Below are 274,147 nucleotides of genomic sequence, written 5' to 3' on the forward strand. Positions count from 1 at the left end.
ACGGAGTCTTGATAGTCTTTTAACGTGTGCAATTGTAGGCCAAGATGTTTGTGTTTATGTCCCAAGCCCAGAATAAATAAATAGCTACATGGTATTGAAATCACCTGTCAAAATATCCTCTGCCGTCTGGGGCACAAAGAGAAGTCTCTCGGTCTGATTGGCTAACTTGCTGGAAGAATTCAAAGGCTGTTTATCTCATTTAGTAAAAAAAAGACCTATAATTACTACATTTTGACCCCAAGGCAGGCAATTACTTCACAAAAGCTCTCCCCAGGAAACCAGACATTAGCCTGGCTAATTAGGCTGACCTCACTGCAAACTGCTCTTCGCTGAGCACATGGTGACCGGACACTGAGGCAGGCTGCTGGGGTGCGCCAGACACGGCCTGCCAGGCAGAGGACACGGGCTGGCACTGCTCTGTGTGCTGTGTTTTGTGTTTTACTACTTACTTTTATGTGCTCCTTGAAGCCCAATCCCTCTCCCAGAAACGGGCTCTCATCAAAAAGAAGTGGCTCCCAGACAAACTGATCTTTATTGCGTGGGGAGGAGGAGGAAGCTGGAAAAAAGAAAAAAGAAAGGAAAGCAACTGAGGTCGTAAATTCTTTCCAACATAGGAAATCGGTCTTTGCCCTTTAGGAAAATGGCTTGTTGTGTCAGTCGATTAGGCACATTTCCTAGCCCCCTTTCGTCCTTGCACACTTTGGCGGTTGACTTCTGTTTGGGTTCTGGGTTCTATGAGGCTGAGCTGATTTTTTTTTTTTTTTTAATGTCCCAAGCATGTAGAATTCTCTCCTGCTAAAAAAATCAGACATCTCCCCAAGGGGTGCTAGGAGGTGGATTACAAAATCATCGGGCCCCTTCCACGGAAGAAACGCATAGAAAGATGGTGTGAGTGGTTCCATGGCTGGTCAAAATGCTCTCCGTTGGCGCTGAACTCCAGGACACTCCAGCAATTGAAACAAGGGTCTGCACATTGGGAAGTTTTCAAGGAAGGGGAATTGGTGATTCTCTTCTAGGGGTGCAGGCTAGAGATGTCCAGGGGTGAATGCACAACAGGATGCCTTGGAAGATGCAGAGATGGTTATTTGGTTGGGGCAGGTCTCAGAAAGCAGAAAGCAGCCCACATCAGCTTGAGTCAGCTTGGCTGAGGGGTCAGAATGGCCAGGCTGAGTCATCTCTTTGAGCTCACACGCTAGTGGTGTTAAAGAAAAAAATCATTCTGACACTTGTTAAAACAGAAGGAAGACTTTAGTCAGGACTATGGCGACGGGTGTCAGGACTGTGGCAGTGGGAGAGAGACGGGGCTCCACTCTGAATACAGCCAAGACAGCTGGGGCTTTATAGCCCAGGAGCAGAGCGAGAGGGTCAGTGGATGGAAAAGTACTAAGAGGAGACATCAAGATAGGAGGAGTCTTGCTAAACCAACCTAAGATTCTTGCTGAAGGAAGGCCAGGGTGATCGATACAGAGGGTAAGGGATGAGGAATTTGATCAGATATGGAAGGTGATCAGATATCAGGCACAGTGGGATTCTCCCTAACCTGACTTAGCAGGATTCTTGCTACGTCACGAGGCAGGCTGAAGACAGGGCTCAAGGATGAAGCCTTGTCGAGAAGAGGTTTCGGAGGAGTCTAAAGTTTGGTCAAGGAGAGAGTCTTGGTCCATGGAAGGTTGAAAGGCAAAAGGTGCGGAAGCACCTGGACCTTTCGCCTAACGGTTTTAAAACAAGGACCAGAAAGGGAACGAAGCAGCCCTGAGCCGGGAGAGGTGGGTGTTCTCGGGTGTGCACGTGGCTCATCTGGTGCTCCTGGCTTCTGGACGGCTAAGCGGCTCCAGCTGCCTGGCCACATGAGAACCAGGTGGAGAGCATTCCAGGAGGTCCCGAGGCAGAATCTCCCTGGCTTCCTACAGATGAAAGAGGCGAGATGTTCTGTGACTACACTCTGAGCAGCCAGCAGCATTCGGTGCTGGACCTGCCGTCAGAGGATCTGATGTTTACTCTACTCTACCTTGCGCGGCACTTTGGGAGTTCCAGAGGAAATTTCCCAGAGCTGTATGGAAAAGCTAAGACTGATGTTACATACTCATTCTTACTCAAAGGCATCTGGGAGGGATAAATAATTACGAAGTGATGATGCCAGCATTTTGAATGACCATTTCGAAAGCGCATCACCTAATAATGTTCTGGTTGCATGGCGTGGCCTGTCGTCAGTCCCTCGTCTATCTCTTTCACCAAACTAAACCATTTACTCAGGGTAAGATGACTGAGCCGAGTAGGGCCCGGGGGTGTGACAGAGAGGATTTGTAAAAGGTAAACCATGGCTCTCATAGGAATATCAAAGAACATATGCCAAGGATTTTATTTGACTTATTAATTAATAAGAGAGCCAGTAAGATGTTAGCACTGGTTCAAAGGAGAACCCAAGAGACAGACACGTCCACAGGCTGTTAAGAATACTGAAATGAGTTTGCTTAGTAGATGCAAAAGTCACTCCTTCCACAGTGGGGGAGAGAAATCAATGGGACCTTGATCACATGCAAAATGTGTTTGCATTGCTGTCAGTTATCCACAATTTACAGAGCTCTAAAAAGTTCAACAGCAGTGAAAGGGGCAGACACCACATAAAACGGACATAAAATCAAATAGATGGGCCAGACAGCGCCTAGTTTTCCACTGAAGATGCCCAGCTATCTTTTTGGTTTGTTTCAAAGCCTTTCACAATTTTTTCTAATATGTAATATGTGTACACACACACACACACACACACACACACACATGCCTGGGTGTGTTTTTCCACCTCTCTATTCATGCAAATGTTGTTTACTGTTTGTTTTTTTTTCAGAGAGAGAGAGAGCGCGCGCGCGCAGGAGGTGAGCTCATGGGAGTTGGGGTGGGGGGAGGGGGAGGGGCCAAGGGGGAGGGAGAGAATCCTAAGCAGACTCCATGCTGAGTGAGGAGCCCGACTGGCGGCTCCATCTCACAACCCTGATATCCTGACCTGAGGCCGAAATCAAGAATAAGACACTTAACAGACTGAGCCACCCATGTGCCCCCAAATGTTGTTTACTTTTTAATTAAAGCACTCTTCCCCCTTGTTCCCGGTCTGTCCAAATATGACTTACCCAACCTGCCTAGACCTAATAAATCCAAATCCGAGGGGGCCCAGGACTCTGCCTTTTAAGCAGCTGCCCCAGGTGAGTCTCTGATGTACAGCACACACACCGGAGTGGTGGGGAGATGGTTCATGGATTAAAATTGAAACTTGAACAGTGGGCAGGATTTGGGAAAGAGAGCAGAAGGCATTCCAGGAAGTGGGCAGCTGTGGGGGAAAGGGCAGGGAAGTAAGGGTAAGTGTGGGAATGCCTGGGGAGGCAAGGATTCCCGCCTGAGGGAAGCGTGGGGGGGAGGGGAAGAATAGATCGGATGAGTGGGAGACGCAGGAGGCTCAGACTCAGTCCTGGGTTAATGCACATATTTTTCAGCAGCGAATCAATATAAGAAAAGCAGGTTTAAGGAAGGCTTGTGGGGACAGAGTAGACAGCACAGGCTCTGTTCTCCAATAGGATGGAGGCATGTTTCCTGAATGTGCTGCTTCATTTCGGTCTGGGAAAGGAGGAGGTGCTTATTCAGAGAGAGAGCAAGAAGTGGTCGGTTTCCTCAGGTATAATCATTGAGAGACTGAGTACACAAGCAGGCAATGGCCAGACCATATATAAAAATAGAACTCTGACCCACAGTCTGCGTCGGCCACCCCGGAAACCAACCCATGACAGAGTAACCAGCCCAGGAAACCAACCTGCTGTCTCTGAGGGTTTTACAGGAAGTCCGACCACTATCTCTAGCAGCTGTGCCAGGAAGCCAAACAATAACCTCTGTAACAACTGGCCCCAAATAGCCAGGACTTGGTTAATAATGGACAACTACCCTAATTTTTGTCCCTGCCTCCAGCTTAAGACCAGCCAGAGAAAGCCAAATCCTAGACAATCGCGTAGAATGCCCCCCTTGTAATTATCCCTCCCCCAGCTTTCCCAGGCCAAACAGCCTCCCATCAGTGCACACCTGAAGCCTCCCCTTCTCTCCACTATAAAGCTTTCCCACTCGTCTGCCTGCCTTGACCCTCTGCCAAATGCAAGTGATGGTGGCTGACTCCCTTGTTAGAGCACACTCCAAATAAACAGCTTCTGCTTGTTCTCTTTGGGTGTTCTTTGTTTATTTCCACACCACAGTCATCTACATCTCCGCTCCCCCAGCATAAGAACATTTACACCCACAGACCTGCCGATTTGAACATGCAAGATTATTTTCCCTAATAATGCAATAGGCTTCATCTCCAGCATACCATTTATCATTTCTGCATGCCATGTATCTCACGCATTATATCTCAGTAAACAAAATAATTCCATCAGGCAGCTGCAGGAAGTACAAAGAAAAAGTAGGAACTTAGAGATCATGGGTTCTAGTCCCAACCCTGTACTATCCGTGTCTTCCTAGGTCAACGTCTCCAACTTTCTGGGCATTTTTTTCCTGTTCTGTGAGATATGGAAATTAGTAGTAGATGGTCTCAGGTTCCCTGTAGTTCTAGCAACCTGTGATATCAGAAAGAGCTACATTTCTCACTCCAGCATATTTTTAATGCACTACTTTCAGAATTCAGAAAATCCTTATACACCTGCATTTTTAGGTATCTTTGTCTTTCACAGGCTAGCTCTTTATTCATTGAGTTTTCTCACTTAAAAATTTTTTTCAAATGTTTCAGAATTGTATAGGAAAATGGATAAAAACTTCTTTTCCATCTGTTCCAAAACTTTTACTAAGTGCCCACTCTGAAAATCACAGCACCGAATTACTTGGTAGTAAAAAGGAGATTAACGATTTGGTTTGTACCTTGAGGATCTTACACACTAATTGGAGGAATATGAAATTTGAGATTGTAAATCTACCTAAAAAATGCAGATGTCAAAAAATGGGCCTGAACAAGAAGTGCAGAGGGTGAGCACACGAGGCAAAGAAATCACCAAATGACTTAGTCATGGAGAAGGTGGAATTGGAGTTGGGTCTGGAGGTAGGTAGTATTCGAACAGGTGGAGAAGAAAAAGAGAGAAAAGAGGGCTTTCCAGGAAAGACAAATGGTGTAAATCAAGAAAGAATAACTTAAGGGGTGCCTGGGTGGCTCAGTCGGTTAAGCATCTGCCTTCGGCTCAGGTCATGATCTCAGGGTCCTGGGATCGAGCCCCACATCAGGCTATCTGTTCAGTGGGGAGCCTGCTTCTCCCTCTGCCTACTGCTTCACATGCTTGTGCTCTCTTTCTCTCTCTGTCAAATAAATAAATAAAATCTTAAAAAAAAAAAAAAAGAATAACTTGCTTTCAGAATCCCCCAAGTAGCCTTGTCAGACTGAGTTCTACGAGGGAGCAGAGATCAATAGCACAGGAATAGTGACTTTCAGTCAAAACACACAGGACGACTAAGGCTAAGCTGAAAGCTGCAACTTGTCCGAGTATTGCTTGGCACTATAAATCCTGTTTCCCATAAATCCTGTAGTAAAACAGACTTCTTCTTTTTTTTTTTTAAATTTTATTTATTTATTTGACAGAGACAGAGACAGCGAGAGCAGGAACACAAGCAGGGGGAGTGAGAGAGGGAGAAGCAGGCTTCCCGCTGAGCAGGGAGCCCGATGCGGGGCTCGATCCCAGGACCCTGGGATCATGACCTGAGCCGAAGGCAGACGCTTAACGACTGAGCCACCCAGGCGCCCCAAAACAGACTTCTTCTTAGGGATCGAACAGACTTCTTCTTCCCGAATGAGGGGAAGAATTTGGCAATGTTTGCTCTGTGTGTGTGTGTGTGTGTGACCCTATTTATCTCTAGTAATGTTTTTAAAAAAATTATGCTATCATATACACAACATAAGATTTACCATTTTAACCACTTTTAAGAGTACAGTTCAGTAGTTTTAAGCATTAAAATTCGATCATTTTTCATGATCCCAAGCTAAAACTCAATACCCATTAAACAATAATTCCCATTTTCCCCACCCAGGCCTCTGGTAACCACTGTTCCATTTTATGAGTGACTACTCTAGGTCCCTTATATAAGTGGAATCATTCAATATTAGTTCTCTGTGTCAGGGTGTTAGCATAATGTCTTCAAAGTTTATTCATGTGATAGCATGTATCAGAACATCATTTGTTTTTAAGGCGGAATAATATTTCATTGAATGTATATACCACATTTTGTTTATCCATTCATCCACTGATGGACATTTGGGTCATGTCCATCTTTGGCTATTGTGAACAATGCCACTACAAACATAGGTGTACAAATATCTGTTTGGGTTCGTCACTTTCAGTTCTTTGGGGTATATCCCCACAAGTGAAACTGCTGGATCATATGGTAATTCTAGGTTTAATTTTTTGAGACTCTGCTATCCCATTTTTCATAGTGATAACACCATTTTACATTCCCACCAGCAATGTACAAGTGTTCCAATTTCTTCACCTCCTCATCAACACCTGTTACTTCCTGTTTTTTTCCTCAATAACCATCCTAATGGGTATGAAGTGGTATCTCATTGTGGTTACTGATTTGCATTTCCCTCATGGTTACTGATATTGAGCATCTTTTCATGTGCTTTTTGTCGATTTGTATGACTTCTTTGGAAAGTCTGTTCAAGTCCTTTGTCCATTCTTTAAAAAATGGGTTGTGTGTTTTTTTTGTCATTGAGTTGTAGAAATTCTTTATAGATTCTGGACATTAATACCTAACAAATAGATGATTTGCAAGTAGTTTCTCCCATTCTGTGGATTGTCTTTCCATCCTGTCGATGTGTCTTTTAATGCACGTACAGAAACATTTAATTTTGATAAAGGCCAATTTGTCTATTTTTCTTCTATTGCCTCTGGTTTTGGTGTCATATCCAAGAAATCACTGCCAAATCTAATGTCATGAAGATTCCCCCCTGTGTATGCTTCTAAGAGTTTTATAGTTTTAGCTCTTACATTTAGATCTTTGATCCATTTTGAGCTAATTTTTGCATATGGTTTAAGGTAAGGGTCCAGTTTCATTTCTTTGCATGTGGATATCCAATTTTCCCAGCACAATTTGTTGAATAGATTGTCCTTTCCCCCACTGAACGGTCTTGGTTCTCTCAGTGAAAATCATTCCAGCATATACAGAAAGGCTTATTTCTGGTCTCTCTATTCTATACATTGTTTGCCTTTTAAGGTAACTCATAATAAAATGATGCACCAAGATGGTGCCCTCTACCCCAAAAGAGAAAGAAATTGCTTTTCCTGATAATTATAATGAGCTTCTAGTGTGAGAAAATGCTTACCTTTAGTTATTTACTTTTCTCTTTAGGAATTTTTAATAATTATACATTCACAAGAAGTTACAAAAATAGTACTGAAGTCCCATGTACCCTTCACCCAACTTCTCCCAATGGTATATCTTACCTGTCTATAGGGAAATATCAAAACCAAGAAATTGACATTAGTATAATCCCAGATCTTATTCATATTTCATCAGTTTTGCATGTACTCGTGCGTATGTGTGTGTATGTGTGTGTACTCCTATGCACTTTTATCACACATGTAGATTCATGTAACCACCACCCTAATCAAGACACAGAATAATCCCACCACAAGGTTCCTTCGTGCTACCTCTTTATAGCCATGCCCACCTCCCTCCCTTCTCTCCCCCTCCCTAACCCCTGGCGATCACTAAATCTCTTCTCCATCTCTAAGATTCTATCACTTCAAAAATGTTACATAATGTATGGAATATTTTGAGACTCTTTTTTCTCTCAGCTTTATTCCCTTGAGATCCCTCTCAAATGTTGAATGTATCAATAGTGGTTCTCTATTGCTGAGTAGAATTCCATAGTATGGATATTCCAGTGTGTTTAACTATCTGTCCATCAAGGAACATTGGGGTTGTTTACAATTTAAGGTTATTACAAATAAAGTTAATACGAACATTCCTGTACCTGCTTTTGTGTGGACAATAAATTTCAATTTCTCTGGGGTAAATGCCCAGGAGTAAAATGGTTAGATCATATGGTATGTTTAGTTTTATAAGAAACCACTAAATAATTTTCTAGGATGGCTATACCATTTTACATTCCCACCAGTAATGTCTGAGGAGACCCAGTTTCTCTGCATCATCACTAGTATTTGGTTATTGTGACTATTTTTTATCTTAGCTGTTCTAACAGGTGTGTAGTGATATCTTACTGTGATTTTTCAGAAATGGTTTATAATTTGCCGCATACCGGTTCAACGACTTTGCATTACTGTCTTCTTCCTCTGAGTCCCACTTGGAACAGAGAAAACTCATTCCACATTCCCTTCCCTTTCCTCCCTTCATTATGCCTCGTGGGACTAAAGGAATGTAGAAAAGTGTCCCCATTTTCTCTTGGGTCACATAGTCCTAACCCAGCCTCAGTGATGGCCTTGCCTTTGCTTTCAGTACTGGCCCTGTAGTCAGCAGGGAACGAAGGAAAGATGCCTCCGGCCAGAGGGCTCTGCGGAAGAAGCAAGGCTGTCCTTTGTGTCTGTGTAGATTCATTTTCTAGTCACAGCGCAGGTTGTTTTGCTTTCTGCTGCTTGGGGAGAGAGGGAAATGTAAATGTACCCGCTGTTGGTTAAGCCTCCTGGACAGTAAAAACAAAGGCAGCTCTACTGCTTTTTTCCTAAATAATGTCAGATAAACCCTTGGAGAGTTCTTCAAAAATGATTTGCACGTTTCAAAGACTTTTGAAGTTAGAAGGGGTCCTGGGCAAGACCCTCAGTAAACATCGCTTATGTGCCTACTGTGTGCCTGACTCTAGGAGGGGCACTGGGCTAGAGCCCCACATAGGAATTAGCCAGACTCTCCACCTAGTGTGGGCAGGTAAGATGGAGGCAGGTCACGGGCTCAGGCAGAAAGGAACAAGTGGTTGCTGGGAGTCGGGAGGACTCTGCAGCTCACTGCCGGGAATTGGGGAACTCAGTGATCAACTCACCCAAAGCTTCTCAAGCTTGAAGGAGGCTGAGAATCACGTAGGATACCTGCTAAAAACATAAATTCCTGTATCCCACCCCAGATGGACTGAATCAGAACCTCTGGAGGAAGAACCCGGGAAACTGTGTTTTATTTTATTTATTTATTTTTTAGGAAGCTGTGTTTTAAAACAAGCTATCCATATGTGCTATGGACTGAACTGTGTGCCCCCCTCGCCAAATTCATTTGTTGTTGAAGTCCTAAACCCCGATGTCATGGTATTTAGAGTTGGGGGCCCTTGGGAGGTAGTTAGGTTTAGATGAGGTCCTGAGGGTGGGGCCTCATGATGGGATTAGTGCTGTTATAAAAAGAAACATGAGACACTTGCATACACAGATAGATGACCATGTGAAGACACAGCAAGAAGATGGCCATCTGCAAGCCACGAAGAGGGCCCACCCCAGGAGATGAATCAGCCAGCACCCTGAGCTTGGACTTCAGCCTGCAGAACTGAGAAATCAATTCCTGTTGTTTCAGCCCCCCAGTCCATGGTATTTTGTTATGGCAGCCCGAGCAGTCTCATACAATAGGATTCTTAGAATTAACCTGATGGAGAACCATGGACTCAATCGAGCCCTCTCATTTGACAGGTGAAGAGACTGAAGCACAGCGAAGTTAGAAACCTCATCTGGTGTCCCATACCTCGTTAATGGCCCCCTCATGACTGAGTCCATGTTCTCTGACTTTTAGGCCAGGGCCCATGCTGCCCCCTCAAAGATGACAAGTAAGTTTATCTGCACGTCAACTCTGGCTGATGGCCGGTGGCTGCCAAGAGACACTGTGTCAGGAAGGAATCTGAGGACAACCCCAGGCTCAGGCGGTGTGGGCACCGTGACTGGCAGAGAGGGCACACAGAGTCAGAAGCATCACGGTTTGGGTAGGAAACCTGGACATGGAATCCAGCTACCCAGGTTGGTAAGGGCTCTTACCACTTGACGTCACCGAGAACAGTACAACTTGAAGGTGTGGCCCATGACAGCAGCAGCATTGGGGACTTACAGCAGTGTAAATTCTTGGGTCCTAGCCAGACTTACTGGATTGGGATCCCAGGGAAGGGGGCCCATGAATCTGTCCCCAGGCTGATGCCCACGACAGCTTGAGAAGCGCTGCGCTAGAGAGTAAGGACCACGGCTCCATGTCTCTGGGTGGGGACCATGAGAAGACAGTATAAAATAAAAACTGCTTTACAAACGTGGACTGGTCTCCGTCTCCCTAGCAGGAGTCCTACTGCCACGGGCTCACTCTGCGCCTGTGGGCTGGTGGCTGCCCTGCCCGGCTCCCTCGGGTCTCAGTATTTAGCAGGGCGCCCCTCACGTCTACTCCTCTGGTTGCGTGTGGAACAAATGGAATCCCTCAGAGACCTCCTGAGAATGTCAGGATGTTTCTTCCAGCCCTCATCCCTCATAACCAATGAAAACATGCCAGGGCTGTGTATTTTTAGTTCAGGACATCTGTATTTGCCAGCCCCCGAGCCCGCCTTCTAACCACGTGGCCCGCGTTGTGCAACCACTACACTCCTTTATTACAAACCCTTCCATTTTCTGTTAAGTAATGTGTTTGGAAGCCTGACTGAATTAGAGACAGTAAGTATTTGATTGCTTACATTATTTTGGTTCAAACATGGCTCAAGGCCTGGGACTCATTTATTTATTTTTATACGGTACATTTCTATTTCACTTGGGGATTTGCCACCCCCATTCTCTCTTCCAGCAGCTCTCCCTTCGCCCACCCACTCCTCTTGCCACCCTTCTTCCCCATTCTGACTCTCTTGTGGGGTGGAAAGTTTGTGAAAGATGCCCCATCAGCAGCCTCCAAGCCAAAGACTCTGTTCCCTGCCAGTGTGGTTCACTCGCACGTTCCGCTGCCCACCCAGGGCCGCAGACCTGACAGGCAGAGACCACCTACCAGTGGCTCAACAAAGGCATGCATTTTCCATGAACTATCCAGCCTGCTCCCTTCGGGTGCCCTGCTCCCTTTGCGTGTGGGCCTGAGCTTGCGAAGGGAGGACCCTTCTTCCAGGAGCCACTAAACCTGGACTCAAAGCTTGGGGCAGGTTTTTGCTGACCATCATCCTGGGGAGGAAAGCCAGCAACATGGACATGACAGAATCAATATCCTATTACAGGTCCCCTGAGCCAAGCTGTCCCCTGCCTACCCCTGCCCCCATTTGCAAAAACAGCCTGCTCTGCATATGGGATGGAAACTGTGTCCTGGCAAAACACAAAAAGTAAATATTTAAAGGGAAAAAAGCACACACAAGGAAACAAAATGCCTTGCGTTTATGTTTCCATGGTCTGCCGCCAAGTACCTCCCAGCCTCTCCCGGCTGGTGTTCAGCGTGCCATATGGTTGGAGACCAGCGGATTAAACCCTTCCATGGTTGTGAAAAACATCAGTCCATTTGGTCTGGCCTTTCTCTGCCTGCATTTGTTGTTCATTTGCGAGTTTCTCACATCCCCCGGCCGACTGCTGTCAGTGTGTTTACAGGTTTTAGATTTCTGATGGCATCTAAGACGCCACACCACACAGGGCCTGCTGCAGAGCATCTCCAGGAAGAAGGGAGGGGGCCCTAAGGCGCTCAAATGAATGTTGGCGAACAGAGCCCTATGACATGTATGGTCCAAACCGAGCTCACATTTTGATGCTGCAGTGATGAATACTTCCCCCCAAAACTCAGGCCCCCCAAAAAAGTGATTTTCTGTGTTGTCCCCCACTTGGCATCCTCCTGTGATCCTGCTGACCCAGAAGCTTGAAGGGTGGGGCCTGGCCAGGCAATAGGGGAAAACTGGCCAGCATTGGAGGGAAAGGTACAAGACAGGAATGATGGGTACACCAGGGCCGTCTAGAACAAAGCCTTGTCCACTTCTCACTTGGGGATGGAACTAGACCCCTGACTTTTCATGTTGAAGGTATTGCAATAAATTGTCATAAGAAGTGAAATTAAAATATCCCCCAGTCGGGAGGGTGAAAGCACAGCACCCATGTGATGATTAAGGGAGACAAACAGATGTAAGGGAAAGCCAGTCCTGTTAAGGAAGCTAAGAGTTAAGCAGTTGGAGTGTGATTTGCACATCCAAATTGGACTTCCAAGCCCTGGGCTCATATCCTTTTCCCACCATCCCTCATTTTGCCTAGTGACTTCTACACACAAAGCCTTATGGAGAAAATTCTGTTCTTATTTCTCACTCAGCTCTATCTAGTTCACGCTGGGATTCTGTTCAATTTGGGCCCTGTAACACATTGAGTTGGTTGTGGAAGATTATTCAGCAGGATTCGTAGGCGCCTCTTAGCTGTGAATTTCTGGGTGGGCTAAGGAGCCAACAGATGTGTGTTCATCTTTGAAGACAGGGAAAGACATAATACAAACTCATCACATTTATTTTTTTGCAGCTTCTAGCTTGGGTTCACAGAGAGGCTGTCACTATCATGATTCGGAAGTTCCCTGATTTGGAAAGATAAGAAGTATACTTCTTTATTATAGCAAATCATGCCTTGAAGTTGCATGATTATTGGAGCGAAGACTCTAGAGACTTGAAGAAGTCATTTCACCCTCACCTCTGGTCCTTTGAGTACTAACTTTCAATTTGGACTTTTACAGGACCCCTGATTTGATAAAATGTCCTAATGTGTCAAAATGTGTCTAGCGTCATTCACGTAAGTGAGTGATATTTACAAGACCAGAAGTGATTGGAATTAACCTTTGAGTATTAAATAGTAGAGAATCTCAAACCCGAAGAGGTAACACCATAAGCCAACACCATCAACATAGCTATGTAAGACTAGAACCACGTGCCACAAAATATAGTAAGCCCCAGAGTGGGCATGAGAGACAAGTGAAGGAAAACTGAAGAGAAGTGTCCCCAGATCTGCGAGGAAAGCCGCATTTTGACCAAAGCAAAGAAGCAGCCATCCTCCTGATGTTATGAAGAGGTAAGCAATCTTAACTGCGAAACATATAAACTAGAAATGGAACACAACATTCTTTCAAAAAATACTAACGTCATTTAAAGGCTATAAATTTTCCTCAGTATAGAAATCTGACCGTAACTCTTAGGTTCCAATAGGAAGTATTTTTCTTTTCCTTAATTTTGAGATAATTTATCATTTTTTAATTTAAATACAATTTAGTTAACATACAATGTATTATTAGTTTCAGAGGTAGAATTTAGTGATTCATCAGTTGCATATAACACCCAGTGCTCATTACATCACGTGCCCTCCTTAATGTCCATCACCCAGTTACCCCATCCCCCCACACCTCTCCCCTCAAGCAACCCTCAGTTTGTTTCTTATAGTTAAGAGTCTCTTACGGTTTGCCTCCCTCTCTGTTTTCATCTCATTTTATTTTTCCTTCCCTTCCCCTATGTTCGTCTGTTTTGTTTCTTAAATTCCATGTATGAGTGAAATCATATGGTATTTGTCTTTCTCTGACTGATTTATTTCACTTTGCATAACACTGTCCGTTCCATCCACATCATTGCAAATGGCAAGATTTCATCCTTTCTGATGGCTGAGTAATATTCCATTGCATATATGAACCACATCTTCTTTATCCATTCATCTGTCGAAGGACATCTCTGCTCCTTCCACAGTTTGTCTATTGTGGACATTGCTGCTATGAACATTGGGGTGCAAGTGCCCCTTCTTTTCACTACATCTGTATCTTTGGGGTAAATACCTAGTAGTGCAATTGCTGGGTCATAGGGTACCTCTATTTTTAATGTCTTGAGGATCCTCCATACTGTTTACCAGAGTGGCTGTACCAGCTTGCAGTCCCACCAACAGTGTAAGAGGGTTTCCCGTTCTCCACATCCTCGCCAACATTTGTTATTTCCTGTCTTGTTAATTTCTGCCATTCTAACTGGTGTGAGGTGGTATCTCATTGAGGTTTTGATTTGTATTTCCCTGATGGTTAGTGATGTTGAACATTTTTTCATGTGTCTGTTAGCCATTTGTATGTCTTCTTTGGAGAAGTGTCTGTTCATGTCTTCTGCCCATTTCTTGACTGGATTATTTGTTTTTTGGATGTTGAGTTTGAGAAGTTCTTTATAGATCTTGGATACCAGCCCTTTATCTGAAATGTCATTTGCAAATATCTTCTCACGTTCCGTGGGTTGCCTCTTAGTTTTGTTGACTGTTTCCTTTGCTGTGCATAGGTTTTTTATCTTCATGAAGTCCCAAAAGTTCATTTTTGCTTTTGTTTCACTTGCCTTTACAGATGTGTCTTGAAAGAAGTTGCTATGACCAATGTCAAAGGCATTACTGCCTATGTTCTCCTCTAGGATTTTGATGGATTCCTGTCTCACACTGAGGTCTTTCATCCATTTTGAGTTTATCTTTGTGTATGGTGTAAGAGAATGGTCCAGTTTCATTCTTCTGCATGTGGCTGTCCAGTTTTCCCAGCACCATTTATTGAAGAGACCGTCTTTTTTCCATTGGATGTTCTTTCCTGCCTTGTTGAAGATTAGTTGACCATAGAGTTGAGGGTCCACTTCTGGGCTCTCTATTCTGTTCCATTGATCGATGCTGTCTGTTTTTGTGCCAATACCATGCTGTCTTGATGATCACAGCTTTGTAATATAGCTTGAAGTTAGGCATTTTGATGCTCCCAGCTTTGGTTTTCTTTTTCAACATTGCCCTGGCAATTCAGGGTCTTCTCTAGTTCCATACAAATTTTAGGATTGTTTGTTCCAGCTTTGTGAAAAATGCTGCTGGTGTTTTGATAGGGATTTCTCTGAATGTGTAGATAGCTCTAGGTAGCACAGACATTTTAACAGTATTTGTTCTTCTAATCCATGAGCATGGAATGTTTTTCCATTTCTTTGTGTCTTCCTCAATCTCTTTCATAAGTGTTCTAGAGTTTTCGGAGTACAGATCTTTTACCTCTTTGGTTAGATAATTTATCATTTTTAATTTGCCTTTTTTCCTTTTAACAGGTATCACCAGATTATTTTCCCGAAGTGTATGCTAGTTCAGACCCTACCAGCATCATAAAGCATGAGAGATAAGTCTCCCCACATCTTTACTGGCACTGAATATTACCACTATTATTATTTTTTGCCAAGCTAATTGGCAAACCATTGGATCTCTTTATTGTTACATAACATTCCTTCAAATACTGGTGATGTTGGGCATATTTTCAAATGTTTGACAGTCATTTTCATTTCAACTTCAATGAATTGCCCACTTTCCTACTTTCTTTCTCTCTTTATTTTTTTGCTCACCAACTAAGGACCTGCACTACTGTGTCTGGGGAAAGGGGCAGGCATGGTCCTTGCTGGGGGTGGTCACTGCTGGCATTATGCACCATCAGCTAATGGTGCTGCTGCCACCAGACAGCAATTCTTCACCATTGGTAGGCACTGCTACCCCAGATGGCATCAAGATGTCCTTCATAGCAGTCCTCCCTGCTGGCTCTTTGTTGAGCCCCAAAGACCCTTGCTGCCATCCCAAAGCCACAGATAGTGACCCACCTCCACAGGTGCCCAGGCAGCCAGCCACCTGGGACCACACCTGAGAGCAAAGCTTCCACCCTGCCCCTCTCCATCTTGGAAGCAAAAAAGCTGTGCTGTTCTTCAGAGGACTAAACCCTTTTCAAAAGATCCAAGTGGTCCCTGAAACATTTTTTTAAAGGCTGTTAAATTTTAATTCCCCCCTCAGTAGAGGGGTCTCCTCAAGAAGAAGAAGGGAGATGCTTCCATTTTTCCTTGGTACATCTACCATTACAAAGTAAAATTTAAAAGATACTAGTTGGGCGCCTGGGTGGCTCAGATGGTTAAGTGTCTGCCTTTGGCTCAGGTCATGATCCCAGGGTCCTGGGATCGAGTCCCGCATCGGGCTCTCTGCTCCTTGGGAAGCCTGCTTCTCCTTCTGCCTCTCTCTCTCTCTGTCTCTCATGAATAAATAAATAAAATCTTTAAATAAATAAATAAATAAATAAATAAATAAAAGATACTAGTTAATTTTTAATTTGAGATGATTCTTTAACACTGCTTTTGCAGCTTACTGTTACTGAATGCATAACCTGTAGGCATATTTTCATACTCTTAAATAACCTTTAAAATACTATATTAATAGATACATATGTGTATTATATATGTGTGTATGCATATATAACTATACATATACAATAGTTTCCACTAAATGTAGGAATGCTCCTATATTTGGATTCAATCTTGAATTTTTGCCAAAATCTACTTCAGATTTAGCATCAGCCTTTGGAAGGCCAAAGAACTGAATGTTGACTTCAACTTCATTTCTGGTATCCCCAAACTTGGATATGACCAATGATTGTGAGAACCCACAGATTCTCACCATATCTAACCAGGAGAACAACAATAGTAATATGAACCAAGCAAGATATCATTTGAACTGATTATTAATGTCTCATTATTTACCTTAAGGTCTAGATAAGCATTCTGAATACAACAGGGGGCAAACTCTCCTTATGTATTTTATATGTTAAAATTCTATCAGTCAGTTGATACATAAATGAATAAGTAAAATGATGAAATAAATAATACAGATTGCAAAAAATATTAACTTCACATGAAAAACAATTGTTAACAATTTTCCAATTATTAAATGGGGACATAGACAAATGATTAATACAAATATTAAAAGAGCATGTTAGCTAAGTAACTAAAAAAATATTGTATCTTTTAAAGCCGATACGCATAAATAAAAATTTCAACAATATAAGGGGGAAAATAACCATTAGATTATACTATAATGATAATATTTAGAGAATTAGTTGGCAGGGGAGCATTACTAATGTTAAACAAAGCAAACTTTAAGAACTACGCTGAATTTCTGGTTACTTAATTCCACATAGACCATGGATCTTTCCAGGAAAGTTCCTATTTTGGAATTCTTATCTATGAGAATGAATTTAAGGCAGAATTTCATATTTGTCATCCTGAAATTTCTTAAGGAGGAAAATAAATCCACAATCATACACTATAACCTACACACCCTGATAAATAACTATTAATCCAGATATAATAAAGAATACAAATTAAGAAGAAAGTCCTGCAGATAAATGAGTTGCTCGACGTATATATTTTCACTAGCCAAATTTCAAAACAACAGATTTTGTATGAATTCTTTCAAAAGATAATTTTTATGGTTTGAGGTCTATGGAAACTAAAATTTTGATCAAAAACTTGTCAAAATGTTGCTCTGGTGAAGACTGTTTTCAGTAAATGAAGACAAAGGTCTTTTGTGATTTGATTTACTCAAGTGATTAGGTACAAAGTTCCTCCCAGAAAACATATTATTAAGAAGCCTTTCCTCCTGAATCATATTCTGCTGTGTGCCGAAGGCTTAGTGGTGTTATTAAATGTGCTACTTTTGTACTTTTTACATCAGTTTGAAGTCTAGTGCACTTTGTCTATTTTGATGCCAAGAGGCTCTGGTTCTTCCCAGCAAAGTGAATCTTATTGAAGAAATATTTATAAAATGAAAAGTCCATCAAGAAAAGTGTTGGGCTATTGCCTCTGACAAGCACAAACACAGTGAAGGCTACAAGTGATTTAGGAGTCACAGGCATTCCACAGTTGTTTGCACTCTTCAGTTGCGTGCTGAGAAAGCTATGATGACACAGAACTGCTGCTTGTGACCGCCAGTGAGTGGGCCTCCCATCATTTCTTTCCATCCAAGGACAAACCACATGACGTAGAAGGAATTGTGGAACTGCCTTATCGTGTGATTTTACGAAATGTACCAACAAACTCAAATAGCCGCTACTATGTGTTCAAAGGCTGCTTGAGCTACAAAAAGCCTTAAAATTGGGCCATGCAGAGAATGCCAATTTAACATGTACAAACAACCAAAATTTGCTTGCAGAGAAAGTAGCTCATTTGTAGTGCATGCTGAAGAAATGCACCACCTGATGGGCTTTGAGAAGGCAAGTGTCTCAGTCTCTAGCCTGCTGTAAGGTCCTCCCACATTCCTGCTGCCAGAAAGGTATTGGGCTTGGCACACAGGCAAGGGAGAGTTGACGTATATGTGGAAATTCAGATGATAGTGTTATCTTACAAGCCAATTACATTACTCCATTGCTCTATTTTTAGAGTGAACATTTAAGGACAAATTTTTCCTCGAGTGCATGCAAAAATATTAGAAATAAAGATGACCAAGGTTTGTTCTTTCTCTCACCATGGTTTGTTGGAGTTGGGTTTTTCTTGCTCCTTCTGGGCTATATAGTTCTTTCCAGGCTACTTTGCAGCAAGTTGAGTCTTGAGCACCACCTTCCACTGGAATCTGAAGATCTAGTAAGAGCTTCAGTATGTGACTAAGCTTTCCATGGACTCACCAAAGAAGGTTTACCCAACCTGGGCCCCAAAGCCTTCTCAAATGCCTAGTGAAGAGAATTCCCAGGAAGGCTCAGCTACCTCTCAACCTATCTCAGAAGTATCAATAAGGAACTATCTCAAACCCTAGTATCAAACTCCCTTCCCCTCTACCAAATAGCAGGACAGAGAGAAGAACTCACAGTGTTTGGTTGACTGCACACTCAGCAGGAGGAGGAGTGGAGTAAGGACATTGTTAACTGCACAGAAAGAAAGGATGGAAAGGATGGATGGTGCCATTTATTAAATACCAGGGCCACCTCAACCAGCTCTCTATGCTTCAAAAAGAATGACAGCAGAAGGAAATTGATGTTGAATCTAGTGTGGAAAGATCTAGATGTAGCTGTCATTATTGCCTGTATCATAGAGATCTTTCTGAGCATACCAGCATGGAAAAGAATTATGACATGGAGTCAATGTAAACATAAACCTCACTCTTGTACTGTTTTCTCTTGCTAGTAATGTTAGGATCATCATGCGGCAGGTTGGGAACACTGCTCTATGTTAGGACAAACTGTATATTTTGATAATCTATGATGTAAGCTCTGTCTTTTTTGTATCTTTTCTACCTTGATACCAGTCATTTGTGAGGAAGCCATGTAGTTTGCATTTGAAGACTTCCATATACTTTAGCTCCACTTTTTGATTTGACCCAAAGAAGCGCTAATAGGTTTTGAGTGTTGCCTGTGTGTTTTAGAAGCCTGAAGTCATTAAGAAAAAAATCTGACACCAAAAATTGGAAGCCAAGTAACTTGTGCAGAATGAATACATAGAAAACGTTGGGAGGTTTGGCTAGAGCATAATTAGGGTAGGGTGCATAAACTAGATTTTCTGGTTTTCAGAACTTTGAATTGTAATAAAGATTTTTCAGTGTGCTATTTCACTTTTCAGTAGCAAATAAATGTGTGTGCACAGAGGATCTTATTAAAATTGAGACTTATTTGGAAAAAAAAGAAAGAAAGATGACCAAGTGAAGGCAGCAATCTGAGGTTATATTCAGATAGTCTCTTCAAGCATTCATTTTCAGTTTGGGGGCTGCTCCAGCTCCATAGACGAAATCTTCAGGCGCGGGAGATGAAGACAGTAGAAGATTTGACTTTAGCTGATCATGTTTACGGAGGGTTTCTCAATGTTTGCCTTATTGACATTCGGAATTAATAACTCTTTGTTGTGAGGGGCTGGTTGTCTTGTGCACCGTAGGATGTTGAGCAGCATCCCTAGCCTCTATCCTACTGGGGTCAGTAATACCTCTCCCCCAGTTATGACAATCAAAAATGTCTCTAGACATTGGCTAATGTCTCCTGGGGGACAAAATCACCCTGAGAACCTTTGGCTTAGAAGAAGGAAATCTTAATCAATAGTGCGAGCATTTCTTGCACAATAACCCTCCATAAAGATGTTGCCATCAACCCCCCCCCCCGTGAGGCACTAGCATCTTCTTGAGACCTGACAAAGTTGCCAGAACTCACCATGCTCCCCATGCTGATTTCAGCTGGAAACGGGCTTCTGTTTAGCTCACACATGTGAGCACAGGGTCACAGGAGTACTCTGTTGGTTGGTGGTACTGAGATGTCACTGTTACCACACTATACTATTAAACTTTAAAAAGTTAACCATTGGGGGGTGCCTGCATGGCTCAGTTGGTTAAGTGTCCGACTCTTGGTTTTGGCTCAGGTCATGATCTCAGGGTCGTGAGACAGAGCCACCCGTCAGGCTCCACGCTGAGCATGGAATCTGCTTCGGATTCTCTCTCCCTCTCCCTCCGCTCCTCCCCCCACTTGTTTGTACTCTCTCTCTCTCTAAAATAAATAAATAAGATCTTTTTTTAAAAAAGTTAGCTACTGGAATTATTTAGTGAACATTGAAATGTTAGCTAAATTCTTAAATAAAATTTCAGATGTATCTATGGAGCCCAGAGTTCTAAGATGGCAATATGTGGCTCTCCCAGAACACCAGTTTACAAATGTGGGCATTCAACACTGGGTCAAACCATGTATTCAGAGCACACATCTGAGGAGAAGCAACCTGAAGTGGGACTGGGGCCAGGGCCACGGCGGGCACCATGGCACGCCATGCTCAGTAGTATCCGCTGAATAAATGATTCGGCTAGCCAATCCTACATTGTGGAGCCTTGAAGGTGTTTGCAATAATTTGGTCTTATAAATTACTTTGTGATGAACTTTTTTAATTAGAAAGTAGTGAGATCCTATTTAACCCCTTCAAAAACATTTCTGGAAGTAGAATTATGGCATCAAAAGATCTGAACAGTTTTATGCTTTTTTATACCTATGATTGTGTCCCCCAGAAAAACCCATTTACACCCTCAGTGATGATTGTCTTGGAAGACACTGGGTATTATCATTTTTTCAAAGACCTTTACTAACAGGATAGGAAAACATTGTATCTTCTTTTTATTATTGCACATTTCTTTGGTTTCAGAACAAACAACAACAATCATAGTGCCAAAATGACCATCTATCCCTGTTTCTTTGGTTGAGCCTCTGACGACACAGCTGGATTGCAGTTAGGGTGCCTGAAGTATGAGATCTAGGCAGCTTTCACCCCAGGAGTCACACTTGGCCTGGCGAAATGTTTGCACTAGGGGGGCATGAAAGAAATGGGGTCTGTGAGGGAACAGCAGGTGCTTACCCCCCAAATACAGATTCACTGAAGGGAAGAGTGAACACACGCAAGAGATTTTCAAGTTGCCTTGTTCGAACAAGATATTTAAATGTGCTGGAACTACTCGCATTTTTAACCTTGTCTGTTCCCCCACTCTCTCCTTGCCCAGGCGGGATAGTTGAACTTGAAAACCATGAAGTCCTATCTGACATAACTGTAACACTCCAACACTTACGGAGTTGCTGCATGTGTCACGGAGAGCGTGTGATCGCACTCACTCTCTGAAACAATCTTCCAGGTAGGCAACATCTCTCTGTTGTCAATACGGAACCCGAGGCTTAAAAACTGGTCTCAGGTCTAAGGCTAGTGAGTGGTCAACCTGGAATTCACATCCAGTTCTGCCTGATTCCAAAACTTCTACTCTTTTATTTCCTGTACCATATGGTGTACCAGGATCAGCCACACATCCTCATGTTTCCTCGTGATTTCCCCCCTCCCCTCAAGAATGAAAAGTCCACGGTTCTCTCCAACTTGAGTTCAAAGAAAGCTACTGAAATTAATTAATTATTTTGATGACTATTCTAGAACATCTGGTTCTCCTTTTCTCCCCTGTTTTGTGGCAGGGAAGAACAGGTGGGGTGGTAAGGGACTAAAAGGAGAATTAGATTTCCTGGTACAAGGAATCACAGCATATTACAAAAGTAAACACTAGGTCATTTGTTTGTCTCTCAACCCCCTCTGGTTTTCAGCTCTGTGTCACAGCGACATGATGTGGGCAGAGCCTGGCCCAGCCTGTATTTTCACGTTCCCACTTGAAAATGTCTGAAGGAGTACAATTATTTGCTTCCACCCCAGCGGGACTCTTTCTGGCTGGGGACAGACCTGGCCTCCTGGGTTAGTGTCCCTCCAGTGCCATCCTTCTGTGATGATTTTTGTCTAGCCCTCACAGGCCCTGGCAACTACAGTCACTATTATTGAATGACCGTGGTACTCAAACTGCAAAACAGGCTCTACACCAGAATTCCCAGTCTTCCAAGGGTGAGAGAGTGAGCAGTTCCTGTCCAGTCCTCACTGAGTACCAGAACGAGACAGGTGTTTGAGTTGCTGTGCTCATTTCTTAAGTTAGATAACAAGGAAGGACCCCCAGTGCCTGATGATTTGCCTTCCAATTCCAGAAAAGTCACTGTTAATCATGTGACCCTGAGAACTTGCCTTAACACTCCAGACCATTTATTCTTGTGAAGATCACATAGAATACACATGTCCTGGCCCATGAAAATCGTGAGGCCTCTCGCAAATATGTTACAGATTAGTATTGCTCAAATAACACTTTCACACATCTAACCTACTATATATTTGACTTATTCATTTTGTTTCTTTTCTATCCTCACATTTTCTGAACTCCCTTCACCACCGCCCACCCCCCCCCCCCAGTGTAAGTGTAATTTATGTCCCATGAAGGCAGGAATTTGGGCATTTCTTTGATTATTATATCCCCAGAGATCAGAGGAAAGACAGGCTTAGAGTCAGCACTTTATAAATGTTTGCTGAATGAATGAATTGATGATAATCCATCTGGGGAATTACCAATCTAGCCTGTAAAATTTTATTCCCTGAAAAACTTTGAGAGGCAGGCAGAGTCCTATCCAAATGAGTTTAGTGATAATACTACCTGCAGACAAGAGTGGAACCAGGAAACTCTGACAGCTACTTTGAGTCCTGATTCTATGGTTTATGGCTATCTATCCAGTATGGGTTCCACTGGGCCAGGCCACCCACCATGTTCAGGTCAGGATTCAAAGCCTCATCACCACCTTCCTTTAAAATCTATAAAACTCTAGCTCAGAAAATCTGAAAAACTTGTTATAGACTGATCCCCCTCCTCACCTATCCTGCTGAAAAAAAAATGCATTTATCAATCATAGATTGAGCTACTGGACACTCCAACACACCCGAGGCACTAAGTCTGCTCAGGACTTTTCTAAGTAGCCTTTAACTTGACGGGTTGGCCAAGGCGTTTCCAGGATCCCGGTGACTAGCCGCCAGTGGAATCCAGGGCTGCAATATTTAGTCAGCATTCAGCTTGTACATTCTGTCTCCTCTTTCCCCCCTCCAGGAAAACATATGGTGAGAGCTGCTTTTTTTGGAGCAAATCCTTAAGGGAAAACAAACTCTTCATCTTAAAAAAAAAAAAAAAAGTTCCAGTAAACCGTTCTTACTGATTTCTAAGGAAATCACTTCAGAGCTTAATTTTGCATTTCCCATCAGAGCAATCACTTTTGTTACAGGAGAAAGTGCAGCTGACGAGGGTTTTGAGTCAGCAGCGAGTGTGGGCTTGCGTGCCCAGGTGCGGGTGTATGCGCACACATGTGTGTGTACAGACCAGTGTGGATAGTAAGCTTATGAATCACAGAAAGCAGTGCTCGAGAATAGTCCATTTGTTTTTCCAAAAATGGCCAAATCATGACATCGTTGAGATCCTGGCTAGGTAGCATCTGCTGAAATTTTTGGCCCTGTCAACGCCAGGTGTTGATGACTCCCTCCTTCCTCGGTGCCTCTGAACACTAAAAGGATTTTCTGTGTGTGTCTGAGGAGCAGAGAGCGCATGCAGAAGAGAAGGCAAAGGTGGGTTCTATGGGTCCTTGCTTCCTTTGCTTCTCCTAACAAGGGCAGGACTCAGATGCCAAAGCCCAAACTGAGGGCAGCCAAGTGTCAGCCCTAAAGACAGGAATGCATTTGAAATTAGTGCCGATGTTAATTGTGCTGAGAGAGAATCAAGCTCACTTTTGTCCTGGGTCTGGGGGTCATGTCCTATAGGAAAGCCCTCTTTCTCCATCTCTCTCTTTTTTTTTTTTTGCAGTGTTTAATGCAGAATTTTATTTTATTTTTTCAAGAAATAGATGGAAGTTTACATAGCACAGTTTTCTTGTTCTTACCCCAGACACCTTACCAACATAGGAGCTACTTCCTTTCACTTTTCTAAAACCTGAGACTTCTCTTCACAGGTGCAGGTGCGCCCGGCCCTGAGAGACGGGCTGGGTATCATCCCTCAGGAATTGACTGACAGGGAGCTCAGCCCATCTATTCCGAAATGCAGTGACTCCGGAAGAGGGCAGCAGGGGAGGTTGAGCAGGTGGCCTCTCTGAGGCCATGTGGGGGGCAGGGATACCAGGCACGGCAAAGCTGCAAAAGCTAGAGAGAAGGGTCCATGTCGAGAATTGAGCACCGTGCCTCATGCCCAAAAAAGAAGCACTCGATAACTGATAGCTCCAATTTTTAGCAGAAGATATTAAGTATCCTGGCATTTATCACAGATCCACCCCATATAAAAACACTGTTGATCTTCCAAAGAAAGAATCGAGCCAGCAGTCAGAGAGAGGAGAGTGGGGTGGGAGGTGTGCACATGTGTTCTTGACGTGGCTTTTGAAGAAGTCCAGGAACACCTTCGGGTCTCCACTTAGGCTTTCCTGTGTCAGGCAACACGAGGAGGATGGCATGTGCTTCTCAATATCCTTGTCCAGGATCTTTAGTTACCTGGTCTAGCAGGAACTTCAGTGGATCGAATTCACAGCCACAGACCTGTGGGGTATCTCTGTGAGAATGAGAGAAAAAGCTCCCCCTGTGGGCGGACACAGCCCCTGGGCAGACAAAGCCCCTCCCCGGAGGGCATGGCTTGGTGAGCAGAGCAGGTGGAAGTCTAGCCCCCGCTCTGTGGTGGGGGCCTTCGTGTGGTGCTGAAATTGTATAAGTAGGCACAGCAGAGCTCCCAGATTTGAAGTTGAGACTAAGGAAGGGAGAGAATAGCTTGGCATGCTACCTACAAGGGGTGGTCCCCCTGGTACATTTCAAAGAATTCCCCAAACTGGAAAACTGGTCTTTCATTACCACCAACCACAGAGGTGGCCTTCTTCAGTTTCCTGCTTCAGGAATCAGAATCCACCCGTCTTTCTATCTTCTATCCATTGTTCTGGTATACAGAAGGTGCTCAATAGATGTCTGGAATTGGCTGAATGCTCTTGCTAACTCAGCATCCTCAGAGGATGTGAACATTTTCCTTAAGTCAGCTTTTCCCTGCCAGATTCATTGACCCCTTTGTTTCAGAAGATTGCACGCAGGGATGGCTCTCCGACACGCATCCTGGTTTTCACGAAAATCCACAAATAACAACACATGAGGCCTTCACTCCACACAGTTAGCACAACCCAGACCATCCACACTCCCAAACAGCAGGAAAAAAATTAAATTAAAGCACCAGGCCAGGAGCAATTTGAGTTCATTTCACCCTGGCAAGACTTCTTAAGATTGAGTTGAAGAGAAGTAAATGTCTCTAAGGCAAGAAGTCTGGTGACCCCCCACTCGTCCTGGAGGTGATTCAACCACAACTCCACAAGAGCCCTGCCTCCCCCACCACTCACAGCCTCTGCCTCAAGAGCCTTCAGTGCAATTGCAGTAGGTATTTTTTGTGGTTTCCTCTGGGGGAAAAATGCAACTCAGATGTGAAGAGACAGATGCAGAGACATTCATTGACCACAGTGAATCAGTTCCTTTTCTGCTTAGAGCAACATCTCTAGTGATTAAGCTGTGGATAGAAACCACTTCAGTAATTGTGGCTTTTCCAACAAGCCCAACTCCGGGGAGACAAGCACTGACATTGGTACCTGTGCCATAGTAACCTCTGAGCCCACCCCTTATTGAAGCTTTCAAGTTTAAGCCATATTGAACTCTGACTCACCATTTCAAGGTTACACAAAGTTGGGGGCCACCCTAACATCATTGTGAATAGAGAAGTGACAGTTCTTTTTTTTTTCCCCCTTGGGAACTAAACCTTATTTTCACAGCATGTTTAAGGCTTTGTTAACTCTGCTGATTTACATTTTTCCATAAAAATTGTTATTGCAACCATCATCTTTTGATACGTTGTCTGATTTCTCCCTAACCCTACCCTCCCTCTGTTGTTAGCTAGCAGGGGCAGGTGAAGTTGTTCTCGCCAACGAGTCACCTGAGGGGGCAGGACTCTCCCAGAAGAACACAATCAGGCTGGTGACTGTGTTGTAAATGGGCAAACACCTCTAGACATGAGAATCTTCACCATGGGGCACCGAGAAGGGGGAGGGCCAGGAATGGTTTATATCCACAGAGCTCAGGCACGCCTCTAGGCAGAGAAAGGAGCTCACTGACATGTCCAGGATAAAGGGAGAACAGGATGCAAGCAGGCAGGCTTCTCAGGTGGGAATGTCTATCCTCAAGGACCTCTGACCACTAGTGGGAAGTACAGAGAAAGAAGGAGGGAGGGAGGGAGGGAGGGAGGGAGGGGAGGGAGGGAAAGAGGGGAGACAAACAGGAAACATGAAATGGGAGATAAGTGATCCCACTTTCTCTGTCTCATGTCACCCTTACACAACCTGCACCCCAAAAGATGAATCCTTTTTTTCATCTTCTTGTTCCTAATGGGGTTTTTAGGATATACCTTTTCTTGTGGTTCTTGAGCTAATGCCTACATTGTTCGATCTAAGGCCCCACCTACACAGAGCTGTGTAGGTTTGTTTCCAAGGCAAGAATTAGAAGAAATCCAGGGAAATATCTAAGAAAGAAGTCAGAGAAGAAGTCATGCTGAAGGAGAAAAGAAGTCTTTATTGCACATAAATGGAGGGTGGAAACACTGAGCTGAGTTTTTGTAGATTTCCTGGAAACTTACAATAATAATACCTTCATCATTTATTATATTTGTTGATCCCTGTCTATTCCTGATAGTTACAAGCAGTAAAAAATTTTGAAACAAAGCAAAAATTGCAGAAGGTTTATGGGATTTATTTTGGAGGTCAAGAGAGCTACATCATATCTCGTTGTTCTGTGTAACCAGGGGAGACAATTCTGGGAGAAAACCAAAGGAAGGCAGGTTGGAAAGAAGGGCAACGTCCCGTGCCCTCTGGGAGAAAAATAAATGGAAGAAACGTGGATTCAGCTTGGAAAGAACTGGCTTTAGCGAATCTACCTCCATAAAAGTCACTTTCCTTCTGACATCAAGTCGTAGAAACTTCCCGATAGCTTTGGTTGAGTGCTAAGCCTGTGCAGGGTGATGCAGAGATGTGCCCCTCACACTTCAGTCTTCTGATCACTAACACTTCACTGAAGGTAACATCAACTATACCCTCTTTCCCCAGAAGCAAAATTAATTCCCAGTGAGAATTTTCAATGAAAGCTCCAAATTCCTCAACTAGTTGTCTGTCTCTCATTTCCCACCTGTCAACAGGCTTAATAGTCTATTGCAAGTTTCAACCTTATAAATCAATAATAATAATAACAACAATAATATTAGCCAACATTTACTGAGCATTTAACATGCACGAGGCACCGTTTCATGTGCTCTATGCATGTTAACTCACGCCTCAGCACATCCCTTAGGAGGGGACCGCTCTTATTATCACTTTACAGATAAGGAAACCGAGGCTTACAATCATCAGCTAGTAGGCAGGGGAACCTGCTTCTCTCTCTCCCTCTGCCCCTCTCCCTGCTCCTTCTCTCTCTCTCTCTCACACACACACTCTCTCTCTCAAATAAATAAATAAAACCTTTAAAAAAAATAAAATAAAAAAAAAGAATTGTCCCAGCGTGTTACACCCTGGGCTGACAGGGCAGCCCCACAGTGGGGGACCCACGCTTCCTCCAGGTTGGTGCTCTACCACGCTATCTGGGGTGGGCCATGGCTCACCACCACCACATCTGACTTCCAGCAGGAAGGGGAAGGGAGGAGGAGGACACGTCCTTCTTTTTAAAGGCATCCACCTCTACTTCGAATTATACCCCACCGGCAAGATGAGAATGGGTATTTAGAAAACTAGCAATCTCTTCCACATTGAGCCATTCCAAGGAAAAGGAAGAGGGGCATTTTCTCTCATCTCCCTTGTAAACTCCTGGAATAAAGGGACCCTGTCCCACACATTGTATCCCCCACAGCACCTGTCTAACCTTGGCATCTTTCTATACACCTTAAATGTACTCAATAAATATTAAAGAAGAATATATAGGTATAGGTATTAGTGAATAAGAAAATGAATACATGGACATTTTCAGAAACCAAAGATAATGTTGAAATTTTTTTATCAGTGCTAGATTTTTTAAAGTTCCCAGCTACTGGGTCCTAAATCTAAAATGGTTTTATATACCTACTTTTAGAAAATAAGAGAATATCTGAATGGCTAAGACTTTTCTGAACTGCCTTCCTCTTGCCCTCTGAACACACACACACACACGTACACACACACATACACACATGTACACACGTGCACACATACACACACACATACACACCTCCAATTTATTCAAATACAGAATCTGGGAAACGGCTTCATTTTTACACGCACCTCTTTCCTAAGATAGTTAATACAAAAGCAATGAAAAGTTTGGAAAGCTAAAGTTTAACTGGGTGTTATACGCGAATAATGAATCACGGAACACTACATCAAAAACTAGTGATGTAGGGGCGCCTGGGTGGCTCAGTCGTTAAGCGTCTGCCTTCGGCTCAGGTCATGATCCCAGGGTCCTGGGATCGAACCCCACATCGGGCTCCCTGCTCCGCGGGAAGCCTGCTTCTCCCTCTCCCACTCCCCCTGCTTGTGTTCCCTCTCTCGCTGTGTCTCTCTGTCAAATAAATAAATAAAATCTTAAAAAAACAAAAACAAAACAAAAAAAACTAGTGATGTAATGTATGGTGATTAACATAACATAATAAAGTTTAAAACATAAAAACATAATGACACAATGACCTTCCCAGCTAACATCCTGTGGTGACGGCATCTTGGATAGTCCACCGAGCACTTGAGCAGGTGACCAGAACTTTGGCAATGTTCTGATCTAGGTGATATTATTATATTGGTTTAGTCTTCCTTCTTTTTCAAAGAGAATATCTTTTTCACTCTGTATTTATTTTATTTATTTATCTTACATACCTTTCTCTGAGGCAATATTCGGATTTATGTGTTGATAATTCATCTCCACGCACACTAGATGACAAATGCCACCAAAGGCTTCAGGAAGCTGTAAGGAACTACAGTTAAGGAACGGTAGCCCCACCGTCCCCTACTTGACAGTTGCAAAATACTTAATCAGTTCAGACTTGCCGGGCCTGGAACGAAGCATGGGAAATAATAACACCAACACTAATCAAGAAGCAGCTTCCCCCTTGTACCTCCTCTGAGACAGGTATTGTACCAGCTGCATCACCTGGATCCTCCAATCCTTTAACAACTCCATAGATAAGAAAAACAAGGCTTGGAGAAGAGATCACTAAAAATCCTTCCGAACTGGATTCAAATCCAGTAAGCACACCTTTCCAAAGACCTTTGCTTTGACGTATATGGAGAAATCAACTTAATAGTTGTCACTATTCTTCTCTGTGTGTGTTTGGTACGGAGTTCTACGCAGCTGTTTACGAGATGGCACCAGCTTGTGTATGCACATCTCCTGGCATGACTAAAGGGGCTACCGAGAGCATGTCTACAGAGGCCCCACCGGTGAGGTCGCACAGAAAGACCCCCTCAGGGACTGGGAAGCTCAGGAGACCCTGAGTGCCAGTGAGGGCACCTGCCCTTCCCCTGAGACCCTGGACCCGGTGGGACAAGGCGATATAGAGCTGCTGATCCAGATCAGATGGAGATGGGGGCATGTCCCTCAGACGAGGCTCCGCGGTCCTCCCACTTGAACATGTAGACCGTCCTCCCTCAATGAGGCATTTCCCGGTCTACCTCCCCCAGCCCCCTGAACTCTGTTCTTGCCCCTGGAGTCTGGGCTCTGGCACAGCCTGAGTGAAAACCAAACCACTTCCCTGTTGCTATCACCGCAACCCTGGGAGTACTGACAAAGCTACTTTGTACTTTGAATTTGACTGCTCCTCAAGGCCTGGAGACCCCAGGCGAGGTCCAGCCATACTCAGCAGGATTCTGGCAGCATCTCAGCTCATGCATTCTTCCAGGCCCCTCCAGGAAGTACTGGGGATTTTCGCTTCTCCTCACTACAGAAAACCGTCCAATCCCCTTTCAAAGAGCCTGGCTGCAAGAGACTGGCTCAGAAGCACACATGCATGAAAATATTCCAGGATTAACTCTCCCCTGATGTTAAATTTGCAGGGTAGGACACAGGCCAGCACATCCAGAGTAGACACGGGCGGCTTGTGTCTGCAGCGCACTCCTCGGTGGAATGGGATTTCGCCCAGACCTCCTTCACAACACGCTCTCCCACATGAGCCTTATCTTGAAGTCCTTCTCCAGAAGTCCTTCTCTTTCTCTGTTCTAGCCCAGAGTCACTCAACTGTGGTACTATCAACATTTTAGGTCAAATCATTCTTTGTTGTTCGGGCTGTCCTGTGTTTTGTAGGACATCTAGCAGCATCCCTGGCTTCCCCCCACCAGATGCCATCGACCCTCCCAGTTGTGACAACCAATAGCGTCTCCAGACATGGCCAGATGTCCCCTGGGAAGCAAAATCACCATTTGAGAACTGCTGGTCTAGCTCGTTGAGTGCCATCCTGTTCTGAACACCTCAAGCTGCTTTTCTCTGAGGCAGAAGGAGCACCCCATCCCACCAGGGTCTCTCAACACAGCCTTCAGATACGAAAACTCTTGCACGTTTGTAAACACGTGAGTTTTCAAGCTCTTTGAGCTCGTGCTTCCCCACTAATAGTCAAATGGCTACAGTCCGAGTGCCCATTCTGTGGAACTGCAAGAATATCCTTTCCTGGGCATTTCTTTTTTTTTTTTTTTTTTTGGAGAAAATTATTTTTTTTTTAATTTTTTTATTGTTATGTTAATCCCCATACATTACATCATTAGTTTTAGATATAGTGTTCCATGATTCCTTGTTTGTGCATAACACCCAGTGCTCCATGCAGAACGTGCCCTCCTCAATACCCATCACCAGGCTAACCCATCCTCCCACCCCCCTCCCCTCTAGAACCCTCAGTTTGTTTTTCAGAGTCCATCGTCTCTCATGGTTCTTCTCCCCCTCCGATTTCCCCCCCTTCATTCTTCCCCTCCTGCTACATTCTTCTTCTTCTTTTTTTCTTTCTTAACATATATTGCATTATTTGTTTCAGAGGTACAGATCTGAGACTCAACAGTCTTGCACAATTCACAGCGCTTACCAGAGCACATACCCTCCCCAGTGTGCTTTCCTGGGCATTTCTGCAAAGAGCGGTTTTCGCACCCTCCCCGAGCCCTGTCATCACTCCGTGCTGCTCCCGATGATCATTCAGTCTAACCACAGGGTTGGCGTATTGCTTAAGCCATTCTGGAAGGAGACAGCCATGCTTAACCATCTTAACTAGCAACCTTGAGGGATTACAAGGTAAAAAGGGAAAAGAGGCCTAGATATTAGTCCTCATTGCTCCTAAGCCCCAGTGGCCAGTGCCTTTGCACGGAATCTCCTTCTGGTTGTCTCCTCCACCCCTAGCCTAGCACATTGTCCCTTGAGTGTCATCCCTCCCTGCCCCTGCCACCCCCTATCCTCAGGATGGTCAATAATCTCTGCAGAGATGCACTCTGCCTCAGTGAAGATCAGCAATTGCCCTTCATGAAGCAGGACACAGAACACTCTATCCTGATGGGTGAGCGCACTGCACACCTCCTTGGGCAGGACTCCCACAGAGACATCGAGCAGGTGTTTGCTGTGCACTTTCCTGATCTTGGCCTTTACCAAGTCTCAGGAGCCACACGGCACCATAGTTACAAAGCCACCTTGCCCTGTTCGGTTACTCGGGACCTCATTCCTTCCCAGCATCACACCAGCTACCACCACCCAAGTTGACACCACCTTAAAACACGACTTCCGATTTTAATTACTTCCATGCTATGGGGTTAAGAAGCCAAATTTTTCAGTTTGTCCCATGGAAACATACTGGTGGGGGACCCCAATCGTATGAGGAGCAGTTACTGTTCCAGAAACATCCCTACTCTGCCCCTTTCAGAGCACCAAGTTAGAGCGAGCTGGAGAATCGCCAGTGCTGGTTTTCAAACCTCCCCCAGCGTGACCACCCTCTGTCCCACATGTCCAGCTGGGGCCTCAGGTGGGGCCACACCAGCTGAGGCTGGCTGGGCCTGGACACGTGACCTGATGTATAATCCAAAGAATGATGACCTCGGAGGATGCCATGAAGAGGAGCCCAAAGGGCTTCCCTAGACCAGGGGCTCAACCTCACACTACCGACATTTGGGGCTGGGTCATTCCATGGCGGGGTTGGGCTGTCCTAGCCTATGCACTGTGAGTGTGTAGCAATGCCCTCGGCCTCCGCCCTCAGGATGGGCCTTCCCCTGAGTTGTGCAAGTTGTGACAATCAAAACTGCCTCCAGATAGTGCCACGTGTCCCCTGGGGGCAAGAGCACCGCCCCCCCCAATTAGAACCACTGGTGTATTTGGAGCACACTGGACTAAACTGTGGAAGGCGCATCTGTGGTTTTGTGTAAGACTTTGTTCTTATCCTCCAGAAACTTAACATTTAGCTGGACAGAGAAGTAAACACACTAAGTCACACAGTGAAAATTTCAATAAGTCAAGATAACAAGAGATGTCGCAAGATGGCATGTAATTAATTGCATCTTAAATAATGCTTTCCTAACACTTGTTACATTATACTTTATTAAAATTATTTGAGTATCTGTCTTCTTTAATATAAAATGAAAATGCCATGAGCACAGACTGAATCTTTTTTGTTGTCCACAGACAACCGCCTCCAGTGACTGACACCTAGTAGGTGGTCAGGGGTCAGTGTTTGTCAGGGGATAGCTTTGCACTGTCCAGGGGGCTTCGGGCACCAACCTAATGCTTGACTTTACCTGGCCAGGGACTTTTGAAGCACTTTTAATTAAAAAAAATATATATATATATATATATATATATATATATATATGTATGTATGTATCTCTTGGCTTCGAGACAGAGTGTGCATGAGAAAGAGACAGAGACAGAATGTACAAGGCGGGGAGGGAGAGAGAGCTCAGCAACCTGAAGGAAATCTTTCTGGGGAGGGAAGATGTCCAAGGCATCCTCAGAAGAGAGACATCCTCTCCCTCCATCACTGACCTTGTCTGTTTTTAATGCTCTCAAAAAGGCCAGAGGATCGCAAAATCCAGTGACAAACCCTGGGCTCTTGGCTGGGACAGACAGGCCACACCGGGCGGGAGCAGAGATGAACGCGTGGGAAGGAAAAGAGGAGACGGCAATCTAAACCCTTCAGCCGGCCCTTCCACATTCGCGATTTGTTCATTTGTAAACCGCGCCTGGAGCCCCTGCCCAGTGCCCGGACACCAGCCAGCGCGGAGCCCAAAAAGCCCTGCTCCTGGAAAGCCCGCAGCCTAGCTCCTTGCCTCACGCACCTTGGCGCGCATGGAATCACTTGCAGAAGGTGCAGAAAGGCTGGCTGAGCCCCCTTTCCAGAGTCTCTGACTCAGCAGGTCCCAGCAGGGCCTTGGGAGCGGCCTTCCTAGCGAGTGTCGGGCTTTGCCGGCGCTGCGGGCCGCGGACCGCCGTTTGAGTAGCGGGGACGGCGGCTGTCTGCAGAGACTCACGGCCCCGCGCAGTGCAGTGTCCGGGGGCAGAGGTGGGCCAGGAAGAGCTCCCAGGTAGCGCCTGAAAAACCCAGGATGAACTGGCCCACGTTCCGCCCTGGGACCGGGGACAAAGACAGGCCTTGGAGCTTCTCTTCTCCCCTCCGTGCCCTGGAATGCCTAGGGAAGGACGTGGTCACAGCCCCCGCAGGGACACACCGCCCCCCCATCCCCCCGGCCCGGGCCCGCGTCGCCGTGGGTGGCAGCGGGGGCCTCCTGCCGGGTCTGGGACTGCCTCGCAGGGGTGAGGGCGCGGGGCAGGCACAGCCAGCCTGCGCCTCCGCGGGTTTATTTACTCAAACAGCAAACAGCCCGCCTTCCGTGGGGCCAGGCCCGGGGCAGTTCCTGAATGGGACGAGACACTGTGTCTTCACAGAAGCCCACCCACGTCGCCGGGCGGCCTGAGCCGTCCTGCCTGGGCTCGAGGAAATGACAGGCGGCGCGCAGGGCGACGCGGGCTGCCCAGGAATGTGGGTGACAGCCGCCCGCCGCGCCGCGGTGGCCCGAGGCGGCCCCCTCCTCCACGGCGCTCCTTCCTGTGCCCGGGTTTGTCTCCCTTGACTTTGCCTTCAGAGTTTTTATTCTTGTCAGCTGCGGTGGTGATAGAGACAGGCAGATAAAAAGGGAAGAAGAAGAGAAAAGTTGTGAGCTTTCTCCCTCAGAAGGGAAAACAGAGCTGAATAAACAGAATGTCACTGGAAAGACAAACAAACAAGACTGTTTCTGGAAGAACCAGATGGACTTCCACATGGTCTTCGGGGCTGCGCTGGGAGCAGCATGGCCGGGGGATGGGGCCGGCTGCCCGGCGTGTGTGGGGTGGACCCGCGGGATTTTAGATCAGGATTCTAAGTCCTCATGTCCGCCGGTGAAAGTGCAGGCCGTTTTGGAAACCTCAAACCTACTGAAGTGAAATAAAATAAAACAAGCCGTTTATTATCGTCAATTTTTTTCTCTACCATGTCCTATATCATTACTTTCTTTCTGAGGGATCACCAACGTCTTGAATAAGGAATTGCTGACCTGGTTTTTTTCTTATTCCAAAGTTGAGGGAGGGGTGGCTGTTTGTTTTTGTTTTCATTTTTCCGAGCTTTCCCAGACTTCGCTAAATGACCATGCACAAAGTTAGATGGATCCGTTTCACTGGCCCTCTCTCCTTATCTAATTGGTCCTTTATCCACTAAACCAACTATATTTTTAAAAACGCTATCTAACTAATACTCAAATTCTTCTAATAATTCCGAACAGCAGGGCGATGTATGCTACACAGATTGAAGGGGAGAACACTTGCCTTAAAAACCATTTTTCCATTCTCTAAGGACAAATTCTATTTTTTTGAAAATAAACTTTCCTTTTAGAGCAATTGTAACTTTGTAGCAAAATGGAGCCATTCGGAGATTTCCCATATAATTCCTGTCCCCACACATGCACAGTCTTCCCCACTAGCCGCACCAGGGTAGTAAATTTGTTACGGTCAATGAGCCTACACTGACACATCATTATCACCCAAAGTCCATAGCTGAGCCCAGGTTCTCTCTGGCTGTGTTACATCCTGTAGGTTTGGACAAATGTATAATGACATGCATCCATCATCATAGTATCACACAGAGTAGTTTCACTGCCCTAAAAATCCTTTCTGGGCTCCACCCAGATAACTTCTATTTTTCAAAAATAATCAAATTTAAAGTATGAAGCATCTCCTATTTGATGTTTCTATGCCACTCATTTAGTGGGAAATTTCTTTTCTGTCAAATCTTTAACTTTGAAAGTTTTGAAGAAAGGCAACAGCTACCCTAGTTGCTAGAATAAGTGCAGGTGAAATTTCCCCAAACGAGTCTGAAGTATGCTGACAACATCACTGGGGGTGGAAATCTAGGTCCCAGGGATCAGTGGAAGCTCAGGCACTGAGGTCCTGCTGGTCTACCAGATCCACCCAATTCTAAGAAGGATGACCTGGAGCCCTCAGTGCCCCACTGGACAACTGACTCTTGAAATTCTACCGCTGGGACTTCCCTCCATGCTATGATGTCTCAGGGCTCACCTTCAGAGGCTCCTCCGGCCAGTGGCACAGAAGAGATGGAACAGGAGGCAGTACCTGAGAGGGAAAGGGATGGGGGCCAACGATAAACCCAGACCACCGTGGGGTAGTCTCCAGACTCAATTCTCCTTGGGCACCAGTGAAAACAGGCCAAGCACAAGGGATGACAATGGCAGATCACAATGTATTACCGAGTAGGCATGCATGAGGCGGGAAGGCAGAAGTTCTGAGTTCATATATTGGCTCCAATTCTGCTGCCATTTACCAAGGGAATCTTGACCAGGTCACTCTCCCTCTCCAAGCCGTGCTGTCCTACCTGCAAAAGGGAACAGTTGGAAGGCATCGCTTGTTGTGGGAATATAGAAAACTGGTGTCTTTAAAGATTCCCTCACCATACGTGTTTTCTTTTAATGAACGTTTATAAAGCAACCCTATTGCCAGGTGTGTGAGATAAACATAGATTTATCTGAAGACACAGACATCTCATCAGATTAAAAATTTTCGATATAAAATTAAAAAGAAAGGAAGGAAGTAAAAAAAAGGAAGGGAGGGAAGAAGGGAAGAAGGGAGAAAGGAAGGAAGGAAGAAAGAAAGGGAGAAAGGAAAAGGGGGAAGAAAAGAGGGAAGGAGGAAACAAGACCCAAAGCAAAACTGGTCATGCATTTTTGACAGCACTGATAGAAGGGTTTTTCAGCTATGCTCTCAGTTTTTAGGTTGAGGCAATGCCAAGGAGCATTATTTTCTAGTATCAAAACTCCATTACAGGCTATAGTTAAGAACTAGAGTAAAGAGGAAAAATCTTCATCAGGGCTCATAAACTTGTTCACAGCAAAATTACAACATTACATCATGGCTTAACGATTCCAGAATTTCCTAATATGTGGCCTAGCTTCAAAGGACATGGTGACATTTCATCAAAACATAAATTCATCATTTCCTCAATGTGGCCTCGTTTCCACTGGTTGACAAAGATTTTTTCTAAGCAATGGTTTGTCAGGCACATTTTATGAGCCTTACCACACAGGAACAAAGCCACCAAAACCATGCCCAGCTGTGCTGCTCCCTTGTCCATGTCCCATGCCTAGAGCAGTCATTCTCCATCTCTAGGGCGCTCCAGAGTCACCTGGAGGGCTTGTTAGGACACAGACACAGGGCACCATTCCCAGAGCCTCTGCTCCAGCAGGGCTGGGGTGGCCCTGAGAGTTTGTGTTTCTCACAAGTTTCTGGGTGATGCTGATGTTGCTCATCTGGAGGCTACATTTGATATCCAGTGGCCTAGAATACGACTTGGTGCATACCAGGTCCTCCAGAATATGTGCTGTTCGTATGAAAAGCCAGTGTCTCAGATTGTGCTTCTGTCCAGTCTCAGTGTTTGGGTTACACTGCAGTGTTTCTGGGACTCGGGAAGAAACTCACTGATCCTTAGGGCCAGGTTTTATTAATCAAACCTATTCGAGGACTAACAGAAGAGCAATAGCACCCAATGACTTTCAACTTATCCTGCCTTCCCCTTCCCCAAAGTACTTATACAGAAGTGTCAGCCTATTGTTCTATTTCTACTACGGAGAACTAGTTCCACAACAAAGTTTCTGTGAATCTTCATGACGAACTTTGCATTCATTTCTGATTTTAGGCAAGTTTCCAAGTTTTCTAAGGATGAAGCTGAGGCAGTCACTGGAGATTTTGAGACTCAGCCAGAAGCTGTACAGGAACTGGTGGGTCACCAGCCTGTGATGGAATTACTCCCCTCTTTTCAGCCAGTAGCCTGCCCAACAGCTGTCCGGCTGCCCATCGGTAACTCACAAGTCTGGTTACCTGATGAGTCCAAGTAGGCACCCTGCTTCTCAAATGAAACACAGCGTTCCTCATTTAGGTCTATGAGTGATAGAGATCTAACCAGAATATTTCTCTGCTGTTGAGATAGAGGCACTAGGTCTCAACCTGCCCAGACAAGAAGAGAGTGGTTTCATCTCTCAAGATATGCTAATATTAAGCATATTGCCCCCCATCATTGAGCCAGACCACATCCAGTGAGAAAACAGCGCTGAACTACTGATATTCCAAGCTCTTTCAAGCAGTAAAGTGCACCAGGCAGATGCTGAATAAAGGAGTGTTTTTTGGTTGATTGCTGTGTTTGAATGTCCCCTTTGAACCAAGGTTCAATCCTTTCAAGGAGCAAATCTTTGACATTCTAAACAGAGCCTGAAAGCCTTTAATGATAAGGAAGGGAGAATAGCATAAGTTTGATAATAAGTCAAAGAATAGATCTTACACCAGGCCAGGGAAAAACACTTGCAAGGGCCTGGGAAAATAAGAGGGAAGGACAGAGAAAAAGGAAAGGCCTATTGGACTATGACCATTTTTGTAGGTCAGAAGTGGTGTAATATTGACAATTTCCCATGGTTCAACCTAACAGATAAGAGAAGTGCTCACTTCTGACCCATCTGGCATATACAATCTCCCCTTCCCAGAGTCTGGGCAGTCCCGCCCCCAGCCACTTGCTAACAGCCGTGGGACTACTATTGCCTCAGTGGAAAAACACAGGAAGCATCAAGGCCCTAGACCAACTAACATACTTTGAGCAAAAGTAAGGAGCAACATGTGCTAACTCCAAGCACCTTTTGGTTTCCCTTTTCCTTTAGTCTATGAAAAATCAACTGCTGTAAATACCTCTTTGGGTTAAGCTCAAGCAGCAAATGGTTAGCATTTTCTGAGAAGATAAACCAACTCAAAACCAGTCATGAGCTGAGCGGGAAAAAGTGTCCTTCATGGAAGAAAACCTAAAGCTTTCATATTCAGTCAATAAGTACATTGCATCAGTGAAGTTAACATTCTACAACTATAACTGTAATAGAGTAGCAAGATAAAGAGACATAAAATGTGGGATGGGAATATTTAGAACATTATTCTTATGTAGACCAAGAGGTAGGATCCTGCTCCGTGACCAGCTCTTTGCCCTTAGGAATTCATTTCACCTCCTTGAGCCTCAGATCCGTCCCTCATCAGTCAAAGGAGAAGACTGGATTCAGATCATATAAGGCTACCCCTCAACCCCTCCCTGCTTTATAATCTATGACTCCTGAAGGACTATAGTAAATCATAAGCAGGTGCATGTGGGGGTGGACAATAATGGCATAAAGGACCACTATGCTCCCCATTTAACTCATATTGCTTCAAAATCATTCATTCCAGCCTTGATGAAGGAAACCTCCTAAACTTCCAGTTTGAGATGCAGGGCTTATTGAAGAAGAGCAAAGACAAAAGGCAATCACCTCCATTAGGGTGAAAGTCTGACTCCACCACATATGTCCAATGTTTGCCTGTTTGTTTGTTTTAAAGATGATCGGTCCAACCAGGTACAGGAGAACATAACAGGTAAAGAGCAGGGATCAGGGTCTTCAGCTGATGAGATGAACTGATACTAAGGATGAACTTATACATTATGAAAACTTTTCCTTTCAAACTTTAATAACTTAGGTCTTGGATATGATGGAAATCATTTCTTACTGGCAATTGAAAGCGAATGTATTACACCTCAAAGCTGTTTAGCAATTGAGGTCAGAATGTGATAACAACAATGTCAAAGTTGTAGGTTTAATCCCTGCATGGCACAAAATGTGGCCTGGGCCCTTCTGTTGTGTTCACCACTGTGTAGCTAGTCCCTGCACAGGGCAGGCCCTCAACATATATTTGTTGAATAAATGCATTACCTGTTTCACAAGATTGTACACAGTACACATGAATCTCCAAAGCTTTAGAAATAAGGTAACTTCACTGGCTAGCAGAGTTGAAATCTCGGAACTATGACAGGAGAATTCAACTTAAATGACATCTATAGATTGTTTCTATCCCATTTTCAGACTAAATTTTTACAATTAAAAAAATGGTTCAAAGTAGACCCTATGTTTAAAATATACTTGTAAGTTTGAAAAAAATGACTAGCCCCTACTCATTTTTTACCGTCTTGTCCCAAAGTATGCAAATAATAAAGTTAATGATTAATGTGAGAAGAAAACATGTTGTATCTGTATTTAATATCCTTTTACTATTTGATTTGAACCTGTTTTTAACACGAAGTATTGATAAGGTTGGGGTTTTTCTAATTCTAAGCTCTTTGACCACAAATAGAAACCGGCTGAGGACAGAAGGCTCTAAAATTGTCCTACTTAGAAAAAAGTACTACAGAAGGAAACAGAGGATATGCAGCTAACCCTACACATGAAAGAAGAGGAACCTTACTAATTCTTGGAATTTAGAGACAACTAATCAATTATTTTCTGGAATTAGCAGACAGCAGCTAGGGAAAGATTATCCCCGGTCATTTGAAGATTCCAAAGGAAATCTAAGCATTGAAGAGCTGCAAGGTTTCCAAATCTCTGGTAATGAAAGTGAGAGAAAGACATAAAGACTCTTTGTTTAAAACAACATAAGAAAATGAGGGGAAAAAACAGTAACAAACAAATTTTAATTTGAGATTTGCACCCAAGTGCTTGTATTCCTTTAAATCTTGCTCTATGGTACATTATACTTGAAAGGGCATTTAAACATTCTTTTAAATGCCGATATAAGTAAACATTATCCTTTTTTAAGTAAAAAATTTTTTTTAATTTTTTATTGTTATGTTAATCCCCATACATTACATCATTAGTTTTAGATATAGTGTTCCATGATTCATTGTTTGTGCATAACACCCAGTGCTCCATGCAGAACGTGCCCTCCTCAATACCCATCACCAGGCTAACCCATCCTCCCACCCCCTCCCCTCTAGAACCCTCAGTTTGTTTCTCAGAGTCCATCGTCTCTCATGGTTCGTCTACCCCTCCGATTCCCCCCCTTCATTCTTCCCCTCCTGCTATCTTCTTTTAACTAAAAATTTTTTAACTAAATGGGAAAATGCTCTATATTCTATCTCTTCAGTCAATCACAACTATGGGAAGCCCCCTCTTTGGACCACAAAACTTAGCACAGGAGCCCCCCTTCACATGTATCAACATGCACAGGAAAACGAAGGTTTCCCTTGAGCATGTCTCATAAAACCAGGAATGATGAGAAATGTCCCCAGTGCTGTCAACATGGCTTTGAAATTTCCCATCTAAACTTTTAGTCTTCCTGGCTAAGTAGACAAGCCACAATTCTCAAGGCAAGCATAAAATATGATTCAAATAAACATCTACTGAGTTTCCAGTTTCAAAATTTACCTAATATTTATTGAATGTCTATTATATACAGGGAACTTGCTGAACATTTCCAGGGAAACAAAGATGATCAAGACATAGATCCTGATCTTCAGGAAAGTTACAAGCTACCAGAGGAGAAAAAAAAAATGTCTGCACAAATAATATCAAACCCACAGATATCTTCTTTAAGGGGAAATACTAAGAACTATCTTAGTATTCAGAAGATGGCTCCAACAGAAGGATCAGGGATGCAATATGAAGAAGCTGTCATTTAAGCTGGATCTTGATAAGTCTGAGGGCATTAAGTGAAAGGAGCAATGACACAAAGCAATGGAGTTATGCAGCCCATGGCCAAATCCAGCCAACAGATGTGTTTTCTTTGGCCTGAGCAATGTTTTTTTTTTAAAAAATGTTGAATCAGTTGCCAGCATTTTAAAATTGAGATACCACAAAAAATTCTGGATTTTCAGCTTCTCTTGAAAAAATTTAAAGATGCTAACAGTGGGTCCACATCCCCACATACTAACAAGAGTCAGCTAGAGCTCTGTCACAGCTGCTCAGTCCAGAAAGGGCAACAGCTCACCAGTGTACCAGGAGCCCCACTCAGCCCACCTCATCCTTTATGTGTCCTGTGAGCGCCCCCGTGGGAGTTCGCCAGTGACTCCTGATTTAAAGTAGGAGAGTGGGTCAGACCAGTGGTATGCTGGTGAGTGTTTAGCAACAGACTTTCTAGGAAAAAAATTGTTTTAAAAAGCCCTGATTGTAGCATTTGCCATGGTCAATTTCAAGCTACCGTTTTGTCACTGAACATGGAATTGGGAAGAGATGCACACTATGGGCACTCACAAGCCAGTAAAACCAACCCCCGCAGATTGCAGGCTCACACAGACCTGAGTTCCAAGTCAGGGCTTCCTGGGAATGTTTCTTACCTCTCCAGGCATCAGTGTCTTCCTATGTTAACAGGGAGAAACAACTACCTGCCTCTCAGGACTACTGTGAGTTTTAAATAGTTCCACAGGTCTGTCTACCAATTCAGCAGTTCACAGTTGTGGCTAGCCTCCTGTGTAATCCCAGTCCTGAGTTTTTTATGTCATACTGCATCTTTTTTATTTCTGGAATTCATATTTGGCTCTTTTTCTAAAATGTTCTATTATTTTAAAATAATATCTTGTGAATGGATGCAGAAGATGTGATACATATAGATATAGGTATAGATATACACACACACAACGGAATACTACTCAGCCACCAGAAAGAATGAAATCTTGCCATTTGCAACGACATGGATAGAACTAGAGGGTATTATGCTAAGAGAAGTAAGTCAGTCAGAGAAAGACAAATACCATATGATTTCACTCATGTGTGGAATTTAAGAAACAAAACAAATAAACACAAGGGAAGGGAAAGAAAAAATAAAATGAAAATTGAAAGGGAAGTAAACCATAAGAGACTCTGAACTCTGGAAACAAACTGAGGGTTGCTGGAGGGGAAGTGTGGGGGGGAGGGATAATTGGATGATGGGCATTAAGGAGGGCACTTGATGTAATGAGCACTGGGTGTTGTATGCAACTGATGAATCACTATATTCTACCTCTGAAACTAATAAAATAAATAAATAAACAAACAAATAAAATATCTTGTTTTTGCCTTCTGTGAAGTCATTACTTCTGTCACCTCCTTAAACAAGATGCTTCAGGTGGCCCTTTGTCTGTGCTGTTGGGGTGTGTGAGATCTCTCAATGTTGCCTCTATTTCACTGAGGGCTTGTTTTCTACTGCAGTTGGAAGTTTTTCATGAGGGATCATCTTCAGGAGTTTGCAGGAGAACTGTAGCCTCTGCTACGACATGCTGCAATTGTGCAGATCTAGCCTACATTTGATAGTAATTTATGGGCTCAGGATTCCCATAGTTGCATGAGTAATGGAGACTCCCAACTGTACATGGACAGCCTGAGGTTTAAATTTTAGCCTAAGTTTCTTTTTCTTCCTCAACCTTGAATAGGAAAACCTTCCTTGCCATAACCCTGAACTGGGGATTAGAATTTTTCTCCAGTGGTAGATGGACAGTCCTTAGAGACCTTTGGCTTTGTGCAGGGGGCTCACTTCCAGCCCCTCCCCATGCCTGGACTGAAGGCCTTCACCCCTACATGACATTCTTGGTCCCAACCCTCTCTGACTCTGGATTTAGCTCCTGCTAGCCTCTCTGGCTTAGCTTCTGGCACCCAGGAATTCCCTTTCTGAATTTTGATTTTACTTTGAATCTTTGTGTTAAATTTGTTATATTTGGGTAGCAGGAGGGGACTGTTGACTGCCCGTCTGTGAGCAGTAAATGAGATAGTCTAGGCTAAGTACCTAGGACAGCTCCTGGCACACACTAGGTGCTCCATAAATGCGGATTAGCCTCATGGAGACAGGAAAGGCTCCAGCACCGTCTGGTTGTGGGAACACAGGACCACGAAGAGGGTCCCAAGGATGAGACTGAAAAGGGGGTTTCATCCAGGTCATGCAATGTGACGGAGGCCACTATCAGACTACAGCATGGCCTCAGACAAGAGGACAGAATGAAGAATTTTGAACATGAGATGAGAGTCCTGCTTTTAGAATTCAATTCTGGAAACAGATCCAAGAGGGTTAATTAGGAGCCTCTTGCTACAGTAAAAGGAAGAGGCCCTGGAAATCTGAGGGGGGGACTAGTAGGGGAGCAACAATGAGGGAAGAGATGCAGGATCAGTACATTCTGAAGCCTGCCCAGCCGTGGACTATTATCAGGAGCATGTGCGTGTAGGAGGATACAAGGGTGAGGACATAGAGGATTTATTTAATTATATTTTGGCTGAAGTCCAAACAATAGAAGAAAACAGGCGCTGAAGCTGGTGAGGAAGCTAATGCTACCTTGTGCTCACTATGGACTTAGTGTAAGTAAGGGGCAGGCACACTGGGCCGGAGTCCTTCCATTGGCCTCTCTAGGTCTACTCTCTACGTTTTCCAATGCGTTGGGTGCCCTGGAGGTTGACCTACAGCAACACCATCAGATTACCTACCGTTATGGTTCCTGTTGGGTTTGGATAGCAAGGAGGCCTAGCAGCATCTAGAAGGAGGGAGGACAGTGAGGTTTGGCATTTATTCACCCCTTCTCCCCATAGGGTCAGTTCAGTCTTTCTGCACCCCACAACTGGAGCCTCCTGTCAAGCAGGCCCTCTTGTTAGCCCTCTCTAGCTTCTGGTAGTAGGTATCTGCCTCCATTCATTCAGCTCTCTGTTACATAGGCTCAGGTCCTGTAAGTTTCCCTACAAAGTGCCCACATCTTTATAAGGAGTCTTTTTTAAGTTTTTTAAGCTGGTAAGAGCTACAGAAGTCATTTTGACCAGCTTCTGAATTTTATTGAAGAGGACATTGGAGCCAACAATTATGATTTGCACAAAGCAGGTCTGTGGCAAAGGTGGAACCAGGTAGAACACAGGTTCCCTGAATCTCCATCCAGAGGTGTCCTTCCAACCCATAAGTCCTGGCCTCCATAATGGTGGCATCATCCTTCCAAAGTCATGAGTGAGCCCATTGCATGTGTGCACCTACACACACGTAGACACACACATGGATAACACACACAAACAAAGACACACAGACACACATGTAGAGATAGATAAACACACACACAGAGAATGACACTCAGAAACAGATACACATATACAAACACACACACAGATACAGCGTTATGCAAGTAAAATCAGGTTAAAGAGGTTATAAAAAGCCTTCTTGGGAAAATAAGACAGGAGCACCACCAGGGGTGTATGGGAAAGGAGAGTAGAACTGTGCCATTTGCCACCCTGGTAGTAGAGATACCTAGGGACTGACTGCAGCCCAGCCTCAGGCCTCTTCTTGCGCCCACTGGTCATGTCACCTCCTCTATTTGCTTGCTTCCTCACTGGGAGTGAGCACGGGTCCAGTGGATATGATAACCATGTTTTCCAAATCCCAAATAAGGACACATGCTTCAACATAGGCCCATGGAGTGGCTTCCAGATACAAAGCGCAGTATGAGAGATGTGGTTTGAGCACTACTATTCTGAGACTTCTGGCCATCCCAATGGTTTATAGGGGAACAAGCATGAAACATAGGATATATATATATATATAATGGAATATTTCTCAGCCATCAAAAAGAATGAAATCTTGCCATTTGCAATGACATGGTTGGAGCTAAAGAGTATAATGCTAAGCAAAATAAATCAGTCAGAGAAAGACAGATACCATACGATTTCACACATATGTGGAATTTAAGAAACAAAACAAAGGAGCAAAGGGGGGCAGAGAGAGAGAGACAAACCTAGAAATAGACTCTTAGCTATAGAGAACAAACTGATGGTTACCAGAATGGATGTGGGTGGGGGGATGGGTAAAACAGGTGATGGGGATAAAGGAGGGCACTTGTTGCAATGAGCACTGGGTGTTGTACGTACGTGTTGGATCACTATATTGTACACTTTCCCATGGCCTTCCTAAAGGAAAGGACAGAGGGAGGGAAGATGGTGAGTGATGACCAAATGGATGAGGATGGTAACACACAGGGGACCGTGGCAGCGCCCTCACTGGCCCTGACTGGTCTTGAGAAAGCATTAACGCTCCCAGGGGGCTACAGATGGAAGCCCCCTTTTGTGTGAAAAGCTGTTGTTCAGGAGCATTTTATGACCTCACAGCTTTTTTTTTTTTTGTAATTTTTTTATTGTTATGTTAATCCCCATACATTACATCAGTAGTTTTAGATGTAGTGTTCCATGATTCATTGTTTGTGCATAACACCCAGTGCTCCATGCAGAACGTGCCCTCCTCAATACCCATCACCAGGCTAACCCATCCTCCCACCCCCCTCCCCTCTAGAACCCTCAGTTTGTTTTTCAGAGTCCATTGTCTCTCATGGTTCTTCTCCCCCTCCGATTTCCCCCCCTTCATTCTTCCCCTCGACCTCACAGCTTTTTAACCAGAGGAACTTTACCAAGGAAAGTTTCCTTCAAAGTTTCTTTATGAAGTGGGTGAGCTGAATTCACTATTTCTCCTCCAGATTAAGCTCTGTTCTGAGATGTTCTCTTGTTATCTTTCATATTCTTTAAAAGAGAGAGAGAAAGAGAAATAGTTGAGTCAGTTTCCTAGAGAACAGTTTTAAAGAGAGGGAGAGATTACATTTGAGGCAGGAAACTCCTCTGAGGTTGGTTTTCCCAAGACTAAGACCCTGGCGACGCCCCATGGTCCATGACAGCCCTCTCAGCTTCTCCACATACCTTGTTATGAGAACTAATTATTATTTTCCCTCATTTAAGTTCTTTTTGGGAAATTTTTTGGAAAAACAGTAGTGTTGTCCTCAGAATTAAAGGAACCCCAAGCCTTATATCAGGAAATTGAAGTCACTTTGATGGCATGAAACAAAAAAATTGGGCTCAAGGAAGCACTGCCATATCAGGAGGTGACCATTCTAGAAATGACTGGTCCCTCTAACTTGGTGCTTCCCTGAAATTCTGAATTAGAGACAGTCGGTCAGCACTAACCTCCCTTGAGAATCTATAAGAAATAAATGGCACATCCATTGGATGGTCCAATGATAGAAGCCAAACCTTTTATCTTGGATCTATGGTTTCTTTTTTTTTTTTTTTTTAAAGATTTTATTTATTTGTCAGAGAGAGAGAGAGAGAGCACAAGCAGGGGGGGGAGCAGAGGGAGAAGCAGGCTCCCCACTGAGGAAGGAGCCCAATGTGGGACTCCATCCCAGGACCCTGGGATCATGACATGAGCTGAAGGCAGACGCTTAACCGACTGAGCCACCCAGGTGTCCCTGGATCTATGGTTTCTATATGATCAAAAGCAAGCTACGGGTGAGGAAAGGGGGCACGGGAAGTGAGAAATTCGCCAGCACTTCGCTAGCTAAGAAGTGGGAGAGCTTCCTCACAGGGCGGTGGTAAACATCACAAGAGATCGTGTGTACGTATCCCTCATCCAGAGGCAGTTATCAATTCCACTAGCTGTTTTCCTGGCACTGCAATGAAAACAGATATTTTTTAGGTTGTGTGTTTCTGGAGAGTATTTGCAAGGGCCGGGGGAGTGTTTGCTTGCTTGTTTTTTTCTTTTCTTTTTAAATCAGAGCCCTGCTGGGGAAGAGCAACAAAGAAAACTTCTCTGCCCACTGTTTTTGTGGTTAGACCTCCTTGAGTCTTCCCTGTTCAAAGAGAGCCACTCTTTGTCTCTTGGAAAGGAGTGGCCAGTGGAGACAAAAGTCAGACAAGCTGCCGGTGAGCGGACTGCTTCAGGAGGCCACCCCACGCAGGCCCTCGTGTGTGCTGAGGGGGCGGCGGCCACCCGCCCTGCTCCCCCAGCTCTGCTCGTGATCACCCCTCCAGCTCCGTGGGCTCCCCCTGGGTGGTCCCCACTGCAGGTGCCTGCGGCTGCCGGCGGCCACCGTGCTCCTGGTGCAAGAGAAGGGCCGTCAGAATGGCAACCTGGCCTTGCTTCCCTAGAACGCGGTGCTGGCTCTAAAACGTCAGCCATCGCTTGGCTTGGCCTCCCTGCCTCCTCCACCTCTTTTTTTTAAAAAATCACATTCTATCAATCTCTGAAACCCTCAAGGAAGACGCAGGGGCACCAATCAGGAACTTGGGGGCTTCCCAACATGACATGGAAATCTGGGAAGCCGGACGTGGCGACTGCACTCCGACTTTATGACCCCGACTTTGAGGCCCCACAGAAGCAGTAAAGAGCAGTAATCAGTGAGACAGCCGCCCGGCCGAATCCGCACGCGGCACTTGAGCCCTCCGTGCGGCCTCTCCCGGTCCAGGGCGCCTTCCGACACGGCTTCCAGGGGCCTTCATAAAAAGTACATCAAATGCTGCGTTCCTGGGAAACTGCGCAAGGGAGTGGCGTGGTGATCAAGCCTCGGAAATGGGAAGGCAGATGAGAAAGGGGTGGATTCTCGAAATCATGACCTGGTGAACCAGAATATTAAAACATGAAAATGAAAAGAAATTGTTTGGAGTATGTGCTAACTCACAGCACAACTGTTCTAGATGAATTACCATCAAATCCTCGGTTACTAGTATATTTTAATTTAAGAATTTGTTTCACTACGTTTTTACAGGAAAGAGAAAAGATCCATTATCTTCTCATAGAAAATCCTGTGAGAAGAGCATTTTGTAAGTTAGATTTCCATCTCTGGGCTTTAGTTTTCTGATTTGTGGAAGTATGTGAATCAAAAAAAGAAAAAAAAGAGTAACAATAATTTAAGGTCTCAGGACATAAGAACAGTTAGCAATTGGCTGATGTTTCTGCTTTCGGTTTCCAGAACTATTTATTTTAAGACACTCTGCTTACGTCAACACTATTTACATCCACATAACAGTGATAACAATGTGTAATCTCATAATGGGTGTGATCAGTAGAGACTCAAAAAATGGGCAACCATGTTATTGGTTTTAACTTTTTTTTTTTAATTCCATAGACTCCTCATAGTATTGACATTTACTATTAAACAAATGATGCCACTAAAAAAAAAAAAAGACTATAGAGAAAGGGATCAGATTTGTGGTGAACAGAGGCGGGGGTGGAGGAGGGGAGCTGGAGGAAGGTGGTCAAAAGGCACAAACTTGCGGTTGAGAGAAGAGAGTACCCGGGATGCTGTGCACCGCATGATGACTACCATTAACACTGCTGTATGGGGCCTGGCAAAGCCAGTAAGAGAGGAGAGGCCACAAGGTCTCATCACAAGAAAACAATTTTTTTCTTTCTATGCTTTCACTTTTTTATTGTATCTACGTGAGATGCTGGGTCCTCATCCCACAGGATAAATCCTCTCTGGGCCTATCTAAAATGCAGCCCCCTTCCCACCTTAGATTTACTTGAAAAGTGAGATCCTCAGGTAAAACTACCATGTTTAGGTCTTGTGGGCTAGCCAATCCCGGCCTCCACCACACTCTGTTTCCAGGTCACTGGTGGAAGAGTCTGTTTCCTTGGTGTTCAGTCTAACAAAGAATCATGTTCTTTTTTTTTTTTTAGTTTTAAAGGTGGTATGTAAGTCAAACCACTCTGCTGCACACCTTCCACTGACATAGTGGGCTGTGTCCGTTGTATCTCAATAAAACTGGAAAAATATGTAAGTCAATGATTCCAACTTGGAATCAATGAACAACAGAAAACTGAGCTACAACTTATAGAAATGCATGCTCAGGTGTATATATATGCACATTATGGAAAAGATAGCCTAATAAGCATAACTGAAATGTGCTCCCCAGAGTATTTAATAGTAACTAATAAAGTACAAGGGAGATTAAAAGTAAGAGAGACCAAAGTGTAGTCAGTCAATCTGGAAAGTGGAAATCCTGCATGGCATTATTAGTCTCTGGCTGCTGGCGGTCCTCCTTCTTGTCAGAGACACTGTGGAGTGACCGACTGTGAGAGCAGAATTCATGGTTCTTAACGAACGACCGGGGGAAGAACCGTGTGGACTCCGTTCACCTCTGGTCTTGGTTGGCCATCCTGCCTTTGTCCTCAGGCCCCTCGCCTTCAGGAACGAGCATAAGCTCCCATGGTCAATTGAAGAACCAGTTGTAAGACATAATGCAATCAAGGGGGCCCAATTCAGGAGTGGCCGCAGAGAGTCCTCACAGGCCGTTTGTCCCGGAGCCAGATAGCTCCGCTCTCACTATCATTCTGCCAAAGAGGCTTTTCTCTTTTGTTTTGGAGTCTTCTTAAGCACTCATTTGTAAACTCATTTTGTGACATGCAGAAAAGAGGCCAAACCAGAGGTCACCCTGCCAACCCAGAGGCCTGGGACCCACACAACTTTTTCTTGTCACAAACTTTTAATATGAAGAAAGACCATGAATTTTGACTGTTTTTTTATCAGAAGCACCACCCATATTTTTGTTTCAGAATGGAACCAGTTCTCAAAATCAAGATGACACAGAAGCCAGATCCAACTGGGGTCTTGTCCCAGCTCAGGAGCTGGTATTCTACTGTGTTCATAGAAAGTCCCCAAGGAAATAATCCTAAGACACATTTGTATGAGGGCCTTCTGACTAGCTGCTGGCCACAGGGCATGCCCCTGTTCTCCTCTGGTGCACTGGTCATGACCCTCTTGTCAGCCAGGGTTGAAGGACCTGGCCTTCTGCAAGTTGATGCCTGGGACCCCAAACTCTGTAGTACTGGAGTCTGCAGGAGGAAGACCATCTGGCCCAGTGTAGCCAGATGCAACCTGAGAGGAAGTATAGCCACAGAGGTCTCCTCACCCCTTAACTTGCACTCCTTCCCTACTCACAGTGTTTATTTGGGACACCATGGGACAATATGGGACCCGAAGATAAATCCTCCCTGGGCCTATCTAAAATGCAGCCCCCTTCCCACCTTAGATTTACTTGAAAAGTGAGATCCTCAGGTAAAACTACCATGTTTAGGTCTTGTGGGCTAGCCAATCCCGGCCTCCACCACACTCTGTTTCCAGGTCACTGGTGGAAGAGTCTGTTTCCTTGGTGTTCAGTCTAACAAAGAATCATGTTCTTTTTTTTTTTTTTAGTTTTAAAGAGAGAGCACCTGAGTGGGGGGAGGGGCAGAGAGAGCGGGAGGAGGGAGAGCTTCTGAGGCAGACTCCCCCCTGAGCGTGGAGCCCAACGACACGGAGCTCAATCTCATGACCCTGAGATCCTGACCTGAGCCAAATCAAGAGTTAAACGCTTAACCGACTGAGCTGCCCAGGTGCCCCCAAAGGATCCCACTCTTAAGGAGATCTTGTCCCTGAAGGTTGGGGTGAAGAAGAGAGACAAGGCCCATAGCAACAGGACCTTAACTAACTACCCCAAAACTTTGTGGCTAACATAACGACCGCTTTATTGTAACCCACGATTTTAACCGTAAGACTTTATTGGCAGGAATCCGGGCAGGGCCTCTGCCTCATGAAGCAGCCACAAAGGTCACTCAGTGGCATTCAGCTAACAGACGGCTTCACTGCCACGTCCCGCACCTTGGCAGGGACTGTTGGCAGGCGCACCTGGGATGGTCACGCATGCGGCCTCCATGGCCTGGTTGCTCCCAGGAGTGCCTGTTCGTGCTGCATCACCTGTGATGGCCCAGCCTCAGAAGTCTCATGGCATCACGCCACCACACCCCAGTGGCCAAAACAGTCACCCACCTGCCCAGATTCAGGGGCTGGGGACATGGAGCCCACCTCCCACATGACATGTGCCAAAAACTGCAAGATGTCTCATCTGCCATTCCTAAGAACTATTCCCTCAGAATCCTGGCTCCTCTGGTCTTCTCAGTGACAGAAGAGTGACAGAAGGCCACCGACCCTCTGTCCCATCTTAGAGGACTCTTCATGGGAGAACCCCCCACCTCCCACCCAACCACTACTTTTGGTGTTTGTCACCAGTGACTTGTACTAGGCTCTTCTTCAGAAGAGCAGTTTGACAAAACTTGTTCAAACCCCTCTAAATACGTAAATGAAGAACTTCTTTATTCCCTAGATCGAAAACCTCCATGATGCCCCATCACACACAGAATAAAATTACACTTCTACTGCAACCTCGAACAGCCCTGGCTGGCCTGACCCTGCCCACCTCTCCAAGCCTCTGTCTCTTGTCATACTTCCCCACTTGTCCTCGTTAGCCATCCTGGTCTTTCTTTTCTCCACCTGACCGGGTTCATTCTCTCCTCAGGGCCTTTGCACTTCCTATTGCTTCTGTGGGAATGTCTGCCCCTGTCCTTCACCTGGCCATTCCCCTGAGTCCTTCAGGTCCATCCCATGTGTCCTGAACTCAGGCCTCTCCTCACCACCTATTTTACTCCTGGTTACAACACTCCATTCTATTGATATCACACAGACATCTGAACTCATCTCATGAATTAAGGCTAATCTACATGAGAGCAGTTGGCCTCTGTGCATCCAGCTCAGTTCCTGACACATGGACAGCACTCAACTAATACTGGTTGAGTAAATGAATGAAAGAATAAATGATTCCCCTGGCTGACTTCCCAACCCCACTGGCAGGACATGGGCTCCTTTCAGGCTCAATGTGAGATTCCACACAACTCGGTCAGAGCCCCCCACCCCCAGAATCACTTGGAGGAAGTTTGTTAACTCATCTCACCCTTCCCGCTATGCCTGGACTCAGATATCCGGGAGGCTGGGTGATGACTTTCAGTGGTCCCCCAGGAACAAGATACAAATGCAGTTCCAGGAAGTTTGGGCATCCAATAGCACTTCAAGGTATGTATTCACCATAAACTATGAGTAAACCTGTTCCTCACTGAGAACCCATCCACCACATCTGTCAGTGGATCCCTACTGCCAAGAGGGCCACTTAAACAATTTTATTCTAAAACGGGCAATAGAGCAGAGCTGACCTGGGTTCATAACCTGCTCCTCACACTTACTCCAACTCAGCTTCCCCCCATGCTCAGTTTCCTCAGCTACAAAATGATGTTGAAAATAATATTAACAATAATATGAGAACTAAGACACGTTAAGTGCTTAGAACATTGCATGGCACCTAGGCAATGATGAATAAGTATCAAATGGTTATTAATCTGATTTTCAAAGCCTTCGATGAGCCAGCCCCTACTTACACTGATAAAAATCTTCTCTCCTTCCCTGAGTTTAGCTGACCCTCTGTCCAAGCTAAACTGGTCTTCTCACTGCCTGAGAAGGTTCCATGTGCGTTCCAACATCCATGTGTTTTGCTGGGAATACGCCTCCTCAATATCTAGTCTGACTCCTCTGGCCACTCTATATTTCCAAATCCCACCTTACTTTCCTCCCTGAACCCAGTTCAAACTCTAACCGCTCCAGACTAGAAAGAGTTCTCTCCTTCTGGCACAACATAATATGTACAAATTATTGATCAGTTAATCATGTGGCAGCCATTGGTTTTAAATCACAAATCTTTTATTGTCGTTTCAGACTTTCACAGGTTGAAGTTCTATCTCTTCGACTAGACTAAGTCTCCTTGAAAACATCCCGACTGGGCCTTCTCCAGAATGGGTGCTTAGGTCATCACTCTGGAATTGCCATGACTGCAACCTGGGATTTGCCTAGTGGATTAGGCACATCTGGACAAATAGGCTTGGTAAAATTTAAGGTCCATTAAAACCTTCAAGTCCAATCAGAAGGGAGGGAAAAATGAAACAAGACGAAACCAGAGAGGGAGACAAGCCATAAGAGACTCTTAATCTCAGGAAATAAACCGAGGGTTGCTGGAGTGGAGGGGGGTGGGAGGGATAGGGTGGCTGGGTGATGGACATTGGGGAGGGTATGTGCTATGGTGAGCGCTGTGAATTGTGTAAGACTGATGAATCACAGACCTGTACCCTGAAACAAATAATACATTCTATGTTAATGAAAAATAAATAAATAAATAAATAAAGATGAAAAACCTAAAAAAAAAAAAAAGAAGAGATTACTTTTAAATAACAGCTCCTGCTGACAGCTCTAAAGTCCCCAACAATCTGTCTTTAAATAAGCAGCTTCCCAGAATTCAACCTCAGAGTAGAGAGGCCAAACATGTATTATATTCCCAGTCAATTGCTTGACTCTAGGACTTAGACTTTTCTGATTTTAAAAATTAAAGCTAAAGATGTTCATTGATTGTGTGAAGCAAAGATTTCATACCACCCAATAGTCTGACCCTGTGAAAAGGAATACTGACTATCCCCAAGTGGAGGATTCAATGGAAGGACTGTCAGCTGAGAAAGAAGTATCAACTTGTAGGGTGGATGGGGGGCCACAGCCATGCACAGGCTTCTCTGCTGGGGGAATATCCCTCTCCCGAGGACAAAGAGGTTTAATAGCTAACAGGAGTGTTCTGAGCAAATGTGGCTGGTAGAACTGGGGCAACTGCCTCAGCATCCAATGGGTTTTGTTTGGGATTTTTTTCCAAAATGCTTTTAAAATTTTAGAACTATACTTAAATTCAGTGCCATCTTCCCTTGAGCATCACTTACCCAGAATCAACAGTTTATTCCTTTTTTATGTAAGATTTATTTATCTGAGAGAGAGAGAGAGCAGGGGGAGGGGCAGAAGGAGAAGGAGAGAGAGAGACTTCAGCAGACCTCACGCTCAGCATGGAGCCCAATTCGGGGCTCCATCAAACGACCCTGAGATCAGGATCTGAGACGAAACCAAGAGTTGGACACTTAATTGACTGCACCACAACAGCTTGTTCCTAAAGCACCTCTGGAAGGTCTTCAGAGATTTGCTTTTATGGTTTTGCTTTTCTCAAAATTAATTTTCTATGGTCAGCATCCTACTATGTGGCCATGATCACAAACCAGGAACCCTGTTGTGTAGACACCCTACAGACTAGAATTCGTCAAACCTTTCTGAATACCCGTGCCTGAATCAGACAGTCTTCTGCTCTTACACTTAAGTATCTCCTGGGGCCTGGAATATGCTTCTTTTTCAATACCTTTAGGTAAGCATTAAAACGATTCTGTTTTAGTTGGCAGCGTCTAGGCTGCAGTATCTACGCTGTGAGTTACAACATCTATGCCCCAGGCTCCCTCATTAGCAAGCTTCTAAATCTGTAACGGACGTCCACTTTCTACCAATCCCAAAGTATCAATGGGCACAGACAAAAACAATCTGGAAGAAAAGACTTCTCTCTCTACTCCTTGGAAAAGGGCAGCCCGTCAAGACAAACTTTTAGACACCAACAACTCGAGTCCAGCCACCCACAGAAAAAAACTAAGATCCCCAAACACTTCTGCCAGCAGAGGTTGGATAGCCTAGACTTCCATCCTCACCAAACTATAACAGGGCACCCAGTCCCTCACCAGGGTGGTGCCAAAGAAGGTCAAATGCGGAACCAGAACTTTCAACCCATTGGACAGTGACAATCCCCTCCCAAGACACCCCATCCCCTCAGTGTCAATGGAAACCATGTGGGGAGCCTGGACTTCCACCTGTACTTGCAGGAACAAGGGGCCCCTCCCCCTCCTTGCTGGGCCAGTGTCAGGAGGCCCAGTGGAGAGTCAAGCCTTTCATCACCTCTCAGCAGTAACAAGGCCACATCCCCCACGGTCAGTGGAGGCCACATGGGGAGCAGTAATAAGGCAATCCCCCATCCCAAGCAAAGTAGTATCAATGGAGGCTTAATGAGGGGCTTAAATTTTGAAATTTAAATATGGTTTATCCTTCAAGAAATTGCATGGCCCTAACTGCTGAGCACACAGGTCTGATGATGAGAGAGAACAGGTGATACCCTTGCCAGGCCACAGGATGACTTTCTCCATGTGAGCCTTTCCCACCATCTTACAAGACCTCATTCATGTGGCTGGAACAGCCCTAAACATACCCCACGACTGCAAAAATAATTCTAATTGTAACCTAGGCCTTAAGATGCATCCACTTTGAGGAGGCATTTATCAGGGCCTCAGCTCCCGAATTCTCCAGCTAAGTCATCTGTTTACCAAATCTAAAACCAATGCCAATTGATGTCCATGGGTTTGGGGTTTTATTTTAAGTGTGATGGAAACCACTGGAGGGTTTTAAGTGGGGTTTGTTAAGTTAGATTTATGGTTTTTAAATTTCTCTCCTTTTAGAGCACTGTGGATAATGGATTTGGGGAAGGGGGGCAGGAGATCAGCAAGAGCAACAATCAGGTCACAGACAAGGGTGGCTTGAACAAGGGTGACAGAAACAGGGGGAAGGGATCAGATGTGAGTCACATTTCTATAGCAGGGCCACAAGGACCGCTGTTGGATTGGACCCGGAACATGAGAGGAAGTGAGAAACCGAGTGTTTCTCATCAAAGCAGCTGGGTGGATGGCAAAACCATTAACTGAGCTGGGAAAGGCCAAGGAAGGAAGAAGGATAGAGACCTTCCAGAAGCAGAAACGGGGAGTAAGGAGGCCATGAGCTCCACCTCCCACCCTGAGGGGCCAGAGTATAAGAGAACAAGCTGCCTCTGCCACAGCAAGTGGGGTGCTCTGCTCTCAGAAGCAAGCCAGCCCCCACAAACGCTGGAAGCCATGATGATGTCTGAGGGGACTGGGGATGTAGGGGACCAGCTTATCCCAGGCCAAGAGCCCCTGGAACAGGGGGGAGGGTGGGAGAGAGGAGGCCTGGAGCCATGGGGCTTTAAAGATGACTGAGGTGCCCAAGGTAAACAGGAATATGAGGCCCATCCTGGGTCTGGAAGGAAACACTAATTGTTTTCTTCTGAGGAGTTCTGCTTTGGGGAAGGAGCAGTGGGCACAATGGTTATGATGGGTGAGGGTCACCCTCGAGGCCTTACCTCTGGAGGGAAAGCAGAACCCCCCACTCCCTGCCCCATCGGCTGTTCTTCCCCAAGAAGAGCCGTCCATCTCTTCAGATGAGAAAAGCCCAGGCCTCGATGTGTCTGGGAGCTGTGCTCTGGGCGGAGGGTAGAGGAGCAAGCACAGGGGAATGACCAGCAGCTTCCATCGCAGCTGGTTTGCTCTGAGGACATCCAGAAGCTAACCCACTGTGCTTTAGTGAGGATTGAGTTCAGTCATAAGATGCTCATTTCATATCTATACCAGGGATTCATGTTCCTTCAATTAATGTGATGTTGGCCCTATTTCTTATGGAATAATAAGCTTGGCTTCATTTTGCTAAGGAAACATTCATGCCCTCCCTGCCCTGGTTATATCACAAAGTGTCCTCTTATTAACTGCTCATTCATTCATTCATTCAACAAGTGCTTAATGAGCACCTATGACATGACAGGCCCTGTCCTGAGCACTGGGGCTACTGACGTGAACAAAATGGGAAGAGAAAAAACCAGACTGAAATCTCCGCCAGGCAGTTTATATTCTAATGAGGGAAGATAGAAAGCACTACAACATGAGACAACAGAAGAAAAGAAAACAGCAAGAGAAGCAACCTGTAGGCAAGGGACAAGTGCTCAGGGGAAAAGCAATGCTGGGGGCGTCAGGAGTTGGTGTGAAGGCAGGGTGGCTGGAGAAGCTTCTGCGAGAAGGAGTGCTCTGAGCAAAGCTGCAAGGACATGCTCCATCCTGCCCAAACCACTTCTGAGGAACCCCTCAGTTTCTTTCCCAGCTCTGCCCCGAAGGAAGGTAGAAGTGTCCATCCACCCAACATCCAAACCTTCTGAACCAGGTCCTGGCTGGAGCAGTAAATGCAGGGTCCCGTTTTCCGTATTATGATCTACCACCTCTTCTCTCCCTGCTCCAGGGTCCTGCTCCTCCCACCTGCCCCCCTTTCTACCAGCTAGCCCCTCCTCCACTTGTCCGCATTGCTCTCGTCCCCTGAGCCCACTTGGAACTGATGTATGAATGCAGGGTCCGTGCAAGGACAGAGGGAGAGGAAATCCTTCCTCCTTGAGCCTTACATGTGTACTGAGTTATCTCCATCTACAGCGACACCCTTCTGGCTGCTGGACCTTCCTGCAGAAGCTCCCTTCTGTTACCAACAGCTAGGTCCCATGTTTATCCAGGGTCCCTCATCTGCCCCTCCTGTTGCTCCTATGACTCTTCACATCTCCCTTCTTGCTGTCTTCGTCTTTCACAGACAACTGCTCATTGCTGAGCACAGGGAGACAGTGGATGATGAGTCCTGACTTCACCTAATCCCCGAGCCCCTTCCTGACCTGGTGGGCAAGCCTCTTCGGCCTCCTTCTGTTCCACCCAGCTGGAAAGCCAGAATGATGAGCAACCCTTCCCTGCAGACCAGAAATCACATCGGCTTCAAGCAGAACCCTCTTGGACTAATATATTTTACCAAAAAGTTCGACTTTCCATTGCCAAAAAGAGCATCTTGTGTCAATCACGGACATGAAGGGGCTGCCCCACGCAAAGTTGGACTAAATTTTTAGGGAGAAGAAAAATTGCCAGAAAGAAATGAGAACATGGCCGAGGCAGCAAGAACAGCTCTTAGGGGGCCAAGTTGAAATAAAGAGAGTGCACAAGAGCGAAAAGGGGAAGAAGCAAAATAGTAATGGGAGACAAAAGAAGGAAAGATGAGAGAGACTGAATAAACATGAGAAAATGGAAGTTAATAAGAGAAGAAAGCTGAAGAAAAAGCTAGAATTGGGTTATAAATACATCATGGTTCTTTTTTTTTTTTTTAAGATTTTATTTATTTGTCAGAGAGAGAGAGAGAGACAGAGCACAAGCAGGGGGAGAGGCAGAGGCAGAGGGAGAAGCAGGCTCCCCGTTGAGCAAGGAGCCCGATGTGGGACTCGATCCCAGGACCCTGAGACCATGACCTGAGCCAAAGGCAGACGCTCAAGCAACTGAGCCACCCAGGCGCCCCCATCATGGTTCTTTTCCTTCAGCAATTACGATGCAGCACAAAGCAGGCTCCTGCGAGCTGCCGTTAGCACGTCGTTCACAGAGGAGAGTTTCCTCGTTGGGTTCGTTTATGTAGCAGTTCAGTTTCAATCCCAAAGACATATGCTTAGGTAAACAATGAAATGTAGAGCAGGGGGTGTAGCATGCTACCAGTTACATTCTTCAGCATATATATAGACGCACAATCTCTCTCTCTTTCTCTCTCTCTCTCTCTCACGCACACACACACTCACATGTTTGTGTGGAGGGGGGTCATCTCTGATATGAGAGAAAAACAGCTGATAACAGAGGTTGGTTGGGGGACAGGGATAGGAAGGTAACTTACTGTTCATTATATACCCTTTTAAATACTACATAAGGTTTTTAAACATTTTACATATTACCAGTTAAAAATCGAGATAGAGGAAAAACTCAAGGATATTTTTTGAGCTTCAAAAAAAGGATAACACGGTGGCAGGGGGAGGGGATTGGAATCTACAAAGCAAATTTTATTCAAAACCCTACATGCCCCCTTTTACTTCCAGATCTGAACAGAATGAGCCACAAGATAAGAGAGTACACAATGCCCCAGTGAAGCAATCCCAGCTTCCTTCCTTTGATCCTCTTGGGGGCACATCTTGGCTTGTAGATGTATAATATAAAATAAAATGATCTGCTCAAGTGTGAATTTACTCAGGGTTTGGGCATGTCACAGGGAATAATAAATCATTCACTGTCTACAAAAAGAATCTGTAGAACAGAGTAGCACTGTGCCAATTTTTTCCCAAGTATCTAATTGTGCTTTCTTCATGTCTCAGGCATCATAAAAGTTAAACGCCCTAAGTCCTGCATTTCTGTAACCATTTAAGTGGATTGTGATCTAAACGGTAGCCAGGGACTCCTTGTCCACCCTACATCTCTATTTCTTGCTAGACGCCTCAGGTCTATTTCTCAAAATCAGCATTTTCTTTTCATTCCCCACTAACTAAGGCTTTGCATGTTCAATCGTGAGTGAAGAATTATAAAGTAGTAAAACTTTCTCCTTAAGAGATTGATTCAAGTTTAGGGAGGAAACAAATAAGACCTTTGCCTCTGCACTAACCTGAAATAGGCTTTTACTCATCCAGACAATAGACGAACCAAGGACACAAAAGTCAGGTGATACATTGAGTCACAACAAGCCTTTAAATGAGGAAAATCATTAAATGTAAAATTCAGTGTCAATACACAATGTGAAAACAAACTTTAAATACATAGTGTGAGAAAGTGCACGGAAGAAGGCTTTGGGTTTCCCCCCACCATTACTATTTTTGGTAAGCAATGATTCACACCGTTTTCTGGAAGGTTTTTGTTTGGCTGTGGTGTTGGACAGATGGCCCCAGGATGTTCCCGCCGTGGGTGCCCCTGGGAGCACAGGATCCTTGAGTTGCCCCATGCTCCCTCAGTGGGGTGCCCCCTCAGCGGGGTGCCCCAAACAAGATTCGTGGGAATCTGCCTCTGAAGGAACTTGGCCACTTTCCGCCCTTGAAGATTCCTTGTCTTCAAGCACATGTGCAAGACACCAGCATTGCTTAAGCTGCGCGATGGTGATTTATCCCAAATCCCAGGCTAGGCAAGCTGCGCAGCCAACAGGAACCACAGACGTAAAATGATCCTTTAGAATCACTGAAACTGGAAGTGCCAGCCCCTGGGGGTTCAGAAAGGAAAAGCAATTGGTATAAGAATGTTTCCCCGCCTCAGACTCAGGTTCTCAGATGATAGTGTCAGCAATTATAGATGGACCGATGCCCACCACCTACCTGCTACTGGTCCCCTGGTGCTCTGCTGAAGTTAGGCCACCTCCCCAGACTCTCCTGGCCCATTGTGTCCCCTCTCTAACGGGTCTGCTTGCCTTCAGCATTTCCACACTCTTATAAGCCCCACTAATGCCTCACAGGGCAGCTTCAGCCAGGCCCTCCCCAGTATGCACCCTTTCTATAAATCCTTGCCTGGCCCTTATTCTCTAGTCACCCCTTCCAGAGTCACCTCTGCAACTCCCTCAACCTACACACTTCTGGGCTAAGACCTAAATGACCAAAAATAAGTCAATCAAGTGGAGGGTTAGCAAGCATATTCCAGGCAGTGAGGAAAGCATGTGCAAAGTCCCTGAGGCCAGACAGAGTTTGGGCAAGACAGAAGAACTGCCAGAGGCCAGTGTTGCTAGAAGATAATAAAGTTAAGGGGGCACGGCAGCCTAATGCCGGGCAGGAATCAGAGCCAGAGACCAGCCTGTGATTGTCACAGAGAAGAGTTTACCTCTTCAGTCATTAAAAGGCTCCCAGCCTAATGCTGAAATGGCCTCATGTACGTTGGAAGATCCCAATGGCTGCTAGGTGGAGAAAAGATCAGGACAGGGTTAGGATGGGACGGTGGAAATGAGGGCTTCTGGAATAGTCTGGAGTGAAGTGATGGAAGCTTGCCTAGCACTGGCGACCGTGAAGGCAAAGAGAAGTGAACAGACTCAAGACAACTGTGGGAGGCAGATAGAAAAGGATTTGCTTGTGGAGCAGATGTGTGAAGGGCAAGATGGACTGAGGAGAGAGGAAGAAACCAAGATTGACTCCCAGGTTTCTGCCTTGAGCAGAGGGAGAGGGTGGCAACCTCCACTGAGATTGTGGAAACTGCTGGAAAGACGAGCTTCAGAAGAGAGCTCATGAGTTTGGTCCTGGAAGTGGGAAGTTTGAGCTGCTCTCGAGACATCCAAATGGAGACACCTAGAAGGCAGCTGGCCGTGTGATGGTAAAGCTGAGCTCCGGGGAAGGCCTGGGCTGGAGACAGGTATCCAGGAGCCGTCAGGGCGCAGATGGTCTTTCAGGCCATGGCAATGAGCAGGAGCAGCTTGGCATGCCCAGACCCTCGGACTTCAACTGATGCCTCGCCTGCCACGGAGCCCCTGGCTTTCCTGGCCCAAGTGCCCTTGGGCTCATAAAAATCCCCCTCTCTCTTACCAAACTCTGACAAATTGTACACGCTGTCTTTTCCAACATGCTCGAAGCTTCTTAAGGGGATGTGAAAAAAGATTGATTTTGAAATCCAAAGTACAAGAAAAGCCTAGTGATAATGGGAAGGGTACGATCTTACAAACCCAAAATGGTTCCCAGTTGCTGGCAAGATTTCCGGGCCCTTCTGCCCACACAGGAGCTGCTAGAGCAGCTAATCAGCAGAGGACCAGCCCTGCCAGGGGGAAAATCTGATCATCTATCTAACAGCATCTGATAGCAACACCCAAACTTCCTGCCCCTCCTCCGAAAAATCTCTCCACACCCCCCAGCCCTCCGAAGAGACTCTGCATTGCAATCACGAGCTGAAGCTAGAAAGGGGCCTTGGCTTAAAGGATGTGCTGAAAGCCAGCAGAGAGAGATTGATGTGGATCGCTGGGCTGCCTGAGGCATGTGCTCGCCATCTGTCAGGCGGAGGGAGCCCTGCCAGCCCTACATGGTTATTCAGTATTAAAAGAATATTCGTGAGTTTGACTGACACCCCGGGCAGCCTCAGCCAAGACGGTTGGGCTCTGGGGTCCAGATGGGATGGAAGGGCCTCCGCTCTCCTGAGGGAGATGCCTCCGCAGGGCTGGGCCACCCAGGGTAAGCAGGCGGGCTCTCCGGGGTCTGGGAGTCGAGTGTGGCTGGCCCGCGCTGGGCAGGCCTAGGCCTGAGCGGGGACTTTCATGTGTGGCTGGGCTTCAAAGACAAGGGTGGAACTGAAAGGAAATCCTCGTCACACATTACTCCTGCTCCATATGCTCCTTCGGGGAACGGCAATGCCAGGCTCGCAGGGTGCCTCCCGCAATGGAAGGATCCACTGGAGGCTTTCTCTGAATACTTGGACGAATAGGTAAGTCTTTTGTAATAATTTCGGTCCAAGAATTGTCAAAAGCCCCTTTGAGTGCGAACCCTGCTGGCTCCGTGGACTATCCCAGTTGCCCTCCAGACAGTGACCCTCTGCCAGGAAGGATCGGTATTCCCTCCCCGTGGAACACAGGAATGGTCAGGGGACCTGCTCTGTCAATGAAATGCAGGCAGAAGTGAGATGTGCCGGCTCTGGGCGGAAGCATCCAAAGCCGGCAGGTGGTTGGCCATCTCTCTTCTCCCTCCCTCGCACCAGCAAGTTCCAGACACAGGTGCTCTTCAACCCTGGATCCAAAGCCTAGCTAACATGGAGCAGCACGATGGCCGACCATAATGATGTGATGACGTGAGTGAGAAGCAAGCCTTTCTTTTTAAACCACTGAGATTCCACGTCACCCTGCCTGCTATGCTCGCTGTCCCACCCACACCACCACCGTGCCCTTCACACACCCTGTGAGGTGTCGGAACTTTCCGCTGGTTCCCAGCAACAAAATTGAGAAGACAAACCGGAGGAGGAGATTTCATTAAAGCCTCTCGCTCATTAGGTGTTCACAGCTAAAAACAGCACCGGGCCTGGAGCCACAAGAAGGTTGCCTAAGAGGCATTGGGTTTGTGACAAATAAATGAAAACTGGAGACTCAATCAAAAGAAAAACAGCCTCAAACCTCCCCACCACTGATGCCATGGTGTGAGGGTGTAAGAGGTGGTGACTCGGGGCAAGGAGAGCGGGTGGGCAAAACGTATGGGGGAGTCACCTAAGCCTCTCCCCGCTCTACACACGTGTGAGCTCCTTTTTCTCGCCAGACTGAATCTCTAACACTTTCATCTTGCTGTCTGATCTAATCTCTCTGGAGGTGGATTGGTAAAAATCAAGCTTTAGCAATAGTGCCTATTTTGGTTCACGAAGAAAAAAGAATTCCACTCCTTTGAATCAATTCCAAGTTGATCGGCGAGTCTTTCAGGTGTGAGAGCTATCTGCACCCTTCAGGGCCCTCGCTGAGAACACTGAGAAATGCTCGCAGCCAGGAGGGTCCCCATTTGGTTAGCAGGCCACTTTCAGCTCCGCGGCTAAACCCCGACATCTTTCTCCAGAGCTGTTCCCCTGAGATGCTCCAGTTGGCTCTCAGAACTGAACTTCACATTTTCCGTTGTGTTGTCAGTTACCAAAAAGAGTAGGCTTACCCCCTTCAAAGAGAGGCTCTGGAAAACCTGCATCTGATTTAGTGTTCATCTAACAACTCGGCACTCCAAACAGGTTGAAGTCATATGAACTGGGGGCACACGTGCTGTTTACACGAACACACATGGCTACACGTGTCAAGTGGCAACACTCTTTCCGCCACAAGGAGAGGGCCCTTCCAGTGCATTTCAGACGCCTGCCCAGGATACACGGGAGGTCTCCCCGCCTCCGAATGACAGCATTCTCTGACAAACGATGGTCCGCAGGAGTGGCAAGTGGCTCTGGAATAAGGAAATATTTGCCTCGCTACAAAACTATCATCTAGCAGGACAATTTTTTTAATTTTCACTTTTTCCTTCTTTCTTCCCTCCCTCCCTTCCTTCCTCCCTTCCTTCCTTCCTTCCCCATCCTTCCCAGCATCAGCGTGTGAGGCTATTGTGTGCCCCCTCATCCTTATCCTAGACACGCACCCCACACACCCTCCTGCCTCAGTTTGAAACTGTTAGACCCCATGGTTTTGGTATTTCTGCCCACGAATAAGCCTCAACTTCCTAGCAGGAAAAATTTAAAAAAATAAAAAATAAAAAGCACTTGTGTTAAAATCTAATGTTCTGAAAGTAGTTAATAGCAGTATAAAAAGGAGCATAAAGAGAAGTATGCTCTACCACCACACTTGGAAATAACTTAGAAGGAAGCACAAATAAAGGAAGGCGGAGAGAAGGACATGACTTCCGGCGTACTTGGAGCATGCGCAGTGCCAGCCTGCGGACGGGGCTTGAAAAGTTGTAGCCTCTCCCAAGGCCTGTTCTATCTCACATTAAAATGCCGCAGCTGGAGCCTCCTTTGTGGTTTTTTTGCAGTGGGTCTTGGCCTTAATTCTTCCCTCTTGGAAAGAGGAAAGCACCCTTGGGAGCTAAAGCAATGGGGCTTCGTGGGTTTCAAGCAGGGAGTCATGGTTTCTCCCCCTATACCCCTATCCTCCCTCGGGGCCCTCAGTTGTTTTGCCAAGGGACAGAACCATGAGTGGGGTCTGGCAGAAGGCACCCTACGATGGGACCTGGGTTGAGGAGTCACTTGGATTAAGTACAAGCTGTGGGTTGTGTCTTGAGGCAACGCCAGGGAAACCTTCCCTTAACATTGTCTAGACCTGCTAGTCTGACATTTCATCATGGGGAATGGTCATTGTTTTGGGGCTTCTGGATTTTACTATGCACTTAGTCCCTCAAATAGGAAAACTTGTCAAAGGTCAAACCAACCCCCACCCCCATTCCCACACACACACACACACACACAGCCTACAGGCAGTGAGCAGTCAAGCCCAATGGTTAGGGCAGAGAGTCTTGGAAACAGAAGGCCTTGCTGTGTGACCTTGGGCAAGCTACTTAACTTTTCCTTCTCTTTTCAGTAAAACGGGCAGAGAAGAACCCACGTCCTGGGTTTGGTGTGACAGAGAAATGACATAAGGGATGTCAATGCCCATTACCCCAGAAGGGGTTCAGTAAACTTTTTTTATATTTAGATATGGAGTTCATAGTGGAAGAAGTAAATAAGCCAGGGGAGGGACCCTCCACATTTCCTTCTCCTGTGGCTCTGGTGGTGAGAGGGGGTGAGGAAGACCAGCAGCTAGGAGTTAGCTAATTGCACAACATAATGTCTTAGAGTGTTTCTCACTCATAAGCTGGGTGCTTAGTGGGTGCTTTCTGTCTAGAGCAGCACCGTCCCATAGAACCGGCTATAATGATGACAATGTTCTCTATCTGCGTGGCCCAACATGGTGGTCACTAGCCACATGTGGTCCTTGACAGAGGAACTGAAATGCTAATTTTATTTAACTTCAATTAATTTTATTTTTAATTTAATTAGCCTTTGTGGCTAATGGCTACCATACTGGACAGTGCCACTCTAGAGATTCACCCATAAATTCTGAAAAAAATGTCTTTTTATTTTTTATTTCTTCTCCTTTTCCTGGTTCCATTTTTGGCTTCTTCATTGTTGGACAGCCTTGACTGATCCTCTTGTGTTTCTTATATTTCATTATTTTTTTCCACCTCTGCCTTTTCATTCTTCCTCTTGGGGCATTTATTTTCTATTTCAACTTTTTTATTGATATTTTTTTTCTTTTTATTAAGTTTCAGAAGCTCTTCTTACTGTCTGATTGGTTTTTATCGTTTATTTTTTAAAGGGTTTTACACTTGATATATAGATGTGTTTTATTACTTTATGTCTCAGAGTTTTTGTGGTAATTTTGTTGTTGTTGTCTTTACTTTTCTTGTGTTCTGGGCTTTTTTTTTTTTTTTTCTCTTCCCTCCAGATTCTTGTATTCTGACTCTGTCAACCTTAGTGATGTTCCTTAAATATCTGATGACCCAGGATTATTTGCTTCTGTTTAAGACTGCGGTGCTGAAGTCTGACTGAAAGCTTAGTGTGGGAACCAGAGCTTCTCCATCTGTGGGATTCCCTTTGAGCCATTAGGCGACAAGCCCTCCTTTTGGGCCATTTGGTTTCTTAAGACAGGGCTCCCTCAGTTTCTTGCCAGTGATGGGGCAGGAGCAGGGCCAGCAGTGTGTCTGCTTGCAACGTTCTGAGAGCAAAGATGGTTCATTAAGAAACCTGGCGCTCCTGCCGTGCAATAGGAAGCCTTTCACCTTATCTTCCCATTTTCAACCCCGTATCTGACCCTCTTCTCTGCTGTGCCCTAGCCCAGGGCTGATCTGGCTCAATGGTCACAAGATAACCTCCAGCCTCCTTGGGGGAGAGGGCTGTAGTTACTGGGTGAGTGGGAAGCTTCGTCCAGACCTTTACCAACCCTTGGCTTTTGCTCCACCTTCCATGCTACCTGGTACCTTTGAGACCTGACAGTTTCTGGGTGACGAGTAAACCCTCTTGTCACCCGTCTCCCCTCTGCCAGCACTTGGAATGGACACCATGGGCCCTGCTCTGGCCATATTACTTCTCCCGCAGCTGTCTTCCCAAGACTTCCTGAAATCTCTCTTCTACTGATATGCTGGCCTTTGTGGGTTGCACCCTTGTATTTCCTTTACTGTCATCTTAGTGATTTTTTAGGGCATAGGAGATAAACACATGCAGCCAATCCACCATTGCTTTTTGAATCAGATTGAAATTCTCTACACAGCTTTTATCCATCAATGGGCCCCACGCACATATTCACTCTTACCTCCCACAATGAATTCATACAGGTCTTTACCTCTAAGCAAATGCCACACCCATTCCCAACTTCATCCTTTTGTTCACATTGCTTCCTTCACTTGGTATCACTTCCATAGTTAGTTTGAATGAATTTGACCTCAAATATCACTGCCTCCATTAAACATTCAGTGACTGGTTCAGCCCATAATAATATTTTGGTTCTAGCCCTATTTATGTATTTCTTCATACATTCATACTTCTACTTATTAATTGGGAACTTGTTTCTAAAAGTCTTCTAAGTGATTTATTAGGGAGCATAAAGTACAATACTATAATGAACATGCATTAGAATGTGGGGGGAAAAAGGAAAAGCCAGAGTATAAACGTAAAATGGAACCAATATAAGAGCATATCCTATCATGTATAGAGTTCTGCGCTCTCAAAGAGTGCCCCTTAAAATTGGCATCCCGTGTTCTAGCAGCCAATATGAACAGGGAAATGTGATCATTTATTCGAAACTGAACACTCAACATGACAGAATCCACCTTGGGGAAGTTAGATTATCCAGCCTGTGCCTACTGCTCAGGAGAATGTCGATTACTCAAACCCTGAGTTTTCATGAAGGAGATCCCCGGACATGCAATGAACAGCCATCTCAGAATCCCCCAAGAGGGACTCCACAGGGCCACTGTGAAAGTGTCATTAAGCTTTCATAGCTAATACGGCAGAAGAAAACTCTCACATTCTTTCATCAAAGAATATCTGATACCCTTGTTAGAAACAAGGACCTGGGCCACCAGGCTAAACCAGTATGGCTTTTTCACTGGAACACCAACAAAGTCTCTTGGGAAGCACTTCAGACTTGAGTTACAGGCCCAGTGGATCACTTTTCACATGAATCCCTGGTTTTCTCTGAATTTCCCTCCTTATGAAATGGAGTTATCCTGCCCACCACTCAGAACTCATACGAGAACCAACTGAGTTCATATCCAAACACTATGAAAATTTTAAAATACTGTACAAATGCAATGTATTATTATCTTGTCATTGTCTGTGATTTTTCCTGAAATCTAAATTACCTTTGTGAGAAGCTGTACTGTCAAACCTCACATGGTGTGAAGATGACACACTCCAAGACCTTCCGATATGTCAGGCTGACCTGTGTCCTGAAACACAAAGCCACCGCCCAGTCAGATCCGAATGCCTTGAGCTTCGGACAGGGAACCTAACACAGCAAAGGCTCACTACAGGCAGAAATGCAGCCAGTCAAGATGGCAATGATGTAGTGGGCAGCCTCAGAGCCCTTCCACATACTCTATCTCATTAGATGCCTGCAACAAGCCAGTGAGGTATGAGTTTTACTCTCAACTTACAGAGAAGTTAAATGAATTATTTAAAGATCGCTTAGGAATGGTAGGGCATTCCTGAGTCTTAAATTTTGTTCAGCATCCACCACAGTCTAAAGAAGTTGTCTTATCAGGGACCATGATGCGAAGTCAGATGGACAGGGGAATTTGGCATCTTCCCGTATCTGTAGCAGACACGCCCGCGCACGCACGCATGCACGCACACGCTCTTCTATGCACAGCGCACGCGTGCACGCACACACTCTCCTATGCACGCACACACATGTACACACACACTCTATAAAGAATCATTTGCAATCCAATGGCTCTACGAATAATTGTAGCAGGCACAAAACAGTAATAATAAAATGAAATCCTCCCTTCCGGGCATGGGCTGGGCAAGTTGTTTAAATCTGGTTTAAAGCTAGATTGAGGGAAACATGCTTTATGGAATCTTTGTTTAAAGCCTTGGCATATAAAGTCCTTTGTTTAGAGTCTGTTTCATGCCCCAGGAAAAGAACATTTTCTTTCTTGAGCTTTGTCTAAAATCCCCAGAGTAGAAGCCCCTCTGCTCCCAGATGAGTCACTTGAAACATCTCCAGGGGCAGGGGGGTTGGAAGGAAAAGAAGGCTGTTTTCCCACAACTACCAGCACCCTGAACACCAACAGCTCCCTGCTGGTCCCAGACTGCTGAGCACTTAGGAATCACTCAGCTCATAGGTCACCGTGATAGGCAGCAAGACATGGAAGGAAGATGGCAAAATCCACTTGAAGGCAAGGTAATTTTGCTTAAGAGTGTATGCCCACAGGGCGCCTGGGTGGCTCAGTCGTTAAGCGTCTGCCTTCGGCTCAGGTCATGATCCCAGGGTCCTGGGATCGGGTACTATGTCGGGCTCCCTGCTTGGCGGGGAGTCTGCTTCTCCCTCTCCCTCTGCCTGCCGCTCTGCCTACTTGTGCTCTCTCTCTCTCTGTCAAATAAATAAAATCTTTAAAAAAAAAAAAAGAGGGTATGCCCACATGACTGATAGGTTGCAAGAGCCGGGGGTAAAAGGCGACCAACAATACAGGCCAATAAAGGTCTCCATGTGGAATTCCTAAGACTTCTGGTACCGGGCTGGGTAGTCTTTAAACCAACTATCCCACTGAAAACAACCAAAAATGCTGATTTTTTTTTTTTCTTCTGTAGAGCATCAAAGAATTGATCATTATCATTATCAAGCCAGATCTAAATGAAACCAGAAACCCAGAGAGATAGCTGTGATCTGAAGCTCTTCGGCCCTGGGGCTTTTGCTGAACTTGGCACGTTTGAGCCCTAATTTTCACAGCCTGCTGGAGCACTGGGGAGGAAGATGACACCAAGGGACCACCCAAGGTGGGAGGTCTAATATAAAAGTGTGACCGTTGAGGCTGCCCCACCCTTCCCCCCAGGGAACCACAAAGAAAAATCGCCTGGTGCCGAGCAGAGCAGGGGGAGGGAAAGCCATCCCAGAAAAGTTGTACTGACAAGCCCGCCCTCACCAGTGTTTGCAGCCAAATATACAAAACCTCAAGCTGTGAATTTAGTTAAAAGTGTTCCAGATGGACAGTGGCCTCAGGTGGCAGAGGAAAGCACAGATGCTCCCTGAAGACACTCCCTCATTCCAAGCCTCAAAGAATTCCCACAAATAACTTTCTAAGGGCGAGGAGTGACAGGGAAAAACAAGCACGCTAGGAAAAAGCCCTCATGGCTGGAAAGGAGCTGAAACAAAGTTGAGGGGCCAGGCTTTTGTTGAATGCTTACTCCAGAAGAGCCACCACAGGCTGGATCTGACCACACGAAGACCTGAGAACACTTTAGCCAAAAAGAGAACAGAGCATTAGAACAGGGGATTGTCCCCAGCACACAGGTGCCTATTGGCTGCATGGTAGCCTAGTTCCCTGAAATTTAAAGTCACTGGAAAATTGAAGATGTGCTTTGGGTGGCTCTTCTACCCCTCCCCTTGCCCCCCACTGTTTTCACTCCCACCTAAATCATGAGAGAGGCTGCCTACTCCTATTTCCAACTGCTGGGCCCCGGCTGCTCCTTGACTAATTTGGCCCACCTACCTTCAATAGGGAACCCACTGGGGCCTGCTTTTAGTGGCCCAAGACCTGGAGGTCTCCCCTAATTCAAGATACCCTCAAAGTTAATCTGGCCAAAATTCACTCCATGGAAACTAACGAGTTTTCTGCTAATCCTACAAAGTCTGACTAATGTTTTGTTTTTTTTTTTAAGATTTTTTTATTTATTTGAGAGAGAGAGAGCACAAGAGGGGGGACGGTCAGAGGGAGAAGCAGACTCCCCGCTGAGCGGGGAGCCCGATTCAGGACTCCATCCTGGGACTCCAGGATCATGACCTGAGCCAAAGGCAGTTGCTTAACCAACTGAGCCATCCAGGCGCCCCAGTCTGACTAATGTTGATCAAAAACCATTTTTATCGGCCTCAAGATCTTTGCACTCTTTTGTCAGTAACCATCCTCTGTTCAGTATCATGTCCATGACCCCATGAGGTCCGGCTCTTAGCCTCCCTATTTTCATGTCTCCTGCAATTTTCCCAAGCACTTGGGCCAACCACCCACAGCACCACCATGAATCAAGCAGGGCTCCCTGGCCTCTCCCCCAGTCATCCCACAGCAGCTGAGCACCCTTCCACCTCCCTGCCACCCCTGAGCCAACTGTGTACTCCACACGGGCTTGAGCTTCGTGACCCTGCCCCTTCACGTCTCTTTACACTCACTTCTCTACCCAGCCTGAGTTCCTGACCTGTCATTGTAACGTGGCTGCCTCTGGGGGAAGCTCTGCTAGGTTTGCTAACCTCTGAGCTGAGACCTGACAGCCATGCAAGCAGCAGGCAGGCCGAATCTGAGGCAGTAGACCTCCAGGCAGAACGGTAAGCAGGTACAAAGACCCTGAGGTGGGGACACGCTTCCTAGGTCCCAGACACAGAAATAGGCCAATGCCCTGGGTGGGGGTGAATGAAAGAGGTGTGGCAGGAGAACAAGACTAAATAAACGTATGTGTATGCAAACGTAGCTCAGGAACTGGCACGGGAGGACAGGCTCAGTAAGATTGTATTTCCCTTCCTTCTCTGACCAGTGGTATCCAAACACTCCCAAGCTTCTTGCACGGAAAGTACACTCATGCTGCCAGATCATGCAAGGGCCAAAGACTGGGGCAAAGCATTGGCATTCACCCCAAGCCCATGGAAAGCTGGTGGAGGGTTTCAAGCAAGGGAATGGCTAGTCTGAATCATATTTTTTAAGAATCATTTTGGCCACTGTGTGGAGAAGGGATCGTCAGGGAGTGAGAGCCATCAGGAAGCTGCTGCCTTCGGAAGGTGGGCGGGGACAGCGGCTGGGCTAGGAGAGCGGCCTCAGTAGCGGCAGAACGAAAGAGGCATGAATGGACAGGGATATACATTGGATGGAGAGCTCCCTGGACTTGCTGATGAAGTATGTCTCAGTGTCCCACATCCCCTGACTCTCTGGCTTCCCGCTGCCTGTATCTGCATCTCTGGTCCGAGACTTTTCCCCCAGAACCTCAGAAGTCACTCTGCCATGTGCCTGCAACAGGCAGGAAGGCTTGAGGATTTAATTAACACACCCTTGCCGCCCCCACTAATAGCCCTGAGTCGGTTACTCTCAAGTTTGGTGTGTCAGTCCCCCGACTCCCTTGTGCCTTGGGCTGGCTAATTCTGAGATGTGAGTTTCCCCGAATTTCCCCATGGGACTGCTCCAGCCGTCCACTGGGCTGGCTGGCTTAGTGCTCGCCTGCTGTTGGCCACCTCCCTCTCTTGCCTCTCAGGTCCCTCCAGGGGCATGGGCAGGAAGTACCAAGCTCCCTGGTGGCATTCCAGGGCCCAAGGCCCTCCCATCTGTCGTCCACAAGTAATAAAAGCCCATGTTTCTGGGTGGCTACCTTGGTTCTCCTCTTCACCTGGAGGGAGGCTCCAGGGTTCTGAGTTTTAGAGGGGCTAAAAGGCTTCAGCTACTTAAAACATCTCCCTCTTCCCTGTGCCAGACCTAGAAGTTCAATTAGAATCACACTTCTGTCCACAGTGGCCCCAAGGGAATGGCGGGAGAGGCCATATGAGCATATCAGCCATAGGAACACACCATTTCCAGCTGGGTTTGAGGATTAGCAGCAAAAGAGAACAGAGACTCCAGTGAAAGTAAGAAGAGTAAATATTCTATATGAAAGAAGTGGTGATCTCTGGGTGGGGAGCTATGAGTGAGTTTTCTTCTCCTTGACTATACTTTTCAAGTTATCTAAACTGTATAATGCGTATAAGAAATGGGATAGTCACAAGACACTAATTATGAAGGGGAAAACCATAACTTTACATTGGAGAAACCTGGCAGACACCACCAATCAAGTGATAAAAGTAATTTCCCCAGTAATGGTACAAAAGGACATTATCTACCGCCTGACAGGATGTCCTGGGAAGAGCCCAGTTCCGCCTCTGTGGGCTTCTGCCCTCTATCATGACAGAACATCAGACAAGCCCAAATTCAGGGACTTCTGGCAAAATAACTGGCCTATACTCTTCAAAAATGTCTAGGTCATAAAAGACAAAGCCAGACTAAGGAACTGCTCCAGATTAGAGATGCAGTAACTAACCCAAGGTGTGATCCCCAAAAGGGTGTTCATGGGCAACGGGGGAAATATGAATGGGGTCTGGGGGTGAAATACTAGTTACAGCATGCGTGTTAATGTCCCGACTTGATCCTTAGACTATAGTCATGTTTTTAGGCAATACAGACTGAAGCACTGAGAGGCAAAGGGGCATCACACCTGCCAGTCACTCTCAAATGCTATTGTTGAGGGGATTGGAGCGAAAAGTAAATGGGAACTCTTTGTATAATTGTTCCACTTTTTTATAAGCCCAAAATTATTCCAAAATAATAAGTTAAAAAATAAAATGTGTATTAACTCTATAATAATAAAAACTTTTCATGAAGAAAAGGTGTCCATGTTAGAAGTCCGTGCTAGGAACCCAGGGGATAGATTTTTGCTGACAGCAAAGTTCCCAACAGCCCAGGAAGAACAAGGAACAAAATCCCTACCCTGCCCTCCCGAGCTGTCAGAGTGCCAGACACACACAAAGTTTGGCCTCTGAGGGCTTTACTGAAAGATAAGTGCTGATAAGGCCTGCAGGTCATCTTCACCAGCCGCAGGCCCCCCAGCTCGCCCAGAGGAGGCCAGCCCTGCCAGAGCTCTGTCCGACATAAGCCAGAGTAGAACAAGCTTCTTTTAAGTCAAAAGCTGCTGCGGGTTCTCCCCCGGGGTATGAGCAGCCCCACAGCGGGGTGGCCTCCAAAGTGGGGGCCCTGCTGTCACCCCTTCCCAGAGAGGCCGGGAGGTCACTGCCAAAGTCTTGTCCAGATTTATGGGGATGGCATTCTGTTTGGATGGGTTCGGGAAACTGAAGGAAATCCAGCAGTCTCCCCCACCCCCTCGCCACCCCCACTCCCGCCACCACCAGGCTGATCACACTGACTAGTTGTTGTCCCAAAGAAGTGTTACTTTGAAACATTGTCCCGTCAAGGTCTGAGCCACGTCCCCCCTTCAGCAGAGGCGGAGGCCGGCCGTCTCCATGGGACCCTGGACAGACTGACCCCAGCTGGACCAACAAAAGCAAAGAGGCCATGATCACCAAAGATATAAAACGCGGCTCTCTCCCATTTATGGGGGGAGGCCCTCGTTACCCAACCCCCCATTTTTTTTTTTTTAACTTCTGGAAGGTGTACCGATGACTCAAACCCACTCCAGTACTTCCCAACCTTCCGGAGAAAGGGCAGGCCGAGGGGGCCCCCGTTGGAGCGCTAGCGCGGAGGCACACTGCCCTCGTGTGGTGGTTCCGGGCGCGACCGGCGGCCTGCGCTCCCACCCAGGCCCCTCACTCGCCACATGGGGGCGGGGGGGGGGGAGTTAAACTAGAAGGTTGGCTTGCCTACATCACAACTAAAGACTGCCGTACAGAGCATCTGGCTGACTGATGCTGGGAAGGGGAACATTCCAAACGGAGTTAAAGCCACAGGTTTAAGGTCTGGCTCTGGAACTCTGAGCACGGTGCTGGAATTCTCTGTTCTCTTCCGCAAAAGGAGGAAAAGAATTTAAAACTGTGTTGCTGACATCACAGAGCTGTTGTAAAGATTACATGAGGTAATGTGTGTGACGTCCGCAAAAGGAGGAAAAGAATTTAAAACTGTGTTGCTGACATCACAGAGCTGTTGTAAAGATTACATGAGGTAATGTGTGTGACGTAGATTGCATCACACACACACGTGCCCACACACACAGCACAGTAGTCACTCCCCGGTATTAAAAGGATTTTCTAGAAACCCTGTGCCTTTTAACACTCTCCAACACAGCCCAGCCTGGCGCTCGGGCTCACCTGGGATCTTCTGGTTGTAAGGAACGGACATCTTCCCACCCACCTCCTTGAGCCCAAGGATGGGGTCGGGGCTGGGGTGCTGTAACACCGCAATGGGTACTGGCGAAATCCAAGGACAGAGCCAGCCCTTCGACCTCAGTGCAGGCTTAGCCTCCGTGGGGTGTCCACTTTGCTGACGAGCCACATCATAGCCCCTGCCACCTGGCCTTCCTCCACTTGACTCACCCCTCTGTCATTCTCATGGTTTCTGGCTCAGAGAAGCTGTGTCCCAGTTCAAACTGTCCTATCTGTTCACATTCCCCCATTCACAAAATGCTGCCACCAGCCTCCATCTCTCCTTTTCCCATCCCCATGTTCCTGAAAGAGAAATCTGATGAGCCCTCGTGGAGCCAAGCCACTGAGGGCACTGACCAGCCTGATCACACCCAGACCCAGGGGAAGAGTGATTTTTGCATAAAATCTGCTTATGCCTTGAAGCAGGGCCATGAGCCAAACAGGGCGGTTATGTAGGCCAAAGACCCAGGCGGAAGGTGGGGAGGCTGAAGGCCCCACCCCTTTCTTGGATGCTGGTGTATAAGCTTTTTCCTTTTCTTTTCCTTGAGTTTCAGGGGCTACAAAGGCACCCTGAAGCAGAGAGCAAAGCTTCATGACTATTAGTTTTTATTCCCAGAAAGACTGGCCTATTCCAACATAAGGTCCAACCTGGTATTACCGACAAATGTTTTCGATGAAAGACTTTTCCGATTACCAAGAATGACTCAGAAGTGGGAATCAACATGGTAAATCATCATACCTGATTCATATTCAAAATAGAGACTATGAGTTCCTAAACTTGTGGTAGGTTGAGAAATGTGAAGCAAGCTTTGTGGTCAAAAGAAGCTTGCATCTTTCCCCCTAAGGTCAGGAACATGGCAGGGATGTCCACTCTCACCACTGCTATTGAACATAGTATTAGAAGTCCTAGCCACACAAATCAGACAACTAAAAGAAATAAAAGGCATCTGAATTGGCAAAGAAGTCAAACTCTCACTCTTTGCAGATGATATGATACTTTATGTAGAAAACCCAAAAGACTCCATCCCAAAACTGCTAGAACTCATACAGGAATTCAGTAAAGTGGCAGGATATAAAATCAATGCACAGAAATCAGTGGCATTCCTATACACCAACAACAACACAGAAGAAAGAGAGCTTAAGGAGTCGATCCCATTTACAATTGCACCCAAAACCTTAAGATACCTAGGAATAAATCTAACCAAAGAGGCAAAGGATCTGTACTCAGAAAACTATAGAATACTCATGAAAGAAATTGAGGAAGACACAAAGAAATGGAAAAACGTTCCATGCTCATGGATTGGAAGAACAAATATTATGAAGATGTCAATGCTACCTAGAGCAATCTACACATTCAATGCAATCCCCATCAAAATACCATCCACTTTTTTCAAAGAAATGGAACAAATAATCCTAAAATTTGTATGGAACCAGAAAAGACCCTGAATAGCCAGAGGAATGTTGAAAAAGAAAAGCAAAGCTGGCGGCATCACAATTCCGGACTTCCAGCTCTATTACAAAGCTATCATCATCAAGACAGTATGGTACTGGCACAAAAACAGACACATAGATCAATGGAACAGAATAGAGAGCCCAGAAATGGACCCTCAACTCTATGGTCAACTAAGCTTTGACAAAGCAGGAAAGAATGTCCAATGGCAAAAAGACAGTCTCTTCAACAAATGGTGTTGGGAAAATTGGACAGCCACATGCAGAAGAATGAAACTGGACCATTTCCTTACACCACACACAAAAATAGACTCCAAATGGTTGAAAGACCTAAATGTGAGACAGGAGTCCATCAACATCCTAAAGGGGAACACAAGCAGCAACCTCTTCGACCTCAGCCGCAGCAACTTCTTCCTAGAAACATCGCCAAAGGCAAGGGAAGCAAGGGCAAAAATGAACTCTTGGAACGTCAAGATAAAAAGCTTTTGCACAGCAAAAGAAACAGTCAACAAAGCCAAAAGACAACCGACAGAATGGGAGAAGATATTTGCAAATGACATATCAGATAAAGGACTAGTATCCAAAATCTATAAAGAACTTCTTAAACTCAATACTCAAAGAACAAATGATCCAATCAAGAAATGGGCAGAAGACATGAACAGACATTTTTCCAAAGAAGACATCCAAATGGCCAACAGACACATGAAAAAGTGCTCAACATCGCTCGACATCAGGGAAATCCAAATCAAAACCTCTATGAGATACCACCTCACACCAGTCAGAATGGCTAAAATTAACAAGTCAGGAAACAACAGATGTTGGCAGGGATGCAGAGAAAGGGGAACCCTCCTACACTGTTGGTGGGAATGCAAGCTGGTGCAGCCACTCTGGAAAACAGTGTAGAAGCGCCTCAAAAAGTTGAAAATAGAGCTACCATACGATCTAGCAATTGCACTACTGGGTATTTACCCCAAAGATACAAATGTAAGGATCTGAAGGGGTACGTGCACCCCGATGTTTATAGCAACAATGTCCACAATAGCCAAACTGTGGAAAGAGCCAAGATGTCCATCGACAGATGAATGGATAAAGAAGATGTGGTCTATATATACAATGGAATATTATGCAGCCATCAAAAGGAATGAGATCTTGCCATTTACAACGACGTGGATAGAACTGGAGGGTGTTATGCTGAGCAAAATAAGTCAATCAGAGAAAGACATGTATCATATGACCTCACTGATATGAGGAATTCTTAATCTCAGGAAACAAACTGAGGGTTGCTGGAGTGGAGGGTGGGGTGGGAGGGATGGGGTGGCTGGGTGATAGGCATTGGGGAGGGTATGTGCTATGGTGAGTGCTGTGAATTGTGCAAGACTGTTGAATCACAGATCTGTACCTCTGAAACAAATAATACAATATATGTTAAAAAAAAAAAAAAAAAGAAGAAGAAGAAGATAGCAGGAGGGGAAGAATGAGGGGGGACAATCGGAGGGGGAGATGAACCATGAGAGACAATGGACTCTGAAAAACAGACAGGGTTCTGGGGGGGGTGGTGGGAGGATGGGTTAGCCTGGTGATGGGTATTAAAGAGGGCACGTTCTGCATGGAGCACTGGGTGTTATGCACAAACAATGAATCATGGAACACTTCATCAAAAACTAATGATGTAATGTATGGTGATTAACGTAACAATACAAAAATTTAAGAAAACAAAAATAATCAAACAAACAAAGAGAAGTTTGCATCTTTTTATTTGATAAAAAATTATTTTTTAAATCAATATAACTTTAAAAAAAAGCTTCATGACTATTAAGGTAGGACTCAACTGCACCTCGCCCTAGTTCTGTGAGCCTCTGGGGGGCAGGTGACTTCTTGTGGCAGATGGCAGGTGGGCTTGGCCTCAGTGGCTGGGGAGCAGGGTGGGCCTGCCTTCCAGCGCCCCCTCGAGGAGCAGTGGCTCTAAGGACAGGGACAGGTGTGTTCTCCAAACTGTCAGAAGACAGACGGCTCCTCAGCCTCCGTGACCCAGACAGACCTGTACATCCTCACCCCAGATAAAAGATTCCAATTCATCAAGAACGACTTTTCCCAAATCCCATTCTTTTCAGAACATTTTGCTCACAGGAAAAAATCAGCAAGCTTTTCTGTGCCCTTTCTTTCCAGCTAGATGTAAAAGAGAAGCCCCTTACACCAGATCTCCAATGCCTTGCACACCACCAGGCATATATTAGACAGACAACAAATACTTGTTGACCGAACGGGGGAAAAAGAGAAAAAGAAAACTCAGCAAAGCCTCTGAAGTAGGGTCGGAGTCACCAGATGGGGGCTCCCAGGAGTTCTGAGCACTCCTCACTGACTCTAAGGGTCCCCAAAGGGATATAACCCAAACGGTCCTGGCCCAGAGAGAAGGGTCAGGCAGTGTCCTCGGATGTATTCCACTACCTGGAGCACGTGCTGCCAGAACACCAAGTCCTGTGTAGGTAATAAAGTCGGGTGGGGTCATTTCTTGCCCTTGAGGGGAAAGAAGCCGAGCGCATAGGTGTCTGACTACAGAGCAGAATGCTAAGGGGAGGGAGATGGCATTCGCTGGGTGCCTGTCATGAGCCAGGTCCTAGAGGCTTCACCTGCCTGCGTTATTTCACGGCGACCCCAGGGCTGCCTTCTTTATCTTGTCCTGAAAATAAGAAAGTTCGTATAAGAAATTACATAATATTTAAAAGGCACATGTAGGGCGCCTGGGTGGCTCAGTTGGTTAAGCGACTGCCTTCGGCTCAGGTCATGATCCTGGAGTCCCTGGATCGAGTCCCGCATCGGGCTCCCTGCTCGGCGGGGAGTCTGCTTCTCCCTCTGACCCTCCCCCCTCTCATGTGCTTGCTCTCTCTCATTCTCTCTCTCTCAAATAAATAAATAAAAAATCTTTAAAAAAATAAAAATAAAAGGCACATGTACCTAACTCTGAACCCCATATTGTTCTTGTGGCATCTTATAAAAGAGGTGTCAAGTGATAAGAAGGTTCTGAGAAAGATGAAAGATTGAATTTCAGATAGGCTTTGATGTTTTTAACAACAAGATTTCAACTGGCATAGATGTTAGGAGTGTTCTAGAAGAAAATAGCAAGATCTTGAATTAGCTCACAGCTCACATGTATGTGATATTTCAAAATCTCTCAGCCAGAGGAACTTCATTCCAGGCCCAAACCCTCCCTGCCCCCCACCTCCACCCAGCTGATCGGGGTCCTTGGAAGCATTGCCTGGATTCGTAATGGCCAAAGAACAGTCTCAGACTGGTACAGGGCCTGTTACTTCACAGTCAGTAGGGAGTTAGTGAAAGACTCAGATCCTGCAAGAATGTGAAGCAGCTGGGGCTGTCACACACTGTTGGGGGGGGGGGGAATGTGAAATGGTGTAACCACCTTGGGAAGTAGTTTGGTACTTTAAAAAAATTAAACAGATACCTTTCATGTGACTCAGCCACTCTATTCCTAGGTATTTACCCAGGAGAAATGCAAATACATGTCCACGCAGAGACTTGAACATGAATGTTTGTAACTACTTCATTTGTAATAGCTCCAAACTGAAAACAACCCAAATGTCCATCAACAGGTGAGTGGATAAATAAATTGCTGTACAGCCAATCCATGGAATACTACTCAGCAGTAAAAAGGAATGATCTATACATACAACACCATGACATGAATGAATTTCAAAATAATTATGTTGAGTGGAAGAAGCCAAACCAAAAAAAGAGTACATACTGTATGATTCCATTTACATAAATTTTGGGGTGCCTGGCTGGCTCAGTCAGTAGAGCATGTGACTCTTGATCTTGGGGTTCTGAGTTCGAGCCCCATGTAGGGCATAAAGATTACTTTTTAAAAAGTTCTATTTACATAAATTTCTAGGAAATGCAAATTAATCTACAGTGACAGAAAGTAGATCATTGGTTTCCTGGGGTTGGGATGGGGCAGGAGCGAGGAACTATAAAGGGTACAGTGAAGTTTGGGGGGCCTAGTTTGCTAGAGCAGCCATAAGGAAATACCACAGGCTAGGTGACCTAAACAACAGTTTAACAAGTAGCGATCAATATTGCAGTGATTGTGATTGATTGTGGTCATAGTTTCAACACTTGTTCAATTATACACTTTTAACATGTACAAGATTTTGTATGTCAATTTTAGTCAATAAAACTGTTTTTAAAAACAATAACAACAAACATCAGATCCCTGGGCTCTGTCCCTTCGAGATAGGCTAGTTCAAGTGGTCAGGAGTAGAGCCCACAAATCTGTTTTCCAAATTGTCCTAATGACTCCAGGGCAACAATCGGGTGGCACAGTTTAGGTGGCACAAATCAGAGAGGACAGCAACCCAAAGTCCACTCCCAGTATCACCCTCCACACCCAGGCATTCTCAGAAATATTTGGGGACAATCAATTGCCACATGCCCTGACAAGGATCACCAAGCAGGGGAAACACCAAGAGGCAGTTTGGGAAAGTGAGCCTTTCAAAAATGCTATCTCCCCACAACCTAGGTGATCCCAGTAACACACCCTCTAAGTAAAATAGTGTATTTAGCCCCCATTCTCATTCAGATGACTGTCCTTAAAACTCCCTTAAATAGAAATTCTCAGCCATGAAGTTCTTTCTTCTCTTAAAGAATCAACTCCAGCCTTGGTCAGTGACAGACACTCCCACACTACTCACTACACAGTGGTTCATGACCATAGTCTTCTGGGAAATAAAACATCCTTTCTCATCTAGTCCATGTTGGGACCCCACCTATATCATCTCTTAGTCTTGCAGAACATGGACCCGTTGGCCACCAGGATCTTCACAGATCTCACCCAGCTACCAAACACTTCCCAGCATGCATGTGTTCTCTTTTTGAGGGTGGTCAGTAAAGTATCTTCATAGGTAAGATTATATTGTAATGGTTCTGGTCTTGGTTCTAACAGCATAAAATTTAGGCAGTCTGCTTAACCTCTCCAAGCTTCAGTTTTCTTGTCTATATATCGAATATCATGAGACCTTTGGGGCCGGCTTCCCTAAAGTGCTCATACTGTTAGTGGAGCAGTCCCTCCTCCCTCAGCAACTCCTTCTACTTTACACTCTGGACATCTCCTACTGGCATCTCTTGAGATGCATTAGTGGTTTTGTTTTATCACTGTGGGAGTAGACAAATCAGGCCCATTCCAGATACCACCTACCCGTCAGGCACTAGACTTAAAAGAAATGCCACACACCCCATATCGTGGACCAAGGAACAGGTTTTATTGGCGTCTGCTCAGCTGCCATAACCACAGACTGAGTGGCTTAAACAACAGAAATTTATTTCTCATAGTTCTGCAGGCTAGAAGTCCAAGATCAAGGTGTCCCCAGGTTTGGTTTCTTCTGAAGCCTCTCTAGCTTGCAGATGGTCACCTTTTCCCTGTGTCCTCACATGGTCTTTACGTCTGTGTGAGCAACCCTGGTGCTCTCTGTGTGACAAAAATAAATTTCCTTTTCTTATAAAGACACTAGTCATATTGGATTTAAGACATCTACCCTAACAATCTCGTTTTAATTTGGTGACCTCTTTAAAGATCTTATCTCCTAATATGGTCATATTCTGAGGTTCCAAGGATTAGGACTTCCACATATGAAATGTGGGTAGACACAATTCAGGTCATACCACTGGGGAAACTCAATAGAAAAGATCAGCATTATCCCCACAAGGTGGGTTCCAGGGCCAGGTCTCTCTGCTGAAGATGTAGTGTGGATTTGCATTCTAGGGGAGAGTCTCCAACCCTCATTGCCCTCTGTTATAGGGAAAGCCCAAGAGGAACCAAGTTAGTGAAGAGATTTACAAACTACTTGGGCACCAATCTGGATTTGGGTGCCAACAGTTCAAAAGAGTTATCTGGGAAAGCCAACTGCCCAATACCTATGGACCTTGGGAAGTCATACCTCATCCAGCTGGTGGAGGGGAAGAAGCCAAGGATCTTATGGGAGACTGAACCTGATGCAGTATCTCCTGTTGGGATTGGTGAGATCCCAGAGAGCTCACTGTCCAGGCAAAGCAGCAGAGTTTCACACATTATGCAATGTATGCAAAGTGGAAGAGGAGAGTGGAAGACCACGGAGATACTTCAACTTTCTTTTATTTCCCTTAATCCTACAGTCTGTGTGGGACAGATTCACTGCTTAACATTGCAAACATCCTCATTCTCCTTATAGAACAACATCCTCTAGACCTAACTGAAATAAATAAAATAAATTAGAATGAAAAGAATAAGGTCCATTAAATATATATAAATACATACATACATACATACATACATAAAAATCTTCTAAGCTAGTTGTCCATGCTTTACATCACTATCCAACCAGCAGGAAAGAATCAGGCAAAAGAAAAAGAGAAAAATGTCAATGAGTCAATAACTATGGAATAAGCTGACTGTGTTAACTAAGAATCATCTCCCAAAAATATGCTGACCCAGGCAGTGTTAGAGGCAAGTTCTTTCAAACCTTCAGGGAATCGGAAATGACTTTGCTATTTAAACTGTTCTGTAGAATAGAAACAAATGAAAAGCTTCCAAGTTTATTTTACTAAACTAACACAATCCTGATGCCATGGCTGGTGGAAGGATAAATTAGCAGGCTTGTCCTAGAGCAGCCAGTGAGATAGAAGGAAACGAAGGTGTGGTATCATGAAGTCACATAGATAACTATCAAAATAAGAACCAAAAAGTGACTGCTGGATTAGCAATGTAAGGGTCATTGCTGACCTTGACAAGCATAGTCACAGCAGAGAGATGAGAACAGAAGCTGAATGGAATTGGCTGAACAGAGAATGTGAAGTGAGGAAATGGAGACAGTGACAAAGGGAAACTCTTTCAGGAAGCCCATGAAAGGGGACAGAGAGAGGAGGCAGCAGCTGGAGGATGATGTAGAGAGAAGTAAGAAATATTATCTAATGGTACACACTAGAGCTTGTTTGTATGTTCATGAGAATGATCAAAGAGTTGGAGAGGAACTGACAGTGAAGAAAGGAGAGGAGACAATTATAGGTAAGATGGGATGGAAACCTAAGGACAGTGGCCTTGGATGAGAGCAGGGATCTTTCATTCATAGTAAAAGGAGGAAAGTAAAGAATGTGAACATTTAGGGGTGTGCAACTATGATGTGCATAAAGCTTTTGCTATAAGAACATTTATTGAAACATTGTTTATAACAAAAATAAGTAAATAAATAAACCAAATGCCCAATAGAGGCATTGGCTAAATACACTAGAATATTAAAAGTGATGTAATATACCTATAGCTGACATTTACTTAATGGTAAAAACTGAATGCTTCCACTTAATCTCAGAAACAAAACAAGGATTTTTCTGCTTTCATTACTCCAATTCAACATACTACTGGAACTCCTAGCCAGTGTAATAAGGCAAGAAAAGGAAATAAAATCCATACAGATTGGAAAAGAAGAAAGAAAATGTCCTTATTTGCAAATGACATGACTGTCTATGTAGAAAATACAAAAGAATCATCAAAAAAGTTCTTTTTTAAAAAAAAATATTTATTTATTTATTTCAGAAAGAGAGAGAGAGTATGCACATGCAAGTGGGGGGAGGGGCAAAGGGAGAGAATCTTCAAACACACTCCCTGCTGAGCACAGAGCCTGACATAGGGCTTGATCTCATAACCCATGAGATCATGACCTGAGCTGAAACCAAGAGTCAGATATTCAACCACCTGAGCCACTCAGGAGCCCCACAAAAAAGTTCTTAGTATAATAAGTGGCCTTAGCAAAGCATGGGTTTTAAGGTCAGCATGAAAAAAAATTAATTTCTATATACTAGTAATGGAAGTGAAATATAAACTGCAATACCATTTATAATTGCTGGGGAGAAAAGAGAAAGAAAGAGAGAAGAGTTAGGTACAAATCTAACACAATATGTATAGGATCTGTGTGCTTAAAACTACACAACTCTAATGAAAGAAATTAAAGAAGATCTAAATAAATGGAGAAACATACTCTGTTAATGGATTGTGAAGACTCAACATAGTAAAGATGGTAATTCTTCTCAAAGTGATCTACAAGTTTAACACAATTTCTATCAAAAATCCTGTCAGTATTCTTTGTAGATATAGACAAGCTAAATCTAAAGTTTATACAGAAAGGCAAAGTAACTAAAATGATGTTTTTTTTTTAAAGTGTTACCTGATTTTAAGATTTACTATAGCTATAGCAACAAAGATAATGTGATGTCAGAAGAAGCATAGATACATAAATCAATGAAACAGAATAGAATTTTCAGAAATAGGCTCACACAAGAATGGCAAACTGAATTTAGACAAAGATGCAATAGGAAATCAATGGAAAAGGGGTGGTCTTTTCACAAAATGGTACTTGAGCAATTACGCATTCATAGGCAAAAACATGAACTTCAACCTAAATTTCAAACATTATATAAAAATTAACTTAAAATGGATCATAGATCTAAATGTAAAATTATAAAAGTTTTAGAGGAAAACAGGAGAAAATATTTGTGACCTAATATTACAAACAAAATTTTTAGATATGACAACAAAGGCACAATCCATAAAAGAAGATTTTATCAATTGGACTTCACCAAAATTAAAAATGTTTGCTTGGCAAAAGATCCTTAATATTAAGAGGATGAAAAGACAAGCCCACAGACAAGGGAGCAGAGGATTGCAAATCATATCTGCAAAACTCAAAGGGCTTATATGCAGAATACATAAAAACTCTCTAGATCCTACAGTAAGTAACAAACAAACAAAACCCTATTTCAAAAATGGGTAAAAGACTAGAACAAGCACTTCACCAAAAAAGATACATGGATGGCAAAAAAACCCATAAAAAGATGTTCAATATCATCTATTTGGTATAAACAGAAGTAACTCCACCAGGTTTAAAAATGTGTATTCTACAAATTCACTGGGACACTCTCTGTTGAAGCTGAGTTGCCAGGGAAGAAGATCTCTATACTGTGAGGAAGCTCAAGCAGGGAGGCTTCAACTGACAGCTCCAGCTGAAGCCCCTGCCAATAGCTCACATCAGTTGCTAGATGTGTAAATAAAGAGACCTTCATATGATTCCAGTCCCCAGCCATTGTCACATCCATGCAGCAAACCTTCCCAGCTGAGACTCCACACACCCCGAAGCAGATACAAGTCTTTTCCAGCATGCCCTATATGAATTCATAACCTGCAGAATCCATACGCACAATAAAATAGTTGTGCTAAACTGCTACGTTTTGGAGTCATTACCCAGCAATAGTAACCAGAGCAAACTGGCCCTCTTTGTTCTTTCTATAAAACCTACCGACTGCAAATCAGTGAGTATGCTTACTAAACATCTACTACCAAGTATAAAGCTCCTCTCTGCTATGTACCCTTTCATTTCTTCCTACCCATTGAGTTCTGTGCTTATGAAAAGGCATCATGTTGTTCCCAAACCTGTTTATGTCCGTTGTATTTATCATTATAATTATGCAGTTGAATTTAAAGTTATATAAACCAATAAAATCTTGGCATCAAAAGAAAAGGAATTATTATTATGAAAACTGAGGTGAACACTTTGGAAAGACTCAATAAAAGCAAATCGATAAAAATTACTTCAGTTAAATTAGATGTGGACAAGACGACTGTGAAATATTGTTGGGGGCTTTTGAAAATCCAAAAGGATTCAGCATTCAGATTGTTTTTAAATGTCTTTAAGTTCTCATTCCCCTTTAAAGAAATAAAACCTATATATTGTAGTTGATGCATTATATGCATGTGATTTATGTGAGAAAGACTAGTTGCAATTCCAATCAGTGGATGCATACTTAAAAGAAAGGACTTGGCCCTACATCAAAAAGTTGGCAAAAGAATATACTTTTATATGTTTTAAGTTAAAATAAAATGTTTAATACAGTAACCCTTTGACCTAGTAAATTCACTCCTGGGTATAAACCTAAGAGAAATGGAAACATATGTCAAAAAAAAAAAAAAAAACTTAGACAAAAATGTCCATAGCAGTATTTGTCATGATAACCCAAACTGGAAACCTAAATGTCCATCAGGAGGAGAATGAATAAGCAAATTGTGATATATTCTTACATGAAATAATACTCAACAGTAAAAGGAACGAATACAACAACACAAGTGAATCTCAGAGACATGATACCAAGTAAAAAAGCCAAACACAAAAGAAACCATACTGTATGATTTCATTTATATAAAATTCTAGCACACAAAACTAATCTACAGTGACAGAACTCAGGAAGCTTTCTGAGGTAATGGAAATGCTCCATATCTTGATAGGATTATGGTTCACACACCTGTATCCATTTGTCAAAATTGTACAGTTGAGATTTGTGTATTTTAATGTAAGTAAATTTTACTTAAAGAAAATGGAATTTTATTTTATTTTTTTTAAGATTTTATTTATTTATTTGACAGGGAGAGACACAGCGAGAGAGGGAACACAAGCAGGGGGAGTGGGAGAGGGAGGAGCAGGCTTCCTGTGGAGCAGGGAGCCCGATGCGGGGCTCGATTCCAGGACCCTGGGATCATGACCTGAGCCGAAGGCAGACGCTTAACGACTGAGCCACCCAGGCGCCCAGAAAATGGAATTTTAAAACTTAAGTGGGGGATGGGCAGAAAATGAAAGTATAGATAAAGCAAGAATGGCAAAATGTTGATAATTATTGAACAGTGCAATGAGGGTATGATACACTATTCTAATTACTTTGTGTATGTTTGAAATTTTCCATAATAATTTTTTTATTTTAAAATTTTTAAAGTATGTATTATCCTCTATGATTCCCAGATTTAACCCACCTTTTTGATGAGCTGCCCAACTTTCTGCCCAAATCAGGGGCCTCTGCCACATAGATCCTTTTGTGTTCTCTCCAGAGGGCTGAGTCACGGCTCTGGTGTGAGGTCGGCACATGGGAGCTTTTAAAACCACAGCCTACTGCTGGAGGGGGACTACGGTTCTCTGCCACATATTCTAACACTTAACAAATATCTGCCTTTTTTTATAATTGATTCATGTCTTGGTACCTCATTAAAACTTTAAGTGAAAGGTGATGTGATATACCAGGAGGAAAAAAACATGAATTTTGTTATCAGGCAGAGTAGGGGCAAATCTCAGGTCTTGCATTTTTAATCTATGTGGCTTATGACAATTTAATGTCTATGTCCTTGTCCGTAAGGGGGACAAAAATTGTGCACAGATTGCTGTTGTCTCCCTATCTCTGTTGCCCATTTTTTTTCACAGTAATAGAAGTCTTGGGATGTGTGTATGGTGTTGTAGAAAGTCAGCCCTCCCTGCAGTTAAGTGTGGCAGGATGACTAAGCTCTGCCTATGAGAATAAAAGAATGTATCGTGTAACAGCTTCTAGGAATCTTCCTTAAAATGAAACTGGCGTACACTCTATGCTCCTTTTTTATCACCCCTTTCTTCCATCTTGCTGCCTGAGTGTGAATGTGATGGCTGGAGATCCAGCCACCATCTCTGAATCTCTAGGAGTAGAATAGTGGTAAGCCAGCAGGAACCTGGGTACTTTGAAGCTTCATTCAGCTGAGCTACCAATCCTGCCCTTGACTGCCTATCTACAAACTTTCATAGGAAAAAGAAATTAATGTCTTCCATTTTTAAGCCACTGCTGGAGTCTCTATTACACAATTATAAGTTCACAAGTGAACTGAAACCTAAATAATATGATTAACTACTTCATAGTGTGTTGTGATAAGTGGGGATGCATATGTCCATAACACATATTAGGTACCAAAAATAATACTAAATAATAGTCAGCTTTGCATCCTTTGAGTTAAAGTCTTGTTGGTTTCCTGTAAACTACTCTGGGTCTAGCATTAAGTAACAAATAACTGTGGGAGTAAATTAAACATATCCCACTTCAGTTTTTATTGAAGGAAGACATACTGATCCAAAGGGGAGTAATTAAAAAGTACAATGGTTTGTCATTTGGCCAGGCATGAGTAACATAATTCTAAAACCAAAAATTGATGGGGGGAAATAATCATATATAGAGACAGACACCTTCATAAACCAAAAATCAAGGTTTCTCACCATCACTACTAGTGATATTTGGGGCCAAATAATTCTGTCTTGGGTGGAGGGAAGAGGGTTGAACTGTGTATTGTAGAATAATTAGAAGCAACCTTGGCCTCTACCCACGGGAGATTCCAGTAGCATCCTCCTTCCCTGAGCTGGGACAACCAAAAAAGTCTCCAGACTTTGCAAAATGTCCTCAAGGGGACAAAATCACACCCATGGTTGAGAACCACTACTAAAGATGGAGGTATAAGTTTATACAACTTTTCCAGAAAAAAAAATTCATAATAAGTATCAGGAACTTTAAAGATATTTAGATGTTTTCATCCAGAAATTCTACTTCAAGGAAATAATCAGTATGTAAAGATGCACACATGTCAGTTTAAAAAGACAACCTCATTTCAAAATGGGTGAATGATCTATGTATACAGATATACAAATACAAGATATACAAATGGCCAATAAGCACATGAACAGGAGCTTAACATCATTAGCCAACAGAAAAATAAAAATCAAAACCACAATGAAATATCACTTCATATGCACTAGGATGGTTATAATGAAAAACACTGATCATAACAAGTATTAGTGAGGACGTGGAGAGAAATTGGGGCCCTCACACACTGCAGGCAGGGATGTAAACATGGTACAGCCACTTTGGAAAATAGTCTAGCAGTTCCTCAGAAGGTTACCACATGATCCACAGTTCCACTCCTAAGTATCTACCCAAGAGAAATGAAAACACATGTCCACACATAAACATGTACACGAATGTTCATAGCAGCATTTATTCTTAATAGCCAAAATGTAGAAACAGCCCAAATGTTCATCAATTGATGAACTGATAATTAAAATGTGATCTATCCACACACTAGACAATTACTCAGCAGTAAAAATGAATGAAGTGCTGACACAGGCTACAACACGGACAAAACTTGGAAACATTATGCTAAGTGAAGAAAAGCCAATAACAAAAAGTCACATATTACACGATTCCATTTATATTAGAAGTCCAGAATAGGCAAATCCATGGAGACTGAAAGTAAATCAGCAGCTGCCTGGGGCTTGGGAGGGGGACGTGGGGTGGGGAGTGACTGCTGATGGGTATAAGTCTCCCAGGTGGGGTGATGAAGTGTTCTAAAATTATTCCAAAATCGACTGTGGCAATAGTTGCCCAACTCTGTGACTATACTAAAAACAATCTGAGTGTAAACTTAAACAGGAGAATTGTATAGCATGTGAATTAACAAGCCATTATAAAAATACTCACATGGGGGCACCTGGGTGGCTCAGTTGGTTGGGCATCTGCCTTTGGCTCAGGTCATGATCCCAGAATCCCAGGATTGAGTCCCGCATCAGGCTCCCTGCTCAGCAGAGAGTCTGCTTCTCCCTCTGCTCCTCCCCCGCTCATGCTCTCTCTCTCTCTCTCAAATAAATAAATAAATAAAAATTTAAAAACTAAAAATACTTACATCATCAATATCAACAAAACAGATGCATGTACAAGGACCCATCAATATCCTGTCTGCAAGGGACTCATTTTAGACCCAAAGACACCTCCAGATTTAAAGTGAGGGGGTGGAAAACGATTTACCATGCTAATGGACATCAAAAGAAAGTTGGGGGTGGGGGCAATCCTTACATCAGACAAATTAGATTTTAAGCCAAAGACTATAATAAGAGATGAGGAAGGACACTATATCATATTTAAAGGGTCTATCCAACAAGAAGATCTAACAATTTTAAATATCTATGCCCCTAACATGGGAGCAGCCAATTATATAAGCCAATTAATAACAAGATCAAAGAAACACATCGACAACAACACAATAACAGTAGAGGACTTTAACACCCCCTCATTGAAATGGACAGATCATCTAAGCAAAAGATCAATAAGGAAATAAAGGCTTTAAATGACACACTGGACGAGATGGACTTCACAGATATATTCAGAACATTCCATCCTAAAGCAACAAAATACACATTCTTCTCTGGTGCACATGGAACATTCTCCAGAGTAGATCACATCCTGGGTCACAAATCAGGTCTCAACTGGTACCAAAAGATTGGGATCATTCCCTGCACATTTTCGGACCACAGTGCTTTGAAACTAGAACTCAATCACAAGAGGAAAGTTGGAAAGAACTCAAATACATGGAGGCTAAAGAGCATCCTACTACAGAATGAATGGGTCAACCAGGAAATTAAAGAAGAATTGAAAAAGTTCATGGAAACCAATGAAAATGAAAACACAGCTGGTCAAAATCTTTAGGATGCAGCAAAGGCAGTCCTAAGAGGAAAGTATATAGCAATACAAGCCTTTCTCAAGAAACAAGAAAGGTCTCAAATACACAACCGAATCCTACCCCTAAAGGAGCTGGAGAAAAAACAGCAAATAAAGCCTAAACCCAGCAGGAGAGGAGAAATAATAAAGATCAGAGCAGAAATCAATGAAATAGAAACCAAAAGAACAGTAGAACAGATCAACGAAACTAGGAGCTGGTTCTTTGAAAGAATTAATAAGATTGATAAACCCCTGGCCAGACTTATCAAAAAGAAAAGAGAAAGGACCCAAATCAATAAAATCATGAATGAAAGAGGAGAGATCACAACCAACACCCAAGAAATACAAACAATTATAAGAACATATTATGAACAACTATATGCCAGCAAATTAGACAATCTGGAAGCAATGGATGCATTCCTAGAGATGTATAAACTACCAAAACTGAACCAGAAAGAAATAGAAAACCTGAACACACTCATAACCACTAAGGAAATTGAAGCAGTCATCAAAAATCTCCCAACAAACAAGACCCCAGGGCCAAATGGCTTCCCAGGGGAATTCTACCAAATATTTAAAGAAAAATTAATACCCATTCTTCTGAAACTGTTCCAAAAAATAGAAATGGAAGGAAAACTTCCAAACTCATTTTATGAGGCCAGCATTACCTTGATCCCAAAACCAGAAAAAGACCCCATCAAAAGGGAAAATTACAGACCAATATCCCTGATGAACATGGATGCAAAAATTCTCACCAAAATACTAGCCAATAGGACTCAACAGTACATAAAAAAGGATTATTCACCATGACCAAGTGCGATTTATTCTTGGGCTGCAAGGTTGGTTCAACATCTGCAAATCAATCAATGTGATACAATACATTAATAAAAGAAAGAAGAAGAACCATATGATCCTCCCAACAGATGCAGAAAAAGCATTTGACAAAGTACAGCATCCTTTCTTGATTAAACTCTTCACAGTGTAGGGATAGAGGGTACATACCTCAATATCATAAAAGCCATCTATGAAAAACCCACGGCGAATATCATTCTCAATGGGGAAAAACTGAGAGCTTTTTCCCTAAGGTCAGGAACACGGCAGGGATGTCCACTCTCACCACTGCTATTCAGCAGAGTACTAGCAGTCCTAGCCTCAGCAATCAGACAACAAAAAGAAATAAAAGAAGCAAAGAAGAAGTCAAACTCTCACTCTTTGCAGATGATACGATACTTTATGTAGAAAACCCAAAAGACTCCACCCCAAAACTGCTAGAACTCATACAGGAATTCAGTTAAGTGGCAGGATATAAAATCAATGCACGGAAACCAGTGGCATTTCTACACACCAACAACAAGACAGAAGAAAGAGAAATTAAAGAGTCGATCCCATTTACAATTGCACCCAAAACCATAAGATACCTAGGAATAAATCTAACCAAAGAGCCAAAGCATGTCTACTCAGAAAACTATAGAATATTCATGAAAGAAATTGAGGAAGACACAAAGAAATGGAAAAACGTTCAATGCTCACGGATTGGAAAAACAAATATTGTGAAGATGTCAATGCTACCTAGAGCAATCTACACATTTAATGCAATCCCTATCAAAATACCATCAACTTTTTTCAAAGAAATGGAACAAATAATCTTGATATTTATGTGGAACAGAAAAGACCCTGAATAGCCAGAGGAATGTTGAAAAAGAAAAGCAAAGCTGGTGGCATCACAATTCCAGACTTCAAGCTCTATTACAAAGCTGTCATCATCAAGACAGTATGGTACTGGCACAAAAACAGACACACAGATCAATGGAACAGAATAGAGCCCAGAAATGGACCCTCAACTCTATGGTCAACTCATCTTTGACAAAGCAGAAAAGAATGTCCAATGGAAAAAAGTCTCTTCAACAAATAGTGTTGGGAAATTGGATAGCAGAAGAATGAAACTGGACCATTTCCTTACACCACACACAAAAATAGACTCCAAATGGTTGAAAGACCTAAATGTGAGCCAGGAATCCATCAAAATCCTTGAGGAGAACAGAGACAGCAACCTCTTCGACCTCAGCCACAGCAACTTCTTCCTAGAAACATCGCCAAAGGCAAGGGAAGCAAGGGCAAAAATGAACTCTTGGGACTTCATCAAGATAAAAAGCTTTTGCACAGCAAAAGAAACAGTCAACAAAACCAAAAGACAACCGACACAATGGGAGAAGATATTTGAAAATGACATATCAGATAAAGGGCTAGTATCCAAAATCTATAAAGAATTTATCAAACTCAACACCCAAAGAACAAAGAATCCAATCAAGAAATGGGCAGAAGACATGAACAGACATTTTTCCAAAGAAGACATCCAAATGGCCAACAGACACATGAAAAAGTGCTCAACATCACTTGGCATCAGGGAAATCCAAATCAAAACCTCAATGAGATACCACCTCACACCAGTCAGAATGGCTAAAATTAACAAGTCAGGAAACGATAGATGTTGGTGAGGATGCGGAGAAAGGGGAACCCTCCTACACTGTTGGTGGGAATGAAAGCTGGTGCAGCCACTCTGGAAAACAGTATGGAGGTTCCTCAAAAATTTGAAAATAGAGCTATCATATGACCCAGCAATTGCATTACTGGGTATTTACCCCAAGGATACAAATGCAGTGATCCAGAGGGGCACCTGCACCCCAATGTTTATAGCAGCAATGTCTACAATAGCCAAACTATGGAAAGAGCCTAGATGTCCATCTAGGATATCTAGGATGAAGAAGATGTGGTATATATATACAATGGAATATTATGCAGCAAAAAAGAAAAAAGAAAAAACGAATCTTGCCATTTGCAATGGCGTGGATGGAACTAGAGGGTATTCTGCTAAGCAAAATAAGTCAATCAGAGAAAGACAATTATCATATGATCTCACTGATATGAGGAACTTGAGAAATAAGACAGAGGATCATAGGGGAAGGGAGGGAAAAATGAAATAGACGAAACCAGAGAGGGAGACAAACCATAAGAGACTCTTAATCTCAGGAAACAAACTGAGGGTTGCTGGAGTGGAGGGGGGTGGGAGGGATAGGGTGGCTGGGTGATGGACATTGGGGAGGGTATATGCTATGGTGAGTGCTGTGAATTGTGTAAGACTGATGAATCATAGACCTGTACCCCTGAAACAAATAATACATTATATGTTAATTTAAAAAATAAAAATAAATTTAAAAAAGATGTACATACAAGGATGTATGTTGTTACAAGTTATTTATAAGATCTTAAAAGTCAAAAATACCTAAATGCAAAGCAAAAGAGATGGTAAAATAAATTATGCCTGGTCATATGAATAAGTATTAAGTAACCACAGTAAATCATCTTTTGAATACTTATTAACACAAGGAAATCTCATGCTGTAATATTAAGGCAAAAGGCAGAATGGAAAATCTGCATTTAGACACACAGAGAGAAAATTTATTTTAAAAATCCACAATCAATGAAGAATAGTTAATATTGGGTGATGGGAATAAATGGTGATCTTTATTCTCTTCTCTTTCATGGATAGGTTCTGCCTTTCCTACTCTGCATAAATGCTTATAATCAGGAATTTATTTTTCAAAGGTTGAGAAAGAAAATTTATTTCCAAAACTGACTTAAAATGTATAAACTCTAAGAGTTGAATTATAGAACATGTGGTCAGGCCTTCTAATTTTACTGACGAGGTAACCAGAGCCCCAAGAGGCCCACTGTCAGCCATCTCATCAGTGTGTGAACCTGAAACAGTCCTTTTCTCTTCTCTGTTCCTTTTCTTTGTCTCTTGATGAACCCCCTACACACCTACACACACACACACACACACACACACACACAAAGGCAGCACAAAAAAAATGAGAGAAAAACCTTGAGGGCATTATGCTAAGACAAATAAGTCAAGCAGAGAAAGACAAATACTATATGATCTCACTTATGTGTAGGATCTCAAAGAAAAAACAAAACACCAGTGCTCATAGATACAGAGAACAGATTGGTAATTACCAGAGGTTGGGGGGAGGGAGTGGGCGAAATGGGTGAAGGTGGTCAAAAGGTGCAAACTTCCAGTTATAAATAAGTCCTGGGGATGTAATATACTGCATAGTGACAGTAGTTAGTAATACCATATCTGCATTTGAAAGTTGCTAAGAGAGTAGATCTTAAAGGTCTCACGAGAAAAAAAAAATTGTAACCATGTGTGATGATGGATGTTAACTAGACTTATTGTGGTGATCATTTTGTGATATATGCGTATATCAAATCATTATGTTGTACACCTGGAACTAATATAACGTTATGTGTCAATTATATCTCAATTAAAAAAAAAAGAACAAAAAAAAAGTTTTGAGGGATTTCTTTCTTCAAATTGGATTCTGTTCTAAAATTCCTACAGGATTAGATAGAAAGACCCACCCAGCCCATTAGAGGGCAGAAGCAAGTCAGGCCAGGCTGAGCCTTAAACATGGTGGATAAACTACAGTGAGAATAAACATCATTCTTTGGCATCAGAAGCAGACAAACTTGATTAAAATCATGCTGACCCTGGGATGACCGTCTTCAGTTTTCTCTGGCAAGTGTTGGCTAACGGAGTCTGTTTGAAGTGGGGCATTCTGGTTCCCATCCCACAAGAGCAAGACATGGATGATGCCCCAGGGAGCTGCCCCGGCAACAGCTCCCAAGACTTTTCAGAGCAGCAGCCCATAATCACCTCATTCTCTTACTCCAAGTGTTGTCAGAGGGATTCTCCAGGCTTTGGCATCCTGGGAGGGAGCACAGATGGAAGGCTGGAAGAACACAGAGTGAATCCTTCTATCAAAATGACCAGCAGCTGATGCCGTTCCTTGGGGTTCCAAGCCCTCCAAACAAAAAGAAGAGAATCAGGCGAGGGACAAGAGCCCGGGACTGCTCAGCGGAAACAAAAGTTCAGAGATATTTGGCAAGCCTGCCTCTTCCCAAATGATTCCCAGACGATGGTAAATTTGGAAAGTGGTCAGTGTTGAAATTGAGGTACGTGGGATTGGCTGCAAAGCCTGATTGCTCCCCTCTCTTCACAACATGTGATAGTGAAAAACACAGTGTTGGGGGGACTAGTGCTCACCCCTTGCTCTTAAGCCCAATTAAAGAATCTTATCCCAGGCAGTTAGGGCTTTACCATAGCCTGGAAGACGACCCACTTTCAAATCCCAGCTCTGCCACTCACTGGTCAGGTGAACCTATGGGCATTACTCAATTTTTCTGTGTCTTCATTTCCTCATCTGTAAAATGAAGGTAATATTAATAATAGTTCCTATTTTCTAAGTTGTCATGAGGATTTACATTGTCCCTGACTCATTATTAGAATTCAACAAATATCAGCTAGTTTCTAGGGCTAGTGGTTACTGGGATAAAGATCTTAAAATATAGAGCTTTTCTACCCTCACTTCAATTCAACATCCTGGGGCCTTTATTATGAGGAAATCCTTCCTTAATTTAAAAGCCCTTTGGGGCACCTGGGTGGCTCAGTTGGGTAAGTATCCAACTCTTGATTTCAGTCATGAGCTCAGGGTTGTGAGACTGAGCTCGTGTCAGGCTCTACACTCAGTGGGGAGTCTACTGGAGATTCTCTCCCCCTGCCCCTCCCCCCCACCAACATAATAAATAAATAAATCTTTTTTAAAAATAAAGGCCCTCAAAAAGCTTACTAGACAAATGACATATCAGATAAAGGGCTAGTATCCAAAATCTATAAAGAATTTATCAAACTCAACACCCAAAGAACAAAGAATCCAATCAAGAAATGGGCAGAAGACATGAACAGACATTTTTCCAAAGAAGACATCCAAATGGCCAACAGACACATGAAAAAGTGCTCAACATCGCTCGGCAGGGAAATCCAAATCAAAACCTCAATGAGATACCACCTCACACCAGTCAGAATGGCTAAAATTAACAAGTCAGGAAACGACAGATGTTGGCGGGGATGCGGAGAACGGGGAACCCTCCTACACTGTTGGTGGGAATGCAAGCTGGTGCAACCACTCTGGAAAACAGTATGGAGGTTCCTCAAAAAGTTGAAAATAGAGCTACCATATGATCCAGCAATTGCATTACTGGGTATTTACCCCAAAGATACAAATGTAGGGATCCGAACGGGTACGTGCACCCCGATGTTTATAGCAGCAATGTCCACAATAGCCAAACTGTGGAAAGAGCACAGAGTGCTCTTGCACAATTCACAGCGCTCACCATAGCACATACCCTCCCCAGTGTTTATCACCCAGCCAGCCCATCCCTCCCACCCCACCCCCCACTCCAGCAACCTTCAGTTTGTTTCCTGAGATTAAGAATTCCTCATATCAGTGAGGTCATATGATACATGTCTGTCTCTGGTTGACTTATTTCGCTCAGTATAACACCCTCCAGTTCCATCCACGTCATTGCAAATGACATTGTCCATTGACAGATGAATGGATAAAGAAGATTGGTATATATATACAATGGAATATTATGCAGCCATCAAAAGGAACGAGATCTTGCCATTTGCAATGACGTGGATGGAACTGGAGGGTGTTATGCTGAGCGAAATAAGTCAATCAGAGAAAGACATGTATCATATGACCTCACTGATATGAGGAATTCTTAATCTCAGGAAACAAACTGAGGGTTGCTGGAGTGGGGGGTGGGGTGGGAGGGATGGGGTGACTGGGTGATAGGCATTGAGGAGGGTATGTGCTATGGTGAGCGCTGTGAATTGTGCAAGACTGTTGAATCACAGATCTGTACCTCTGAAACAAATAATGTAATATATGTTAAGAAAAAAAAAGAAGAAGAAGATAGCAGGAGGGGAAGAATGAAGGGAGGGAATCGGAGGGGGAGATGAACCATGAGAGACAATGGACTCTGAAAAACAAACTGAGGGTTCTAGAGGGGAGGGGGGCAGGAGGATGGGTTAGCCTGGTGATGGGTATTAAAGAGGGCACGTTCTGCATGGAGCACTGGGTGTTATGCACAAACAATGAATCATGGAACACTACATCAAAAACTAATGATGTAATGTATGGTGATTAACATAACAATAAAAAATTTAAAAAAAAAAAAGTCCCTTCAACCCCTCCCCAGGTTCAATCATTTGCTGAAATGGCTCACAGAACTGAGGACAACAGTTTACTCACTAGATTACCGATTTATCATAAAGGAATACAACTCAGGAACAGCTAGATGTAAGGTGTGCATGGGGCAAGGTAGAGGGGAAGAGGTGTGGAGCTTCCATACCCTCTCCAGGCACACCACCTTCTTAGCATCTCCACATGTTCACCAATCTGGAAGCTCTCCAAACTCCATAGTTTATAAAGCCTTAATGACATAGGCATGATTGATCAAATTATTGGTCATTGGTGATTGAACTCAACCTCCATCCTCTCTACCCTCCGCAAAGGTTGAGGAATAAAGACTGAAAGTTCCAACCTTCTAATCACATGGTCAGTTCCCCTGGCATCCAGCTCCCATCCTTAGGGGCTTTCCAAAAGTCGCCTCATTAACATAAATTGTGGTTGAAAGGGTCTTGTTATGAATAACAAATGTCACACTTATTGCTCTTTTTTTTTTTTTTTAAAGACTTCATTTATTTGACAGAGAGAGAGACAGCGAGAGCAGGAACACAAGCAGGGGGAGTGGGAAAGGGAGAAGCAGGCTTCCTGCCAAGCAGGGAGCCCGATGTGCGACTCGATCCCGGGACCCTGGGATCATGACCTGAGCTGAAGGCAGACGCTTAACGACTGAGCCACCCAGGCGCCCGTCACACTTATTGCTTTTATCACCTGGGAAGTTCCAAGGAATGGGGATGAAGATGACCTACATATTTCTTACTATAAATCACAATATCACAATTCCTCTCTCCCTGTCTATGGTGTGGCCAAAGTCTGGCAGCATCTCTCAGCTAGAGGTCAAGCTCCTCTGCGGCAGTGTTCCTTACACTGTTCTTTCTCGGTCCCTCTTCTTCTTCCTCCCCCTCCCCCCAAGCACCACCTCCCTTGCTGTCTCTCTCACTGGGTCTATAAATGCTCCCTTCCCAGTCCCTTAAGGTTATATGGTAACGAAAGCACCACTCTCCTAGCTCTGATGACTTCCCTACACCCTCCCCACATATTTGCAAATAATTCCCCCAATTGCTCAATCATGCCTTCTGTTTCCTCTGGAGACCCTGACTGATAAAGAGTTTCTGATTCTTCGTTGTCAAAAAAAAGTCCACCCATCCAGCCTAATCCCAGATCAGGCAAGATAATCAGCTGAGCGCAGTCTCAGTCAGGACCAGTGACAAAAAGAGAAAGCACACTGAGCATTTCAAAGAGAAGGGATTTGGTAGAAGGAATTGGTGACACCACAGCAGAAGGCTGAAAGAGCAAAAAGAGGATACTTAGTAACTCAGTTATCAGTAACTGCAGGGCTGGTAGAACCAGCAGAGGAGGTGGTGTTTCTAGGAACCAGGTGTTCCAAGGGGGAGCCTCTGCATGGTTAATGCTCAGTTCCCTAAAGGGGGCACTGTGGGACTGGTGCTAACATCCGGCTTCCTGGTTGGTGTGGAGTCTGGCTAATGCTGTCCCCTCCGCAGAGGGATGGTAACAAGAATGCAAACAGGAAGGAGTTTCCCTCAGCCCTCACCTTCTTTTACTCTCCCAAATTTGCCTCCCATGGGCAGAATCTAACACAAAGCCTGCTGGCATAAGCGTCTTAAGACCTGAGCCTGAAATTTCCCAGCCCAACCCATCAACAATCAGAGTATGAAATGTGGAGCTTAGGACAGAAGACAACAGGTAAATAACCAATACCTATGGGTACCATAAAAACATTCTGTACTGTAGTTATTATTGTTACCCATAACTGAGAAAATTTAAATAGATAGCCATGCCTCAGAATGAATTTTTCCCAGTTCTTTTCCCCAGAGCAGGTTTAATAAAAGCTATGATATTTCAGGCCATGATTTCCAAGTTTACCAAGGTTTTAAATGTTCTATCTACCCTGTGCTTTCCCCAAAACATCAAAATGCCCCATAAATTACAACCAGATCTCCCAGACTCCTTTTATAACTAGAGCAGCAGTACATAAATTCTTTTCTCACACCATAAATGCCAATGACGGTCTCAGAAAAGATGAGTGCCACCAAGCCTCTGTAGTGCCTAGAGCATGGTGATGTCTTGGGGGAAGCACAGGGTAGATTGACCAAGGCCAGCCAAAACACGGTCACCAGCTGGTATGCTCCCCCTCCAACTCCCTCAAGAGCTGACGGCCAGGAGTTCTCCCAACACACCACCCCCTATGTGTTGACAAGTAAAGTCCTCGGCCCAGCATCCCCAAAGCTGGAGACCTATAAAAATCTGATTTCTGCAGGTATCAACTCCTACATTAGCGCAATGGTTTTTCAGCTATTTTTATCAATGTATGCCTTTCTGTTTTATTTTTACGAACACACTCTGACATAGAACCCCAAATATAAATAAAATAGATACAGCTGGTTCTGCATTCGTTGAAATGGGAGGCCCCAGAAACAGGCCTGTTGTAGCTGTTGCCCCCACACCTTACCCTAGAGTTTCCTGGGTCTCTGAGGAGCCCCGTTTGAGTGCTCGAGAACCATAGCAGTCTTGGCAAAGTTTAGTAATGTTTGACATTCTTTAATGTAGCTATAAAAGTAGCTTATATGTATAAATGTTCTCAATATTCACAGTATCAGAGGCTTTCTTCTCACCACATTTATACTATAATCCCACATAGAAATTCTTCCAGTTTCCCCTAAGACACCCTCATCTTGTCACACACAAAACCCTAAAACCCCACCGCACAACACGTGTTGACATCACAGTTTTCCCAAAGATCTCCAGACTCAAGTAAAATGGCAAAAAAAAAAAAAAAAAAATTGTATTTGGGGACTGTATTTGTGACACAGCCTCTCCAGCTTCAGGGGAGTTCAGGGGCTGTTCTGCTCCTTAGTTTTCTGCAGTCAACAGGAAACATGGTGAAGAGAACAATGCTGGATGGCACGTCAGCCCACTTGGACTATATGGTGTTGGTATTCTGCTTGAGGTAGTCCATGTATTTCTTCTGGAATGTGCTGCTGTACAAAACCCATGATGGGATCAGGCTCAGGAAGCTCCGCTTAAATAGACAAAAACATGAGTATTTGGGGAAGAAAGAAGAGCAAGCAAGTTAGAAGGAAACAGCTCAGTGTATATTCATCATCTTTAAAAATATTTTTCTGACTGCTGAACTTAAGTCTCAAAATCTTTTAAGTGCATGCTAAAATTTAAAGATCTTATGACCTTTCTCAGCAAACAAGGTTTTCTCAGAAACCAAAACAGTCACTTGTAGAATCAGCCCCAAGGAAGTTCTAAATTAAGAGAACTGTGCCCCGAGTAACACCCTACCCGCCTTTCTCCTTCTCTTAGCAAGCACTTCGTCTTCCTACTGTTCAATCTCCCAGTGTCTTCATGTTCTTTTTACCAAGGTTCTACTAAAATGAGATTCCAGAAAACAACCAGAAATGCTTTTACCACCTGGCACAATGCCTGAGGCAGAGTAGGCACTAAGGAAATACACAAATGCATCGATGAGTTCATGAACAAAAGTCAGACACAGCAAAGTATAAATCACTAACATTGAACATTTGCTTGGAAAGGCAGGGGGGGGGCATCGAGGGGGGCTCCAAGTCAAGGCATGAATGCTTAGTTGGATGCACATCAGGCAGTAGGCACAGGCATTGGAAGACCTTTTGCCCTCAAATCATACCCATGTCCTGTAAGACAGGTCCAGGACCCAGAAGCAGTCATTCTGTCCACAGTGTAATCCTGTGCATCCAACATTCCTCAACCTACCTACTCCCCACTGAACAACAGGATTTCAACCAGAGGAAAATGTGAGCTTTTCAGGGAGTGTTCCTATTCTTCAGACAGCTCAGATTCTCAGACTCTTGCACTCATTGAGATATTTCAAAGCAGGGGACCAAAGATGGCTTCTGGGGAAACAAAATAGAACCCTTCATCCACTAGCCGAGTCAATTAGTGAATGCAAATTTTTCCTTAGGCATTTCATTTTTCTCCCCTTTAGAGCTTTTTAATGTCACAGCAAAATCAAGCCCTTTCATTAGCTTTGCCTTAAACTAAATGTTTTGGCTTAGTGAAGTCAGCCAATTTAAAGTTCCAGGTCCCTAGAAAATGTTCTAAAAGTCCCTTCTTCTGCCTCCATTGTTGTCTACCTCCTCCCAACCTAGAAGGACGGTTTAGAAGAAACCAGGGAAAGCACGGCATTGGACAAAGGTGGACTTAAACCCTAGCTTCACCATTACCAGCCAAGTGGACTTTGGCATCTGATCTAGCTCTGAATTTCAGTTTCCTCAACTGTAAAACAGGAATCAAATGATCTGTCTTACAAGATGATTAGGAGAATTAAGTGAAGTAACCCCCCGTACCACATGGACTCTACATTAGAGGCTCTATTCCAGCCATAGTTCCTGCCCTAAAACTCCTTGGGAGTGAAGACCATGTGGTCTTTGCCTTGCCTTTTTCTGCTTATTTACCAGTCGATTCTACTTGATTGCTCAAACTTTAGAGTCAATGATTTTTCTAAATTCCAGCAAACGCCAAATTGGCCTTAAGCGCTTTAATGATTTGTATGTTCTCCTTTGTCTTCTCTTTTGCTTCAACAGGCACAAAGACTCTTTTGCCTAGTCTGTTCTTGGCATCTATTTGCCAGAAGAGATTTGATTTGTTACACAAGAAATCAAAAGAGAAAAGCCAAAAAAAAATTTGTTTCAACTTTTGACATCTAGAATTGCATTGTGTAGCAAGACAATAACCTTGCAAGCCAGGCTATGGTCTCAAGACTGATGCTAATGGGTTCCATATAAGACATCAACATCCCAAAGGATGTGTGTCCTTCTATATGTGGACCTAGGCTGGGTGGAGGGCTGGGGGACCAGGGGATTGGTGAAGAATATGAACATGTGATAAATAAGTAAGAGGGGCACTGAGGGCAAAGGAGGAGATATTGCCCCCATCCTTCGGGAGTGCAACCATAGAACATTATCTCAGCATGGCAAGAGAGGTGCTGACATTTGGTTTTCCAGCATCGGTCAAGTCCGTGTTGATGCTGATACAGAAGTGAGAGCCAAAGGGCCTTTATGAACCAAAGATCCAGATGAACCATAGGCCTATGGCTGCATGGGGGAAGTAGCAGAGATTCAGGGCTCTGCAGTCCTCAGTAGGTGGGAGTTCACTGGCCAAGCCGAAAGGGTCATTGCTCCCCAGAGCCATACATTAGCAAGGTGCACAACCACCAGGAAATATGGGACAAAGCCACACACATTTAAGGACCAGCAGGAGATCATGAAGATTCTTCTCCCTGATATCATCTTAGTGAGAGAGGCAGGAGAAAGGGATGGTCCCAGAAAGACTGAACACTTTAAATAATTAACAGAAAGCACATTTCCTAAATATCCAGTTTAGGTTACTAGATCAAACTAAATTTAAACTCATTGGACATTCCATTAATTTGTTCTCCTGCCATGCAGCAAGTAGTAATCTGGAGAAAGACCAGATCAGCAATAGGCAAAATGAAGATCTTATATTCTTTCTGTATGTCCACTTTGTAGTGTGTGTTAAATTGGTGATTCTGCACATTGTTGAGGCTCTACAGTGAAAGTTGCAAGTGATCCTCTAAGACAATTCAGTATCTCTCCTAGAGTCTCCAGAAGTCCCAGTGGGTAACGGAATGCTTGGGAAGATATAGTGTATTCCTTCTAGCACCTGAGAGAAAAAGAGAGTAGGGAGAAACCTAATTCCCATGACAGAAAAGCACATGAGGCAGAGGAGAAAGTTGACATATGAAGGGAAAGTAAAGATCTGTCTAAAATTTTTGGTGACACTGGAAACAGAACCACCCTGGCACTATGTGTTCAGTATCAGCGTGCAAAAGTTAACTCTACCTTTGTTTCACATTTGTGGTTGCTTCTAAAAGCAGCCCAGGGATGGTAAGAACTCCTCATACCACATGCCACTGACTGAATCTTCCGGATTCAACGGAGTCCATGTTGTGCTAGAACCAGCTTGAACTTGCTCTCAAGAGCCAATTATACACGTTCCTAAATTCGGGGGCAGTGACAACACAATGGGAGCTTAAAATCAGCCGGGGCGGGGGGGGGCATTATTTAAACCATGGAAATCAGCAAACCCTACAAACCAAAGTGTTTGGGGTTTTTTCCTGGAGAGCCAGATATTAAAACATTTCTTAACACAGGGAGCCAGAGAAGAGAGCAGCACCCAGCCCCACCCAGGGATGGTCCCTGTGTCTTGGTCTGCCCTTCCCGAGAGCTCAGGAAGCCACCTTACTTTCTGAGGAAAGAGGTGAGGGTATTTGCCAATGTGGGGGTTATCTCTGGGCTGAGTCCCCAGGCCCCCAGCCTCCCCCCTTTGCCACATATGCTCTTTCACATGGCTGTGTGACAGCTTAGCAGCATGGGCTCTGGCAGCACGATCCTTGCCGTGAGAGGACAGGGTTGGTTGCTCCAATAGCAAAGAAGATCTCTGCTGGGACTGCCCGCACACCTGCCTCCAGAGCTTTGAGAAAGAAGTTGTCAGTTACCAAGAGTTCGTGGGTGAGGCAACCACAGGTTTCATCTCCAATCATGACGTAATTCAGTGATTCCTTAACAAAGTCATTGGCGGTCTTGGTTACCATGTTGGTGTGTAGATACTTCGTCATTGGGGTGGAAACAGCATATGGGGTCAGCACCTACAATGGGGAATAAAGGCCATAACACGGGAGCAATCTGCCCACCCCTGAGAAGTGAACCCCTATTCTAGCCCTCCCTTCGTTTGCCAACTCCGTTCTTCTGTAAGAAGCCTCAGGATCTCCCCTGATGATGGAGCACTGGAAAGGCATAGAGCTGGCACAAACTGTTACTCAGAAAAACTGGTTTCTTGTTTAACTTTATCACTAACTCAAGCTGAGGCCTTAGCCACACAACGTCAGCTGGTTCAAATGTACACAAGGTGACTGAGGACATGAATTATCTCTTAGAACATGGTGGCCGGACCAACAATAAAAACACAGGACAGTTAAATTTGAAAGCCAGACAAACAAGGAAAAAAAATTTCAGTATAATATGTCCCAAGTATTGCATGGGGTATACTTATACTAAAAAAAATAAAAGTTATTATCTGAAATTCAAATTGAACTGGATGTCCTGTATTTTATGTGGCACCCTAATGCAAGAGGCTTATTTCTAACACATACAGCCAAAGTTGGAGCAATTGAAAGCTCTTTGGATTCCCACTTTCACACTTCAGTTACAAGCCAGGAGTGACACATGCCTGATCACCTTTCCTGTCGTGATAAGAAAAATAAACAACCGCGCACTGTGGCCTGCAAAGCCGACACCAGCAGTACGTACAGCAATCATTTGAAAGATTGAACTGTGAGGGTGCCTTTTTCATTTCTAATAGTAGGTCATAAAACTTCTTCCCAAACAATAACAAAAATGTCTGCAAATTGTTTATTCCAGGTTCCAGAAAGCACTTAGCTCTACCTATGTTGCTGAACCAAGCCCATGCCGGTCCCTGACACCTCAAGACTACGGATGGCTGTGACAACCCAGTTCTGTTGACAGCTGGGACAGGGTCATCTCCTCGATGGTTCTGCCATGGCCGGTGAAAGAGGAAGCCAAGGACCTCTTCCCCAACTGCTCAAGAACCACAGCGTGGGGATCTTTGTGGCCCATCACAGATGAACAGCTCCCAAAGTACCCCCAGCCCCCTGCCTCATTCCAACGTGGATCGATTGCTCAGTTTTCTTTTGTTTCTTCTCCACAATTCCTCCCACCTAAGCCTGTCTCCTGTACCTGGGTCAGGGAGTCAAGGGTGCTCAGACCAGACCCCAGTTTCTGTCCTGAGGCAGTGCTCACTCCTGGCACCGCCTCCTGCAGGGCATGCGTGAGGGAGCAGCAGGCCGAACCAGGGTGGCTCAGCTGCCACTGAGCCACTGTGATGGTCACAGGAACTCCGTGGCGTCATGCAGACCCTCCCCCCTGGCTGTGCATGCACAGCCGGTCCTGCAGGGGGCAGTGGCCCCAGCTCCAGGGGTACCGCAGTTCCTCATCCCAAGGACCCAGAGCTGTTGACCTCACCTGGATAATGATTCCTTTCCTTCTATATTCGGCTTGCAGTGCCTTGGAAAATGTGCACACAAAAGCCTGGAGCAAGAAGGAGAAAACACCTATGGGGAGGGCTTGCTTTGTCATCGGAGGCCACTTTTTCAGATTTCAAAGGGCACTGCAGGGAGCCTACCTGCTTGCCCTTAAAATGCAGCAGTGTGTCTGATGGGAGTTAGGACTTTGTTTCTTGGCCTGGAAAAAGCTCCCTCAATGAGCAAGAACATACATTTTGGGATAAATACATGCCGAGGGCCACTGCATATAGATGACCCTACCCAGGGAGAGCTCTCCCTTGTCTCCCTGCCTGGGAACACCCCCACCCCCAAGGGTTTGTTTTTAGGACTAGGGCATGGGGACACCTGGCCAGGCCCCCAGGACAGAAGAAAGTTCCAGTGTTACTTGCTGGCAGCAAGAGAACAGGGCTCCAGGCAAGGAGGTGAGTGGGGCCCAGAGTCCCACGGGGGCTGCGCTTATCCCGCTGCAGGGCTCCATCAGCCCCAGGGCCATGGCTTTTTCTAATTTGTACCCAGACATCTGCTGGCGGGCCCTGTACATAGAAGCCCCCTGGACACTTGTCCTCCAGGCCAATATGTCCATCAGCTTGCCAGATGATCTGAAGTCCAGAGGAAAATGCCAACTGGGAGAAACAAGAGGAAGAAGGAGAAGGAAGCTTGGGCTCCATGCTGTCACTCACCTTGGAGGCCGAATACATGGAGTAGAGAGGCCAGGGAAAGAGGGCCACCCCAGAAGAAATGTTCAAGATAAGGCCTTTCTGCCTAAAACACAAAGAAGTAGAGTTCTGAATAGTTTGCTGCCTGATGAGCCACACCCTGAGAGGAAAGAAAGCGAAGGGGCTCCTGTGACTTTCGCCGGGAAAGTCCATCCTCTCTAGACTTCCATGTGCATGGCGAGTTCTGCTCCCCAGAACCATGAGTGGTGCGTCCCCACGGCCTGGATCACAACACCAAACAGTGGTGCCACTCAGCAGTCAGTTGACATCAAGGGCTGGTGACTGGAAACAGGGGTTCTGCTACAACAAAGATCCCCCAGCAAAATGCCGAGGACCAACTCAGCTCAGCCAGTCTTATTAAGGGGGAAGGAACCCTTCTTTCTCAAATGTGACCCCATGAGCTCAAGGTCCCTTTTAACCCCTAAAGAGGACCCACACCAGGACAGATGTCAAATGCAGAATCCTGTCTTGAGTGGAATTTGACAGTCCATCATCTGCTCACACAGGAACCCACACACGAATCTCCAGGGTCCTTACTTAATCTTTTTGAAATTGGGTAATTTTAATCCTTCTCAAATAGATGGGTTCAATCCAGAAAAACCAAGGAACTGCAAATTAGACTACAAGGCCAAGCCCCTCTTCCTCTAGGGAAGATAAAACTATCAACCATTTGCATTTAATGAATACCATGTGAGAAAAGCCAGTTCTCTAAGGGCTGTTGTAATAGGATAATAAAACCATGGACTAAATAGAAACACCGAGAGGTGGTGATTTTTACCACTAAGTTTGGGTAATAGCAAGAGATGGCCTTGATCTCAGGCCAACCTCTGAAGTTTCTTTTATGTTCAACATGAGTTAATATTTTTAATATAATGTGATGAAATAGCTGTTCTCTTCCTCCAGTAGATGCTACACTTGACTTTCAAATATGCTTATCTGTTTGCAAGGCTGGCCTGGTCCAGAATGTTACATTTTCTCCTGCAATCTCCATGTCCTTCATCACAGTTTTACCATTGGTTAAAGCTGCAGCCAGATGAACCCTATCTGCCCACCACCTTCACCCCATCCCAAGTCCCCAGGTCAGCTAACTGCCAGGCCAGAGAGGCCATGCCATTCTGTGCTTTTTCAAAAAAAAAAAAAAAAGACCTTGGGGCGCTTGGATGGCTCAATCGTTAAGTGTCTGCCTTTGGCTCAGGTCATGATCCCGGGGTCCTGGGATCGAGCCCTGCATCGGGCTCCCTGCTTCTCCCTCTCCCACTCCCCCTGCTTGTGTTCCCTCTCTCACTGTGTCTGTCTCTGTCAAATAAATAAATAAATAAAATCTTTAAAAACAAAAACAAAAAAGACCTTACCTTGATTCCATCTGTTTCAGAATTAGCTGTGTCATCTATAAGAGAAGGGGTAGAGTTAAGCCCTCTTGACAAAGGAGCGGAGTATCCAGGGGGTGGGGGCTTAGGGAAGCAGGTGCTGGAAGAAGCCAGAAAATGAGCTTAATCTCTCAGGTGGCCTTGAAAATCTGCTGACACTTGTCGGAGGTAATTCTGGCAACACTAGAGTCTGACTAAAACCCACAGAAGGCAACCTAGACGAACAGCAAATGGTTAGAGGCCTCTGATTTCTTCCCCATAAAGCTAAAGTCTTCCTGGAAAATGCAGGCAGTGAAAAACTATGGAAATTGGCTTGTGGCCATGAGATCAACACTGAGGTTCCCCAGATACTCTTCATTCTGGCATAAGTAGGTTGGCCATCATAAACCTCACCCATGAGTTAGAAGTGGGGGGACCTCAGGAAACCTAACCAGTGTCCATGAACAATCCACATATGAGGCACGAGCTAGAGGACATCTCAATCCAACAGCAGCCCCATAAGCAGCTTGCAGGTGGTCTCTGAAATAGCTCCAAAGACAGACCATGTCTGTCTGTCCATTGGAATTACAGCAGTGTTGAGAAGTCCTTTCCCTGTGCCAACTTGCTGGCCCTGGAAGAGGTCTTCCTGACCAGTTCTGGAACTTAAATAGCCCATTAAAAGAGTTTTCACTTCATAATTACAAGGCACCCCTTCTAAGAATTAAGGAAGAGGCAAACCCACAGGCTGAAATGTTCTCAAAAGTACAACTGAGTGGCATCAGGCCTTGTCTCGGGAGCAGGTTTGAGGAGAAGGGATCCAAACACATGGAGAAGGGCAGAGAAATAAAGGAGATTGAAGACCAGAAGACAAATTTTGCCTATTTTTCCCAGTTGTCGGGGGCCCTGCAGGAGCTTCTTAGTAGGCTCTGTCCCCACCATAGGGCAGGCCCTTGAGCCCAATCCTGGGGACGTCCAGATTATGTTTCCACTGTCCTGGGGCAGCGGTGGGGGGGTGTAGTGGCATAGACTACCTCCAGAAATACTGGGTTTGGAGGGAGGTGGGAGAAGCACAAGGACTAGATCATGCCGTTAGCTTCCCCTTGGCTCTGCCCACCTCACGAAGGGCACCACGGGAGCGCTGCTGGACAGCACCAGCATTTCCTCAAAGCCTCCCAACTGAATCCCCTATTCTTACTGGTCGAATGATCCCAACAGAGAGACAACATTGGACTTTGTGGGTCTCTCTGTCTCAAGGCTCCCGAAATTTAGTCTCTTACCCGAACTTCCCTTTGCCCACAAACTCATTCCTACATCTCTGCCCTTGACAGAGAACTCTACTATTTCCAGATGGCTCCTTTGGGGTAACTAAGTGATGCTAGTCATGCTTCCAACCAGCGTGGCCAACAGAGGCATGGTGTACTTAGAAAGCTAACCTTCAATTAGTTTTCTTCCCTATTTAAGCAATTAATGTCTATCAATATACATAAAAAAATTTTTTTTAGCAAATCAAAGCAATTCTCTGCTAAAGGAGTCAGAGGGTTGTCAAATACATTCAGGAAACCCTGTGACCAAATGGACCAAGCCTGAAAGATCAATGTGTAAAATAACATGAAAGATTTTAGTGGTAAGGCAGCAGACAACAGTTGGACATATAAAACTTACAATTACATCAGCTGGGGTTTAAAAAAACTATTGATTGCTCAGCATAAAAAGAATGTATGTACCAATAAAAACTGAGCAGGAAACTATAAAATACCAGTATGCTTACAGAAGAATGACTGATGATCAACTCAGCTTATCCACCTAAAAATAATTTTACATGGTTTGTTCAGCATCCATCTCCCTCCTTATGTTAATAGCATCCTGTTTTCCTTTGGGAAACCAGCCCTCCTCTGCCAGGCCATGCTGTAAAGATGAGACCTGCTGCTCCCTAACTGGGATCCCTCCTCCATGAAACTACGGATCATACCTGATTCACTGCTGTGAATCAGAGTGGTCACAAGGACTGCCATGCACAGTTGTGAATTTTGTATCCTGAGCAAGGTGTCCAGCTGTGGGGGTGACTGTAAGCCAAAAGCCCAGGGTTCACTCACAGGCAGTTAGAACGGCTCTCCCCATTCAAAGGAAAGGGAAACATTGCGTTCACCCAAAAGCATCATCTATCCACTCTTAAGCAGCACCTTTTTCCAAACTGTCTGCCCAGAGGGGGTGCCATTTTCTTATTCATTCAAAGGCACAATATAGGACCACTTTGTGAGAATCATGCCTATAAATGCTGATACAGTTGACTCTAATCAAAGAACCTGAGTGCCAAATGGCACCTGACACATCCCTTAATCCAACACTCTTTCAATAGCAGATGAAGAATCTGAAGGTCAAGGGAGTTAAACAACAACACTGCCCAACTAACTAGTAGTTGAGATGAGATCAGAATACATACAAACTTGAGTTTCACTTCAACAAATATTTATTGAACATCAAAAGTCCAGAAAATCCAAGCCAGGCCTTCTGTCATTTTTCCAAACCGACTGAACTTTCCACCATTGACAAAGACTAAAACTAGAGGAAGGTATTATTTTTTTTAAGTCGCCCTAGAGTCCTGAATAAGTTTCCGTGTCATCAGACCTAATATGTTCTGACATGTGACAAAACTGGATGCAAAAATAAGATTCAGATACTCTGGAGAATACATTCATCACTGTATTTTCTTGATGAAAACAGAATAAGACAATTAAAAGACCACTACATGGCTTCTCAATCAAGTGCAGTTCAATGTCAAAGACTTCTGCAGGGAAGAAAGCAATTCTCCCGAATTGCCAGATTTCAACAGCTACTACATTTTAACGCATTTAGCACAAAGATTGACTACATACCTTCACTACTGAGGTGATGTTACAGTGGATGAGACTCTGTAATAAATAATCACAACCACAAATTAGCTGGAGGATTTGAGACATTCTCTTGAGAAGTAGTCAGTGCTAGAGAACCATAGAGTGGGCAACATTGTGTGTCTGAGCAGTGCTCCTCGCTTGCACAGCCTGGAAATTCGGCTCCTAATTGATGGCCACCAAGCATGCACTGCAACTGGGAAACGTCTGAGAGCCGCGATGATTCTATAAGAATGTGATCTTGAATGGAAGCTAATTAAGAATTTCCTTCAAAATTTAGGGGTTTTCCTTCAAAACACGGCATTTCAAAGGGAGATGGTTAATTTCCGTCTGGAGGAAGCGAGGTTGGCATATGTGGGCCTAGAAGACAATAACATAGAGAATAGAAAGGTGAATGGTAATATTAGGTAGAGGTTCTGGGCTACAAGATGCCAGACAGAGAAACTACTGGAACCACCCAAGACAGAAAGGAAAAGAGGGACAAATAGAAGCAAGCACTAATGCAGACATAAATAGGGAAAGAAAAACAAGAACAGAGCCTGCTTAATGGAGAGACACAGACTTGTGCCAGAACCAGGGAGTTAGATGGGGCTAGACGTGTGGCGAGGAGGGGGATTTTGCAAGGTCGTGCAGCAGTGCCCAAGTCGGGCGGCATTATTTGCCTATGCGGTCGACTTGGGGCTTAAATAGGACCACGGGAACAGCAGGACAGCCTGTTTAGAATGGGAATAACTCCATGATTTCGAAAGTCAGGGCCTGGAGAAGAGTCAGCCAACAGTGCTTTCAAGGACTGTTAAATGCATAACAACTGCACTCGTGCCCCGCCGTGGCATCCACAGGTCCATCGAGCTCACTGTGCTTGCAACACCCCCTCACACAGAGTTTCTATCACAGACATTCCTCACGCTGAAAGCTGAAGGAAATCTTATGACTTGGGAAGACAGAGAGAGCCAAAGAACTGGCCTTCTCCCACTTATAACCACAGATGTAAATTTGTGAGCTGACACAAAGCCCCAAAAGATTAAAGCAGAACGTGGAACCCCAAAAGAATGGGACAGTGGACATGTAAGTTCTGATGTGCAGAGAAGAAGGAAGATGTCTCTATCCCAGAGATGGTCATGAAAAGTGGTGTCCTCACCTGTCTATCGAGTACTAAGGTAAAGAGAGAGGCCACACACATCCATGCGGAATACAGAATTTCAGCCTGACCGTCTCCCAGGTACCCCTTCCCAGGCCCTAGTGACTACCCAGCCAGGGGGCCCAGTCCGCAGTGAGAGGAGATCATCCACAGAAAGAGCCCAGGCCTACCTGGATTTCATCTGGTGTATCAAGGAAGTGGCTCGGGAGAAGGTTTGGAAGCATTCCAACATTGTTGACTGACAGAAGCAAAATAAAAAGATGTCAGAAGAGCCGGTAGCAAATCTTTATTAAAAGCCTAAACATGTTTATATTCAACCCCAGAAGTTCCTTTTCTTGGGAAGTTTTCCTAAGGAAACACGTACAGAAAAAATTTATAGACAAGGCTGTTCTTCGCAACATGATTTGATAACAGTGAGGAAACTGGAAGGGAAAACAGTCGTCCTATCATAGGGAGCACATCAGGTGGACCGCGGGGCAGCCATACGGTGGAATGCGGCACGCTTACTCAACGCTGTTGCCGCTTAGCAGTTTAAAGACACCGGGAGACATTTGGGTGTACCGTCTTTTTAAAAAATGTTACAAAACAGTATGTAAATTTCATCCCAGTTTTGAACATTTGTGTGTATGTGTCTGGAAGGATATACACCAAAATGTTATCTGAGGCTGTTGGGATTTTAAGAAATTTGTAAATCTTTTATGTGCTCATGTATTCTTTTTGGTTTTTCTGCAATAATGTGGTTTACATCTTTATTAGTAAAAAATACAATTATTTTTAAAATTCAACAGGAAGTTTAGAAATCAAATCTTCCTTCCAAGTACAATACAGATGCTGTGCTCTGTATGAGGTTATAAAATATCTTATCACAGAAAAAATATTAAATATTATTATTATTATCTTGTTTCCTGAATACTAGAGTCAATTCTCAAAGAACCATACTGACTCACTATTTCATGAATCACTCACAGCAATGTTTGTTTGCTAAACTAACTCATTAGGATGGTGTTTCTGAGACTCCTCCTGTCTAATGTCAGTATCAGTAGGAAAAAATCCATTTTCACATTATAAATATGGTTGGGAAGGTTGAAATATCTTAGTTTCATGCATTCCAAAGCCATAAATAAATTTGAGACATGTGACATGTGAAATGTGACAAAACTGGATGCAAAAATAAGATTCAGATACTCTGGAGAATACATTCATGTATTCAATATGCCTCTTGAAGAATTGAGCTGTAATATTCTGTTGAATGCTACAGCTTAAAAGACAGTCCAGACTTAAGTTCAAGTTTACCACAGAAAAATCACGTGTCACTAAGATAATTACTTCACTGATGTCTTACAATCAGCTTGGCATTTTGCAATTTACTTACCTAAAATTCCGATTTCTAAGCCTTTAAGTCTTTCTCTAATATACTCATAGATGTTGTCTTTGGTAAAATCTGCTTGTATAATCTTCACATAACTCCCCGTAGTGCGCTCTGCATCGGAGACAACAGTTACTCTTGAATGAACAGAATCCAAATCCCTCCCTTGCTCATGGACTTCTCCAATGCTCCTGTAATGTGCTAAAAGATTTGTGAGTGATGGTTTCTGGTGTTTCTAAGAGTTACGACAGTGACAAGTGTATGCACCAAAATAAATTTAATGCAGTGGTTCTCCAAGTGGGGTCCACAGACCACAGCATCAGCATCACTGGGAACTTGTTAGAAACACAAATTCTCAGGCTCCACCCCAGACCTACTGAGCCAGAAACCCTGAGACTAGGGCCCAGCAATCTGTTATTGCACGCACTCCCAGTGACCCTGCTCCATGCTCAAGTCTGACACCCCCGGTCTACAGGCTGTAAGAGCATAATGTGATGTTGCCTCTGCTCAGTGTCAGGTCCCCTGGGCTTACACAGAGCAATCCTTTGTGTTTGTCTAACACTGTAGCATTCACAAAGCATTTACATACACAATATCTTATTTTAATCCTCTCTACAACCTTGTAAAGTAGATATTACACCCATTTTCAAGAGGAGAAAACTGAGGCTCAGAGAGGCTAACTTGCCCAGACACCCACACTCTGTTCCCTCCACGTCCATGCCGCTCTGCTGTTCCATGTGGACTTGGCCTTGTGCAGGAGGTTTCGGCAGATATAAAAGCAACAAGTAGATTTCACCAACTGCTGCCTGCTCAGATATGGGGTTAAACCCAATATTTCTGGGACAAGTGATCTTGAGGCTTAGTTTGGGGAGTGGGAGTTGCTTTCAGTCCAAAGAGACTTCTTGCTTTTCAAGAGGACAATAAAAAGCACATCTTAACATTATGAGGGAAACACTGAAGAATGTCCTAGTCCTTGTCAGAGTACTTTTGATATCCAGACACGGAACAAAAGCAGAATTCATTAGTTGAAGGGTACTGAGCCTCCACTGGGCCTCCAGCCCCACACCTCCCACATCCGTCTCCTATCCTAAATCTCCCCCAGGGACACAGCACCATTCCCTGGCAGCCTGTCCCAGTCCTCACAAGTCTTCATAACTGAAGACTCATTCCTTTGAGTTAAGGAGATGACAAATTACTAAATTAAAAATTAATTATTAAAATAAATTGGGGCGCCTGGGTGGCTCAGTCGTTAAGTGTCTGTCTTCGGCTCAGGTCATGATCCCGGGGTCCTGGGATCGAGCCCCACATCGGGCTCTCTGCTCAGAAGGGGAGCTTGCTTCTCTCTCCCACTCCCCCTGCTTGTGTTTCCTCTCTCACTGTGTCTCTCTCTGTCAAATAAATAAATAAAATCTTTAAAAAAAAATTATTAAAATAAATTACCCAAAAAGGGATATGATTATTATTAACTAAGAACACTTCACAGTGAGTCATAATACTAAAACATTGTAATATAAATGGTGCCTCATAGAATTGTACGGTGTACAACCTTCACAACCATACGTGGCAGGCCTGGATCAAATCTTTTTTAAAAAAAAAATCTGACAACCACCAGTAAGCATCATCCCTCACCTTCCTGCAAGGAACAGGGCATAGACATAGGGAAACGGAGTCCCAAACAGATCCTATGTTTGAAGGGAGTAGCAGAAGCAACAAGGCAGCTGGGCCCTCTGGGTGAGCAGAACTAATTCTGGAGATGAAGACACTGGACCAAAGGAGATAGTGGACCTATGTGTACATGAGTCTGTTCCTACTTCACCTAGCCCAAGGAATCCTTGCCGAACTAAAGCTGCTTATGGCCTGCACTTAACTTTGTCCAGCGAGCACCCCACAGAGGGGCCAGCGCCCCAGGCCCCAAGGGCAGCCAGCCTTGGGCACGCTGATGGAGCCTCTACACGCAGGACAGAGCGCACTTGGTCGGTGGGCTCCACAAACATCTCCCTGATCTCTCAGGGTCACTCACCAATCTCTGCGGCAGCGGCCTGTAGTTTTTTAAGTGTCCGGCTGATAAGCACAACATTGAGTCCTTGTCTTGCTAGCTGGGAGCCAGGGTGGGAAAACCAAAAAAGAGAAAGATGATAAGCAGATAGGGAAGGCTCGTTTTAAAGGTGAATTGGAGCATCACCCACTTGGTCACAGCGTGGTGTGCTTGCTTCTCCTGGCTTTAAATGCGACAAAGGTTCTGGATTATGAGCGAAACAGCCACACTGGGCGAGGCTACAGGTGACACGCCAGTAGTGTCGACTGTCGTGCTCGTCATGTGCCGAGAACTATTCTAAGTGGCTTTTGTCTACAGACCCACGATCTGAATGCCCTCTCATCAGAAATGTCGGGGGTCAAATGGTGCTGGAATTCAACATTTGGAGGGTTTTATAGTACAGTTTAGATAACAAGTCTAGGGCAGCTCCCCCTGTTACAAAGAAGCATTTCTGCAGGAACTTTTGAGCTGCTTCCTACAAGGACCCTCTCGTCATGGCCCCCTCCCCTCGGGCATGGTCATGAGCCTGCGTCCTCTCTGTTCTCTGGCTCCCAGCAGGACAAAAAATAGAATAAGGAACCAGAGGGTAAACCGAGGCTTCCCTGAGACCAGGAAGGAGCTCTTCTTCAGAGTGGGTTGTGCCTCGAAGCAGGGGGCTGAGCAGCCGTGTGCGCATTAACATGGCACAGGCGACAGGCAAACTCGCTGTGCCCAAGACTCCTCACACCTAAAACTGCCACCGGGAGAAAAGCTAGAGCTTTCCCTGAAGACAGAAGGAAAAACCAGCATTCGTTTAAACAGAGACTGATGACATTTGAGTTAGTGACCAAGGGGCCCGTTAAGTGAAATCTTTCTCTGTGGTTTTAATTCAGTGATTTATACTTTTATTTTTTTTAATTGTGATAAAATACATATAGCATAAAATCTGCCATCTTAACAAATATATGGCCTGTTTCATGAATCTACATGTCATCCTTGTGCAGAGCCCTGCTAATCTTCTCTGTATCATTCCAGATTTAGCATATGGGCTGCAGAAGCAAGCACTGTGCCATTATTTTAATACGGAATTATATATTACAGAAAACACATAAAGAGCTGAATCAAAGACCATAATATGTGATCTCCAATAGCCAACAACTCAATCTTCAAGCCAGTGGTTTCCAAATCACCCAGGGAAATGTCAAATTCCCACCCAAACCATTCAAATAAAAATGTCTGGGTTGGAAGCATCAGCATTTACATCTTTTTCTATTTTAATTTATTAAACGATATTATGAAATATGCAAGTAACGCCCATTGTAAAAGATGTCCCGGAGGCCCCCCGGGCCTACTTCCCTTCCCGCCCCCAGGCTCCTGTGGCCTTCAGTTCGGTGTTGACCCTTTTGCCTTTTTTTCTGCATCTACGTGTATATAGAAGTACATACAGAAATAAACATTCGTTTTGTGGGGTTTCTTTTTCCTTTCACACTTCATAAATGGCATTGTAAATACTGTGTTTTTACCTTAATGGTGTGTCTTATCTCTAAATATCATATCTATCTCCGAATCAGTACGGCTTGAGCCACTTGATCCTTTTTTATTGCTTCAGAGTGTCCCGTAGTTCACTTTTGGGTGGGCACTTAAGTTATTTTCAAGTTTTCCTATTACCAATATTGCTACAATAAACCCCGTTCTGTATAGCTCTTTGTGTATACAAGCAAATTAATTGCTAGAGTAGATAGGCAAGAAGTGGAACTGTTGTATCAAAGGGTGCCTGTTTTTTAAATTTTAACAGTGTTGCCAAAATGCCCTCCCTTAAAAAGTACCACCAAAAATACAACCATAGTTATTTCTTCACACTCTGGCCAATAGTTTTTATTAGCAACCTTTTCAACTTTTCCCAACCTAGTGGTCAAGAAATTATATCCCTATATTGTTTTAACTTGTATTTCTCCAATTATCAGTGGGCCTGAGCACTTTTTTGTATGTTTCTGTGAGTTACCAGTGTATACACTTTGCCCTTTCTTCTACTGGCTTGTCATTTTCTTATAAATTTGTAGGTGTCTTGTGGTTTTTTTAATATATTCTGGGAATTCATTAGTTGCCTACTATATATTTAGCAAGTATTTTCTCTCTTATTTTTGGCACCTTGACCATACATTATATATTAATTTTCATGTTATCAAGTTTGTAGATATTTACTATGGCTTCTTAAAAATTTCCTTTATGAACTTCCCTAACTCTAAGGATATAAATATATTTTCCTATAACCCTTTACAGTGTTTTTATCTTTCTTGTTTCTTTTTTAGAATAATGTGAGTGTGAAATCATCCAGCATTATTTTTTTCAAAATGGGTGGCAATTTTCTTGACAACATTTTTCTATTTTTCCATTCCTTCTAGATTTAAAATGCTAACTTAGTCATATGCCACATTCTTACATGTACGTGGGTCTGTTTCTGATCTACCTGGTCTGTTTCACTGACTTACTAGCCAATTTCTGTGCGAGTGCCACTTGTGATTTAATCACAATCTTATAAGAGGCTTTGATATTTGATATGTGGAACTGGAAGTTCCTACCAGTTATTATTCTCTTTCAAAATGTGTTTATCATCTGAGTTTAACTTTCCAAATAAATGATAAAATTGTCTAGTCAAGTAGTATAGAGAAATTAGAGATATGTAAGGGAAATAATATTTTACAATCTTATGATTTTTGCAGTAATCAGTTGTCTCATCCATAAATTTGGTATCCATTTATCCCAATCTCATGTGTTCTTCTAAAAACTTTTAGAAGCTTCTTCATATAAATCTTGGACATTTCTTGTTAGTTTACATTAGTTAGCATAACATTAGCTCACATCGCAAAGAAGTCCAAAATTTCAGTGGTTTCACACAATGAATTTGTTGGTTGTCTTATATAGTAAACTCTATTTCACATAGTCATTCAGGTCCCATGGCTGAGAAAGTCTTTGTCATCTTCAACACTGGGTTTCTAAAACTGTTTTAGGTGTTCACAGCCAGCCAGTGCAAAGATTAAAAGAGGGTAGAGAAGATACATCCCCTCCTTTAACCACCTTGACCAAGAAGTGACACACACCATTTCTGCTTGATTTCATCGGCCAGTGTAGTCACATGGCCCCACATAGCTGGAAAGGAGTCTGGGAAATGCCCCGGCTGGCCACCACTTCCAGCTACAACTCTCCACCGTGGAAAAAAGAGTAGGGGGCTGGGAGGACATTTAGCTGTTCCTGCCACCAGTACCTTACATTTATTTGTTGTCATCATGAATTAAGTAATTATGGAAAGCAGAAGAAACTCTAGGATGAAATACCTAGGTTCAATTCCTGTTTCCATCACTTAAACCTGTACGCACAAGTTACTCAACCCAGACTTTCCTCGTTGGCAAATTGAGGACACCAATAGACATACTTCATTAAATTGTTCTGAGAATCAAATGCACAAACACACTAGAAGCGCATGGTGCAGAGCCTGTCGCACAGCAAGCGCCCAAGAGCGTCAGTTATTTGTTCTATGTATCCTACTCGGTTACTCTTGGTGGTTAGGAACTCTGCCCAGCCACCAAGGCAAACGAATTCTTTTATTCATTGTAATAGTTTCTTCCTCAATGCTTGGCTTTCCATCTTAGACAATGATATTCTCTACAAGGTACAGTTTTGTCCCTTCCTCTCCAATATTTGCATACTTTTGGCCTCTTTATCTTGGCTAATATCTCCTGCACTCTGTTAAGCTAATATATGGTCTGTTCTCTACCATACTGAGAACACTTAGAATGTTTCTCAATACAAAGTATGAGGTTTCCTGTTATTTCTGGAAGTTATTTTTTTATCAACTTGAGAACATTTTCATCTATTCCTTTTTGCCAAATCACTTCTTTTTTAAGTGGCTGGATTCAGTTTGCTAATACTTAACTTGGATCCCAATTCTCTTATGCTACCTTTGTCCCATTTTGATATCAGAATCATGCTAATCTGTCTACACAATTCCTGAAACATGTAGGGTCACCTACTTGTCCCAGCATTTTCCCAGTTTTAAAACTCAAAGTCCCACATCCCAGGATCTGCCCCAGTCCCAGGCAAATCAAACTGGTTGGTCATCCTAGAAATGTTTTTGGTTTTTTTTTTTTTCTTATTCCTTGAAGATTTAATAATATTTACTTGTAAAAAATATCTGGGTTTCTTATTTAGGTATAGCTATTCATAACTGCCTCTTCCATCTCAGGCATGACTTGAGCCAACTTTGATTATTTATGTTTCCATAGAAAATCATGTCTTTCATCTAGATTTTTAATTAACACAAAGATTTAAATAGTCTTTCTTTCTTTTTTCTTCTTCCTCTACTTTTTTTTTTTTTAATCTCCTTGTCTGTAGCTAGGATCCTAATGTTCCTTTTCTTTTTTTCTTTTTCTTGAGTTTTTGAAAGATTTCGTCCCTTTTCTGTTATTTTTTTTTTAAGAACAGTTTTGAATGATCTGTTCATTTCTGTGTCGCCTCTGTCACCCACTTTTGTTCTTCTCTTTATTAATTTCTTCCTTCTGTCTCTTTTGGATTTATTTTGTTGTTCCCTTTCTCAAATTTCTTGAAAACTAAGACTACTTAGAGTCTTCCTTATTTTCTAAAAGAGTCATTTAAAGCCAAAAATCTTCATCGGCATAGCACTTAGACCATAAATCAGAGGAGTGTTCATTTTTATTTTTTCTTTAATATTGGAGCAACACCGAAGTATAACTTTTTAATATAGATGAGAGGGTGGATATCATTTTCTAAGATCACTTTTAATTTTATTGCAAAGTAGTCAGTAAACACATGGTATTTTTTTTGCTATTTGTAACTTATCACAATTTTCTTTTTAGCCCAATAAGTGGACTTTTATGAACGTTCCATGTGTATCCTTAAGGAATGTGTATTTGCTCTTTGTTGGCTAGGTTTTATATATTCTTGTCTCTTAAATTAAAGTTGAGGTTTACCAAATAGCTTACCAAGTACTGGTTAAACCGGTATGAGAGGGTATTCAAATTCCTTATAACCTTGATTATTTTTATTTATGTAATAAGATGTTAAATTACAAGTTTCAACAGAAATACAAAGACCCAATAGAAATCAGATCACAAAGTGATTTCAGAGAGAGAACCAAGAAAAAAATATGCAAAATAAACCTAAAAACCGATGATGTGGTCCTTGAGCCCATCCCCAGGGCACCCCACACTCATATAAAAAAAAATATGACAAGATAAAGAGCGTGACAATTAAGAGAGTTTCATGAAGAGGATTTCTTTGGTTCTGTCTGCTGTCAAGCTGTGACTCCTATCCCCAAGGTCAGGGTGAGAGAGGAGCATTACCTACCTCTTGCCTCAAGTCAAGGGAGTGGGATACCATCCATCTCATTTCATATTTTATATGCATTGTACCTTCTTGTTTATCGCTCCCCACCTTTGTTTTTGCCTGAATCAATCAGCAATGCTGTGGTCACAAGTTAACCCTGAAATCTCAGCAGTTTAACATAACAAAGGTTTATCTCTTACTCATTATGCTCAAACTGTAGACCCATTTGACCAATGCTCCCCCAAATCTATAGAGCAAGAACCACGGCTTCTCAGTGCTCTGTCTGGCATTGGAGCTTTCTGCTGCCGTGGGCTAGGCCACCATTCAGACTTGGTTGAGTTTTTTTCCTGGACCAGATATGGGAGAGAACCTGTGTGTGGTGAGATTCTATGCAAAATGTCCACCGCAAGGCAAACAGACCTCAGCAAAAGCAGAGGTGGGGAGGCATTCAGGGCTGGGAGGTCAGGGTGCAAGATGAGAGCCCATTCACGAGAGCCATGTGAGAAGAGCTCGCTGTGCTGGAGAACCCAGGAATGTGCCCCATAGGGAGCATGAGCATCAAACTGTTACCAGGCCCAGACAGCCAGTCTCCCTCTCATAATGATACCAGGCATTTCCTTCCTTCCCTCTGCTCACCCTCTCTAAACTCCTGCTCCCCGCCCCTGGCAGGCTCAGACACCTCAGCGCGCAACCAGGAAAGAGAAACAGCCCATAGCACTATGTCACGTCCCATGAGCATGGTCTCCAAAGCAGGTCCCAGCTGCAGGAAGGGAGAAGATTTAACTGTAGTTCATGTTCAGCATCTTGATTATTGCCGGTGATTGGCCACTGGGACTGTGGAATCGAAATCTGTTCACATCTGGAAGTGACCAGAAGACTTTGTTTTACCTAAGAGGGATCAGTGAAGTAACAGGACCAGAGGCAGAGAAAGAACCAGAGCTGTGGGACAGGTTCAAAGAGACAAAGGGAAACTGTGACCATGAGTGTGTCCTGTGAGTCCTACCAAGACCACTTATCTAAAAAACTGGTCACACTGTATTATTTCTGTTTCTGAAAAAGTCATGGAAATCTCCCACAGTGGTTGCAAATTCATCAAATCCTTCTATTTCAATCAGTTTCTACTTTCAGTATTTTGAAGTTGTATCGTCAGAAATAGAATAGGCTCAATATGAATAATATGAAGCTTATCAATATGAACATTTTTCTTTTATTATCTTGAATTTTATTTTGTCTAATACTGATATTGCTCCCACTCTTTTCCTTTCTTTTTGCATTTTCCTAGGATATATTTTTCCATCCCTTTACCTTCAACCTTCCCGTATGTAACATTGGATTTTATTTTTTTAGCTCCTTCTGAATATTTGTTATTTATTAGGAAATATAACCAAGTCACATTTATTGAGATTGCAAATTTACTACAATGGCTCTGGCTATCCTGTTTTAGTTTTTCTATTCACTGTGTTTCCTTTGTTATTGTTCTCACTTTGTAGTAAGCAAGACAGGATAGGCAAAGCTGGAGTGACAAAATAGCCCCAAATCTCAGTGGCATAATACAAGAGAGGTTTGTTTATCCTCACACCATGTCTTCAGCAGAGAACCCAACAGTCCAGGCCACCCCCCATCACGTGATCACTCAGGGATCTAGGTTTTTTCCCAGGGCTCAAACTGAGATGAGGGAAGCAAAGGACCTAGGTGCAAAATTTAAGGAGGGCCTCACTCTCAGGTACACGGTCACCACCCATGCCTCACCTCAGCCCCAGCCGTAACTTTTCTATCCATTGGCTCCACTGTCTCAACACCAGGCCTCCACGGCTTTGCCTAATATTGGGCAGTTGAGAACTGAACTTGGTTATACTATAGCAAAGACAAATTCGTATCTTTTTGGAAAATAAGTTACAAAAACAAGAACAGCCTTTTTTTTTCCAAACTAAATACAGAAAGACCAATTCTATATCTGGATTAGTAAAACATTTCCATAAATGAAAAATATTCACAAAACAGTAAACATTTCATAAAAGTACTTACAAGCAAAAGAATATACACCAAACATATTAGCAAGGTTGCATGTGGGAGGAAGAGAAATGGGAAATGGGAATGAAAGAAAAGAAATTGAGAGAGGGACCTTGTACGGATTGATGATAGCAATTTAATCTCCTGTGTCTCAGATTAACAAACAAGAAAGAGGGTATTTCTGGTTTTTGTTTGTTTGTTTTGTTATTTAGATTCCACATATAAGTAAAATCATACGGCATCTAGGTTTTTTTTTTCTGTCTGGCTTATTTCACTTAGCATAAAACCCTCTAGGTCCATCCATGTTGTTGAGAATGGCAAGATTTCATTCTTTTTTATGACTGAGTAACATTCCATTGTGTATACATACCATGCCTTCTTTATCCATTCATCCCTCAGTAGACACTTACATTGTTTCCATATCTTGGCTACCGTAAGTAATGCATAGGAGATGGGTGAAACAGGTGAAGGAGATTAAGAGGTATACACACTTCCAAGTCACAGGGATGGAAAGTACAGCATAGAGAATATGGTCAATAATATTGTAATAACTTCTTATGGTGACAGAGGGCAACTATACTTATTGTGGTGAGCACTGGGTAATGTATAAAATTGTCTAATCATTGCATCATATACTAACATAATGTTTATGTCAACTACATGTCAATTAAAAATGTATATATATATTAAATTCTACTGGAAAAAAATAAGAAAGAGAAGGAAGAAGAATAAAAAGAGAGTGAGGTGAGGAACAGGGAAGGAAGGAAAATAGAAAACACTAGGGCACATCTGCCTGGGTAGACCTATATTTTCATGGAAATAAGTGTAGTGTAGATGTGTCATCTCCCTACCATCTGTTACTTATTAATTATACCAATTCTAAGTTTTACAATAACCATGCTACCAAAGTTAATTTTCTTGTTTGTAAAAGCTTATTTTACAGCTGCCTTTAGCCATTCTAGTTTATTTTTTAGCTAAGTTTACCCCTAACCTTATCAATGAATAAGCCCATTTGCATACTTTCTGACAAAGAATTTTATATTTCCATGTTAAATTGTGAAAGAAAACTTCATCCCAAACTTAAATACAGGCAAAATGATGATTGCTTGATTTTTTTTTTTTTAAGATCACCCTAGAATGTTTTCTAAGAAGCCTTGACCTCAACTAAGACTTTGGGGCATGTAACTTTGCTGTTAACAGAATTTTAACAGTCCTTAGCCAAAGAAAGTACAGACAGCTCACAGCCAGCAAAGTTAGGGACAGAGGACTTGTCAGGACTTCATAGTCTGGCAGAAAAACTAACCCAGAGGTGGCATAGTTATTACCCTGTAGAAAGGTGGCCCATCTTGTACCTAACTTGGCAATATTATTGCGCATTCCTTTCCAACTGACTATTTAAATCCTTATTTCTCAAACACTCTGCAGTCAGCAGTTTGGGTTCCTACTGGATCCTTCCTTCCTAAGTTGAATAAAACTTTAACAAGTGCTACCACGTATCTTTGTTTGAGAATTGTGTTCGTACAACACTGAAGATAAAATATTGGTCAATCCTTTAAGTTATTTGGCTAAAGGGCCACAACAGTTAGACTATAACCCTAATATCTACAAGATTTCAGAAATGACTGGACTACCGTGTTCTAGTAAAGACAAGGAATATCAGAGCGGAGTTTTTAAATCTCACTTTATGATATTTTCAAGAAATACACCTAAAACATAAGGTCACAGAAAGGTTGAAACTAAAAGGAGAAAACAATTTTATACATAAGGTGAATACCAACCAAAAAGAAAAAAGGCATAGCTTTATTAATGTCAATCAAAACGGCTACTAAAGCATGTAAGTGTTACTAGAAATAAAGACTAGTAAAAAGTTCAGGTCATCAAAAAGATATAGAAATTCTAATCCTGGATCACCTAATAGAATAACCTAAGGAGAGTTGAAAAATACACCATCAGAACAGGAGATTTTAATTTCCCTTTTTGGTAGTTGTTGGGTGATACACACAAACATTTGGTAAGGATACAGGGTATTGAATCCACATAAATAATACACTTGATCTAATAGGCATGTATATACACTAAACAATTGCAGGTAACATTCTTTCAAAAGTTGAGTCTTTCAAAAAAAATGGATGAAACTGGCAAATCTCCAGGAAAATTAATCAAAAAGAGAGAAGGCACAAGTAAACCGTAAGCAATATTAGGAATGAAAAGGTGGGCATAATTAGAGATCCAGCTGAGATTTAAAATACAGAAAGGGGGTTAAGAGAGGGAACTGAACACAATAGTTAATTTTGCTACCTCCTGAAATCCCATTAAATGGGAAACAACTTCTTTCAAGAAAAACATAAATCCACAGGGAGTAAAAAGAGACAAGAGCAACCCCAAATTTTTGGTTCCTAGACAGTAGACCGACAGAATCCCAAGTCTTACAACAGAAATGGGAAAATTGATACCACTAAAATCCTCAAAAGTCCCAGGCATGGCCAGCACCGAAGCTGGGGCAAAGGGGGAGCTAAATGGGGTGGGGGAGAAATTGGGTAAGAGCTGTCGGAGAAGCCATTAGAGCCCTAGATGCCCACCTCCGTGCCACACGTTGAAGACAGGGGTCCTCTCTGAGAGCAAGGGGATGCCCAAACTATGCCCCTACCAGTTCCGACTCCAGAAAGATGGCAGCCAGGGCTTTGCTATTCAGGCAGGAGGTTAGCTCTTCTTTGGGGGATCTCACCCACATCAAGACACTGGCTGGGGGCTCCCCAGCACGCAGCATGAGCCACTCACACTCAGCTCCGAGCCTCCCCCGCGCCCCCCTGCACGCTCAGACAGTCCAGCCAGAGTTCTCATCCCCCTCAGCCAGCTCTCAAACCCGGACAAACCAAGGGTTATCTATGGAAAGCTGCTAATGTGAAAGACAGAGAGCCAAACAGGAAAAAAAAAAAAAAAAGAAAAGCAACTTGGAAGGAGAAAAACAGTTTTTTGAAAGCAGAAAAAAAAAAAGAAAAAAAATATATATATATCTATCCCAGAAGGATAAGAGAAGTTGTTACTCTCTTCAAAGAACAGGCTGCTCCACAAAGCCGCAAACAAAACACAAACGAGCTCTCAGAAATGGAAACAATTTCTCATTTCTTAAAAAATTTTCATTCTTAAATTTTTAGAAATTTGAAATTTCAAAAGCAAATGGCAAAAAGTGAAAAGTTCAATAAAACAGGATAAAATGAATGCAATCCTTTTGCAGAAAGGAAAGCAGAGACAAAATGGAAATTGTGACGGAAAAAAGAGACAAGTAGAGGATGATTTCAGGATCTGAATAATAGGAGTTCCAGGAAAAAAAAAAAAAGATGGCATCTGAGTAATTGGAATTCCGGAAAGTAGAGAGAAAGCGGGGAGAGTGTAATGGGGAGAGAGTAAACGCCCTGGTGCAACTTGCTTTATGGGGTGACCCGGCTGTGTCCCCCACTGCCTAACCTCTCGATACTTCTGCTCACTTTCTGAACATTCTCAGGTATTTTGTGAACCAAATGACAACCTTGGACTAAATTCCTTTCCTGCTTTCACTTTTTGAACATAGGAAGAGAATGCTACAAAAAAATTATGCCAATAAATTTTAAAACTTAGGTGAAATAAATATATTTTGAGAAAAATATAAATTTCCAAAACTTATACAAGAAAAAATTAAAAATTCAAATAGTTCTATAACCACTAAAAATAACAATAATAATAAGGTGATACTGACAATGGTATAAATGAGTAGTTTAAATTGTCCCACAAAGAAAACTCCAGTGACAGATGGTTTTACAGGTAAGTTCTATCAAATATCCAAAAAAAAAAAAAAAAGGATCATGCCTAAATTGTGCAATCTTTTTCAACTATGAAAAAAAGGTAAAATTCCCCCATTCAGTTTATGAGGTCAATATAACTTTGACACCAAAACTTTGGAAGCTAGTTGGCATTATCTAGATATGTTGACAATGCATAACCTACAGGCGAGCAATTCTGCCCCGGGGCATGTTCTCAACTCTTGCACAAGACCTTCAGGAGGCATGGACAAAGTGTTCGTACCAGCAAAAATGTCTATCAATAAAACAAAGTATAATAAATTGGGACATATGTATGTCACAGAATATTATACAATACTGAAAATGAATGAACTGTGTTCTACACACAACCGTATGGATGAACCCCAAAAGCATAATAATGACCAATAAGAAACAGATTACAGAAGACAAATGAATCAATTCACATTAGGTTCAAAACAAACACTGCAACCAATATGTTGTTTAGGGATACATGCATGTGTAATATAACTTTTATTTTTAAGTCAGAAAATTGTTAACATGATGTTCATGATCATGCTTCTATTTGTGGGGGTAACAGAGGGGGGACACAAAGGCATGACATCTGTGACCGGACGGCAGGCTTCAAGGACACTGGGGATATTCTCATTCTTAAGCTGAGTGATAAGGGACACATTTCTCATTTTATGACTTTTTGTAATCACATCTATGGATTATATACACTCCTGTCTGATCCATCTCTGTCTCTCTCTCTGTCTTGCACACATGCACACTCCAGTAACGTGGGATAGTCAAAGCCTGGGTCAGAAATTACAGGGTTGAGGTCAAGCCGCTCAGTAACAAGGCAATGAGTCCAGGGGAACATAAAACTAATTAAAAGCTGCTATTTTCACTTAAGGCAAGAGGATATTCTCTTAAGGAAAGAGAATAACGTGAGAGCGCAACAGGAGTACTTTAGAGGAGAGGCATTTAGACATTAGGAAGAAGAATTTCCTTCCCGAAAAGACCATAATTGCCAAATAAATGTGTGAGGACACTCAAAAATAGAGCAAAGCAGCTCTTTTTCTTGGGTTGGTCTGAGGCAGAGCTGGCCAAGTGATTTTAATCCAAGGGCCAGCTCCGTGCCAGAACCTTGGCTGCCGGGAACACGGACGGCAGAAGCGCTATGCCCCTGTCGGCCACACTGGGGCTGGGAGCCCCGCCTGCAGCGGCAGCCGTCCCAGATGTTGGGGAGCACCACTGGAACTGCCCAGAGGTGGAGGAATGAAACCACACAATTTTTAGTCATGCGTTTTGCTTCCAGTATTCTCTGGGCAGTAATAAAGAACACATACATCAGAGAAACAAAAAGTATATGACGACCTTTTTGCTGTTTTCTTCTTTACATCTCTTTAAATTAAAAAAAAAAAAAGTATGTAAACATCATTAGCCATCAGAGAAAGGCAAATTAAAACCACAATGAGACATCAGTACCCAGCTCTCAGAACGGCAATCATAAAAATTAGGGACAACACCAAATGCTGGAGAGCATGTGAAGAAAATGGATTACTCATCCGTTGCTGGTGGGTAGGGTATGGTCACTCTGGGAAATAATTAGGCAAAACTTAAAACTTAAAAAAAAAGACTAACCAACTAATCACGCAACTATCCCACCACCCAGCAACTGCACTCCTGAGCATTTATCCCAGAAAAATAGAAACTTCTCTTCACACAAAAATTTATATACAAATGTTTATAGCAGCTTCATTCGTGTTGCCAAAAACTGGAAACAACCTAACCCAGATGCCCTTTAGTGGACGACTAGTTAGACAAACTGGCACATTCATACCATGGAATACTACTCAGCCATAAAATGGAACAGACTATTGATACAAGAACCCACCCAGATCTCTAGAGAACTGTGCTGGGTGGAAAAAAAAAAAAAAAAAGTCAATCCAAAAAGGTTTCATAGCGTATGATTCCATTTATATAACATTCTTGAAGTAACAAAATTATAGAAATGGGGACCAGATGAGTGGTTGCCCGGGGTTAAGGAGGGAGAGGGACATGTGTGGGGAGTGGGTGGGTGCTGTGTGGAGCTCAGCTGGGAAGCCAGAGGGGCTGGCCCTGTTTAGGGTTAGTTGGTTGGCTTTTTGCACCAGCCAGAGCAGCTATATCTGCTCCCTTAGGGAGCCCTGCCTGTGACCGGGCAGCACCCACTGGGAACCCTGAATGGCTGGAACCCTGGGAGGCAGTAAATTCGATGTCTTTGACCTAAGCCTACTTGGGTGTTTGTAGTTATTGGGATTTTCTTGTAGCCTCCAGTAATCAGAGGTAGATTAAGACTACAGCTCTCCTCCCCCACAACCCAGCCAGCAGATGGTATGTTACAAAATGCAAGCAAGGCTCCAACCAAACCCTGCCACCCAGAAACATTTATTAGTAGGCTGGCATCAAAACAGTCATGAACCTGGTCTTAGAGGTTTGTGGAGTCCCAGCTCTCCGTCCCTTATGCACTCTGTGAGTGCCTTGCATACAGCTCATCCCAGGTAAATATGATAATGCTCGCCTGCTGGAGACAGGATATGGTCAACCCTCTAGTGGGGTCAGGAATCCTCCACAAAGCGACTAAAGAGACTAAATCAGCTCAAGGCCAAGGGCCTACTCTGCTGCACTCACAGATCTGACATTTTTGTTCCTACAAGGGTGGAAGTGACTGTACAAGATTTCTAGCCAATCCACATATCTTGAACTGCATTTCTTCAGGAAATTATTTATAACATCTGTTAGGCTAAGGGAAGACCGTCTAATGAAAGTCCAGTTAACTGAAGCATAAAGGTTGATGAACTCTGATTTAGCATCTTTAAAAATTAACTGAACACTGGATTTAGCCAGGGTCCTGGCTAGAAACAGATAGCACAGCCTAGTTGGGTAACTTGAGGAGAGTTTAATAAAAGGATGTTTTTACAATGTATGGGTATGGTGTAAGGAAACGACAATACTCTGGGGCTAATAACAGCAGAGCCTCTGTCACCTGTGTGCCCCAAAGGGCTGGGGAATGAACAGTGGCCAGAACTGGAGAAGGCAGCTATGTGCAAAGGGCCGCCTGACAGAGTTATACCTGCAGCACAAGGACACAGCCAGGACCCTAGACCCGCAGGGAGACAACTGGAAAAGAACCCCGCTCTCCTCCCGCCTCATCTGTTGCCAGAGTCTCCCACTGGTCAAACCCAGCTGAAACCAGAGTCCAGCTGAGCCTGTTGGGGCAGGTCAGCCTCCTGGGGCACAGAGCAGGATGAGGAAGGACAGAGAGTAGATCTGGACGGGCAAGAAGAAACCCAACACACACCACCTCTGGGCGTTAGCTTTAACTGATAACCAACCACTGCAGAAATGTGGACTAAGACTCACCTAACTTAAACAGAAATTTACCATACGACCCAGCAATTCCACTCCTAGGTAATCTACCCAAGAAAAAGGGAAGTGTATATTCACACCAAAACTTGCATATGAATGCTCACAGCAGCATTATTATACAGATGGTCCCTGACTTAGGATGATTTGATTTCGGATTTACCGACCTCACAATGGCGCGAAAGGGATACACATTCAGTAGAAACCATACTCTGAATTTTGATCTTTTCCAGGGCTAGTGATATGCAGTATGATCCTCTCTCATGATGCTAGGCGGCAGCCACCACAGCTCCCATCAGCCAGCGATCATGAGGGTGAGGGGCCCATAACACTGACAACCATTCTGCACTCACACAACCATTCCGTTTTTCACTTTCAGTACAGCATTCCATAAATTACATGACGCAGTCAATACTTTATTATAAAATAGGCTTTGCGTTAGGTGATTTTGCCCAACTATAAGCTAATGTAAGTGTTCTGAGCACAGTTAAGGTAGGCTAGGGTAAGCCATGATGTTCAGTAGTTTAGGGATGTTAAGTGCATTTTCTACTTGTGATATTTTCAACTTACAATGGGTTTATAGGGATGTAACCCCATTATAAGTTGAGAAAGATCGATATAGCCAAAAAATGGGAACAAACTAAGCATTCATCAACTGGTAAGTAAATAAATTGGGTATATCCATACAATGATATATTATTCTGCAATAAAAAGGGAAACACGGCCGACACATACTACAATACTGATGAACCTCAAAAACATGCTAAGTGAAAGAAGCCAGTCAAAAAGGACTACATATTGTGTGGTAGCATTTGTACAAAATGTTCAAAAAGATCAATGGCAGCCCAGGGCTGGGATAGGAATAGGGAATTAATTGTAACCAGGCATGAGGGATCTTATTAGAATCTTATTAGGGTGATGGAAATGTTCTACAACTGGATGGTGATGAGGATGAACACTTGGTTAAGTTACTAAAAATCCTTTAATTATATACTTAAAACAGGTAGATTTTATGGATTGTGAGTTAAATCTCAAGAAGCTGTGTAAAATAGAAAACTGACCCACATGCTATCATCATCATTTCAGCTGAAGTATTTTAAAATAAATTTACATTCACTCTAACTGGTGATCTTCAGCCATAAAAGATCATCACAAGCCCAACCTCTGGCCTAGAATCTCTACAGTGAGGTTTCACTTTATAAAAAATAGTCAATCAATATCCAGATATACAAAAAAAGATAATTAAGGGTGATCCTCTACATCTGTTGTTCCCTTTCAATAGTCAATATCCTACGACATTTAAACATGACATACAAAAAAGTGTATTTACTGATAGTTCGGCTGGAACACAGCTATTATTTAAAAGGTCCTAAAAACCACAGAAAATCTCTCAAAGACTATGATGTCGATTTTGAGTGACTCTAGATAAAGCTAAATTCTGGCCAGACTGAGCAAAGGAGGGGAAAGCGGAAGAAGGTTCTCTAAAACAAAAACATCTTCAGCTGTGCATGTCTTGTGCTTTCCTCTAAAAAAAACAACCACCACAGAAAAATCAAGCCAAGAAGAGTGAACCCTGAAGTAAACTATGGGCTCTGGGTGGTAATGAAGTGTGAGTGGAGGTTCATCCATCCTAACAAAGGTCACTCTAGTGGGGGATGTCAGTAGTGTGTGGCTACACATGTTTGGGGATAGAGGGGATATGGGAACTCTCTGTACCTTCCACTCAATTTTGTGGTCAACCTTAAACTGTTCTAAAAAAATTAAGTCCACTTAAATTTTTAAAAATAAATGGAAGATTAAAAGATTAAAAAATAAAAAACCAGGACTGTCCCATTTCAAGACTGACCCTGGGGCACCTGCGTGGCTCAGGCGTTAAGCGTCTGCCTTCAGCTCAGGTCATGATCCCAGAATCCTGGGATCGAGCCCCACATCGGGCTCCCTGCTCCGCGCGAAGCCTGCTTCTCCCGCTCCCGCTCCCCCTGCTTGTGTTCCCTCTCTTGCTGTGTCTATCAAAATAAATAAATAAAATGTTTAAAAAAAAAATGACTGACCCTGCCAGTGATATCGCAGAGTTTTCTCTCTCTCCCCCTATGGAAAACACTCCCCACACGCACCTCCAAACCCTCATTTTGAGCCTTGGAATCCATCAAAATGGCGGCCAAAGAATTAAGCACCTTTGTCTCACAATTCACTTCATCAGCCTCCTGAAGAGAAGATTGTCCATTAAATGGAAAGCAATTTGCATTTTCAGCGCGAAGGATGTTTGCTTCCTGGTGGGCTTCCAGCCTCTCCTGAGTCGTGCCATTCCTCTCAAGAGCCGCAGACATTTTAAAGTTTCTATGTGAAGCAGTCTGGGCCAGGAGGGGGGCACGGAAAACACTTGTCTGGGCTAGGATTGTTCCCTTTGTCCACTTAAGCAGGGCTCAATTTTATTTCTAGAATGTCCCAGCTGACAGGCTCCATACACAGGTTTTGCCTCTTTTCCTTCAGGGAGTTGCGGGGCACAAGCCCTCCCTTTCCCAGAATGCACTGTGGCACCGTCCTACAGAAGGGCTGCGGCAGAGATGAATGTGCGCTGTTCCCTTCTTTATGTTAGGGCCTGCCTCAGGGAAGGTGCTTGTTGCTGCTAATCTGTAACAGGTGGTAGGAACGCCAGGGAAAACAAGGCCTCCTCTGTATGGCAGTGAATAAAAGAAATTCAGGTGCTAAAGGAGCAAAACTGGTGTGAAAGCAGAGGCCTCAGAGGGAGGGAATAGTGGACCCGTCTGGTGCTTCCTCCCCCAGCCCGTCCCTCACCACAATTGTTTTCCACCTTCTTCCAGTACTACTTGAAATTCCCTTAGCAGGAGGCAAAGCCTCTCTTCCCACACTAAATATAAATACAGATTAAGCTAAAATGCAATATAGAATAGGCCCCCAGAAAGATGGAGAAGTACTTTTCCCCATTCCTACCATGATATGCAACTTAATTGTGCAACCTGGACATAATACATAAAGATCAAATGACTCTAAAAGATAGGGAGAAGATGAGCAAGGGGCCTCAAGACCCAAGAAACAGCACAGTGGTGAGTTCCTGGGTTTTCTTTTTGTCTCATATATCCCAGACTTATTGGTGGAAAAGCTGGCAATTCAGAAACACCACAGGTACAGACCTAAGAAGTCCCAACAAAAGCCTGCTCTCTCTAACCAAAGGACCAGAAAAGAGACAGCCTAGCAAGGCAGCAAACTTTAGAAAAGAACTGCTTTACTCCAGGTAAACAGCTCAAAAACAAACAAACAAACAAACAAAAAACCAAACACCCCATGGTCCCACCCACCCCCACCCCCACCCCCAAAGGCTGAGTCAGGAGCTGAGACTTCCACACTGGTGAGACCCCCCCCCCCCCCCCGGCCAGGTTGGCATCAGGGAAGGCTGAGTGGGGAGGTAGAACATCCATCCCAGCCACCCCCTCCCATGTCAGCACACCTCAACTCCTACTTCCACCTGGCAGTGCCAAGGCAACCTTTCCCTTCCCTCCCTTCACCCTACCCCTGCAATGATAAAAGAGGAAGCCTAGTGGAGAGTCAGGACTTTCACTACCACCCAAGTGGTGGTGAGGCCACCTCCTCCAAATACCACTGGCAGCCTCCCGGGGAGCAGTAAGGAAGCACTCTTGCCTCTCCCACCCTGAGTGGCCCAGTAGGGAGCCAGCACTCCCACCCCCACCCAGCAGTAACAAGGAGGCAGCATCCCCCCCCACCCCTGTAACGGAGGCCAAGTAGAAAGCCTGGGCTTCTACCTTACCTGGTAGGAACAAGCTGGCACCCCCTCCTCCCTCCGCTGAAGCAGTGTTGGTACAGACCCAAAAGAGATTTAAATAAGATCCAGAGTCTCATAACAGAAAACTAAAAATGACTACAATTCAAAAGTCACTCATCGTACCAAGAAGCAGGAAGATCTCAATTTGAGTGAGATAAAAACATTCAATAGATGGCCACATTAAGATGACACAGATGTTAGGCTTCTTGGACTAGGATTTTATTTTTTATTATTTTTTTAAGATTTTATTTATTTCTTTGGCAGAGGGAGAAGCAGGCTCCCCGCTGAGCAAGGAGCCTGATGCGGGACTCAATCCCAGAACTCTGGGATCATGACCTGAGCCGAAGGCAGACACTTAACCGACCAAGCCACCCAGGCATCCTTTGGACTAGGATTCTAAAACAGCCATCCTAAGAATGCTTTGACAAGCAATTACAAACATTTTTTAAACAAATGCAAAAAGAGAAAGTTTCAGTAAGAAATAGAAGATATAAAGAAGAACCAAATGGAAACTTTAGGGCTGAAAATAAAATAAATGAATTAAAAACTCAATGGATGGGCTCAGTAGCAGAATGGAGGGGACCAAGGAAAGAATCAGTGGATTTAAAGATAAAAAAATAGAAATTACCCACTCTAAACAACAGAAAAAAATACAATGAAGAAAATGAACAGCATTTCAGAAACCCATTAGACTATAAGGAAGATCTAACATCCATGTGATTGGAGTCCCAGAAAAAGAAAAGAAGGCTGGGCAGAAAAAGTATTCAATGAATAATGAAAGAATTCAAGAGGCTGAGCAAACCTCAAACAAGATAAACCTAAAGAAATCCACTCCAAGAAACATCATAACTAAGAAAACTAAAGTCAAGGGCGCCTGGGTGGCTCAGTCGTTAAGCGTCTGCCTTCGGCTCAGGTCATGATCCCAGGGTCCTGGGATCGAGTCCCACATTGGGCTCCCTGCTCGGCAAGAAGCCTGCTTCTCCCTCTCCCATTCCCCCTGCCTGTGTTCCTGCTCTCGCTATCTCCCTCTCTGTCAAATAAATAAATAAAATCTTTAAAAAAGAAAACTAAAGTCAAGGGGAAAAGTCCTGAAAGCAGTGAGAGAGAAAACCACACAACATTTTGCAAGTGCTGAAAGCAAAGGACTGTCAGTGCTAAATCCTATACCCAGCAAAATTATCCTTCAGGAATGAAGGGGAAATCGAGACATTCTCTGATGAAGGAAAACAAAGAGACTTACTCTAAAAAATAGCTAGAGGTAGTTCTCTAAACAGAAAGGATATGACAAAAGAACAAAACTTGGAATATCAGGGGGAAAGAAAGAATAAAGGGAAGAATACAAATATGGGTAAGTACAATACATTGTCCCTCTCAAAAAACACAGTATCTAGGAAAGGAAGAACAGTTTAAACATCCAGTAATAATAGGCTAACCTTGGAGAGCTTACTCTAGGCAAAGCATTTTGCCCACCTCATCCCATTAAACCTTTACAAAAGCTGCAGTGGGATTACCAGGGCCTCCAGTTTATTGATGTGGGAATTCTGCAGTAAGCACATGAAGCAGGGTTTGAACGCACAGATGTCTGATTGATTCCCAACCTGGGGCTCTTAACCCTTAGGTCAGTCGATCTGCAGCATCTCACTCTGAACTGCTTTTCTTGGAGAAGCAGTTAGCAAGCAGACCAGAACAGGCTCTCTGGAAGGCGAAGAGCCTGAATGAAGGAGAAGTAAGGAACCCAGAAAACTGTTTAACACAGACTTAGAAAAGAACAACAGGAAATGAAGAAAAAGATTCTACAAGAAAGAGCAAAGCAAGAATTAGTTAGAACAGAAACAACTTAGAAGTTGGGAGGTACGTTTTGCCCTGGTAAAGACACAAAAGCCTAGAGAGGATGGGCAACTTGTCCAAAATCTCCAGACAGTTAGTGCTAGAGCGAGGACAGGAACCCACAGTTCCTGACCCCCAGGCCATTGCTTTTGGAAACAGTAAAGAAATGAATGGCTAAGTTTTCACATGGTCTCCTCTAAGTAGAAAGAAAAGTGTCCGAGTCTTAAACCACCAAGGGGGACCATTAGTAGGTCAGGTCAGCATGACTTTGAAGAAAGAATCTGGAAAATCATGAAGAAAGAACCTGGATTTCAAGGCAATCCAGAGAACTAAGAAAGAGGTAAGGCCATGGATCTTTTGGATGAGGGGTTAGGCCCTCTCCAGAAACCTGGTCTAAGGTGGAAAATAGTTATATAAAAGGTGATATAGTTCTAATGCAAATAGCTGGAAAAGCTTTCCTTCTGATTTTTGGGTGAGGAAGACACAAGGCTTTGGAAAGTGGTTGCTGAGTGGTCTCCCTAACCTCCACACTCAAATATGACCACCTGTCTTCTGAGTGTTGGGCACTACCAGTCATCAGAGAGTTGCTATATACAAATTAGGGTAAGAGCAAAGAACTCTTTAGCCCAAAAAAGAGTTGAAGCAGAATGTCCATACCAAAGAAAGTATCCTTGGAAGTTGGGGGACAGACCTGAAACAGTGCCGCTGATATACCTTGCACTGTCCACTTCACACAAGATGTTTTGGTGTCTATCATGACTCAGGCCTTTGGGGACAAGAGGATGCATGGGTCCTGCCTGTCGTTGAATGCAGTTTTTATAACTGAAGTGCTTCTCATTATATTTTTAAGCATTATTGATTTTTTCCTCCTTTTGTAATTTCAAGGATTCTATTTCTTTTGTTGTCTTTTACGTGATTCTAGAGGTCAGTGTAATAGGGCAGGATGAAGAAATAAAATAATAGGAATTCCAGGACACAATATTTCATGAATGAAAATGCGGAATTTGTAAGAATAATCATCATAACAGCAATGGCAACATACAAAACTACATATACTATAAGGGCATTTTTAAAAACTATAACTACCCATATATCTATCTATCTGCAGATAAACACAAAGCCTGGAAGGAAATACTCAGAGACACTAATTGAATTCCAGTGACTCTCAGCCCTATCATATCCTCTCTTTATGTAATATTTTTTTAAAGATTTTATTTATTTATTTATTTGACAGAGAGAGACACAGCGAGAGAAGGAACACAAGCAGGGGTGTGGGAGAGGGAGAAGCAGGCTTCCCGCGGAGCAGGGAGCCCGATGTGGGGCTCGATCCCAGGACCCTGGGATCATGACCTGAGCCGAAGGCAGACGCTTAACGACTGAGCCACCCAGGCGCCCCTTTACATAATATTTTATAATGCCCATTAATCTTCTTGAAATGATGGTCATAGGTAATATGTCCTGCCTACACAAATAATTTTTTAAAAATCAATATATACCCTACCTATAATGTAAGAATAAATAAAAAGTGGTTTATAGTTTTAATTGTATTTAAACATATGAACTTTTATGGTACAATTACACTAGAAAATAACAATGTCCCCATAAATTCCTAAAACAACTCCTATGGGATGATCCTGGCACCTCTGAATATCACTGTGTTTTTTTAAAAGATATCCAGAGAGTGAGATTATGATTTTTAAGTTTTCTTTTTCATAGAAAATATTTGCCTTCATAAATTCATGTCTGTGGCTTTCATAACCAGAAGCATAGTGTTGGGGGTGCCTGTCATGTGATCACGGTGTGTTCAATACAAGGGGGGAGAAATTCTCAAAGAACGAAACTTACCTCAAATGAATAAGCTTTTCCAATCCCATCTCCTGCTCCAGTGATCACTGCAAAAAGCAGAGATGGTTTTAAAGGACAGACTTAATCTTTAAAGTGCTCTTTCACACCAGCTACATTTTTTTGCAGGCTTACTGCCTAGGACACAGTATTTCAAAGCAGTGCCCTTCTGCTCTACAGCCCTACTCCACTCAACTCTGGAGCTTCCAGCCCTGACTCCCCTCATTACATGTTCCACATGAAGCTTTTGGTCTGGTTTTTTCTTTTTCTTTTTTTTTTTTTTTGGAGGGGTTGGTAAGGTTGTGGAAGATAGCCTCCAAAAGGAAACAAAGAACCTCAGCCAGGGAACATTTCATTCAGACCCCAAACGGTGTACCCTATTATCTCTCTACCTACACACTCAACTCTCACGGTAAGGACATTTCAAGATTCTTCCTAAAAGTCAAGTGTTTCCCTCTTCCCATGCCACCCCCACAGGACAGCAGCACTCAAAGTCCATGGGAGATAAGGAACTTAACAAAGAGGAAAACACAGAAATGCCAAAAAGTGATATAATGAAATAAAGGGACCTGAAGAATCTGCAGTCAGGGTATCTATTGATTAACCTGTAATGATCAGATTGACCGAGTCCTTTTATATCCAACATTAACACACATATTTTATGACTGAGTTCTAGGGTAAACTTCATTCGAGTGAATGTCACAATTTGAAATTATATTACAGTTAAGTATTTATGTATCTGCAATTTACCTTTGAACAACAATCAGAGGGTATACTTTCCAAGTGTGAATAAAACATACATTTAGCTTATTAGAGAGTAAGAGCCAAGCTGTACAAGCTTCCAGAAACACATTGGCAGAGTGTTCTCATTTTCTTTTTTTTTTTTTTTTAAGATTTTATTTATTTATTTGAGAGAGAGAAAGAGTGTGAGTGGGGGGTTGGTGGGGAGGAGCAGGAGAGGGACAAGCAGCCTTCACGCTGAGCACGGAATCCAACTTGCTGCTTGATCTCATGACCCTGAGATCATGACCTGAGCTGAAATCAAGAGTCAGACACTTAACCTACTGAGCCACCTAAGTGCCCCAGAGCACTCTCATTTTCATAATGGCTGATAGTTTTATTTGTTCACCTGGGGCCTTCTAGGTGAATCCAGGCATATTATCTGTTCCTCTTGGTACAGGTGCTATGCTCAGGGTTATCTTCTGCCTCACCTTCCCCTCCCTTATGGGAATCTTCCAAATCACCCAGTATAGGGTCTGTACTATAGTTAAGATAATAACATCAATAAATGGCTGGTTTTTATTGAGTGCTTACTTTCTGCCATGTACTGTTTCAGGTGTTTTAGATGCATCATCTCATTTAATATTCAAAGCAAGTTTATAATGCAGGGACCATTGTTTTCCTTAGTTTATAGAGGAGGAAGCTGAGGGAGAGAAAGTTAGTAACTCAATCAAGGTCACATTGCTAAAAATGATGACAACAACAGGGTTTGAAACCCGGCTATCTGATTTGGGGGCTACAATTCTATAAAGATACACCAGTGACATAATTTCCTAATCAACCACAGAGTTCTGAGGAGTTAAACAATTTCATCTTTAGTAATTGGATTTTCTTCTGGCTCTCCACCAGAAATATATGCTCTCCCAGAGATCTGCCTATGCTCAAAGACATTTTAATCTTGCTAGTGATAATTCTATTCAATATTGACTCAAATAATAGGTTAAGATTATGTTTTTTTAATGTGAGTCAACAAATACTCTTGTCTCTGGCCCCATGTGAACTTCTTTTGGAGTGTGTGTTTTCAGAAGGGCTTTGCCTTACACTGATGAGCAGCCCTTGTACAGAGTTTTAAGAACCACCCCACCCCCTGCCAAGTGTGTGGGCATTTGGATCTGTGTGGAGCAGGGTATTTGGATCCAGAGCACTCAAGTTCAAGCTATTTGGCAAGTTTTCTGGAGATACTTCCCCAAGAGTGAAAGAGTGTTCACAGACACACACACACACTTCAAACGTAACATGCAACAGTTAAAAACACATTTTTCTTTTTTTTTTTAATTTTGTATTGTTATGTTAATCACCATACATTACATCATTAGTTTTTGATGTAGTGTTCCATGATTCATTGTTTGTGCATAACACGCAGTGGTCCATGCAGTACGTGCCCTCTTTAACACCCATCACCAGATTAACCCATCCCCCCACCCCCCTGCCCTCTAGAACCCTCCGTTTGTTTTTCAGAGTCCATCGTCTCTCATGGTTCATCTCCCCCTCCGATTTTCCCCCCTTCATTCTTCCCCTCCTGCTATCTTCTTCTTTTTTTTTTTTTAACATATAATGTATTATTTGTTTCAGAGGTACAGATCTGTGATTCAACAGTCTTGCACAATTCACCGCGCTCACCATAGCACATACCCTCCCCAGTGTCTATCACCCAGGCACCCCATCCCTCCTATTTGCAACAAAGTGGATGGAACTGGAGGGTGTTATGCTGAGCAAAATAAGTCAATCAGAGAAAGACATGTATCATATGACCTCACTTATATGAGGAATTCTTAATCTCAAAAAACACATTTTTCATTCCAAGCAACTTCCATATGGCAATTGTTTTATATCTGCTACTAAGGTTGTACAGTTACCAGCTTTAGCAAGTAAAGATACAGCATGCCCAGCTCAATTTGAGTTTCAAGTAAACAGCAAATAATTTTTTAGTATAAGTATGTCCTGCATAATATTTGGGATGTCATATACTAAAAAATTATTCCTTATTTATCCAAAATTCAAATTTAACTCAGTATCCTATATTTTACCTGGAAGCCCTATAAGGTTGTTTATAATCTCTCCTATTTAGCCGCACATGGTACCTTTAAAGCTGTTTAAATTCTTTGGGTTGTTTTTTTAAGTCACTGGATTCCTTGGATTTCTTCATGTAACCTTAGCACTTCATTCAAAGAGATGCTGAAACCATAGCCTCATGTTTTTCACCTTAAACCCAGTCATCAGGCTGAAATTCTGCGTGGTAGTTCCAGAAGATAAATCCCATTCTTTTGTAGGCAGTGATTAATCTACTTGGGACACAAACCAGACTACCATCTTGAACATGTCTTCCTATAGGGACCTTTGTTACCTTGATTTTGTAATACCCTCACTTCATGAAAGGGCTCAGAGAAATTTTTTTAAATAAAGTGAAGTAAAATTATTTGTACTTCTGAATTTTGAAACACCCTTCCACAAAATGGCGGTACCCTGCGCCTTCAAAAATCTGGAGAAAAGGATGCGGAAATTTCTGCAGTACTTATTATTTGTGTCACCAGAAACTCCAAAAAGGAGAAAACCCAACTAATAAGGATGAGGGGACAAGCACAGAGGCAAGAATTGGGTGGCATTCTTCCACTTAATTCTTCTCATGCCCCACATCTTCTCTTTTAGACAATTCCAGTTTCACTCATGCTTTCTAGACACCCAAATAAAAGTCACCCAAAAGAATTACATCTTTGCTCTCAAAAGGAAAAAATGCAATTTATATTTTGAGATATACATGATAATAAGACATAACAAGAAACAAGAGATGGAAAGCTGTCTTTACCTGCCCATTGTCCCATTGACTTCAAGAAAGACTTTGGCAAAACTTTCCAGAAGTGCCGGAAAATATATCTGGAGAATCTCACACACTTCACCAGGTACACCAGGCACACCAGCAGCCCTACGAAGATGAAGAACTGTTCCAGAGCCACCTCCATGACTGCACTCAACCAGTTCCAGACCTGGCCTGGCCCCTCCACAGACCTCCAAGGGCGTGGCTGCTCTGGAGGCGGGTCAGTCACCCTTTGGAGTCACCAGCTGCATTCCACTGTGTAGAGACGTTTAGATTAGAGTAACTTCTTTACACAATCCTCTCATTCATAGGCTTCAGAATAAAGTATTCTTTCTAATATTTTTACAGCACCGTTGGGCTTTTGTGACCATGGGGGAGCTGGTGAAGAAGTAAAAGGACATGAAGAAAGATGAAGCCTGGACAAAGAAAAAATGGCTGTGCAGGCTTCTCTCCTTAAATTTGGAAGCTAAAAAGGATGTTAAGAAGGATGCAAAATCCTCTAAGTCATGCATTTATTTATTCAACATATATTTATTGACTGTCTACCAAGTAGCATTGCTGTTCAAGGTTTTGGGAATACACAATAGTAAACAAGACCATGTCACTGCCATGGGGGAGCTGAGATTCTAGTACGGGAGACAGACAATATGCCAATAAATAAGATAATGTCATATATCAGTGCCATGAAAAAGTGCTATTGAGTGACCTGTTCAAGTGGCTAGTGGACAATTACTTTAAAGAGTGTGCTCAGGAAAGGGATTCTATGAAGAAATGGCATTTCGAGTTGAAATTTGAATTAAGAGAAGGAGCAAAGAAGCCCTGCAAAGATGAGGTTCCCCATCCAGGCTGAAGGAACAGCTAGCACAAATGCCCTGAGAAAGATCCATGTATTTGAGGAATAAATAGCACTACATAGCAGAAGGAACTGTCTGTAGAGAACAGGGAAAGAAAGAGTCAAGGAAGGTAGAGGCAAGGGGAGGAGCCAGATCTTCTTGGTGAGGAGTTTGGACTTTAGTCTGCAAGCAACAGGAAGCCACTGAAGAGGCTCAGACAGTAGAGTCATATAACCTGAATCATGCTTTTAGAAGATCACTCTGGATGGTAAGAGAAGATGACCTTTTGGGGATGGGAATGGAGGGTGGGAATGACCACCAAAGCAGGTGGAGTGAGGAGATAATGGCAGTCATCCAAGAAGACTATCCCAAAGCTCAGTCCTTTGCCCTCTTCTCTTTCCTATCCACGCTCACTCATTTGGTGGCATTACCCAATCCCTTGATTGTAAGGACTCCGAATGCTGAGGACCTGCAAACATATAATTTCAACCATAACCCAGGCAGGGTCATCCAGACTTGCGTATCCAACTGCCTACTTGACACCTCCATTTGAATGCCTAACATGCATCTCAAACTTAATATGTATAAAACTGGCTTCTGATATTATCTCCAAATGTCAAAACCTGCTCCTCTTGCAGACTTCCCTATCTCAGGGAATGGCAGCTCTCATCTTCCAGTTGTTCAGTTTAGAAATCTTGGCAATATCCTTGACTCCTCTCTTTCTTTCACATACTGCAGCTAGTCTGTCTCCTACTGACAGATTATTGGATTTATTTTCCGTTTTAGATTATGCTGAACAACCCTGCTGTGAATATTCTTGTATTTCTACTTTATCATACATGTGCAAGTTCCTCTCTCTCTCTCTCTGCCTCTGTCTGTCTGTATCTCTCTCTCTCTCACACACACACACACACACACACAATTGTTGGGTCCTACATGTTATACAACTTCAGTTCTACTAGTGTTTCAGTCAGGTCCACTCAGAAGACAACAAACCACACAGCAATTTGGATTATTGTTAAATACAAAAAATTATTAACTATTTATAGGGAATTAGCTACCAAAAGTCCATAAAAAAGAACTCAAAAGACCCTAGGGCTGAAGGAGAGTATCTAAGGGACAAGCAAATGTGGACCCAAGGCTGGATTTCAAACCTCACTGGAGAGTGTGGGATTGCAGGATGGTGAAGAAGTTGTCTGGGTTGCCTGAGACAGAGCTCTTCCAGTTTAGAGGATAAGACTAATTAGCAGGGAATTGCTACCTGGGACAGGAAACCCCACTGGGATGCTGACAAACCTGAGGTGAGCCCTACTGGGACTCAATTGGGGGAGAACTGACAGTTTTGCAATATTGAGTCTTTCAACTATAAACATAGTCTACCTCTTCTTTTTGGTCTTCTTAATGTCTTTCTTAATGTCGCTCAATACATTTTTATAATTTCTTCTAAAATGTTTGTACTTGTAAAAGTTTATATTAAGAAAAATATCAAAAACATACAAAAGTAGGAGACTAAGTTAATGAACTCCCATTTACCCATATGTTATAGGTAACTATAATATTATATAAGTAACTATAGCCTACTAAATAAATGCCCTTTATTTAGTGTGATTTGTGTACCAGAAATTAGCTGTCCTTTCGTTGGCCATTGTTACTTTGCATATACCCACTTTTCTTACCCTCCCCACCCCATAACAGCGAGGACTCTTTAAAAGAATAACATAAAAACAGTGCTGTTATTACAACTGAACCATTAACAGTAATTCTCTAATACTATCAAAATTCAGTCAATACTAAACATCTTTGATTGTTCATACATATATTTACACTTTTTTTTTTTTTTAAGAGAGAGAGTGTGTGAGCAGAGGAAGGGCAGAGGGAGAGGAGAGAAAGAATCTTAAGCAGGCACAAGCATGGAGCCTGACACAGGGCTCGATCTCACAACCCTGAGATCATGACCTGAGCTGAAATCAAGAGCTGGACACTTAACTGACTGAGCCACCCAGATGCCCTGTTCATACATATTTTTAAGTTGACTTTTGAATCAGGATTTTTCTTAAAGGCCTACACATTGCATTAAGTTGATGTGTCTCTTAAAGTTTCCCTCTCTCACTCTTTTAAAAAAAATTCTTTTACTAGCATTTATTTGTTAAAGAAATTAAGTTGTTTGTCTTATAGAGTTTTCCACATTTTGAATTTTGCTGATTACATCTCCATGGTGTTACTCAAACATGTTCCTCTGTCTCTTATATGTCTTCTAAACTTAGATCTAGAGCAAGGACAGAAAACTTTTTCCTTAAGGGGCCAGATAGTGAAGATTTTAGGCTTAGTGGGCCCTATGGTCTCTGTTGCAAAGACCCTGGCTATTGTAATGCAAAAGCAGTCACAGGTACTTAGTCATAAATACAATATGAATGGATGGACCTCAAGGGCATTATGCTAAATGAAATAAATTAGACAAAGGAAGACAAATGCTGTAAGATCTCTCTTATATGTGGAATGTAAATATATATATTTATAACCCCCCAGAAGTGGGGGTTGAGGGATGGAAGAGATGGGTAAAATGTTTTTGTTTTTGTTTAGTTTAAATAAATTAAATCTTTTTTAAAAGAAAGTAAGAAAGGGGTTGAGGAGAGAGATGTGCAAAAGTATCAGGAATTATGTGTGATTAAAATGTTCCCATCTTCTACAACGTAGTGATCCAAAGGGGCACCTGCACCCCAATGTTCATAGCAGCAATGTCCACATAGTCAAACTGTGGAAGGAGCCAAGATGCCCATCGACAGAGGAATGGATAAAGAAGATGTGGTCCATATATACAATGGAATACTACTCAGCCATCAGAAAGGATGAATCTTACAATTTACATTGACACAGGTCGAACTGGAGGGGATTATGCTGAGTGAAATACGTTGGCTTAATTGAATTTAAATTTTAAAAAATGTCCCCATCTTCTCCAGTCTTCAGAAGTTATTAATGCCCAAATAATAGTAGTCTAAGTCTCTATTCTACTGCCATCAAGGAGTCCAGTATTTCATTAGGTTTTCCCCCTCAAGTAATTCTTGGGAACCCCTAAAAAAACTGTTCCCCAAATTCTCCCCATCTAGCCAGGCAATTTTATATTCTCTGGCTCTGGAACAATACTCCTCTTCTGCTGGTCATGCCTTGCCATCTTGTTGCTTCTCTAGGCTGTCATCTCTCTGCTCCTTTCCAAAGGCAAATAAAAACATTTAGTTATAAAACAGCTTAGATCTACATTTGGGGGGGGAGGGGAATTAATGTTGCAGGTCGATAATTTGCTACTTATATTCAATTTTTATTCCAAAACAGAATATTTAACATTTCAGTCTGAAGCATTTGCATATATACATATATATATGAATAAAATGGGAATCAGGGAGTGGTAGATGCATTAACATTACCACAAGGTTCATCAAAATGTTGCTTCCAGAATTAAAGGACAATCTGCACCCTAAAAATACAATCTTCAAAATGACAGTTCATTGTAACCCTCCAAATGACAGTTTTCCAATGCAAAAAATTTAAGATCTTGTGTCCACCAGCTCTAGAGGTGGCAATGTAAACTTTGTGAATCAAAGAGAAATTCTGTAACAAGTGATGTGATCTCTGGATTTTGCTTACATATACAGAAACAGTTATAATCAGCATGGCCAATCTAGAGCCAAATATATACTGAAAGAGCAGTCTAAGAGGTCCTTGGTAGAGAAACTCTGGGATAATCTGATGATTGAAACTTCCTATATTGAGTTAAAATGTCCACACTACCCAAAGCAATCTATAGATTCAATGTAATCCCTATCAAAATACCAACAGCATTTTTCGCAGAACTAGAACAAATAAAACTAAAATTTGTATGGAACCACAAAAGACCCTGAATAGCCAAAGCAATCTTGAAAGAGAAGAACAAAGCTGAAAGTATCACAATTCCAGATTTCAAACTATACTACAAAGCTGTAGTAATCAAAATAATATGGTACTGGCACAAAAATAGACACATGGATCAATAGAAGAGAATAAACAGCCCAGAACTAAACCCACACTTATATGGTCAATTAGTCTAAGACAAAGGAGGCAAGAATATACAGGGGGGAAAAGGCAGCCTCTTCAGCAAATGGTGTCGGTAAAACTGAACAGCTACAAGCAAAAGAATGCAACCGGACCACTTTCTTACACCACATACAAAAATACACTCCAAATGAATTAAAGACCTAAATGTGAGACCTGAAACCATAAAACTCCTAGAAGAAAACATAGGTAGTAATCTCTTGGATGGTGGCCTTAGCAACATTTTTCTGGATATGTCTCCTCTGTCAGGGAAACAAAAGCAAAAATAAACTATTTGGATTACACCAAAATAAAAAGGCTTTGCACAGTAAAAGAAACCATCAACAAAACAAAAAGGCAGCCTACTGAATGAGAGAAGATATTTGCAAATGATACATCCAAAAGAGGTTAATATCCAAAATATATAAAGAACTTACACAAATCAACACCAAAAAACCCCAAATAATCCAATTTAAAAATGGGCAGAGGATCCGAATAAACATTTTTTCAAAGAAGACATACAGATGGCCAACAGACAATGAAAAGATGCTCAACCTCACTAATCATCAGGGAAATGCAAATCAAAGCCACAATGAGATATGAGCTCACAAATGTCAGAATGTCTAAAATCAAAAAGACAAGAACTAACAAGTGTTGGTGAGGATGTGGAGAAAAAGGAACCCTCATGCTCTGTTGGTGGGAATATAAATTGGTGCAGCTTCTATGGAAGACAGTATGAAAGACCCTCAAAAAATTAAATATTGAATTACCATATGATCCAATAATTTCACAACTGGGTATTTACCTCAAAAAAACCTACCAAAACACTAATTCAAAAAGATACATGCACCCCTATATTTATTGCAGCATTATTTACAATAGCCAGAATATGGAAGCAACCTGTGTCCATCAATAGATGAATGAATAAGGAGGATGTGAGATACACACACACACACACACACACACACACACACACACACTAGAATGATGGACCTAGAGGTTATTATGTTAAGTGAAATAAGTCAGACAAAGAAAGACAAATACTGTATTATTTCATTTATATGTGGAATTTAAAAAAACAAAACAAATAAACAAACAAAAAGCAAAAACAGACCCATAAATACAGACAACAAACTGATGTTTGCCAGGGGGGAAGGAATGGAGAGATGGGCAAAATGGGTGAAGGAGAGTAGGAGATACAGCCTTCCAGTTATGGAATGAATAAGTCACAAGGATAAAAGGCACAACATAGGGAATATAGTCAATGGTACTGTAATAGTGTTGTAGGGTGATAGACGGGAGCTACACTTGTGATCATAGCATACAGTATAGAGTTGTTGAATCACTGTGTTGTACACTTGAAACTAGTGTAACAGTGTATGTCAACTATACTCGAAATAAAGAAGAAAGAAAGAAAGAGAGAGAGAGAGAGAGAAAGAACAAAGGAAGGAAGAGGACGGAAGGAAGGAAGGAAGGAAGGAAGGGAGGGAGGAAGAAAGAAAGAAAAAGAAAGAAAGAAAGAAAGAAAGAAAGAAAGAAAGAAAGAAAGAAAGAAAGAAAGAAAGAAAGAAAAAGAAAGAAAGAAAGAAAGAAAGAAGAAAGAAAGAAAGAAAGAAAGAAAGAAAGAAAGAAAGAAAGAAAGAAAGAAAGAAAGAAAGAAAGAAATTTCCTATGAAGGAGCCATGAAGAAGAGAAGAGACTATGGATAATTTCATATATATATGAATAAATATGTAATTTATATATATAAATACTGAAAGATAGAATCTGAAAGGAAAGACCAGCACATAAATAGCAGGACTGTCTTAGCCTGAGATTTTCTTGATATGAAGGCCTTGTGAAGATAATTATATTGGAAAGTGATTCCAGTGAGCAGGACTTAGGTTGGGACCAGGAGATTGAACAGGGAAAGAGGGAAAGACACAGATGTGTCGTTGGGCTGGTCACTGCTGAGGCTCCATCCTGGGGAAAGCTCTGAGAAACTGTAGAATGCACTGCTACCTCTTCTCCCTTAAGTACAGAAGTAAAGTGTGTTTATGCACTGGCCCTGTGCCCATTGATCAAGGTTGCGCCATGGACTCTTACCTCTCTCAGTTCCAGATTTGCCTGTATGTCAGATGACTAGTGAGATCCTGTGGGTGAAGAGGAGCCCCAGGGAGGAAAGTGAGACATACCGGCCACTATCAAGTTCAGCCTACATTCCTCTCTAAACTGTGCCATTTGTTGATCATATCACTTTCAGCTAAGATCTTTATCGGGAGCAGCTTCTCAGTTCAAGGGTCAATTGCTCATAAAGCTATGAGCTGCCTAAAGAAAGCACAAATAATATGGAGAGTAAGCTAAAATTAGAGCAAATGAGATGGCCTTTGCTGATAGCAGCTCCCCGTTCCGTCCATTTTTTTCAGGCCACCCTATATTTAGTATGCTCTGTGTATCAGATGCTGCGTTATGTACTTTACGAGGATTATATATCTTGTCTAATCCTCATGAGATGAGCATTATTGCTCTTCCCATTGAAGGGGTGGTTGGCGGAAGTAGGTATTGTTGATCAGCGATCTCAATGCATCTACATCTGCTGCCAAAAGAGTAAAAGGCTTAGATGTTTGATAAATATGAAGACAACAAGTAACTATTTTTGCTAAGGTTTGGTAAAAAGCCAAGCCACCCTTCCCCATCACTCTTTTCCATGACTCTGGTTCCTTTTTCTTCTGAGTATATTATTTACTGTTTTATCTATTTGCTTCTTGTTGGTCTCCTGCCACTAGAACGTCAGCTCCATTGGATAGAGACTTTATTTGTTTTGTGAGAACAGTGTCTGGAAATAGTAGGTAGTCAAAAAATATTTACCATTGAATGAAAAAGGGAAAAATGAGCTTTCACTGGGTTGGGTGCCATGAAGTTTATTGTGTTTAAGAACTTCCTGATGAAGAGATGATATATACCTGTACAGGTAAGGTGCAGATTGCAAAGTCTCGGGGAGCAGGTATAGATCTCAACTGGAAGCCCATGAAATGAGGAAATGCAAAAATGAGAATGAAAAGGAAAAGATTGAATGGGATTCATTCACAATCACCCCATTATCAAATGTTTGTTTAGGTGTTTTATCTATTCCAATACATAATAGAGGACACAACAGTTGCATACAGTGTGATAAAAATATATAGGAGCGAGCAAAGGGGAATCAGAAGCTGGAGAAATTTAGAAGAAGAAACAGGCCTGAAGAAGGATCTCTGTAGGATATTTGTAAGGGCCTGGACTTCTCTCCAAAGCCTCCATGTGAGTGATCTGTGGTATATGTTAGGGAGAAGGATTATAGGAAGTTTTACACCAGAAAGACCTGAAGGGAATTTAACTTTGTGGCCAAATTTTTTTTGTGTGTGTGTGGCCGAATTTTAAGAGTCAAAGATGGCAAAGCTAAGGTTTTCTGTGGATGTAGTTCATCCAGAAATGGAGAACACGCTTTCCTAAAGAAAAAACACAACAAACAAACAATTAGGTAAAAATTAGCTTCCTGAGGGTGAATTTCCTGAAAGTGGTAAGGTCTAGAAAATCTGAAAGAAAAAAGGAACAAAACAAATTCTCTTGGGCTTGGGGGATGTGGAGGGTGGAGTTGGATGTTAGGTGTCCAGCCAGTAGTTGAAGTGGAGCTCTTTGACCAGGAAATCACTTGTTTTCTTGGTCAAAGGTATTTGTCAGACAGACCTCCAAAGAGTTCCAGGATCCTAAGGGTCCCAGGAAACATGTGCCCACTCGTCCTTCTTTGTGTTGTAGAGAGAGACCAAGGACAGCTGCTCCAAGATGGTTCACTTTGGCAGGTAGATGATGCTGAGCAGAAAACAATCAAGGCCCAAAAGACTCAGGCAGAAACTTTGACCTCCCCTTCCACACTCTGCCTAAAAGAAAGGGGAGAGCTGTCACCATGGATAACTATATCATGATATGAACTAGGTATGGTAGTCAAGGAGCACAAACTAGCATGGCTGTTTTGATCAAAGTTCTCTCTATGTCCCATTGTTTCCGAGTGGTCCGGCAAACATCGGTTTGCCAAACACTTACTCTCTTTCATCTTTCTGTGAATTGCTTTCCTTCCCTTTGAAGTCCCAGACCCCTACCCCCTTCTCCTTAGTTCAGAATGGCATATGTAGCTAATTTTGCCTGACTGTCTTTGGACTCTCATGTCTATATTTCCCCATACATATAGAGCTAAATTTGATTTTCTCTTGTTAATCTGTCTCATGTTAATTTAATTCTTGGTCCAGTTAGCAGAACCTCGAATGGCAAAGGAAAACTTTTTCCTCCCCAACAGTATCAAAGCCCCTCTCCCATTGTTGTCTGCAGGGCTACATTTCCTTGTCTGTGGGGCAGAGTATGTCTTAGGTCTAGAGCCTGGAATCAGAAGAGACATTCCCGATTCCTACACACCCATGTTTCTTTCCCTTCATTCGGTGGTGGAACTCTGGGGGACCAAATCCCAGGCTAGTATTTCTGGCCTTTCCTAAAACTCTCTGTGCTGTTCTAACAAATAATATCACTGTTATGTAAGTGATATAAGACAGTAACATGCTGCCTAGAGAAGTATATTTTGTGCTTTGATTTTTTTCTTTTCTTTTAGCAAAAATTTGTTGTTCCCATCCATTTCTGCTAGGGCAGAAATAAAGTCCACTTAGGGAGGGGACTATTTTTAGCACAGTGTGGGTAGGCCTTGGCTTGCACAAATGAGGTGCCCCAGCCTCTATGCTGACTCTCCCAAGATTTTCAGACAGGTCCAGGTCTCCCTAGTGCAGAATGACTGGCGATTACAAATTTTATAAAACCTCACTGGATCACATGGTTAGTAGAGTCCTGAGTTAGAGGTGAGTCTGGATTGAGGAAATACTTTTTGCCTAGTAGAGATTACATGTATTATTAAACAGATTCTGAAGTCAGTATCATTTGTGAGATCAACTTTCTCCCAGCTACCCAGGCTGGAAAAATTAGAGTCGTCTGGAAATTTCTCTTTCCTTGATAGATAGAAGCGGTCACCAAATCCGACATTAGAACCAATCCCGCCCCGTGATTTTTTCCTTTCCATGCCCTGCCATCTCCATGGCATAGCACATGGTCTGGGAGACAGTGAGGAGGAAGGCATGGACTCTGAGAAAGACATTCCAGATGTGCATTTTGGCTCTGTCATGTGACTTGGACAAGCTAAACTTTATGCCCCTCAAGTTACTCTTATAAAATGGGATTAATACTCCTTACTTTGCAGAGCTACTGTGAAGTTTAAATGAAATAACATCTATAGAAGTACAGGTGACTAAACAGTGTAGTCCCAATTATACATTTATATGTGACAATTAGCAAAAAAGAAATATAGGGATAGTCACCAAAATGTTAACAATGTTTTTATATTGAGATGGTGAATTTAAGGGCTTGTTTTTTTAATTGTATCTTTGTGCTGTTTTATACTTTTTAAATTTCCACAATTTATTACTTTTGTAACTAAAAATCATGAATTGGAATTAAAATTCCACCAAACCTTTAAGAACCAGCTGAGTTGATACTTCTTTTATTAAAACTTCCCAGCTCTTCCCATTGGCAGAGGTCCTTCTCTGAGCAAGTTACAGAATCGCTCTGAGACCTAGCTTGCTCGCCTATAAAATGAGGACTGGGGGCGCCTGGGTGGCTCAGTCAGTTCATGATCTCGGGGTCATGAGATTGAGCCCCGCCTCAGGCTCCACACTTAGAGTGGAGTCTGCTTGAGATTCTTTCTCCCTCTCCCTCTGCCCCTCCCCCACTTGAGCTCTCTAAATAAATAAATAAATAAATAAATAAATAAATAAATAAAATCTTTTAAAAAATCAAATAAAATAGGGGCACCTGGGTGGCTCAGTCATTAAGCATCTGCCTTCAGCTCAGGTCATGATCCCAGGGTCCTGGGTTCAAGCCCCACATCGGGCTCTCTGCACAGCAGGAAGCCTGCTTCTCCCTCTCCCACTCCCCCTGCTTGTTCCCTCTCTTGCTGTGTCTCTCTCTGTCAAATAAATAAATAAAATCTTAAAAAAATAAAAAATAAAATAAAATGAGGACTAAAACCTTTAAATGAAAAATATATATACAGTATTATGCATATATAATATATATTATACATATATATTTTATATATTATATATTGATTACATATTTTATATGTTCTCTATATATAATATTCTATATACATATATTTATATATAGATATAGATATAAATATAGATATCAATACTTGGGCTATAAGAAGTACTTGATAAAAGTACTTTTCTTTTTCTGAATACCAGAAACAAACAAGCAAAAAAACAAAAAACTGTAACTATGTGAATGACTGTGTTCTGATAAAATTTAATTTACAAAAAGTCAGTGGGCCAGATTTGGACTATAGGCCCTAGTTTGCCCACTCCTGCCCTAAAGAAAGACTTGATTAGATTCGGGGTTTGATTTTCTGGCAAGCCTTCTTCATAGGTGGTGCTGTGTGTTTCCAGAGAAGGTACATGATGTCTGGTGTCTCTTTTTCTGACACTAGCATCACTCATGACCAGTGCCTAGATCCAGTCTTTAATTATGAGTTGCAAAAATGGTGATATTCTAATTCTATCCTTTTTCTTCCTTTATTCTAAAAAACAAAACAAAACAAACAAAACACCTAAACTACAGGACTGCACAGAACACTGAAATATAGTTAATACAGAAAAGGTGAAGTAAGTGCTTGATTCTTTCTCTTTATTTACCAGATTTAAAGTAATGAGTTGGTTCCCTGGCATCCTACAAGGTGGACCAAAGACTTGGTTGGTTTTTTGTAGTTTGTCTGTTTTTTGTTTTTGCAGGGTTTTTGGCGAGAGAATCATCATGAAATGTGGATTTCAACATTTTTTTATTTGTTTCAATCCTTTGTAGTTATTATTCTTATCAGTGCTCAACATGGCCCAACTTTGGCCAGTGGGACCTCTTCAAGTTCACTCCTGGGTTCTTTGGACAAGATCGACAAGACTCCAGCAGTCTTTGCTAGTGTCTGTGTTTTTCCAGAATGAAAAACTGCTTCAGACACAGAATGTGCCTTTTCTCAGAGAAGCCTGATTCCTTTTAGTGGAAAACCACATCTAGAGACTATAGACTGGACACCAAGAGTACTCTTTGTTACTAAATTTGTCATTTTTTTTTTAAAGATTTTATTTATTTATTTGACAGAGAGAGACACAGCAAGAGAGGGAACACAAGCAGGGGGAGTGGGAGAGGGAGAAGCAGGCTTCCCGCCGAGCAGGGAGCCCGATGTGGGGCTCGATCCCAGGACCCCGGGATCATGACCTGAGCTGAAGGCAGACGCTTAATGACTGAGCCACCCAGGCGCCCCAGTTTGTCATTATTTCTAACCCTTTCTAGGGCAAAACTGGGGAACTCTTTTAAGTGAATGTACTTCATGAGTCAAAGTTAGGATTATATGAGTTTTACTTAATATCTTTTATTTTATATTTGGATTATTTTTCTCTGACACCGAATATCTTGATTCTTAACACATTGACTTTGTCCTCTGAGGTGTAAATATATTTGTTTCACTTTCATTTTTTTTAGAGATTGCATCTTTTTTAATTCTCTGTGGTTTAACTTTGTTTTATAAATGTATAAAACATTTACATGGCTTCAAAGTCAAATTTACAATTGAAAATTCACTCAGGAAAGTCTTGAATCTATCCTTTTATTTATTTATTTATTTGAGAGAGAGAAAAAGTTGGGGGAGAGACAGACAGACAGACAGACAGAGAGAATCTCAAGCAGACGCCATGCTGAGCATGGAGCCTGACACGGGGCTTGATCTTAAGACCCTGAGATTATGACCTGAGGCTCATCATGAGAGGAGTGGAGGAAAAAGTCAGAAGGCACACAGACAGAATGTCCTGAACCTGAGCATCCCCAGGAAGGGCTTGGGATTTTCTGGCTTCATCCTAAGGGGCATGCTTTCTTTGTCCACATGTTTCAGCGTCTGACGACAGAAAGGAAAGAGAGATTCTGAGCTGCTGAGAGCCTCAGTTTCCTGAAAACTACCACAGAGCAGCAGCTACTGGTCGGCTAGGTTGCTGACCCTTGCCAAGCCCCAGCACCCAAAATGTATCCCCAAGTACACATATTCATTCACAGAAAACAAAAATGATTCATAAGGCCAAGTAACCAAGACTTTAAAGTTGAAGTGGTTTTTCCGCCCTTGTCCCCATCTGATAAATTCCTAGTCATCCTTCCAATATGCCTTCTCTGTAGAGCGATGCTCTCTTTAGAGTTCTTCCCACCATAATTAGAAATAAGAATGATAACAATAATATTATTATTAACAACAGAAACTAACTTTTATCGGTCACTGGGGGCCAAGCAATGCCAAAACACTCTCCATGCCTTATCTCATTTAATTCTTACAATACCCCTTGGAGGAAGGTGCTGTCTTCATTTGATGGATTGGATGGTTGTAGGCTGGGGGAGAAAAAGGCCTGTGGCCTCTATCTCGGTGCCTTGCACACCTACTCTGTCCTAGCCCTTACTGCACCCAACTGGTCACCATCCGTGTGCTCTGTCCCACACAAGATTTTACGCACTGGCAAACTGAGAAGTTATTATATGAATGCTTATGGCCACATCATGCCTGAATGTTGAAGGACGACATACACAGAAGATCAGATAGACGGGGGACGCTCAGACGTTGGTGAGGATCTGCTCATAAGCCATTAGGCAACTAAGAACACAAGCCCACAGAGATACATTTCCAGCAAGAACAGGAGTACTGTTTCAGATTTCACAGCCTGTTACTTTAAAACAGTATGCAAACTTCACTCAGGACAAAGAGCCACAGGAGTTAAGCACGTGGTGATGAGAAAAGATTATCTAAGTTGGAACCAGAACCAAATACAAAGAGAATCCATGTCTTCTGAGAAAATTCACAGAAACCTTCAAAAGTCTCTGAAGAAAAACCTGTCACTGAGGAATATCCAAACAAGACTCAGAGCAAAGCACAACCTGAATCAGGCACCCAGGGAGACGGCAAAGGGAAAATGAATTATCCCTGCAAGAAACACAAATGTTTGGACAAGAAAATCAGTGCCTAATTGGTGAAGTACAGCCTATTGGATGACGTGGGGCAAATCAAAGGAAAAGTGGTTGAAATTTCCAGACTCTAACAGATAGTCACAGAGAAGCTTTTACAAGAAGCAGCCGAGATGGATGGCCTTCACCAAGTAGTTGTAGAAGTCACTGAGGATATCAAGGAGGGCGATGAAGAGCGGCTTCTGAGCGTGGGCGCTCTTCTCCCCGGCGATGTGCTCCTTCCCCTTGCTCTTCCTCCATCGCTAGCACAGCCTGTCTAGGCAACGTCTGTGGCCGGCGCTGCCCCTACTCCCGGCAGACGGTGCCTGTCCGGGGTCTCCAGCGTCAGAGTGCTTTGTGACCAGTTGTCCCCCCAGAGCTGAGACAAACACATGTCCGCTCACAGAGGGTACACCCAAACCTGTGGTTTTAAGCTTATTTTGTAGCTGAAAAACAATGAAGTTGAAAAGAAAGGAGAAAACTAAACTCAAATGATTGTGCAAAAAAAAAAGTAACTGGGGCGCCTGCGTGGCTCAGTCGTTAAGCGTCTGCCTTCGGCTCAGGTCATGATCCCAGGGTCCTGGGATCGAGCCCCGCATCGGGTTCCCTGCTCAGCGGGAAGCCTGCTTCTCCCTCTCCCACTCCCCCTGCTTGTGTTCCCTCTCTCGCTGTGTCTCTCTGTCAAATAAATAAATAAATAATCTTAAAAAAAAAAAAAAAGTAACTGAAGAGTCTGAAATTGACATATGTAACCACCATTTTCCTGAGGGCTCAGATACTGTATATAAATAGAAATAGAAATGTGGGTATATGTATATATACATAATATATATAACTCTTCTCTAAACTAGGTTCTAGTCTTTAAGCAAATTTAGCTGTCCAAAACTCCAGTGTCCCTGTACTTGAGATACATTTAATATGCAGGAAAAATATTAACACATCAGGGAAAAGTCCAAGTTAACAAATGGTGTCACTGTTATTTGTAGTACAATAGCCAGAAGTAAGCAAAATATCAGGGATATTAAATTAATTTTCTTTGTCCCATCCATTGTAAAATGGCTTTTGCAACATCTTTTAGTAAGAATAAAAGAAATCTGGAGACCTGGGGCATTAGGCTACATTTCCTCTTTAGCCTCCTTGAGGCTCATGAATCCCTTTCGTACCACCTCTCCGCACCCAGCTTCCTGAACTAATCTTAATTCGAAAACCAGATTGGAGCTCCCACCACCGCCACAGCGCGGGAAACTGGGTCTTTAGGGATCGTCTAGAAATTGCAAATGCTTCCGGGCTGCTCTTTGCGCGCCCTCTGCTGGCCACACATGGAAGCAGGCGAAGTCTCCACAGAAAGGTAAAAAGAAAGGGTCATGTAAGGACGTATTCAGGGTGATTGCAGAAGAAAAAAATTAAATAGGAACCCCCAATGACTCAACAACAAATCACACAACCCAATTCAAAAATGGGCAAAGGATTTAGAAAGCCACGTCTCCAAAGACATATAAATGGCCAACAAGCACATAATTATATATGTCCAACATCATTAAAAATTAGGGAAATACAATCAAAACTCCAATGAGATAATCACCTCACACCCATCAGAATGGCTACTACAAAAGCAAAACAAAACAAAAAAAACCACTCAGAAAATAACAAGTCAGACAAGATGTGGAGAAATTGGAACCCTTGCACGAATGTAAAATGGTGCGGCTGCTATAGGAAAGAGTAAGGATGCCCGGACCATGGGGCTTGGAGAGCTCCGGGCTGGCGAACACATCGATGATGTGTGAGAGGGTGGTGCACCCGGAGAGGGCATGGAAGCTCCAAGCTCCTTCCCACACACCGCTTCCTATGCATCTCTTCTTTCTGGCTGTTCCAGAGCTGTATTCTTTATAAGAAACCAGTAATAGAGAGTCAAGCACTTTCCCTGAGTTCTGTGAGCCATTCCAGCAAATTATCCAACCTGAGGGAGGGGGGTGTACAAACCCCTGATTTCATGGCCAGTTGGTCAGAAGCACAGGACGTGGGATTGGCATCTGAAGTGGGGGAAGTCTTAGGGGACTGAGTCCCTCACCTGTGGGGTCTGCACTAGCTCCAGGCAGTTAGAATTGAATTGTAGGACACCTGCTTGGTGTCCAGAGAGGAGAATTCCTTGATATGAGATAAAAAAAAAAAAAAAAAAAACCCACACATTTGATGTCAGAAGTGTTCTGTATATAGAGGAAATAAATTTTAATATCCAAAAGAATTAAAAGCAGGGTCAGAAGTGTTCTGTATATAGAGGAAATAAATTTTAATATCCAAAAGAATTAAAAGCAGGGTCTGTACACACCTCTGTACACCCATGCTCATAGCAGAATTATTCATAAATAGCCAAGTGTCCACTGACAGATGAATGGATAAGCCAAATGTGGTATATCCATCCATATGATGAAATACTATTCAGCCTTCAAAAGGAAGAAAATTCTGACATCTGCTACAAGGAGGAACCTTGAGGACATTACCCTAAGTAAGCCAGGCACAGAAAGACAAACACTGTACAATTCCACTTAGATCTCTAGAGTAGTCATATTCATAGAGACAGACACTAGAATGATGGTTGCCAGGGGCTGTGGTGAGTTACTGTTTCATGGGTGCAGTTTCATTTTGTTTTGCAAAATGAAAATGTTCTAGAGATTGCTTGCACCACAATCTGAATATACTTAACACTACGGAACTTACACTTAGAAATGGTTAAGATAGTAAATTTTATGTTCTGTGTGTTTTACAATTAAAACTAAAATTTTTTTTAAAAGATTTTATTTATTTATTTGACAGAGAGAGAACACAAGTAGGCAGAGTGGCAGGCAGAGGGAAAGGGAGAAGCAGGCTCTCTGCTGAGCAGGGAGTAGGACGTGGATCCCAGGACTCCAGGATCGTGACCTGAGCCGAAGGCAGCCGCTTAACCGACTGAGCCACCTAGGTGCCCCAAAACTAAATTTTTTTAAAAGGTAATTTGAAACAACGCATCAATATAATCATTCCTTCATTTGCTACTCTGTCCCACATCTGGCTCAGCTTCTAGAAACTTAGAAAGTGAGAGCTAGCAAGGATTTGGAGATCCAGTTCAACTTTAAGATTAAAAGAATGGAGGCCACAATGGCAAGGTAAGCTGTGCGACTGTCAGGTGGTTAGCGGTGGAGGTGGGATTAGAACGGCTCCTGTCTCCCAGACTGGAGCCTCGCCCTGCACCACAGCCCCAACAGGGATGGCCCACTGCTTTATTTTAAGTAGGCTCCACACCCAATGTGGGGCTTGAACTCATGAGTTCAAGAGTCATGTGCTCTTCCAACTGAGCCAGCCAGGCACCCCAGCCCATTTCTTGATGGAAATGAAAATAATAATGTTCAGCCATTCAGGGCTCATTCCCACACAGGGAATGAGGTCTGGGAGGTCAGATGAGCCTATGAAAAAATGTACCTTTGGTTAAAATCCAAGTGATCTGAATTTCAAAACCCCCTGAACAAACCTGGGGATATGGGGAGAGAAATACGAGCTACTTAATGTGAATAGGGCACATGGAGGTTTTTTCCCAATTGAGTTATTTTGTAATATTTTCCAGCATGAGCCTTAAAAGGAATATCACCCTTCAGGCAGTCTTTCTGCTTATCTACAATAATATCACAGTATGAGACCAGCATATAAATTATTTTTTATTTTACTTTGATGACTGGGAAAAGATACCAACATATATGATCAAATCAGAGCTAACAAATAACTTGCAGTTAATTGGCTAATTTTATTAAAATAAAGACATGTTTGCTTAAATTGAAAAGAAAATGGTTCTCACTGGCACTTCGCTTTGGCTGGGATCCTTGAAATGAAGGCCAAGGTGCTGATAATAATCACTCTCACACCATTGCCCGTTTCCATCCTCTTCAACGCACCTGGTACTGCAGAACAACAGCTCAGAGATGTGGCTGGGTGACCAAACGGTCAGTGCTCTGCCCGCACTCGGTTACGATCCCTTTAATCAATGGTCTCCTCTGAAAGATGCGCTTTCAGATGGTAAGGCTTTGCCCAAATACGCTTCTCTCGGGGCTGAGGATGGCTCACTGTGCAGTAGTATCTGAGGTAGGTTCTCTTCGCAGCCAGCAGACATTCCTGCTGTGCTTTAACCAGGGGGCTTTGTGCTGCCGGTGAGCAGAACATCTGGCTTCACACTCCTACAGCGGGGAATGCCCCCCCGCCCCCACGTTCCCAGGCGGCAATCCTGCCTCAGATTCTAACTCTTCAAATCCAGAGGAATGTTTTCTTCGTCCACAGGTTGTTTAGGGTTTGATTGGCCGCTCAGAGTTAAAAAGGAATATCTCAAGCCCCCTGCCATGCTGAAAGGAGAAAAAAAAAGTGAAAGTAAATAAACCCATAGGTAGTACCACCAGGTCTGCATAAAATCTACATCTCTATAGATCTAACCAGCTTAATTTGAAGGGAGTGATTGAGACCCCTGTTTTTCTCCTAGCTTGTGGATTACTTGATGAGAATTACCCCCTCTTACTTAGAAATCTTTTGGGGCAGAAAAAGAATAGATCAAATCCAATACAAAACTTTGGAGAGAAAATAAATATTTGCTTATTATTGAGTAAACTATACTATTATCCTAAGACAGTGTCTCACCTAGGACCCCAAAATGCCTTTCAAAAGTATCTCAGCCCCTCCTCCCAATATCCTTAATGTTGGGAGCAGGACGTCAGTAAGGCTCACTTCACAAAATGAAGGCAGACAACTTAGGAGCCTTTTTTTTTTTTTTCTTTTTTTTTGGTGAGAAAGACACATGAATTAAATTCAGATCTCAGCCCCTTGAATCTTCATCATACACATCCCCATGATCCACGGAGCATGTCATAAAAACAGATGAACTGAGTGATTTAAGTAAAATTATCTTAGAAACTAAAATGTCAAAACACCTCCCGTTCTTTCACTTGTAACAGATTAATCACACTTTTTAAAATTCATATTTTACTAAAATGAGTTCATTTAGAAATCCCACTTACCAAATATTTAACCCTACAAAGTTTAACACAGAGAAAATGTAGTCTCCACCAACTAACATTCCAATGTAGGCAATGGAAACATTCTGCAGAAAAAGAGAGAGGATTAGTCATTTTAAAAGGGAAGGATTTAGGAGAAAATATATATATATGGTAAAATCTGAAACTAAATATTTTAGTTACTTTGCCCAGAGACTTGTACACAGTTGCTGTTCACAGAATGTTGAATGAACGAATAAAAAACCGCTACATATGGCTTTATATGGCATGGTAATTACAGAACACTGCAGCATTCATGCCCCTTATAGTTAATACACAGGAAAAAAGATGTAAGAGTTGAGTTGTAATCAGCTTTCCAGATCCCGGCTCTCTACCACCATTGGGTAGTGAATTTTAATCATACTGACCCTAAACTTGCATGGATTAGACATCCAGCAAATTCCAAGCAGTGCCCTGCCCTGTGTATTCTAGGAGGGTCTACATAGTCAACAGACAAGTCTCCTGTTAGAGCAGGCGGTCCTTCTCACTCCTCTCTTCGTGTGATTGGAAAAACAAAGCAAGGGATAGAGCACAGAACACCCCACCCTCCTCTTCATTGTTGTGTGTACTCAAATGCACAGATACAAAACATACCTACACACAATCCATGAGTTTAGTACCTTATAACTGAGCATATATCTAAATTAAAAACAGTTCTTCACAAGGCTTCCCTTTCTTAGTCAACGGGTTCTCCCAGAAAACCAAGTTGTACAAACAAGGTACCAAACAAGGTGTCTTGGTGAGTGCAGAAATTTGGAATATTTTTCTGCTTTTTTTACTTCATTCTCCCAGACCATCCCCTCCTACTGCCCCCAAATTAAAGGTCATAATTTGTCTCTCCTTGTTTAAATTAGCAAGCCCTCCCTCTGTTTCATGGATTAGGGTCGAGAGGATCTAAGAAGAGATCACTCAGGTACAGCTGAAAAGGTCACAAGCCTCCACGCTTCCTATTCCACCCATTACAACAATAAAATCGAACTCTGCTTCTCTCGCGAAGACTGGGCTCACGGCCAGTTCCCCATTTCCCAAGGCTTCACCCACTTACCTTGATGGCTCCAACCACTGCTGTTGTGAGGGCCGAATTGTAATAGCTGCACAAAACTGTGGAGTACATCAACAGAAACCTGGGGCAAAGGAAGGAAACACCTGGATGTGTGCCTGACTGTGCCGGGTACCCGAGATTAAGAAGAGTCTGTGCATGACCCACCCACAAGTACTTTGAACAAATAAAAAAGAAAAACATCCCATAAAGATTTTATAACCTACATCTTAAAACATCTCCTTTATAGCTCCGACTTTTTACAGGAAAATGGTCCAATCGAGCATTAGCCAAACTTCCTACCTTAGGAAGTTTGTTCTGTCTGTGCATTTCCCATTATGTTCCCATGTAAAGGGGGTAAGGATGGGGAGTTTTTTATTTAATGGTCTGAAATCTTTTTACAGCTACAGTGGTCTTTAATCCTCTGTGTGCATCAGAAACACCTGGCACATTTTTGGGGTAGCTGGGCGGCTCAGTTGGTTGAGCGACTGCCTTTGGCTCAGGTCATGATCGTGGAGTCCCAGGATCAAGCCCCGCATCGGGTTCCCTGCTCAGTGGGGAATCTGCTTCTCCCTCTGACCCTCCCCGCCTCGTGCTTTCTCTAATAAATAATAAAATCTTTAAAAAAAAAAAAAAAAAAAAGGAATCACCGGGCATATTTGTCACACACGATGCCTGACAGAAGTTCTCCCTCACTGGGCCCGCTGGCTGAGTGCAGCAGCAAAGCCCCACAGATAATACTCACAGGCAGCCAGCTGAGAACCCCCGGTGGTTAGAAGGGAAAATCAGTGAGGGATTGCTGGCTTTGGATAAAGGAGACTGAAATTAATGGATTCCACAGCAATCAGACAACAAAAAGAAAAGGCATCCAAGTTGATAAGGAAGGAGTCAGACTTTCACTGTTTGCAGATGACATGATACTCTATATAGACGACCTGAAAGACTTCCCCACAAAACTGCCAGAACTGATAAGTGAATTCAGTAAAGCTGCAGGATACAAAATCAACGTACAGAACTATCTGTTGCATTCCTATACACTAATAATGAAGCAGCAGAAAGAGAAATTACAACAACCCCATTTACACAACTGCACCGAAAATAATACCTAAGAATTAACTTAACCAAAGAGGTGAAAGACCTGTACTCAGAAAACAAAAAAAAAAAAATTGAAGATGACACAAAGAAATGGAAAGACATTCCATGCTCATGAACTGTAAGAACAAATGTTAAAATATCCATACACTATATGCTGGCTAACTGAACATAATAAAAAAATAATATAAATAAATAAACAAATAAATAAAAAAAAAAAAATGTCCATACAAAGCAATCTACCTATTTAATGCAATTCCTATAAAAATACCAACAGCATTTTTCACAGAACTAGAACAAACAATCCTAAAATTTGTATGGAACCACAAAAGACCCCAAATAGCCAAAGCAATCCTATAAAGCTGGAGGTATCACAATTCTAGACTTCAGATTATATTACAAAGCTGTAGTCATCAAAACAGTATGGTACTGGCACAAAAATAGACACACAGATCAATAAACAATAGAAAACCCAGAAATAAACCCACAATTATATGGTCAATTAATTGTTGACAAAGGAGGCAAATTCTTGCCTGTGGGAAAGACAGTCTCTTCAACAAATGGGTGCTGGGAAAACTAGACAGCAATGTGCAAAAGAATGAAACCGGACCACTTTCTTTCACCATACACAATAATACTCAAGATGGATTAAGGACCTAAATGTGAGACTTGAAACATTAAATCCTAGAAGAGAACACAAGCAGTAATTCCTTTGACATTGGCCATAACAACATCTTTCCAGATAGGTCTCCTGAGACAAGGGAAATAAAAGCAAGAATAAACTATTGGGATTACATCAAAATTAAAAGCTTCTGCACAGCAAAGGAAATAATCAACAAAACTAAAAGGCAACCTACTGAATGGGAGAAGGTATTTGCAAATGATAGATCTGATCAAGGGTTAGTCTCCAAAATCTATAAAGAACTTACAAAATTCAACACCCAAAAAGCAAATAATCCAATTTAAAAATGGGCCGAAAACATGAACAGACTTTTCTCCAAAGAAGACATCCAGATGGCCAACGGATACATTAAAAGATGCTCAACATCACTCGGCATCAGGGAAATGCAAATCAAAACCACAATGAGAGGACAGAATGGCTAAAATCCAAAACACAAGATACAACAAGTGTTGGCAAGGATGTGGAGACAAAGAAATACTCGTGCACTACGGGTGGGAATGCAAACTGGTACAGCCACTGTGGAAAACAGTATGGAAGTTCCTGACAAAGTTAAAAATAGAACCATCCTATGATCCAGTCATCAAACTACTGGGTATTTACCCATCAAATATAAAAACACTAATTCAAAGGGATACATGCACCCCTATGTTTACAGAAGCATTATTTACAATAGCCAAACTATGGAAGCAGCCCAAGGGTCCATCCACTGATAAATGGATAAAGAAGAGGTGATGTATATATACAATGGAATATTACAAAGCCATAAAAATGAATGAAATCTTGCCATTTGCAACAACATGAATGGAGCTATAGAGTATAATGCCAAGTGAAATAAGTCAGTTAGAGAAAGACAAATACCATTTTATCTCACTCATATGTGGAATTTAAAAAACAAAACAAGTGAGCAAAGGGGGAAAAAGGGAGAAACAAACCAAGAAACAGCCTCTTAACAAAAGAGAACAAACTGATGGTTACCAGAGGGGAGGGAGGTGTGGGGATGGATGAAATAGGTGATGGGGATTAAGGAGAAAGGAAAGGAAAGGAAAAGGAGAAAGAAATTAATGGATTCCACATGCCAACAACACCCCTATGCCCTATGACCAGTTAATTCACCAGGCATTCAACACTGAGCACTATATTGACACTTACTGTTAAGAAAATGACTACAGAATTGTGACCAAGCACCAGTCAAAAAAATATATATATATAGATATAGATATATAGATATATATATAGAGAGAGAGAGAAGAATACAGAATCCAATCAGAAGAAATATGTTCATTCCAATCAAGAAGTGAAGAAAATTAGCTGCAATCTAAGTGGGGTGCAAAATTCTATCCACCCAAAAAGATACAGAGAGATCATAAGGTGTGTTGGATTTTAAAGCTAAATCCCAGTTAGGAGGCATAAGCCTGGATCCCCCATTGGCAGAACAGAGGGAATCAGACTCTTAAGAAAGAGCTCAGCCCACGTTGCTGTGTGTTAGATAGTCTCTTCCTGCAGAAATTTAGTGCCCAGTCCCCGGTCCAGGCCAGAATCTCTATTAATAAGAGAATCCAGATCACAAATCAACACAGTAACCACTTTCAGCCTGAGTATGTTTCTTACCAGGGATGGTAAAGAAAAAATCTTAGAGATAAAGCACACCACGCTTTTATGTTAAGGAATAAACTCAATTATAAACTTAAATTCTGTAATCTTCAGAATAACACGCATCTCTGTTATTAAAGTAATCACAGCCATTTGACAAGTTAGAGGACCCAACATCTTGGCCTCTGTGGTTTGAAACTGAAATGTGCAATGGGATTAGACTTGCAATTTTCATTTGTAAGAAGTAAGAAAATCCGTGTCAGTCTAAACACAATATTTGATGTTTAAAGGAAGCTGATTTACCACATTTCTAAGTTCGGTTTACTAAATTGCAAAGAACTGCTTCGGTGTGTGAAGCAACCTGGCTCATAAGCTTTGCAGAGGGCCTCATTAGGGCTTGGAGTAGCTGGAGAAAAATCAGGTGAATCAATTTGTAAATGCAGTTTAAAAAGCTTAAATTTTTTTTTAATTCACTGAGTGGTAAAAGAAACCAACTTACAGTAAGTGTTTAGGAGATTTTAATCAGCTAAACGAGTTAATAAGCCATTAATCAAATAATTAAATGTTACGTTAGTACAAAAATTACTAGCTTTATAAATAGAGCAACAGTATTTATAAATTGAACCTAAAGCCTTAAAAAAAAATCTAAGGTTTTTTAATGTTTATAATTTTAATAAATTCAACATGAATTCAGAGCCCCAGGAACTATAAATAATCCTATTCATGCATAAAATAAAAAGACTAAAAAAACTCAACGTGATGTTACTGAGTGCCTACTCTGTTCAGCCCAGATAGTAAGAGTAGATAACCCACAGCATCGGCCCTGGAGGAGGTGAGTCTAATAAAATACTAGAGATTACAGCACAGGGGAGGGGTCTAACCCAACTTAGCGGACACAGAAAAGTTTCCTGTAGGCTTCCTAAATGAATGTAGCCTTAAACCCAAGGCAATCATGGATATTATTTTTATTTTTGTTTAAAAATTCCTACTCCAGGGTTCCAATCATGCAACGTTTTCTCTATCCCACCTTTTAGTGAAACCACCTCCACCTGCATTCAGAATTGGCTGATACCTTGGATCCATCCACCATGAGTGTGGGCAAGTAGGACACACAGTCACCAGCTGGGCTGAGGACAGGAGGAGACCCCCTCTCTGAGGCCTGGGGGCGTCTGAAATAGCCACTGTCCTAAGGAGGGCCTCTAGACAAAAAGGCGGCACTTCTTAGTATAACCACTAGGTGTCGCCAGAGAGGGTAAATATAAAACCACAAGGATCAAAGTAGTGTATTACAATTTTCTAAGAAACGATCTATTTCTATATGCAAATAGGCACCTATGTAGTCCTTTGGCTAAGACGACCAAGGTTCTAAACTAAAAGAACCTCCATTAAGTCAGTACAAAGGAAACCATACCATTTTTAACACTAAAAATGTCAACCTCTGCATGACAGTAGTTTTGATTTTAGCATCTGTGGATTAATAAAATGCAAAGATATTTAATAGTAGCTTCTTGCCATTATGCATTTTTAAATCAGATATCGTCTATGTACACTTGAAAAATAATAACACATACATGGATTCACATTCAGACAACAGATACCAGCAGTATGCTTGGGTTTATAGATCCCCGAGAGACGGACGTGCTCACATAGAAACCCCTGGAACAGAACTCCTGCTCCAAGGTGCTTACTGTTTCTGAAAACGATACAAAAAACTGATTTACCCAAGGTTGTATGACACACTCATGGCAGTCACAAATAGAACTCAAATGACCGCATTTACAACTTGTGCTGGTTATCATTCCGTGAAGGAGCATTTTAAACTCAACACAAATATTCAAATAATAACAGGCCACGTTTACATTCCTTCCATCAACTGCAGTGGCACCCTAGCATAGTACTCTAATTCCAGATTTCAAAGAATTTCAAGTAATCTCATCTCACCCATCTCTAGTAAGAACACACTCCTATCCAAGACCTCAGTGGTGAGCCAGGGATGCCCACGTCATACCATATATATGGTCCATCTTCCCAGAGCACCAATTTTACATTAAGATTTGGTTTATTGGGAACGTGGGAATAGCTGCACTCTTTAAAGTTCTGTCGTTCCTGTGCCCTAGCTATCTGCAGAATCCTGTTTTCTCTCATGCGCTACATCCCGGCAGTATCAGTGAGGGTCCAAGGAACAGAAATTCTTTTATCCTGTGGTTAAAAAATATTTGGTACTTTCATATTTTTATTAAGGAATATATTACTGCTTCAGTGGGATCAAAGGGTCTGCTACTGGGGCAGAAACAGATTAGAATCATCACCTCCAAAGACTGAGGGCTGGTGCCTGCTGCTGGTATGAATGAACCAGGGCCCATAATTTTTCAGCAAGATTAAAAATACCTACAGAGCAAGTATTTTACCTTTTTAAAGATTTATTTGAGAGAGAGTGAGTGTGTGTGTGTGTGTGTGTGTGTGTGTGTACAAGTGGAGGGAGGGGCAGAGGGAGAGAATCCTCAAGCAGACTCCCCACTGAGCACCAAGCCCTGCAGGGATTGATCTCATGACCCTGAGATCATGACCTGAGCAGAAATCAAGAGCCAGACACTTAACTGACTGAGCCACCCAGGTGCCCCAGCTTTTTAAAATCTAGTCTGTCAACTTAAATTTCAGTCTATATTTTGCTTTTGCCTGCATTAAATTATCTTAGCTCCCACAATCCAGTCTACCTTCTGGACATAATTAAACTCATCATATGCTTTATTTACAAACTCTTGATTACAAATAGCATTTCTGAAAGCCGAGTCCACCCTAACTCAAAAGAAAATTAAAACTCTGCCCTTTTCACCATTCCATTCACTTAACATACATTTTTAAAGCGTTAAAATTTTGTAATTATATATTTAACACGGGACAGGGGTTTGGTGGTTAGAAAACGCAAGTTTGAAATGCAAACTTGAAAGAGTCAAAGTAAATAAGAAGCTGAGCATCAGAGTCCTCTGGAATCAAGGGTTGGGATGCATATGTGTGAGCCCTGAGTCATTCCTTGATCAAGGACCGAAGAAAAGGGACAAACGAGCCCCATACCAGTTGTTCTGAAAACTGAGAATGTGTTCAGAAGCTTACAATGGCTTCTCTTACTATGAAGAAATAAATGACCCAATCCTTTGAGTGAGAAACTTCAAGAAAGGATTCTGAAAAAGCCACCATGCTGAAATTGAAGCTTCCTTCCAGAGCAGTTTCAGGATTCAAATATGACCACTGAAGGTAAAGTACAGCTGACCCTTGAATGATGCAGGGGTTAGGGGTGCCGAACCCCTGCCCAGTCAAAAATCCAGAGAGAACTTTTGACTTCCCAAAAACTTAACTGCTGATAGCCTACTGTAGACCAGAAGCCTTACTGAGAACATAGGTAATTAACACATATTTTGTATATTATATGCATTATATACTATATTCTAATAATAAAGTAAGCTAGAGACAAGAAAATGTTATTGAGAAAATCATAAGAGAAAATGCACTTGCAGAGCTGTATGTATTTTTTGAAAAAAATCCACACATAAATGGACCCACACAGTTCAAACATGTGTTGTTCAAGAGTCAACTATATATGTAATACAAGAAAAATGGTTGAAGCCATGGACTATTGGTAGTACCAATTCTGTCTGGGGTGAAAGGAGGCGAGCCCAAAACACGTGGACCTCAAGAAATAGAAATATTAACAATAACAACCACACTTAACATTACTGAGCATTTGCCGTGTGTCCAGCATGCGCTAAGTGCTCACCACTATTAGCTCATTCAATCCATATAACCTCATCCTATGAATCAGATACTTTATATCATCATTAAAGATCCCATTTTAAAAATAAGGACATTGAGGCTCAGAATGGTTAGATAACTTGTCCAAGGGCCCAGAGCTAATAAGTGGCAGAGCCAGGATTCAAACCCAGGCCCTCTGATTCCAGAGTTCAGACACCTAGCTGTTGGAAGGGTGCCATGATTTTAGTGTCCTCAAAAGACCCACTTTACAAACAGACCTACCTAATTTTAATCTTTAAATTTGGATAAAACCTGAAATCTTAAAGATTCCATCATTTTTTACTGATTTATTTATAATTGCTATGCCTTTATGGCATTTTCATTTGCAAAGGGACTACTGATGACATAGTAAGAACTTTTATCAAGAGTATTTGTTTTCTAAGAAGCACATTATTAAGTGGGGGGGGAAAATGTATGGAATTATATACAGATGGGGTCAAGCCTCTGATAGGCAAGCCCCAAAGAGTGGAGGCCCCGCCCACCACATCATCACTGAGGCCAGAACTTCGCAGGGTTTAGTTCTTGATTTCCTTCAAGGAGTGATTAAGCAGGATAGTGCAAGTAAAACAAACAAGCAAACAAAAATAGAAACAGTATCTCATCAAGTTTATAGTGAAATGAGAAGAGACTTTGAAACTTGGCTCAGTTGTCCATAGGTAAATCTGGGTTTCGTCAGAGAAAGGTGCTAGTCTGAGTTTGTGTGATATGGATTGAAATTTTTTTTTTAATCAGAAAGAAAAGAAAAGATGGTTTGACAAAGGGTAACTCACAAACACAGCTTAGATTTTTTTCAAAGTAAAATGCGAGACAACAACTGAGAAAACTACAAATATTTCACTTAAGCTGGCAATGGCTGCCTAAGGGCCCTACGGGACCTTCCTGTGCCAGGAAAGGACACACTACTTGAAAGATTGTTGGTCTTGAAAGAGGCACAAAGGTCGCCCAAACTCTCCTCCTTTAAAAAAGGAGGCCCTGGAAACAGAGGGAAAGAATTAGGACCAGGCGGGAGTCAGAGCAGCAGGACAGTTGGAAGAGAACACGGGTGCCTCAGGGTAGAGACCTTAGCAGAACAGCACTGTCTAGAAACTGAGCCTTGAGCCAAACTCCAGGTTGGGAGGGACACTTTAGCCCACTGAGCCTAGACCCGTGAAAATGCCTGTAGTAGTCCAGGTAGAGGGCAATACCTGGCTACCAAAAACAATCTGTCCCTACAGAAAAGTTTCTCAGATTTGCAATCTGAGAACTGGCAATCAGCCCACAGCACTTAGATTAAGCAATATGCTCACAACCACAAGTCACCAACCACACACAGTTTGACAGTCACAAACTACATACACATTTAGATTCTTAAATACTGCAGATATTGAAATCATTAGATACAGAATATAGAATAGCTATGTGCATAACATTTAAAGAAATGAAAGTTACTACAATCACAAAGATCACCAATGAGAGACTACTAGGAATGAACAGTAAGTTTGGAAAAAAAAAAAAAAAAAAACTGTGAAACTTTTACAAATAAAATATAAAATTGTTAAAATCAAAAAGTCCTGGGGCGCCTGGGTGGCTCAGTCAGTTAAGCATCTGACTCTTGACTTCAGCTCAGGTCATGATCTCAGGGTAGTGAGATCAAGCCTCGTGTCAGGATCAACACTCAGCATGGAGCCTGCTTAAGATTCTCTCTCTCCCTCTCCCTCTGTGCCCCCCGCACCCACCACTCATGCACTCTCTCTCCAAAAAAAAAAAAAAAAAAAATTAAAAAGTCCATCAACAGATTAAACATCAAATCAGACACAGCTAAAGAGAGAATTAGTGAAATGGAAGATGTACATAAATGTTTCATAAATGTTTTTATTATAGGTGACTAATCACTGCAATTAAAATCAAGTTTGAGAATTTTTAAGTGTTGATCAAAGAGATTGTGAGTTGCTCTTAGTTCATTTAAACATAATGAAAATTATAGTATTGGTAGTAAAAAAAAAAAAAAATAAGGAGGAAATCCATCTTTCTTCACAGGAAAAGTCTTTTGATAACTAATTCCCTGAGACAGTCATTCAAAGCACCTTTCCACATGAGATAAGACACGGGTGTTTGTATATGCAGGGAGCCCAGCTCAGGGAGGATACTCCAAGGACTTGTCAAACCGTGGTTACCTCTGGAGAGGAAAACTGCAGTGCTGGACAGCCAGGAAGAAGGGAGGGGAGCTTATGTTCCCTGTGCATTCTGTTGCAGCTCCTGGATTATTTACCAGTTGCATGTATTATCTATTCATGAAAAGGAATTTTCAAGCTTTTAGAAGATTAAAAAAAAAGACACAAGCTGCATGGCTTCTCAACAGGAAGACAGACATAAGGAAAATTTTAAGAACAAAAGTCTAAAATTGTTGGGACAATACAATGGCCTGGCCATCTCACCTCAAAAATCTCCCTGAATATAGCAGGTACAGCACCAGCATAAATGGTTATCATTTCCACATAGTTATGTGAGGTGGAAGATCTTGAAAAACTTGGGACATTGTGCCCAAGACAACAAACAGTACTGAATTTGATACATCAGCTGATGTCATTCAGACTAACTTTCCGAAATCAGTAGGCAACATCATATTTTGGAGTAGAATATGACATCGGCATGACTTTCAAAAATAAAACTGTTTCATGCTTGCTCCTGGTCTTTTAGGCTGTGTTCCCAGGGATCCTGGGTCCCACTCCACTCCTCTGCTGCAGGGCTACTTTCCAGAAAAAGCTGGAGAAGCACAGACTAAGGGATTTTGACAGAGCAGATAGAATGTGTATTTTGATTTGATTTGTCAAGAAATATCATAGATCAAGCTTCTACTTATGGATGGTTTCTTACCCCAAAAAACAGGAAAGAAGAAACTGTATGATAAATAGAACATTCTTCCATTCATTGAATTCAGCAGCCTATTATGAAAAAGAAAGAAAACTAATGGTTAGACTGATAATATTGCAGTTTAAACCTATGGCTTTTACCAAATTGTGTGTTTTAGTACAGGAAACACTTTTGCCAACAGAAAATACAACTTAAAAAATCCTAGGCAATACCAGCTTGTGAGGCTGGGCATATTACTTTTACTCCCTGGATCTCAGATTCATTTTACAAAAGAGGGATCTTTTTTTTAAACTTCCTCAAAAGGTCAACGTGAGGATTTAATGAAATTGTTTGGAAGATGGCAGGTGGCAAGCACACAACATAGCTATAGTTTCCGTAGTCGCAAAATCATGGTTGGGCTTACTTTATATAAATAATCTTAGAAGAAAGCTTATCATAAAATTAATAATGTTGGGAAGTTCAGAAAACGAAGTCTGTGAACTGTTTTCAAGAATTTACAAATGCTTGGGGAGCCTGGGTGGCTCAGTCAGTTAAGCGTCTGACTCTTGGTTTTGGCTCAGGTCATGATTCAAGGTCATGGGATGGAGCCCGACCTTGGGTTCTGGGCTCAGCACAGAGTCTGCTTGAGATTCTCTCCCTCCCCCACTGTTCCTCCCCTGCTTGCTAGCATGCACTCTCTCTCTAAAGAAATAAAATCTTTAAAAAAAAGAATTTACAAATGCTTAGTAAGTATTATGAACAAATAAACTATTATTTGCTATTTACAAAGCAAGCAAGTAAGCGGGGTGGAGGAGCTGGGACAGAGAAGTTTATGAGAGAGTTTCAACTCTCCAAGACCGTAGTCTTAGTTTCTTAGCTGAGAAAATGAAATTAACCCTCTTGAAATGACAGGTAACAATAAAAAGGAGCATTTTATTCATGATTTGTCCTTTGCCTGCATCCAAAAATGATTTTAAGGTGACTCAAGACTATACTAAGTAGGTGCTGAATAACATAATTAAATATAAATTCTATTCACTTTCTCCTAGGCAAAACTTTGTTAGTCAAGTTTTAGTAACTTTATAGATTTAAAACTATTTAAATCTTTGTCAAGTTTATAATTCAAAAATTTTAGGCCAATTAGAATGGAATTCTCCTCCAATTAATACATCCTTGCCATGCTTGTCATTGTTTCATTAGTGAGATTTTGCCTACTCTCTTATCAAAAAGAGACACAATCAATGTTGACTATTGTTGAACCTGGCTGATGGGTCCATGGGGTTTGTTATTACTACTTGTTCTCCTTCTGTATAGGTTTGAAAGTTTCCATCATAAAATTCCTTTCTTTAAATGCTTACTTGTGAAAGAAAAATAATAAATATGAATCTGTCTTACTGGCAAGCCTAAGCCAATCATAGGGGCAGAAAATATCCAAGGCAGTCAAAGACCAAAATCAAACATAAAACATAGAAAACACTCTATATCTAAAATTAAAATAAAACTGGCAATAAGAAAAAACCATATGCTCCAAACTTCAAACCAAGGATAGAAAAATATTTATTGATTCAACAAGCTGTAAGTATTTCTGCAAACAGTAAATAAAAACTATATATTCCTGATGCCATATAAACCATTGAGGGCTATATAGTAATGTTCATAAAAATATTTGGATTCTTTGCCACTCTAAATTTTAATAGATTTTAGTTTTGTTTTGTTCCTTTAATAATGATGAGGCTGTGCTGCTGACATTTTAAAAAATAATGTAGTATGACATTTATTTTAAAACAGAGGGGGCGCCTGGGTGGTTCAGTCAGTTAAGAATCTGACTTTGGCTCAGGTCATGATATTGGGGTCCTGGGATCGAGCCCCCATTGAGTTCCCTGCTCAGCGGTGAGTCTGCTTCTCCCTCTCCCTCTGCCCCCCTGCTCATGCTCTTTGTCTTGCATGCACACTCTCTCAAGTAAATAAATATTTTTAAAAAACAGAAATTAAAGATGAATAACAATAAAGTACTGCTTCCTGTAGACTTGCTATTGTTGTAAAAGTATGATAGAATGTGAATCTTTTTTATTTTGCATTTATGTGGCTTTTTTATCAGAAAAATAAGTCCTATTACTTCTCCCTATTCATCAGCTGTAATAAACCATGCACTCTGAACCTACTGCAGCAATCAAATGACTAAAGAAAGGTCACCCAATCGGTATTTTCCAGGGGCTGAAATTGTTGACAAGAGGAGCTGGCATTGCTGACTTTGCTAATCAGAGGCAGAATCAAGGTCCTGTTATCAGATTTGTTGACTGTGTAAGTCCAAGGTCCAGGAGTGACCTCCAGTGCGGTGAATCATACACACGAGTCTTACCACAACTTCCGATCCTCTCCAGTCAACCAGGAAAAATGACTCAGCAAAGTACTTCCGTTAATAAGTTAACATTTCACCGTAATTCATCAATCAACTTTTGGTACAATCACACCAAACTACAAATAAAACACAATTTTCTAGACTAACAGACCTAATTACATAAGTTCTCTTCTTTATTGTATTTGGTTCACAATCTAAAATGGATTCAACCATAGTTAAAAGTAACCAATTGGAAGAAGCTTGCTATGGTTCAATGGAACAGAGCAGAACAATCTTACTAGTGAAAAATATCACCATTTTTTCTACAGGGTTTTAAAAATGACTGATTACAGAAAGTGCCCCATATCTTTTGGCATCTCTTATCATATAATACTTTTAAATGAAAATAGAGTCAAAGTTTTAGTTTCATGACTTTGTATTTTGTCATTTTTATAGAAGGCTTTTTTTTTTTTAAGATTTTATTTATTTATTTATTTCACAGAGAGAGACACACAGTGAGAGAGGGAACACAAGCAGGGGGAGTGGGAGAGGGAGAAGCAGGCTTCCCGCAGAGCAGAGAGCCTGATGCGGGGCTCGATCCCAGGACCCTGGGATCATGACCTGAGCTGAAGGCAGACGCTTAATGACTGAGCCACCCAGGCGCCCCTATAGAAGGCCTTTCTTACAGTTATAAACACATTCTATTTTTTTCTAAATTATAATTTTCATATAGATTTTTAAATTAATCTATATATTTAGTTCTGATCCATCTGGAATTACAGTGAATAATAACCACATCTGGGCCTCTAAGGTACCTACAGGAACTTCTGTTTGAAATCTTAGGAGCCTAGGCAAACAGAAGAGGCCAGACAGGGTAAATATTGAGATAGTTCAGCACCAAAAGCCAAAATAGGAGCATACTATTCTCCTAGAACATTACTATTTAATAAGTTAAAGTATATGTTCAGCCTCTTGTACTTTCTAAGATATAAGTGCTAGGTTATGGTTTTTCATGCATGAAGGAAAGAAACAAACACTTTTCATACACAATAAAGTAACTGGGATTAAAGTGGAAGCTGTGTTCCAGAGTCAGACTGCCTGCATGGCTCACCTGCTATCCCTGGAAGCTATTTAAACACTGTGCTCTAGATTCCTTGTCTAAAAGATGATGATAATAGCAGTACCCTCTCCTCAGAGGCCTGTTGTGGAAAGCAGTGAAATAGTTCATGTACAATGCTTTGAACAAATCTGATAGAATAAGTCCTCAATAAATACTAGCTATTATTTTTATTATTAACTGAGAAAGTATAATTCTGTGATGCAAAGCATTACAAGCAGGTGAAACTTTTTTTTAGACTTATTTACTTGAGAGAGAGAGTAGGGGGAGGGGCAGAGGGAGAGAACCTTGAAGCAGACTCCCCACTGAGTACAGAGCCCGTTGTAGGGCCCCATCCCACCACCCATGAGATATAACTTGAGCTGAAATCAAGAATCAGATGCTCCCACAAGCCACCCAGGCATCCCACAAGCAGGTGAAACTTCTGAGAGCACATGTTACAAGTTTATAAAGCAATCCTTTGGATGTGGGAACACACATTCCTACTGAAACAATGTTATAAAATTATTAACATGATACATCTAGTGGATTTAACTCATAAGATACCTAAAATTCAGTTTCTGGTCACCATGCCATTCATAACATTGCTGTTAAGCTGTTCTGCTGTCTCCTCTTTTGGAAAGGAATTGTACAAATGAGAAAGTATAGCTTTAAGAAAGAATGAGAAGCCCTGACATCCACCCTAGGAGCCCACAAGAGCCTGCAGCCTTCTCAAAAGTATTCAAACCCCTAAAAGGCTACAAATGGGATCCACTCAACCTGTATACACCACAGAAGCATGCTGGTTAGTAAACACAGCAATACTGTCACGTGGTGGGTGAACAGCTACTGCATAGGGCCCCTCTGAACCCCCACCCCGGGTCTGGTAACAAGAGAGTTAATGTCTGGGGCTTGGTTCTGTGGGCAGAGGCCAGGCTGGATCGTAATTTTTGCCCAGCAAATTTTCTCACATATCTTATCTCCCTTAAGATATAGACAAAATTCTTAGAAGTGGTATGGCTAGCAACTCCCTGAAAAAGTAGAGCTTGGCAGGGGCTGGTATGCTTCCAGATGGCGGCTGTGGATGCTACGGGGTGAATCTTCACCCTTCCTGAGACTGGCCTTCACTCCCTCCAGCTGGGCCTCCTCTGTTCCTACTAACTGACCATTCTTTTTGTCTCTCACGTGTGTGCGGTGAACAGGTAAGCAGGGCAAACACCAAATGAACAACACATTCTCAAAATTCAAATGTACATCCCGGAATATTTAGATGCAAAATGCCATGACTGCTGGAATTTGCTTTAAAATAGTCCAGGAGAAAAAAAAAAAATGAAAGCAGATGGGAATAGATGAAATAAGAATGGCAAAATGCCAAAAAGTGTTGACACAGGGTGATAGGTACATGATGTTCATTAAATTATTCTCTCTACTTTGCCTATGTTTCAAAATGTCCATTATAAAGGCAGTAGATAACTAAATCCATTTTTAAAAACTATCAAAATCCCCTTCTAAGTTAGCTTTCCCAGGATCCCCACATCAGTAAATAGGGATATTAAGACTCAAACTCAGATTTTTACTGTCATTTAAAAAAAAAAAAAAAAATCTTCAAGTCCAGATTCTTGTGACTACTTCCTGCTGCTTCCCATGTGTCTGAAGATAAATACCAAAGAAAGGATCGTGCCAAAGATGTTACTGACGATATCACAGATCTCGCTTTCATGTACCCCCCTGCGAATCCTAGTAACCGTTACACTTTTCACTGTAGTGAGTACCAGCAGTTAACTATTAAGAGATTGCTATGCAGGAATGTAAGGACGATCCTCAGCTCACCTGTTGAAGGTCTCCAGTAGCGACACTAATGATAAGAGTTGGTATAATCATGAAGCAGGCATTGTAGAAAAGCACTCCATATTTACCCAACTCCTACAAAAACAAAGAAAACACTCAATTTTAGAAATATGAAGCATCAGATTTCCTGGAGCCATTTATACAACTATGTATTTATGCAGAGTTAAAAATTATTCTGACCGACTCTGTGTTGGAATATTTTCAGCAAATTCCTTTTCTTTTTTTTAGCAAATTCCTAATGTAGAAGGCTTTACTTCAAGTACATCACGATAGCAAAATAAACATTTGTTTTACACAAAAATGGCAGATAAAACGGATGAACATGGAAGGCCTCCCAGGTCCCACCCATCTCTACCATTCCAACTGGTTGGTTGGTTTTTTTTTAAGTATTGTATTCAGAATGGGAAACCTGGAACAGAATGAAGAACATTTAAAATGTTAATATAAACAGAATTCCTTAAAAACATCTGCTCTTTCTGTTAAGGAGCAGCAGTATTAAAATACCAGGTATCTTGTTTTCTAATCTTGTATACATTTACTTTTCATTAAAGTGGCTACACCACTTCTCCACCATTTTTCATAAAGGGTGACATACTGGGACCCTCAAAAGGCAACAAACCTGTTTTTGTAAAACTGCCACCAGTAAAAAAACAAAGGTCCGTGCAGAAAAAACAGCTCATAGAAGTAAGTCTGTCCATCAGAGCAAACTCCCTCACTCAACACAAAGAACTTGGAACAAAGCAACATATGCCTGGCCCATCCTCCAGAGCTTGCGGAACAGCTGGGGCGGGGGTAAGCTCGAGGGGCCTTGACAGGGGGGCCACCAGTCTCTCAGGAGGTGGGGGGAGGGCTGCTCAATTACTGATCAGGGCAGGTACTTATTGCTGGCCAGGACCTTACACATGAGCCATTCCACAGATGAGGAGTCTGAGGTCTGCAGAAGTTAAGGGTCCAAAGTCACAGTGACCAGTAAGCAGCAAAGCTTCTGTCTGTAACCCACGCCTTCAGACTCTCAAACTGCAGTTGCTTCAGAATACCCCTGACTTTGCCTTGGCCACTGAGGAGGATGGCAAAAACCTTCTTTTAATTTTTATTTGCCTTTCAAAATAATCTCCTCTTTATATATTCTGCCTCTGCGTCGAAAATAGTGGTATCTTTTCCCTCCCTGTCTTATTTTCACCCAAAACTTTGCAAGGTCAGGGGTAACAAGAACCCATACAGACAAGATAACTGAAAAGAAATTAGTGATTTATAAAGCATGCCATGTAAATTAAATTACATGCCAACTTTACAATTTTTTTTTTCATGCAATTTCAGGGGCCAGATGACAAAGCCTAAAAACCATAGGAGTGAAAATCTGGTACCTTTGGGTCCATTTTCTGTTTGGTATAAACTCCATTTGCTGCTGTGAAGACATCATTCAGGAATACAAAAATATAGCCTTCCAAGTTAAAGGCAAGGTCAGAACTGGGAGGGAGAACACAAAAAGGAGGACGATTATTCAGAAACTCACACAACTTGGCCTTCAAAGCCTGCCTGTTTTATCTTTCCCTAATCAAATCCACTTGTGATGCTGGTAACTACCTTTTTTTCCTCTGGCATATTTTCCTCCTCTGGTTAATTCCTCTGCTCTGCCTCCAGACAAAACAAAACCAGGCCATCAGGTGGCTTCAATTCAATCATGAATGGCTTAAAACCAGAGGGACATGAACCATCTTCCTTGAACTGCAAAGCCCTTTCTTTCTTTCGCTAACGATCAACTGGCATAATAATTGGTGAGCCCTTCTTTTCTAAGGGGAGTGATTTGTCCAACCCACCCAGTGGCTTTGCTTATTGTAATAAACAGGGCCATCTCCAGGGTACAGCCCTGTGGGGACAGCTGGGCAGTTACTGGGGCAAGAGGGGTCGAAGGAGGAACTGACACCTCCATCTGGTGCCCAGCCGGTCACATCACCCACTGGCGCACCCCCACCCTGTCCATCGGAAAAAGCAAGGCAGGGACCCATTCTTCCTCTGCAACTTCTCTAAGGCTCCTTTCTCCCCGTTCTTTTGAACCATCTTCTCTTCAATTTCCATTTTATATAAATAATACTAGTATAAAAATGTGCAGGGGGACATGGCACAGGGAGGAGGGAGAGAACAGCTGAGCCCTGATGTGACTCATCTACCACACTTGATCTTACAGACAGTAGCAGACCCATGTCATAATTCATAAATTAGCATCAAATAGCATAAAATAGCATCAAAGGGGTTTCCTCTACACTCTTAGGTTCAGTGACTGGAGCCTGCAAATTTGACTGACAGTAGGTTAACAAGAGAAAAAAGGAACACAACTTCTATTAAATATTTTACATGTAAAGGAGTTCACAAAAAAGAAATGATCTCAAATAAGTGGTTAGACTCTGGGGCTTAGATATCATTTTAAAAAAGAAGAGGTTTGGATTCCAAGGAACAAATGAATTGTGGAAAAAAGACTAGGAAATTTATGGGGGAAACTGAAGGAAGAGAAGGGTTATTGTAGTAAGGTTTATTTATGCAGACTCATCTTGGTACTGATTCTCCATCACCAGTGATAAGAACTGCTTTCCTATTCCTGGTGTGGTGGTGAGAGTGGAGGGTGTAGGGGGGACCACCTTACAAAGGGAAATTTATGGTCTGCTTTTAGCCAGGAAATAGGAAGACAGAGAATTCTTCCTACATCTGTTGATTCTCAATTAATTCCCTTCAGCTCAAAATAATGTTTATGCCAAAGTGGCATATTTTGGAGTGGCATATCCTGATCCCTGCAATATTTAAAAAAATAATTTTTAAAGATTATTTCTAACTAAAGAGAAGAAAATAAGGAGGCAAAAATTCCATCAAAATCTGAATGCAAATTACTCGAGGGTTTTGCTGGTATTATTAACTACAAATACATCTGTGAGAATGCAAATTAATTTTAGATCATCATAAATCAGAATTCTCTGGTTCAATCACAAAAAAAAAAATAGAATCTCTCAAAATAAGGGTCTTCCAAATCTCATGCCTTACTCACATTTGGCTCCATGTTAAGAAGAGTCCGCTGTTCCATAAAATGGCAAAGGGATAAAAAATGGATAAAAAACCCAGGTTTCTAGGGGAGTGGAAAGGTGTCGCTCACTTCCTCAGAGAGCCTGAGGGAAATTCCCAGAATTCTCAGGTCTCCTGCTCCCGGGGCTACAAGTCCCCAGCACCACTCGTTCAGGCCACTGGGAAAAGCACAGAAATTTGAAAAGAATTTGCTTGCTTTAATACACGAGAGCAGATTCATGGTTAACCCTCGTCGCTGTCATTTAGGGCTGTTTACAGACATAATAGTTCTACTTTTTTGGCCATGTGACTTGTTTGGCAAGTGAAATGTAGGAGGAGGTAACACATGGCATGAAAAGCCAACACACGATTCCCCACATGCCCTCTTCCCTCCTGGATGAGGAAGGGAGTCCCTTTTGAGGCAGGGGTTCCATCCGCCTCGGTCCCTGAGTAGCTACAAAAAGCAGAGCACCCCCAGGGTGTTAACTAACGTCAGTCTGAGTATGCAGCATGACCAGAATATATTTGGTGTGTAAATGTGGGAACTGTTTGTTACAGCAGCATAACCTGGCCCATCTGACTGAATCAGCTCTACAGTTATTGGCAATTGGTTGAGAAGATCTGAATGAGAGGCGAGAAGGGAGGGGTCGTGGCTGGTCTGCAGCGAAGAAGGGTGCTTGTCACCCACCTAGATAGTATCCATTCTCTGGGCGCTGAGGAAGGGAAAAGTTGAGAAGTGCTGTTCCAAGCCAGCTCTTGGGGGAAAGTGAGATGCTCTGAAAACACTATTTACCCTTTCAGCTCATTAGAATATCATATGTGGTAACTATGAGCCGAATTTCTACTCACTGGGTCTGGAAATACGCCTCCACAGACACAGCATCTGAAGCGCCATTCCTCGCCACAGCCTTGCAGACATTTTTATAAACCGTTTTTTGTAGAAGTGTACAACTGCCTCCAAGTCAGCAGTTTCCAAATTGAGCTCTAAGAGACTTAGAAAAGAGAGGCTGCCCGGGGGACACCCCAAAGCACTGTGGCAGGAGGGCACTTTCAACAGAGCACCTCCCTCTTTTAGCTACTTTGCTCCTATGACTTTCTTGGAACAAAATCTTAATGATTACAACAGGCTCTAAGTACTGCTGCTTCAGGTCCTCGCTGGCTCTGCAAACCAGGGGCCAGCGCGCAACGGGGCCCCACCCAGCCGCGGCCAGGACCGCCAAGGAGGACCTCACCGAGGAAAACGTAAATAGCAAACCGTGCTCTAGGCAAGGGATGAACACATTTATCACACAATAAAAGAAATAGATTGTTAATATCTGTCACCATCTGGCATGCTGTATTTTCTAATCTGTTTCTTTTGCTTACTGTCTGTCTCCACCAACTAGAACGGGAGCTCCGTGAAAGCAGGGATTCTTGTCTGTTTTGTTGGCTGCTGGATCCCCTGCACCTAGGACGACACCCGGCAGTAAACACTCAACATGTTTTTGGTGGCCTTGGCCACGTACTAGTAGTGTAAACCCCAGTTTATTGTTATCCCCTTTAATTCACACAAAGACCCTATTAGCTGGGTCTATTCTAATCTCCATTTTAGAGTTGAAATAACTGGGGTGCAGGGAAGTTAAACAGCTTGTCCTGGTTATGCAGCTAGTGAGTGAGGAGACTAGAAGGTAATATCCGTACCCTTATTTATTTTGCAGTTAGTGATCCAGAACTCCTATTTCTTTTTTTTTAAGATTTTATTTATTTATTTATTTGAAAGCGAGCACAGGGGGAGGGAGAGGGACAAGCAGACTCCGCGCTGAGCGTGGAGCCAGATGCGGGCTCCATCTAAGGACCCTGAGATCATGACCTGAGCCGAAATCAAGAGTTGGACGCTTAACCGACTGAGCCACCCAGGCACCCCCAGAACTCTTATTTCTAAATCAGTTAAGGAAACTAGTTTAACTGAAATTCATCCAATCTTTGCATTCTTCCCTCCAGACAGGGAGGCTTTGCTTTTCTATTACATTCTTTACAGATGAGTAAAACTGAGGCACAGAGAGGCCAAGAAACAGCTGACAGGGGCCGGGCTAAGTTCTGGACCCACAGAATATGACTGCACACATGCTTTAACCACTAGACTATAAAAGCCAGGAGTCTGACTGTCTGCTTTCAACTGCAAACTTGGGAGCCCACATTTCTGGCCTTGCATGTTAATGAATAATACACCTGAACAACACAGGTTTGAACTGTGCTTGTCCATTTATCTGTGGATTTCTTTCACTAAATACAGTACAATAGTGTAAATGTATTTTCTCTTCCTTATGATTTTCTTAACACTTATCCCTAGCTTGCTTTATTTTAGGAATACAGTATATAATACATATAGCATACAAAATATGTGTTAATCAACTATTTATGTTATCAGTAAGGCTTCCGGTCAACAATAGGCTATTAGTAGTGAAGTTTTTAGGGAGTTGAAAGTTATACTCAGACTTTCTACTATGTGGGGGCAGGGGAGGGGGGCATTGATGCCCTTAATCCCTGTGTTGTTCAAGGGTCAACTTAGTCATGCACTGGTATTGGCTCGTGTCCCAAATATACAAATACATTTAATGAGAGTCTGCCACCCTTGGAAACGGACTGCTAAGGCATCACAGGTGATAAACATATCAGCATACAAGGGCTTTATATAGTCGTTATTCTTGACCAAATGCCCAAGAACTTTTCAAGTAAATTTTTTGTATTGAAGACACTCAGTAATAACAGCAAAGAGTTTACTCCTTTTTATGACGAAAAGCTGTATTCATATCTTCTAACGTTCCCTTTCTATGTTCTCAGAAATGTTCTGGCCAAGCTGGAACCCAGTCTGACCTTCACAGGAACACATGGGGAACCCACGAACATCAAGACACTTGTCTCTTGGCTGCTCAATTCAACTGCAGCCAGATGGAAAATGGAAAATGAGGCGGGGCTGGGCCTATTGTCAAAGGCCTAAAGAAGTTATTGAGCAGAAACAGTCCAAAGTCTTACCCAGCTGCTACGAAAGCCCCAAGTATGATGGTAAAAACACTGACGATGATGTTCAAGGAATACTGTTTCCTGTAGTGGATGGATGGATGGATGGATGGATGGATGGAGAAGGAAAGGAGGAAGAGAGGAAAAAACATGGATTATAATTCTTAAACTGAAAATAGACATTGTTCACAGTTTTATAGCTAAAATCTAATGGACATCACTTTACATAGAGAAAGCACTGTAAGCATCTGTAAGTGGATTAATAAATTAGACCAAATGTATTTCTTAAGCAGCTATATAATCTGATTATAAATGTGTTTCTCTGTTCTCATTGGAAAGATGCTGTGACAAAATGCAGAAGAGCCTCTGTTGGCAGCTCTAGTTGGTCTTCTATCAAGCATCCAAAGATTAGGATAAAATTCAACAGTAGGACTTAGAACACTGGGCCATCATCCAAATTTTATTGCTAAATAATCTTCCCAACAAAACTAAGAATCAACTTTTTTAGTATCAGCCTGAGTACCTTTATGAGAGATTTTTAAACCAACATTATAAAAATTAATTTATTCCTATGTTACATCATAATCACTGTATCAGAATGCATTTCTGTGATTTCCTGCATTTCTATCCTGTATGTATACATGGACAATTTTTCCTCTGTATTCCAAAATCAGTGTCTATTTAATCTAGTTCAGGAAACATATTTACATCTGTTTTGAGGCTACTGCATTTCTTAAATAATTTTCTATCATAAACATGTATTAGTCTAATATAAAATTACAAGTAAAAAAATCACTCATTATGTGCTTAAGGAATCATGGAAACAGGAGATGCTTTTAAGTGAATAAACCATGGGGCCCTAAGTTATTGCTACTAGCAATTCAAATCAACTATTTGGAAAAATAACTAGATGTTGAGAATTTGCTATGCAAAAATAATGTGGGGTGAGGGGAAAGGACACAAGGGGGAAAGAGGAAAAACAAAACTCACCCAAGTATGATGGTTTCCAGGAGTAAAGTGAGTGGAATGGTAAATTTCCTGAGCACGGTGAACATCGGCAAGCTGTCAGGAAAAGATTCAAATATAATAACATCATATGCCAAGTATTTTTTTAACATGGTTTACATTTTTAATTAAGCCCACTAACTTTCCAAATTAAATGTAAGAAATGAACCTTAATTCTCACCTATCCCATTAACAAATCACATTAAATAATAAAAAGAAATGGAGATTTAATAGTTTCATGCCACTTTCGCTTACTAGCAATTTTTTTCACTTATTAACAATTTTTAAACATCATGCTATCCAACTACTGCAAAGGTTGTGCTAAAACTACAAAGACCATGCTAAAAGACTGTATGCAATATAAACCAACACACCCTTTGGCAAATCAAGTTGGAACTATGTATCAACAGTCATTAAGTTGTGCTAACCTTGGACCTAATTATTTCTTGTTGGGACACTTAACCTATGGTATTAATATAAAAGAAAGAAAAAAACCATGTGCACAAATGTGTTCACTGCAATAGTGTTTTTGGGGAAAACATCAGAAATGACTTAAAAGTCACACAAGACAATGATAAAATAAACATGATAAATCTACCTGAGGGAACATTATGTGTTAACTCTATAATATAAAACTTTATACTACTATTGGAAAATGAATATTAAATAAAACAAGGAGAGCACAAAATTATGTAGAGTCTACAACGGAAACAAGATACAGTCCACATATGGGAAAAGACTGAAATTGATATTTAAAATAGTATGTTAGGGGCGCCTGGGTGGCTCAGTCAATTAAGTGTCTGCCTTCAGCTCAGGTTGTGATCCTGGGGTCCTGGGATCAAGCCCTGCGTTGGGGAGCGGCGGGGAGTCTCTGCTCAGCAGGGAGTCTGCTTCTCCCTCTCCCTCTGTGCTTCCTCCCCCCAAATAAATAAAATCTTTCTTAAAAAATAAATAAAATAGTATGTTAGAGGATAAAATTATGGGTTATTTTTTCCCCGAAACTTTATGTAATGAAGCTATATTCACTGCCTTTTAAAAATACTTAAGAACCCTTCACTGGCTGTCAAAACCCAGAGATTCCAAGACACAGCTCAATGCACAACCAACAAACTGCCTGGGCTGGAACAGCCCACTTTCATCTGCTTCCAGATGTGACCCTAAGAAGATGGTGACCTAGAGAAGGAAAGTCAGAACCAGAGCCAAGAAGGCAGTGGCCAGCCCCTCCTGACCAGACCTGAGGAAGGGTTTCATGTGATCATGAACATGACATCACAACCGGACAGCAGGTACAGAAAGAATTTACAGGAACTTTATGTCCACAACTTAAAGATGTCTTATGAGACTGGTTAGAACTGCCTTTTTCAAAGCAAGCCAAAAGTCAATTAATTCCAAAAAGTATTTTTACATGATGTCTTTTAAAAGAAAGTAAGGTATATTTAATGATGAAAAACTGAATGTTTTCCCCCTAAGATCAGTAATAAGACCATAATGTTTGCTCTCAACACTACATCGATTCAATAAGTACTTGAGATTCTAGAAGGGGCAATTAAGCTGGAGAAGAAAAAAAAAAGTATACTGTTTGGAAAGGAAGAAATAAATTTATCTCTATTTGCAGATGACATATATAGAAAATCCCAAGGAATCCACTAAAGAGTTAGCTGGGCTAATAGTTAAGTAAGAGTGCAGGAAAAAAAAAATTGAATATATAAAAATCAATTACACTTCTATACACCAGCAATGAGCAAACCTAAAAGGAAATTAAAACAATTCTGTCAATGATAGCATGAAAAAGAACAAAATTCTTAGGAATAAATTTAAGAAAAGAAGTGTAAGACTTGTACACTAAAAACTACAAAATATTGTTAGAATATTAAAGAAGCGTAAATGGAAAGATACTCCATGTTTCTGGATCAATAGGCTTAATATTATTAAAATGGAAATACTCCCCCAAATAGATCTAGATTAAACAGAGTCCCTATCAAAATTTCAGTTGGCTTTTTCCTCCAGAAATTGACAAGCTGATTCTAAAATTAATATGGTAATGCAAGGAAACCAGAAAGCCAGAACAATCTTGAAAAAGAAGAACAAAGTTGGTGGACCCAATTTCAAAACTTACTACAAAGCTACAGTAATCAGTACTATTTAGTCATTGATTATAAACATATAATCAAAGGAATAGGATTAAGAATCAAGAAATAAATCCATACAATTATGGTCCATTCATTTTCAAGAAGGGTGCCAAGACAATACAACGGAGAAAGAAAAATCTTTTCAACAAATAGTGCTGGAACAACTGAATATCCATCCACATGCAAAAGAATGAATATGGACCCCTTCCTCACAGCACATACAAGAATTGATCTCATAATGTATCAAAGACCTAAAGTCTTTGTAGGAGAATTCCGGTAGGAGCCAAAATTATTAAATTCTTAGAAGAAAACATAGCGGTAAATCTTCATGACCTTTGATTAGGCGAAGTCTTCTTAGATACAACACCAAAAGCACAAGCCACAAAAGAAAAAACTGATAAATTAGCCTTCATCAAAATTTTCAATTTTTATAAATGGATAATCAAAGGTGATATATACAAACAATAGAATATTATTTAGCTTTAAGAAAAAGGAATAGAGGTGCCTGGCTGGCTCAGTCGGTAGAAGATGGGACTCTTGATCTTGGGGTTGTATGTTTGAGTCCCACACTGGATGTAGAGTTTACTTAAAAAAAAAAAAAAGGACTAAAATTCTGATACATGCTACAGCATGGATGAACCTTGAAAACATTATGCTAAATGAAATAAGCCATAATTTAAAAGGACAAAGATTGTATGATTTCACTTGTATGAAATATCTGCGGTAGGCAAATTCATAGAGACAGAATGGAAAATAGAGGTTATCAGTGGCTGGGAGCATGAGAAAATGGGGAGTCATTATTTAATGGGTACAGAGCTTCAGTTTAAGATGATGCAAAAGTTCTAGAAATAGTGGAGATCGTTGCTCAACACCGTAATATACTGAATGCCAATGAACTGTACACTTAAAAATGGTTAAAATGGTAAATTTTATGTTATGTATATTTTACCTTGTTAAATTTTTAAAAACTTCAAACTTTTGTGTTTCAAAGTATACCATTAAGAGAGTAAAAAGACAACCCACAAAATAAGAGAAAAATTTGCAATCATGAATATAATAAGGCACCTATACATAGAATATATAAAGAAGACTTAATACTTAAAAAGATGAATAACCCTATTAAAAAATAGCCAATAAGCACATGAAAAGATGCTCAACACCATTAGTCATCAGAAAAATGTAATCAATACAATGACAAGATACTACTTTACAACTATTAGAACAGCCATAATTCAAAAGAGAGACAATAACAAATTTGGCAAGAATGTAGAAGAGTCATAGCCTTCTTACATTGCTGGTGGGACTGTAAATTGGTGTAGCCACTTTGGGAAACAGTTCAACAATTCTTCAAAATGTTAAACAGAGAACTGCCATATGACCAGCAATCCTCCTAGGCATAGATCCAATCAATGGTAATCCCATTCTTCCAAAAACCATGAAGTCATCTTTGTCTCCTTTCTTTGTCTCACAACCCACATGTTAATCATCAGGAAATTGTGTTGGCTGGTCCCTCACAATATATACACACCCAGATTGTGGCCTCAACAAAACCTTTAACATTAAAAATAACCAGGGGATCCTTGGAGAAATGGCAGGAAAAGTCCAAGATAAGCCTGGGACATCATGTGCCAGACAGCAAGGAAGTAATCAGATTACTGCGGCCCTAGAACAAAAAAGCCAACTCAAAGGGGCTCCCATTCGCCTGAGATGGAATAATGTGAACATCAAAAGAATTATTTATACAATGACTTGAAACATCAAGTAAATGAAATAGATCAATAGAGCCCAGAAATAAGCCTACACAAATACAATCAACTCATCTTTGACAAAGGAGCAAACATAATTCAGTGGAGAAAGATGAATTTTCAACAAATGATGCTCAAACAACTGGATATCTACATGCAAAAAACAGAATCCAGATAGACCCTACACCTTTCACAAATAAATTCAAAATAGACCATATGCTTAAATGTAAAATGCAAACTATCAAATTCCTAGAAGATAAAACAGGAGAAAATCTAGGTGATTTTCGTTTCAGCAAAGAGTGTTTATCTTTATTTTTTTTTAATTTTATTTTTTTAAGTAATCTGTATACCCAGTGTGGGGCTCAAACTTATAACCCCAAGATCAAGAGTCGCATGCTCTACTGACTGAGCCAGTGAGGCACCCCTCAGCAATGAGTGTCTGTGTGTGTGTGTGTGTGTGTGTGTGTGTGTCTATTTTTTTTTTAAGAGAGGGAGGTGGGGAGAGGCAGAGGGAGAGGGAGAGAGAGAATGCCAAGCAGACACCCCGCTGAGTGTGGAGCCTGATGCAGGGCTCGATCTCACAACCCTGAGATCATGACCTGAGCCGAAATCAAGAGACGGACACTTAACTGAGTGAGCCACCCAGGTGCCCCTCAGCAATGAGTTCTTAAAAATACCACCAAAAGCATGATCCATGAGAGAAAAAATTGATATGGAACTTCATTAAAATTTAAAACTTCTGCTCTGAAAGACCGTATTAAGAGAATGAAAAGACAAACTACAGACTGAGAGAAAATATTTGCAAAACACGTATCTGACAAAAGATTTCTATCAAATAAATGAAAATTCATGAGTTTATAATGATAGCAAAAAACAAAAATTAACAAAAACTCACTGGTCACCACTGAAGGTGACAGGACACTAATTTATTATTCTGAACATGTATAAATAAAGCTTACATCCTGCCTTTCCTGTGTGACATGGTGAAAGTTTGTACTTATTAAAGTTTAGACAACACATGCAGATGGGGTGATATAGTTAGAAGATCACCATACTGTAACTTGTAATGAAATAATGGATTTAGAAAATTATCATCAATGAATGCTAAAACCATTAGGTGAAAGAGTGATGGGACACTTTCTAATGAAGGGACCAGACTGATCCCTTAAAATTATTAAAAGGGGAATTGATCAATTTAATATCATTATAAGTAGGACACTTGAGGAAATTTCTGTGGGTGTTGGATATTGTGGTGATGGATTTCACAGATGTATACATAGGTCAAAATTTATCATATTGTGCATTTTAATTATGTGTACTTTACTTTATGCCAATTATACCTCAAAAAGCTATTTTTTAAAAAGTGGGCTAAAACATTATGTGTCCCATGATGCAGTAGGAAGCACCCAACATACCAATAAACTGATCTTGCCTGAAAAACTGAACCTGAAGATGATCAAACCAGTAGAACCAACTACCAGTTTATGGAAAATATGAGTCATAGAGGAATGCATTACATGACACCATGTATAAACGATCCTTCTTCCTCCTCAGTCTCATTTTCTGCTTCCTTCTCTCTTCCAGAAAGCCCCACGGCACCCAAGAAGGGCCCCCCCCTTCTAGATGCATGTAGAAAGTGTTTAAGAACACTTGTAATAAAGATATTTCTAACATTGCTACCTGCTTGCTACTTGAGAACAGTGTTGTATCGGTGAATGGAAGTTATACACATCCTGCAATGCATGCAGAGCATTTTAGAACACCTGTAATAAGGATGTTTCTAAAATCACTTTAAAAAAAAAAAGCAGCAGCTCTCATCTACAAAGCAGAGACTTCCAGAGCCCTCCAGTGTGAGGGGTAGGCAGCTGTCAGTGTTGAGTGAAGCCATCCCCCACAGCTGCAGGTGCACTCACTCAGAGACAGGCCAACAGGATACATGAGAACGCAGGGATAGCACCTCCCACGTGACACTTTAATACCAATTTTAGACAAATAAGGAAAATTGATCTTCCTGATCCCAGAAAGAAACAAAAAACCAACTAAAATGTATAACTACAACCAATATTTCACATTTTGTTTTCCACAACCACAACCTGTCCTTTCCAAACAAGAGGAAAGACAACAGGTCTGATTTCAGTTGTCTGTTTTATACAACATTCTCCTTCTGGTCTACCTCCTACCTGCCCCATTACTCTCACCAAACTAACAGGGTTTACCTCAATCTCTGTCACCCTTTGCACAAACTTCATTTTCTCATTATTTACACCTGCATTCATGTGTGTTAATTAGGCTACATATCTCGCATCCAAGTTTTCTGATGTAGAGAGTGGCTTGGTCTTTCTATACTTCCATTTCCATTTTTTATAGTGACTTTTAACAAAAGTAGTTAATCAAAGGACCCTAAAATATATGCAAATGCAAATTTCAGAAGTATATAACACACTTAAAAATTACATCTGTCACTTCTTTTTCTCTGTACCAAACCTGAACTACACCAAATCTGACAGAATGTTCCTGCTTTTACAAAACCATGATAAAACCAGTTACACAGAACCATTCATATAAATGAATTGGATATTGAATATACAATGTAAATAAATCCTCCTGCATATATCAGGACCTTCTCTGTCTTCATGCCCACAGATCTCACATTCTATGTTCAGACTCGAATATAAAGGGAAAAAAATCAGCTTTTTAACTTTCCTAAAAACATTAGCAAATTAAACTCAAAACTCCACTTAGTTTTCTTAAATTAGTAAATATTATTGTCTTCTGTATGTAGCCCATGCAGTATATTCAAAATCAAACTTGGTCTTCGTACCACTGGAAACAAATGAGTCAACAACCTCCCATCAACCATTCTCCTGCACTTACCTTAATTTACTTGTGCTTGATAATCCACTTATGTGGTTTCCAACATAGAGGAGAGGCAGAGGAAACAGCTTCCATGAAAAAAAAGAAAGAATATTTGATTAGAACTCCAATAACGATTTCCCTTCACATATATAAATGGTGACACTTCCTGTCAGTAAGCAAATCATTTGAGTCTGTTTCCCTGTAACAACTGTGAATTTTCCACAATCTAAAACACGTCATGAGTTTCTCCATGTGACCAAAATAGTTAGGTGGGCAGTGATATCTGTAACCATGGCGGGGAGGGGTGGAACTGCGTTAAAACGGAAATGTTGACCTTACCAACATTAGCAGACTATCTCCCTAAAGGGAGGCTCTGAACAAGCACCTCTCTTAAGTGGAGACCCCTGGCTGAGTTGGTGAGTGGAGGACGGGTATTTATAGTTTATGCATAAGGTTCAGAAGGCCCCCTGAGAAGGCATACAAACTTGTTATCTATGCATTATGTACTTTTCTGGATGACAGCAAAGGTTCATATCTCACTGGGATGTCACAAGGGTGGTGACCCTTTCAAAAAGTTGTGTCTACCAGCCATATTACTTTGGAGTTACTTTGTTTTCGAGGCCCAGAACGATTACATATCTACCAAGGTTAAACAATGTACCAGTAGTACTTGAATTAGGTTTACTGAGCTCTGAGCTCCTGGATTATTTTCCGATTGTCAAGAGAAATATTGTTCAAAACATACTGAAGAAACACACAAAAATGTAAGACCTAGTCTTCCATGAATGAAAAAATATATATATCCTTTCATAAGGTCACACAGTAACTGAGAACTTTTTGACTGATATAATAATCCATAGCTATCAAGGTGAGTCCAGCATTTCTTTTTCCACTAAAAAGACATTAAGCAGGTAACTCAGATAAGATATTCTTTGAAGGATTTTGAAATACTAAGTGTCATCTACCCCCAAAAAAAAGTTACAAAATTTTATTATCAGGAGATTTGCTCAAGAAAGAAGACACGAAGAAGAGAGGACCTCAGACCTCGGACCTTGCCCTTATTCACAACATTCTGGGTGACAGCCTACAATTGGCTCAACAGTAACACTCCCGGGACAGCACACCTTATCTTAGAAGCTCTTAGGCACTGAAAAGAATCAGTTGCCCACTTTCCATATATAACTCAAAAAAACAAACAAACAACAAAAAAAACAATACTGACTTCTAGTTTTTAGAAACAGTGGGCTAGATTATTTGTATCAATCTCCCCACTGAAAACAATTAAAAATGCTACATAAAATAATTTAAAACCTTCATAAGAGCATCAAACATGTGGGAAGATGGTGAGTCCCCAGGCCAAAACTAAAGTGAGAACAGAAACCCAGAGAGAAACAATGGAAGCCAGAGGACAGTAGAATGGCATCCTCAAAGATCTGTCAAGTTAGAATGCTACCCCCAACAAGAATATCTTTCAAAAGCCAAGGAAAACTGTAGTCTTTTACAGACAAACAAAAACTAAGGGAATTTAAGCCCACCACTAGTAAATTCTAAAGGAGGTACTTTAATCAGGAGGACAGTGGAAAATGTGGGATGCAGAAAGGAAAGAAAAGCAAAGGAAGCAGTAAATACATGGGTAAATATAAACAAACATTGATGGCTTTTTAAAAAAGAAAAAAAATATACTGAGAGATTTACATAAAATAGAGTATTAAAGTACCTGCTGACAAGAGCATATTAGGTTGGGAGGAGGGGTAAATGGGTAAAAGTCCCTACACTGTTAAGGGGGAAGTCACACTTATTAATCTAATTTGGAATTTGACAAGTTAAGTATGCCTGCTGTAACTTCCAGGGAAACACTAAAAGAACTCAAACAGAGAAGGTCCACCTCATATACAGTTGACTCTTGAACAATGCAGGGCTTAGGGATGCCAATTCCCTGCACAGTGGAAAATCCATGTATAATTTGACTTTCCCCAAACTTAAGTACTAACAGCCTACCGCTGACCGACAGCCTTAGTAATAACATAAACGACAATTAACACATATTTTGTATTTTATATGTATTTTATGCTACATTCTTACAATAAAGTAAGTTACAGGAAAGAAAATGTTAAGAAAATCATAAGGAAGAGAAAACATTTATAGCACTGTACTGTATTTATAAAAAAAAAAAAAAAAATCCATGTAGGGGTACCTGGGTGGCTCAGTCAGTTAAGCCTCTGGCCTTCGGCTCACATCATGATCTCAGGGTCCTGGGTTTGAGCCCTGCATCAGGCTCCCTGCTCAGCAGGGAGTCTGCTTGTCCTTCTGCCTCTGCCCCTCCCCTCTGCTTTCTCTCTCTCTCTCTAAAATAAATAAATAAAAGATCTTTTTAAAAAATCCACATATAATCTACCTATGCAGTTCAAGCCTGTGTTGTTCAAGGGTCAACTGTAATTAAAACACTTTACCTGTAAGATTTAACTAGTTACATTTTTAGGCACCTAATGATATAGACTCAAAATAAATAAAATAAAACAAACAAAAAAGCTGACAGAAATATCAAGAGAAATAGACAAACCCACAATTAGAGATGATGGCTGCAATAGTATTCCCCATTTCACATGCTCTTAAAATGTGACTTTGACCCTTCCTTTCATCCGGAGGTGGCTCTAAGTCCCTTCCATGTAAAATTGCATGGGACTGTTTCAACTAATAATGTACAGATGAAATGATGCTATGTGACCTTTGAGGCTAAGTCATAAAAAGCAAAGTCGTTTTGCCCTGCTTGCTGGAACACCTGCCCTTGAAGAATTCAGTATTGTGTAACCATTTTGACTCCCCAGAGCCTGCCATTTTGTAAGGAAGCCCAAACTAGCCTACATGAGTAACCACATAGAGAAGCCTGAGATAATAGGGAGAGAAAGATTTGTGACCAGCTCCCAGCTGTACCAACCAGAACACCCATCATTGTTTCCACTCTGCTATTGTCTGTCAGAAACCATACAGAAGCCGTAAGCCAGAACTACCCAGTTGAGACTGTCTCTAATACCTTAACCACAGTAACTGTGAGAAATAATACAACGAGTACTGTTTTGAGTCACTACATTCTGCAGCATAAGATAATTGGGATAGAGGTGCCCGGGTGGTACAGTCAGTTAAGTGTCCAACACTTGGTTTCGGCTCAGGTCATGATCTCAAGGTCGAGTTCAAGCCCTGAACTGGGCTCCGCACTCAGCACTGAGGCTGCATGAGATTCTCTCTCCCTCTCCATATGCCCCTCCCCCTGCAAATAATCTTTAAAAAAAAAAAGATAACTGGAACAGGCATATGAGATATCTACAAAAAACCTACAGCAAACAACATACTTAATGGTGAAATGTTAAAAGCTTTCCCTTTGAGATCAAAGATGTCAGTATTACCATTTCTATCAAAAATTGCACTGAGGGTCCTATGCTATAGAATAAGGCACGTAAAAGAAATAAAAGTTAGAATGTTGGAAAGAATGAAGCAAAACTGTCATTTTTTGCAGATGACCTGACAGTGAATGTAGAAAAATCTAAAGGAAACCAGAAATAAATTATGATTAATATTCTATAATTTTGCAGATACAAAAACAATATATAAATGTAATAGAAAAATATGTCCCTCTAATTTTCCAAAAAATATATTTTTTAAAGATATATGCAAGAACAAAAATAAAGAAAAAGGAAGAAGTACCTTGGAATAAACTAACAGAAATGTTAGAACTCTACAGAGAAAATTATAAAATTTTACTGCAGGCAATTAAAGAAGGTATATGTATACTTTGTTCATGGATTGAAAGATTCAATACTTTAAAAATATCAATTTGTCCCAAATTGACTTATAACTTCAATGAAATCCCAATTAAAATCACAAAAGGTTATTTTTCTGAAACTTGACAAGCTGCTTCCAATATCCATATAGAAATGTGAAGGATCAAGAACAAGAAGGAAAGATTTGCTCTAGTTGATAGCAAAACTTTCCACAAGCTATAGTAATTAAGACTGTGTGGTAATGGTGCAGAAAACACAAATAGACAAATTAAAAGACATGGAGAACACAGAAATAACATATGTGAATAACAGTGCCATGACAGGAGTGGCACAATATTAAAGATATACTTTTCAATTAAGTCTGTGACAAGTGAGTGCTCATTTGGGAAAAAAAATGAAATTGGGCCATTATCTCACACCATCCACAAAAATTAACTGCAAGCAGATTAAAAACCTAATTCTGAAAAACTATATACCTTTTATCTAGAAAAATATCATCATAACCCCAAAGTGAGGAAGGATTTCCTAAAGAAGAATAGTGATTAATCATAAAGGAAAAGGCTGATAAAATTTAACTATCTTTAGGGGGCGCCTGGGTGGCTCAGTTGTTAAGTGTCTGCCTTCGGCTCAGGTCATGATCCCAGGGTCCTGGGATCGAGCCCCGTATCGTGCTCCCTTCTCCACGGGAAGCCTGCTTCTCCCTCTCCCACTCCCCCTGCTTGTGTTCCCTCTCTTGCTGTGTCTCTCTCTGTCAAATAAATAAATAAAATCTTTAAAAAAAAAAATTTAACTATCTTTAAATTAGGATTCCTGCTCATGATAGGAAATACATGATAAAGAAATACATGATAAACACATGATAAAGAAAATAAAAAGATATGCCCCAGAGGTAGAAAATGTATTTGTAATACTGTATATAACTAACAAGAGGATTATCATTAATTCATTTTTTTAACTCCTATACAGATCAGTAAGAAAAAGACATCAACCCAATAGAAAAATGGGCAAAAGTCTTGAACAAGTACTTCACAAAAGAGGATATCCAAAATGGGCATTTAAAAAACCCTCATTAATAACCAAGAAAATGCAAATAAAGGCCAAGAAGTCATTATACGCCCACCAGATTAGCACAATTTAAAATGACTGACATATTGACACACAGTAATTAAAATAGCAAAAAGTGAAAAAAAAATAAAATGACTGACATATCAAGGATTGGCAAGAATGCAGAGCAACAGGGACTTTCATGCACTTTCGTCAGGAGTGTGAACTGGTACAACCAGCTTGGAGAACATTTTGACATTATTTACTCAAGTTGCAGATATGCATAGGATAGGAGTCAACCATTCCACTTCTTTTTATTTTTAAGATTTTATTTATTTGACATAGAGAGACAGGGAGAGAGGGAACACAAGCAGGGGGAGCTGGAGAGGGAGAAACAGGCTCCCCGCTGAGCAGGGAGCCCAACATGGGGCTCAATCCCAGGACCCCAGGATCATGACCTGAGCCAAAGGCAGACGTTCAACAACTGAACCATCCAGGCACCCTCACCATTCCACTTCTTGATATACCTCCCAGAGAAACTCATGCCACAACTGCCATTTTTAGATTAAATTGTGTCCCCTTAAAATTCATATCTCGAAGCCCTAACCCCCATGTGACTATATTTGGAGATAAGGCTTTTAAGAGGTAATTAAAGTTAAATGAGGTCATAAGGATGCGGCTCAATCCAATAGGACTGATGTCCTTCTAAGAAGGAGACACCAGGAGTGTGCACATACAAAGTAAAGGCCACATCAGGACACAGCAAGATGGCAGCTGTCCACATACCAGGGAAAGAATTTCACCAGAAACCAACCCTGCTGACACCTTGATCTTGGACTTTTTTGCCTCCAGAACTGTGAGAAAACTCATTCCTGTTGTTTAAGCCCTACCCCCGCCCCAGTCTGTGGTATTTTGTTATGGGAACCCTAACTGACTAATACATGTGCACTGAGATCCAACCCTAAGTATGTTCAGAACAGTATTCTCTTTCCAGAACATTCAAAAATAGCAAAACTAATTCATGCAAAACATAATTGAAGAATGCATATTAGAATAATTACAAAGAAAGCAAGAAGAAAAAGTATTATTACAAAAGTCAGAATAGTGGGTAAGGAGATTCTGTGACCCATCTCATGACCGAGGTAATGATTGCACAGGTTAGTATTCATTCAACTATACATTCATGTATGATGCCTTTTTCCCTACATATTAGATCATATTCCACAATTTTAAAATTTTTTAAATGTTTAAAAACTACAGTATATCATAAACTAAGTATAAGCAAACCCAACGATATTCTGATTTTTCCTATTATGATTGGGTTAATAGCTTTCATTGTACTTCAGTATTCTGTTTTTCTCTTTTTGTGAATGTCCCTGATTATTGATGCTGTACACATGTGCTTAGTCAGCCTAATGAATAATCTAGTCATAGATGCCAGCATCTTTCCAGGCCTTGAGACATGGTAGAGAAAAAGCCGTCTGAGGTCCTCACCCGCAAGGAACTGACAGTCTGATTTAACTTCCTTAAATCCAAACATGTCCTCATAATCCAATTAATACCACCTGTTGTATAGGATTGCTCTAAGAACTAAATGCCTGGCTTAAAACATCTGTTTATTGAACCAGCAACTGTTCACAAAAGGTAGTTCTGTTCCACATTCCCAAGAAGGAAAGGCAGGTTTTATGTTTCTAGTTCCACCACAGAAAAACCCGTATACTTCTATGGATATCAAATTGTATTCTTCCTTCCACTCACAGCTTTTATCGATCCAAGCTAAAAATGAAAACTTAAAACAAGATCAGAAGAGTAGGGCCTAAAAGCCAAATCCGGCCCATCTTTTGTCTATGTAAATAAAGTTTTATTAGCACACAATCACAGCAATTCATTTATATATCATAATACAGTGGCAGAGCTGAATAGTTCCAACAGAGATGGTCTGGCCCACAAAGCCTAAATATTTACTTAAATATTTAAAAATATTTAAAAAAAAAAAAAAAGCTAAAAAAAGCTTACCAATTCCTGGTAGGGCTTTACTGTTTCAGAAGACATAAAGTATTTATTTAATGTCAATTGCTAAGCACACACTTTTACTATTATTACATTATTTTAATGAACAACTGAATGAATAATATAATATCTCTATTAAGAAGTCTCTACCCAGTGTAAGCAGGAAGCACAGTGTGTGTGGAAACTGACATGTATTCTTAGATCAATTTATAATTCTATAGCATTTTCACATCTTCCATCAAAGCTATATGTACTTTTCATCACATACCTTCACAGGAATTTTCTTGTCAAAATCAGGGAAGTGAATTATTTTATTTAGTTTGGATACATACAGTATCATTATGGTAGCTGCCATCTAAAAAAAAAGGGGGGGAGAGGGAGAAACTTCAGCAAAACATCTGGAAAGACTGAGGTACAAAGTCATCAGAAGAAAACACATTCATCAAAAAGAAAATATTATCCAAAAAATCCATTTTCTAGGTTCCAAATAGTAACTATTTCTTAGAATATTAAAATTGTTTTTCTTGCCTATGTATAAACTCCATCAGAATCATAAGCAAAAAGTATAAGATCAAATAGACTCACACATATACATATTATCTCAAGGGGCTCAAGGAACAGTGACAGAGGGGAAAAAAGAAATGGTGTCCCCAAAACTGGCCAGAGTGACCAGTCAGCGAGGCCACTCCTTGATTCTGGACCATACTTCCTGTGTACCGAGCACATGGTCACCTTCCCGCATAGAGACTGGGGGTACTGTGAGGGGGCAAACTCCACATACAAATACACTTTCTGTAATGTCCAATATTCCTATAATTCAGAAGACAAATTAAGAGAAAAACAGTTTTAAAGATTTTTTTTAATTATTTATTTATTTGACAGAGAGAGAGAGACACAGCGACAGAGGAAACACAAGCAGGGGGAGTGGGAGAGGGAGAAGCAGGCTTCCCGCGGAGCAGGGAGCCCGATGCGGGGCTCGATCCCAGGACCCTGGGACCATGACCTGAGCCGAAGGCAGATGCTTAAGGACTGAGCCACCCAGGGGCCCCGAGAAAAACAGTTTTAAAAGGGATTTATTTTTCTCTTCAATCTAGCCAGTCCTGCAAAAATGTCTCATTCGAACCCTATTAATCTGGAGTACATCAAGTGTGTTAGAAATACTCCAGATTATTATTATGAAATAAAAAATCTTAATATCATCTTCTTATGCAAATTTTAGAACTTACTCAATTTTCTCCATATTATGATGCAAAAATTTAAGAACTCCTTCGACATGATTATCATCCTAAACCTTGAGCCTAATGAGTTTACAAATGTAATACTTATGATAGATTAATATAATAGGAGCCCATCTTGAATTATAATTATAGTTTATATTTATAACTTACTTTGTAATTCTTACAGAAATATCCTAACACTTACTTAAAATATTCTGCAACTCAGACTTTTTAAATTAGGTCTGCTTCTCTCTTCCCCCACAAATTGCATATCAGAAAGGCTTTACTTTGAGTACAAGGCAGTGAATTTATTTGCCTGGGGGATTACTAAGGGCACATGATCACATATTCACTGATCTTTTAAAGTACTCTTTTCTACCTATTTCACATTGAAACATTAAGATAATATATTTTTGACCTTAAGGAAATATATTATTTCTTATTATTTTTTTCCCTAAAATGATGTTGCAAAGAGTGCCTTATCAGCAAAACATTTAACCAGAATAATGTTTAATCATATAAATGACATCCTTTCCAAGATTCACAATTAAAAATTAAGTTAACAGATACAATTGTCCTAATTTTACATTTTTCTCCCTATAAATTAAAGCAAAAACAAAACAAAACAAAACAAAAGGTGTCTTTGGTGCCTGTTCCCACTTGCCTACTAGAAATCACCAGCATATGATCAAGAGAGTAAACAAGCCACGAATTAATATTAATGGGAAATTTCAGAAGCAGACAAATGGAGTTAGTCTGAAAGCTTATCCAACCTCGTCTTTATTTTTTTTTTTAAAGATTTTATTTATTTATTTGACAGAGAGAGACACGGCGAGAGAGGGAACACAAGCAGGGGGAGTGGGGGAGAGAGAAGCAGGCTTCTCGCTGAGCAGGGAGCCCGATGCGGGACTCGATCCCAGGACCCTGGCATCATGACCTGAGCCGAAGGCAGACGCTTAACGACTGAGCCACCCAGGCACTCCCAACCTTGTCTTTATACTTGAGAACAAAAAAATCACAAACTGCAGGAAGCAAAATGCAAACATGTTTAGCTAGGCCCATAGAGAGTTTTGTAAAAATTGGAATGTGTTGCCAGCATTTAGAAATTTGATGTAAAAATTCAAAACCCCTGCTTCTCTTGAACACCTCCAGAGTTTTGATAATAAGGGTGTAGTGAACCCACTCTCATCTCCCCAGCCCTTTTCCTCTCGGCACAGTGGCTTAAACTGAGTACCAACGGCACACTTCAACTGGGGCAACTGTGCTCCTGGTCCCACCCCAGCCTCCAACACATTCATTTGTTGCCCACCAGGCCTTGGAGGCTGTCAGTCTTCAGGCCCCTTGTTTTAGGGTAATTAAATTCAATTAAGGAAGTTGAAACAAGTAGTTGTTTTTTTTTTCCTTCAAAGACAACTATTCCTAAATTATAGAAAGACATAAGATGTGTGTCAATATTTCATGCTGTTTCACCAAAAGTACCATGATCCTCTGGTCCTCTGCCCGCTGAATAAATCTGTAAACCATGGTCTTAAATAAAAGCACTTAAAATTTCATCATGTATGATGACAACTAATTAAGCAGTTAATTTTTCTTTTTCACTTACCTGTCCAATTCCAAGAAAAATTGGTGATGGGAATCTGTTTAAAAACACAGAATAACAAACAATTTTAACAACTGATAAAAGTTTGCAGACAGTCTATAATACATAATGTCAGGAGTTATTAAAAAATCTTAGACCAACCATGGTCCTAGGGTCCTAGGATTGAGCCCCGCATCAGGCTCCCTGCTCAGCGGGGAGCCTGCTTCTCCGTCTCCCTCTGGCCCTTCCCCCCCCCACTCATGCTCTCTCTCCTTCTCTCTCAAATAAATAAATAAAATCTTTAAATAATAATAATAATATACCCAGGAACAAATCTAATAAAAGACTAATTAAAGATTACAATTGATGAGGAAAAAAAACCTTGTCATTCTTGCCTATATGTTAATATATAATCTTTTGAGCTTTTATAAGATGTAAAAACAATATATAACCCTGTAAAAACTGTTCATTTCCTGGAGCTCTTTCTTCCCTGTGAAGAGCATGTTTCCCCAGGCAGCTATCCTAACTGGGGCTCGAATAAAACTCTTTCTTACTTTTAGAGATTCTAAAAGGTTTGTTGATTTTGCATTGACACAATGGATGAGAACAGAGATGAGGACAGATACACACATATATGACAAAGATGACAGTGCAGGGGCGCCTGGGTGGCTCAGTCGTTAGGTGTCTGCCTTCGGCTCGGGTCATGATCCCAGGGTCCTGGGATCGAGTCCCGCATCGGGCTCCCTGCTCCGCGGGAAGCCTGCTTCTCCCTCCCCCACTCCCCCTGCTTGTGTTCCCTCTCTTGCTGTGTCTCTCTCTGTCAAATAAATAAATAAACTCTTTAAAAAAAAAAAAAGATGACAGTGCAGAGCAGGGAGGGAAAGACGGTCTTTCAACAAATGGCACCAGGTAATGTAGATCCACACTCCTGACCCCTACTTCACACCATATTTAACAAGGCAGCACATACACCCTGCTCACTGCCCAAACCTACACTGGCTCCCAGTCATTCTCTCAGGCTACTAAAATGGAGGGAAATACCCCCCCACACACACACACCCCTGAGCCCTCAATCTGTATGTCAGAGGGAAACGCACCTATTTCAGCGAGGGCAAGAAGAGAATAAAGAATGGACTTAGCTTATCAAAGAAAACAGAAGGAATACTCCTGGTCAGCACCACCAGGAGAATAAAATTAATTAATTGTGCCACCCAGACACCACCTTCTGGACTGAGCATTCATTCCCCAGTTGCCCTAGAGCATCCTCAGCTGAAGAAAGCTGCCTTGCCCATCACAAACACCCTCCCTGTAAGCATCCTGCATTCTGATCTCCGGTGAGTGCAAAGGTGTAAAGGCCAGGGCCCCCACCCCAATTTGGGAGAGGTCTGGTGGGCCACCCCAGCTCCAGAGCCCCTGGGATCAGGCTTTGTTGTGCTCGCAGTACAGCCAAACCCTACCTCCCTCACTCCACCCTGGGAGTGGATCCTAACAGCTCCCCCCACTATACTTCCTCTGCATCTCCGAGTCTGCTTGCCAGAGAATATAACCAGTCACATCAAACGAAACCACAAGACAGCAACATAAACAAACAGTAAAACAACAAGAAAAGGCTTAATGGAGGACAGACAAAGAGACCAGGTGAGAGGAAAATATAATACATGGAGAGAAGGAGCTCAATAAAGAGAGAAAATGATTCAAAGCTAAAAAGCAAATTTGTTGACATGAGGAAAATAAATAGACTGAATCTTCAGATCTAAAAGCACACTGTTAAAGAATGTGCGACATAAGTAAACCAGTAGCCATGAAGTCCATAAAAAAAACTACCTGACAATGGAATCCACCAATTAGGTGTCAAATCAAAACAATGAATTTAGGAATGGAGACATTGTGGTAAAAGGGCTGTTGCTGATTACTATATCCATTCAAATATAGAACAGATGCAAACAGCTGTGGGATTCTAATTACACAACAGGATGCTACATTATAAAACAAGATATGGAGGGGAGGGGAGACAGGAAGAAGCATGCAAGTATCTTCACCCTTCATAGCAGGGAGGCCTTACATTGTAATGTGTTTACAATTGAAACGTGTTTACAAGATAAACATGATGAGATCAAGTATTTTTTAAAAGATTTTATTTATGAGAGAGAGAGAGAGGGAGAGAGCATGAGCAGAGGGAGAGAGATAGGCAGAGCCCCCGTTGAGTGGGAAGCCATGCGAGGCTCCACCCCAGGACCCTGTGATCATGACCCAAGCTGAAGGCAGACGCTTAATCGCTTATCGCTTAATCGAATGAGCCACCCAGGCGCCCTGATGAGATCAACTTCTTAATGTTTTTCATGACTTCTTCATCTTAGAGGGATCTTTTAAGAAATACTAACACTTATAGTAAAGAAATCAATATTTGAAATTCAGTTAAAACTAAATTTCATACATATGTGCAACTTGCAATTCCCACCTTCAAATGGAGCCAGCATGACAAACAGTGGGACAGCCCCGGATACGATACAATATGAGTTCACAGGGTCAGCTAGGCAGCAGTCTTGCCAAAAAGATTTAATCTGAATGTTATCAAGCTCTTAGATCTAAATTTCAGTTGGGAAATAAGCTAAGCAAGCCTTCAAAACATAAATCAGACAATCCATAATGTGGGACATTTTATAAAATACCTGGCCCAGGCTTTTCAAAAAGTCAGTATCATGGGGAAGAAATAGGATGAGGAGCTTTTCTAGATTAAAATAAACTATAAAGGCATAACTCTATGCATTTCATGAAGCCTGGTTGGATCTTGATTTAAATGTTTAAAACAACCATAAAAATATCTTGGGACAACTGGGATGGTATTAGATTACTTTAGGAAATCATTAAAGTTTGTTAAAAGCAAAAATGATACTATGCAGGAGACTATCCCTATTTCAGGAGAGACATGTTAAAATATTTTGGAGTGCAGTTATCATGATGTTTGCAACTTACTTTCAATGGTTTCTGGTGGGGGCGGGAAGCAAATATAATAAAATATTCATTATTCAGTGATGTGTATACGGGTATTCATTGTACTCTGCCTTCCATTTTTCTGTATGCTTGAAACTTTTCACCATGAAAAGTGCTGGGGGTGGGGAGCACCTAGGTGATACTTAAAAAACTAATTAATTAAATTAAAGCCCCTCTTTCCAGTGTCCACAATAGCCAAAATATGGAAAGAGCCCAGATGTCCATCGACAGATGAACAGATAAAGATGTGGCATATATATACATGATCTTGGGGCCACTCTGCACACAGCGGGGAGTCTGCTTGAGATTCTTTCCTTCTGCCCCTCCCCTGCTCACACACACACTTGAGCGCTCTCTCTCAAATAAATAAATCTTTTTTAAAAAGTAAATCTATACATCTTTATAGTATTTCTTAAAATCTCACCTTAATATTTTTCTTTTGTTTGAATTCTTTGTAATGATCATGGCAGAATGACTTTTCTTGAAAAAAAAAAAAAAAGAGAGAGAGAGAGGCACCTAGCTAGCTCAGTCAGTGGATGATGTGACTCTTGATCTCGGGGTCATGAGTTAAAGCCCCATATTCGGCACAGAGTTTACTTTAAAAAAAAATTTTTTAATAGATATTTCAAGATATTGATTCTAGGTAGTGGGAATATAGATAATCATTATTGTCTTCTTTGTACATTTCTGTATTTAAATAACCTCCAATTTTTTAACTGAATTCTTGTACGAGTGAATGTGAGGAAGTGAAGACTATGAAGACTTCTGAAGAGTCAGACTCTGAAAGGAACAGAGCAATGAGGGTCCATGAGGGATCAAGTATGGGTTATTTTCCCTTGAGATCCTAGGGTCCTAGGATTGAGCCCTGCAATGTTAAGAAACCTGAACATGTTTTCAAGGGCTGAAGGTTGCTGAAGCAGAATAGAGGAGGAGATCGAAGAAGCTGGAGGAGCAGAGCTGCAGAAGAGGAGAGCTGGACCTTCCACGGGGACAAAAGTCTCCCTACATCCTAGCAGCAAGGGCAAGGTGGGGGCCTCTTTGACGGTTTCTACTTTCTCAATAGTATCAGAGATGGGGAGTGGAGGGTAGGGGTGTGGGAGGGTTCAGGAGGAAGGAGAAAGTGGGAAGGAGTCGCTTCTGAGATGAGGAAAGCAAGCCCCCAGAAGAAACTAGTAGGTAGCTTCCTACTAGTAGGTAGCTTCCTACTAGAGCCAGTTGAGCTTTGTGAACATCATTTTAAAGTCAACCCGGTCAGCTCAAAAGTGGGTTTCCTCCCACGACAGTCTGCGCTGCTCCATGTGAAGGGGGGAGGCAGGTGGTAGGCTGTGCCGGACAAGTGCCAGCCCCAGTGGGCCTGGGAAAGGACTTGCAGGGTTGGATGTGCAAACACGAGCTGGAGGCGGCGTGGGGCGTGGACACCTGGTAGGTCAGGCCGAGCACATGGTCCTGGGAATGACTGCAGGAAGCGGGGCCACACTGGGTAAGTGGGTTCCTCGGTGGATCCTGAAGTCCCCAAGGTTGACACCAGTCCAGGTGGAAAGGAAGACCAGGACTCTTTGTTACGTGAGTGACAGGAGCTCCAGAGCCACCGCAGAGGACCATAAGGAGTGGTAAGTCTGGACAGTGGGGAGGCAAGAGGACCCACCCCCACCTCCTGGCCAGACCCAGGGTGAGACCAAGATCCAGCTGCATCCAGCGGCCAAGGGAGCATTGTCTTCAGGAGAGAGCAGGTTTTCATCAGATTAAGAGAAAATTATAAGTTGTTTTTGTTTTTAATATGGATTTTCTAGTTCCCACCACTGGAGACTCAATTCAATAGCTTTTATAAAAACCTCTCCAAGTAATTCACATTCCCGGGCAGGTTTGGAAACCACTCTGTTAAATGATCCCCAAAGTCCTGGAGGATGCATAAAGAAGTAGATTTACAGCAAATGCTTGTTGAACTAAATACAACTAAGCTCTATATTTTTATTAAGCACTGTTAGTAAATTCTTGCATGTCACAGAGAACAGTATATTACAATGGCAACCACAAAGCCCACTCCACACCACCTGCACAACCTTCATGAATCTGATTCCAAAGACCTACTGGTGTAACCAACTGGCCACAGATTCTTGGATGACCTTCCTTTTCCCTCTCACCTTAACAGGGTCTGAGAGTTCACATCCTTCAAAGACCTCTCTGTCCAATCAGATAAATCTAGCATTTACAATGAACCAGAGAAGTCTAACAAAGAACAAAGACCACCCATCGGTCTTGTACCCCAAACAGAAACAATCTGTTCAAAATGGAAGAGAAAAAAACATCCTTTGAGCTACATTCCCATGACCCTGTGGATTAGGTAATTATTGAAATGTCCTTCCTTCTGTTCTACAACACAACATTCTATCTTCAAATAGCTAATGTTTGGATCAGATTTCTAAGGTTTATTGTTGCAACGAAATTAACCCAACCCTCTTCCCCTCAAAAATGTGCTCCTAAAGCATTTTGAGATTAGAAACGAACAATGTTATTTGAACAGGCTTCTCCAACTGTATATTACGTTACAGAAATGTGAAATGTTTACTTCTAAGGATTGAAAGAGTTTTGTCTTGCAGAGACAAAAACTCCATTTCCTCCTTCAATCACGGAACTCAAAATTTTAAAGATGGAAAGACTAGAGCATGAGATAGATGTCTCATACAATAATAATTCTTCCCGGTTGGATACTGCCCTTCATCTTCGAAGCACTTAACCAGTGTTTACTGGTCCCTGCTTCCAACAAGAAGACACGTTTTTGGAGGCAGTGAACTGACATGGCCAGAGAGCACACAGCTCATTCAAGTGCAGAAAATCAAGACTGACCTTCAAACTTCATCCAACGTAACTGTCAACCACTCCCAAACAAGCCTCTTAATACCATTCTCTTGTTTCTTATCATAGATGGCTTAAGTTTTCTTTTTCTTTCATTAGTTTGCATTGTATGTGTTAAATGATACAGGTCTAGGTATATGTTCATTCTAATTTCTTTGAGGCAGGATTTGTGTTTTCCATGGACACCAGCAAGCATGCTTGCAACACACTGGTAGAGATCTTGTAGGTCTGCAGGATCACCAAAAAATATCCCAATCTCTCTTCCTCCATATCTGCTGCTACCCCTCACCCCAGTCCCAAGCCATCTCAGAATTATCTAGAAAACAGCAATTGCTTCCTAGCTCCTCTCCCTGATTCCAATGCCATCAGTTCTCCAACCACCCGCCAAAGAAATCTTCTTAATGCCACAAATTATGTCATGTCACTCCTCATGCTAAAACCTTCTAAGGGACTCCCAAATGCATTTAGACTAAAATTAAAACTATTTATCATGGTTTCCCTGCTTCCACCCTGGTCCCCCAATATCTGCTCTCAACACAGCAGCCGAAGGGATTTAGTTCATGTTACTCCTCTGCTCAGCACCTTCTAGTGGCTCCTATCTCCCTCAGAGCCTCCACGGTGGCTTCAAGGGCCCTACACGATCTAGCAATCCATTACCCTGGGACCTCGTCTAGTACCATTCCCACCCAAACACCTTTCTCTTTCATGTTTGCAATGTTCTTCCCTCATTTCCCTCACCTCACTCATCTCTTGGCTCAAATGTCACCTCCTCAGTGAAGCTTCACTGATCACAGGAGATGGCAAACTCTTTCCCATGCCCACACCCCCTAACTCCCTTTCCTGCCTTACTTTTTTCTCCTGACCACACAACTGCATCTGACATAATATAAATTCTACCAGTTTATCTACTGATTCACTAGAAAGTTCCATGTAAGCTCTAGGAGGATGGATATTTGTTCCATGACATTTGGGATTTTGATCTGCTTCATTCACTCCGATATCCCAAGTGCCTAGAACAGTGCCTGGCACACAAAAGGTGCTTAATAAATATTATTGAATGAAGGAAGGATCTGATCCTGCCTTCCCTGCCTCCCCCCCCCCCCCCCCCCCCCCCCCCCCCGTCATCTCTACCTTTTTGCACTTGCTCATTGGGTTCCTCCAGCAGACCAAACTCATGTCCCCCTTCGTCACAGCCCCTTCAGTTTGGAATGCTCTAGTGCCAACCACTCCGCCCCAGGCACTCTCATACCATACCTGAAATCACCCTGCTTATTCATGAACCCACTTCTTTCTGTCTCTACCACTGGTGTGGAATCTCCAGAGCAGGGGCTCTGTGCTGATCACAGCCGCTTCCCTGGTGCCTGCAATGGGCTTGGCACATAGTAGGTGCTCAGTAACCATCTGTTGGAGGTGTAACCAGCCAAGCTCATGTGGGTCTCAGCTTTCTGAAGTATAAAATAAGAAAGCTGAAGACACTCTCTGAGGTCTCTTTTAGGCTCTTTATAGAACTATGATTTCACGGTCTTGTAGCGCAGTATAGTTAGAGAGCCCTTACTTATGGCAGCTCCTGCAAAGCTCTGGGAGGTAATTAACAGGGTGGTAATTACCCAGCTTTTGCATCTGAGAAAACTGCTGACTATGGGTCTGGCCCAACAGGCACAGCTCTCAGATGGTGTAAGCTGGATCTAAATCCACAGGGCTTTTAGTGCTGCTCTAAGGATAGCAGAATTAAACAGGAATTTCTAGTCCTTATAAATAGGCTCAAGGAACCACAAATCTGGCTTACGAAGCACACTAATCCAAAAAAGTACATCATGTGAACTTCTCATTGTTTTCCACGAACACAGGGGTAATTTGAGAATGAAAGATCAAACAACGCACGTCCCGCCTCAGGACTCCTCTGACTGTGGAACATCGGGATCTGTGTGCAGAGCTATTGGCCTTTGAAGCTCACATTCGGATCACTTGTTTGAGCCCGCCGGGACGTTTGAAAGCTTTGGGGTGTAGCTCTACAAGCACAGCTGCGCCGTGTCTTGCGGTAGCAGTACGCAGTGGTGAGCTGTGTCCGCCTTGCCCGACAGTAAAACCACTCTGTTGGGTTGTGGTTTGGTTTTCAGAAGCCTGCGGAGGTCCCGGCTCCGTGAAATCACCAGGGAGACTCCGCGCTCTCTGTCCCGGCCAGCCCGCCGAGCCGGCCGCGGCCGGAGTGCTAGGAGGGCAGGGGCAGCCCCGCCGCGCCCCCACCCCCGGGACCTCGCGCGGCACCGCGAGCGGGAAGGTCCCGGGACCGGGCGCCGCCGAGCGGCCGGGCGCCCCGCGGCCCCAGCCCGGCCCCCCGGCGTCCTCCTCACCGGTAGGTGGTCAGCAGCGCCTTGTTGACCAGCACGATGAGGAAGGAGCAGGTCCCGTAGAAGAGCGCCGACAGCAGCTTGGCCACCCGGGAGGGCAGCCGCGCGGAGGCGGGGTCCCGGTCCGCGCCCTCGGCCTGGCCGCCCGCCGTCATGTCCCGCGGCCGCCCGCCGCCCGCCGCCCTCCCGCCGCCGCGCTCCGGCCCGCCCCGCCCCAGTTCCGTCCCCGCCCGCGGCCGGCCCGCGAGAGGGCGCGGCCGAGACAGGAAGGGCCGCGGCCGCCCCAAGTGCGCGCCCCGGGAGAGCGCCCCGCGGCTGCGGCGCGGACGGTGCGGGCGGCTGGAGCTGGCGCTCGCCGGTCCCCGGGGCTAAGCACCTCCTTCCCGCTGGCGGACGGCAGAAACGGGGTTGGGAGAGTAGAGCAGACCTTCCGCCTTCCCAGCTGCGCTCCTGGGGCTGCAGTTTAGCCTGAGCATTTGTTTTGCCTTTTTTTCCCTACACTTTTTAATGTATAATTTACGTAAAAGGAAATGCAGGTTTCACAAGCCCACAGCGTTGTTTTGACAAATGTGTACCCCCTTGCAACCACCCAAATCACATTTCCATCACCTCAAGTAGTGCGCTTTGTGCCTCACTGAAGGCAATCCCATCTCATTCTGATTTCTATTGTCGAGTTAGATTTGCCTCTTCTAGAACGTCGTATAAATTTCATGTATGTACTCTGTCAAGGCTTTTACTGTTTACGGCTTTTGCCACCCCCCCTTGTTATTTCTTTAAATTGCAGAGTAGGACCATAGTTTATCCATTCACCAGTTGACGGGCATGTTGGTTGTTCCCAGTTAGGGCTTTTATACAAAATGCTTCCATGAGCCTTAATGTACAAGTTCTTGTGTGAACGTCTGTGTTCATTTCTCTCCAGTTAATACGTAGGAGTAACAAGGGTTAAGGTGGGTGCAGAGCCTCAACTCTTTTCTTGCCTCTAGGTGCTTTATGGCTGGTTCTCTCCTTAATGTCAGGGCCCATTGTTTTTCTAAGCGAAGAGCAACTACCTTCAGTGTTTGTTGTGAAGGAGAGCCTCCCAGAACTGCCTACTCTGACCACACTACCTGATGTAGCATTTTTTTTTCAAGTAAGTGTCCCCTATTTTCTTTCTCAATAATTAACTTTAAAAATCTGAAATTTTAGCTTTTTAGAAAAGCTGAAGATTTCAAATGAAAGAAATGTTTGAGCCTAACTATTGATGCCATACAATTGTTTTTCTGTTGTAGGCACTGAACAACCAGTAATTTTCAACACTGGTAAGAACTAAAGCAGAACTTTTAACAAATAACTAGCTCTAAAAAAGCCAGAAAGTAAGAGTCCACATTACCCAAAATAAAAAAGCAAACACACGTTAAGACCATTTTAAAAATAGAAAATGGGGCGCCTGGGTGGCTCAGTCGTTGAGCGTCTGCCTTCAGCTCAGGTCATGATCCCAGGGTCCTGGGATCGAGCCCCATATCTGGTTCCCCGCTCCGCGGGAAGCCTGCTTCTCCCCCTCCCACTCTCCCTGCTTGTGTTCCCTGTCTCGCTGTGTCTCTCTCTGTCAAATAAACAAAATCTTAAAAAAAAAAAAAAAAGGAAAGAAAGAAAGAAAATGGGGTGCCTGGGTGGCTCAGTAGGTTAAGCAGCTGATTCTTGATCTCAGCTCGGGTCTTGATCTCAAGAGTCTTCAGTTCAAGCCCTGCCCAGCATGAAGCCTACTTAAAAATAAATAAATAAATGAAATGAAATAGAAAATGAAGTCATATTCCAGTTGAACCAAAAACTCTGAACTTGAAGTCATTTTGGATAATTTCCTTTAAAAAGATCAATTTAGTTTCCAGTGAGCCTCCAAATAAGTTTTGGCTGCAAAACAGTAAACTCACTTTTAATAACAGCCTTAATCATATTTGCATTTAATTTGCTTCTACAACATACATACTTCCAGGATCTGAAGTGGCTGTCAAAATCTCATCCTAACTGTTTAAATTACAACTCACACTGAAGAGCTGCATGTGAAATTCTTTTGCTCAAAGCCTAGACAGGCTGAACCTTGCCTATTGCAAGTATATGACTAAAGATAAATAACTAATGACAAAAATTAAACCAACTTGCTTGACTCTTTAAAAAGTAAACAGGCCCTGAGTGGCTTCTCAGGGAGATGACCACATTCAACACATCCTGAATATAAGTGAAATAAAATCCCAGTTCCTGATCACCCTTACCGTGAGGCCTAGAACAGAGCTGGCAATACTTATCCACACCAGTGTATTTTTAACACTGTAACAATGAACCAGAGGAGGAAGTTAAATTAATATGTACAATCCAAAAGGCCATAATTTTAAAGTAAGAAAAAGCAATTCACACTATGGTTTCTACCATGCTAAACAGATGCCTGAGGAGACACTGGAAATGAAATATAAAACGCACCAAATAACAATATGGGAGGATGTAGGGCTCTAGGTGACATTTCTACCTTTTCAATTTTTTTATATTACGGTTATCATATTGTTGATAGGAAAACAAAGTATAAAAGGGTTCAAGAATGAACATGTAAGGGCGCTTGGGTGGCTCAGTCGGTTGAGCATCTGCCTTCAGCTCAGGTCATGATCCCAGGGTCCTGGGATCGAGCCCCACGTTGGACTCCCTGTTCAGGGGGGAGTCTGCTTCTCCCTCCCCCTCTGCTTGTCCTCGTGGTCTCTCTCAAATAAATAAAATCTTAAAAAAAAAAAAAAAAGAATGAACATGTACTGTAAACTGTAAATTAAAATAAATTTTTATTCAAAGCATCTTTTAAAATTACAGCATCTTTATTCTTATGCTGTTATCTCTGCCAAACTACAACTGAGCCATATGAAGCATAAAACACTTCAAAAATTTGAATGTAAACCACATTTTTAAAACAAAAAGCAGTCTTAACACACCTCAAATTTTAGATGCCAATGTATTTTGTCCAAGTATATAGCTTATATCAAAAAAGAACATTTTAAATATTTCTATAGTAATTGTAATAATTTCTTAAACTTCCAATTATACAAATAAAAAATGTTTGTGAATATAACTATTATAGTTGACAAAGGCTGACCAGAAAAAGAAACAAAAACCCTTACTTTTGAAGGCCTTAAGTTTTATTATCCATGAATTGGGAAGTATTTGTATTTTTTAATACAATTTTACTGCCCTTCCTTCTTTAGGTAAGTTCATCAAATTTTAAATTTCCCAAGACTGATGAGTGTTGCTTTTCATAGTTCATTTAAGTTATATTTGAGAGGAAAAATTCTAGAGAAAATGCTGAAACCTAAACCATGAAAATTCTGATGCTACAGTCTCTCTTACTGTGCTTATAAGTGCTGCAAGTTAAAATTCTATATACCAGATTACAAACAAAATTCTTAGACCATTACAAATATAAATTCTCTTATTACAAAAAAGAATCCCTCAAGATTTGTAATTTACTGTACAGAGGAATTACATTTTTAAAGTATGTCCTCATTCATACACATTATTTGTTACTATCATCTTTCACACTTTTGCTTCTTTCCAAGACATTTACATACCACCCCTTCCCCATGGCTACGCATTTTAAACTACCTGTGAACTGCAACACGCTGGAATTTTTGGATAAAGAAGCCTACATTTTAGATAATGTTTAAACTACGTCCGTAGGCTACTACTTCAAAAAGAAAAAAAAAAGGCACTGAAGAGCCCATTATTTCCCTCTATTACTCTGAGGTTTACTCCAATTAAGCAATCTATCAAATTAAGTTTCTGCTTAAACAAAAGCTTAAATGATGGAGGTTTATGCCTACACATAAAGGAGGTGAACTGCTCAGGTCTTGATTTTTCTGTTCATGCTTCAGTACATAAAGTGGTATTTAAAAACTTCATCTATTTGGAAAAATGGCTTAAAACCACCACACAAGTTAACACACTTGCAGTTGAAACTATTCCAGAAACCTACTTATTTGAGTAGCTAATATTTTCTGCAGTGTTTAACTGATAACTAAATTTAGTGAACACAAAATAGCTTGGCATGTTATTCTGAAGTAAAGCAAGAAGGTGGCTTTATGCACTGAAAATATAAATATGAGGCTTCCATCTGCTAATAATTCTAAACAAGCAGTACAATTAAAATTTAGTGTTTGCTAACAAAAGATCTAAAACAGTTCACTACAAAACCACCCTGTAGATGTCCCTTTTATTAATAAAAATCCAAGTGCCAAATCTCATTACAGGGCCCATAATATTAAAAAAAAAAAAAAAACACACAAAACCAATTACCAAGTTACCTAGACTTTGCAAGATTAATCACTCAATTTCAGCAAATGAGAAATATGCAATGTGCAAAAGTTCCCAAGTTAACATAATAGGGATGCCAAGTGCTTTTCAAACGTAAATATCATAGTGAGTTGTAAAGCCTCAGAAAGATAGAATAAGACTGATATTACTCCAATTCTGAAAATTCTCAACTACGGTGCATCTTACCAAGATCCTCAAAAATCTCTTCTCTTCCAAAGTCCATAACTTAGAACATCTTCCAAAATGGTCAGTTTTCCACTTCTCAATAGGCACACTATTTTGCAGTTTAAAAATACGTATCTTACACACATATCTTATACTTTCTGGCTTGCTTCAGTGTTTACAGCATTGTTAAACATACTAACATACATTGTTAAAAATGATCTTATAAATAATCTATTTCAACGTTCTTTGGCTACATGTACCATTCTGTTTTTTCATACAAGTGTCTTATTCAGAAAGTGCTTCCTGTGAGAACTGCTTCCAATGAATGCATTAAACTTGCAAAATCTAGCTTCCCACAATATGTCTTTTTCTACCCTGTACTAGAAGTCCCATATTTACAAAATATTTTAAACTTTACAACAAATCCATTACCATATAAAAAAAGTGCAATTCTCTCTCACCCCATATTATGGGGCAATGACATTCTTCATAAATTTCTACAGAATAGCAGCCTAGGATAAGCAAATAAGGTGCTTAGCTTATGCCCACGGATCTACTTTTTAAGTACGCTGGGCAGTACTTCTGTACAGTGGAAGAGCCAGTGTCCAGGCTACTGGCGGAGCGGCGCTCCGGTCAGGTTGGCGAGCTCTATGAGAGCAAGGGCTCCGTGCAGACGCTCCCGCTGCTCCTGCAGCCGGCGCTGGGCCCCGCGCTTCTCATCGTCCTCCTCGTCAGACTGAGGGTATTCCAGAGGGTCCTGCTGCTCCTGATCGGCCTTCTGAACGAGCTTTCCTTTCAAGGTGGGGGCACGCTGCTCTCTCGTTTCCCAATACCTATAGGAAACGCATGCACGTTAGCTGTAGGTATACACGACCTTTTCAAATGTTTGATTTTCCTTTTGAGAACAGGTTCTTTACCACAGTATTATTTTTTCTGTGTTTTAGTTTATAAAGCTATAAAGTAATTTCACATACATTACATATATTTCCCATTACAGAGGAAAAAGTTCAAGGTCAAGAAATTGAGGGACTTGCTCAGATTCCCAAAAATCAAAAATTGGCAGTTCTGGGTCTTCTACTCCATTCTCTAGTCAAGGGTTTTCGCCAATAAACGACCGCTGCCTTTAAGATCATATATGAAGTGGACTACAGTAAAATACACAATAGTAGAACAAACGTTACATGTCAATTACACCTCAATAAAGAAAAAAACTTTAAAAAAGTAGAATAATCATTAGAAACCTATTTATCCTATTCACAGAGGGATGGTGACTTCTGACAGAGCTAACTATGAGAAACTTGAAACGCACAAAATATGACAGAGTAGTATCTGTAACACACAGAGCTTATTCAAAAATTTAAGAGGCACCACCGTTATTCTATTACATAGCCAACTGATAATTCCCTAGAAAAAATGTTCCACCTTTAGGTAACTGAAGGAAGGCATATTTGAAGAACAGTAGCACTCCATACAAAAATGTCCCATACAAAGACCTGTATATTAACACCATAGCTTTATTTATAATAGGCAAAAACAACTCAAATGCCCAGCCACAGGTGAGTGAATAAATAAGCTGAGGTGTATCCATACAACGGATTGCACTGTAAGAAGGAATCAACCTAGGGTTGTAAGGTGACAGATGGTAGCTACACTTGAGGTGAGCAAACATAATGTACAGACTTGGCAAATCACTATGTTGTATACCTGAAACTAATGTAACATTGTGTGCCAACTATACTTCAAGTAAAAAAAAAAAAACTAAACTGGAAAAAAAAAAAAGAATAAACCATTGATACAGTCAACAACATGGTTGAATTACAAAATAATTACATTGAGTAAAAGAAGCCAGACAACAGAAGTACATACTGTATGACTCCATTTGTATAAAAATCTAGAAAGTGCAAACTAGTTTACAGTAACAGGAAGCAGATCACTGTTGTCTGAGGAGCAAGAAAGCAGGGAAGGGCAGGAGTGATGAATTACAAAGAAGCATGGGGAAACTTTTGGAAGTGATGGATATGTTTACCATCTTGATTGTGATGATGGTTTCACAGGTGTACACATATGTCAAAATATATCAAATTGTACACTTTAAATGTATAGAATCTATCGTGTGTCAATTGTACCTCAGTAAAGCTGTTTTTAAAATTACACACACAAAAATAATACAACTACTAGATTTCAGGAAATCCAGACATCTCAAACTGGAAAAATTTGGTCAATACTCAAAGGTATAAAAAAAGACATGCAAATAGTTCAGTATGACTTCAAGGACAACTAGGAACAGAGAACAGCAAAGAAGCTTAGCAAGGTCAGCTGGGACCAGGCAATCAAGGACTTTGAATGCCATAACAAAGGGTTTAGACTTTACACTGAGTAGAATCCACCAGTCCGTCCCTGAGCAGATGGGAGAAAGAGAGGATGAAGGCAAAATGACCAAGAAGTTTCTGACTTGGACAAAATTAGAGTTAATGGGGTGGCGGAGGCCAGGCAGGAGGAAGAAGGAGGGAGGAAGTGATGCAGTAAACAAGACAAACATAATGCTTCCCCAGGTGGAGCTTCCGGTCCAGCAGGGAGGATAGACACTGAACAAATAAATATGTGTGTGATGAAGGTTTTGAAAGAGAAAACACAGTGTGTTGTAAAAGCATCTATTAAGTTGGTCTAACCTTGTTTGTTCTGGGGGTTAGTGAGCAGGTTAGGGAAGGACTTGCTGAAGCGATGTTCGACCCCGGTAAGAAATGAAGAAAGAGCAGAGTGGCTAAATGAAGAGGAAAGCAGCATTCCGGGCAGAGGGAGCAGGGAGCAGAGACCTGGGAGCCCCACTGAGAGTGATGCTGACAAATAGGAGGCCCAGGTAGCTGGACACAGCTGCGTTGCCAGAGGGAGGCAGAGCTATGGCAGAGGGATTGGATTCCAGACTTGATCCTAAGTGCAGAGGAATCCGAAGAAGTAGGGAGGGTCCCGAAGAGCTGATGCTAGTTTGTACACAACAAATGACTCCTTAAATCAGGATACCTTTAGAGAAATTTTTTTATACTGGCCCCCTTGTTGCCATTAAAAAAAAAAAATTAAACTGGGTGCTTTGTAGAACTTTACTTTAGAAGAACCTCTAGCCTGTATCCCAGTAATAATCAGCACATATCTAATACAAAGAAAATGAAGAGAGGCTGCACTGTGGAATACAAAAACATATAAAACATTCTTAGAAAATGAGGAAAATTCTTGCTTTTAAAATAAATTGTGGGCTGGGCACTCAGACTAATTAATATCATGTATTTGTTTTCTATCACACACCAGATCCTCGTGCCACTCCTAACAATTCTGTGGCTTAAGGAAATAAAGCACCATTTCAAGTTATTTTATAAAATGTGTATAAAAGCAACTTATTTAAAATGAGAGAACTGTTGAAGCTCCCAACATCAACCCATGTGCTGGGCGAAATTCTGCAGTGGAGTGCAGGGAGAACCTTACTTTGCCAACCACTCGGCGGCAGCCTGGTTGTCCACAGCCTGGTGCTTACTGAGGGCGTCTGTGGGCTCCTCTCGTTTCAGCCTGGCATAAGGGTGCTTCGGACAGTGGCGGTTTGCATGGGTGAATCTGCTTAGGCAGCCTTCAAAACATAGAGGGAAACACTTATCAGAATCTGGACATCCAGCAGACATGGAAAATGTTGTTTCCCTGGTATCCAAGAAAAGCAAATTAAGACCATGGGATTTAGCATTCTATAACTTGGAGAAGGGAAAAAACCACCCTAAGGGGAAGCAGATCCTTCACCTCTTAGTCATGGCAACATAAAGGCATCAACCCCACCAGAAAGTGATTTATTAGCAAAAATGGTCAAAACCTCTGACCTAAGAATTCCATTCTTGGAATCGATTGTAAGGAAACATACCATAAGATGAACAAAGCTTTACGGAGGAGAGGAAGCCATGCCCTTCAGCTTTGTTGGCAACGAACAAATTTTAAAAACAAATATTCAATATCCAACATTGAGGCAATCATTGTACATATGCTTAAGCAAATGAAAGTGTGTAAACAGGGGCGCCTGGGTGGCTCAGTTGTTAAGCATCTGCCTTCAGCTCAGGTCATGATCCCAGGGTCCTGGGATCGAGCCCCGCATCAGGCTTTCTGCTCTGCGGGAAGCCTGCTTCTCCCTCTCCCACTCCCCCTGCTTGTGTTCCCTCTCTCGCTGTGTCTCTCTCTGTCAAATAAATAAATAAAATCTTAAAAAAAAAAAAAAAGGTGTGTAAACATTCGTTTTGGTTTTTTTTTTTTTTAATTTAAATTTTAGTTGGTTAACATACAGTGTAATATTGGTTTCTGGAGAAAAGAGCGTAGACATTTGTAACAACTGACAACAATCAAGAGAACCACAGAGCAACAGCACAAACCTATATTGAATTTCAGCTATAACTATGTAAAAATGTGCATAAGGAATACATCTCAAGAAATTCTGATAGGAGATTTAGAAAATCACTTAAGAAAAGTGATAAGAAATTACTAACAGTGGCAGTAAAATGGAAAATCTCCCCCTTTATTGAAAATTTAGAAATGAAGTGTTTCCTTCAATTTAATAGTTAAAAAGTTTAGAACCAAACTAAAAGCCTACCGTAAAGGCTGTATTTACTTTTATAAATCTTTCTACCACCTCTAACTGAATATATTATTATTTTTCTAAGTAATCTCTCTGCCCATCATGGGGCTCAAACTCCCAACCCCAAGATCAAGAGTCACATGCTCTGCCAACTGAGCCAGCCAGGTGCCCCCTGAATATACTGTTTTTAACTGCCCCTGAAGATTTTCATCTAAAAAGAATATTTTATTTAAAAATCAATCATTTCCCAGAAAATGAGCATGGATCACAATTTAGAGAGCTTAGGATGTTTTATAAAATTTACATCAAAAGCTCTCCTCCTAAAAAACCTCAAGTAAAAGATATTTTAACTTTTAACTCACAGCCAGTTCTTACATAAACTTAAGTCCTAACACCATACCATTTTCTGAACAAACAAAAGGTTTCTCTCCGGTGTGAAGGCGCTGATGTGTTTTGAGCTGTCCACTTTGAACAAAGGCTTTTCCACAGTCTGGATAGTCACACAGATAGGGTCTCTCGCCTAAGTAGACAAATATTATGTATTATTTCTGAGACAATAAGGTGAGAAGAAGGGACAGAGAGAATCAACCTCTATATAAGTTGTGACTCCGAACAATCAAACATGTCACGGCCTCTCAAACCTGAAGTGCTGGTGCTAACAGCATCACTTCTATGCTCCTGAGCAGCTCTCCACTGGGAGGCACCGGAATAATGTCCTTGGGCCTTGAGCTTTTAGGTTCCCGGCTTGAAAGCCTTAAAGTTATCTTTGGCTTATCCGGTCATTTTTCTCCCCATTATCCAAAGCACTAGCTCTCCCACTCCTGCTTTCCCACTGTACTTTGCCCGGTTAGACTGGCAGACCCTCCCACCCAGAAGGAACCCTCGCTGCCCTCTCTATTCCCTGCACAGCACTTCTGGAGTGAATGACATGGAACACTTGCTTTTGTCATATGAACTACCCCCTAAATCACTTCAAACCCTACGACACCCCTTGAACAAGTGAAAATGATCTGCTTTCATTGGTCCCCTAATATCTGTACAGTAGCTACTGGGTTAGAGGGCGGGCTTTATCTTTACTTCACTCCTGAGATTCATTCCATAAGGCTGGTCCTCATCTCATTCTACTTGGAAATCCAATCTTCTCTGCCCATTCAGATCTTCCCAGTGCTGTAGGTTCTCAGCGAAATTCCTCCTACCTCCCTGCTACCTCCAAGTAATTGAACTATGTATCCCTTCACGAACTCAGTATCCACTGTTATTTATGTATCCTGGTGCTCTCCTGATACAAAGATGTGTAATACTTTGTACTCCATTGCAATTCATACATACAACACAGTGCTAGGCTTCAGAAAGTGCTTGAAAATATTGTTCAACTATAATTAAACTTACTATTTTTTGAAAAATCATTCTTTGATCAACAACTATGCACAGGTCCTTCCTATATGACTCAAAGGACAATAACAAATCCTCCCTAGTTTCTCATTATTTAGAAATGTAGTAAATGACTGTGATAGTTAAACACAAATTAATAAAACAGGACATGGGGGGGGTATTTAAAATAGTAAGAGAAAAGTTTCTGACAAAGCATTTACATACTGGGGCTCAGCCATACCATGCAGATCTTGGGCTCAGTTCTCTGGCATACAGCATAGCAGGCCAAGGCCTGAAAGTATTGGGGTGACACATGGTAGACTGGTGATAGATCAGGCCTGAGACTCGGGAATCTTCTCATTATGCCAAAGAGTCCTGAACCTTATCTACAGTGGCAACACATACTTTATGGCCTGTGAACCAGTTATTTGGGGGTATTTCAGACTAATTAGATCGAAAAAAATCTGAAAATTCCCAAAACCAGATATTTCATTTAGTAATGGTTTTACTGAATGGTACCTAAAGTCAAAACCTCTTGGCCACCTTAGTTTATAATGATTCAAAATTAAAACTTTACCCTTTTTCAGGGATTTAGCTAAGAAAACTATATTCTAGCATATTACTAAAATGTATCTTTTCAAAAACAAAAACAAAAACTGGGTGGTGACCATAAACACAGTGAAAAACAATAGGCAACTAAGGCTTAAAAGCCCAAACTCTAGACCAGTACTGCCCAATGGAAATATAATGTGAACCACTTCTAGTAACCACATTACAAAAGCAAAAAGAAACAGGTGAAATTAATTTTGATAATATATTTTATTTACCCCAATATATCTAAAATATTATAATTTCAATATGTAATCAATATCAAAGTCATTAAGGACATTGTTTACTCTTTTTCATACTAAGCATGTTTTACACATGTTGCCCATCTCAATTAGACTAGCCAAATTTCAAGTGCTCAAGAGCCACATGTGCTACTGTATTGGCCGGCATCACCCTAGACTCAAGGGTGTGGGAGGTTGTAAGGCAGTGGTCATTGCTTTTTTGGTGCCTCAGTTTCCTCATCTGTAAATTATTAAATACCATTATTAGAACCAAAAGGCTCCTTCTTCTGGGGCCAACTTTCTCTATGGAAAGAACAAGGGCCCCTCTGTTATTTCTTTGCTCTCTCTATGGTATTTAAAATATAAGTATAGTTTCTCCACACAAAGAGAGATATGATAGTCCTGGGATAGCTACCTACAGTACATTTAATTCTGAAAAATTATACTTCACCTCAGATTAGATAGCTAGGTCAAACATTCGGATGGCACACTAAGGATTCTAGAAATTCTGCTGAAACACTTGACACATAGTGTGTTAGTATTTGGCCTACAAATCAGTTTTAACAATTATACAGACAACTGAAGGGCATATCAAGTAAAATTCAGGTAGGTAGAATGATAGAACTAAATTTAGCAATAACATTCCTATGACAACTAGATTAATTACCATGATACCTTTAGAAGTCACATGGTACCAATGTTGGGAAAACCATTCCTTCCTACAAAAAAGAAATGGACTATACAATGCCTGTTTGAAAAAATTTCACAATAAGGAAATATAAAGCAACTAAAATATTAATTTACGGGCCCAAACATCAAATCGGCTTTAAATATTACTTCTACTCAACTTACCTGTATGAGTCCTTTTGTGAGCCTGGAGCGATTTCTCCCGTGGAAACACCCTATTACAGATGTTACAACGGATTCTGCTGGATGAATGCTCTCCTTCGTTTATTAGATCCCGGACAGTATCTGCTCTGGGTCTACCACGTCGGATTCCATCCTATTAACAATTTGTATAAACATTAATGTAATTTCTTGGACCCACTCATTAAAGTAAAATATCATAATAAATCATTTTTTAAATTCTTGAGTGACATCAGTGAACATGGTAGAGTAGGTAGTTCCAAAGGCCCATCCCACCACAGATCACTGAAAAATTGAGCAAACAGTCTAAATCACCTTTATTACAACTCCAGAAAATAGTTAGAGATTTACAGCAACTCAGTCAACACTGAACCAAGAAACAGGCAACTTGAAACAGTAGGAAAGCTTTGCAGCATTTTTACGGCTTGCCCTTGCCTCTCCCTGTGGCCCACAGTAGTCTTAAAGAGCCTTCATTCTCAATATGGGAACTTAGTCCCTGGCTACAGAGACAGCAAAGCAGACCTGATTCTAAAAGACTTGTGTTTGTCTGTCTTGACCTGTCTGAGGGCTACTTGAAGAACTGACACAAAGTGTTTGTCTTTGTTTTACCTAACTTAGAACTCTCTTAGGGCAAAAAGCAGTTAAACAGAGGGCATTACTCAAAAACTCTGTAAGGCCAAGAGTAAGTTACTGTTCCCTGGGGCAAAAGATTTCAATTGAGACAAAAGAACACATCAAAAGCCTGGGAGGAAAAGCTGGAGAGAGAGTTTCTTTGGGAAATTAGCGCATTGAAAAGTGCCCTGATATCCTAAAGATAAAAATTTAGAAAGCCACACACTTAGCCAGGGCAGGAAGCATGCTCAGAACAGACCCGATAAGACCCTAAGCTTTCACCTCTGACTGATCCTCTGCTAGGCAAAAGCAGGAAATGAAGGCTAAGGCAGAGTTGTAATGAGTCTAAGCATTAAAGGAGAGCTACAACACAGAGCCATTTCAGCAGTCAGGAGTTTCTGCCCTTTCAATTTCTGGCTCCGGGCATTCAAGAAAATCTCTAGCAATGTTAAGCTGACTACAAGCTAATGAAACAGAAATTTAGAGAACAAATACAACAAAGAATAGAGTTTACAAAAATAGTTTAGAAAATTCACAAAACAAATAACTACAACCCGCAGCACACAACAAAAACTCTGAGGAAGGAGAAGAATCTGATTTCCAGAGTCACAACATTACAATATTCAAAACATCCCATTTTCAACAAAATGTTACTAAATATGTAAAGAAACAAAAGTATGGTCCATACACAGGAGAAATTAATAGAAACAGACCATGAGGAAGTAGACACTGGTCTTACTAGACAAAGACTTTAAATAAACAGTCTCAAGTATGCTGAGAGAGGTAATGGAAACCATGGACAAAGGACAAAAGGAAAAATAGGAGAACACTTTCAATAAACAGAAAATAACAATAAAGAAACAAATTAAAAGGGGCGCTTGGGTGACTCGGTTGAGCATCCAACTCTTGATTTTGCCTCAGGTCATGATCTCCTGGTCTTGAGATCAAGCCCCACATCAGGCTCTGCACTCGGCAGGGAGTCTGCTTGAGATTCTTTCCCTCTGCCCCTTCCCCTGCTCGCTCCCAATCTCTCTAAAATAAATAAATAAATCTTAAAAAAAATTATAAAAAGAAACCAAATAGAGATTCTGGAGCTAAAAATTACAATAAACGAAATGAAAAAATTCACTAGAGAATTTGAATGGCAGATTTGACTGTCAGGAAGAATCAACAAATTTGAAGACAGGTCAATTGAAAATATCCAGTCTGAGGAACCAAAAGAGAAAAGAATGGACAGAGCCTAAGACACCTGTAGGACATCAAGTATCTTAGTCCATTTGGGCTACTATAACAAAATACCACAGACTGGGTAACCTAGAAGCAACAGAAATGTTTTTCTCACAGTTCTGGAGGCTAGGAAGCCCAAGATCAAGGCACCAGTGTGGTCAGGTGAGGGCCCTGGCTGGCACCCTCTAGCTGTGTGTTCACATTGGAGCTCTCTGGAGCCTTTTTCATAAAGGCTCTAATCCCCTTCAAGAGGACTCCACCCTCATGACATAAGCACCTCCCAAAGGCTCTAACTCCTAACACCATCATCTTTGAGGGTCAGGATTTTATCACACAAATTTTGGGGTATACACTCAGACCACAGCATCAAGCATACCAAAATACACATAATTGGAAACCCAGAAGGCAAAAGAAAAATGGGCGAAAGAATATTTGAAGAAATAATGGATGAAAACTTCCCAAATTTGGTAAGATGTAAGTCTAAACATCCAAGAAGCTCAATGAACTTCAAGAAGAATAAACACAAAGAAAGATACCCACTGAGACACATTAGGTCAAAATGTCAAAAGACAAAAGGCAGAGAATCTCGAAAACAGGAGAAGCAATTCATCAGGCACAAGGAGTCCTCAATAAGATTAACAGCTGATTTCTCAGGAGAAACTATAGAAAGTAGTAGGATGACATGATTAAAGTGCTGAAACGAAAAAAAAGTCAACCAGTAATCTTACATCCAACAAAATTATCCTTCAAAAATGAAGAATAAATTAAGACATTCCCAGATAAACATAAGCTGAGAGAGTTCATGGCTAGTAGACCTGCCATACAATAAATGGAAAGGGAGTTCTTCAGGCAGAAACGAAAGGGCACTAGACAGAAAAGCCATACAAAGAAATAAAGAACACTGATAAAGGTAATTACATAAGTAAATACAAATGCCAAAAGTCTTATATTTTTGGCTTATAACTCTTCTTTTTCTCCTATATAATTTAAAAGACAAATAAATGCCAGGTGCACCTGGCTGGCTCAATCAGAGGAGCATGCAACTCATGATCTCAGGGTCGTGAGTTCAAGCTCCATGTTAGGGGTAGAGATTACATAAATAAACAAACAAACAAACTTTTTAAGAAAAGACAAATGTCACATGTATTTAAAAAATTACAAATCCATGTTAATGGGAACATAATATTAAGAAGATGTAATTTGTGACTATAACAAAGAGGGACAGATAGAGCTGCATAGGAGCAGAGTTTTTGTACACTATTGTAGTTAAGGTGGTCCTAATTAAAAATAGATTGTTTTAAGTCTAAGAGATTAATTGAAATTCCCAGGGTGATCACTTAAAAAAAAAAAAAAAAAAACCTAAAAATCAAAAAAGGAAACAAGAATGAAAATAGTATACTACAAAAAATAAAACAAAATAAACACAAAGAAGGCAATAAGAGAGGAATTGAGAAACCAAACAGGTATAAGACATATAGAAAACAAATAACAAAATACCAAAAGTAAGTTCTTCCTTAACAGTAGTCACTTTATTTTATTTATTTTTTTAAAGATTTTATTTATTTATTTGACAGAGAGAGACACAGTGAGAGAGGGAACTCAAGCAGGGGGAGTGGGAGAGGGAAAAGCAGGCTTCCCGCAGAACAGGGAGCCTGATGCAGGGCTCGATCCCAGGACTCTGGGATCATGACCTGAGCTGAAGGCAGACACTTAAAGACTGAGCCACCCAGGCACCCCAACAGTAGTCACTTTAAATGTAAATAGATTAAATTTGCCTATTAAAAGATAGAAATTAGCAAAATTGATTTTTAAAAAATGATCCAACTATATGCTGCCTACAACAGACTTCTTTAAATACAAAAACACAAATAGGTTAAAAGAGAAAGGATGGAGGGGCTCCTGGATGGCTCGGTCAGTTGAGCATTCAACTCTTGGTTTCGGCTCAGGTCATGATCTCCTGCTTGAGGAGTCTCTCCTTTTGCCCCTCTCCCCACTCACGCGTACTCTCTAAAATAAATAAATCTTTAAAAAAAAAATTAACTCAAAGTGCATCATGAACCAAAATCTAAGAGCTAAAACTCTAAAACTCTTCAAAGAAAACAGGGATAAATGTTCATGAGCTTGGACATCAAAAACATAAGCATCAAAAAAAAAAAAAAAAAAAAAAAAAAGCACTGGGGTGCCTGGGTGGCTCAGTTGGTTAAGCGTCTACCTTCCAACCTTCGGCTCAGGTCATGATCCCAGGGTCCTGGGATCGAGCCCCACATCGGGCTCCTTGCTCCACGGGAAGCCTGCTTCTCCCTCTCCCACTCCCCCTGCTTGTGTTCCCTCTCTTGCTGTGTCTCTCTCTGTCAAATAAATAAATAAAATCTCTAAAAAAACAAAACAAAAAAACAAAACATAAGCATCAAAAGAATAAATAAGCTGGCCTTAAAGTTACAAAATACTTGCATGTCAAAGGACATTCTCCAGAAAGTGAAAAGACAACCTTACAGAACAGGAAATTAATCTTTGCAAATTATATATCTGATAAGGGTCTAGTATCCAGGATATTTTAAGAACTCTTAAAATTCAACAAAGACAAAAAACCCAACTTAAAAATGGGTAAAAACCAGGGTGCCTGGGTGGCTCAGTCAATTAAGCATTGGACTCTTGATCTCAGGGTGGTGGGAGTAAGCCCCATGTCGGGCTCCGTGCTCAGCGGGGAGCTGCTTGAGATTTTCTCCCTCTGCCCTCCCCTCCTCTAAAATAAATAAATAAATCTCTTTTTAAAAAATGGGTAAAGATCTTAAATAGGAATTTCTCCAACAGTGTTAGGCAAATGGGCAGCAAGCTCATGAAAGGATGCCCAAAATCATTAGAGAAATGCAAATCAAAATCAATGAGGTCAATTATATCTCAATAAAGCTTGACAAAAAAATTTAATTTTTAAAAGAAGGACAATAAGATACTACTTCACACCAACTAGATTACACTCAAACAAAGAAATAGGAAATAAAAGTAGTTTTTGGCAAAAAAGTAGAGAAATTGGAGCCCTCAAAAATTGCTAATGAGAATGTAAATTGTTCAGCCACTATGGAAAAAATAATTTGAAGTGTGGTATAATGTCATATATATATATATATATATACATAGCCAATGGATGTTAATCAGCAATAGAAATGATACATGCTACAGGGTAGATGAACCTCAAAAACAGTATGCTAAGTGAAAGAAGCCAGACACAGAAGGCCACATATTGTATGATTCCATGTAATGAAATATCCAGGATAGTTAAGTGCATAGAGACAGAAAACAGATTGGTTTCCAGAGACTGCATGTGGTGGGGAATAGGGAGTAACTACTTAATGAGTACAGGGCTTTCTTTGGAGGTAATGAAAATGTTTTGAAACCTGATATGTAGGTGGGAGTTGCACAACATTGTGAATTACTAAATGTCACTTAATTACACCTTAAAATGGTTAATTTTATGTTATGTGAATTTCACCTCAATTCTGCTTAAAAACTAAGGAATCTGAATATACTATGGATGTGAGTCAATAAGCAATGTATCAATTTGGTTCATTAATTGTAACACATATTCCATGCTAATATAACATGTTAGCAATGTGAAAACTGGATATATGATTTATGGGAACACCCTGTACTATCTTAACTTTTCCATACATCTAGAACTAATCTAAAATAAACATTCACTTGAAGAAAAGTCTTTCTCATTTTCCAGGTTAGGTTAAATTTTACACATACAAGTTACATGAAAAATGATAAAAGGATTATGTACAACTACATCCAAAATGAAGATGCTTTTACTGCCTGCAATATAAAAAACCTAAAGTCTTCCAAATGCTTACACACATCAGGCCAAAACCTTGATGGATAACAATAAGCTCCAGGAAAAAATCCATTCAGTCAATTTTCACTTTGAAAGAAAAGCCCAATCCCAACATGGATGAGTTATCTAATAGGATAAGTCATGTTTAAAAAATTCTTAGATATTAAAATCTATTTCCATAACAGTCAACAGATGGAAGCAATCTAAATGTACATTGGCAGATGGATGAAGAAAAGGTAGCATATACAATACAATGGAAAATTATTCAGCCTTAAAAAAAGAATCCTGCCAGGTGCTATAACATGATGAACCTTAAAAACACCATGCTAAGTGAAATAAGCCATTACAAAAAAATACATACACACACACACACCACAAACAAATTCCATATGATTCCACTTATATAAGGTATCTAAATTAATCAAACTCTTAGAAACAGAAAATAGAATGGTAGTTGCTAGGGACTGTGGGGAGAGAGGAAAGGGGAGTTCAATGGGTATAGAGTTTCAATTTTGCAAGATTAATAAGATCCTGAGATCTGTTACACAACAATGTGCATATAGTTAACACCAAAAAATTATTAAGATGGTAAATTCTGTTACATTTTTTGCCACCAAAAGAAAAAAAAAAGCAACGTGGGACAGCACTACAGCACATAATAACACTGTAAAAATATTACTGCCCGTCTCACTCTGTGTGGGTACCAATGAGGTGAACTTGACCACATGACTTCCTTTGGCCAATAAAATGTGAGTGGAAATTATATGTATATAAGCAAAAGCCTTAAAAGCCATCACATGGTTCCTTGTCATCTCTCTTTTCTCTCTGCCTTGAGACCCAAATGTCCCAGGCAGGGGATGTTCCTTCTGAGTCCCCGAATAAATAGGACAAGGCACATACCTGCAGTCAACCCACCCAAGACATATAACATGAGCCATGATTAGGCTGAGATTGGGATTTTTAAGTTTGTATTCTACAGCATGCTTTAGTTTAAACTAACTGACTAAGGCACTTTGTCTTTTTGGGGTTTTTTGTTGTTGTTTTTAAAGATTTTATTTATTTATTTGACACAGAGAAAGAGAGAGAGTGAGCACAAGCAGGGGGAGGGGCAGAGGGAGAGGGAGAAGCAGGCTCCCCACCAAGCAAGGAGCCCAATGTGGGGCTCGATCCCAGGACTCCGAGATCATGACCTGAGCCAAAGGCAGACGCTTAACCGACTGAGCCACCCAGGCGCCCCACCCACTTTGTTAATAAGTATTTGTTGACAGGATAAAAATCTCATCAATTCTTTGTTGATATTGAAATTGCCAAAAGAGATACATAATTGATGTCTTTCCTCAACATTATATAACTCTTTAAGAAGTTTCCATTTATGGGGTGCCTGGGTGGCTCAGTTGGTTAAGTGTCTGCCTTGGGCTCAGGTCATGATCCTGGAGTTGCAGCATCAAGCCCCGCACCGGGCTCCCTGCTCAGCAAGGAGTCTGCTTCTCCCTCTGCCCTTCACCCCACTCATGCTCTCTCTCTCTCTCAAATAAATAAAATTGTAAAAAAAAAAAAAAGAAAAAAAGGAGTTTCCATTTATAATTAAGCTAGGAATTGGCAAGGCCCTGGACCTTGACTTACTTATGTTTAAGTCCAAATTAGCAAATCTACTTGTAGCAATTACTGGCTGTTTTCAAATACTTTCACCTTCACCTTTACTTCTTGGCTTTGATTCTCACTAGTTACATTTAGCTCTAGTCTTGCTTGCTAAAACTGTTAACCCAGAGTCAGCAAAGAAAGATCTAACCAGGAGTAAAATTCGAGAATTCATTTCCATCATTTATTGAGCCACAATAATTGGATTGTTGCTGGTTATGTTTATATGATAATTCTTTTAAATCTTGTTTTAAAAATGTAAAATGCAAAATAAATAAGTAAATCATCTAAGATTCATAAAAATAGCAGGTGATCCTGTTAAGAAATGAAACATGAAATCAGGTTAATTAAAAACCTTAATGATATAACTCCTCTGCCGTGAAAGGATCTTTTCCTAATATTTTTTAAATACATAAAAATGCAAATGCAAAAGAAAAATGAAACTGGACCACTTCCTTACAGCATACACAAAAATAAACTCAAAATGTATTAATGACCTATATGTGAGACGTGACACTAGAAAATTCTTAAGAAGAAAACATAGGCAGTAATTTCTTTGACAGTAGTTATAGAAACATTTTTCTAGATATGTCTCTTAAGGCAAGGGAAGCAAAAGAAAAATTAAACTATTGGGACTACACCAAAATAAAAAGCTTTTGCACAATGAAGGAAACCATCAACAAAACCAAAAGGTAACCTACTGAATGGGAAAAGATATCTGCATATGATATATATAATAAGGGGTTACTATCTAAAATATATAAGGAACTTAATACAGCTCAATACCCAAAAAAACAATCTGTTTAGAAATGGGCAGAGGACCTGTTTAGACATTTTTCCAAAGACATACAAATGGCCAACGGACAAATGAAAAGATGCTCAACATCACTATTCATCAGGAAAATACAAATTAAAAACACAGTGAGATATCATTTTACCCTTGTCAGAATGGCTAAAATCAAAACAGACAAGAAATACCAAGTGTTGGCACGGATGAAGAAAAAAAGGAACACTATTAGTGGGAATGCAAATTGGTGCAGCTACTGTGGAAAATAGTATAGAAGCTCCTCAAAAAAAAAAAAATAGAATTACCATCTGATCCAAGAATTCCATTAGATATTTAACCAAAGAAAACAAAAACACTAATTCAAAAAGATATATGCACCTATGTATATTGCAGAATTATTTACAATAGCCAAGATACGGAAGCAAATCAAGTGTCTGTCAAGATGAATGGATAAAGATGTCTTACACACACAGACACACAGACACATAGACACACAGACACACACACACAATGGAACATTACTCGGCCATTAAAAAGAATGAAATCTTGCCATCTGCAACAACATGGATGGACCCAGAGGGCATAACGTTAAATTAAGTAAATCAGAGAAAGACAAATACCATATGATTTCACTCATATGTGAAATTTATGAAACATAACAAAGAAAAAAAAAGAGACAAAGAAACAGATTCTTAAATACAGAGAATGAACTGGTCGTTGCCAGAGGGGAGGTAGGTAGGATGGGTGAAATAGATAAAAGGGATTAAGATTACACTTATCTTGATGAGCACTGAGAAATGTATACAGTTGTTGAATCATTATAGTGTACACCTGAAACTAATAACACTGTATGTTAATTATACTTTAATTAAAAAAAAAAAAACCTTAATGGTACAACTCCTATGCCATGAAAGAATCTTTTCCCAGTATTTTTTAAAGATTTTATTTATTTTATTAGAGAGAGAGAGAGCCAGGAGAGGAAGAGGGAAAGAATCCTAAGCAGACTCCTCGCTGAGCGTGGAGCCAACTTGGGGCTTGATCTCATGACCCTGAGATCATGACCTGAGCTGAAACCCAGAGTCTGACGCTAAACCAAATGAGCCACCCAGGCGCCCCTCCCAGTATTTTTAAATACATAAAAACATACTGTTGCTTCTATTATACTTTGAAATAACTGATTAGTTAGTATCAAAATTTTTAGGTTATCCATTACTATTTTGTGTTTCTAGTAAAAAAAAAAAACAAAACTATTTTCAAGCATGTTTAATGGGGGGTTGAGTATTTTAAAAGTTAACAATTTGACTGCTTCCCAGTGCATTTTCCAAATGAGAAATAGAGAGCTAAAAAACATACAATATAATACAACAGCCTAGCCATATACAGGTAAGGCTTCACTGAGTGTATCATTTCAACTGAGAAAATTAAGTAAGGCAAGTAATCAACTGATGCCCTAAACAAGTGAATAAAGAGCATCTTTTAACCATACATACAACAATAAGCTGTGTTACTTAAAGAAGGTTCTTTTCATTTTGGCCTTAGCAATAAAGCCATGTTTTTAGGTAAATTTTGACAATAACAGAGTGTTAACTAACTCATCAGCAATCAAGTATACCTGTAGTCTGACAGACTAATCTTGTCAGGACTGCTTGATGGTTCACAAGAGAAAGTAAAGCGAACAAGAAATGCAACACAGGGATGCCTGGGTGGCTCAGCTGGTTAAGCATCTGCCTTCGGCTCAGGTCATGATCCCAGGGTCCTGGGATCGAGTCCCACATGGACTTCTTGCTCAGCAGGGAGCCTGCTTCTCCCTCTGCCTGCCGCTCCCCCTGCTTGTGCTCTCTCTCTCTCTGACAAATAAATAAAATCTTTAAAAAAAAATGCAACACGGGGCGCCTGGGTGGCTCAGTCGTTAAGCATCTGCCTTCGGCTCAGGTCATGATCCCAGGGTCCTGGGATCGAGCCCCACATCGGGCTCCCTGCTCCGCGGGAAGTCTGCTTCTCCCTCTCCCACTCCCCCTGCTTGTGTTCCCTCTCTCGCTGTGTCTCTCTCTGTCAAATAAATAAATAAAATCTTTAAAAAAAAAAAAAATGCAACACATTCTATTTATTATGTGGCAACTACTGCGAAATAAGCTACCAGAAAGAAGCAAAATGATTAAACTGCCAAAAATATTTGCATACTTTGGTAAATTTAATTTTTCAGACAGAATTTTAGTACCACTGGAAGGTAGATTAGTGATTTTCAAAGTGTTTTCTGAAATCATACATGATAAACGTTTTGCGTTTTCAACGTCAATAACTATCTTTAAAAAGTTATTTAATAAAATTTGGGTTATTTCTTAAGCCACTTTGAATAATGTACATTTACCAAGATTTTAGAAAAAGTTATATTCAAACTGGGTATTCATGTGATGACCAAAAAAACTAAAAGTCCTTGACACATTTTTATACAAAGTAAAATTTAAATAAAGTGCTTAAACACAACCTAGAAGGAAAAGAAAAATAGGTCTCAGAGGAAGGCATATGTACCTTGACAAGAAAATGAAAAAAAAAAAGTAATTGATCATATTTCCCTTTTCAAATTCAGGTGTGTTTTTTTTTTTTTAAGATTTTATTTATTTTTTGACAGAGAGAGACACAGCAAGAGAGGGAACACAAGCAGGGGGAGTGGGAGAGGGAGAAATAGGCTTCCCCCGGAGCAGGAAGCCCGATGCGGGGCTTGATCCCAGGACTCTGGGATCATAACCTGAGCCGAAGGCAGACGCTTAACGACTGAGCCACCCAGGCGCCCCTCAAATTCAGGTTTAGATCCAAATATCTTTTGGCTTTCATATCTGCTTCCTCATTCTATCGCCCACCTTGACCTATCTGCACAACTTTCTGAGTCTTAATTTGCATTTGTCTGCTGTATTTTGTGTATCCTCATAAAGCATTTCAGTTGAGATACATATAGGTGTAAATAGTGTGTATTTCATAAATCTGCTTTCATCAGCTTGGTACTATAAAAATAATAAACCCCTAAAGTCAATTCACACATGATATATAGAGGAGCAATATCATGTAGGGATTAAGAACAAGGGCTCTGGAAGGTTCCAATCAGTTCTGCCATTTACCAAATGATGTTAACTAAACTTAATCTTGGGGACTCTTTTCTCTAATTCCTCCTTGTTCATCGGGTAAACAAGATAAATTAATTAAAGGATTCAAAACACTCAACACAGAGCCCAGTAGTTTGCTATGCCAGGCAATAAATGGTGGCTACTATATTAACATGTTTAACATGGTGCTGATCAAAATTATATGTACTAATCTGCTATTTGTAAGACTATGTGCAGTGTTCAGGTGACAGAAAGGGTGGGTGGGATAGGCAGCTGGCAAGTCCTGAAAAGTGAATGGTATTTGAGGCTATGCACAGAGAAGCCGAACCACACAGGTCCCACGGTGAAGAAGTAACCTCACAAACATAGTCTGAGTAGAGGGTACAAGGTGCAGAGGCTTGGAAATAACCTATAGCAGAGAGAAATTAGTCCTGTTCCCTTCCGTCCCCTCCTGGAATTCTACAAACGAAGAGAAGATAGTGCTAATATATAATTATACCCCAACAGTGCTAAGCAATCTTGTGATGAGGGGCCAAAATAAATTGGTAGATAACGCCTGCTCTCCCCACAGGCAGGGGAGGCAGCGTAGGATAGGAACAAACAAGGGAGCAAGTAAGAGCTGACACTTGATGTGAGGGTCTCAGATGTTAACATCTCCCCTGGGAGCAGTGGCAACAAATAGACAATAAACAAACACAAATGTTGTCCTTAAACTCACAGCTGTTATTGCCTCTAACCTGTATACTGAGAGAAAGGGCTAGGGGGAAACATGTTACTGGTCTCCCATCTTTCCATAAAGTAAACAGATTCAGTCAGCACAATTCACCCACGATGCATGTAGAGATAAAGAACTACAAGTACTTTAGAGAAATAAAACAAAGTAAAGGGGGATGGAACCCTCTATCTTTAGTCTAGAGTGTACTGATCACAAATGAAACTAGTTAACATCCTTAAATAAAAGTATATTCCAGACCTTTCCCCTTAAGATGGCAAAGCTAAATGAATGAATTTTTGGAGCTGTAGTTGGATTTCTTCATTAACTAAAGGACAAGTTAAAATCAATTCATCTAGTAATTTTGAAATATGACTGTGAGGAGAAAAAAATGAAATATAAAACAGCCTTTTCGCTTTTTCATGTTCTTCATAATTTCTAGTATATTTTACCTCTGAAAAGAGGTAGACAACAGAATTAAAATTCAAACCCATGCAGTGTGTGAGCAACTTTTATGCAAGGTTTGTGAAGACAAGTCTCTTTTAGACCAAAAAGAACATACCTATAAATTTCATTTATCTACTATATTAATCTTCTTGGATAACCCAAAATTAGGTTAAATTATTATTAACAAAATAGTAAATGTAAAATCTTCCACAATTACTTGTGCATGTATGCCTTTATGGTTCTTAACTATAAAACCTAATTTTTTTAAAGGCTAAATATGTTAACACAGGAAAATATCTAGACTACTAAACCATCTTGCTACCTAGTGACAGCAACAGTGTTTCCTTCACAAACTCACTCACCACTGTTATATTTCCACTGCTTGTCTTTTCAAATTTCTACTGTTTCAAATTTTTACTGAAGTGCCCCTTCAAGAGTTGAAAGGGTGTCAAAGCAGTTTTATAACTTTGTAGTTATAATATATATACAGTAGTTAATAATAATGCCACTAGTAACAAAGTGTATATCAATTTCCTCAGGGCTCAAAACACATGGAGTTTCAACATCTTTGCTACTGCATGTAAACGTGTTTCAATTTATAGATACAGTATTACCAATATAGGCACTTATCCACTGATTTACTTGTTTTACCTTTAGTCAACTGCTTATGACATAACCATTTAACAAAGAGAACCTGAATATTAATCTCATATTAGCACAATTCATTCATTACACAAATATTTACCAAGCACTTTTATTCAGCATTTAGAATGTGCGGTATTAAAGTTGAACAGTCTTCCAGAGATAAATGATGCCTGCCCTCTAGGAGCTTACAGTCTATAGAGAAAACTGTATGTCAGCAGAGAGGCACTCTGAATACGTGCTTCAGGATCAGGAGCTACAAAAACTCGACCATAGTCCCAGCTCTCCCACTACCTAGCTGGGTGACCTTGGGGACGTCCCTTCACCAACCCCTCTACGGCTTAGTCGCCTGATCCGTAAAGTGTAGACTTGAACCACAACCAAGCAGTCACATCTTGCCCAGCTCTAAACAGTCGGAGAGTGAGAGCAATTCGAGGTTAACGACAACAGCGTCCCAGTCCACTGTGTGCTCTCAGCAACTAGCAAAGTAGTACGCTGGATGAATGAGAGGCAGAGAAGGCCCAACTTCTAAGATTCCCCTAAGTCTCTTCTCGCTCTTCGGCCATCTCTGCAGGGCACCTTTAGTAGGGCCGGGGTATCTGCACTGATGGAGCAGAATCTACGCAAACCCCTCCCTTCCTGCACCCAGACACAGCTGAAGGCCCGCAGCTCCTCCAATCCCTCTCCGGCCAGACAGGACTCAGAGGTCAGCAGCGTCCGTACGCGGCTGACCTGCCTCCTCCGCGACCCCAGACTGAGCGGCCGCTCACTGCACCTGCTGCGGAGTCGCCTGCGGCCAGCCGCCTCCCCTCCGCTAGTGTCACGTGACCGCCGCCCCGCCTCCCCCCCTGCGGGGACGCGATTTTGGCGCGCGGCAGTGACGTCAGCGTCCTGTCACCCGCCCCCGCCCCCGCCGCGGCCGGAGCGACCTCACGTTTTAAACTCGGCCCCGCCCCACCCGCCGCGTCCGCGGGCGCTGCCGGCTCCCGGGCAGCGCCGTTAACGGGCCCTGGCTGCCCCGCGCCCCTCCTGCTCGCCCGCGGCGCTCACCTTGAGGTGGCCGCTGTCCGGGCTGCTCGCTTCCTCCTCGTCCTCACCTCCCGAGGCGGCGGCGGAGGCGACGGGCGGGGGCGCGCCCCGGCCTCGCAGCCCCGGGTGCTCGGCGGCGGCGGCGGCGGGCAAGGCGGCCGAGGCGGCGCCCCCCGCGGCCCCGGGGCTGAGCGTCACGTTGTGCGCGTTCTCGCCCCAGCGCCACGGATACACCATGAAGTCGCTGAAGCCGGGGCTGGTGGGGATGAGCGGCGGCGGCGGCTCCGGCTCCCCACCGCCGCCGCACGTGGGCTTGATCGGGGTCGTCCTGATGACCGACACCAGCACCCGCTTTGGGGAGTCGTGGCAGAAGATGACGGGCGGCGGCTGCGGCGGGTTGTCCGCCATCGGCGCCTCCATGCCCCGGATCATCGCCCGGCCCCGATCCGCAGCTCCGGCAGCCGCACTCCCTGAGCCCCGGTTTGGCCCTTCGCTCCGCTCGCCCGCGCTGCTCCCGAGTCGCCGGCGCTCAGTCCCGCCGGCTCATGGCTGGCGGACGTTTCCCGGAATCTTCTTGCGCGGCGGCCAGCGAAGGAACGGAGCGGCTCGGCCGGCACTCCGCGGCCAGCGCCAGACCCCCAGCCCTGGGTCAGGCCCGCCCTCCCCTCTTTGTACTCCCCAACGCAGGCTGCAGCGGCGGGAAGCTGCGGCCGGCCTGCCTTTCGGTGACAGGAAAGCAGGACGTGCTGCGCCGAGCCCCCGAAAATAACAACCTGCCGCCTGGGTCACTGCTCCGGCTTTTCCCGCGTTACATTTCGCGCCTGGGCGGAACCAATCACCGCGAGGCCCCTGCCCGCTGGCCGCAGCGGCGAGTGACAGGTCGCGCGAGCCAATGGTCGGGCCTGGACTTCTTTCCAGCCGAGTGAGGCGGAGCCGAGCCTGCGCGCGGGTCCTTTCTGCCACGCCATTGGTCGCCGTTCTTATTTTTTTTTTTTCTGCCTCGAGGGCCAACTGCGTTCGAAACTCCGGGGGAGCGCGCGACAACGGCACTCGCCCAGACACACCCGCCAGGAGCCCCGCCCCTGCCGTCCTTCTGCGCGGGTTGTCAATGTCGGGGGCGCGGGCAGGGGCGGGAGGCGAGAGAGTTACTGATTGGAGGGGCGTCGGCGAGGGGGCGAGGCCGGGGGCTGTCGTTGGCCGGCGGGGGCGCGCGCCTGCCAGCGCTGCCCATCAGCCCCGCCCGCCTGTGGCTGTTGGGCCGCGGTTCCCGCGCGCCGGGAGTTTAAAGGGCTTGGGCCCCCGCCGCCCGCCCCGCCCCCTGTTCCCCCCACCCGTTATGCGGGACCCAGGCCTTCCTACTGCTCGTCTCTAGTAGACGCTCAAAGGTGCCTAGGTTCCTAGCCGGCTCCGTCTGCCCAGCCGTTGACTTCGCTAACGTCCCCCAACGTCCCCCCCCACCCCAGGCTGAGGTGGGCATCAGCCCTGGCCTTCACCCTCCCGGGCCTCGGTGTCCCCTCTATAAATGGCGTAATTAAAGAAGTGGTCTCCGAACTCCCCATGTGCTGCTCACAGTGCGGAGGGGACATGAACACAGACATGTGTTTGCTCTCACAGCCGGGACCGACACCCCGAGGACCCCTGCCCCCTTCTGGGGCTGTTCTCATGCCATCCCGGAGCCTGCTTTCATTCCCGCGTCTGGACGGGCGTGGAGCTCTAGGCGCCCCGGAGTTTTCTGGTCATTCCAGATTCCTCTGTCTGCCCGTTCTCGCTCAGGGATCCCGCCCTGCACCGGAGGGATGCTGAAAGACTGGGTTAGTCTGACACCCAATGAGCGCCAGTGGGGCTCAGAAACACCACGCAGCAAAGGGGCAAAATGGAATGTCCAGCCTCACATTTCACTAGAATGTCAAAGAAGTGACTATGTCTGTTTTGTTCTTTAATATATTGCCAGGGCCCAGCCTGACTCATGGTAAGCCTTCAATAAATATTTGTTGAATGAATGAATGAATATCCAGTAGTTAGGGTTACAATTGGTAATTAAATTGGAACATGTCTCTATAATAGATGGCTGAGTAGTGCGTGTAAGAGAGACACACACAAATACACAGCTATGGCTAAATTAATTTAGCCACAACTGTTAAAAAACAAATTTAACCTATATGAACAACTTCTAAGATACATTTCAAGTGATAAAAAAGAAAACATGGAACTGTATAATTTCATTCCTAAAAAAAAAAAAGTGGGGAAAGAATATAAATTTCTTACTTTTAGATATACAAAAGATCTCTAACAAGATACACAAGAAACTGATATATCAGTTGACTCCAAGAAGGGATATGTGACTAAGAAAAAGATTTCAAAAGATACATGTACCTCTTTGTATCTTTTGCACTTTGAACCAAGTGAAAGTATCTTTTCAATAAATAAAATTGCATATAGCTACCATTTCCTGGAGGCCTACTATAATAATAGCATATGTCTGCTGATAAACACATACAATAATATGGATGGGTGATTTACTTACATTCTACTACTCTCAATTCTGTGATGTAGATATTACTATTCCCATTTTACAGATGAGGAAATTTGTCCAAGGTCACATAACTCAATAACTGAAATATAGAGGCCAGGTTTTCTGGCCTCTGAAAACTGTCTATGGATTATACCTCTTTGAGTCGGCTGAACAAAAGGAAGAAGGCACTGAAAAAATGGGACCCCCATATTTCTGAGAACTGTTTCTCATATTTAAAACCTTCAAATTTTAGGGGTTAAATCCAATTTGATATTTTAATAGTTGATGTGGAAACCTGAAAGTTCATTTCTCATTCACTTAATAAATTATATTCTTACAATTTAATGCCAAATGACTGCACCATGTACTTCTGGAAGGGAAATATAATACATCCATTTTATACTTGAAAAATAGTAAAAAGAAAAAGTGATATATCCATCATAGACACTCAAATTATGGGTTGAGTAAGATCCTACAGATTAAGCACCAACCAATAGTTACTGTTTAACATGCTCCAGCGAGCAAGATAAATTATTCAGAACCAGGACACTGACTTTCTGTTTCTAAAAACTACTCTTCATCAACAGTAACCTGGCAACTCCACTTGCTCTCTGCCACAAGAGAATGAAAGACATGCCAGGAATGTGTGAAGTGAAGACAGGGTGATTCCAGGAACAGAGCTGAGGTCATGCAAGATCTGCTTGTTTGGCTCCCTTTTCGTGCACCTAGGAAGCTGAAGTGTGTGGATCATATTCTTGATGTCTTTGTTCTGCCCCAGACATAGTCAACATCCCACAGTGTATATTAACTCTGAAGAAACTAAAACTCATCTCAGGATATTTAATATATTATTAAATTGTTAAAAAAAAATGTAGGCCTCTTCTGATAGAGCTCTTGTTTTTAAAAATTCATCTGAGTAAATTTTAAAGATCTTATGGGCTTTATTCAGTGATTCATGAATTGGGCAGCATCCCATCTAGCAGATAGGAATTCTGAAGAGCTGTACAAAATGAAGCACTTTCATAGGTAGAAGGAGAAGTTATTAGCCAACAGTGGATTGTTTGCAACAAGGTCACTTCCTTGGGGGAACTGTAGGAGTCTATCATCTATCAGGAGGATTATCTCACTGGAGCTGACCAGGTAATTCTGGAGAGGCGGAAACTGTAATTAAGTTAGATATTAAGTCTCAGATTGGTGACATGGGGCTTGGCAACCATTTGGGGCCTGTAGTCTCTTTTCTTAACAATGCCCCCCTTTTAATCAGGCTTTTAGCCTAATGGAGAGACGTGATCAAAATTTAAGGCATTAGTGCCACTCCCAGCTACCACTCTGAGGTTCTTGCCATTTTTGCCAATCCTCTGTGGTAGTCATAGGTCATGTCTTCTTGCTGAATCACTGTGGTATTCTCGCATGGCGACTGCAGGTTCCCATTGGTTAAGTTGGTCATTTATTTCATTTTCTGAAGATCCAGTCTCAGGGAGATTATTTGCTTGGTGATTTGCAGCTTTGAACATGCATTTAAAGCTTTTGAGAGAATATAACACACAAGAAGACTATTCTGATTATTATGAACAGGGTAATTCCCAATATCTGGATTGCACTTCAAAGCCCTGGTCTCCAAGGCCCAAATCAATCAAAATCAAATAAGTCAAAGAGGGGTGCCTGGGTGGCTCAGTCGGTTAAGCATCTGCCTTCAGCTCAGGTCATGATTTCAGAGTCCTGGGATCGAGCCCAGAGTCAGAGTCGGGCTCCCTGCTCAGTGGGAATTCTGCCCCTCCTCCCCCTACTTGTAATCACTCTCTCACTCTCACATTCTCTCAAATAAATCTTTTTAAAAAAAGTTCTAGGGGCGCCTGGGTGGCTCAGTCCTTAAGCGTCTGCCTTCAGCTCAGGTCATAATCCCAGGGTCCTGGGATCGAGCCCCACATCGGGCTCCCTGCTCTGCAGGAAGCCTGCTTCTTCCTCTCCCACTCCCCCTGCTTGTGTTCCCTCTCTTGCTGTGTCTTTCTCTGTCAAATAAATAAATAAAATATATTTTAAAAAAAAGAATGGTTTAAAAAAGTAATAAAAAATTTAAAAAAGATTATAAATTCATGGCCAAAATGGGTGCTGATGGTGAGATCTTTTCACAATTAAGAGCACATCTGATTTAGATAATCATAAGAACATGGGGGTGCAAATGTACTATGATTTACAAAGATATTTGTGTCTAACTGGGCAAGTACAGGGGCACCTAGGTGGCTCTAGTCAGTTAAGCATCCGACTCTTGATTTCAGTTCAGGTCATGATCTCAGGATCGTGAGATCAAGCCCCAAGTTAGGCTCCATGCTGGGCACGGAGCTGCTTAAGATTCTCTTTCTCCCTCTCCCTCTCCCTCTGCCCCTCCCCATCCTCTCTCTCTCTTTCTCTATCTCTCTAAAAAAATAAAAATAATTGGGCAAATACAGTTATAATCACAGAAAGGTAAAGACAAGGTACTAGATATTCCGGCCATAAAAGTCAGACTCTGTGATTGTAGTTTATGGTAAGATTGGGAATAGATGAAAAATTGGTCATATGAAGAACCAGGGGGTCTTTAGCATCATGGACTGATTGGAGTTTTTGATGACAAATTCTAGTCAGAAATGTTGCTCCCATTGAGCAATGATACAAATGATAGTGATATCTTTCCAGGCCAATGCCAGAGTAAAGGGAAAAAAGAGAATAAGAAAAGGTTTCATATTAGGTAAAGTATGAAATCTTCATCCAGGGTCTCAGATGGAAGCAGTCTACCTCAGCATCAGCTATTTCTCTTCTTAGTCAATTTGATTTGGAGGGTCTCCAGTGTTTGCACAGGACCAGAAGTCAGGTGGAGCCTTCTTCAGTTGTGAAATATGCACTCAAGGCTTAATACGTTGTAATTTGGCAGCAATGTCCATGATCAAGAGTTCTTGGTAGGGTCCTTTGCATGAGTCTCACTTTTGCAACAGCATCACAGTCATTATAACTGTCTGTAAATGACAAAAGACTTAAAAATGACCATGATAAAGGGTGTGATGAGAGTTCATTATAATGGAACTGACAGGAAATTTGATTATATCTTAATATGTGGTATATATGTGACTGACAACATTATATCAGGACATACCAGATTTCTAGGAATTTTGTACAATTTCCAAAACACTATAACATATAAATACACAAATACAACATAAAGAAGGCTTATTATTACTTCTTACATGACAATGCTTTTTAACATATCAAATAAGCCTAATTGGTCTAACATCTGTCTTTTCCTAAGGAGAGAGAACAAATTTTTTGAGATATCCCAGTGACTCTCAGGAATATCCCAAAGTTTCATTCAAGGTCAAAAAAACTTCATTGAGAACTTGAATTTGGGGAAGTTTGTCAAAAATATCAAAAAGGTTTTAAACCCTTGATTAGATACGATCGTAGGTCACTGTGGAACAATACTTAGTTAACCATTTAACCAAAGTGACAATGGAAGATATTAAAGAAAGATTGAGCTTGCAAATCAATCAATGTGATACAATACATTAATAAAAAAAGAACAAGAACCATATGATCCTCTCAATAGATGCAGAAAAAGGATTTGACAACCTACAGCATCTCTTCTTGATTAAAACTCTTCACAGTGTAGGGATAGAGGGTACATACCTCAATATCATAAAAGCCATCTATGAAAAACCCACAGCAAATATCATTCTCAATGGGGAAAAACTGAGAGCTTTCCCCCTAAGATCAGGAACACGGCAGGGATGTCCACTCTCACCACTGCTATTCAACATAGTATTAGAAGTCCTAGCCTCAGCAATCAGACAACAAAAAGAAATAAAAGGCATCCGAATCGGCAAAGAAGAAGTCAAACTCTCACTCTTTGCCGATGATATGATACTTTATGTGGAAACCCAAAAGACTCCACCCCAAAACTGCTAGAACTCATACAGGAACTCAGTAAAGTGGCAGGATATAAAATCAATGCACAGAAATCAGTGGCATTCCTATACACCAACAACAAGACACAAGAAAGAGAAATTAAGGAGTCGATCCTATTTACAATTGCACCCAAAACCGTAAGATACCTGGGAATAAATCTAACCAAGGAGGCAAAGGATCTATACTCAGAAAAATATAGAATATTCATGAAAGAAATTGAGGAAGACACAAAGAAAAGGAAAAATGTTCCATGCTCATGGATTGGAAGAACAAATATTGTGAAATTGTCTATGCTACCCAGAGCAATCTACACATTTAATGCAATCCCTATCAAAATGCCATCAACTTTTTTCAAAGAAATGGAACAAATAATCTTGATATTTATGTGGAACCAGAAAAGACCCCGAATAGCCAGAGAAATGTTGAGAAAGAAAAGCAAAGCTGGTGGCATCACAATTCCAGACTTCCAGCTCTATTACAAAGCTGTCATCATCAAGACAGTATGGTACTGGCACAAAAACAGACACATAGATCAATGGAACAGAATAGAGCCGAGAAATGGACCCTCAACTCTATGGTCAACTAATCTTCGACAAAGCAGGAAAGAATGTCCAGTGGAAAAAAGACAGTCTCCTCAACAAATGGTGTTGGGAAAATTGGATAGCCACATGCAGAAGAATGAAACTGGACCATTTCCTTACACCACACACAAAAATAGACTCAAAATGGATGAAAGACCTAAATGTGAGACAGGAGTCCATCAACATCCTTGAGGAGAACACAGGCAGCAACCTCTTCGACCTCAGCCACAGCAACTTCTTCCTAGAAACATCGCCAAAGGCAAGGGAAGTAAGGGCAAAAGTGAACTATTGGGACTTCATCAAGATAAAAAGCTTTTGCACAGCAAAAGAAACAGTCAACAAAACCAAAAGACAACATAGAATGGGAGAAGATATTTGCAAACGACATATCAGATAAAGGGCTAGTATCCAAATTCTATAAAGAACTTATGAAACTCAACACCCAAAGAACAACTAATCTATTCAAGAAATGGGCAGAAGACATGAACAGACATTTTTCCAAAGAAGACATCCAAATGGCCAACAGACACATGAAAAAGTGCTCAACATCACTCAGCATCGGGGAAACCCAAATCAAAACCTCAATGAGATACCACCCTCACACCAGTCAGAAGGGCTAAAATTAACAAGTGAGGAAACGATAGATGTTGGTGAGGATGCGGAGAAAGGGGAACCCTCCTACACTGTTGGTGGGAATGCAAGCTGGTAGAGCCACTCTGGAAAACAGTATGGATGTTCCTCAAAAAGTTGAAAATAAAGCTACCCTATGACCCAGCAATTGCACTAGTGGGTATTTACCCCAAAGATACAAATGTAGGGTTCTGAAGGGGTACGTGCACCCCGAAGTTTATAGCAGCAATGTCCACAATAGCCAAACTATGGAAAGAGCCAAGATGTCCATCCACAGATGAATGGATAAAGAAGATGTGGTCTATATATACAATGGAATATTATGCAGCCTTCAAAAAAATGAAATCTTGCCATTAGCAACGATGTGAATGGAACTAGACAGTATTATGCTAAGCGAAATAAGTCAGTCAGAGAAAGATAAGTGTCATATGATCTCATTGATATGAGGATTTTAAGAAACAAGACAGAGGATCATAGTGGAAGGGAGGGAAAAATGAAACAAGATGAAAACAGAGAGGGAGACAAATCATAAGAGACTCAATCTCAGGAAACAAACTGAGGGTTGCTGGAGTGGAGGGGGTTGGGAGGGATGGGGTGGCTGGGTGATGAACATTAGGGAAGATATGTACTATGGTAAGCACTGTGAATTCTGTAAGACTGATGAATCACAGACCTGTACCCCTGAAACAAGTAATACATTATATGTTAATAAAAAAATTTAAAAAAAAGAAAGATTGGGCTTACCTAAATCATCAAAGACCTGATGATAAGGATAACATAACACAGTAAATTATTTTGGTAAGACACAAAACCTTTGCTGTCCAGGCAGATTACTTTAAAAATAAAGAAAAACCTTTCACAGTATCTTATCAAGAGCGGCCTAATAGTCCAAGAAAACTTTATTCTTTCAACAGTGAGAAAGCCAAAATCTAACTTTGTACCAGTTTACATCTGATATTAAAATTCATTCATTTTTTAAAAACTTAATTAAATTCATTCCAACTTTAGCCAAATGACCACAAATAAAATTCCTTTCTAAAGATTCCTTTTCCACAAACCTTCCACAACTTTTTAAATATCCCTTCAGATTTTGTCCTATGTCTTTCTTCTTTCTCATTGTAGAATAATGAATCATTTTACTTTCATCACCTACCTTTTATTTATTTCCTTTTACCCTTATTATTTCTAACTAACTTAATTACATATTTTGATTACAGTTCTCAACCCTTAGCTGGGGTACCTGGCTGGCTCAGTCAGTAGAGCATGCAACTCTTGATCCCAGGGTTGTAAGTTCCAGCCCTATGTTGGGGGTGGAGATTATTTTTTAAAAATAAAAATGGGGGGAGGAGCAAGATGGCGGAGGAGTAGGAGACCTAAATTTCATCTGGTCCCAGGAATTCAGGTAGATAGGGATCAAACCATTCTGAAAACCTATGAACTCAACAGGAGATTGAAGAAAAGAATAGCAACAACTCTCTGAACAGAAAAGCGACCACTTTCTGGAAGGTAGGACTGAGTGCATCTGAGGCAATATTTGGGAGGATAGATGGTGGGGGAGGGGGCCTCCCTTGGCTGCTTCTGGCAAGTGATAGAGACCCGTAGCACAAAATTGGAACTTTTAGAAGTCAGCTCCGCTGAGGGAGGTCGCTCCAGGGGGGTGGAACCCTCGTGGGACAGTGTGGTCACAGGACCCTCGGGGTCACAGAAAGACTGGGGGTGCCTGAGTGCGGCAGAGCTCCCAGGTATCGGAGCGGGGAAGCCGGCTGCCGAGACGGGGCCGAGGGCTCTCAGCTTGGGGTTGCCATAAACCGTGATCCGCGGCACAGTCGGGCCACTGCTCCTCCAGCAGGGACCCAACAAGCGGCAGATCCGGGGAGATTCACCTTCCTCCCCCGGGAGGAGCGGCGTGGGAGCACACTGCAGGGATCTGCTGGGTTTGGAGACTCCACACGGGGTCGGGTGCCAGAGACAGAAATATTCGGTCACAGGCCGGGTGAGCACGGAGTGCGGCTGGAGACCGGGGAGATGGGAGTGACTGACTGCTTTTCTCTGGGGGTGCACTGAGGAGTGGGGCCCCGAGTTCTCGGCCCCTCCTGGACAGAGACTGGGAGGGCGCCATTTTCACTCTCGTCCTCCAAAGCTGTACGGAAAGCTTGCAGGGAACAAAAGCTCCCGAAAGCAAACCCAAGCAGATTACTCAGCCCGGACCGGGCTAGGGCGGGGCAATTCCGCCTCCGGCAAAGACATTTGGGAACCACGGCAACAGGCCCCTCCCCCAGAAGATCAGCAAGAACAGCTAGCCAAGACCAAGTTTCCCGATCAATGAGAACGGCAGAACTCCAGCGCTAGGGGAATAATACACATAGAATCCATGGCTTTTTTACCATGATTCTTTAGTCTTTCAAAGTTAATTTTTTAAATTTTCTTTTTTTTCTTTTTCTTTTTTTAATTTTTCTTTTTCACTTTTTCAACCAACATCTTATCAATCCCTTTTTTTAAAAATCTTTTTTATTTTTCATTTTTAGAGTCATATTCTATCCCTTCATAGTAGTTAACCTTGTTTTTGGTATTATATATAAGTTGTTCTCTCTTTAAAATTTTGGGATACAGTTTCTTCTAACAGACAAAAATATACCCTAAATCTCTAGTGTATGGCTTTGTTCTAGTCTCCTGCCTGATCACATTCTCTCCTTTTTTTTTTTTCTTTTTTTAAATCCTCTTCTTTCCTTTTTCAACCAACTTCTTATCTTATCAATTCCTTTTATAAAATCTTTTATACTTTTCATCTTTACAGTCATATTCCATCCCTTCATTGTATTAACCCTTATTTTTGTTCATATATAAGTTTTTCTTTCTTTAAAATTTGGGGAGGCACTTTCTTCTAACAGACCAAAATACACCCAAAATCAAGTGTGTGGCACTGATCTATGCACCAGCCTGATCATATTTGATCATATTCTGGTTTTGTTTTTTTTTTATCTTTTTCTTTTTTTGTTTTTTCTTATTTCTTTCTTTCCCTTTCTTTTCCCTCAGTTTCAGGTCTCTTCTGATTTGTTTAGTATATATTTTTCTGGGGTCGTTGTTAGCATGTTAGCATTTTGTTCTCTCATTCATCTATTCTCCTCTGGACAAAATGACAAGATGGAAAAAATCACCTCAAAAAAAAGAACAAGAGGCAGTACTGACTGCCAGGGACCTAATCAATACAGACATTAGTAAGAAGTTGGAACTAGAGTTCAGAATGACGATTTTAAAGATACTAGCTGGACTTGAAAAAAGCATGGAAGTTATTAGAGAAATGCTTTCTGGAGAAATAAAAGAACTAAAATCTAACCAAGTCGAAATCAAAAAGGCTATTAATGAGGTGCAATCGAAAATGGAGGCTCTAACTGCTAGGATAAATGGGGCAGAAGAAAGAATTAGTGATATAGAAGACCAAATGATGGAAAATAAAGAAGCTGAGAAAAAGAGAGAGAAACAACTACTGGATCACGAGGGCAGAATTCAAGAGATAAGTGATACCATAAGACGAAACAATATTAGAATAATTGGGATCCCAGAAGAAGAAAGAGAGAGAGGGGCAGAAGGTATATTGGAGCAAATTATAGCAGAGAACTTCCCTAATTTGGGGAAGGAAACAGGCATCAAATCCAGGAGGCACAGAGAACCCCCCTCAAAATCAATAAAAATAGGTCAATACCCCGACATCTAATAGTAAAACTTACAAGTCTCAGAGACAAAGAGAAAATCCTGAAAGCAGCTCAGGATAAGAGATCTGTAACCTACAATGGTAGAAACATTAGATCGGCAACAGACATATCCACAGAGACCTGGCAGGCCAGAAAGGACTGGCATGATATATTCAGAGCACTACATGAGAAAAATATGCAGCCAAGAATACTATATCCAGCTAGGCTGTCATTGAAAATAGAAGGAGAGATAAAAAGCTTCCAGGACAAACAAAAACTAAAGGAATTTGCAAACACAAAACCAGCCCTACAAGAAATATTGAAAGGGATCCTCTAAGCAAAGAGAGAGCCTAAAAGTAACATAGGCCAGAAAAGAACAGACAATATACAGTAACAGTCACCTTACAGGCAATACAATGGCACTAAATTCTTATCTTTCAATAGTTACCCTGAATGTAAGTGGGCTAAATGCCCCAATCAAAAGACACAGGCTATCAGATTGGATGAAAAAACAAGACCCATCAATATGCTGTCTTCAAGAGACTCATTTTAGACCCAAAGACACCCCCAGATTGAAAGTGAGGGGGTGGAAACCATTTACCGTACCAGGACACCAAAAGAAAGCTGGGGTGGCAATCCTTATATCAGACAAATTAGATTTTAAACCAAAGACTATAATAAGAGACGAGGAAAGACACTGTATCATACTTAAAGGGTCTATCCAACAAGAAGATGTAACAATTGTAAATATCTGTGCCCCTAACAAGGGAGCAGCCAATTATATAAGCCAATTAATAACAAAAGCAAAGAAACACATTGACAACAATACAATAATAGTGGGGGACTTTAACACCCCCCTCACTGAAATGGACAGATCATCTAAGCAAAAGATCAACAAGGAAATAAAGACTTTAAATGAGACACTAGACCAAATGGACTTCACAGATATATTCAGAACATTCCATCCCAAAGCAACAGAATACACATTCTTCTCTAGTGCCCATGGAACATTCTCCAGAATAGATCACAGCCTAGGTCACAAATCAGGTCTCAACCGGTACCAAAAGATTGGGATCATTCCCTGCACATTTTCGGACCACAGTGCTTTGAAACTAGAACTCAATCACAAGAGGAAAGTTGGAAAGAACTCAAATACATGGAGGCTCAAAAGCATCCTACTAAAGAATGAATGGGTCAACCAGGAAATTAAAGAAGAATTTAAAAAAATTCATGGAAACTAACGAAAATGAAAACACAACTGTTCACAATCTTTGGGATGCAGCAAAGGCAGTCCTAAGAGGCAAGTATATAGCAATACAAGCCTTTCTCAAGAAAAGGTCTCAAGTACACAACCTAACCCTACACCTAAAGGAGCTGGAGAAAGAACAGCAAATAAAGCCTAAACCGAGCAGGAGAAGAGAAATAATAAAGATCAGAGCAGAAATCAATGAAATAGAAACCAAAAGAACAGTAGAACATACCAACGAAACTAGCAGCTGGTTCTTTGAAAGAAGTAACAAGATTGATAAACCCCTGGCCAGACTTATCAAAAAGAAAAGAGAAATGACCCAAATAAATAAAATCATGAATGAAAGAGGAGAGATCACAACCAACACCAAAGAAATACAATTATAAGAACATATTATGAGCAACTCTATGCCAGCAATTAGATAATCTGGAAGAAATGGATGCATTCCTAGAGACGTATAAACTACCAAAATTGAACCAGGAAGAAATAGAAAACCTGAGCAGACCTATAACCACTAAGGAAATTGAAGCAGTCATCAAAAATCTCCCAACAAACAAAAGCCCAGGGCCAGATGGCTTCCCGGGGGAATTCTACCAAACATTTAAAGAAGAATTAATACCTATTCTTCTGAAACTGTTCCAAAAAATAGAAATGGAAGGAAAACTTCCAAACTCGTTTTATGAGGCCTCCAGTACCTTCATCCCCAAACCAGACAAAGACCCCATCAAAAAGGAGAATTACAGACCAATATCCCTGATGAACATGGATGCAAAAATTCTCACCAAAATACTTGCCAATAGGATCCAACAGTACATTAAAAGGGTTATTCACCATGACCAAGTGGGATTTTTCCCTGGGCTGCCAGGTTGGTTCAAATCCGCAAATCAATCAATGTGGTACAATACATTAATAAAAGAAAGAACAAGAACCATATGATCCTCTCAATAGATGCAGAAAAAACATTTGACAAAGTACAGCATCCTTTCTTGATCAAAACTCTTCAGAGTCTAGGGATAGAGGGCACACACCTCAATCATAAAAGCCATCTATGAAAAACCCACAGTGAATATCATTCTCAATGGGGAAAAACTGAGAGCTTTCCCCCTAAGGTCAGGAGCATGGCAGGGATGTCCACTATCACCACTGCTATTCAACACAGTACTAGCAGTCCTAGCCTCAGCAATCAGACAACAAAAAGAAATAAAAGGCATCCGAATCGGCAAAGAAGAAGTCAAACTCTCACTCTTTGCTGATGATATGATACTTTATGTGGAAAACCCAAAAGACTCCACCCCAAAACTGCTAGAACTCATACAGGAACTCAGTAAAGTGGCAGGATATAAAATCAATGCACAGAAATCAGTGGCATTCCTATTCACCAACAACAAGACAGAAGAAGGAGAAATTGAGGAGTCGACCCCATTTACAATTGCACCCAAAACCATAAGATACCTAGGAATAAATCTAACCAAAGAGGCAAAGAATCTGTACTCAGAAAACTATAAAATACTCAGGAAAGAAATTGAGGAAGACACAAAGAAAAGGAAAAACGTTCCATGCTCATGGATTGGAAGAACAAATATTATGAAGATGTCAATGCTACCTAGAGTAATCTACACATTTAATGCAATCCCTATCAAAATACCATCAACTTTTTTCAAGGAAATGGAACAAATAATCCTAAAATTTGTATGGAACCAGAAAAGACCCCTAATAGCCAGAGGAATATTGAAAAAGAAAAGCAAAGCTGGTGACATCACAATTCCAGACTTCCAGCTCTATTACAAAGCTGTCATCATCAAGACAGTATGGTACTGGCACAAAAACAGACACATAGATCAATGGAACAGAATAGAGAGCCCAGAAATGGACCCTCATCTCTATGGTCAACTCATCTTCAACAAAGCAGGAAAGAATGTCCAGTGGAAAAAAGACAGTCTCCTCAACAAATGGTGTTGGGAAAATTGGATAGCCACATGCAGAAGAATGAAACTGGACCATTTCCTGACACCACACACAAAAATAGACTCAAAATGGATGAAAGACCTAAATGTGAGCCAGGAGTCCATCAAAATCCTTGAGGAGAACACAGGCAGCAACCTCTTCGACCTCAGCCACAGCAACTTCCTCCTAGAAACATCACCAAAGGCAAGGGAAGTAAGGGCAAAAGTGAACTATTGGGACTTCATCAAGATAAAAAGCTTTTGCACAGCAAAAGAAACAGTCAACAAAACCAAAAGACAACATAGAATGGGAGAAGATATTTGCAAACGACATATCAGATAAAGGGCTAGTATCCAAAATCTATAAAGAACTTATCACCCAAAGACTCAACACCCAAAGAACAAATGATCCAATCAAGAAATGGGCAGAAGACATGAACAGACATTTTTCCAAAGAAGACATCCAAATGTCCAACAGACACATGAGAAAGTGCTCAACATCGCTCGGCATCAGGGAAATCCAGATCAAAACCTCAATGAGATACCACCTCACACCAGTCAGAATGGCTAAAATTAACAAGTCAGGAAATGACAGATGTTGGTGGGGATGCGGAGAAAGGGGAACCCTCCTACACTGTTGGTGGGAATGCAAGCTGGTACAGCCTCTCTGGAAAACAGTATGAAGGTTCCTCAAAAAGTTGAAAATAGAGCTGCCATACGATCCAGCAATTGCACTAGTGGGTATTTACCCCAAAGATACAAATGTAGGGTTCTGAAGGGGTACGTGCACCCCGATGTTTATAGCAGCAATGTCCACAATAGCCAAACTATGGAAAGAGCTAAGATGTCCATCAACAGATGAATGGATAAAGAAGATGTGGTCTATATATACAATGGAATATTATGCAGCCATCAAAAGGAATGAAATCTTGCCATTTGCAACAATTGGATGGAACTGGAGGGCATTATGCTCAGCGAAATAAGTCAATCAGAGAAAGATATGTATCATATGACCTCACTGATATGAGGAATTCTTACTCTCAGGAAACAAACTGAGGGCTGCTGGAATGGGGTGATGGGAGGGATGCGGTCGCTGGGTGACAGATATTGGGGAGGGTATGTGCTATGATGAGTGCTGTGAATTGTGTAAGACTGTTGAATCACAGACCTGTACCTCTGAAACAAATAATACATTATATGTTAAAAAAAAAAAGAAGAAGATAGCAGGAAGGGAAAAATGAAGGGCGGGAATCAGAGGGGGAGAGGATCGATGAGAGACTATGGACTCTGAGAAACAAACTGAGGGTTCTAGAGGGGAGTGCGGTGGGGGACTGCATTAGCCTGGTGATGGGTATTAAAGAGGGCACATAGTGAATGGAACACTGGGTGTTATATGCAAACAATGAATCATGGAACGCTACATCAAAAACTAATGATGTAATGTACGGTGATTAACATAACAATAAAAAATAAAATAAATAAAAATAAAAATAAAAAACCTTAAGAATATTCAACCATTACAATCCTTAATTCCTGGTAAAAACTAAGAAGTAGGCAATTGTGTACTGTCCTTATATTAGCATTCTGTGGATTGGCAAATTTATAAATACATTTTATAATTTCTAGAAGGATATTCTTCCTCATAGTAATATTTCCAATGTGGCACAAAACATGTTTACTAATAAACTGAAATATCTTTACTTCTTTTGTAAAAGGAAACCAAAAATTGATACAACTATGTTCAGTGATTAATGTTTCAATATTTTATTTTATCTGAAAATGATTTGGATGTTTAATGAATATTCATCATTTAACTTATTTCAGTATAATTTTAAGGTTTCACGTAACCAAAACAATTTTAGAAACTATTTAAGTAGGCATGCCATAAAACATCATTATTGCTGAAGAGTTCACCTAGAAGTACTTATCCTACTACTCTATTTAAATCCTTTGTTCTTAACAATTATGTTTAGACCACCCCTGAAAAGTTAAGAGAAGTCAGCCATCATCCCAAGCTATTTTTCTTGCTGACCAATTTTTAAAGAGGTAACATGAACTTAATTGGCCTTTACTAAACCTAGGTAGAATAAAAGTATTATATTTAATGCTGATTACTCTAAAGATATGCTTGTTTTAATTAAACCAACAAACTTAAAACTACTTTGATTTACTAATAATTAAACCTAGATTATATAAAGTTGAAAAACATTTGGGTTAGTTTCTATATTTCTCAGAGTTTGGGGAATCAATTTTTTTAAGCCGATTAGATAGAGTTCTTTTACAAATTAATTTTGGCCATACCATCTGTAGGTAGAAAAATACCACACATCTACAGCACATGAATATATATATAGACACACATAGACACACATACAGACACAAAGTGGGACTCTTCAAGTAGCTCCCATTCTAAAATTTTAGCCATGAATGAGGTACAATATTACAAAACAGTTTAAGTTTAAACTAGTAACTAGTTTAAAGTTATAAAAGAAGTTGGATCCAAATTGTTTTTGTCAGATGGAATAAGTTAAGGTTACCTGCTCAGATGGCTAAAGCTTTTTACTAATATTTGTGGAGAAGGCCCCTAAGATTTTTGCCTAAGTTTCAAATAACATTCCCAACCCCCTTTGTTTTTCTTCTGATAAGAATTACCTCCTTAAAGTTTGTATTTCAAAGAGATGACCCAGAGGTGTTCCTGGAGAAGAACAGGTAGAACATTTGCATCTCAAAACAACTGGGAAAGAAAGCAAGTTTCTCTTAGAAGGACTTTTGTTTCCTAAGACCAGAAATTATACAACACAAGTTTGTTTGTTATTGGTGGGTTGTTTTTTGTTTTTTTTTTTTTAAGATAAATAGGGAGGTTTGGGGATTGGTAAAAAGGATAGGTGGAATTTGAACTGTTTCTGGAGCTGCATTTCTAGTTTTACAAAGATTTTTAAAGATAAAAATATTATTTTTTAATTCCTCAAGAAATTGGGTTGCAATTTAAATTACATCATAGGTTAATCTACCCATCCAACTGCATTATCCTCACTTTACTTCTTTATATCTTTGAGAAGATTTTTATCTAAGATGGGAATGAAAAGGATACATGGATTTTGTGTTCTAGATTTAGAAAACAAAGAATGTTTTCACACACAAAAGCTTCAGAAGTTCTTTTGTTTTCTTTGCCTCTGTGTGCATTTAGCCTAGTGAAGACCAAAAAAAAAAAAAAAAAGGTCCTATCAGGCTCTTCCAATTGAGGTGATTTCTGGCCACAAATCTACTTTGAAAAAAAAATCCTTTCGACTATCTTGTCAGTTTTCAGGTGGGACAAGCAGTAAAGGAAGGGACAATGTAAAAATTTATTTTCCTCTCTACTGGGCACTGAAGACAGAGATTCAGGAGAGCTGACTCTGGTAAGAATTTATTTTTTATATAAATTCCAATTAGTTAATATACAGTGTAATATTAGTTTCAGGTGTACAATATAGTGATTCAGCACTTCCATACATCACCTGGTGCTCATCACAACATGGGCACTCCTTCATCCCCATCACCTATTTTGCCCAATCTCACACCGACCTTCCCTCTGGTAACCATCAGTTTATGCTCTATAGTTAAGTCTGTTTCTTGGTTTGCCTCTCTTTCTTTTTTTTCCCTTTGCTCATTTGTTTTGTTTCTTAAATTCCACATGAGTGAAATCAGATGGCATTTGTTTTTCTTTAACCGACTTATTTTGCTTAGCATCATACTCTCTAGCTCCATCCATGTCATTGCAAGTGACAAGAGATCATTCTTTAAAATATATATATATATTATTTATTTATTTATTTGAGAGAGAGAGCGAGCACGAGTGTGGGCGCAGGGAGCAGGGGAGGGCAGAGGGAGAGGGAGAAGCAGACTCTCAGCCAAGCAGGGACCCCGAGGCAGGGCTTGATAACAGGACCCTGGGATCATGACCTGAGCTGAATGCAGACACTCAACTGACTGAGCCACCCAGGTTCTCCAAAATCATTCTTTTTTAAGGCTGAGTAATATTTACCACATCTTCTTTATCCATTCATCAATTGATGAACACTTGCTCTGTTACCATAATTTGGCTATTATAAACAATGCTGCTATAAACATCAGGGTATATGTATCCCTTTGAATTGGAAGTTTTGTATCCTTTGGGTAAATACCTAGTAGTGAGATTGCTGGATCATAGGGTAGTTGTATTTTTAACTTTTTGAGGATACTCCATACTGTTTTTCAGAGTGGCTGCACCAGTTTGCATTCCCACCAACAGTGCAAGAAAGTTCCCCTTTCTCCTCAGCCTCACCAACATCGGTTCTTTCTTGTGTTTTTTATTTTAGCCATTCTGACTGGTGTGGGGTGATAATCTCCTTGTGGTTTTGATTTGCATTTACCTAATGATGAGTGATGTTGAGCATTTTTTCATGTGTCCATTCGCCATCACTATGTCTCCTTTGGAAAATATCTATTCATGTCTTCTGCCCATTTTTTTATTGAATTATTTGTTTTTTGGGTGTTGAGTTTTATAAGTTCTTTATATATTTTGGATACTAACCCTTTATCGGAAATGTCATTTGCAAATATCTTCTCCCATCCCATAGGTTTTGTTGATTGTTTCCTTCTATGTGCAGTTTTTGTTTCAATATACTCCCAATGGTTTAATTTTCTTTTTGTTTCCCTTGCCTCAGGAGACATATCTAGAAAGAAGTTGCTATGGCCAATATCAGAGGAATTACTGCCTGTGCTTTCTTCTAGGGTTTTTAGGGTCTCACATTTAGGTATTTAATCCAGTTTAATTTTAAGTATGGTGAAAAAGAGTGGTTCAGTTTCATTCCTTTGCATGTTGCTATCCAGTTTTCCCAACACCATCTGTTGAAGAGACAGTCTTTTTCCCATTGGATATTCATTTCTGCCTTGTCAAAGATTAGTTGATCATGTAATTATGGGTTCATTTCTGAGTTTTCTATTCTGTTCCATTGATATATGTGTCTGTTTTTGTGCCAGTACTATACTGTTTTGATTACTACAGCTTTGTAATATAACTTGAAGTCTAGAATTGTGATACCTCCAGCTTTGCTTTTCTTTTTCAAGATTGCTTGGCTATTTGGGGTCTTTTGTAGTTCCATACAAATTTTAATATTATTTGTGCTAGTACTGTGAAAAATGCTATTGGTATTTTGATGAGATTGCATTGAATGTGTAGATTTCTTTGTGTAGGACAATATTTGTTCTTCCAATCCATGGGCATGGAATGTCTTTCCATTTTTTTGTGTCATCTTCAATTTCTTTCATCAGTGAGAGGTCTTTCATCTCTTTGGTTAGGTTTATTCCTGAGTATCTTATTGTTTTTGGTGCAATTATAAATGGGATTGATTCCTTAATTTCTCTTTTTGCAGCTTCATTATTGGTGTATAGAAATGCAACAGATTTCTGTACATTGATTTTATATCCTGCAACTTTACTGAATTTGTTTATCAGTTCTAGCAGCTTTTAGTAGAGTCTTTCGGGTCTTCTATATATAGTATCATGTCATCTGCAAATAGTGAAACTTTTACTTTTTCCTTGCCAATTTGGATGCCTTTAATTTGTTTCTGCTGTCTGATTGCTGTGGCTAAGACTTCTAGTACTGTGTTAAATAATAGTGGTGAGAGTGAATATCCCTGTCTTTTTCCTGACTGTAGAGGGAAAGCTTTCAGTTTTTCCCCATTTCAGATGATGTTCACTGTGGATCTTTCATACATGGCCTTTATTTTATTTATTTATTTATTTATTTATTTATTTATTTATTTAATTTTTTTTAAAGATTTTATTTGACAGAGAGAGACAGCGAGAGAGGGAACACAAGCAGGGGGAGTGGGAGAGGGAGAAGCAGGCTTCCCACGGAGCGGGGAGCCCAATGTGGGGCTCGATCCCAGGACCCCGGGATCATGACCTGAGCCGAAGGCAGACGCTTAATGGCTGAGCCACCCAGGTGCCCCATATGGCCTTTATTTTATTGAGGTATGTTCCCTCTAAACCTACTTTGTTGAGGGTTTTTATCATAAATAGATGTTGTACTTTGTCAAATGCTTTTCCTGCATCTGTTGAGATGATTGTATGGTTCTTATCCTTTATTCTGTTAATGTGATGTATCATGTTGATTAATTTGTGAATATTGAACCATACTCACAACCCAGGAATAAATCCCACTTGATCGTGGTGAATGATTTTTTTAATGTATTGTTGGATTCGGTCTGCTAGTATTTTGTTGAGGATTTTTGCATCTATGTTCATCAGAGATATTGGCCTGTACTTCTCTTTTTTGTGCTATCTTTATCTGGTTTTGGTATCAGGGTAATGCTGGCCTCATAGAATGAATTTGGAAGTTTTCCTTCCTTTTCTATTTTTTGGACTAGTTTAAAAAGAAGAGGTATTAACTCTTCTTTAAATGTGTGGTAGAATTTGGCTGGGAAGCCATCTGGTCCTGGACATTTGTTTTTTGAGAGTTTTTTGATTACTGACTCAATTTCTTTGCTGGTTATTGGTCTGTTCAGATTTTCTATTTCTTCCTCTTTCAATTTTGTAATTTATATGTTCCTAGGAATTTACCCATTTCTTCTAGATTGTCCAGTTTTTTGGCATATATTTTTTCATAATAATCTCTTATAATTGTTTGTATTTTTGTGGTGCCTGTTGTTATTTCTCCTCTCTCATTTCTTATTTTATTTATTTGGATCCTTTCTCTTTTCTTTTTGATAAACCTAGCTAGAAGTTTATCAATTTTATTGATTTTTTCAAAGAACCAGCTCCTGGTTTCAATTAAATGGTTCTATTATTTTTTTAGTTTCTATATTATTTATTTCTCCTCTAATCTTTATTATTTCCTTCCTTCTGTTGGCTTTAGGCTTCCTTTGTTGTTCTTTTTCTAGCTCCTTTAGGTGTAAGGTAAGGTTATTTATTTACAATTTTTCTTGCTTCTTGAGGTAAGCCTGTATTGCTACATATGTCCCTGTTAGATCTACTTTTGTTGCATCCCAAAGATTTTTGACCATTGTGTTTTCATTTTCATTTGTTTCCAAGTATTTTTTATTTCTCCTTTTATTTCCAGGCTGACCCATTCATTGTTTAGTAGTCTATTGTTTAGCCTCCGTGTATTTGCCGATTTTCTTGTGGTCAGAAAAGGTGAATGGTACCACTTTGATTTTCTCCAATTTGTTGAGCCCTGTTTTGTGACCTAATATGTCATCTATTCTGGAAGAAGTTTTGTGTGCACTTGAAAAGAATGTGCATCCTGCTAAGTTTGGATGGAATGTTCTGAATATATCTGTTAAGCCCATCCGGTCCAGCGTGTCATTCAAAGCCATTGTTTCCTTGTTGATTTTCTATTTAGATGATCTGTCCATTGATGTAAGTGGGGTATTAAAGTATCCTACTATTATTGTGTTATTATCAATTAGTTCCTTTATGTTTGTTATTAACTGTTTTATGTATTTGGGTGTTCCCATGTTGGGTGCATAAATATTTACAATTATTATATCTTTTTGTTGGATTGTTTCCTTTATTATTATATAAGTGTCCACCTTTGTCTCTTGTTATAGACTTTGTTTTAAAGACTAGTTTGTCTGACATAAGTATTGCTATTCTGGCTTTTCATTGAAAGCCATTTGCATGATAAATGTTTTTCCATCCCCTCAGTCTCAATATGCATGTGTCTTTAGGTCTAAAATGAGTCTCTTATAGGCAACATATAGGTGGGTACTCGTTTTTTATCCATTCTGATACCCTGTGTCTTTTGATCAGAGCATTCAGTCCATTTCCAAAGTAATTACTGATATGTATTTATTGCCATTTTATGACTTGTGGGTTCTTCTGGAGATATTCTCTGATCCTTTCTTATCTTTCTCTCTTTTATGATTTGCAGGTTTTCTTTAGTGATATATTTGGATTTCTTTGTCTTTATTCTTTGCATATTTACTAATAGTTTCAGATTTGTGGTTACCATTAGGTTTGTATGTAACATCTTCTTCATATAGCAGTCTGTATTAAGTTGATGGTCATTTAAATTTGAATCTATTTTTTACTCCTGTCCCCCCCCCCATTTTAGGTATATGTTGTCATATTTTATATCCTTTATTTTGTGAGTTCCTTGACTGATTTTTAATAGAAATATTCATTTTTACTGCTTTTGTGTTCCTTACCCTCATATTGTCACTTTTGGTCTTTTTTTCCACTCACAGAGTCCCTTTTAGTATTTCTTGAATGGCTGATTTCGTGATGATGTACTCCTATAGTTTTTGTCTGTGAAACTCTTTATTTCTCCCTCTATTTTGAATTTTAGCCTTGCTGGATATTCTTGGCTGCAGGTTTTTCCCACTCAGTACTTTGAATATACCATGCCAGTCTATTCTGGTTTGGAGAGTTTCTGCTGAAAGATCTGTTGATAGCCTTATGGGTTTTCCCTTATAAGTAACTGTCTTCTTTTGTCTTGCTGTTTTTAAGATTATTTCCTCATTGCTGTATTTTGCCAGCTTAATTATAATATATCTTGGTGTGGATCTATTTTTGCTGATTTTGTTGGGGATTATCTATACCTCCTGGATCTGGATATTTGTTTCTTTCCCCAGATTAGGGAAGTTTTCAGCTATTAATTCAGATAAGTTTTCTGCCTCTTTTTCTCTCTCTTCTTCTGGGACGCCAGAATGTTACTATTATGGAGTCCCTGAGTTCCCTAAATCTATTCTTGTTTTGCATAATTCTTTCTCTATTTTGTTCAGCTTCGTTGCTTTCCATTAGTTTGTCTTCTAGGACATTAATGCATTCCTCTTCTTCCTGTTTATGCTGTTTATTGCATCAAGTATGTTTCTAATCTCATTTACTGCACTCTTCATCTGTTTCTTTTTTAACTCATTTATCTCTGTTGTAAGGGTCTCATTGTCTTCTATTCTTTTCTCAAGTCTGGTGAGTATCATTATGATTATTGCTTTAAATTCTCCATCAGGCATATTATTTATACTATTTTGCTTAATCTCTGGCTGTGGTCTTATCTTGTTCTTTGATTTGGGATATATTCCTCTGTCTTCTCATTTTGTCTAAGTGTTTGTCTGCATCTGTGTGTTAGAGGAGCCAGTTATGTCTCCTGCTCCTGAATGTAATGGCCTTATGAAGAAGCCGTCAGGGCCTAGCACATTAGGGGCTATCTCCAGTGTGTGCTACATGCACTCTGCTGTTGTGTTCTGGCTATTCTAGTCTTCAGGCCAGTCATGTGGAAACTCTCCTTGCCTTCTGTGGGCAGTGTTTAGTTACTGGCCTGAAAATTACAAGTTTTAACTACGTGTCTTCTGGTCACCTTGTGAAATGAGGGAACCAAGGCCATGTAAAACTTTCTGGTCAGGAGACATGGTAGGGGTAGGTTTTTGTGCTGGTCTCCTAGGGGAGGGGACCCACTGTTCTGGGAGTGAGGTAAGCTTGACTGAGAAGGGCAATTCCACAAGAGTGCAGGGGGTGGGTCTTAGTGTTAGCAACTTCAGGCTTTAAGACTCTCTGGTTGCAAGAACTTTCAAAATTCAGCCCCTCTCACTTTCCAAGCCAATAACATTCTCCTTGTGTGTCCCCCTCTGTGCTCCTCTCTCTCACCCTTCTCCGTGACCATGGCTCCCTCCCCTCTGCAGCACCCATGATCCATTTCTCCCCTAACCCAGGTCTCCGCACTTCCTACCTTCTTTGATGTGGCCTCTTCTCTAGCTTTAGTTGTGGAGTTTATTTTGCCAGGCTTCAGGTTGATTTCTGGAGTATTTAGGATGATTTGGTAGTTATCTAGTTGTATTTGTGACACCAAGCAAGCCTAGGGTCCTCCTACTCTGCCACCATCTTCCCCCTTCTCCATTTACCCTTGATTGGCTTCTGCCAATTTTCTCAGGATCTCATCTGCCGGCTCTGATATCTATCAAAATTTGGCAAAGTTTTCCATTAATTTTAATTTCCTCTTGGCTGTTTAAAGGAATATCATAGTGTATCAGAAAATCCCTCAAGAATACCATCAATCCTAGGAGGGGCCCTATGGGGTCCTCCTTCAAGGATAAATATGGAGGCATCTGTAGGGCCACTGACTTGGTGGACTTTTATGTCTTGTAGTGTCTTCAGAGTGGAAAGACAACTCAGGATTACTAGAATAGTACTTTTTAAAAAAAGGAAGAAAGAAGGGAACTGTAGGAGTTAATGTCAGTCTTATAGTCTTTTATTTTAGGTACTTTTTATATCTTTAACTTTTCATTAACCATTTGCAATGAAACTTTCAATAAAGCTATTTTGGAATTTTGAAGCCTTTGGAGGCTTCTGCATGCCAATTAAAATAGGTGTCCCGTTCTATTTGTTGATTTGGGAGCCCTTGCTTTGAAGTTCACTTCTTAAATGAATGATCTTGTCTAATTGAATCATTTCTCATACTGGCCATTATAATTTTAGATTGAGGGCTGGCAGGACCCTAGCTACAAATGGAGTTTAACCCATATTTCTGTCCAGCCATATATTGGGGCCCCCAACCTGACAGTTACCAAGCTAAGTTCTCAGGACACAAATTTTAGTAAGATTTTGCCATTTTTGTAGATATCTACAGCTTCTGGGACCACAATTCTTAGATATAAAATAAACAGTTGTGCTGGAAGGTGGCATGCTCAACTCTTTGGAACTAAGGGTCCCATTTCTTTAGCTAAGCCTTGAGTCTCTCAGAGCCAAATTAATGCCTAAGAGGAGCATGCCACTGAGTTGGGGATTGTGTGGTGTTTTACAGTGTGCCTCACTGCATGGAAATTTTCTTGAGGTTGGCAGGTGACCTAGTGTCAATCTAACCCAATCCATGACCAAGTTATGTTAACAGAGAAGTCTTTGAATTAAGTGGTTAGCATTTTAATAGCTTTTAAGTCGACCCATGCCCACTAATTTTATTTACACAAAACAAGATAAACATGTGCACATCAACACATCAGCAGTAACCAAAGAGATGTTACTGTGGACTGGCCAGTAGAGTTCATGGGTGTATCACCAGCAATTGTCAACGTGGAACTAGGGACTGGAGAAAGTACTGAACCAGCAAATCCAAACAAATGAGGACTGCAGATTGAACAACCAATACTTCCTAATGTGGAATCTTGGAACTGAACCAAGAGCTGAAGGTTCCAATCAAATGCAGAACTACAGACTTAACCAAGGGCTAGAGACTCGGGTTCCAGGTGGAACCATCTGCCAGCTCAAGCTGACATGCTAAGCCCTGGACTGGAAAGCCAATTAGATTGTGAGCTTGACAGAAAGAAAGTGAAGTTCAGAATGGAGAGGAACTTACTTATGACCCTCAGAAATGGCAAGAAAGACAGAGAATTCAGGGGTGTCTGGGTAGCACAGTCAGTTAAGCATCCTACTCTTGGTTTCAGCTCAGGTCATGATCTCATGGGTCGTGAGATGAGCCCAGAGGCAGGCTCCATGCTCAGCGGGGAGTCTGCTTGGGATTCTCTCTCTTCCTTTCCTTCTGTCCCTCCCCCAACTCATGCTCTCACATGCAGGCTCTCTTTCTCTCTCTCTCTGTCTCTCTCTCTAAAATAAATAAATAAATAAAATCTTTAAAAAAAAAGAAAGAGAATGCAAAGGGTTCCTGGGTACCAGTGCCTGTGTTTCTCATTGTCCCTAAAGCCAACAGAAGTTTCCCTCAGATCCCACCACTGCCACCAATATTGTTAAACAAACAAAATTCATCTGAGTAAATTTTAAAGATCTTATTGGCTTTATTCAGTGATTCATGAATCAGGCAGCATTCCATCTAGCAGATAGAAGGGAGCTCCAAGGAGTTGTACAAAATGACTTCTAAGCAGAAGGGGGGAAGGACAAGAAAGTTAGTAGCCAAGAATGGATTTTTTGTGACAAGATCACCTTCCTTTAGAAGATAGCAAGGGCCTATCAGAAAGATTATCTCACTAGTGCTAACCAGATAATTCCAGATTGATTTAAAATTCCACTCCCGGGAGAGGTTGAAACTATAATTAAGTTGGGTATTAAGTCTCAGTTTGGTGATGTGGGACTTAGCACAAGTGACTCTATTTGAGGTATTTTGTCTCTTTTTTAACAATATATACTTCAAACCTGACTCTTTTTAAAATGTATTTTAAAGTTTCAAGATAAATTAAAACCTGAGTAAAACAAAGTAAGATTTTTTTCACTTTGAAAACATATCAATAAGAGCATTTCAAGCTGCTTGATTGCTACAACATCTTCTATTCTAGTTATTGTAGGAGACTGAGCATAACGTAAGTCCTTTTAAATGATGTCTTCACAGATAAAAGTGCAAATAAAATAGCTTTGCAAATAGATGTAGATGAAATAGGATAAAAATGTCTGATCACTTGTTTTGAGGGTAACAGGAAGATATTTTACCATAAAAATTCTCCAAAATAATTTCCTCAATGTTCTGTTTGGCAACAGACTCAAACTTGAGTTCCAAAAAGTCCTCTTACAAAGACAAATCTAGGGAGGAAATGGTTTCCCACAATATTTCAAAGGGATTTTTAAGCTCTAACAAGAGGAAAGTATCTGCACAAACCAGGTACATTTTTCATCCAAAAGAGCATTCATTCCCCAAGATGTTTTTAAGAACCTTGCCCATGAGAGTTTCATCAAGTCACGAGTATAAGGAAACAATTTTTAGCATCAATTTGCCCTATATACTGTCACAAATGCCCAGATACCTCCTAATAAGCAATGATGGTATTCCTATATTCTTAGAAATTACTCTTGGTTTTGAAGAGGAGATCTGACATGGGTTGCAAGTAACAGTAAGCCTGTCAGACCAGCTTAGAGAACAAAGAGAATTATTAAAAGGAAACAGGGTGTCTAATGGACTCCAAAGCCAGGGTTAGAACCTAGAATTGGTCATCAGAACCTTCTGAAAACACATGGTTTCTGGCCTCAGTTCCCCTCGTTATAGATATGCTTCATTTTTTTCTCTCTATAGATACACTTCTTTGCTTCCCCATATATATGGTTAAATGTACATCACTGTAAACCAGCACCTGAGTTATTCATGCTGTATTCAAATCACCAACAGAAACAGACTGGCATTTGCAAATCTCAATTTCAAATTACTAAAAGGCAGAATTTGGTTGCCCAGGTTGGGCCAGGAGATCCAATCAGCAGACACAAGTCACTGGTAAAAAGGTGGACTGGGGTCTCTGTGATCTGAGGGACAGTTCTCAGAGAAGAGGGAGATAGCTTATAGACAACGCTGACAATGCAAAAAGTACATCTTTTTCAGTAAGATGTATGTTTTCCACCTAACAATAAATCATGAATGTGCATTATATGTTGAAGTATTCTTTCACAGTCATCTAGATAACATTGTATTCAGTTGCATGGGAGCACCATAATTTCTGGAGCAATCCCTGTTATTGAAATTGCAGTTTTTTAGTTTGCTGTTTTTATAATCAATACTTTAATGACCATGCTTATAGTTAATTCTTTCCATATGCCCATGATAATTTCCTCAGTTTGTATTTTTCTGAGTAGATTTGATAGATCTGAAAGTTTGCAAAACTTGTAAGTCTTTTGATATGTATTAGAATATTATTTGATCTTATATATTCAACTTAATAGTCCCTGAATTCAAGGTCCTTGTGTCCTATGTCTTTTTTTCATTTTCTCCAGCAACTTTCAAGTTGTAGAGTACATTGTAGAGATTAAATTAACATGTGTTAATTAACTGACACACTTCATAAGTGAATATGTGTGGTGTGGTTGGGGAAACACCAGATTGAAGTATAGGAAATTTGTTCAACACACAAATAGGGATGTTAATTGCTAATAATTTAGACATTATAAATTGGAATTTGACTCTTGGAAAAGGACACACACTAAAAATATTTGTAGTTTTTACACTTACCCTATTCATTTGATTAACCAGAGGGAATAAAGTACCCAATGTGCCATCTTGAACCATTATTACCCTGATATGTAGCAAGAAGCTACATGTTCCTCCTTTCTATATTTAGAATGACACTATGGCACTATCCGACTACCCAAATATCTATTCTCCCCTTCTTTCTTTTTTTTTTTTCCAGGAGTTTTTTATTGTTTGACTTACAGAATACACAAACCCAAGCAGAGAAGTCCCCAAGGAAATGAGGGTCACGTTTCATTGTTGTTTGCCCTTTGGTCCTTCGTCTTCTAAGCATTTATTAGATTTTCTTTTAAAGATATTAGACATTTATTTTTATCACAAATATAATCCAGATGTGAATAAGTAAATTTATTATCCTCTAACATCTGCTTCTCCTCTCCTCCATGTTCCTTTATTTTTTTTATAAACTTTTTAAAAGATTTTTATTTATTTGACAGAGAGAGAGAGAGAGCACAAGCAGGGGGAGCGGCAGGCAGAGGGAGAGGGAGAAGCAGGCTCACCACAGAGCAGGGAACCTGGCATGGAGCTCGATCCCAGGACCTGGGATCACGACCTGAGCCGAAGGCAGAGGCTTAACCCACTGAGCCACCCAGGTGTCCCATCCCCCATGTTCCTTTAAATAGAAAAAAGAGCTAAGTGTCTCTTCAAAGCCTATTTGGCCATAGCTGTCCCACTTGTGGTTTTAAAAACAGACTCTAGCTTACCTTCTGAAATTCCTTCTTGAACTATAGCTCATTCGTCTAAAAAATCTTAGGAAAGAAGTCCTATTGATATTGTCAATAGTCTCCAGAAAGTGAGAATGGTAACTGTGCTGAAGGCAACAGAAAGGGGTCTTCGGCAAACTGAGGACCACTGGGAAATTGTGCAGAGGCAAATCTTGTCAATAAGATACCAGCACCTTCAATTAAAGCTAGGCGAATGCCACCCATTGCAGCTGACCCAACCATGACCACTGGTCCATTTCTTGCTGCCAGTATGGCTCCTGTTAAGGCACCACTTGTGATGGAGTTCCAGGGATCTTCTTTCCCTCTAACTTGAACCATACTGCAGTCAATCATGGAAAATAAACCTCCCCAAACTGCAAAGCTACCTCCCAACTGCAGAGCCCTGGTTTTAATACCTGTCAAACTCCCTCACAGTCTGTGGTTTACTCCCACTGGAGAATTGCAAAAACCTTTGATTGCTTGAAAGATACCAGCCCCTATGGTACCATCATAAAGACCCCACCACAATCATCCACAATTCGCCAAGGGCAAGGCTCTCACGTGTACTACTCCATCTTGACCTCCCCTTCTTTCTTCATGAAAAAATGCCTATATTGTTGGTGTATCATTGTGTCTAGCTAAATTCTATATCTACCATCCTTCCTTGAAATTAGATATGGTCATTGTCAATGAGATATCAACCAATGTTGTTAAGTGGAATCTCAGGAAACTTCTTTAAAAAATAGACTCTTCTGTATTTTCACCCTTCTTCCCTCTTCAAGCCTGAAATGTGAATGTGATGTCTAGAGACCTAGCAGCCATTTTGAAAAACAGAAGCTAAGAGCTAAGGATGGTAAAGCAGAAAGGTAGAAGGAATCTGAGTTTTGGATGACTTGATGAAACAGCCACATCTAGGAAGACTGCCCAGTTCTGCATGTCTTATGTGAGAGAGAAATAAACTCTGATCTTGTTTAAGTCACTCTTATTTCTAACAGTCCAAAGCCATTTTAACTGGTAGAATATCCAAGTTAGATTTTGACTGGATGGTTCTAATGATAGGGCTGCTAGTGTGACACACAACTAGATGGCCACCACAGATTTGTGCTTCCCTTCCACAGTGTAGAGTTTTGCCACAAAGGGATTACTCAGGTAGTGACTAATGTTTTGTCATTCCTAACACCTAGGTATGGCCATGTGACTTATTCTCAATAACAAAATGTGAGCAGAAGTGACGTGTGTTTCCAGACCAGCGATGTTAAGAAGAGGATATGCCTAACCCACAATCTCTTCTGACTGTAAGCGAGATGCAGAGCATCAAACCAAGGACACTGAAGCCCTAGGAGATAGCAGAGCTCCAGTCAGGCCTATCACTACAATGATGGAAGCTGCCAGCAATTAAGAATCTCGTGGAACTGTACATGAATGAGAAATAAGCATCTATCATGACTGAGCTATTAAATTTTTTGGTTCATTTGTTATAGCAGCCAGATTTACCTTAACTAATACAGAAATTAGTATTAGAAATATGATATCGATAGGACAAAAATCTAAAATATGTGAAGCTCAGTTAGTGATGAGGGGAAGCAGTTAAAGAAGCTAATATCAAAAGCCAAATAAACACAGATTCAGTTCATGCAGCCATAACATATTTGGCAAAACTGTCTTAACTGATGAGTTGGAAAGACCAGAGTCTACGAGTCAGTAGCTTTAGTGGAAATGGTTGGTAAGATTTGGCATGATAGTGTATGCTGACATTTACTTTCTGCTTTTAGCAAGTTATTATTAAAAAAAAAAAAAAGATGGACATCTGGGAAGAACTGGCCAGCTTGTAAGCAGAAATGGAAGGTAATAGAGAAAATCCAAACATTTGGGACTTCTAAGGGTTGCAGAAACTGACTGCAAGACCCCAACAGTAAGAGACAAGACTGGAAGACATCTTTGGTACCAAAACTTATACCTAAAGCAACAATCCTTCACGAATGCAGCATTATGGGGCACCTGGGTGGCTCATTTGGTTAAGTGTCTGCCTTCACTCAGGTCATGATCCCAGGCTCAGCAGGGAGTCTGCTTATTCATCCACCTACCCACCCCCACTTGTGCTCTCTCTCTCTCTCTCTTTCCCATATAGGTAAATAAATAAAATCTTAAAAAAAAAAAAAAAAAAGAATGCAGCATTCTCATCTACTGTTTCAAAAGGCCTCAATGTAGTACCCATTAAGAGAGCAATAGGGGGCAAAGAAATGGAGAAATAGATTTAGGCTTCAGAATTCTGCCCTGGGTGCGGTTATAAGCACATTGAACTGCCTGGATGCAAATAGATCAGAAGCCTATTAAGTGTCACAATGAATTCATGACCACAAGGGGTCACAGAGATTATGGCCAAAGGGAATTCTTTCTAGACAACATGCTTGGAATCCACTAAATGAACTGCTCTCCCACCACTATCAATGCCTGCCCTGTAGGATTTTGTCATTGCTATGGACAAATTGCTATGACTGCTGTGTTTCTTTATTTTTCTTGTCTGAATGGGCATTTTATCCTGTCCCTGGTCCACCATTATGTATTGTAGAGCAGACAACTTTTTGCTTTATAGTCTATAAACCATGAGGAGTCACTTTTGGGTTTCATCAAGAGGACTGTGTACCACCTGGATGTAGTAAATTGGATGGGTCTTGGGAGGAATTGAGAATGCTCTATGTGTGGGAAGATGGGTGTTCTTGGAGTTTTGGTAGTTACGTGATAGGCTAGAGAGAATTGGATAGTTGTACACTAAGGTTCATTTTCTACAAAAATTCTTTTTCAGTCAAAGGGATAAGATTTTCTAGCTCTCTGTGTATCTAGGTGGGGTCATGTGACAAGAAACTTTAGGGATAAGACCCAGCAACCTATGGTTTAGCAAAACCTCCAGGTGATTCTGGTGACTGCTCAAACGTGGGGGTCATTGCCTTAAGAGATAATGCAGCTCAGTTTCTAAAAAGCTGGAGTCCTTCTTTCCCCAAGGAGGAAAACCATATATTAATCAGGAACACCTATTTTGGACTTAACCTGAGTGAAAAGTAAAGTTCTTTCACAGTTGAGCCATCATACATTTGGAAGTTTATCTGTTTCAACAGTTTAACTCACTTGGAGAGATTGGAAAGGGACTAAGAACCAAACCCATCTACATCCAACCCACCCTGGACACTGAGAACTGAAACTACTTCACTTACCTTATTCTCTACATTACATAATTTTCTTTTTTATTCCTCCGTCTTCATACTTTTCTGGGAGTTCCTTTCCCCAGCAAGCTTTGAGAGTTCATCACAGAACTTCCCAAAAGAAAGTCTCCAATGGAAGACATCAACAGGCAGTTTGTGCCCTACAATTCTTTGAAGCCCTAGCCTCAGCCCAGTCCTTATTGTTTCCACCAATCCTGACTGTTTTATTTGATCTTTACCCGATTCTAATCAAATCCCTGTATTGAAAGACCTATCTTAAGACAAACTTCAAATTCTCAATAAATTCTGGCCTGACCTTCCCCTCTTTGAGACCCTGCCAAAGCTCTGAGGAGGTGTGGTTCTTACCAAGCCAAGCAATAAACTCAGCTTTATCTTATCAACAGATTGTGTTGGTGATAGTTGGAAACCATCCCTGGACAGGACTAACAAAATACCACTATGTCTATGAGTTGTTTAGTAAATAAAGTAAGTAAAATTCATGTAGATTAAGAGCATATAATAATGTTTGTGCTTACAACTAGAAGAATGAAATCATAACCTCTCATCCTCCCTAGACAGAGTATGACCTTGGCCAAGAATTTAGTCAAGAACTTACGAGTACTGATTTTACAGCCTCAGCTAGGTCTAATCCAGCTAAGGGAGCAGGCGTAAAAGGTACAGTTATGAGCTAACAATAGGTTTTCTTTGTCTTCCTAGAAGACCTGAGAGGTCATAATTTGAAAGCAGAGAGTGGAGAGGGGGGGATGAGGGAAAAGAACCAATACTGTTTATATTATATCTGTGCAGTAAATAATACACAGGACAGATTTTATTGATTGAGAAGTGGCTTATAAATTATGAGTCAGCAGGAAAATAGTTCTCTTCCTCCTCAAGGGTTTACTGCACTACTTCTGAGAATTAAAATTTGTCCTTGGGAGATGGTATGATGAACATGATAATGTATTTGTGTATTTTATTCATTAGTTAGCCTGGACAGTCCAGAGAATAAAAGATATGTTCAACTTCCACTGGAGGAGAGATATCAAGAGAACTCAATTTTAAGTGACCCACAGATACTGACACTCTTCCTGAGATTGGAGCACCAGTCTTCCCTCACACCTATGCCCACCTGTTCTGACACTTGGAGAGCCACCACCAACTTTGGTTTTCAGGCCCTCTTCTCTGGAGTATAATTCCAATAACTCATACTTGAGCACTTAGACTGCTGAGAGAGAGGTGTGGATCTCCAGTAAGACCAATCCTTATGTGCTGGGACTAGAGTTTCTTGGAAAGTGGCAGGGGTGGGGGACATCTATGTATGACAGGGTTTAGAAGGAGATACTTTAACAGAGAAGAAAGAGATTCAAACAGGAAAGAGGAGGAGTCCCTGTGGAAGGTTTAGCTCCTTCAGCACTTAGACCTAGGACTTCAGGAAGACTTTTCAGTGTATACTTCTGAATTTTTCCTCTCCTATGTGATAATTCCAATTCCAATTCTGGTGAGCATGGTGTATCCTCAGAAGCATGGGTAGTAGTCATATGAACAATATGGAACAAGGCAGAAAGGAAAGTCTGGCTGGCTCCTCATTCATGCTCCCTGGGCCTGTGTGGACAAAACAGCATCCTATTCTAGAGCCCATGAGTTCCAGATGGTGACTGGCAGAAAAAAGGACAGAGCTGATAGGGGCAGGGAGCAGCAGCTGATGGGGGATAATTCAGGAGGACTTAAAAATGAGATCACTCCCTATAAATACATACTTACATACTTTAACTATTTGTATGTATAATTTTGAATGTATGGTAGAAAAAACGGGCTAGTGAATGAAGTACATATTCTAATGAAGATCAAATAAGAAATTATTATTTCTCACTCATTAAATTGGACATTATTTGTATATGATGATATGAGGGCTCCACAAAGTCTATAAAAATTTTTATAAAATTGTCCTTTTTACAAATTCATGGAAACTGAAAATAAATTAGTGGTTGCCTTGGGCTAAAGGTGGAAATGGGATTGACTCCAATTGGGCAGAGGGGTCTGCTGTGGGTGAAGAGAAAGCTCTAAAATGAGATTGTAGTGATGGATGCACAACTTCATAAACTTATTAAACTGAATTGTACACTTACAATAGGAGGATTTTGTAGAATGTAAATTATCCTTCACTGAAACTGTTTTTAACAAAACCCCAAATTGCCCTTTTCAGTTAAAAAGAATACTTACTTAGGGCACCTGGGTGGCTCAGTTGGTCAAGCATCTGCCTACGGCTCAAGTCATGATCTTGGGGTCCTGGAATCAAGCCCTGCTCAGCAGGGAGTCTGCTTCTCCTTCTCCATCTGCCCCTCCTCCCTGCTTATGCTCTCTTTCTCCCCAATAAATAAATAAAATCTTAAAAAAAAAAAAAAGGAATACTTACTTAAAATCCTCTCCTATGAACGTGCATCCTAAGTGCTGCCTGACCTTCAATCAGAGAATAAATTAAGAAAAAATAATTCCAGAGCATTCCATCTGAAGTGCCAAATTGATGACTTCACTGAAAATATAGTATACATCAACTTTTTAATTAATTAATAAAATCACACCTACTTTTGCCATTGGTTGTGACATATCTACTAATGTAGAAAATTGTTTTCAACTGTATATGTACTATATTGTTAAAGTTCCTCTAGAATAAACTGTTATTATCATTATGATTTTTTCATGCCTTGGAAAATAGCTAAAGCGGATGATATCTTTCTGTCTCAAAATTTTTCAGAGCAAATGATCTGAATTAGTTCTTGTTCATATTGCCTGACCTGAATCCCCTGGCTAAAGGTGACCAAAAAAACATGAGCAGAATTTGGAATTGGGTCTGAGAGAACCAGCGCATTTGTGGATAGCTGACATGTCAGCAGCTACATTGAGTAGCTATGGGGCAGCAATCTGCCATGTGGATGGAGAAGTGAAGAAAGATAACTAAGAAAAGACGAGATCTGACCCACAGAGCCCACAGAGAAGAGATCAGAACAGGGCATACTGCCCGACCTCTCAATGACCCTTCAGCTCCCAGAGGCCTTGGCCCTTTTCTGAGGCCCAGCTGCATTTCTGCCCATGGTCTCCAGAGAACTCCTGTCTTTCTGTTTTATGTTACTTAACTAAGACAGAAACATAATTACATGTATAGGAACACAACTGGGAGGATAGTCACCCAAGTGGCAACACTGGTTCCATCTGGGTAGTGGGATTGCTGGTGATGTTTATCTCCTTCTTGTGCTTGTATGTAATTTAAAATTATCATTTTGTAGTAAGGTTTCTTTTGTATTGTAGTAAAATACATATAACATAAACTTTACTGTTTTAACCACATGACAGTGAAAATTCAGTGGCATTTAGTATGTTCAAGATGCCGTGCAACCATCACCCCTATCTAGCTCCAGAACGTTTTCATCACTCCAAAAGGAAACCCTGTATTCATGAAGCAGCTACTCCTCATTCCCCCTTTCTCCCTAGGCCTCGGCAACTGCTAATCTGCTTTCTGTCTCTATGGATTTGCCCATTCTTGAAGGTTACAATCATTTTTTTTTTAAGTTTAACATGCATAAAACAATAGCAGACCCCCTGACGGTCGGCAGCTCCCTTGCTGACCTACACTGGAGTGCTTCTGACATCTGCAAGCACTGCTGTGGAAATATCTGATCTCTTACAACACTAAATCTGTATTAGGCAATACATTTCAAATTTCTCTTAATTAAAAGTCATAAAGTGAATGAATATTATAAATAACTTAGTTTAAGCACTTATATTTTCTTTCCTTTTTTTTTAAGTAGGCTCCATGCCCAGCATGGAAACCAACACAGAGCTTGAACTCATGACCCTGAGATCAAGACCTGAGCTGCGATCAAGAGTCAGAGGCTTAACCGACAGAGCCACCCAGGTGCGCCTAAGCACTGATATTTTCAAATGTGCACATGCCAAAGTAAGAAAAATTATGTCCTAAATATAACCTCTCTGGCTCTTTTTGAATGATCCTTGTCCTTACTGCCAATATTTGTGTGGCTTTCATGGAGCGGAAATGTGATGATTAATAGGCTTAATGATATTGTCTTTTTTTTCTGTGTCTGGACTTAAAAACTATATGACAAACCTTTTTACTATTATTTGGAGATTCTAGGAATTTTCTCCAGTTTAGTAGATTAAGTGAAAGGAATATGTAGGGCAATATATAAATTTCAAGGATAAGAAAATAAAACTATTTCACAAAATTTACAAGAGGCAAAACAAACCAAAACTTTTTTTTTTAAGATTTTATTTATTTATTTGACAGAGAGAGAGAGAGTGAGCACAAGCAGGGGGAGTGGCAGGCAGAGGGAGAGGGAGAAGCAGGCTCCCCGCTGAGCAGGGAGCCTGATGTGAGGCTTTATCCCAAGAACCTGGGATCGTGACCTGAGCCAAAGGCAGCCACTTAACAGACTGAGCCACCCAGGCGCCCCTAAACAAACCACAACTTTAAAATAAAAATTAAACCAAAGAACTTCATAAAGAGACATGTCAATGATCAAGACTTATTATATGACACTAATTCTTCTACTTGGAAAGAGAATTTATGGATGTAAGTAGACACTACCGCAGCTGTAAATTTTAAATATGGTATTCATGCTAGAAACTCTCAAAACTCTGTTTAGCTACATAAAGATGCGGTAGACAATTATTGGTTTTGAAAAAGATTCAGTAACTTTGCACATCAATTTATAATGATGAATCAGAAAAATGCTGATTTATTTAAAAACAATCCAGCTTTAAAAAACATTTATAAATGAAACTAGTACCTCCCTCATGATTGTATGAGGAGTAAATGAGATGGAGTGTGAAATTTGGCACTCAACGAATAGTTTTTAAAAGTGAAATTGACCCTCTTTGCAAGTCATTTCTTCACATTCTGTATAGCACTGAATACAGTTGACCCTTCAACAAGGTGGAAGTTCGAAAACCTGCATATAACATTTGGCTCCCTCAAAACCTTAACTGCTAATGTTGACCAGAAGCCTTATCAATAACATAGTCAATTAATACATATTTTGTATATTATATGTATTAATACTGCATTCTTAGGCTAAAGTAAGCTAGAGAAAAAAGTTATTAAGAAAATGATAAGGAAGAAAAAATACAGTACTGTACTATATTTACTGAAAAAAATCTGCGCATAAGTGGACCCATGCCATTCAAACCCATGTTGTCCAAGGCTCAACTGTACAACACTCTTTAGTGAACACATGTGAGTTAATTACATAAAGTGTGCCAGAAAAGTATGTAGTAATATACAATGTGTCATATAATTGAAATTCTATATGGTGATAATACATTCTGCAATTAGGAATGATTCTGATGTGTAAAATATTTTGCTGATTGTCTATCCAAAAATATATCCTTTCACTTGTTTTTTTTTCAAGTTTTTATGGCAGTAAAATATATATAACATAAAATTTGCTATTTTAATCATTTTAAAATTTTGTCTTTTTTTTAAAGATTTTATTTATTTTATAGAGAGCGAAAGAGAGAGAGAGAGAGAGAGCAAGCAGGGGAAGCAGCAGAGGGAGAGGGAGAAACAGACTCCCCGCTGAGCAGGGAGCCCGATGCGGGGCTCGATCCCAAGAACCTGGGATCATGACCTGAGCCAAAGGCAGATGTTTAACTGACTGAGCCACCCAGGTGCCCCTATTTTAATAATTTTTAAGTGTATAATTCAAGGGCATTAAGTACACTCACAATTTTGTGCAGTCTTCAATACTATCCATGTCCAGAACTTTCTCATCAACCCAGAGAGGAACTGTGAACTCCATTCCCTCCTCCCCCAGCCTCTGGTAACCTCTATTGTGCTTACTGTCTTTAAGAATTTGCCTATTCTAGGTATATTCTCATATAAGCAGAATCAACCTTTTATTTGCTTTTAACCGGGGGGGGGGGGGGAAATAACCACTGTCTTCAACTCTGCCTCCACTTTCCTCCATACTCAATGAATTGCCAAATCCTGTAGATCCTATCTCCAACATGTCTTCTGAATTTATTCCCTCCTTTCCATTCCTGCTTCCCTGGCCCTAGTTCAGACCTTGCTTGTTTCTTCTCACACCATTATAAAACCTTCCTCCCCAGGCCCCCTTCTTCAGTTTCCTCCCTCAGTCCTTTACAATTTCTGGAAGTGAGCTTCCTTAAGTATGAAACCGAGAGCTGAGGAGATATATATCTTTGGGTCCCTAGCATTTTGCAGTGTGCCCAGTACATGGCAAGTTCTCAGCCAATGTTTATTAAATCAAATGAAGCCAAGTTGAGTAAACTGATTGCCCTTGAGGAGATGACAGTGTAGTGGGGAAGACCAGAACATCAATAACTTAAATCCAATGTGATTATCCAAAATTAAAGTCTGGTGCAAATGGCACTGGAACAGATAAGGGATTGATTAAGTCCACTTATAAAGATGGACATCCAGAAAGCCTCAAAGAAGAAAGGATATATTAGCTGCTACTAGAAGAATATTATAGAACACACTTGTGTATTAAGGGTTATTCACACCCAACTGCATCCCCAGTAGATTGCAAACTCTTTGAGGATTTTATTCATCTTTGTGTTAATTACAAATGCAATTACTTATAACTTGAAAGCTTTGGGGATGGGCAACCCTGTCGGGACCCCTCTCACTCTTGAGAGCTTTTTCTGTATCTTCACTTAATAAACTTCTATTTACTCAAAAAAGAAAAAGAAAGCTTCGGGGATTTTTGTTTACTGTCTTCCTCCTAGATGGTAAACTCCTTAAGCGTGAGGAATGTGTCTTAGGCACTATTGTCGTCCCAGTACCTGGCACATAGTAAGTGCTTAGTCAATATTTATTGAATAAATAAATGAATTTTGCAAGCCTTGCAGAAACCAGCAAGTGCTTTTTGCAACCTCATCTTCAGTAGGAAACCTTTCTGATGCATAAGAGGATTAAATTGCTTTGATGCTCCGATTTCACACATTGTAAGAGTTTACAGTCTCCCCTGAGTCCTGAGATTGAGGCAGGACTGGGACTCCTCCTTCTCTTGGCTGTCTTTGTCTCCCATGTCCTGGCTTCCTCACATGCAACACCACATTGGCCTGTGCTAACTTACACCTCTACCCCTTTTTCAGTGTATCACAACTCAAAAATCACTCACATAGTAGTAATGGATTCTGGAGCTGGGGAAGAGAGAATGGGAAGTTATCATTGAATGGGTACAGAGTTATCCATTGGGATAATGGGATATCCAGTGAGATCAGCAGACAGATAGTGGTGAGGGCTGCACAATGTCCCAATATTAGCTGTTTCCCTAGAAGGGATTCTAGAGCCACATGATGAAGTAATAACATTTTCCTTCCTTAAAAAATTATTATTGAAGTATAGTTCACATACAATGTTATACTAGTTTCAGGGGTACAACATAATAATACACAATCCTATACATTACTCAATGCTCACCATCTGTTACCATATAAGTAATAACATTTTCTTCACTTGGTTACATCGTATATACTACGAATTTTTTTACATTTGTTTTTATTGATATTTTACTTGCTGTTTTGTTTCCTCTGTTGCTATTGTTTTATTATTACCAGCAATATTTTATTTTAAAATCAACTTTAATGAGATATAATTGCATACAATAAAATTCAGATTTGTGACTTTTGACAACAGTATACATCTACCTAACTACCATCCCAGTGAACACAACACATTCCATCCTTCCAGAAAGTTCTCTTGTGCCCCGTAGCTAAAGAGTTTCTAAATTCAAAGTAGTACAACAGCAAAGGTGTAATGCTTTGAATTTAGAAACTCTCTAGCTAAAGAGAAAAGATCCCAAAGATTTCTTACCAACAGTTTTTGCCCTATCTTCAGCAATTCCCAAGCTTTCAATCTCCAGAGAACATCGTGCCTGGAAGATTTGGCAAGTGTTTGACCAGCTATCTTTGTGCCACATGGCTGACTTGCAGCAACAGGTGGGAAAGTGATCTAATATAACCCAGTGGCAAAAACAAAGAACAACAAAACAAAACAAAAAACCAAAGCAAAAAAGAAGGAAGAAGGGAGGGAGAGAAGGAGAGAGTAGAAAAACAAACAATCATGGTTTAGAAAGGACAACGCAAATTGGTTATAAATAACACACCCAGATACTTTTTTCTAAAACCTAACTCCAATGAAGCATCATAAATTCTGCAGTTATCACCATTTTAACATTGAGCTTTTTGTTTCCCATAAGCAAGGATATATATGTCTGAGAATCAATATCATCAGGATAATGTAATATAAAATGTTGTCTGTAACATCATGTAATATTCATGGATTCATGAATGTAATATTCATATTCACTTCGTGTAGTGAAAATTTAAACTAAGCATTATCATGATAGCCTTAATGAAAATTACTTTGACAAAGAATTTCTCTATTAGAATCATAGAAAATTCAATGCCATTCTTGAAGTGTCCAAT

At 41.6% G+C, this 274,147-nt stretch overlaps 3 protein-coding genes, 1 non-coding gene and 2 pseudogenes across 5 annotated transcripts; 1 reads left to right on the plus strand and 5 right to left on the minus strand.

Moving 5' to 3' along the window:
• Positions 1-99,974: 99,974 nt before the first annotated feature.
• On the minus strand, positions 99,975-140,347 carry HSD17B3 (hydroxysteroid 17-beta dehydrogenase 3). Its single transcript, XM_036084770.2, has 11 exons — positions 140,194-140,347; positions 136,614-136,660; positions 114,612-114,687; positions 112,598-112,705; positions 111,396-111,463; positions 110,073-110,108; positions 107,206-107,240; positions 105,818-105,899; positions 105,097-105,162; positions 103,554-103,703; positions 99,975-100,073 (listed from the first exon to the last, which is right to left on the minus strand). Exons 1-11 carry the CDS (start codon positions 140,345-140,347, stop codon positions 99,975-99,977), a joined length of 921 nt encoding a protein of 306 aa, XP_035940663.1.
• On the minus strand, positions 115,565-115,670 carry LOC118531012 (U6 spliceosomal RNA). Its single transcript, XR_004914949.1, has one exon. It is a non-coding gene; the product is annotated as a U6 spliceosomal RNA (small nuclear RNA).
• A 13,360-nt stretch (positions 140,348-153,707) lies between the features above and the next one.
• Positions 153,708-154,450, plus strand: LOC144380139 (syntaxin-18 pseudogene; annotated as a pseudogene).
• A 3,392-nt stretch (positions 154,451-157,842) lies between these two features.
• Positions 157,843-207,328, minus strand: SLC35D2 (solute carrier family 35 member D2). Of its 2 annotated transcripts, XM_036113699.2 has the most exons (12): positions 207,155-207,328; positions 198,984-199,017; positions 196,432-196,518; positions 189,352-189,419; positions 182,589-182,660; positions 181,614-181,682; positions 176,918-177,020; positions 175,536-175,628; positions 170,296-170,363; positions 160,278-160,356; positions 159,197-159,279; positions 157,843-158,530 (listed from the first exon to the last, which is right to left on the minus strand). In XM_036113699.2, exons 1-12 carry the CDS (start codon positions 207,304-207,306, stop codon positions 158,428-158,430), a joined length of 1,011 nt encoding a protein of 336 aa, XP_035969592.2. In that variant the 5' UTR covers positions 207,307-207,328; the 3' UTR covers positions 157,843-158,427. The 2 variants fall into 2 exon arrangements, with proteins under 2 accessions (XP_035969592.2, XP_077918252.1); XM_078062126.1 differs by lacking the exon at positions 196,432-196,518.
• Positions 207,329-209,930: 2,602 nt separating this feature from the next.
• ZNF367 (zinc finger protein 367) lies at positions 209,931-234,309 on the minus strand. Its single transcript, XM_036113697.2, has 5 exons — positions 233,347-234,309; positions 219,287-219,437; positions 216,634-216,753; positions 215,111-215,249; positions 209,931-212,469 (listed from the first exon to the last, which is right to left on the minus strand). The coding sequence occupies exons 1-5, from the start codon at positions 233,755-233,757 to the stop codon at positions 212,247-212,249; spliced, it is 1,044 nt and encodes a 347-aa protein (XP_035969590.1). The 5' UTR covers positions 233,758-234,309; the 3' UTR covers positions 209,931-212,246.
• A 28,232-nt stretch (positions 234,310-262,541) lies between these two features.
• On the minus strand, positions 262,542-263,056 carry LOC118524522 (mitochondrial import inner membrane translocase subunit Tim17-A pseudogene; annotated as a pseudogene).
• Positions 263,057-274,147: the final 11,091 nt, after the last annotated feature.

This window comes from Halichoerus grypus, chromosome 14, assembly GCF_964656455.1.
Source record: "Halichoerus grypus chromosome 14, mHalGry1.hap1.1, whole genome shotgun sequence".
NCBI classification, from domain to species: domain Eukaryota; kingdom Metazoa; phylum Chordata; class Mammalia; order Carnivora; family Phocidae; genus Halichoerus; species Halichoerus grypus.

Coding starts and splice junctions, on each gene's coding strand:
- HSD17B3 (XM_036084770.2), bottom strand. CDS start 140,347: ATGGAGGTGGCTCTGGAACAGTTCTTCATCTTCGTAGGGCTGCTGGTG. Junction 107,241..110,072: donor ACATCACCTCAGTAGTGAAG/GTATGTAGTCAA, acceptor CTTCTCTTATAG/ATGACACAGCTAATTCTGAA. Junction 100,074..103,553: donor GCCTCACCCACGAACTCTTG/GTAACTGACAAC, acceptor TGTCTATTTAAG/CGGAGCTTCCTGAGCCTGAT.
- SLC35D2 (XM_036113699.2), bottom strand. CDS start 207,306: ATGACGGCGGGCGGCCAGGCCGAGGGCGCGGACCGGGACCCCGCCTCC. Junction 175,629..176,917: donor AACAGAAAATGGACCCAAAG/GTACCAGATTTT, acceptor TTGTTTTTGTAG/GAGTTGGGTAAATATGGAGT. Junction 159,280..160,277: donor CAGTGGTTGGAGCCATCAAG/GTAAGTGGGTGA, acceptor CTTTTTCTGCAG/AATGTTTCCATTGCCTACAT.
- ZNF367 (XM_036113697.2), bottom strand. CDS start 233,757: ATGATCCGGGGCATGGAGGCGCCGATGGCGGACAACCCGCCGCAGCCG. Junction 219,438..233,346: donor CGGACAGCGGCCACCTCAAG/GTGAGCGCCGCG, acceptor AATTGTTAATAG/GATGGAATCCGACGTGGTAG. Junction 216,754..219,286: donor TCACAAAAGGACTCATACAG/GTAAGTTGAGTA, acceptor TTGTCTACTTAG/GCGAGAGACCCTATCTGTGT.